This window comes from Triticum urartu, chromosome 5A, assembly GCF_056163025.1.
Source record: "Triticum urartu cultivar PI428250 chromosome 5A, HENAU_Tu73, whole genome shotgun sequence".
NCBI classification, from domain to species: domain Eukaryota; kingdom Viridiplantae; phylum Streptophyta; class Magnoliopsida; order Poales; family Poaceae; genus Triticum; species Triticum urartu.
Window position 1 is genome coordinate 606,736,376 of NC_141877.1, and position 288,358 is coordinate 607,024,733.

The window sequence follows — 288,358 nt, forward strand, 5'->3', positions numbered from 1 at the left end:
ACAAGTAGTGGCCACAGTGATCGCCTGCCAGACGGCGGAGCTGTCGCCATGACCTCATGACCGAGCCTGCGTCATTAGAGGCACGGCTACAATAATCTGCAGCCAGCAAGACCCGCCCGCGGCGGACACGGCCTGTCGGCTTCGTACCAAGCCAGTCGATGGGGCCCACCAGTCGGCGGGCCCCAGGAGTCGGCGGATAAGACGGCAGCCAGAGACTGACGGCTGGGCCCGCGCCCAGCCGGATTACCATTGTACCCCTGGGGGGTAGGCCTATATAAACCCCCCAGGGCATCCATGCAAAGGGTTGGAATCCATTAGCACTAGACCAGATCATATAGGAAGGAGAGAGCTAGCCTTGCCTTCTCCTACCTCCAGGAAACAGCTCAAGGAGCAACCGTGTAAACACTTTGCCATAGTGATCATGCGGAGACCCCATAGAGCAGCAGTAGGGGTATTATCTCCCCGGAGAGCCCTGAAGCTGGGTAAGATTCGCCGGCGTGCATGTCTTCGCCTTATCCCGTTTCCAGGCACCGGCGACGTTCTACTCACCCCCACCATGATAAGCCATCCTTTGGCATATGTCGCACCCAAACCCCGACATGGGCTAAGCACCTCAGTAGAGAAAGCTAAAACTGACTGTCATGATAAGGCGAGAGCTGGTCGCTATTCGAGAGGTCTCGAGTTCCTAAAGACTTATGTCGCTTAGAGCAAGGAGTCGGCTTTGTCCGGCTTAAGGCGTGTATAGCGCCCCGAATTCGGCCTTATGAATACTAGGGGCTTCGCCAAAATTTAAAATTGTAGACTTCTATGGCTAAGTGAGAGTGATAAAGCATTATAGTCCGATTGCCTTGTTCGTTGCGCTGAGCACCTCCCACGAAGGACCCAACAATGGGAAAAAGAGTGCTCAGATTCATCCCGAACACCCCAGCACTCGTGGCATGGGGGCAGAAGCCGACGACTGGCCATCTCTCAGATTTGATAAACAGCCGCACAGAAGGTAATATTTTAAATTCAAACAACCGTTGCATAGAGCATATGAACAAGTTTTCATAATACAGGATCAGACGAGCAAGTTCATTCAAAAATTACATTCTTCGCACACTCGTCCGTCACAAGATGGGCACCCTTCAGGACACCCTCATAATAGATCTCAGGGTGGCGATGCTCCTTGCCCTGCGGCGGCCCCTCCTTCACTAGATTCCCGGCGTCCATCTTGGCCCAGTGCACCTTCGCACGGGCAAAGGCCCGGTGTGCACCTTCGATGCAGACGGACCGCTTTATGACCTCCAACTGTGGGCAGGCATCTACAAGCCGCCTAATGATGTCTACTACACAACCTTCTTCTTGTAGACGTTGTTGGGCCTCCAAGTGCAGAGGTTTGTAGGACAGTAGCAAATTTCCCTCAAGTGGATGACCTAAGGTTTATCAATCCGTAGGAGGCGTAGGATGAAGATGGTCTCTCTCAAGCAACCCTGCAATCAAATAACAAAGAGTCTCTTGTGTCCCCAACACACCCAATACAATGGTAAATTGTATAGGTGCACTAGCTCGGTAAAGAGATAGTGATACAAGTGCAATATGGATAGTAGATAAAGGTATTTGTAATCTGCAATTATAAAAACAGCAAGGTAACGAATGATAAAAGTGAGCGTAAACGGTATTGCAATGATAGGAAACAAGGCCTAGGGTTCATACTTTCGCTAGTGTAAGTTCCCTCAACAATACTAACATAATTGGATCACATAACTATCCCTCAACATGCAACAAAGAGTCACTCCAAAGTCACTAATAGTGGAGAACAAACGAAGAGATTATGGTAGGGTATGAAACCACCTCAAAGTTATTCTTTCCAATCAATCCGTTGGGCTATCCCTATAAGTGTCACAAACAGCCCTAGAGTTCGTACTAGAATAACACCTTAAGATACAAATCAACCAAAACCCTGATGTCACCTAGATACTCCAATGTCACCTCAAGTGTCTGTGGGCATGATTATACGATATGCATCACACAATCTCAATTCATCTATTCAAACCAACACATCGAACCTCAAAGAGTGCCCCAAAGTTTCTACCGGAGAATCACGACGAAAACATGTGCCAACCCCTATGCATAGGTTCATGGGCGGAACCCGCAAGTTGATCACCAAAACATACATCAAGTGAATCACGTGATATCCCATTGTCACCACAGATACGCACGGCAAGACATACATCAAGTGTTCTCAAATCATTAAAGACTCAATCCGATAAGAATACTTCAAGGGGAAAACTCAATCCATTACAAGAGCGTAGAGGGGGAGAAGCAACATAAGATCCAACTATAATAACAAAGCTCGTGATACATCAAGATCGTGCCAAATCAAGAACACGAGAGAGAGAGAGAGATCAAACACATAGCTACTGGTACATACCCTCAGCCCCGAGGGTGAACTACTCCCTCCTCATCATGGAGAGTGCCGGGATGATGAAGATGGCCACCGATGAGGGATCCCCCCTCTGGCAGGGTGCCGGAACAGGGTCCCGATTGACTTTTGGTGGCTACAGAGGCTTGCGGCAGCGGAACTCCCGATCTAATCTCCATTCTAGAAGTTTTAGGTTACGTAGGTATATATGGGTGCAGGAGGTACATCGGTGGACCGAAGGGCGGGGCCACGAGGTAGGCTACTTTTGCTGCCTGGAGGGGCAGTTTTGTACATGATATTCTTCTCCTGTCACATAGGTTTAAGGATAGCCCTAAGTCTAGGCTTGTAGATTGGGTTACCTCCCTTATGTAATTCTAAGTTCTTCTTAACCTTTAGTTTAGGGTTGTAATCTTTTTTTTTCTCTGTACAGTTTGCCTCTTTTGAGACTGCAATAAAGGGATGTGGGGTTTTTACCCTACAGTAAATATTCAAAAAAAAGGGGGGGCCACGAGGTAGGTGGGCGCGCCCCTACACTCGTGAGCTCCTCCTTCATCTTCTAACATAGGGTCCAAGTCTATCCGGTAGGTTTCCTTCCAAAAATAACTTCTCCAGTTGATTTCGTTCCGTTTCGACTCCGTTTGATATTCCTTTTCTTCGAAACACTGAAATAGGCAAAAAAATAGCAAATCTAGGCTGGGCCTCCGGTTAATAGGTTAGTCCCGAAATTAATATAAAAGTGGATAATAAAGCCCAATATTGCCCAAAACAGTAGATAATATAGCATGGAGCAATAAAAAATTATAGATACGTTGGAGACGTATCAAGCATGCCCAAGCTTAATTCCTGCTTGTCCTCGAGTAGGTAAATGATAAAAAAGATAATTTTTGATGTGGAATTCTAGTTGGCATAATTTCAATGTAATTCTTCTTACTTGTGATATGAATATTCAGATCCGAAAGATTCAAGACAAAAGTTCATATTGACATAAAAATAATAATACTTCAAGCATACTAACTAAGCAATTATGTCTTCTCAAAATAACATGGCCAAAGAAAGTTCATCCCTACAAAATCATATAGTTTAGTTATGCTCCATTTTCGTCACACAAGAATGCTCTCATCCTGCACAACCGCGATGACAAGCCAAGCAATTGTTTCATACCTTAATAATTTCAAACTCATAAATTTTCACGTAATACATGAGCGTGAGCCATGGATATAGCACTATGGGTGGAATAGAATATAATGATGGGGGTTATGTGGAGAAGACAAAAAGGAGAAAGTCTCACATCAACGAGGCTAATCAATGGGCTATGGAGATGCCCATTGATTGATGTTAATGCAAGGAGTAGGTATTGCCATGCAACGGATGCACTAGAGCTATAAATGTATAAAAGCTCAATAAAAGAAACTAAGTGGGTGTGCATCCAACTTGCTTGCTCACGAAGACCTAGGGCACTTGAGGAGGCCCATTGTTGGAATATACAAGCCAAGTTCTATAATGAAAATTCCCACTAGTATATGAAAGTGATAACTCAAGAGACAATCTATATGAAGAACATGGTGCTACTTTGAAGCACAAGTGTGGAAAAAAGGATAGTAGTATTGCCCCTTTTTATTTATTTTCTCTCTTTTTTGGGGCCTTCTTTTTTTTCTTTGGCCTTTCTCTTTTTTTATTCCTCACTTGGGACAATGCTCTAATAATGATGATCATCACACTTCTATTTATTTACAACTCAATGATTACAACTCGATACTAGAACAAAGTATGACTCTATATGAATGCCTCCGGCGGTGTACCGGGATGTGCAATGATGCATGAGTGACATGTATGAAAGAATTATGAACGGTGGCTTTGCCACAAATACTATGCCAACTACATGATCATGCTAAGCAATATGACAATGATGAATGTGTCATGATAAACTGAATGGTGGAAAGTTGCATGGCAATATATCTCGGAATGGCTATGGAAATGCCATAATAGGTAGGTATGGTGGCTGTTTTGAGGAAGATATAAGGAGGTTTATGTGTGACAGAGCGTATCATATCATGGGGTTTGGATGCACCGGCGAAGTTTGCGCCAACTCTCAATGTGAGAAAGGGCAATGCACGGTACCGAAGAGGCTAGCAATGATGGAAGGGTGAGAGTGCGTATAATCCATGGACTCAACATTAGTCATAAAGAACTCACATACTAATTGCAAAAATCTAGAAGTCATCAAAAACCTCGGCACTACGTGCATGCTCCTAGGGGGATAGATTGGTAGGAAAAGACCATCGCTCGTCCCCGACCGCCACTCATAAGGAGGACAATCAAATAACACCACATGTTTCAAATTTGTTACATAACGTTTACCATATGTGCATGCTATGGGACTTGCAAACTTCAACACAAGAATTTCTCAAATTCACAACTACTCAACTAGCACGACTTTGATATTATTACCTCCATATCTCAAAACAATCATCAAGCATCAAACTTCTCTTAGTATTCAAAACACTCATCAGAGAATTTTATTATTAATCATGTATACCTAGCATATTAGGATTTTAAGCAAATTACCGTGCTATTTAAGACTCTCAAAATAATATAAGTGAAGCATGATAGTTCATCTATTTCTTCAAAATAAAACTACCACCATGCTCTAAAAGATATAAGTGAAGCACTAGAGCAAACGACAAACTACTCCGCAAGATATAAGTGAAGATCAATGAGTAGTCGAATAATTATGCAGCTATGTGAAGACTCTCTAACATTTAATAATTTAGGATCTTGGTATTTTATTCAAACAGCAAGCAAATCAAATGAAAATGACATTCTAAGAATAGAAAACATCATGTGAAGAAGCAAAAACTTAGGATCAACCGATACTAACCGATAGTTGTTAAAGAAGAAAGGTGGGATGCCAACCAGGGCATCCCCAAGCTTAGACGCTTGAGACTTCTTGAGATATTATCTTGGGGTGCCTTGGGAATCCCCAAGCTTGAGCTTTTGTGTCTCCTTAATTCCTCTCATATCACGGTCTCCCTAAATCTCAAAAGCTTCATCCACACAAAACTCAACAAGGACTCGTGAGATAAGTTAGTATAAATCATTGCAAAAACCTTATCATACTCTACTGTAGCAAAGCACTAAAATTATTATTCAACATTGCATACTAAATTCCTCTACATATTTAATAGTCCTATCCTCAAATAGAATCATTAAAGAAGCAAACATATGCAAACAATGCAAAAATAACAGCAATCTGCCTAAACAGGACAGTCTGTAAAGAATGCAGCAACATCCATACTTCCCTAGCTCAAAAAATTATGAAAGAAAATTCCCACTGTAGTAAATTTATCAGAGCTTAATATGCAAAAGGTTTCAACATTTTATCACATTCTGAATTTTCTAGGGAATTATTGCAACAGAGGTAAACTTTCTGTTTTCAAACAGCAACATGTGGACTTCTAAAATAGGCATAGTAAAGGCTATCAATGCCACTTTTATTGAAATAAAAGATGCAAAACATTGTTCTAAATAACAGCAAGCAAATCTTAACAAAAATAAATTGACTCTCCAACCAAAACACATATCATGCGGTGAACAAAAATATAGCTCCAAGTAAAGTTACCGATGAACGAAGACGAAAGAGGGGATGCCTTCCGGGCCATCCCCAAGCTTAGGCTCTTACCACTCCTTATTCCATAGTCCATCGAATCCTTACCCAAAACTTGAAAACTTCACAACACAAAACTTAACAGAAAACTCGTAAGCTCCGTTAGTATAAGAAAATAAATCACCACTTCAAGGTACTGTAATGAACTCATTATTTATTTATATTGGTGTTAAACCTACTGTATTCCAACTTCTCTATGGTTTATGAACTATTTTACTAGCCATAGATTCATTAAAATAAGCAAACAACACACGAAAAACAGAATCTGTCAAAAACAGAACAGTCTGTAGTAATCTGGATCAAACGTGTACTTCTGGAACTCATAAAATTCTCAAATAAATTGCTGGACCTGAGGAATTTATCTATTAATCATATGCAAAAATAATTAACTAAATATCACTCTCCAAATAAAAATGGCAGCAATTCTCATGAGCGCTAAAGTTTCTGTTTTCTTACAGCATGATCAACAAGACTTTCCCCAAGTCTTCCCAAAGGTTCTACTTGGCACAAACACTAATTAGAAGCATAAAACCACATCTAAACAGAGTCTAGATTAATTATTTATTACTAAACAGGAACAAAAATAAAGTTGGGTTGCCTCCCAACAAGCGCTATCGTTTAACGCCCCTAGCTAGGCATGATGATCACAATGATGCTCACATAAAAGATAAGAATTGAAATATAGGGAGAGCATCATGAAGAATATGACTAGGACATTTAAGTCTAACCCACTTCCTATGAATAGGGATTTTGTGAGCAAACAACTTATGGGAATAAGAATCAACTTGCATAGGAAGGTAATGCAAGCAAAACTTCAAAACTTTAAGCACATGGAGAGGAAACTTGATATTATTGCAATTCCTACAAGCGTATATTCCTCCCTCATAATAATTTTCAGTAGCATCATGAATGAATTCAACAATATAACCAGCACCTAAAGCATTCTTTTCATGATCTACAAGCATAGAAATTTTACTACTCTCCACACAAGCAAAATTCTTCTCATGAATAATAGTGGGAGCAAACTCAACAAAGTAACTATCATGGGATTGAAAATTGAAATCAAGATGACAAGTTTCATTGTTATTATTATTCTTTAAAGCATACGTGTCATCACAATAATCATCATAGATAGGAGGCATGCTTTCATCATAATAAATTTGCTCATCAAAACTTGGGGGACAAAAAATATCATCTTCATCAAACATAGCTTCCCCAAGCTTGTGGCTTTGCATATCATTAGCATCATGGATATTCAAGGAATTCATACTAACAACATTGCAATCATGCTCATCATTCAAATATTTAGTGCCAAACATTTTAATGCATTCTTCTTCTAGCATTTGAGCACAATTTTCCTTTCCATCATACTCACGAAAGATATTAAAAAGGTGAAGCGTATGAGACAAACTCAATTCCATTTTTTATAGTTTTCTTTTACAAACTAAACTAGTGATAAAACAATAAACTAAAAGACTCGATTGCAAGATCTAAAGATATACCTTCAAGCGCTAACCTCCCCGGCAACGGCGCCAAAAAAGAGCTCCATGTCTACTACACAACCTTCTTCTTGTAGACGTTGTTGGGCCTCCAAGTGCAGAGGTTTGTAGGACATTAGCAAATTTCCCTCAAGTGGATGACCTAAGGTTTATCAATCCGTAGGAGGCATAGGATGAAGATGGTCTCTCTCAAGCAACCCTGCAACCAAATAACAAAGAGTCTCTTGTGTCCCCAACACACCCAATACAATGGTAAATTGTATAGGTGCACTAGTTCGGCGAAGAGATAGTGATACAAGTGCAATATTGATAGTAGATAAAGGTATTTGTAATCTGAAATTATAAAAACAGCAAGGTAACGAATGATAAAAGTGAGCGTAAACGGTATTGCAATGATAGGAAACAAGGCCTAGGGTTCATACTTTCGCTAGTGTAAGTTCCCTCAACAATACTAACATAATTGGATCACATAACTATCCCTCAACATGCAACAAAGAGTCACTCCAAAGTCACTAATAGCAGAGAACAAACGAAGAGATTATGGTAGGGTACGAAACCACCTCAAAGTTATTCTTTCCAATCAATCCGTTGGGATATTCCTAGAAGTGTCACAAACAACCCTAGAGTTGGTACTAGAATAACACCTTAAGATACAAATCAACCAAAACCCTAATGTCACCTAGATACTCCAATGTCACCTCAAGTATCCGTGGGCATGATTATACGATATGCATCACACACTCTCAATTCATCTATTCAAACCAACACATAGAACCTCAAAGAGTGCCCCAAAGTTTCTACCGGAGAATCACGAAGAAAACGTGTGCCAACCCCTATGCATAGGTTCATGGGCAGAACCCGCAAGTTGATCACCAAAACATACATCAAGTGAATCACGTGATATCCCATTGTCACCACAGATACGCACGGCAAGACATACGTCAAGTGTTCTCAGATCATTAAAGACTCAATCCGATAAGATTACTTTAATGGGAAAACTCAATCCATTACAAGAGAGTAGAGGGGGAGAAGCAACATAAGATCCAACTATAATAGCAAAGCTCGCGATACATCAAGATCGTGCCAAATCAAGAACACGAGAGAGAGAGAGAGAGAGAGATCAAACACATAGCTACTGGTACATACCCTCAGCCCCGAGGGTGAACTACTCCCTCCTCGTCATGGAGAGCACCGGGATGATGAAGATGGCCACCGGTGAGGGATCCCCCCTCCGGCAGGGTGCCGAAATAGGGTCCTGATTGACTTTTGGTGGCTACAGAGGCTTGCGGCGGCGGAACTCCCGATCTAATCTCCGTTCTGGAAGTTTTAGGTTACGTAGGTATATATGGGTGCAGGAGGTACGTCGGTGGACTGAAGGGGGGGCACGAGGCAGGGGTGTGCGCCCCCTACCCTCGCGAGCTCCTCCTTCATCTTCTGACATAGGGTCCAAGTCTATCCGGTAGGTTTCCTTCCAAAAATAACTTCCCCAGTTGATTTCGTTCCGTTTCGACTCCGTTTGATATTCCTTTTCTTCGAAACACTGAAATAGGCAAAAAACAGCAAATCTGGGCTGGGCCTCCGGTTAATAGGTTAGTCCCAAAATTAATATAAAAGTGGATAATAAAGCCCAATATTTCCCAAAACAGTAGATAATATAGCATGGAGCAATAAAAAATTATAGATACGTTGGAGACGTATCAAGCATCCCCAAGCTTAATTCCTGCTCGTCCTCGAGTAGGTAAATGATAAAAAAGATAATTTTTTATGTGGAATGCTAGTTGGCATAATTTCAATGTAATTCTTCTTACTTGTGATATGAATATTCAGATCCGAAAGATTCAAGACAAAAGTTCATATTGACATAAAAATAGTAATACTTCAAGCATACTAACTAAGAAATTATGTCTTCTCAAAATAACATGGCCAAAGAAAGTTCATCCCTACAAAATCATATAGTTTAGTCATGCTCCATTTTTGTCACACAAGAATGCTCTCATCCTGCACAACCCCGATGACAAGCCAAGCAATTGTTTCATACCTTAATAATTTCAAACTCATAAACTTTCTAACGTAGGGTCCAAGTCTATACGGTAGGTTTCCTTCCAAAAATAACTTCTCCAGTTGATTTCGTTCCGTTTCGACTCTTTTTGATATTCCTTTTCTTCGAAACACTGAAATAGGCAAAAAAACAGCAAATCAGGGCTGGGCCTCCGGTTAATAGGTTCGTCCCGAAAGTAATATAAAAGTGGATAATAAAGCCCAATATTGCCCAAAACAGTAGATAATATAGCATGGAGCAATCAAAAATTATAGATACGTTGGAGACGTATCACCTAACCAGGACGAAGTAGCTGTTGGGAAGGGAGTCACCAGGCCACATCCGGACTATAAAGCCCCTCATGACCTGTTCGGCCACCTTGTGCAGCTCGACCAGTTGCTTCAGCTGGTCGCTCATAGGCACCGGGTGTTCGGTCCCAGTATACTGAGACCAGAACAACTTCTCCGTCGAGCTTCCCTTCTCGGCCTGGTAATACTTTGCGGCATCCGACACGCTGCGGGGAAAATCTGCGAATGCTCCTGGAGAGCTCCAGACTCGGGTAAGTAACAAGTAATTTACTTTCACATACTTGCTTTGCATATTGAATGCCTTACCCGCCGTTATCTTCCTCATCGCCTCAATTTCCTGGAGGGCCTTTTGGGCTTCGGCCTTGGCATGCTTGGTGCTCTCGAGGGCCGTGGCAAGCTCAGACTCTCACGTCTTCAAGTCAAGCTCCAAAGTATCGTGTTTCTTCATGAGAACTTGGAGCTCTTGCTGCACCTTGCCCACCCGTGCCTCTTGTCTCTCCCGCTCGGTGCGCTCCTTGGACGCTTTGTTTTCGGCCTCGGACAATGCTTGCTTCAGGGTTGCCACTTCGGTCGTGGCCCCTGGCACATTCATGATGATCCTGTCAGTTCGCAACCACATTTTCTTTTTTATATAGACAAGGTATTACTTACCCTTGTTCTCCTCGAGCTGCCTCTTGGCAAGGCCGAGCTCTTTCTCGGACCGCTCGAAATCCTGCTTCAGTGCGGCGACCTCCGCAGTCAGTGAGGCAGAGGTCAGCAGCGAAGCCTGCGTACGCATACAGACATACTTATATTAGACTCCTGCAGATATTATTCGATCCTCTATTCGGCTTTTCTTTGTGAACACCAAACAGAGCATCAGGGGCTACTGTCTATGTGGTAACATTTTTCCTATATTTTAATTACTTACCTTAAAGCCTGTTAGAAGGCTGGTACAGGCTTCAGTCAGTCCGCTCTTGGCGGACTGAACCTTCTTGATCACCGCACTCATAATAGTGTGGTGCTCTTCGTCGATGGAAGCGCCGCTAAGCGCTCCCAGCAGTTCGTCCGGTGCCTCTGGATGGACAGAGGTCACCGGCACGGACGGCTTGCCCCTCTTGGAAGGGGGCCGCCTGCCCGAGTCCGGAACCACTGGAGGTTCCGGCGCTGTGTCCGGCTATGGGCCGAACTGGGAGCCCCTGGGAGCCTTGCTCCCTTTGCTCCTAGAGTCTAGAAGGTCGCCTTGAGGCGCCTCCGAGACTGTCTCCCCCCCCCCCCCGGCTCGGTGCCCCTTGAGACAGTACCTCGGCATTGTCCGTAGGGCCAGCAGAGGTGGCGGTTGGAAGTGTATCACTATCCATGTCCGACGAGTCCAAGGAGTCGTCCGACGATGATACGTCGATACGGGCTTGGGGCGGACTACAAAATCATATTCGACGTTAGGAGAAGCAGTGCAACAAAAGTATTGTTGGGGAACGTAGTAATTTCAAAAAAAATTCCTACGCACACGCAAGATCATGGTGATGCATAGCAACGAGAGGGGAGAGTATGATCTACGTACCCTTGTAGATCGCAACGGAAGCGTTGACACAACGTAGAGGAAGTAGTCGTACGTCTTCCCGATCTGACCGATCCAAGCACCGTTACTCCGCCACCTCCAAGTTCTTAGTACACGTACAGCTCGATGACGCTCCCTGGGCTCCGATCCAGCAAAGCTTCGGGGATGAGTTCCGTCAGCACAACGGCGTGGTGACGATGATGATGTTCTACTGGCGTAGGGCTTCGCCTAAGCACTACAACGATATGACCGAGGTGGAATATGGTGGAAGGGGGCACCGCACACGGCTAAGGAACGATCACGAAGATCAACTTGTGTGTTCTAGGGTGCCCCCCTGCCTCCGTATATAAAGGATCCAAGGGGGGTGCGGCCGGCCTAGAGGAGGCGCGCAGGAGGAGTCCTACTCCTACCGGGAGTAGGACTCCTCCCCCTTTCCTTGTCCAAGTAGGAGAGAGGGGAGGAGAGGAGGAAAGGGGGGCGCTGCCCCTCCCTCCTTGTCCAATTCGGACTAGGGGGAGAGGGGCGCGCGGCCTGACCTGGCAGCCCCTTCCTCTTCTCCACTTTAGGCCCATGAGGCCCATTAACCCCCCAGGGGGTTCCGGTAACCCCCCGGTTCTCCGGTTTTATCCGAAACTTCTCCGAAACGCTTCCGGTGTCCGAATATAGTCGTCCAATATATCAATCTTTATGTCTCGACCATTTCGAGACTCCTCGTCATGTCCGTGATCACATCCGGGACTCCGAACTAACTTCGGTACATCAAAATGCATAAACTCATAATAACTGTCATCGTAACGTTAAGCGTGCGGACCCTACGGTTCGAGAACAATGTAGACATGACTGAGACAAATCTCCGGTCAATAACCAATAGCGGGACCTGGATGCCCATATTGGCTCCTACATATTCTACGAAGATCTTTATCGGTCAGACCGCATAACAACATACGTTGTTCCCTTTGTCATCGGTATGTTACTTGCCCGAGATTCGATCGTCGGTATCCTATACCTAGTTCAATCTCGTTACCGGCAAGTCTCTTTACTCGTTCCGTAATACATCATCTCACAACTAACATATTAGTTGTAATGCTTGCAAGGCTTATGTGATGTGCATTACCGAGAGGGCCCAGAGATACCTCTCCGACAATCGGAGTGACAAATCCTAATCTCGAAATACGCCAACCCAACATGTACCCTTGGAGACACCTGTAGAGCTCCTTTATAATCACCCAGTTACGTTGTGACGTTTGGTAGCACACAAAGTGTTCCTCCGGCAAACGGGAGTTGCATAATCTCATAGTCATAGGAACATGTATAAGTCATGAAGAAAGCAATAGCAACATACTAAACGATCAGGTGCTAAGCTAATGGAATGGGTCATGTCAATCAGATCATTCACCTAATGATGTGATCCCGTTAATCAAATAACAACTCTTTGTTCATGGTTAGGAAACATAACCATCTTTGATTAACGAGCTAGTCAAGTAGAGGCATACTAGTGACACTCTGTTTGTCTATGTATTCACACATGTATTATGTTTCCGGTTTAATACAATTCTAGCATGAATAATAAACATTTATCATGATATAAGGAAATAAATAATAACTTTATTATTGCCTCTAGGGCATATTTCCTTCAGTCTCCCACTTGCACTAGAGTCAATAATCTAGTTCACATCGCCATGTGATTTAACAGCAATAGTTCACATCACCATGTGATTAACACCCATAGTTCACATCGATATGTGATCAACACCCAAAGGGTTTACTAGAGTCAGTAATCTAGTTCACATCGCTATGTGATTAACACCCAAAGAGTACTAAGGTGTGATCATGTTTTGCTTGTGAGATAATTTTTAGTCAACGGGTCTGTCACATACAGATCCGTAAGTATTTTGCGAATTCTATGTCTACAATGCTCTGCACGGAGCTACTCTAGCTAATTGCTCCCACTTTCAATATGTATCTAGATCGAGACTTGGAGTCATCCAGATCTGTGTCAAAACTTGCATCGACGTAACCTTTTACGACGAACCTTTTGTCACCTCCATAATCGAGAAATATTTCCTTATTCCACTAAGGATAATTTTGACCAATGTCCAGTGATCTACTCTTAGATCACTATTGTACTCCCTTGCTTAACACAGTGTAGGGTATACAATAGATCTGGTACACATCATGGCATACTTTATAGAACCTATGGCCGAGGCATAGGGAATAACTTTCATTCTCTTTCTATCTTCTGCCGTGGTCGGGCTTTGAGTCTTACTCAATTTCATACCTTGTAACACAGCCAAGAACTCTTTCTTTGACTGTTCCATTTTTGAACTACTTCAAAATATTGTCAAGGTATGTACTCATTGAAAAAACTTATCAAGCGTCTTGATCTATCTCTATAGATTTTGATGCTTAATATGTAAGCAGCTTCACCGAGGTCTTTTTTGAAAAAACTTCTTTAAAACACTCCCTTATGCTTTGCAGAATAATTCTACATTATTTCCGATCAACAATATGTCATTCACATATACTTATTAGAAATGTTGTAGTGCTCCCACTCACTTTCTTGTAAATACAGGCTTCACCGCAAGTCTGTATAAAACTACATGCTTTGATCATACTATCAAAGCGTTTATTCCAACTCTGAGAGGCTTGCACCAGTCCATAAATGGATCGCTGGAGCTTGCACACTTTGTTAGCTCCCTTTGGATCGACAAAACCTTCTGGTTGCATCATATACAACTCTTCTTCCAGAAATCCATTCAGGAATGCAGTTTTGTTTATCCATTTCCCAGATTTCATAAAATGCGGCAATTTGCTAACATGATTCGGACAGACTTAAGCATAGATACGAGAGAGAAACTCTCATCATAGTCAACACCTTGAACTTGTCGAAAAACCTTTTGCGACAATTCTAGCTTTGTAGATAGTAACACTACTATCAACGTCCGTCTTCCTCTTGAAGATCCATTTAATCTCAATGGCTCGCTGATCATTGGGCAAGTCAATCAAAGTCCATACTTTGTTCTCATACATGGATCTCATCTCAGATTTCATGGCCTCAAGCCATTTTGCGGAATCTGGGCTCACTATCGCTTCTTCATAGTTTGTAGGTTCATCATGATCTAGTAGCATGACTTCCAGAACAGGATTGTCGTACCACACTGGTGCGGATCTTACTCTGGTTGATCTACGAGGTTCAGTAGTAACTTGATCTGAAGTTTCATGATCATCATCATCAACTTCCTCACTAATTGGTGTAGGTGTCACAGAAACCGGTTTTTGTGATGAACTACTTTCGAATAAGGGAGCATGTACAGTTACCTCATCAAGTTCTACTTTCCTCCCACTCACTTCTTTCGAGAGAAACTCCTTCTCTAGAAAGTATCCATTCTCAGCAACGAATATTTTGCCTTCGGATCTGTGATAGAAGGTGTACCCAACATTTTCTTTAGGGTATCCTATGAAGACGCACTTTTCCGATTTGGGTTTGAGCTTATCAGGATGAAACTTTTTCACATAAGCATCACAACCCCAAACTTTAAGAAACGACAACTTTGGTTTCTTTCCAAACCACAGTTCATAAGGCGTCGTCTCAACGGATTTTGATGGTGCCCTATTTAACGTGAATGCAGCTGTCTCTAATGCATGACCCCAAAACGATAGTGGTAGATTGGTAAGATACATCATAGATTGCACTATATCCAATAAAGTACGGTTATGACGTTCAGACACACCATTATGCTGTGGTGTTTCAGGTGGCGTGAGTAGTGAAACTATTTCACATTGTTTTAACTGAAGCCCAAACTCGTAACTCAAATATTTTACCTCTGCGATCATATCGTAGAAACTTTTATTTTCTTGTCACGATGATTTTCCACTTCACTCTGAAATTCTTTGAACTGTTCAAATGTTTCAGACTTATGTTACATCAAGTAGATATCCCCATATCTGCTCAAATCATCTTGTGAAGGTCAGAAAATAATGATACCTGCTGTAAGCCTTCATATTCATCGGACCACATACATCAGTATGTATGATTTCCAACAAATCTGTTGCTTGCTTCATTGTTCCGGAGAACGGCGTTTTAGTCATCTTGCCCATAAGGCATGGTTCGCAAGCATCAAGTGATTCGAAATCAAGTGATTCCAAAATCCCATCAGCATGGAGTTTCTTCATGCGCTTTACACCAATATGACCTAAACGGCAGTGCCACAAATAAGTTGCACTATCATTATTAACTTCACATCTTTTGGTTTCAATATTATGAATATGTGTATCACTAAGATCGAGATCCAATGAACTATTTTCATTGGGTGCGTAACCATATAAGGTTTTATTCATGAAAACAGAACAACAATTTATTCTTTTACTTAAATGAATAACCGTATTACAATAAACATGATCAAATCATATTCATGCTCAACGCAAACACCAAATAACACTTATTTAGGTTCAACCTAATCCCGAAAGTATAGGGAGTGTGCGATGATGATCATATCAATCTTGGAACCACTTCCAACACACATCGTCACTTCACCCTTAACTAGTCTCTGTTCATTCTGCAACTCCCGTTTCGAGTTACTACTCTTAGCAACTGAACTAGTATCAAATACTGAGGGGTTGCTATAAACACTAGTAAAGTACACATCAATAACATGTATATCAAATATACTTATGTTCACTTTGCCATCCTTTTTATCCGCCAATCACTTGGGGTAGTTCTGCTTCCAGTGACCAGTCCCTTTGCAGTAGAAGCACTTAGTCTCAGGCTTAGGATCAGACTTGGGCTTCTTCACTTGAGCAGCAACTTGCTTGCCGTTCTTCTTGAAGTTCCCCTTCTTCCCTTTGCCCTTTTCTTGAAACTAGTGGTCTTGTCAACCATCAACACTTGATGTTTTTCTTGATTTCTACCTTCGTTGATTTCAGCATCACGAAGAGCTTGGGAGTTGTTTCCGTTATCCCTTGCATATTATAGTTCATCACGAAGTTCTACTAACTTGGTGATGGTGACTAGAGAATTCTGTCAATCACTATCTTATCTGGAAGATTAACTCCCACTTGATTCAAGCGATTGTAGTACCCAGACAATCTGAGCACATGCTCACTAGTTGAGCGATTCTCCTCCATCTTTTAGCTATAGAACTTGTTGGAGACTTCATATCTCTCAACTCGGGTATTTGCTTGAAATATTAACTTCAACTCCTGGAACATCTCATATGGTCCATGACGTTCAAAACGTCTTTGAAGTCCCGATTCTAAGCCATTAAGCATGGTGCACTAAACTATCAAGTAGTCATCATATTGAGCTAGCCAAACGTTCATAACGTCTGCATCTGCTCCTGCAATAGGTCTGTCACCTAGCGGTGCATCAAGGACATAATTCTTCTGTGCCGCAATGAGGATAAACCTCGGATCACGGATCCAATCCGCATCATTGCTACTAACATCTTTCAACACAATTTTCTCTAGGAACATATCAAAATTAACATATGAAAGCAACAACGCGAGCTATTGATCTACAACATAGATATGCTAATACTACCAGGACTAAGTATATGATAAATTAAAGTTCAATTAATCATATTACTTAAGAACTCCCACTTAGATAGACATCCCTCTAATCCTCTAAGTGACCACGTGATCCATATCAACTAAACCATGTCCGATCATCATGTGAGATGGAGTAGTTTCAATGGTGAACATCACTATGTTGATCATATCTACTATATGATTCACGCTCGACCTTTCGGTCTACGCGTTCCGAGGCCATATATGTATATGCTTGGCTCGTCAAGTATAACCTGAGTATTCCGCGTGTGCAACTGTTTTGCACCCGTTGTATTTGAACGTAGAGCCTATCACACCCGATCATCACGTGGTGTCTCAGCACGAAGAGCTTTCGCAACGGTGCATACTCAGGGAGAACACTTCTTGATAATTAGTGAGAGATCATCTTAAAATGCTACCGTCAATCAAAGCAAGATAAGATGCATAAAAGATAAACATCACATGCAATCAATATAAGTGATATGATATGGCCAGCATCATCTTGTGCTTGTGATCTCCATCTTCGAAGCACCGTCATGATCACCATCGTCACCGGCGTGACACCTTGATCTCCATCGTAGCGTCGTTTGTCGTCTCGCCAATCTTATGCTTCTACGACTATCGCTACCGCTTAGTGATAAAGTAAAGCATTACAGGGCGATTGCATTGCATACAATAAAGCGACAACCATATGGCTCCTGCCAGTTGCCGATAACTCGGTTACAAAACATGATCATCTCATACAGTAAAGTTTAGTATCATGTCTTGACCATATCACATCACAACATGCCCTGCAAAAACAAGTTAGACGTCCTCTACTTTGTTGTTGCAAGTTTTACATGGCTGCTACGGGCTTAAGCAAGAACCAATCTTACCTACGCATCAAAACCACAACGATAGTTTGTCAAGTTGGTGCTGTTTTAACCTTCGCAAGGACCGGGCGTAGCCACACTCGGTTCAACTAAAGTTGGAGAAACTGTCGCCCGCAAGCCACCTCTGTGCAAAGCACGTCGGGAGAACCGGTCTCGCGTAAGCGTACGCGTAATGTTGGTCCGGGTCGCTTCGTCCAACAATACCGCCAAACCAAAGTATGACATGCTGGTAAGCAGTATGACTTATATCGCCCACAACTCACTTGTGTTCTACTCGTGCATATAACATCAACACATAAAACCTAGGCTCAGATGCCACTGTTGGGGAACGTAGTAATTTCAAAAAAATTCCTACGCACACGCAAGATCATGGTGATGCATAGCAACGAGAGGGGATAGTATGATCTACGTACCCTTGTAGATCGCAACGGAAGCGTTGACACAACGTAGAGGAAGTAGTCGTATGTCTTCCCGATCCGACCGATCCAAGCACCGTTACTCTAGCACCTCTGAGTTCTTAGCACACGTACAGCTCGATGACGCTCCCCGGGCTCCGATCCAGCAAAGCTTCGGGGATGAGTTCCGTCAGCACGACGGCGTGGTGACGATGATGATGTTCTACCGGCGCAGGGCTTCGCCTAAGCACTGCAACGGTATGACCGAGGTGGAATATGGTGGAAGGGGGCACCGCACACGGCTAAGGAATGATCACGAAGATCAACTTGTGTGTTCTAGGGTGCCCCCTGCCTCCGTATATAAAGGATCCAAGGAGGGGTGCGGCCGGCCTAGAGGAGGCGCGCAAGAGGAGTCCTACTCCTACCGGGAGTAGGACTCCTCCCCCTTTCCTTGTCCAAGTAGGAGAGAGGGGAGGAGAGGAGGAAAGGGGGGGCGCCACCCCTCCCTCCTTGTCCAATTCGGACTAGGGGGAGAGGGGCGCGCGGCCTGACCTGGCAGCCCCTTCCTCTTCTCCACTTTAGGCCCATGAGGCCCATTAACCCCCCAGGGGGTTCCGGTAACCCCCCGGTTCTCCGGTTTTATCCGAAACTTCTCCGAAACGCTTCCGGTGTCCGAATATAGTCGTCCAATATATCAATCTTTATGTCTCGACCATTTCGAGACTCCTCGTCATGTCCGTGATCACATCCGGGACTCCGAACTAACTTCGGTACATCAAAATGCATAAACTCATAATAACTGTCATCGTAACGTTAAGCGTGCGGACCCTACGGTTCGAGAACAATGTAGACATGACTGAGACAAATCTCCGGTCAATAACCAATAGCGGGACCTGGATGCCCATATTGGCTCCTACATATTCTACGAAGATCTTTATCGGTCAGACCGCATAACAACATACGTTGTTCCCTTTGTCATCGGTATGTTACTTGCCCGAGATTCGATCGTCGGTATCCTATACCTAGTTCAATCTCGTTACCGGCAAGTCTCTTTACTCGTTCCGTAATACATCATCTCACAACTAACATATTAGTTGTAATGCTTGCAAGGCTTATGTGATGTGCATTACCGAGAGGGCCCAGAGATACCTCTCCGACAATCGGAGTGACAAATCCTAATCTCGAAATACGCCAACCCAACATGTACCCTTGGAGACACCTGTAGAGCTCCTTTATAATCACCCAGTTACGTTGTGACGTTTGGTAGCACACAAAGTGTTCCTCCGGCAAACGGGAGTTGCATAATCTCATAGTCATAGGAACATGTATAAGTCATGAAGAAAGCAATAGCAACATACTAAACGATCAGGTGCTAAGCTAATGGAATGGGTCATGTCAATCAGATCATTCACCTAATGATGTGATCCCGTTAATCAAATAACAACTCTTTGTTCATGGTTAGGAAACATAACCATCTTTGATTAACGAGCTAGTCAAGTAGAGGCATACTAGTGACACTCTGTTTGTCTATGTATTCACACATGTATTATGTTTCCGGTTTAATACAATTCTAGCATGAATAATAAACATTTATCATGATATAAGGAAATAAGTAATAACTTTATTATTGCCTCTAGGGCATATTTCCTTCAAGTATGCTATGAGTTACTCTGGTATCCGAATACTTATGATTTCGCCAGGGGCTTGGCCCTGAGCAGCCACTCGTCTTCGCCGTCGGCAACGGTGGTGGAATAGTCCGGAAGGAGAGTCCTTCCCTTCTTGGACCCTTCAGCCTCCCCGATTGGGGCGGCCTTCCTTTTCTTGTCTCCCCCAGCTGGAGGGGGAGAATCTCCGTCTTCCTTCTCCTCGTTTTCATGGGAGGAGTGCATCTCGGAGTTACCGGACGATGAGTCCGATACCACCTGGAGCCGGGAACTCTTTAGGGTTCCCTTGGCCTTCTTCTTGGTCTTATCCGGCACCTCGTAAGGAGCCGGAGTCCGCATCTCCGTCAGGAGAGCGTCCGCAGGGTCTTCGGGCAGAGGGGCCGGACAGGTGATCTGCTCCGATGTCTCCACCCAGTCCTGTCAAAGGCATGGGAGCTCATACCCCGCACATGGTTAAGCTATGGGAAATAAATACCCTACCAGATGTACAGAACTTACCGGATTCGCATGGCGCTTCGCGCTTAGCCCGCGGTCCTCGGTAAGAGAAGGAGGGACATCGGCGCCCTTGAACAGCACCTTCCAGACGTCCTTATGCATCGTGTCGAAGAGCTCATGTAGAGTCTGGTGCTGGGCCGGGTCGAACTCCCATAAGTTGAAAGCCCGTTGTTGACACGGGAGGATCCGGCGGAAGAGCATGACTTGGACTATGTTGGTAAGCTTAAGTTTCTTGCTTGTCATGTTCCGGATACACTTCTGGAGTCCGTCCAGCTCCACTGAAGAGCCCCAAGACAGGCCCTTCTCCTTCCAGGAAGTGAGTCGCGTGGGGACTTCGGATCGAAACTCGGGGGCCGCCACCCAATTGGTGTCGCGCGGCTCGGTGATGTAGAACCACCCCGATTGCCACCCCTTTATGGTCTCCACGAAGGAGCCCTCGAGCCATGTAATGTTGGGCATTTTGCCCACCATGGCTCCGCCGCATTCCGCTTGTTGGCCGCCTACTACCTTCATCTTGATATTGAAGGTCTTCAGCCATAGGCCAAAGTGGGGCCGGATGCGGAGGAAAGCCTCGCACACGACGATGAACGCCGAGATGTTGAGGATGAAATTCGGTGCCAGATCATGAAAGTCCATCCCGTAATAGAACATGAGGCCGCGGACGAATGGATGGAGGGGAAACCCCAGTCCGCGGACGAAATGGGGGAGGAAAACCACCCTTTTGTGAGGTTCCGGGGTAGGGACGATCTGCCCCGCGACTGGCAGCTGGTGCGCGATATCCGCGGCTAAGTATCCGGCTCCACGTAGCTTTTTGATGTGTCCCTCCGTGACGGAGGAGGCCATCCACTTGCCTCCCGCTCCGGACATGTTTGGAGAGAGTTGAGGAGAAGGATGCGGACTTGGGCGCTGGAGCTCGGGTGCGCGAGAATGGATGAGCAAGGAGGAACAAGGCATGGGTAGAAAAAGGTGAGATCTTATCCCTTTAAAAGGGCGGACTAAACTATGCACCTCGACTAGCCTGGTAAAACTCGCTTATCCCCCAAGCGTCGTAATTGATGGCGCGGTTGGGTTACCCATGTCCGTATTGATGAGAATCCCGCAATAAGGGGAACACGATCTCTGCTTTGACAAGACGTGTCAAGAAACCACCTTGCGTTATGTGCGGGGCTGGTTTAGGAAAAACGGTTCAAATAATTACCGGACCGTGGCGTGATGTCATGCTGCCAAAACGTGTCAGCAGATTAGATTTGTGGAAATATTGTTCTCTCTACGGTGGTATGTGGAACTTATTTTGCAGGGTCGGACACTATCCTTGTATTCAAACTCTTCCGTGGTGTATTCGGAGGAGGAACCCGCCTTGCAATGCCGAAGACAACACTGCGCGCCGGACTCATCGTCATTGAAGCCTGGTTCAGGGGCTACTGAGGGAGTCCTGGATTAGGGGGTCTCCGGGCAGCCGGACTATATCCTTGGACTGTTGGACTATGAAGATACGAGATTGAAGACTTCGTCCCGTGTCCGGATGGGACTCTACTTGGTATGGAAGGCAAGCTAGGCAATACGGATATGTATATCTCCTCCTTCATAACCAACTTTTTGTAACCCTAGCCCCCTCCGGTGTCTATATAAACCGGAGGTGTTTAGTCCGTAGGACAACATACAATCATACCATAGGCTAGCTTCTAGGGTTTAGCCTCTCCGATCTCGTGGTAGATCAACTCTTATACTACTCATATTATCAAGAAAATCAAGCAGGACGTAGGGTTTTACCTCCATCAAGAGGGCCCGAACTTGGGTAAAACATCGTGTCCCCTGCCTCGTGTTACCATCCGCCTTAGACACACAGTTCAGGACCCCTTCATCCCTTATCATGCATTCCATTATGGACTGAGGTATGTGAAACCTCGTTTTCCCCTAAGCTACCGTGCTCCCATAACTCTAGGCCCTAGGGCTCGTTCCTGGGGCCAAGTTTGGTCGTAGTCGCGGCAGCGAAAGGATGAAACAAGGAGCCTGAACCCGCCTCATCCCTGCCTCCGCCGAAGGCGTGAGGAAGGTCGAGCGAAGTGGGGAGACGGCAAGGCCTGTTGCCGGGCAAGGAAATGTTTATCTTGAAGATATCAAGGATTTACTCCTTGTTGTGGGTTCCACCCGCAAACAAATGACCCGGCAAGCATCCCTTTTTCATTAAAAAAACATTCCACTCAGGTACAGTCCATAGGGAATGAAAAACATGAATGATGGGATTACAAGTTTTAAATTCAACAAAGGCCCAAAGGCTTACAAACTAAAAAGAGATAAGGTGCCCGTAATCCCTTTCTTGTCCCTCTCCTCAGGAGGCATGTCAAGGAGGCGAAAGGGACAAAAGGAGCGCCTAGGCGAGCTACGGGTGGCAGAAGACACCAAGAGAACATCTTGGTGGTTGTCCAAAGGCTGGATGGTGATGGCGGCGCCGGAAGCAGAGCTCGAAGACGAGGCGGCAGGACGTCAGCACGCGTCGAAGGCGTCGGTGCCCGCGCACTCCGACTTGACGGCCTTGCCGCCCGCCCTCTTCCTCTTCGGCAGCCTCCCAACGCCAGCCGCCCAAGGAGACAACCCCGAGAAGTTCAAGGAGCCGGCGACACGGATGATGGGGTCGCCGGTGCCGCACGGAGCGGCACCCGACACCTAGTCGGACCCGTCATCCTGCCGCCTACTATCCTCGTCGTCGCTGCCGCTGTCCTCCTCGTCACTACCGACACGGATAAGGGCTTCCATGGTGAGAGGGATTTGATGAAGATAGATGCTGGTGTGGCTCAGGATAAGGTGGGGAAAAGATAACGGTGTGGTGTGGCTGAGGATAAGGTGGGGAAAAGGTATGGTGGGGAAAGGGAGCGGTGCGGGGCCACGAGTCAGGCCGCGTGTCGCGAGCGACCGGCCGAAAACTCGGCCGGCGCCCCGGCGTAAAACGTTTGCCATTGAAATACCCTTAGTAAAACTAGGGGGACGGTGACTCAAAAATATAAAAAATTCAGCCAAAATACCCCGATTGAAATACTCTTAGCAAAACTAGGGGGAGGGTGACTCAAAAATCAATGGCAGCCGGCAGTAAGAATGGGCGGCGGCGGTACAAGTGCTGCAGCAGCTCGACATGCAAGAATGGGCGGCGGCCGCCACCATTTCTTCTCCCCACCGTGGGCGACATGTCAACCAGAGACGACACCACCACCTCGGCCCATCACCGTCAGGTTACAGCTGTAAAATGTTACAGCTCGGAAATGAATCTGAGCTCCCAGGCAGGGCCTAAACCATTTGCTATCGAGGGCAAAAATGTACTGGTCTAAAAGACGACGGCAAACATAATTAACACCCAGCAATGTTCAATCCCAAACATATAACAGGCTGGCTTTCAAACATACGATTACAGGATCCATAATATGTATCGTTTACTCTAATGGATATTCATTAGTACATCATCTTCATCACATAAATATAATATTTTCCCACATTTCTGTCTGCACCGCACCAAACATCATCTTCGGTTTGAGAATCCCAAAAGTTGCACCTTTGACAAACATCATCTTTGATTTGAGCGAACCATACTCCCAAGTCTTTACCTTGCAAACTTACTCTTCTTTGAAGGATGAGGTGCAAGCTTGTCGTTGTTCCATAGCATCCCTTTAAAAACAGAAACAAAATAACTTAGCTATATACACTTTGTTCATGAGCAGTATGGACAGATATGATTAGTTGCCACTTCACAAAAATGTTGTACACAATACTAGTTCAAAAAAAGAAATAGACAAACTAAAAAGAGTAATGGCATTGCACTGGAGTATTTTTAATAAAGAAAATGGTATCGCCCTCAATTAATATAAATGTAATGACATCATATAATTGATCTTGTTTCGGAAGGTGATGGCATTATGCTCTTCATCGTTAGCTCTCGGGTAACTTGTCATCAAAGCGTTTTCTTTCATTTCTGCCACATAGTCATGACGTTGCGTTTGTGGCCTCAATGAGCAGGTATCGACTTTATCAACCAGCTGAAAAGACCACAACTGACAAACAGGGGACTGGTGGCGAACATGCTGCTGATGGGCCAAGGATGGGGTGGTGCATTCAGGTCGCACAAGGCAGGTTTAAGGATGTCGGATGAGGCGTGAGAAGATGAAGAAACCAGCGGGAAAGTTTGTCGCCAGAATCAAGACAAAGACAGACACATGAGAAGGCCGGCAAGGCTAAATAATACAGGAGTTTTACCCAATGACATTCTCATGCAGGGAGAATGGCTTTTCACCAGCCCAGTATCCAGTTACATGATACAGAAAGTACACACTATCTGAAACAAACTGATTCTAACAGAAACAGCCAAAGATGTGACCTGACTGACCCAAAGCAACCCAACGAAACACATTTTAAAACTCTCGCCAACAGAAATAATATGTGTTAAAAGCTAAATGCATGCGCGCGCGTGTGCATGTCTATATATACTTCTGTCAGGTTGCTACTAGAAAATAGAGGACAATATAATATGCTTTACAAGAGCAATCAAAATAGTGTTTTTCTTGTTCCTAAAATTCACTTAAAAATAGCACACCATACTAGTAGCAACAGAAGGCTGTGTGATGAATCAAGAACTAAACCTGTACAGGCAATGGACAGTCCCATAAAGAGCAAAAGATCCTACTAGGAGAAATAGAGGACTCTCTCAAGGACATCTTGATGGCATAAGGACCAAAGCTTTTATTGACATACAGTGTAGAGCCCTACACGGCTAGAGTGGCTAAAACTCAAACGCTTGAACAGCCTAACAGAAGATTCATGGTAACAATATATCAAATGCTTCAATTAGTTAAAGCTATTATTAACAGGAGTATATATTACGATAACACAGCGATGCAGTGTCGAAAAGCGGCAAATTAGAAAATTTGAAGCAGGACCAAAGCTACAGAGAATAATGCCGGGCAAACAACCCTGATCAGTAGAACCAATGCCGCTAATGGAGGGGGGTAATAAGCGTGCACCAAAGTCACAATTCAATTACCCATGAGAATCGCACACGCAACCAGGCAGCATATGTATTTGCATCATAGGCAAGATAAATAGTAGTAAGAAAAAAAGCAGCGTTACACTACCATATCCAACAGAAAGCTAATCAAAGGCAACCATGTTAGGTAATATGTGATAACGTACATAAAAGGGCGTCATTTAAACACTAAGAGAACTTCTTCTAGTTACCTGTTGGCCTTTCAAGGTGTCTGGAGAAGACAGCTGGAAGTAGGGGCACATTAGCAAAACGGCTTTTGCGAGCTTGCACATCCACATCCACAGACTTAGCATAGCAGGACCGTTGATTGATATATGGAGTACATGACTGAACATGTGCCTGTTTCATGTCAACCATGATCATCCACGCCTCACCGTGAAATTCCTCCTCCCTTAAAAGGCAGCATACAACATCCGGGTCATCCGCACTGATGATTGGGAACTCAGGAAGACGGCAAGGTATGTGCAGCTCCTGGTAACCAGAGCTACCCCAGACAGAATCCAGGTAGATCACACGATGGAGCTCCCACTTGAACTTGGACATCATGTTCAAATTCCAAATGGTGATCTTTTGGCGAGGGTGCTGCCCTAGTCTTCTCTCAAGAAGGTGACGATGGCCACTATGGATTCTCTCATGGAAGTCATTGTCAATGTGGACAAAGCGCAGCATGCCTTGGCTGACGGACACACTTTGGAATCTCCCGGGGAAGTATCTTTCAACCCGTACGTCATTACGGTACGCTTTTCCCCCGGGGAAAGGCACGAAGTGAAGCACGGGGGAGCATGTATCGGAGAAGTCAGATATTAGGACACCGCTGAAGTAGTCTACCCAGCACAGAAAACGACCATCAAGAGCGAGCACATCGTCAGTTGACCACAGGAAGGGGAACCGGACATTGCTCTGGTCATGCGGCCGCGGGGCAGGCCTGTTGCAGATGGTTCCCCAATGTCCTTTCTCGGAGTTGAAGATGCAGAGTTCAACAAGCATGGGATGATTGCCAGTGTCGCTTTTTTTGGGGTAGACATTAAGGTCGGCAACAATGTAGCAGTCCGGCGCGAGCCGCAGGATGCCTGTGGCGAATTTATCCATCAGGAACGGCCTTTTCCTGTCCTTGGTGTACCGAGGGAGCTGCTGCACCGAGGGGGAAGGACCGGCGGCCGTGTAGACGAACAGATCTGACGCGATGTTGACGTAGCGAGTCTGGCTCGGGATGGAGATGTGGAAGAGGACGAGGTCCTCGTCAGTTGCCCGGACGTAGGGACAGGCGGGCCGGGTGGCTGAGGCTTCTTTCTCCGGCCAGTGGAGGTCGAAGTAGGAGACCCCTTCTGGAGGATCGGCGAGGCGAAGGACACGTAGCAGGAGCGGCCGCTGGCCATGTGAACTGCAGCGGCGGTCTTGTTCTGGTTGACGGCCTCACGAACAGCGCATATGCCGTCGTAGGACTTGGTGCGGCCGATGCGGTCCAGCATCACCCAATCGGGGAAGGCACCGTCCGCCCATGGCGCTCCTCCGCCTCCGCTGGCCATGCCGATCGGGATCCGCGTCGGGAATAAAGCAGCCGCCTCCGCCTCCTCCCTAATCTTTTTTCCTCCGGTGGTCATGGGGATCGGCATCGGGATTGAGATCGGGATCGGGAATAAAGCAGCCGCCTCCGCCTCCTCCCTAACCCTAACCCTACCCATGTTTCTGGTGGGGAGGAACTGGTTTGGTCTTTGGTGGACGGGAAAGAAGGGCCACAGGCTATAAGTTACTAAAAATCTCACTGGGCCGGCCACGAGACGGTTAGGCCAGCAACCGGAAACAAGTCCGAAGCGGAGTCCGTCTCGCCTCTGACTGGCACTCTACTGGGCTGGCCTTTTCCTGTAGCTAGGTTTTTTCGTCTCCACTTTTTGCTAGGTTTTCTTTGGTTTTTCTTCGGTTTTCCTCTTTTTCCTTCTTTTTTCATTTTCTTTTTTTTCCTTTTGCCTCCTCGGTTTTCTTTCTTTCTTTCCTACTCCCTCTGTCCCATAATATAAGAACGTTTTTGACACTACACTAGTGTAAAAAATGTTCTTATAAATAAATATAAGAACATTTCACTGGTTTTATTCGCTTATCTTTGTTTCTTCATTTTCTTTTTTCTCAACAGACATCTACATTTTTCATATGCCTTGTAAATAAATATACATCATATTTTTTTATACATGTTAAACATTTTCAAATATATATTATTAACATTTTTTCGAGTATATGTTTTGATGTCTACCTTTTCATACAAGTTCTATATCTTTTGTATGCATCTAAAACATTTTTATGCATGTTTAATATTTTTCAAATACATTATTACAATTTTTACAAAAACATGTTTGAAAAACATTCAAATACATGCTAAACGTTTTTCAGATACACGTTGGAACATGTTTTAATAATTATTTTCGCTGATCTATGTGCAGATCCCTGTAACCAGCTTGCGCCCAGAGAGAGTCCAGGTTGATCACACGATGTAGCTTCCACTCAAACTCGGAGTTCAAAGTCCAACTGGTGATTTTCTTCGGAGTCTGCTGCTGCTGCCCTTGCCTTTTTCTATCACGAAGCTCAAGGCATCGGCGGCAGCGACCAGGGACTCTGTCATGGAAGTCATTGTCAATGTGGACAAAGCAGATCTTGCCTTGGTTGATGGACACACTTCGGAATCTCTCCGGGAAGTACCTTTCAACCCGTACCTTACCACGGTACTCTTTTCCTCCAGGGAAAGCCACGAAGCAGAGCGACAGGGAGTCTATGTTTTCGGAGAAGTCACATAGCAGGACACCGCGAAGTAGTCGACCCAGCACAGGAAACAGCCGTCGAAAGCGAGCACATTGTCGGTTGACCAGAGTTCGGGGAACTGCCCGCCATTGCCCGGGTCCAATTTGGGGATGATTTTCCACTTTCCAGTCTCGGAGTTGAAGACGCGGAGTACGGCACGCATGCCATTGCCCTTTCTTTTGGGGTAGACATTGAGGTCGGCAACAATGTAGTGGTCCTCCGCGAGCTGCAGGATGCCTGTGGTGAGGTCATCCGTCAGGAACGGCCTTCTACTGTACTCGGCGAAGGGAGGGAGACCCTGCTGATAACCCACAAGTATAGGGGATCGCAACAGAGGGTAGAGTATTCAACCCAAATTTATTGATTCGACACAAGGGGAGCCAAAGAATATTCTCAAGTATTAGCAGTTGAGCTGTCAATTCAACCACACCTGGAAACTTAGTATCTGCAGCAAAGTGTTTAGTAGCAAAGTAATATGATAGTGGTGGTAGCGGCAACAAAAGTAAAGACAGCAAAAGTAATGTTTTTGGTATTTTGTAGTGATTATAACCGTAGCAGCGGGAAAGTAAATAAGCGTAAACCAGTATATGGAAAACTCGTAGGCACCGGATCAGTGATGGATAATTATGCCAGATGCGGTTCATCATGTAACAGTCATAACATAGGGTGATACAGAACTAGCTCTAATTCATCAATGTAATGTAGGCATGTATTCCGTATATAGTCATACGTGCTTATGGAAAAGAACTTGCATGACATCTTTTGTCCTACCCTCCCGTGGCAGCGGGGTCCTATTGGAAACTAAGGGATATTGTCGGTGTCAAAACCGGTGGATCTCGGGTAGGGGTCCCGAACTGTGCGTCTAGGCTGGATGGTTACAGGAGTCAAGGGACACGGAGTTTTACCCAGGTTCGAGCCCTCTCGATGGAGGTAAAACCCTACGTCCTGCTTGATTAATATTGATGATATGGGTAGTACAAGAGTAGATCTACCACGAGATCAGAGAGGCTAAACCCTAGAAGCTAGCCTATGGTATGATTGTTGATGTGTATGTTCTATCGACTAGCCTGACCCTGGTTTATATAATGCACCAGAGGCCTAGGTTAACAAGAGTCCTAGCCGAATACGCCGGTGGGGAGAAGTCCTTGTCTTGATCGCCAAGTCTTGTGGAATCTTCCTTGTATGCGGCAGCTGTCCGAACTAGCCCATGAGTATACGGCCATGGGGGTCCTCGGCCCAATCTAATAGATCGGGAGACGACGTGGTGAGTACCCCCTAGTCCAGGACACCGTCAGTAGCCCCCTGTACTGGTCTTCAAGTTAGGGACGCTCCTCGATTCTTCCGAACCGTTCTTCATCCTCGGTCGCCGGTCTTGAAAACTGGTTCAACAAATCTTCTCATCTTCGATCTTGAGGATCGCCGAAATGCATTCGACGAGTTTACACCTCGGGTATCCGAGGAGCCCCTTTAAGTTTCCGGCCTTTATCAATGCCTTGTTATTTTTATGCCACACCTCGGGTTTGAAGTTGTTCCCGGGCGGCAGCATCCTCTTGCGTCCGAGCTCCAACGCCGGACTGTATTCGAGGTATCTTTTGCAACCGAGCACCAACGCCGGACCGCTTCCCAGCTCTAACGCCGTAATGTATCCGAGCTCCAACGCCGGACTATGTATCCGAGATCCAACGCTGGACTGTATATCCGAGCTCCAACGCCGGACTGTATCCGAGCTCCAACGCCGGACTATATCCGAGGTGTCGTAAATCACCTTGGTTCAAAGAAGTTTGAAGGAGTTTAGCCGAGCTTAATGCCGGAAATGCCCTCTATGGAGCCAGCCACTAGCGCCCGAGCTTTATGTCGGGCTGCTTCCGAGGTGGTGCACCACCCTGAATGTGGGCCGATTTTTGTGAATATTTTTTATTGGTGCAATTTATTCTCTACCGAGATATATAGCCAGTAGCCCTCAAGGTGTGTATCGGTCTAAAACCCGAGATGCATCGTCCCCTCCCGCCACGCGTACACACGCATCCCCTTCGCTTGTTTCCCGTCCGAGGCAAACTATTACCGGATTAACATCGAACGCCAGCCTCCCACTGGCCCCTACTATAAAACCCACCCGTTTGGCCTTCCTTTCCTCACCCTGGACGCCCCGCTCTCTCTTCCTCCGCAACGCTCTCTATCTCTCTCTCCCTCTCTCTCCCAGCAGGTTTTGTTCTCCTCCGATGGCAATGGCCTACTCCGGCACAGGCAACAACTCTGGATGTAGCGGCGCGACATTGGTCGGCTTCTGGCCATCGAGTGTGTGTTTGGGAAATGTTGCATGGAAAACAAAAAAAATATATGCACACGGAATGATCTATCTATCGAGATGCATAGCAACGACGGGAGAGCGTGCCTACGTACCCTCATAGATCATAAGCGGAAGCGTTTCACAACGCGGTTGATGTAGTCAAACTTCTTCGTGCTTCAACCGATCAAGTACCGAACGCACGGCACCTCCGTGTTCTGCACACGTTCAGCTCGGTGACATTCCTTGCCTTCTTGATCCAGCAAGACGTCGAGGTAGTAGATGAGTTCCGTCAGCACGACGGCGTGGTGACAGTGATGGTGAAGTGCTCTCTGCAGGGCATCGCCTAAGCACTACGAAAATATGACCGGGGGTGTAAACGGTGGACGGGGGCGCCGCACACGGCTAACAATTGATATGGTGTCTACCAGGCGCCCCACCTCCCACATATATATAGATGGGAGGGAGGGAGGAGCAGCCAAAGGAGGTGCCTGATACGTCTCCAACGTATCTATAATTTATGAAGTATTCATGCTATTATATTATCCATCTTGGATGTTTAATGGGCCTTACTATGCACTTTTATATTATTTTTGGGACTAACCTATTAACCCAGAGCCCAGTGCCAGTTTCTGTTTTCCCTTGTTTCAGTGTTTCGTAGAAAAGGAATATCAAACGGAGTCCAAACGGAATGAAACCTTCAGGAGAGTTATTTTTGGAACGGAAGCAATCCAGAAGACTTGGAGTGTACGTAAGGGAAGCAACGAGGAAGGCGCGAGGCAGGGGGCGCGCCCACCCCCTGGGCGCGCCCTCCACCCTCGTGGCTCCCCTTACCGACTTCTTTCGCCTATATATATCCATACACCCTAAAACCATCGGGGAACAGAATAGATCGGGAGTTCCGCCGCCGCAAGCCTCTGTAGCCACCAAAAACCAATCGGGACCCTGTTCCGGCACCTTCCGGAGGGGGGATCTGTCGGTGTCAAAACCGACGGATCTCGGGTAGGGGGTCCCGAACTATGCGTCTAAGGCCGATGGTAACAGGAGGCGGGGGACACGATGTTTACCCAGGTTCGGGCCCTCTCGATGGAGGTAATACCCTACTTCCTGCTTGATTGATCTTGATGATATGAGTATTACAAGAGTTGATATACCACGAGATCATAGAGGCTAAACCCTAGAAGCTAGCCTATGGTATGATTGTTGTTGTCCTACGGACTAAACCCTCCGGTTTATATAGACACCGGAGGGGGCTAGGGTTACACAGAGTCGGTTACAAGGGAGGAGATCTACATATCCGAATTGCCAAGCTTGCCTTCCACGCCAAGGAGAGTCCCATCCGGACACGGGACGAACTCTTCAATCTTGTATCTTCATAGTCCAACAGTCCGGCTAAAGTATATAGTCCGGCTGTCCGAGGACCCCCTAATACAGGACTCCCTCAGTAGCCCCTGAACCAGGCTTCAATGACGATGAGTCCGGTGCGCAGATTGTCTTCGGCATTGCAAGGAGGGTTCCTCCTCCGAATATTCCATAGAAGATTTTTGAACATAAGAGTAGTGTCCGGCTCTGCAAAACAAATTCCGCATACCACCATAGAGAGAATAATATTTCCACAAATCTAATCTGCTGACAACTTCTGTAGCATGGCATCACACCACGACCCGGTCATTATTCAAACCATTTTTCTCAACCTGCCACTGCACGTCTCGCGAGGCAGTTTTATTGGCACATCTTGTCAAAGCAGAGATCGTGTTCCCCTTATCACGGGATTCTCACCAATACGGGTATGTGTAACCCAATCGTGCCTGTTGGTATGACTCCTCGATTTTAGGAAAGTTCCAAACGGCCACGCGGAGGACGCTTGATATTCACCCTCTTTATAAAGGGGCCAAGGCCTGTCCTTTTCTTCTCGTGCTCAATCGAATCCTTCCCCCCACCTTGAGTTCCAACACCCAAGGCTCAGGCTAGGCGCTTCGGACCTTCAATCATGTCCGGGTCCAACCTTCAAGGTTAGTGGATGCCCTCCTCTGTCACAGAGGAGGATATCAAGAAGCTAAGAGAAGCCAGGTATCTGACCGCCGAAATCTCGCACAGGCTGCCTGCTCGAGGGCAGGCCATTCCCACTCCCGAACCCAGCGAGAGTGTCGTATTCGTCTCCCACTTCCTCTGAGGGGTAGGCTTTAGTCTAGATCCCTTTGTTAGAGGGCTCATGTTCTATTACGGGCTCGATTTCCATGATCTGTCCCCGGATTCCATCCTTCACATCTCGTCGTTCATCATCGTGTGTGAGGCTTTCCTTCACGTCACCCCACACTTCGGCTTATGGCTCAAGACCTTTAATGTGAAGCCAAAGATGATTAATGGGCGACACGCAGAATGCAGAGGCGCCCTAATAAGCAAAGGCACCGATGCTCCATGGCCAAAGGGTTCCTTCCCGGAGATGTCTAGCTTATGGCAACGGGAGTGGTTTTACATCACAGCTCCCCGAGGTACTAAGTGGGTAGCTGCCCCTGCCTTCCGCTCGGGCTCCCCGCCATAACTGGCATCATGGGTCAACAAGGGGCTGGACTGGGAACCAGTAAGTGATGTGCCGATATTGCAGAGTCGCATCCGAGATCTCCTTGAGAGAGATGTCAGCCTTGTCAAGGTAATGCAAGTCATGCTAGTTCGTCTATCCCTGCCTTGCAAACGTCAACCTCTCCGTATGTGGAGTTCAACCCGGAAGGACCGTGAACTATTCAACACTTCTTCGGCGTGACGCTCGAAGAGATGTACAAATTATTCAACACTTCTTCAGCCGAACATGATGTCTCTTTATTTATCACAACATCATTCTAAAAAGTCGCTCTTTGACCATGACTGGGTAAAAAAGGCGAAGATGATCAGGTGTTCGTCCCCCCTTCCTGAAGGCTCAACAAATCCAGTACTAGCCAGAATGCTTGAGCTTGCGCCTTATCAAGCGCCCTCAGGGGAAGATAAAGGGAGGAACAAAGAGGCCGAAAGCGGGCCTCACTCATTATTCATCCAGACCGGGGGAATTAGTGCCTCCGCGAAGGAGGATAACCGGTGAGAAGAGTCTAAACTCCCCTCTCCCCAAGGAAAGAAGAGGACCGCCTCTGAAGACTTGGAAACAGTGGTTTCCAAATGAGGGAAGAAATCTTCGTCAGGGGGTCCTACCCCGGAGGGTACCCTTCCCGCACAGTGCCCGCAAGGGGATCAGCCCCCCACCGAGCTGTAAGTAGATAAAAGTACTTATAGTAAATATATTCTGCTTTATTTCTGAGGACAATAATCGAGACGTATGTTTTGTAGTTTGGATCGTAGCCCTTCTCGACAGAGTTCGTCTTCGGGGGATCTTCTTCCGGAGATGATGGAGAGCGAAACACCTCCTCATGCCTCCCCGCCTCATGAGGCGGACGACCCTGAGGTGTCATCACGAAGGATTTCTCCTGATCCGCCAAGGCCGGAAGGCAACCCTTCGGCCACCCGGAGTCTGGAGTATTTGGCTCCTAAGGGGAGCAACAGAAAGAGTCCGGAACTGTCCGGTGCGCGACCGGACTCATTGAGGAATCTTCTGGAGCAAGCGGCTATCTCAGAAGCGCATCGTATGTTTATGGGTACGGTAGTTGAGAAGATTTCATCCGTCGAAAGCGGGTTGCATGAAGCTTTTATGAGCCTGCTGAGAGGCTTTGAGGTACGCAAAGTAATACGTATATTTTTGACAGTACCGCACACGCTAGGTGTGCCCTATGCAGATAGTAGCCCCTGAGACTCTGGTTGTTGTCGAAAAAGGCGGCAAATAGAGGATCATAGTCCCAGGTAATAATCATGCCGCCTTCATGTGCAGGTGGCTGAGGGTCCGGTGGCTAGCCGGATTGGGGAGTTTGCCGAACTGAAGCGGCAACTTGATGCGGCGGATGCCAACATCATGCTTGTAAACACGCGGCTTGACGAGGCACATGGTATGTATTCTCCGATGGCCAACATATATTAAGAGGGGCATGATGCTAGTATCTATAATATGTTGTGACTACAGATGGAGCTGCCGCCGTGGAGACTCTTCAGGCGGAACTTGCCCAAGCCAAGGAACAAGCTAGGAGGAGTGATGAGGCCGCTCTGAAGGCGGTCGAAGAATTAAGAGCCGAACAGGCTACACATTGCGAGAGCAAAGAGAAAATAGCCAAGATGGTTGTTGAGTTGAAGGGTGCTGCCGACTGTTATGGGCTTCTTGAGAGGGAAAGCCAAACGAAGGTAGCAGACCTGGAAAAAGCCCTGGTAGCTGTCAAGGAAACCCTCTCTAAGATCAGAGCAGCGAAGGAGGAGCTACGTCAAGCCGGAGATATCACGGCTGGGAAGCCCTTTTTGTTGCGGATGAAGTTCGGAGATCCTAAGTATGCCCTTCTGGATCAATTATGGAGTTCTGCAGACGCGTATTGGATTTGGTAGCGAGTGCCGCTGATGCGACCAAGTTTTTCGAAGATCAAAAAGATCACGAAGTGGAAAAGTCGTTCTGGTCGCAATTCCATGCTTCGGTGCGTCCTGAAGGAAATATGCCCTAGAGGCAATAATAAAGTTATTATTTATTTCCTTATATCATGATAAAAATTTATTATTCATGCTAGAATTGTATTAACCGGAAACATAATACATGTGTGAATACATAGACAAACAGAGTCACTAGTATGCCTCTACTTGACTAGCTCGTTAATCAAAGATGGTTATGTTTCCTAACCATGAACAAAGAGTTGTTATTTGATTAACAGGATCACATCATTAGGTGAATGATCTGATTGACATGACCCATTCCATTAGCTTAGCACCCGATCGTTTAGTATGTTGCTATTACTTTCTTCATGACTTATACATGTTCCTATGACTATGAGATTATGTAACTCCCGTGTGCCAGAGGAACACTTTATGTGCTACCAAACGTCACAATGTAACTGGGTGATTATAAAGGTGCTCTACAGGTGTCTCCAAAGGTACATGTTGGGTTGACGTATTTCGAGATTAGGATTTGTCACTCCGATCGTCGGAGAGGTATCTCTGGGCCCTCTCGGTAATGCACATCACTTAAGCCTTGCAAGCAATGCAACTAATGAGTTAGTTGCGAGATGATGTATTACGGAACGAGTAAAGAGACTTGCCGGTAACGAGATTGAACTAGGTATTGGATACCGACGATCGAATCTCGGGCAAGTAACATACCGATGACAAAGGGAACAACGTATGTTGTTATGCGGTCTGACCGATAAAGATCTTCGTAGAATATGTAGGAGCCAATATGGGCATCCAGGTCCCGCTATTGGTTATTGATCGGAGAAATGTCTCGGTCATGTCTACATTGTTCTCGAACCCGTAGGGTCCGCACGCTTAAGGTTTCGATGACAGTTATATTATGAGTTTATATGTTTTGATGTACCGAAGGTTGTTCGGAGTCCCGGATGTGATCACGGACATGACGAGGAGTCTCGAAATGGCCGAGACATAAAGATTGATATATTGGAAGCCTATGTTTGGATATCGGAAGTGTTCCGGGTGAAATCGGGATTTTACCGGAGTACCGGGAGGTTACCGGAACCCCCCGGGAGCTATATGGGCCTTAATGGGCCTTAGTGGAGAAGAGAAGAGGCAGCCTGAGATGGGCCGCGCGCCCCTCCCCTCCCTTGGTCCGAATAGGACAAGGAGAGGGGGTCGGCCCCCCTTTCTCTTTTCCCCCCTCCGCGAATCCTATTCCAACTAGGATTGGGGGGGGGGAATCCTACTCCCAGAGGGAGTAGGACTCCTCCTAGAGCGCCACCTCTAGGCCGGCCGCACCCCCCCTTTGAGCCTTTATATACGGAGGTAGCGGCACCCCAGAGACACACAAGTTGATCCACGTGATCATATTCTTAGCCGTGTGCGGCGCCCCCTGCCACCATAGCCCTCAATAATATTGTAGCGGTGCTTAGGCGAAGCCCTGCGACAGTAGTACATCAAGATCGTCACCACACCGTCGTGCTGACGGAACTCTTCCCGACACTTTGCTGGATCGGAGTCCGGGGATCGTCATCGAGCTAAATGTGTGCTAAAACTCGGAGGTGCCGTAGTTTCGGTGCTTGATCGGTCGGGCCGTGGAGACGTACGACTACATCAACCAAACGCTTCCGTTGTCGATCTACAAGGGTACGTAGATCACACTCTTCCCTCTCGTTGCTATGCATCACCATGCTCTTGCGTGTGCGTAGGAATTCTTTTGAAATTACTACGTTCCCCAACAGTGGTATCCGAGCCTAGGTTTTATGTGTTGATGTTATATGCACGAGTAGAACACAAGTGAGTTGTGGGCGATATAAGTCATACTGCTTACCAGCATGTCATACTTTGGTTCGGCGGTATTGTTGGATGAAGCGGCCCGGACCGACATTACGCGTACGCTTACGCGAGACCGGTTCTCCCGACGTGCTTTGCACATAGGTGGCTTGCGGGTGACAGTTTCTCCAACTTTAGTTGAACCGAGTGTGGCTACGCCCGGTCCTTGCGAAGGTTAAAACAACACCAACTTGACAAACTATCGTTGTGGTTTTGATGCATAGGTAAGATTGGTTCTTGCTTAAGCCCGTAGCAGCCACGTAAAGCTTGCAACAACAAGGTAGAGGACGTCTAACTTGTTTTTGCAGGGCATGTTGTGATGTGATATGGTCAAGACATGATGCTGATTTTTATTGTATGAGATGATCATGTTTTGTAACCAAGTTATCGGCAACTGGCAGGAGCCATATGGTTGTCGCTTTATTGTATGCAATGCAATCGTGCTGTAATGCTTTACTTTATCACTAAGCGGTAGCGATAGTCGTGGAAGCATAAGATTGGCGAGATGACAACGATGCTATGATGGAGATCAAGGTGTCGCGCCGGTGACGATGGTGATCATGACGGTGCTTCGGAGATGGAGATCACAGGCACAAGATGATGATGGCCATATCATATCACTTATATTGATTGCATGTGATGTTTATCTTTTATGCATCTTATCTTGCTTTGATTGACGGTAGCATTATAAGATGATCTCTCACTAAATTATCAAGAAGTGTTCTCCCTGAGTATGCACCATTGCGAAAGTTCTTCATGCTAAGACACCACGTGATGATCGGGTGTGATAGGCTCTACGTTCAAATACAACGGGTGCAAAACAGTTGCACACGCAGAATACTCAGGTTATACTTGACGAGCCAAGCATATACAGATATGGCCTCGGAACACGGAGACCGAAAGGTCGAGTGTGAATCATATAGTAGATATGATCAACATAGTGATGTTCACCAATGAAACTGCTCCATCTCACGTGATGATCGGACATGGTTTAGTTGATTTGGATCACGTGATGACTTAGAGGATTAGAGGGATGTCTATCTAAGTGGGAGTTCTTAAGTAATATGATTAATTGAACTTAAATTTATCATGAACTTAGTCCTAGTAGTATTTTGCAAATTATGTTGTAGATCAATAGCTCACGTTGTTGCTTCCCTATGTTTATTTTGATATGTTCCTAGAGAAAATTGTGATGAAAGATGTTAGTAGCAATGATGCGGATTGGATCCGTGATCTGAGGTTTATCCTCATTGCTGCATAGAGGAATTATGTCCTTGATGCACCGCTAGGTGGCAGACCTATTGCAGGAGCAGATGCTGACGTTATGAACGTTTGGCTAGCTAAATATGATGACTACTTGATAGTTTAGTGCACCATGCTTAACAGCTTAGAATCGGGACTTCAAAGACGTTTTGAACGTCATGGACCATATGAGATGTTCCAGGAGTTGAAGTTAATATTTCAAGCAAATACCCGAGTTGAGAGACATGAAGTCTCCAGCAAGTTCTATAGCTAAAAGATGGAGGAGAATCGCTCAACTAGTGAGCATGTGCTCAGATTGTCTGGGTACTACAATCGCTTGAATCAAGTGGGATTTAATCTTCCAGATAAGATAGTGATTGACATAATTCTCTAGTCACCATCACCAAGTTAGTAGAACTTCGTGATGAACTATAGTATGCAAGGGATGACGAAAACGAATCCCGAGCTTTTCATGATGATGAAATCGATGAAGGTAGAAATCAAGAAAGAGCATCAAGTGTTGATGGTTGACAAGATCACTAGTTTCAAGAAAAGGGCAAAGGGAAAAAGGGGAACTTCAAGAAAAACAGCAAGCAAGTTGCTGCTCATGTGAAGAAGCCCAAGTCTGGTCCTAAGCCTGAGACTAAGTGCTTCTACTGCAAAGGGACTGGTCACTGGAAGCGGAACTACCCCAAGTGATTGGCGGATAAGAAGGATGGCAAAGTGAACATAAGTATATTTGATATACATGTTATTGATGTGTACTTTACTAGTGTTTATAGCAACCCCTCAGTATTTGATGCTAGTTCAGTTGCTAAGAGTAGTAACTCGAAACGGGAGTTGCAGAATGAACAGAGACTAGTTAAGGGTGAAGTGATGATGTGTGTTGGAAGTGGTTCCAAGATTGATATGATCATCATCGCACACTCCCCTATACTTTCGGGATTAGTGTTGAACCTAAATAAGTGTTATTTGGTTTTTGCGTTGAGCATGAATATGATTTGATCATGTTTATTGCAATACGGTTATTCATTAAAGTCAAAGAATAATTGTTGTTCTGTTTACATGAATAAAACCTTCGATAGTCATACACCCAATGAAACAAGTTCGTTGGATCTCGATCATAGTGATACACATATTCATAATATTGAAACCAAAAGATGCAAAGTTAATAATGATAGTGCAACTTGTTTGTGGCACTGCCGTTTAAGTCATATTGGTGTAAAGCGCATGAAGAAACTCCATGCTGATGGGCTTTTGGAATCACTTGATTATGAATCACTTGATGCATACGAACCATGGCTTATGGGCAAGATGACTAAAACGCCGTTCTCCGGAACAATGAAGTAAGCAACAGATTTGTTGGAAATCATACATACTGATGTATGTGGTCCGATGAATATTAAGGCTTGCAGCAGGTATCATTATTTTCTGACCTTCACAGATGATTTGAGCAGATATGGGGATATCTACTTGATGAAACATAAGTCTGAAACATTTGAACAGTTCAAAGAATTTCAGAGTGAAGTGGAAAATCATCGTGACAAGAAAATAAAAGTTTCTACGATATGATCGCAGAGGTAAAATATTTGAGTTACGAGTTTGCCCTTCAATTAAAACAATGTGAAATAGTTTCACTACTCACGCCACCTGGAACACCATAGTGTAATGGTGTGTCCGAACGTCATAACCGTACTTTATTAGATATAGTGCGATCTATGATGTCTCTTACCGATCTACCACTATCGTTTTGGGGTTATGCATTAGAGACAGCTGCATTCACGTTAAATAGAGCACCATCTAAATCCGTTGAGACGACACCGTGTGAACTATGGTTTGGCAAGAAACCTAAGCTGTCGTTTCTTAAAAGTTTGAGGTTGCAATGCTTATGTGAAAAAGTTTCAACCTGATAAGCTCAAACTCAAATCGGAGAAGTGCGTCTTCATAGGATACCCAAAGGAAACTTCTGGGCACACCTTCTATCACAGATCCGAAGGCAAGACATTCATTGCTAAGAATAGGATCATTTCCAGAGAAGGAGTTTCTCTCGAAAGAAGTGAGTGGGAGGAAAGTAGAAAACTTGATAAGGTAATTGTACCTTCTCCCTTATTGGAAAGTAGTTCATCACAAAATCTGTTCTTGTGACTACTACACCAATTAGTGAGGAAGCTAATGATGATGATCATGTAACTTCAGATCAAGTTACTACCAAATCTCGTAGGTAAACCAGAGTGAGATCCGCACCAGAGTGGTACGGTAATCCTGTTCTGGAAGTCATGTTACTAGACCATGACGAACTTGCGAACTATGAGGAAGCGATGATGAGCCCAGATTCCGCGAAATGGTTTGAGGCCATGAAATCTGAGATATGATCCATGTATGAGAACAAAGTATGGACTTTGATGGATTTGCCCGATGATCGGCAAGCCATAGAAAATAAATGGATCTTCAAGAGGAAGACGGACGCTGATAGTAGTGTTACTATCTACAAAGCTAGACTTGTCGAAAAATGTTTTTGATAAAGTTCAAGGTGTTGACTACGATGAAATTTTCTCACTCGTAGTGATGCTTAAGTCTGTCCAAATCATGTTAGCAATTGCCGCAATTTTATGAAATCTGGCAAATGGATAAACAAAACTACATTCCTTAATGGATTTAAAGAAGAGTTGTATATGATACAACCAGAAGGTTTTGTCAATCCTAAAGGTGCTAACAAAATATGCAAGCTCCAGCGATCCATCTATGGACTGGTGCAAGCATCTCGGAGTTGGAATATACGCTTTGATAAGTTGATCAAAGCATATAGTTTTATACAGACTTGCGGTGAAGCCTGTACTTACAAGAAAGTGAGTGGGAGCACTACAGCATTTCTGATAAGTATATGTAAATGACATATTGTTGATCGGAAATAATGTAGAATTATTCTGCAAAGCATAAAGGAGTATTTGAAAGGAGTTTTTCGAAGAAGGACCTCGGTGAAGCTGCTTACATATTGAGCATCAAGATCTATAGAGATAGATCAAAACGCTTGATAAGTTTTTTCAATAAGTACATACCTTGACAAGATTTTGAAGTAGTTCAAAATGGAGCAGTCAAAGAAAGAGTTCTTGCCTGTATTACAAGGTGTGAAGTTGAGTAAGACTGAAAGCCCGACCACAGCAGAAGATAGAAAGAGAATGAAAGTCATTCCCTATGCCTTGGCCATAGGTTCTATAAAGTATGTCATGCTGTGTACCAGATCTATTGTATACCCTGCACTGATTTGGCAAGGGAGTACAATAGTGATCTAGGAGTAGATCACTAGACAGCGGTCAGAATTATCCTTAGTGAAATAAGGATATGTTTCTCGATTATGGACGTGACAAAAAGGTTCGTCGTAAAGGGTTACGTCGATGCAAGTTTTTGACACTGATCCAGATGATTCTAAGTCTTAATCTAGATACATATTGAAAGTGGGAGCAATTAGCTAGAGTAGCTCCGTGCAGAGCATTGTAGACATAGAATTTTGCAAAATACATATGGATCTAAATATGGCAGGCCTGTTGACTAAATTTCTCTCACAAGCAAAACATGATCACTCTTTGGGTGTTAATCACATAGCGATGTGAACTAGATTATTGAATCTAGTAAACCCTTTGGGTGTTAGTCACATGGAGATGTGAACCAATCACATAAAGATGTGAACTATTGGTGTTAATCACATAGCGATGTGAACTAGATTATTGACTCTAGTGCAAGTGGGAGACTGAAGGAAATATGCCCTAGTGGAAATAATAAAGTTATTATTTATTTCCTTATATCATGATAAAAGTTTATTATTCATGCTAGAATTGTATTAACCGGAAACATAATACATGTGTGAATAGATAGACAAACAAAGTGTCACTAGTATGCCTCTACTTGACTAGCTCGTTAATCAAAGATGATTATGTTTCCTAACCATGAACAAAGAGTTGTTATTTGATTAATGGGATCACATCATTAGGTGAATGATCTGATTGACATGACCCATTCCATTAGCTTAGCACCCGATCGTTTAGTATGTTGCTATTACTTTCTTCATGACTTATACATGTTCCTATGACTATGAGATTATGTAACTCCCGTGTGCCATAGGAACACTTTGTGTGCTACCAAACGTCACAACATAACTGGGTGATTATAAAGGTGCTCTACAGGTGTCTCTAAAGGTACATGTTGGGTTGACGTATTTCGAGATTAGGATTTGTCACTCCAATCGTCGGAGAGGTATCTCTGGGCCCTCTCGGTAATGCACATCACTTAAGCCTTGCAAGAAATGCAACTAATGAGTTAGTTGTGAGATGATGTATTTCGGAACGAGTAAAGAGACTTGCCGGTAACAAGATTGAACTAGGTATTGGATACCGACGATCGAATCTCGGGCAAGTAACATACCGATGACAAAGGGAACAACGTATGTTGTTATGCGGTCTGACCGATAAAGATATTCGCAGAGTATGTAGGAGCCAATATGGGCATCCAGGTCCCGCTATTGGTTATTGACCGGAGACATGTCTCGATCATGTCTACATTGTTCTCAAACCCATAGGGTCCGCATGCTTAAGGTTTCGATGACAGTTATATTATGAGTTTATACGTTTTGATGTACCAAAGGTTGTTCGGAGTCCCGGATGTGATCACGGACATGACGAGGAGTCTCGAAATGGTCGAGACATAAAGATTGATATATTGGAAGCCTATGTTTGGATATCGGAAGTGTTCCGAGTGAAATCGGGATTTTACCGGAGTACCGGGAGGTTACCGGAACCCCCCGGGAGCTAATTGGGCCTTAATGGGCCTTAGTGGAAAAGAGAAGAGGCAGCCTGAGATGGGCCGCGCGCCCCTCCCCTCCTTTGGTCCGAATAGGACAAGGAGAGGGGGCCGGCCCCCCTTTCTCTTTTCCCCCCTCCGCAAATCCTATTCCAACTAGGATTGGGGGGGGGGAATCCTACTCCCGGAGGAGTAGGACCCCTCCTGGCGCGCCACCTCTAGGCCGGCCGCACCCCCCCTTTGAGCCTTTATATAAGCAGGGGCACCCCAGAGACACACAAGTTGATCCACGTGATCATATTCTTAGCCGTGTGCGGCGCCCCCTGCCACCATAGTCCTCGATAATATTGTAGCGGTGCTTAGGCGAAGCCCTGCGATAGTAGTACATCAAGATCGTCACCACGCCGTCGTGCTGACGGAACTCTTCCTGACACTTTGCTGGATCGGAGTCCGGGGATCGTCATCGAGCTGAACGTGTGCTAAAACTCGGAGGTGCCGTAGTTTCGGTGCTTGATCGGTCGGGCCGTGGAGACGTACGACTACATCAACCAAACGCTTCCGTTGTCGATCTACAAGGGTATGTAGATCACACTCTTCCCTCTCGTTGCTATGCATCACCATGATCTTGCGTGTGCGTAGGAATTGTTTTGAAATTACTACGTTCCCCAACACGTCCACTACTGTTAAATGAGCAAATGGTCGAGTGGGACGAGCTCTATAGGTTGTCCGGACTTGCCATGAGGTCTGTCGTGGATCATCTCTGGCCGGAAGGACCAAGGCCAAATAGTTATTTTGGTCTTGTGCAATGATTCCTTGGAGCTGTGCCGCATATCGATGCTGTAAAGAGGTCGGCGCACATAGAAGGTGCGCGGATGGCTTTTGCCTATGTCAAGACATGCTGGGCAGAGATGGAGGCCACCGCTATTGCAACCCAGGATCCGGCCATAGGCCAGATTTCGTCCGAGCACTATTTTGAAGAATTCCTGGAAGGTGCTCGTTTAATAGAGACTCAGTGCTCGAAGAGTGTCATGTTCAAGTGACATGTATCCCGATTGTAAAAACGATGCTATTTAAATTATAAAGGCTGTGTTTATACTTTTGCCTGAAAGTATTATGATGCCTCCTGTGCGGCCGTTTATGTATATATGTATATAACCTGAAAGTTTGCAGCCGTCGACTTCAGCCCCCACGCATATAATGCGGGGGTGTTCGCAAAAGCGCGTGTTCACACTTGATCCAATGTCTTGGTCCATTAAGGAGGTGGTAGTGCGGCGAACGAGGCAATCGGACTATATTGCTTTAACACTTTCACTTAGCCATAGCAGTTTGACAGTGGGGCTACTATATAGCCCCTGGTACTTCCGCGCTCATCCGAGTCTGGGGCGCGTATGTACGTGACCGGGAAAACCGGCCCTTCGTTAATGCGGAGGAATCCCGAAGATTCCGCTAAGTCATCGAGTGGTTGACCAGTCTCGCGCTTTATCATGACAGTCAGTTTTCGGCTTTCTCTACTTAGGTACTCATCCGGATGAACCAGGGCACAATCGCAGTAGTTCTCCCGGTGCCACCTTAGCCGATAGAGCGGAACATAAGGTAGCAAAACGCGGGAGCCGAGCAAACCCAACATTTGACCAAAGACATGATTCGGAGCTGATGCATATAAGGCCAAACTCGCGACGCCGAACACTCCCTAAGGTATTCGGTCTTTACAACATATACTGGGATGAGTAACGCCCTTGATAATGAACCCTGAGTGTCCAGGTACATGCATCATTCTAACGTGGCGAAATGCCAATAACGTCAGCATCCCTCTCGGTTATGCTGAGTATCCGGAGGATGTGAAGCAACAAGAGACAGTAAAAAAGGTTTACACAGGGTCTTAATCTAAAAAGAAACCTTTGAGCGGGGCCCTGCTGCACGTCTGCGCCTGTGTCTCTGTTGTGCAGTATCCTGGAAGGGTGTAGCACAATTATCATCTATAAAAGAGAAGAACTTAGGTGAAAGTTGTCGTGCGAAGAATTGGTTATTCTCAATAAACCATTAAAATTCAAGATAAGTAAGGTCGAGCTGAACTATAGTCCTTTTACATGCGGGAAGCCCCTGGTTCCGCCTATGGGGGTATATCCATCAAACCAGTCTCAGGTTTATCTAAGCTGTTACAGCTAGTGGTGCGTCGTACTCGTCTAGCTGTGTCCGTGGTCTTGACGACCGATCATTTATTCTGATTGGAGAGGCCATTTAGTGTTCGGCTGCAAAAGCCGCCACACGTTCTTCCGCACGTCAGAAACGCTCAATATTTCCGTTAACTGTGATGATGCCACGTGGACCGGGCATCTTAAGTTTAAGAAAAGCGTAATGCGGTACTGCATTAAAATGAGCGAAGGCTGTTCTTTCGAGTAGTGCTTGATAGCCGCTTCGGAATGGAGCGATGTCGAAGGTTAACTTTTCACTCTGGAAGTTGTCGGGAGAACCGAATACAACCTCTAGTACTAGAGAGCCCGTACAGCGGGCCTCTGGGCCTGGTATTACTCCTTTAAAGGTAGTATTGCTTTGGCCGATTCTTGTTGGGTCTATCCCCATGTTGCGGACTGTGTCCTGATATATCAGATTAAGACTACTGCCGCCATCCATAAGGACTTGGGTGAGATGGTATCCATCGATTATTGGGTCTAGCACCAAGGCAGCCGATCCTCCGTGCCGGATACTAGTCGGGTAATCCCTGCGATCAAAAGTGATCGGGCAGGCCGACCAAGGGTTGAACTTAGGGGTGACGGGCTCTACAGCGCATATGTCCCGGAGTGCATGTTTGCTCCTTCTTTTTGTTACGTGAATCATGTTCACTGTTTTGACCTCTGGTGGGAATTTTTTCTGTCCCCCAGTGTTTTGCTGGCGAGGCTCATCCTCGTCTTCACCTGGTGCCTCCCTCCCCTTGTATTCGGCGTTTAACTTGCCGGCCTGTTTGAAGACCCAGCATTCTCTGTGGGTGTGATTTGCAGGTTTATCGGAGGTGCCGTGAATCTGGCATAATTTGTCTAGAATCTTGTTTAGGCTGGACGGTCCATCTCTGTTGCCTTTGAAAGGCTTTTTCCGCTGACCGGGTCGAGAGCCCCTAAATCCGGCGTTTACCGTCGTGTTGTCTGGGCTGTCTTCATTATTTCGACGCTTGCTTTTATTGCGTCGTGGTTTTCCATTGCCATCCCTGACTTCAGATGTGCCTGGGTCGCTGGTGCTACTACGGGCTAGCTAGCTATCTTCGCCCGTGCAAAAGCGGGTCATGAGGCTTGTTAGGGCTGCCATTGTCCTTGGCTTTTCTTGGCCGAGGTGTCTGGCAAGCCATTCGTCTCAGACGCTGTGTTTGAAAGCTGCTAAGGCTTCGGCGTCCGGGCAGTCAATGATTTGATTCTTCTTAGTGAGAAATCTGTTCCAAAGCTTTCGGGCTGACTCTCCGGGCTATTGAATTATATGACTTATATCGTCTGCATCTGGAGGTCGGACATAGGTCCCTTGAAAGTTAGCCCTAAAAGCATCCTCAAGCTCCTCCCAACTTCCAATTGAATTTTCGGGGAGGCTCTTAAGCCAGTGCCAAGCTGGTCCTTTCAACTTGAGGGGCAAGTATTTGATGGCATGGAGATCGTCTCCCCGAGCCATATGGATATGGAGGATGAAGTCCTCAATCCAGACCCCAGGGTCTGTCGTTCCGTCGTACGCCTCTATGTTCATGGGCCTGAATCCCTCTGGAAATTCATGATCCAGTACCTCATCGGTGAAGCATAGGGGGTGTGCGGCACCCCTGTATTTGGATGTATCGTGGCATTCTGACGGTTGTAGTGTTTGGTTTTGATTCTGTGCTGGGGCGCGCTTCCTAGATCCGTAGATGGACCTGGTCATACCTGCTTTTTCGAGCAAGTCTTCATGTGAGTCGTGTGCTGGCTTATATCCGACATCGTTAGCGCCCTATCGCGGCCACGGGGTGGTCGATCCGGCTGATTGGCCGTTTTATTTTTTGGCTGCATAGGCTCTAAAGCCTCGTCATCAAATTAAGGCAGCAACTTGTGCTTTGGGTAACTCTTTGTGTGGCGACTGCCACCGTACTTTTCAGCAGTGTCCAACACTTTGTTCCATCTACTGATGAGTGTATTTTGCGCGGCCTTAAGCCTTTGTTTCTGCTTCTTAAGACTCCTCGCGGTGGCAATAAGCCTTCTGTGGAGGTTCTCTTGTTCCAAGTTCCTTTACGGGATGATGTGTACATCGTCATCCGGACTATTTTCCTCTTCGGAGACAGGTTGATGATTTCTACCCTCGGCGTCGCCGTGATCAGACAGTGGCTCCGTACTATGTTCGCCGTCCGCTGGCTCGTCCTTCTCTGTTGCTTTGGAGTCGACCGGGGTCTCATTCTTTCTTGCGCTGTTATCGCTGTTTTTGCCGAGGCGGGATTTGGAGCGGCGTCTGCGTCATCGCCTTGGTTGCTTCTCGAGGGGTTTATCCTTCGCTGCATCTTCCCGTTCCTCATCGTTGTCTTCTTTGGGTGTATCCACCATGTATATATCATGTGAAGAAGTGGCTGTCCAGCGCCCTGTGGGCGATGGCTCCTGTTCGTCTCCTGCATCGTCGTCCATACCGTCGATGTCTTCGGAGCCGAAATCGAGCATGTCGGTTAAATCGTCGACAGTGGCTACTAAGTGGGTGGTGGGTGGGGAGCGAATTTCTTCGTCGTCCGCATCCCATTCTAGCCGGACATAGTTCGGTCAAGGGTCCCCTGATAGGGAGAGAGACCTCAACGAGTTTAGCACGTCGCCAAAGGGCGAATGTTGAAAGATATCCGCGGAGGTAAATGCTACCTCTTGAGCACTGCGTTGGATTTCCCCGAAGAGGAGAGGATGATGCAGCAAAGTAGCGTAAGTATTTCCCTTAGTTTTTTAGAACCAAGGTATCAATCCAGTAGGAGGCTACGCGCGAGTCCCTCGTACCTACACAAAACAAATAGCTCAATGCAACCAACGCGATTAGGGGTTGTCAATCCCTTCACGGTCACTTACGAGAGTGAGATCTGATAGAGATGATAGATAATATTTTTGTAACGCCCTCGATGCGGCTATAGCTCCCACGTGTCGAGGCACGACTTAGAGACATAACCGCATTGAAAGCAATGTCGCAAGTTAGGAAATCATCACAAACATCCCATGTAATAAATAATAAAGGGGAGATACATAGTTGGCTTACACTCGCCACGTCACATCAGAGTACATAAATAACATCCATCAAACAAACACTCATGGCCCGACTACGGCGCCAAAATGGAAAAGAACCCAACATGCGACAAGGCCCTGAATCGATAACCCCAACTAGGCACCACTACTGATCATCCGGAAAAGACACGTAGTATCGCTGAGAGTCCTCGTCGAACTCCCACTTCAGCTCGTACTCGTCACCTGGAGCGGAAACAACTGGACCTGCATCTATAGTTATAGTATCTGTGAGCCACATGGACTCAGCAATCTCGCACCCTCGCGATCAAAACTATTTAAGCTTATAGGAAGGATAAGGCAAGTATCAGTGGAGATGCAGCAAGAGACTAGCATATGGTGGCTAACTTAAACGCAAAAGAGAGCGAGAAGAGAAGGCGAAGCACGAGCGAGAAGCTAAAGGAACAGCCTGCGCAAGCATAACTCCAACACCGTGTCCACCTCCCGGACTCCGCCGAGAAGGGGCCATCACGGTAACACACACGGTTGATTCATTTTAATTTAGTTTAGTTCAAGTTATCTACAACCGGACATTAACAAATTCCCATCTGCCCATAACCGCGGGCACGGACATTAACAAATTCACAACTACTCAACTAGCATGACTCTAATATCACCATCTTCATATCTCAAAACAATTATCGAGCATCTAACTTTTCTTAGTATTCAACGCACTCAAAAGAAAGTTTTACAAATCCTGAATACCAAGCATATTATTATTAAGCAAATTACCATGCTATTTAAGACTCTCAAAATAATCTAAGTGAAGCATGAGAGATCAATAGTTTCTATAAAAAAAATCCACCACCGTGCTCTAAAAGATATAAGTGAAGCACTAGAGCAAAACTATATAGCTCAAAAGATATAGCTGAAGCACATAGAGTATTCTATCAAATTCCAATTCATGTATGGCTCTCTCAAAAGGTGTGTACAGCAAGGATGATTGTGGCACACTAACAAACAAATACACAAATAATACGAGACGCTCTAAGTAAAACACATATCATGTGGTGAATAAAAATATAGCTCCAAGTAAAATTACCGATGGAAGTAGACGAAAGAGGGGATGCCTTCCGGGGCATCCCCAAGCTTTGACTTTTTGGTGTCCTTGGATTATGTTGGGGGTGCCATGGGCATCCCCAAGCTTAGGCTCTTGCCACTCCTTGTTCCATAATCCATCAAAAGATTTCACCCAAAACTTGAAAACTTCACAACACAAAACTCAACAGAAATCTCGTGAGCTCCGTTAGCGAAAGAAAACAAAAGACCACTTCAAGGTACTGTAAGGAACTCATTCTTTATTTGTATTGGTGTTAAACCTACTGTATTCCAACTTCTCTATGGTTTATAAACTATTTTACTAGCCATAAACTTATCAAAATAAGCAAACAACACACTAAAAACAGAATCTGTCAAAAACAGAACAGTCCGTAGTAATCTGTAACTAACGCAAACTTATTGAACTCCAAAAATCTACCAAAATAGGAAGACCTAGACAATTTGTTTATTGATCAGAAGCAATTGGAATCACTATTTTCTCACGTTCTGGTGATTTTTAACAATTGTTTTCGTGAACAGAAAGTTTCTGGAAATTACAGCAAGATCAAATAACTATAATCCAAGAAGATCCTATAGGTTTAACTTGGCACAAACACTAATTAAAACACAAAACCACATCTAAACAGAAGGTAGATGGATTATTTATTCCTAAACAGAAGCAAAAGCAAAAACAATAAAAATAAAATTGGGTTGCCTCCCAACAAGCGCTATCGTTTAACGCCCCTAGCTAGGCATAAGAGCAAGGATAGATCTAGGTATTGCCATCTTTGGTAGGCAATCCATAAGTGGCTCTCATGATAGATTCATATGGTAATTTTATTTTCTTTCTAGGGAAGTGTTCCATGCCCTTTTTAATGGAAATTGAAATCTAATATTCCCTTCCTTCATATCAATAATTGCACCAACTGTTCTAAGGAAAGGTCTACCAAGAATAATAGGGCAAGAAGGATTGCAATCTATATCAAGAACGATAAAATATACGAGCACATAATTCCTATTTGCAACAATAAGAACATCATTAATTCTTCCCATAGGTTTCTTAGTAGTGGAATCCGCAAGGTGCAAGTTTAGAGAGCAATCATCAAAATCACGGAAATCTAGCAAATCACACAAAGTTTTCGGAATAGTGGAGACACTAGCACCCAAATCACACAAAGCATAAAAATCATGATCTTTAATCTTAATTTTAATAGTAGGTTCCTCGTTAGCGAACTCGTCTCCCGGCTCTACCCAAACAACACAAACAAGCAACAAGGATACAATCAACCACGGGCAAGGACAAGCAATAAGATGCAAAGATGATATGCTATGCGGGATGCGATGCGGAATGCAAAATGCAAGACGTGACAGGAAATGCATGAACCTGGCCTCAACTTGGAAAACCAAGTGTGCCACTGGATAGAGGGGATGAAATCGCTTGAAAACGATATAAAGATCATTGGAATCGGAGCTACGGTTTAGAAATGGCAAGCGTTTTACGAAACGAACCGGTCTGCGATTTACAGCAAGTAGGCATCTAAACACAACGAAATGAACATGCTACGGCCACCAAACATGACAACAAAAGACATGGCAGGGATTTACTAAAGATGCTTCTCAAAACACTAGCACTGAGCCACGGCCAATTCATCCATTATGAGGTTCAAACAAGCATGGCAAAAACGAATAAGCAAAACAGATTTCAGACTTGGTGAAATTAACACTAGCCTGAAATTTCAGACCACGATGCCCTCTTCGGAGCAGCAAAACAACATGATATAAGATCTGAACATGACAAGTAAGAACATCGCATGGAGGTACTCAACAAGCTTAACAAAACACCCAAAGTGACCTGGGGTCAAAAGGGTTCACAAAATACTCTAACGAGCACACGAACATCGATGAAACACAATCAGTTTCCAGACTTAGTGAAAACTGAGACATGCAGAAATTTAACTCACGGAGGCATGTAAACGAGCTCGATGCACTCACTACGGTGCAAGTCATGGCAAGGCAAGCATACATCCAGTAAGAAGGCACAAAATGATATCTAGACATGGCAAGAACAATGGCATAGCATGCATGGATCACTAGCAATAGCACTGGCAAAATCGCAAAATAGTTAACGATCTGCCCAAATACACAACTATGCAAAAGTAGAGCTCAAATGACTCAACCTAGGGTGCAGCAAACTAGCAATTAAAGACATGGATGGATAGAGCATAACAAGATTAACAAATGTCCCTTACTGATCATGCTCAAAAGAGGCACGGATAACTAGGAAACAAGCTAAACATATGGCATCATGAACTAAAAATCCCAGACTTAGTGAAAATCACTAAGTCCCTGAAAACTGATTTCTCAGGTGCCCCTTTTTTGCAAGCTTGCACAAGTCACCACACACATCCTAAAAATGCATGGGTTGCACCTCTGGAAAGAAGACAAAATGCTTAACAAATCATCTCAAGGACTCACAGGCATATCATGCACGGATTAAACATGGCAAAAATGACAAAAGTCTAAGATGAACTAACGGATCTGACATTTAACTCATGATGCCTCCTTCTAACAGCATTTCGGGCATCAAGATGAACTCAAATGAAAATGATGCAATGGAATGAAATGATGTACTCGTCGAGATGAAGATTTTGATATATTATATGCCCAAAACGGAGCTACGGATGCGGAGATATCACTGGTCAAAGTAGGCATAAAAGATTAGGGTTAGGAGATAAAAGTCAACCGGGAGAAAAATATCCCAGATCTGGATCTGGCCGGGCGCGGATTACGAGGATCGCCGGTTTCACTGTAGCTCGCCGGGAAGTCGCCGGACTTGACGGGGACGAAGTGGAGGAGGCCGGGACTTGGCGTGGAGGGGCTCGCCGGCCGTGGCGCGCTTCCCGAGGCCGGCGGCGGCGGCGCGGGGCCGGCTCGGACGGGGGCGCTCGCCGGTGAGTGGAGACGCGGTGCGGTGGCGCGGGGCTGCTCCGGCCACCGGAGCCGGAAGGGGCGGCGGCGTTGGCGGCGGAGAGGAGCGGCGGGAGGCACCAGGCGGCGGGGCGAGGCGGCTGGGCCGCGGGAGCTTCCCGTGGGCCTGGCGGGCCGGACGGCGGCGATGTGGGCGCGAGGCGGCGGCGAATGGGCACGTGCCACGTGGCGGCGGCGGGTGCAGCGGACACGTCCGTCGGTGGGCGAAATGTCCGGCGGTGCGCGGGATCCGATGTCTCTTTTTTTTTGAAGCTAGGGTTACGAGGTGGAAGACGGGATCCGAAATGGAGGGGGTATAAATAGACATAAGTGGAGCTAGGAGAGTCCAAATGAGGTGCGGTTTTCGCCCACGCGATCGTGATCGAACGCTCTAGGACATGGAGAAGAGTTTGGTGGGTTTTGGGCCAAATTGGAGGGGTGTTGGGCTGCAACACACACGAGGCCTTTTCGGTCCCTCGGTTAACCGTAGGAGTATCAAACGAAGTCCAAATGATACGAAACTTGACAGGCGGTCTACTGGTAGTAAACCAAGGCCGCATGACAAGTCTCGGTCCAAACCGGAAATGTTTAATCCCCACACACGAAAGAAAGCTAGAAATGACCACCGGAGGAGAACGAAGCGCCGGAATGCAAAATGGACAACGGGGAAAATGCTCGAATGCATGAGATGAACACGTATGCGAATGCAATGCACATGATGACATGATATGAGATGCATGAAAACGAAAACAACACGGAGACAAAGACCCGAACCCGAGGAATAAATATAAGATAACGCCGGAAACGGCAAGAGTTGGATACAAATATGGAAAGTATAACTGGGGCGTTACAACACTCCACCACTACGAAAAGATCTCGTCCCGAGATCTAGGACTGAAAGAACGCCGGGTACTCAGAACGGAGGTGATCCTCACGTTCCCAGGTAGCTTCACGGTCGGAATGGTGAGACCACTTGACTTTGAGAAATTTGATTGACTTGTTGCAGGTCTTGCGTTCAGTCTCTTCAAGAATAGCAACTGGGTGCTCACGGTAAGAGAGATCTTCTTGGAGCTCAATGTCCTCGAAGTTGACGGTACGGTCCGGCGTCTTGAAGCACTTTCGAAGCTGAGAGACATGGAACACATCATGAACATTGGCAAAGTTTGCAGGAAGCTCGAGCTGATAGGCGAGGTCGCCTCTCTTGCTGACAATCTTGAAAGGTCCCACGTATCTAGGGGCAAGCTTCCCTTTGATACCGAAGCGACGAGTACCTTTCATAGGAGAGATGGGGAGGTAAACATGATCTCCGATCTCGAAAGCCAAATCACGGTGCTTACTATCATAGTAGCTCTTCTGGCGGGATTGGGCTGCTTTGAGGTTATCACGAATGACTTTGCACATTTCTTCTGCCTCTGTGATTAAGTCATTACCCAGCAGCTGACGTTCACCGGTTTCAGACCAGTTGAGAGGGGTACGGCACTTCCTGCCATACAGAATTTCAAATGGGGCCTTGCCCGAACTTGCTTGAAAACTGTTGTTGTACGAGAATTCAGCATAAGGAAGACAATCCTCCCACTTCATGCCGAAGGAGATCACACGAGCCCTGAGCATATCTTCAAGAATCTGGTTGACACGCTCGACTTGACCGCTTGTTTGAGGATGGAAAGCAGTGCTGAAGCGGATATTGGTGCCCATGGCCTTTTGAAAAGAATCCCAAAACTTGGAGGTAAAGATGCTGCCACGGTCTGAAGATATCACTTGAGGAATACCGTGCAGAGAGACAATGCGAGAGGTATAGAGTTCCGCCAATTGAGCTGCCGTGATCGACTCTTTGATAGGCAGAAAATGAGCCACTTTTGTGAGCTTGTCGATGACAACGAATATAGCATCATTGCCACGCTTGGACTTTGGAAACCCAGTCACGAAGTCCATTTCAATGTGATAAAACTTCCATTCTGGAATGGCAAGAGGTTGGAGGAGACCTGCTGGCCTTTGGTGTTCTGCCTTCACTCTTCTGCAGACATCACACTCATTCACGAATTGAGCGATCTCGCGCTTCATTCAAGTCCACCAATAAGCTTGCTTGAGATCCTGATACATCTTCGTACTCCCAGGGTGGATGGAGAGGAGAGAATTGTGAGCCTCGTTCATGATCACTTTACGAAGTTCACCTTTGGGTACCACAATTCGCTCCTCGAAGAAGAGAGTGTCCTTGTCATCAAGGCGGTAGCACTTGTACTTGGACTGACTCTTGGCAATACCAATCTTCACCTTTTTCACCATAGCATCAAGAAGCTGTGCTTGATGAATCTGGTCTTCTAAGGTAGGAGAGACTTGAAGGTTGGCGAGGAATCCTTGAGGAACAATTTGCACATTCAGTTTGCGGAAAGCTTCACAAAGCTCGGGTTGATAAGGCTTAAGAATCAGACTGTTGCAATATGCTTTTCTGCTCAAAGCGTCAGCGATCACATTTGCCTTGCGTGGGGTATACTCGATGCTCGGATTATACTCTTGAATCATCTCGACCCATCGAGTTTTCCTGAGGTTCAGATTAGGCTGAGTGAAGATGTACTTGAGACTCTTGTGATCAGTGAAAATGTCCACTTTTCTTCCCAATAGAAGATGTCTCCAAGTCAACAAAGCATGCACAACTGCCGCCAACTCGAGATCATGAGTGGGGTAGTTCTTCTCATTAGGCTTCAGCTGGCGAGAGGTATAAGCAACCACTTTCTTCTCTTGCATCAAAACTGCACCGAGACCTTGGAGAGAGGCATCACAAAAGACCTCGTCCGGCTTGGATTCATCAGGCGGAGTCAAAACTGGAGCAGTGATCAACTTCTCTTTCAAAGTGTTGAAAGCAATATCACACTCCGGAGACCAAACATACTTGACGTGCTTCTGAAGAAGATTTGAGAGAGGTTTCGCAATCTTGGAAAAGTTTTCAACGAATCTTCTGCAATAGCTTGCGAGACCGAGGAAACTGCGGAGTTGCTTCACGTTCTGAGGAGGTTCCCAATTCACAATTGCAGACACCTTCTCAGGATTCACGGCAATGCCCTTGGCAGAGATGATATGACCAAGATAAAGAACCTCATCGAGCCAAAATTCACACTTGGAGAACTTGGTGTAGAACTGATGTTCCCTGAGCTTGTCAAGAACCAAACGCAAGTGCTTGGCATGATCTTCCTTGTTCTTGGAGAAAACCAGAATGTCGTCGAGATAGAACAAAACGAAGGGGCTATGATGATGTAGAAGCCCTCCGTGATGATGGCCCCCTCCGGCGGAGCTCCAGAACAGGCCCCAAGATGGGATCTCGTGGGTACAGAAGGTTGCGGCGGTGGAATTAGGTTTTTGGCTCCGTATCTGATAGTTTGGGGGTACGCAGGTATATATAGGAGGAAGGAGTACGTCGGTGGAGCTTCGAGGGGCCCACGAGGCAGGGGCGCGCCCTAGGGGGGGGGGCGCCCTCCACCCTCGTGACCACATCGTGGCTTTCTTGACGGAGGGTCCAAGTCTCCTAGATCTTATTTGTTGAGAAAATCACGTTCCCGAAGGTTTCATTCCGTTTGGACTCCGTTTGATATTCCGCTTCTTCGAAACACTGAAATAGGCAAAAAACAACAATTCTGGGCTGGGCCTCCGGTTAATAGGTTAGTCCCAAAAATAATATAAAAGTGGAAAATAAAGCCCAATATGGTCCAAAATAGTAGATAATATAGCATGGAGAAATCAAAAATTATAGATACGTTGGAGACGTATCAGGCATCCCCAAGCTTAATTCATGCTCGTCCTCGAGTAGGTAAATGATAAAAAGAGAATTTTCGATGCAGAGTGCTACTTGGCATAATTTCAATGTAATTCTTCTTAATTTTGGTATGAATATTCAGATCCGAAAGATTCAAGACAAAAGTTTATATAGACATAAAAATAATAATACTTCAAGCATACTAACAAAGCAATTATGTCTTCTCAAAATAACATGGCCAAAGAAAGTTATCCCTACAAAATCATATAGTCTGGCTATGCTCTATCTTCACCACACAAAGTATTTAAATCATGCACAACCCCAATGACAAGCCAAGCAATTGTTTCATACTTTTGACATTTTCAAAACTTTTTCGATCTTCATGCAATACATGAGCGTGAGCCATGGATATAGCACTATATGTGGAATAGAATGGTGGTTGTGGAGAAGATAAAAAGAGGGGAAGATAGTCTCACATCAACTAGGCGTATCAACGGGCTATGGAGATGCCCATCAATAGATATCAATGTGAGTGAGTAGGGATTGCCATGTAACGGATGCACTAGAGCTATAAGTATATGAAAGCTCAACAAGAGAAACTAAGTGGGTGTGCATCCAACTCGCTTGCTCACAAAGACCTAGGGCATTTTGAGGAAGCCCATCATTGGAATATACAAGACAAAAGTTCTATAATGAAAAATTCCCACTAGTATATGAAAGTGACAAAATGAGAGACTCTCTATCATGAAGATCATGGTGCTACTTTGAAGCATAAGTGTGGTAAAAGGATAGTAACATTGTCCCTTCTCTCTTTTTCTCTCATTTTTTTATTTTTTTCCTTTTTTTATTTGGGCCTTTTCTCTTTTTTTATGGCCTCTTTTTTTCTTTTTTTATTTTTCGTTCGGAGTCTCATCCCGACTTGTGGGCGAATCATAATATCCATCATCCTTTCCCCACTTGGGACAATGCTCTAAAAATGATGATCATCACACTTTTATTTTTCTTACAACTCAAAAATTACAACTCGATACTTAGAACAAAATATGACTCTATATGAATGCCTCCGGCGGTGTACCGGGATATGCAATGAAGCAAGAGTGACATGTATGAAAGAATTATGAATGGTGGCCTTGCCACACATACGATGCCAACTACATGATCATGCTAGCAATATGACAATGATGGAGCGTGTCATAATAAACGGAACGGTGGAAAGTTAAATGGCAATATATCTCGGAATGGCTATGGAAATGCCATGATAGGTAGGTATGGTGGCTGTTTTGAGGAAGGTATATGGTGGTGTATGATACCGGCGAAAGGTGCGCGGTATTAGAGAGGCTAGCAATGGTGGAAGGAAGGAAAGTGCGTATAATCCATGGACTCAACATTAGTCATAAATAACTCATATACTTATTGCAAAAATCTAGAAGTTATCAAAGCAAAGTATTACGCGCATGCTCCTAGGGAGATAGATTGGTAGGAAAAGACCATCGCTCGTCCTCGACCGCCACTCATAAGGAAGACAATCAATAAATAAATCATGCTCCGACTTCATCACATAACGGTTCACCATACGTGCATGCTACGGGAATCACAAACTTTAACACAAGTATTTGTCAAATTCACAACTACTCAACTAGCATGACTCTAATATCACCATCTTCATATCTCAAAACAATTATCGAGCATCTAACTTTTCTTAGTATTCAACGCACTCAAAAGAAAGTTTTACAAATCCTGAATACCAAGCATATTATTATTAAGCAAATTACCATGCTATTTAAGACTCTCAAAATAATCTAAGTGAAGCATGAGAGATCAATAGTTTCTATAAAAAAAATCCACCACCGTGCTCTAAAAGATATAAGTGAAGCACTAGAGCAAAACTATATAGCTCAAAAGATATAGCTGAAGCACATAGAGTATTCTATCAAATTCCAATTCATGTATGGCTCTCTCAAAAGGTGTGTACAGCAAGGATGATTGTGGCACACTAACAAACAAATACACAAATAATACAAGACGCTCTAAGCAAAACACATATCATGTGGTGAATAAAAATATAGCTCCAAGTAAAATTACCGATGGAAGTAGACGAAAGAGGGGATGCCTTCCGGGGCATCCCCAAGCTTTGACTTTTTGGTGTCCTTGGATTATGTTGGGGGTGCCATGGGCATCCCCAAGCTTAGGCTCTTGCCACTCCTTGTTCCATAATCCATCAAAAGATTTCACCCAAAACTTGAAAACTTCACAACACAAAACTCAACAGAAATCTCGTGAGCTCCGTTAGCGAAAGAAAACAAAAGACCACTTCAAGGTACTGTAAGGAACTCATTCTTTATTTGTATTGGTGTTAAACCTACTGTATTCCAACTTCTCTATGGTTTATAAACTATTTTACTAGCCATAAACTTATCAAAATAAGCAAACAACACACTAAAAAACAGAATCTGTCAAAAACAGAACAGTCCGTAGTAATCTATAACTAACGCAAACTTATTGAACTCCAAAAATCTACCAAAATAGGAAGACCTAGACAATTTGTTTATTGATCAGAAGCAATTGGAATCACTATTTTCTCACGTTCTGGTGATTTTTAACAATTGTTTTCGTGAACAGAAAGTTTCTGGAAATTACAGCAAGATCAAATAACTATAATCCAAGAAGATCCTATAGGTTTAACTTGGCACAAACACTAATTAAAACACAAAACCACATCTAAACAGAAGGTAGATGGATTATTTATTCCTAAACAGAAGCAAAAGCAAAAACAATAAAAATAAAATTGGGTTGCCTCCCAACAAGCGCTATCGTTTAACGCCCCTAGCTAGGCATAAGAGCAAGGATAGATCTAGGTATTGCCATCTTTGGTAGGCAATCCATAAGTGGCTCTCATGATAGATTCATATGGTAATTTTATTTTCTTTCTAGGGAAGTGTTCCATGCCCTTTTTAATGGAAATTGAAATCTAATATTCCCTTCCTTCATATCAATAATTGCACCAACTGTTCTAAGGAAAGGTCTACCAAGAATAATAGGGCAAGAAGGATTGCAATCTATATCAAGAACGATAAAATATACGAGCACATAATTCCTATTTGCAACAATAAGAACATCATTAATTCTTCCCATAGGTTTCTTAGTAGTGGAATCCGCAAGGTGCAAGTTTAGAGAGCAATCATCAAAATCACGAAAATCTAGCAAATCACACAAAGTTTTCGGAATAGTGGAGACACTAGCACCCAAATCACACAAAGCATAAAAATCATGATCTTTAATCTTAATTTTAATAGTAGGTTCCTCGTTAGCGAACTCGTCTCCCGGCTCTACCCAAACAACACAAACAAGCAACAAGGATACAATCAACCACGGGCAAGTACAAGCAATAAGATGTAAAGATGATATGCTATGCGGGATGCGATGCGGAATGCAAAATGCAAGACGTGACAGGAAATGCATGAACCTGGCCTCAACTTGGAAAACCAAGTGTGCCACTGGATAGAGGGGATGAAATCGCTTGAAAACGATATAAAGATCATTGGAATCGGAGCTACGGTTTAGAAATGGCAAGCGTTTTACGAAACGAACCGGTCTGCGATTTACAGCAAGTAGGCATCTAAACACAACGAAATGAACATGCTACAGCCACCAAACATGACAACAAAAGACATGGCAGGGATTTACTAAAGATGCTTCTCAAAACACTAGCACTGAGCCACGGCCAATTCATCCATTATGAGGTTCAAACAAGCATGGCAAAAACGAATAAGCAAAACAGATTTCAGACTTGGTGAAATTAACACTAGCCTGAAATTTCAGACCACGATGCCCTCTTCGGAGCAGCAAAACAACATGATATAAGATCTAAACATGACAAGTAAGAACATCGCATGGAGGTACTCAACAAGCTTAACAAAACACCCAAAGTGACCTGGGGTCAAAAGGGTTCACAAAATACTCTAACGAGCACACGAACATCGATGAAACACAATCAGTTTCCAGACTTAGTGAAAACTGAGACATGCAGAAATTTAACTCAGGGAGGCATGTAAACGAGCTCGATGCACTCACTACGGTGCAAGTCATGGCAAGGCAAGCATACATCCAGTAAGAAGGCACAAAATGATATCTAGACATGGCAAGAACAATGGCATAGCATGCATGGATCACTAGCAATAGCACTGGCAAAATCGCAAAATAGTTAACGATCTGCCCAAATACACAACTATGCAAAAGTAGAGCTCAAATGACTCAACCTAGGGTGCAGCAAACTAGCAAGTAAAGACATGGATGGATAGAGCATAACAAGATTAACAAATGTCCCTTACTGATCATGCTCAAAAGAGGCACGGATAACTAGGAAACAAGCTAAACATATGGCATCATGAACTAAAAATCCCAGACTTAGTGAAAATCACTAAGTCCCTGAAAACTGATTTCTCAGGTGCCCCTTTTTTGCAAGCTTGCACAAGTCACCACACACATCCTAAAAATGCATGGGTTGCACCTCTGGAAAGAAGACAAAATGCTTAACAAATCATCTCAAGGACTCACAGGCATATCATGCACGGATTAAACATGGCAAAAATGACAAAAGTCTAAGATGAACTAACGGATCTGACATTTAACTCATGATGCCTCCTTCTAACAGCATTTCGGGCATCAAGATGAACTCAAATGAAAATGATGCAATGGAATGAGATGATGTACTCGTCGAGATGAAGATTTTGATATATTATATGCCCAAAACGGAGCTACGGATGCGGAGATATCACTGGTCAAAGTAGGCATAAAAGATTAGGGTTAGGAGATAAAAGTCAACCGGGAGAAAAATATCCCAGATCTGGATCTGGCCGGGCGCGGATTACGAGGATCGCCGGTTTCACTGTAGCTCGCCGGGAAGTCGCCGGACTTGACGGGGACGAAGTGGAGGAGGCCGGGACTTGGCGTGGAGGGGCTCGCCGGCCGTGGCGCGCTTCCCGAGGCCGGCGGCGGCGGCGCGGGGCCGGCTCGGACGGGGGCGCTCGCCGGTGAGTGGAGACGCGGTGCGGTGGCGCGGGGCTGCTCCGGCCACCGGAGCCGGAAGGGGCGGCGGCGTTGGCGGCGGAGAGGAGCGGCGGGAGGCACCAGGCGGCGGGGCGAGGCGGCTGGGCCGCGGGAGCTTCCCGTGGGCCTGGCGGGCCGGACGGCGGCGATGTGGGCGCGAGGCGGCGGCGAATGGGCACGTGCCACGTGGCGGCGGCGGGTGCAGCGGACACGTCCGTCGGTGGGCGAAATGTCCGGCGGTGCGCGGGATCCAATGTCTCTTTTTTTTTGAAGCTAGGGTTACGAGGTGGAAGACGGGATCCGAAATGGAGGGGGTATAAATAGACATAAGTGGAGCTAGGAGAGTCCAAATGAGGTGCGGTTTTCGCCCACGCGATCGTGATCGAACGCTCTAGGACATGGAGAAGAGTTTGGTGGGTTTTGGGCCAAATTGGAGGGGTGTTGGGCTGCAACACACACGAGGCCTTTTCGGTCCCTCGGTTAACCGTAGGAGTATCAAACGAAGTCCAAATGATACGAAACTTGACAGGCGGTCTACTGGTAGTAAACCAAGGCCGCATGACAAGTCTCGGTCCAAACCGGAAATGTTTAATCCCCACACACGAAAGAAAGCTAGAAATGACCACCGGAGGAGAACGAAGCGCCGGAATGCAAAATGGACAACGGGGAAAATGCTCGAATGCATGAGATGAACACGTATGCGAATGCAATGCACATGATGACATGATATGAGATGCATGAAAACGAAAACAACACACGGAGACAAAGACCCGAACCCGAGGAATAAATATAAGATAACGCCGGAAACGGCAAGAGTTGGATACAAATATGGAAAGTATAACTGGGGCGTTACAACACTCCACCACTACGAAAAGATATCGTCCCGAGATCTAGGACTGAAAGAACGCCGGGTACTCAGAACGGAGGTGATCCTCACGTTCCCAGGTAGCTTCATGGTCGGAATGGTGAGACCACTTGACTTTGAGAAATTTGATTGACTTGTTGCGGGTCTTGCGTTCAGTCTCTTCAAGAATAGCAACTGGGTGCTCACGGCAAGAGAGATCTTCTTGGAGCTCAATGTCCTGGAAGTTGATGGTACGGCCCGGCGTCTTGAAGCACTTTCGAAGCTGAGAGACATGGAACACATCATGAACATTGGCAAAGTTTGCAGGAAGCTCGAGCTGATAGGCGAGGTCGCCTCTCTTGCTGACAATCTTGAAAGGTCCCACGTATCTAGGGGCAAGCTTCCCTTTGATACCGAAGCGACGAGTACCTTTCATAGGAGAGATGCGGAGGTAAACATGATCTCCGATCTCGAAAGCCAAATCACGGTGCTTACTATCATAGTAGCTCTTCTGGCGGGATTAGGCTGCTTTGAGGTTATCACGAATGACTTTGCACATTTCTTCTGCCTCTGTGATTAAGTCATTACCCAGCAGCTGACGTTCACCGGTTTCAGACCAGTTGAGAGGGGTACGGCACTTCCTGCCATACAGAATTTCAAATGGGGCCTTGCCCGAACTTGCTTGAAAACTGTTGTTGTACGAGAATTCAGCATAAGGAAGACAATCCTCCCACTTCATGCCGAAGGAGATCACACAAGCCCTGAGCATATCTTCAAGAATCTGGTTGACACGCTCGACTTGACCGCTTGTTTGAGGATGGAAAGCAGTGCTGAAGCGGATGTTGGTGCCCATGGCCTTCTGAAAAGAATCCCAAAACTTGGAGGTAAAGATGCTGCCACGGTTTGAAGATATCACTTGAGGAATACCGTGCAGAGAGACAATGCGAGAGGTATAGAGTTCCGCCAATTGAGCTGCCGTGATCGACTCTTTGATAGGCAGAAAATGAGCCACTTTGGTGAGCTTGTCGATGACAACGAATATAGCATCATTGCCACGCTTGGACTTTGGAAACCCAGTCACGAAGTCCATTTCAATGTGATCAAACTTCCATTCTGGAATGGCAAGAGGTTGGAGGAGACCTGCTGGCCTTTGGTGTTCTGCCTTCACTCTTCTGCAGACATCACACTCGTTCACGAATTGAGCGATCTCGCGCTTCATTCAAGTCCACCAATAAGCTTGCTTGAGATCCTGATACATCTTCGTACTCCCAGGGTGGATGGAGAGGAGAGAATTGTGAGCCTCGTTCATGATCACTTTACGAAGTTCACCTTTGGGTACCACAATTCGCTCCTCGAAGAAGAGAGTGTCCTTGTCATCAAGGCGGTAGCACTTGTACTTGGACTGACTCTTGGCAATACCAATCTTCACCTTTTTCACCATAGCATCAAGAAGCTGTGCTTGATGAATCTGGTCTTCTAAGGTAGGAGAGACTTGAAGGTTGGCGAGGAATCCTTGAGGAACAATTTGCACATTCAGTTTGCGGAAAGCTTCACAAAGCTCGGGTTGATAAGGCTTAAGAATCAGACTGTTGCAATATGCTTTTCTGCTCAAAGCATCAGCGATCACATTTGCCTTGCGTGGGGTATACTCGATGCTCGGATTATACTCTTGAATCATCTCGACCCATCGAGTTTTCCTGAGGTTCAGATTAGGCTGAGTGAAGATGTACTTGAGACTCTTGTGATCAGTGAAAATGTCCACTTTTCTTCCCAATAGAAGATGTCTCCAAGTCAACAAAGCATGCACAACTGCCGCCAACTCGAGATCATGAGTGGGGTAGTTCTTCTCATTAGGCTTCAGCTGGCGAGAGGTATAAGCAACCACTTTCTTCTCTTGCATCAAAACTGCACCGAGACCTTGGAGAGAGGCATCACAAAAGACCTCGTCCGGCTTGGATTCATCAGGCGGAGTCAAAACTGGAGCAGTGATCAACTTCTCTTTCAAAGTGTTGAAAGCAATATCACACTCCGGAGACCAAACATACTTGACGTGCTTCTGAAGAAGATTTGAGAGAGGTTTCGCAATCTTGGAAAAGTTTTCAACGAATCTTCTGCAATAGCTTGCGAGACCGAGGAAACTGCGGAGTTGCTTCACGTTCTGAGGAGGTTCCCAATTCACAATTGCAGACACCTTCTCAGGATTCACGGCAATGCCCTTGGCAGAGATGATATGACCAAGATAAAGAACCTCATCGAGCCAAAATTCACACTTGGAGAACTTGGTGTAGAACTGATGTTCCCTGAGCTTGTCAAGAACCAAACGCAAGTGCTTGGCATGATCTTCCTTGTTCTTGGAGAAAACCAGAATGTCGTCGAGATAGAACAAAACGAAGGGGCTATGATGATGTAGAAGCCCTCCGTGATGATGGCCCCCTCCGGCGGAGCTCCAGAACAGGCCCCAAGATGGGATCTCGTGGGTACAGAAGGTTGCGGCGGTGGAATTAGGTTTTTGGCTCCGTATCTGATAGTTTGGGGGTACGCAGGTATATATAGGAGGAAGGAGTACGTCGGTGGAGCTTCGAGGGGCCCACGAGGCAGGGGCGCGCCCTAGGGGGGGGGGGCGCCCTCCACCCTCGTGACCACATCGTGGCTTTCTTGACGGAGGGTCCAAGTCTCCTAGATCTTATTTGTTGAGAAAATCACGTTCCCGAAGGTTTCATTCCGTTTGGACTCCGTTTGATATTCCGCTTCTTCGAAACACTGAAATAGGCAAAAAACAACAATTCTGGGCTGGGCCTCCGGTTAATAGGTTAGTCCCAAAAATAATATAAAAGTGGAAAATAAAGCCCAATATGGTCCAAAATAGTAGATAATATAGCATGGAGAAATCAAAAATTATAGATACGTTGGAGACGTATCAGGCATCCCCAAGCTTAATTCATGCTCGTCCTCGAGTAGGTAAATGATAAAAAGAGAATTTTTGATGCAGAGTGCTACTTGGCATAATTTCAATGTAATTCTTCTTAATTTTGGTATGAATATTCAGATCCGAAAGATTCAAGACAAAAGTTTATATAGACATAAAAATAATAATACTTCAAGCATACTAACAAAGCAATTATGTCTTCTCAAAATAACATGGCCAAAGAAAGTTATCCCTACAAAATCATATAGTCTGGCTATGCTCTATCTTCACCACACAAAGTATTTAAATCATGCACAACCCCAATGACAAGCCAAGCAATTGTTTCATACTTTTGACATTTTCAAAACTTTTTCGATCTTCATGCAATACATGAGCGTGAGCCATGGATATAGCACTATATGTGGAATAGAATGGTGGTTGTGGAGAAGATAAAAAGAGGGGAAGATAGTCTCACATCAACTAGGCGTATCAACGGGCTATGGAGATGCCCATCAATAGATATCAATGTGAGTGAGTAGGGATTGCCATGTAACGGATGCACTAGAGCTATAAGTATATGAAAGCTCAACAAGAGAAACTAAGTGGGTGTGCATCCAACTCGCTTGCTCACAAAGACCTAGGGCATTTTGAGGAAGCCCATCATTGGAATATACAAGACAAAAGTTCTATAATGAAAAATTCCCACTAGTATATGAAAGTGACAAAATGAGAGACTCTCTATCATGAAGATCATGGTGCTACTTTGAAGCACAAGTGTGGTAAAAGGATAGTAACATTGTCCCTTCTCTCTTTTTCTCTCATTTTTTTCTTTTTTTCCTTTTTTTATTTGGGCCTTTTCTCTTTTTTTATGGCCTCTTTTTTTCTTTTTTTATTTTTCGTCCGGAGTCTCATCCCGACTTGTGGGCGAATCATAATATCCATCATCCTTTCCCCACTTGGGACAATGCTCTAAAAATGATGATCATCACACTTTTATTTTTCTTACAACTCAAAAATTACAACTCGATACTTAGAACAAAATATGACTCTATATGAATGCCTCCGGCGGTGTACCGGGATATGCAATGAAGCAAGAGTGACATGTATGAAAGAATTATGAATGGTGGCCTTGCCACACATACGATGCCAACTACATGATCATGCTAGCAATATGACAATGATGGAGCGTGTCATAATAAACGGAACGGTGGAAAGTTAAATGGCAATATATCTCGGAATGGCTATGGAAATGCCATGATAGGTAGGTATGGTGGCTGTTTTGAGGAAGGTATATGGTGGTGTATGATACCGGCGAAAGGTGCGCGGTATTAGAGAGGCTAGCAATGGTGGAAGGAAGGAAAGTGCGTATAATCCATGGACTCAACATTAGTCATAAAGAACTCATATACTTATTGCAAAAATCTAGAAGTTATCAAAGCAAAGTATTACGCGCATGCTCCTAGGGGGATAGATTGGAAGGAAAAGACCATCGCTCGTCCTCGACCGCCACTCATAAGGAAGACAATCAGTAAATAAATCATGCTCCGACTTCATCACATAACGGTTCACCATACGTTCATGCTACGGGAATCACAAACTTTAACACAAGTATTTGTCAAATTCACAACTACTCAACTAGCATGACTCTAATATCACCATCTTCATATCTCAAAACAATTATCGAGCATCTAACTTTTCTTAGAATTCAACGCACTCAAAAGAAAGTTTTACAAATCCTGAATACCAAGCATATTATTATTAAGCAAATTACCATGCTATTTAAGACTCTCAAAATAATCTAAGTGAAGCATGAGAGATCAATAGTTTCTATAAAAAAAATCCACCACCGTGCTCTAAAAGATATAAGTGAAGCACTAGAGCAAAACTATATAGCTCAAAAGATATAGCTGAAGCACATAGAGTATTCTATCAAATTCCAATTCATGTATGGCTCTCTCAAAAGGTGTGTACAGCAAGGATGATTGTGGCACACTAACAAACAAATACACAAATAATACAAGACGCTCTAAGCAAAACACATATCATGTGGTGAATAAAAATATAGCTCCAAGTAAAATTACCGATGGAAGTAGACGAAAGAGGGGATGCCTTCCGGGGCATCCCCAAGCTTTGACTTTTTGGTGTCCTTGGATTATCTTTGGGGTGCCATGGGCATCCCCAAGCTTAGGCTCTTGCCACTCCTTGTTCCATAATCCATCAAAAGATTTCACCCAAAACTTGAAAACTTCACAACACAAAACTCAACAGAAATCTCGTGAGCTCCGTTAGCGAAAGAAAACAAAAGACCACTTCAAGGTACTGTAAGGAACTCATTCTTTATTTGTATTGGTGTTAAACCTACTGTATTCCAACTTCTCTATGGTTTATAAACTATTTTACTAGCCATAAACTTATCAAAATAAGCAAACAACACACTAAAAAACAGAATCTGTCAAAAACAGAACAGTCCGTAGTAATCTGTAACTAACGCAAACTTATTGAACTCCAAAAATCTACCAAAATAGGAAGACCTAGACAATTTGTTTATTGATCAGAAGAAATTGGAATCACTATTTTATCACGTTCTGGTGATTTTTAACAATTGTTTTCGTGAACAGAAAGTTTCTGGAAATTACAGCAAGATCAAATAACTATAATCCAAGAAGATCCTATAGGTTTAACTTGGCACAAACACTAATTAAAACACAAAACCACATCTAAACAGAAGGTAGATGGATTATTTATTCCTAAACAGAAGCAAAAGCAAAAAAAATAAAAATAAAATTGGGTTGCCTCCCAACAAGCGCTATCGTTTAACGCCCCTAGCTAGGCATAAGAGCAAGGATAGATCTAGGTATTGCCATCTTTGGTAGGCAATCCATAAGTGGCTCTCATGATAGATTCATATGGTAATTTTATTTTCTTTCTAGGGAAGTGTTCCATGCCCTTTTTAATGGAAATTGAAATCTAATATTCCCTTCCTTCATATCAATAATTGCACCAACTGTTCTAAGGAAAGGTCTACCAAGAATAATAGGGCAAGAAGGATTGCAATCTATATCAAGAAAGATAAAATATACGAGCACATAATTCCTATTTGCAACAATAAGAACATCATTAATTCTTCCCATAGGTTTCTTAGTAGTGGAATCCGCAAGGTGCAAGTTTAGAGAGCAATCATCAAAATCACGGAAATCTAGCAAATCACACAAAGTTTTCGGAATAGTGGAGACACTAGCACCCAAATCACACAAAGCATAAAAATCATGATCTTTAATCTTAATTTTAACAGTAGGTTCCCACTCATCATATAGTTTTCTAGGGATAGAGATTTTCAACTCAAGTTTTTCTTCATAAGATTGCATTAAGGCATCAACGATATGTTCAGTAAAAGCTTTATTTTGACTATAATCATGAGGAGAATTTAGCACGGATTGCAACAAGGAAATACAATCAATTAAAGAGCAAATTTCATAATTAAATTCCTTGAAATCCAATATAGTGGGTTTAGCAACATCTAGGATTTTATTCTTTTCAATCCCACTTTTATTAATTTCATCATCAAGATCTAAAAACTCCGAATTTTTGGAACGCCTTCTAGGTAAAGGAAGATCATATTCAGTTTCATCAAGATTCATATTGCAAAACAAAGATTTAATAGGGTATACGTCGATAACTTTTAGATCTTCATCTTGATTTTCATAAGAATTGGAAGAACACGCTTTAATAAAGGCATCTTTCGTAGCATGCATCCTAGCGGTTCTTTCCTTGCACTCATCAATGGAAATTCTCATGGCTTTGAGAGAATCGTTGATATCATGCTTAGGAGGAATAGATCTAAGCTTTAAAGAATCAACCTCAAGAGAAATTCTATCAACGTTCCTAGCCAAATCATCAACTTTAAGCAATTTCTCTTCAAGCAAAGCATTAAAATTCTTTTGTGAAATCATAAACTCTTTAAAACGATTCTCAAATTTAGAGGGCATCTTGTTAAAATTTCCATAAGAGTTGTTGTAGGAATTTCCATAATTATTAGAAGGATTACTAGGATAAGGCCTAGGATTAAAGTTCCCTCTATACGCGTTGTTACCAAAATTATTCCTACCAACAAAATTCACATCCATAGATTCATTATTGTTCTCGATCAAAGTAGACAAAGGCATATCATTAGGATCAGAAGAAACACTCTTAGTAGCAAATAATTTCATAAGTTCATCCATCTTTTCACTCAAAACATTGATTTCTTCTATCGCATGCACTTTTTTATTAGTAGATCTTTCAGTGTGCCATTGAGAATAATTAACCATAATATTATCTAGGAGTTTCGTAGCATCTCCTAGAGTGATTTCCATAAAAGTGCCTCCCGCGGCCGAATATAAAAGATTTCTAGAAGCAAAATTCAATCCGGCATAAAATTTTTGTATAATCATCCACAAGTTCAAACCATGAGTAGGGCAATTACGTATCATTAATTTCATTCTCTCCCAAGCTTGTGCAACATGTTCATGATCAAGTTGCTTAAAATTCATAATATCGTTTCTGAGAGAGATGATTTTAGCGGGAGGAAAATACTTAGAGATAAAAGCATCTTTGCACTTGTTCCAATAATCAATACTATTTTTAGGCAAGGACGAAAACCAAGCTTTAGCACGATCTCTAAGCGAAAAAGGAAATAGCTTCAATTTAACAATATCATTATCGACATCTTTCTTCTTTTGCATATCACATAAATCAACGAAGCTATTCAGATGAGTAGCGGCATCTTCACTAGGAAGGCCAGCGAATTGATCTTTCATAACAAGATTCAACAAAGCAGTATTGATTTCACAAGATTCAGTATTGGTAAGAGGAGCAATCAGAGTGCTAAGGAAATCATTATTGTTGGTATTGGTAAAGTCACACAATTTGGTATCATCTTGAGCCATCGCGACAAACAAACAATCCAACACACGAGCAAACAAAAGGCAAGCGAGAAAAAGGCAAACGGAAAAGAGAGGGCGAATATAACGGCAAGGGTGAAGTGGGGGAGAGGAAAACGAGAGGCAAATGGAAAATAATGTAGTGCGAGAGATAAGGAATTGTGATGGGTACTTGGTATGTTGACTTTTGCGTAGACTCCCCGGCAATGGCACCAGAAATTCTTCTTGCTACCTCTTGAGCACTACGTTGGATTTCCCCGAAGAGGAGAGGATGATGCAGCAAAGTAGCGTAAGTATTTCCCTCAGTTTTTGAGAACCAAGGTATCAATCCAGTAGGAGGCTACACGCGAGTCCCTTGTACCTACACAAAACAAATAGCTCAACACAACCAACACGATTAGGGGTTGTCAATCCCTTCACGGTCACTTACGAGAGTGAGACCTGATAGAGATGATAGATAATATTTTTGGTATTTTTGATATAAAGATGCAAGTAAAATAAAAGGCAAAGTAAAAAAGCAAAGCAATAATAAAGTAATTGGAGATTGATATGATGAAAATATACCCGGGGCCCATAGATTTCACTAGTGGCTTCTCTAAAGAGCATAAGTATTCTACGGTGGGTGAACAAATTAGTGTTGAGCAATTGACAGAATTGAGCATAGTTATGAGAATATCTAGGTATGATCATGTATATAGGCATCACGTCCGAGACAAGTAGACCGACTCCTGCCTGCATCTACTACTATTACTGTTGGGGAACGTAGTAATTTCGAAAATTTTCCTACGCACACGCAAGATCATGGTAATGCATAGCAACGAGAGGGGAGAGTATGATCTACATACCCTTGTAGACCGTTCGCGGAAGCGTTATATCAACGCGGTTGATGTAGTCGTACGTCTTCACGTCCGACCGATCCAAGTACCGAAAGCACGGCACCTCCGAGTTCTGCACACGTTCGGCTCGGTGACGTGCTCGCCTTCTCGATCCAGCAAGAGGGGTGAAGTAGTAGATGAGTTCCGGCAGCACGATGGCGTGGTGACGGTGTTGGTGAAGAACAATCTCCGCAGGGCTTCGCCTAAGCACTACAAAAACTATGACAGAGGATAAACTAGAGGAGACAGGGTTGCCGGCACACGGCTTGGTGTTTCTTGATGTGTCCTTTGTGCTAGCCCTGCCCCTCTATTTATATGTTGAGCCCTGGGGTCGAAACTTGGAGTAAAAGTCTCCACAAAGTCGGTTTCACCCGAAAGGCAATAGTCCTTCTCGGACTCCAGGGCCAGACGCCAGGGTTCCCGGCGTCTGGACCCAGACGCCAGGGACCCTGGCGTCTGGCCCCTGGACTCCGCAAAACTTCCTTTGCGCTTTCCAAAAACCTTGTGGGCTTTCCCCTTTGGCCCAAATAACGTGTTCTCGTACCCAAACATTTCGGGAAACATCCGGAACCCCTTCCGGTGATTTCCGGAACCCTTCCGGTGACCAAACACTATTATCACATATATCAAACTTTATCTCCGGACCATTCCGGAGTTCCTCGTCATGTCCGTGATCTCATTCCGGACTCCGAACAACATTCGGTCATCAACATACATAACTCACATAGTACTATATCGTCAACGAATGTTAAGCGTGCGTACCCTATGGGTTCGAGAACTATGTAGACATGACCGAGACACGTCTCCGGTCAATAACCAATAGCGGGACCTGGATGCCCATATTGTCTCCTACATATTCTACGAAGATCTTTATCGGTCAGACCGCATAACAACATACGTTGTTCCCTTTGTCTTCGGTATGTTACTTGCCCGAGATTCGATCGTCGGTATCCAATCCCTAGTTCAATCTCGTTACCGGCAAGTCTCTTTACTCATTCCGTAATACATCATCTCGCAACTAACATATTAGTTACAATGCTTGCAAGGCTTATGTGATGTGCATTACCGAGAGGGCCCAGAGATACCTCTCCGACAATCGGAGTGACAAATCCTAATCTCGAAATAAGCCAACCCAACATTTACCTTTGGAGACACCTGTAATGCTCCTTTATAATCACCCAGTTACGTTGTGACGTTTGGTAGCACCCAAAGTGTTCCTCCGGCAAACGGGAGTTTCATAATCTCATAGTCATAGGAACATGTATAAGTCATGAAGAAAGCAATAGCAACATACTAAACGATCGGGTGCTAAGCTAATGGAAAGGGTCATGTCAATCAGATCATTCAACTAATGATGTGATCCCGTTAATCAAATAACAACTCCTTTGTCTATGGTTAGGAAACATAACCATCTTTGGTTAACGAGCTAGTCAAGTCGAGGCATACTAGTGACACTCTATTTGTCCATGTATTCACACATGTATTATGTTTCCGGTTAATACAATTCTAGCATGAATAATAAACATTTATCATGAAATAAGGAAATAAATAATAACTTTATTATTGCCTCTAGGGCATATTTCCTTCAGTCTCCCACTTGCACTAGAGTCAATAATCTAGTTCACATCGCTATGTGATTAACACCAATAGTTCACATCTTTATGTGATTGGTTCACATCTCCATGTGACTAACACCCAAAAGGTTTACTAGATTCAATAATCTAGTTCACATCGCTATGTGATTAACACCCAAAGAGTGATCATGTTTTGCGTGTGAGAGAAATTTAGTCAGCGGGCCTGCCAAATTCAGATCCGTATGTATTTTGCAAAATTCTATGTCTACAATGCTCTGTACGGAGCTACTCTAGCTAATTGCTCCGACTTTCAATATGTATCTAGATTGAAGCTTAGAATCATGTGGATCAGTGTTAAAAGCTTGCATCGACGTAACCCTTTACAACGAACCTTTTTGTCACGTCCATAATCGAGAAACATATCCTTATTTCACTAAGGATAATTCTGACCGCTGTCCAGTGATCTACTCCTAGATCACTATTGTACTCCCTTGCCAAATCAGTACAGGGTATACAATAGATCTGGTATACAGCATGACATACTTTATAGAACCTATGGCCAAGGCATAGGGAATGACTTTCATTCTCTTTCTATCTTCTGCCGTGGTCGGGCTTTGAGTCTTACTCAACTTCACACCTTGTAATACAGGCAAGAACTCTTTCTTTGACTGCTCCATTTTGAACTATTTCAAAATCTTGTCAAGGTATGTACTCATTGAAAAAAAACTTATCAAGCGTCTTGATCTATCTCTATAGATCTTGAAGCTCAATATGTAAGCAGCTTCACCGAAGTCTTTCTTTGAAAAACTCCTTTCAAACACTCCTTTATGCTTTACAGAATAATTCTACATTATTTCCGATCAACAATATGTCATTCACATATACTTATCAGAAATGCTGTAGTGCTCCCACTCACTTTCTCGTAAATATAGGCTTCACCGCAAGTCTGTATAAAACTATATGCTTTGATCAACTCATCAAAGTGTATATTCCAACTCCAAGATGCTTGCACCAGTCACCAGATGGATCGCTGGAGTTTGCACATTTTGTTAGCACCTTTCGGATTGACAAAACCTTCTGGTTGCATCATATACAACTCTTCTTTAATAAATCCATTGAGGAATGCAGTTTTGTTTATCCATTTGCCAGATTTCATAAAATGCGGCAATTACTAACATGATTCGGACAGACTCAAGCATAAATACGAGTGAGAAACTCTCATCGTAGTCAACACCTTGAACTTGTCGAAAACCTTTTATGACAATTCTAGCTTTGTAGATAGTAACACTACTATCAGCGTCCGTCTTCCTCTTGAAGATCCATTTATTTTCTATGGCTTGCCGATCATCAGGAAAATCCATCAAAGTCCATACTTTGTTCTCATACATGGATCATATCTCAGATTTCATGGCCTCAAACCATTTCGCGGAATCTGGGCTCATCATCGCTTCCTCATAGTTCGCAAGTTCGTCATGGTCTAGTAACATGAATTCCAGAACAGGATTACCGTACCACTCTGGTGCGGATCTCACTCTGGTTTACCTACGAGATTCAGTAGTAACTTGATCTGAAGTTACATGATCATCATCATTAGCTTCCTCACTAATTGGTGTAGTAGTCACAAGAACATATTTCTGTGATGAACTACTTTCCAATAAGGGAGAAGGTACAATTACCTTATCAAGTTTTCTACTTTCCTCCCACTCACTTCTTTCGAGAGAAACTCCTTCTCTAGAAAGTTTTCCAAATTTAGCAACAAAAGTCTTGCCTTCGGATCTGTGATAGAAGGTGTATCCAATAGTTTCCTTTGGATATCCTATGAAGACACATTTCTCCGATTTGGGTTTGAGCTTATCAGGTTGAAACTTTTTCACATAAGCATTGCAACCTCAAACTTTAAGAAACGACAACTTTGGTTTCTTGCCAAACCACAGTTCATAAGGCGTCGTCTCAACGGATTTTGATGGTGCCCTTTTAACGTGAATGCAGCTGTCTTTAATGCATAACCCCAAAACGATAGTGGTAGATCGGTAAGAGACATCATAGATCGCACCTTATCTAATAAAGTATGGTTATGACGTTTGGACACACCATTACACTATGGTGTTCCAGGTGGCGTGAGTATTGAAACTATTTCACATTGTTTTAACTGAAGGCCAAACTCGTAACTCAAATATTTTACCTCCGCGATCATATTGTAGAAACTTTTATTTTCTTGTTACAATGATTCTCCACTGCACTCTGAAATTCTTTGAACTTTTCAAATATTTCACACTTGTGTTTCATTAAGTAGATATACTCATATCTGCTGAAATCATCTGTGAAGATCAGAAAATAATGATACCTGTCGCGAGCCTCAATATTCATCGGACCACATACATCAGTATGTATGATTTCCAACAAATCTGTTGCTCGTTCCATTGTTCCGAAGAACAGAGTTTTAGTCATCTTGCCCATGAGGCATGGTTCGCGAGCATCAACTGATTCATAATCAAGTGATTCCAAAAGCCCATCAGTATGGAGTTTCTTCATGCGCTTTACACCAATATGACCTAAACGGCAGTGCTACAAATAATTGCACTATCATTATTAACTTTGCATCCTTTGGTTTCAATATTATGATTATGTGTATCACTATGATCGAGATCCAATGAACTATTTTCATTGGGTGTGTAACCATATAGGGTTTTATTCATGTAAACAGAACAACAATTTATTCTCTTACTTAAATGAATAACCGTATTACAATAAACATGATCAAATCATATTCATGCTCAACGCAAACACTAAATAACACTTATTTAGGTTCAACACTAATCCCGAAATTATAGGGAGTGTGCGATGATGATCCTATCAATCTTGGAACCATTTCCAACATACATCGTCACTTCACCCTTAACTAGTCTCTGTTTATTCTGCAGCTCCCGTTTCGAGTTACTAATCTTAGCAACTGAACTAGTATCAAATACTGAGGGTTTGCTATGAACACTAGTAAAGTACACATCAATAACATGTATATCAAATATACTTATGTTCACTTTGCCATCCTTCTTATCCGCCAATCACTTGGGGTAGCTCCGCTTCCAGTGACCAGTCCCTTTGCAGTAGAAGCACTCAGTTTCAGGCTTAGGTCCAGACTTGGGTTTCTTCACTTGAGCAGCAACTTGCTTGCTGTTCTTCTTGATGTTCCCCTTCTTCCCTCTGCCCTTTTCTTGAAACTAGTGATCTTGTCAACCATCAACACTTGATGTTTTTCTTGATTTCTACCTTCGTTGATTTCAGCATCACGAAGAGCTTGGGAGTTGTTTCCGTTATCCCTTGCATATTATAGTTCATCACGAAGTTCTACTAACTTGGTGATGGTGACTAGAGAATTCTGTCAATCACTATCTTATCTGGAAGATTTACTCCCACTTGATTCAAGCGATTGTAGTACCCAGACAATCTGAGCACATGCTCACTAGTTGAGCGATTCTCCTCCATCTTTTAGCTATAGAACTTGTTGGAGACTTCATATCTCTCAACTCGGGTATTTGCTTGAAATATTAACTTCAACTCTTGGAACATCTCATATGGTCCATGATGTTCAAAACGTCTTTGAAGTCCCGATTCTAAGCCGTTAAGCATGGTGCACTTTAAACTATCAAGTAGTCATCATATTGAGCTAGCCAAACGTTCATAACGTCTGCATCTGCTCCTGCAATAGGTCTGTCACCTAGCGGTGCATCAAGGACATAATTCTTATGTGCAGCAATGAGGATAAACCTCGGATCACGAATCCAATCCGCAGCATTGCTACTAACATATTTCAACACAATTTTCTCTAGGAACATATCAAAATTAACATATGAAAGCAACAACGCGAGCTATTGATCTACAACATAGATATGCTAATACTACCAGGACTAAGTTCATGATAAATTAAAGTTCAATTAATCATATTCCTTAAAAACTCCCACTTAGATAGACATCCCTCTAATCCTCTAAGTGATTACGTGATCCAAATCAACTAAACCATGTCCGATCATCACGTGAGATGGAGTAGTTTCATTGGTGAACATCACTATGTTGATCATATCTACTATATGATTCACACTCGACCTTTCGGTCTCCGTGTTCCAGGGCCATATCTGCATATGCTTGGCTCATCAAGTATAACCTGAGTATTCCGCGTGTGCAACTGTTTTGCACCCGTTGTATTTGAACGTAGAGCCTATCACACCCGATCATCACGTGGTGTCTCAGCACGAAGAACTTTCGCAACGGTGCATACTTAGGGAGAACACTTCTTGATAATTTAGTGAGAGATCATCTTATAATGCTACCGTCAAACAAAGCAAGATAAGATGCATAAAAGATAAACATCACATGCAATCAATATAAGTGATATGATATGGCCATCATCATCTTGTGCCTGTGATCTCCATCTCCGAAGCACCGTCATGATCACCATCGTCACCGACGCGACACCTTGATCTCCATCATAGCATTGTTGTCGTCTCGCCAATCTTATGCTTCCACGACTATCGCTACCGCTTAGTGATAAAGTAAAGCATTACAGCGCGATTGCATTGCATACAATAAAGCGACAACCATATGGCTCCTGCCAATTGCCGATAACTCGGTTACAAAACATGATCATCTCATACAATAAAATTTAGCATCATGTCTTGACCATATCACATCACAACATGCCCTGCAAAAACAAGTTAGACGTCCTCTACTTTGTTGTTGCAAGTTTTACGTGGCTGCTACGGGCTTAAGTAAGAACCAATCTCACCTACGCATCAAAACCACAATGATAGTTTGTCAATTTGACTCCGTTTTAACCTTCGCAAGGACCGGGCGTAGCCACACTCGGTTCAACTAAAGTTGGAGAAACAGTCGCCCGCAAGCCACCTATGTGCAAAGCACGTCAGGAGAACCGGTCTCGCGTAAGCGTACGCGTAATGTTGGTCCGGGTCGTCTCGTCCAACAATACCGCCGAACCAAAGTATGACATGCTAGTAGGCAGTATGACTTATATCGCCCACAACTCACTTGTGTTCTACTCGTGCATATAACATCAAACCATAAAACCTAGGCTCGGATGCCACTGTTGGGGAATGTAGGAATTTCGAAAATTTTCCTACGCACACACAAGATCATGGTGATGCATAGAAACGAGAGGGGAGAGTATGATCTACATACCCTTGTAGACCATTCGCGGAAGCGTTATATCAACGCGGTTGATGTAGTCGTACGTCTTCACGTCCGACCGATCCAAGTACCGAAAGCACGGCACCTCCGAGTTCTGCACACGTTCGGCTCGGTGACGTCCTCGCCTTCTCGATCCAGCAAGAGGGGCGAAGTAGTATATGAGTTCCGGCAGCACGACGGCGTGGTGAATGTGTTGGTGAAGAACAATCTCAGCAGGGCTTCGCCTAAGCACTACGAAAACTATGACAGAGGATAAACTAGAGGATAAACTAGAGGAGACAGGGTTGCTGGCACACGGCTTGGTGTTTCTTGATGCGTCCTTTGTGCTAGCCCTGCCCCTCTATTTATATGTTGAGCTCTGGGGTCGAAACTTGGAGTAAAAGTCTCCACAAACTCGGCTTCACCCGAAAGGCAAGAGTCCTTCTCGGACTCCAGGGCCAGATGCCAGGGTTCCCGGCATCTGGACCCAGACGCCAGGGACCCTGGTGTCTGGCCCCTGGACTCCGCAAAACTTCCTTTTGCGCTTTCCAAAAACCTTGTGGGCTTTCCCCTTTGGCCCAAATAACGTGTTCTCGTACCCAAACATTTCGGGAAACATCCGAAACCCCTTCCGGTGATTTCCGGAACCCTTCCGGTGACCAAACACTATTATCACATATATCAAACTTTATCTCCAGACCATTCCGGAGTTCCTCGTCATGTCCGTGATCTCATCCCGGACTCCGAACAACATTCGGTCATCAACATACATAACTCACATAGTACTATATCGTCAACGAACGTTAAGCGTGCGGACCCTACGGGTTCGAGAACTATGTAGACATGACCGAGACACGTCTCCGGTCAATAACCAATAGCGGGACCTGGATGCCCATATTGGCTCCTACATACTCTACGAAGATCTTTATCGGTCAGACCGCATAACAACATACGTTGTTCCCTTTGTCTTCGGTATGTTACTTGCCCGAGATTCGATCGTCGGTATCCAATACCTAGTTCAATCTCGTTACCGGCAAGTCTCTTTACTCGTTCCGTAATACATCATCTCGCAACTAACATATTAGTTACAATGCTTGCAAGGCTTATGTGATGTGCATTACCGAGAGGGCCCAGAGATACCTCTCCGACAATCGGAGTGACAAATCCTAATCTCGAAATACGCCAACCCAACATCTACCTTTGGAGACACCTGTAGTGCTCCTTTATAATCACCCAGTTACGTTGTGACGTTTGGTAGCACCCAAAGTGTTACTCCGGCAAACGGGAGTTGCATAATCTCATAGTCATAGGAGCATGTATAAGTCATGAAGAAAGCAATAGCAACATACTAAACGATCGGGTGCTAAGCTAATGGAATGGGTCATGTCAATCAGATCATTCAACTAATGATGTGATCCCATTAATCAAATAACAACTCCTTTGTCTATGGTTAGGAAACATAACCATCTTTGATTAACGAGCTAGTCAAGTAGAGGCATACTAGTGACACTCTGTTTGTCTATGTATTCACACATGTATTATGTTTCCGGTTAATACAATTCTAGCATGAATAATAAACATTTATCATGAAATAAGGAAATAAATAATAACTTTATTATTGCCTCTAGGGCATATTTCCTTCAATTACTCCACTCATCGACCGCTATCCAGCATGCATCTAGAGTATTAAGTTAAAAACAGAGTAACGCCTTAAGCAATATGACATGATGTAGAGGGATAGTTTCATGCAATATGACAAAAACCCCATCTTGTTATCCTCGATGGCAACAATACTATACGTGCCTTGCTGCCCCTACTGTCACTGGGAAAGGACACCGCAAGATTGAACCCAAAGCTAAGCACTTCTCCCATTGCAAGAAAAATCAATCTAGTAGGCCAAACCAAACTGATAATTCGAAGAGACTTGCAAAGATAACCAATCATACATAAAAGAATTCAAAGAAGATTCAAATATTGTTCATAGATAGACTTGATCATAAACCCACAATTCATCAATCTCAACAAACACACCGCAAAAAGAAGATTACATCGAATAGATCTCCACGAGAGAGGGGGAGAACATTGTATTGAGATCCAAAAAGAGAGAAGAAGCCATATAGCTACTAACTATGGACCCGAAGGTCTGAGGCAAACTACTCACATTTCATCGGAGGGGCTATGATGATGTAGAAGCCCTCCGTGATGATGGCCCCCTCCGGTGGAGCTCCGGAACAGGCCCCAAGATGGGATCTCGTGGGTACAGAAGGTTGCGGCAGTGGAATTAGGTTTTTGGCTCCGTATCTGATCGTTTGGGGGTACGTAGGTATATATAGGAGGAAGGAGTATGTCGGTGGATCTTCGAGGGGCCCACGAGACAGGGGGCGCGCCCTAGGGGGGCGCCCTCCACCCTCTTGACCACCTCGTGGCTTTCTTGATGGAGGGTCCAAGTCTCCTGGATCTTATTTGTTGAGAAAATCACGTTCCCGAAGGTTTCATTCTGTTTGGACTCCGTTTGATATTCCGTTTCTTCGAAACACTGAAATAGGCAAAAAACAACAATTCTGGGCTGGGCCTCCGGTTAATAGGTTAGTCCCAAAAATAATATAAAAGTGTAAAATAAAGCCCAATATGGTCCAAAACAGTAGATAATATATCATGCAGCAATCAAAAATTATAGATACATTGGAGACGTATCAGTAAACTCCATGATCGATGCCCAATCGAATTCGATAGGCACGGACGCAGGCGGCTCGGAGTCCGCGGCCCGGGACGAATCCAAGTGTCCGGCAACACGGGTCTCATAGGAAGTGACGTCAGCATTTGGCTCTATCACGCTGAGTGCGTGGCCTCCGAGGCGGGGTCCATCCACCCGTCCTCAGGCGGCGCAATTTGTTCTGGATTGAGGGCTAGAGTAGTTGCAGGTGTGATTTCCCGAACACTGTCCGACAGCAGAGCTAAGTCATGCTCATCGTGACTGTGCGGAGCACCTGACATGGGCTCGAATCCGTCGAAGATCAAGTCTCCGCGGATGTCGGCAGTATAGTTCAAGTTTCCAAACCTGACCTGATGGCCAGAGGCATAGCTCTCAATCTGCTCCAGATGTCCAAGCGAGTTGGCCCGCAGTACGAAGCCACCGAATACGAAGATCTATCCGGGGAGGAAAACCTCACCCTAGATCGCAACGTTATTGATGATCGAAGGAGACATCAAGCCTTATGGTGACGACACAGTGGAACTCTCAATGAAAGCACCAATGTCGGTGTCAAAACCGGCGGATCTCGGGTAGGGGGTCCCGAACTATGCGTCTAAGGCGGATGGTAACAGGAGGAGGGGGACACGATGTTTACCCAGGTTCGGGCCCTCTCGATGGAGGTAATACCCTACTTCCTGCTTGATTGATCTTGATGATATGAGTATTACAAGAGTTGATCTACCATGAGATCGTAGAGGCTAAACCCTAGAAGCTAGCCTATGGTATGATTGTTGTTGTCCTATGGACTAAACCCTCCGGTTTATATAGACACCGGACGGGGCTAGGGTTACACAGAGTCGGTTACAAGGGAGGGGATCTACATATCCGAATTTCCAAGCTTGCCTTCCACGCCAAGGAGAGTCCCATCCGGACACGGGACGAAGTCTTCAATCTTGTATCTTCATAGTCCAACAGTCTGGCTAAAGTATATAGTCCGGCTGTCCGAGGACCCCCTAATATAGGACAGGATCCATCACCGGTGGCCATCTTCATCATCCCGGCACTCTCCATGACGAGGAGGGAGTAGTTCACCCTCGGGGCTGAGGGTATGTACCAGTAGCTATGTGTTTGATCTCTCTCTCTCATGTTCTTGAGGTGGCACGATCTTGATGTATCGCGAGCTTTGCTATTATAGTTGGATCTTATGATGTTTCTCCCCCTCTACTCTCTTGTAATGGATTAAGTTTTCCCTTTGAAGTTATCTTATCGGATTGAGTCTTTAAGGATTTGAGAACACTTGATGTATGTCTTGCCGTGCTTATCTGCGGTGACAATGGGATATCACGTGATCCACTTGATGTATGTTTTGGTGATCAACTTGCGGGTTCCGCCCATGAACCTATGCATAGGGGTTGGCACACGTTTTCGTCTGGACTCTCCAGTAGAAACTTTGGGGCACTCTTTGAAGTTCTTTGTGTTGGTTAAATAGATGAATCTGAGATTGTGTGATGCATATCGTATATACCCACGGATACTTGAGGTGACATTAGAGTATCTAGGTGACATTAGGGTTTTGGTTGATTTGTGTCTTAAAGTGTTATTATAGTATGAACTCTATGATAGATTGAACGGAAAGAATAGCTTCGTGTTATTTTACTACAGACTCTTGAATAGATCGATCAGAAAGAATAACTTTGAGGTGGTTTCGTACCCTACAATAATCTCTTCGTTTGTTCTCCGCTATTAGCGACTTTGGAGTGACTCTTTGTTGCATGTTGAGGGATAGTTATATGATCCAGTTATGTTATTATTGTTCAGAGAACTTGCACTAGTGAAAGTATGAACCCTAGGCCTTTTTTCAACGCAGTGCAATACCGTTTACGCTCACTTTTATCGCTTGTTACCTTGCTGTTTTTATATTTTCAGATTACAAAAACCTATATCTACCATCCATATTGCACTTGTATCACCATCTCTTCGCCGAACTAGTGCACCTATACAATTTACCATTGTATTGGGTGTGTTGGGGACACAAGAGACTCTTTGTTATTTGGTTGTAGGGTTGCTTGAGAGAGACCATCTTCATCCTACGCCTCCCACGGATTGATAAACCTTAGGTCATCCACTTGAGGGAAATTTGCTACTGTCCTACAAACCTCTGCACTTGGAGGCCCAACAACGTCTACAAGAAGAAGGTTCTGTAGTAGACATCAAGCTCTTTTCTGGCGCCGTTGCCGGGGAGGTGACTGCTTGAAGGTATATCTTTAGATCTTGCAATCGAATCTTTTAGTTTCTTGTTTTATCACTAGTTTAGTTTATAAAAGAAAAATACAGAAAAATGGAATTGAGTTTGTCTCATACGCTTCATCTTTTTAATATCTTTCGTGAGTATGATGGAAAGGAAAATTGTGCCAAAGTGTTAGAAGAAGAATGCATTAAAATGTTTGGCACTAAATCTTTGAATGATGAGCATGATTGCAATGTTGTTAGTATGAACTCTTTGAATATCCATAGTACTAATGATGATTGCACTACTCATGATGAAAATATCTTTTATAAGCATGTTGATTTTTGTGGAGTGCATAGAGTTTGCAAATACATACCAAAAAGGGAAGATAGATTTTGTAAGAGGCATAAGTACTTAGAAACTAAATGGTTGCAAGAAAGACTAGATGTTTGTGCTGAAAATTTAAATTTTCTTAGCGTACTTGTGAACTTTGCAATGAACGTGGTCATTTAACTATCTGATGCAAATTGTTTCATGATCCAATCATTTCCAAAAATTGTGATGACTTGATTTCCCTTGCACATCATAATGAACTTAGTTTGCTTATGGTTTATGAAGAAATGAAACGTATAGCTAACTATCTTCCAGAATTTGGCCGTTATAAACTTCTCGATTTTGATCTAGAGGAAATTTATATGTATTGTGCGGTGAATTGCATTGAAAATCCTTATATTGCCAATTACATAAAGAAAATAAAACAAATAGAGGATGAAGAGAATACCAACGAAAGGGAAGAGACTTCCTAATATTCTCATATTATTTCTTATGATGAATCAGGTAACGAGGAGGAGCTTTCTATTCAACCAATCTCATCAATAAGGAGCTCAAAAAAGAGGGATAAACCCGCACATGATGTGAAGAAGAAAAAGAAAAACAGAGAAGCAAAGGTAAAAAGGTATCCCTCCCAAATGATGTTGCTCCTACTACTCATTGTGATGATGATAATTGCTATACTAATGGTGCTATCCATACTATTAATAATGGGAGTGATTATGCTTATGATATAAAAGGCCCAAGCTTGGGGATGCTATGTTTGATGAGGATGACACATTTGAGAATATATTTGCTAAAATTAATGTTTGTCCCAAGCTTGGGGATGCTACGTTTAATGAAGATGATATTTTTAGTCTCCCAAGTTTTGATATGCAAAGTTGTTATGATGATAGCATGCCTTCTACCTATGATGATTATATTGATGAAAGTGGGTTTGGAAGAGTGTCAACTTTAGGAACTAATGATCCCACTATTTTGGAGGATGTTGAATCATATAATATTTATGAAAGTGGATTTGGAGAGGTCATGACTTTATTTAGTGATGAGTCCACTATCTTGGAAGAGGTTTCAATCGATTATGATGAGAACAAAGTTGCTACTTATGATGATTATTGTGATGAAACTTATGCTATAAAAACTAGTGATGATTATATTTATAAAACTTGTCATGATTATGATTACCCTTTTTCTGAACATTACTCTTTTAATGTGGAAACAATTCATAGTATTCAAGTCTCTTATGATACTCCCACTATTCCAAATGAGAAGAATTTTGCTTATGTGGAGAGTAGTAAAATTTCTATGCAAGTAGATCATGAAAACAATGCTTTAGGTGCTGGTTATATTGTTGAATTCATTATTATGAGGGAGGAACATATGCTTGTAGGAATTGCAATAATATCAAGTTTCCTCTCTATGTGCTTAAAGTTTTGAAGTTATGCTTGTTTTGCCTCCCTATGCTAGTTGATTATTGTTCCCATAAGTTGTTTGCTCACAAAATCCCTATGCATAGGAAGTGGGTTAGACTTAAATGTGCTAGTCATATTCTTCATGATGCTCTCTTTATGTTTCAATTCTTATCTCTTATGTGAGCATCATTGAAATAATCATGCCTAGCTAGGGGCGTTAAACGTTAGCGCTTGTTGGGAGGCAACCCAATTTTATCTTAGTTATTTGCTTTTTGGTTCTGTTTAGGAATAAATAATTTATCTAGCCTCTGGTTAGATGTGGTTTTATGTTTTAATTAGTGTTTGTGCCAAGTAAGTGTTGGGGAACGTAGCAGAAATTCAAAATTTTCCTACGTGTCACCAAGATCTATCTATGGAGTCATCTAGCAACGAGGGAGGAGTGGATCTACATACCCTTGTAGATCGCGCGCGGAAGCATTCAAGAGAACGGGGTTGATGGAGTCGTACTCGTCGTGATCCAAATCACCGATGATCCTAGTGCCGAACGGACGGCACCTCCGCGTTCAACACACGTATAGCCCGGTGACGTCTTCCATGCCTTGATCCAGCAAGGAAAGAGGGAGAGGTTGAGGAAGACTCCATCCAGCAGCAGCACAACGGCGTGGTGGTGATGGAGGAGCGTGGCAATCCTGCAGGGCTTCGCCAAGCACCACGGGAGAGGAGGAGAAAGAGAGGGAGGGCTGCACCAATAGGCAGAGATTAGATCACGTGTTATGGGTAGCCCCAGGCCTCACTATATATAGGGGAGAGGGAGGAGGGTGCGCCCCCTCTAGGGTTCCCACCCCTAGAGGGGCGGCAGCCCTAGATGGGCCTTGGGGTGGCGGCCAAGGGAGGATTCCCTCCCCCCAAGGCACCTAGGAGGTGCCTTCCCCTCCTAGGACTCTTCCTTTTAGGGTTTCCCCCAAACTAGGCGCATGGGCCCTAGGGGAAAGTGGCGCCCCAGCCCACTTTGGGCTGGATCCCTTCCCACTTCAGCCCATGGGACCCTCCGGGATAGGTGGCCCCACCCGGTGGACCCCCGGGACCCTTCCGGTGGTCCCGGTACAATACCGATGACCCCGAAACTTGTCCCGATGACCAAAACAGGACTTCCCATATATAAATCTTTACCTCCGGACCATTCCAGAACTCCTCGTGACGTCCGGGATCTCATCCGGGACTCCGAACAACATTCGGTAACCACATACAAACTTCCTTTATAACCCTAGCGTCATTGAACCTTAAGTGTGTAGACCCTACGGGTTCGGGAGACATGCAGACATGACCGAGACGTTCTCCGGTCAATAACCAACAGCGGGATCTGGATACCCATGTTGGCTCCCACATGTTCCACGATGATCTCATCGGATGAACCACGATGTCAAGGACTTAATCAATCCCGTATACAATTCCCTTTGTCTAGCGGTATTGTACTTGCCCGAGATTCGATCGTCGGTATCCCGATACCTTGTTCAATCTCGTTACTGGCAAGTCTCTTTACTCGTTCCGTAACACATCATCCCGTGATCAACTCCTTGATCACATTGTGCACATTATGATGATGTTCTACCGAGTGGGCCCAGAGATACCTCTCCGCTTACACGGAGTGACAAATCCCAGTCTCGATTCGTGCCAACCCAACAGACACTTTCGGAGATACCTGTAGTGCACCTTTATAGTCACCCAGTTACGTTGTGACATTTGGTACACCCAAAGCATTCCTACGGTATCCGGGAGTTGCACAATCTCATGGTCTAAGGAAATGATACTTGACATTAGAAAAGCTTTAGCATACGAACTACACGATCTTTGTGCTAGGCTTAGGATTGGGTCTTGTCCATCACATCATTCTCCTAATGATGTGATCCCGTTATCAACGACATCCAATGTCCATGGTCAGGAAACCGTAACCATCTATTGATCAACGAGCTAGTCAACTAGAGGCTTACTAGGGACATGGTGTTGTCTATGTATCCACACATGTATCTGAGTTTCCTATCAATAAAATTCTAGCATGGATAATAAACGATTATCATGAACAAGGAAATATAATAATAATCAATTTATTATTGCCTCTAGGGCATATTTCCAACAGTCTCCCACTTGCACTAGAGTCAATAATCTAGTTCACATCGATATGTGATTAACACTCAAGGTCACATCCCCATGTGACTAACACCCAAAGAGTTTACTAGAGTCAATAATCTAGTTCACATTTACCATGTGATTAACACTCGATGAGTTCTGGATTTGATCATGTTATGCTTGTGAGAGAGGTTTTAGTCAACGGGTCTGCTACATTCAGATCCGTATGTACTTCGCAAATCTCTATGGCATCTCCTAGATGCAGCTACCACGTTCTATTTGGAGCTTATTCCAAATAACTGTTCTACTATACGAATCCAGTTTACTACTCAGAATAATCTAGATTAGTGTTAAAGTTTGCATCGGCGTAACCCTTTACGACGAACTCTTTTACCACCTCCATAATCGAGAAAATTCCTTAGTCCACTAGTTACTAAGGATAACTTTGACCGCTGTCCTGTGATCCATTCTTAGATCACTCTTGTACCCCTTGACTGACTCATGGCAAGGCACATTTCAGGTGCGGTACACAGCATAGCATACTGTAGAGCCTATGTCTTAAGCATAGGGGACGACCTTCGTCCTTTCTCTCTATTCTGCCGTGGTCGAGCTTTAAGTCTTAACTTCATACCTTACAACTCAGGCAAGAACTCCTTCTTTGACTGATCCATCTTGAACACCTTCAAGATCATTTCAAGGTATGTGCTCATTTGAAAGTACTATTAAGCGTTTTGATCTATCCTTATAGATCTTGATGCTCAATGTTCACGTAGCTTAATCCAGGCTTTCCATTGAAAAACACTTTCCAAATAACCCTATATGCTTTCCAGAAATTCTACGTCATTTCTGATCAACAATATGTCAACAACATATATTCATCAGAAATTCTATAGTGCTCCCACTCACTTCTTTGGAAATACAAGTTTCTCATAAACTTTGTATACACCCAAAAACTTTGATCATCTTATCAAAGCATACATTCCAACTCCGAGATGCTTACTCCAGTCCTTAGAAGGATTGCTGGAGCTTTGCATACTTATTAGCATCTTTCAGGATTGACAAAACCTTCCGGTTGTATCACATACAACCTTTCCTCAAAAATCATCGAGGAAACAATGTTTTGATATCCTATCTGCAAGATTTCATAAATAATGCAGTAATCGCTAATATAATTCCAACAGACTCTTAGCATCGCTACGAGTGAGAAAGTCTCATCGTAGTCAACTCCGTGAACTTGTCGGAAAACATCTTAACGACAAGTTGAGCTTTCTTAATGGTGATACTTACCATCATTGTCCGTCTTCCTTAAAAATCCATATGTACCTAACAGCCTTACGACCATCAAGTAGTTCCGCCAAAGTCTACACTTTGTTTTCATACATGGATCTCTCGGATTTTATGGCCTCGAGCCATTCATCGGAATCCGGGCCCACCATCGCTTCTCCATAGCTCGTAGGTTCATTGTTGTCTAGCAACATGACTTCCAAGACAGGATTACGTACCACTCTGAAGTAGTATGCATCCTTGTCATCCTACGAGGTTTGGGAGTGACTTGATCCGAAGTCTCATGATCAATATCATAAGCTTCCACTTCAATTGGTGTAGGTGCCACAGGAACAACTTCCTGTGCCCTGCCACACACTAGTTGAAGAGATGGTTCAATAACCTCATCAAGTCTCCACCATCCTCCCACTCAATTCTTTCGAGAGAAACTTTTCCTCGAGAAAGGACCCGATTCTAGAAACAATCCTTTATTGCTTTCAGATCTGAGACAGGAAGTATACCCAACTGTTTTGGGTGTCCTACGAAGATGCATTTATCCGCTTTGGGTTCGAGCTTATCAGCCTGAAACTTTTTCACATAAGTGTTGCAGCCCCAAACTTTTAAGAAATGACAGCTTAGGTTTCTCTAAACCATAGTTCATATGGTGTCATCTCATCGGAATTACGTGGTGCCCTATTTAAAGTGAATGTGGTTGTCTCTAATGCCTAACCCATAAACTATCGTGGTAATTCGATAAGAGACATCATGGTATGCATCATATCCAATAGGGTGCAGTTATGATGTTCGGACACACCATGACACTATGGTGTTCCAGGCTGTATTAGTTGTGAAACAATTTCCACAATGTCTTAATTCTGTGCCAAACTCGTAATTCAGATATTCATCTCTATGATCATATCATAGATATTTTATCCTCTTGTCACGGCGATCTTTCAACTTCACCCTGAAATTACTTGAACCTTTCAATAATTCAGACTCGTGATTTATCAAGTAAATGTACTCAACATCTACTCAAATCATCTGTGAAGTAAGAACATAATGATATCCACTACATGCCTCAGCACTCATTGGACTGCACACATCAAAATGTATTACTTCCAACAAGTTGCTTTCTAGTTCCATTTTACTGAAACCGAGGCTTTCAGTCATCTTGCCCATGTGGTATGATTTGCATGTCTCAAGTGATTCAAAATCAAGTGAGACCAAAGATCCATCAACATGGAGCTTCTTCATGCGTTTTATACTGATATGACTTACGTGGCAGTGCCACAAGTAGGTGGTACTATCATTACTATCTTTTGGCATGAACATGTGTATCACTACGATCGAGATTCAATAAACCATTCATTTCAGGTGTAAGACCATTGAAGGTATTATTCAAATAAACAGAGTAACCATTATTCTCCTTAAATGAATAACCGTATCGCGATAGACATAATCCAATCATGTCTATGCTCAACGCAAACACCAATCTCGATGGTAGAGGGAGCTTGCGATGCTTGATCATATCAACATTGGAAACACTTCCAACACATATCGTCAGCTCACCTTTAGCTAGTCTCCGTTTTATTCCGTAGCTTTTATTTCGAGTTACTAACACTTAGCAACTGAACCGGTATCTAATACCCTGGTGCTACTAGGAGTACTAGTAAAGTACACATCAACATAATGTATATCCAATATACTTCTATCGACCTTGCCAGCCTTCTAATCTACCAAGTATCTAGGGTAATTCTGCTCCAGTGGCTGTTCCCCTTATTATAGAAGCACTTAGTCTCGGGTTTGGGTTCAACCTTGGGTTTCTTCACTAGAGCAGCAGCTGAATTGCCGTTTCATGAAGTATCCCTTCTTGCCCTTGCCCATCTTGAAACTAGTGGTTTCACCAACCATCAACAATTGATGCTCCTTCTTGATTTCTACTTTTGCGGTGTCAAACATCGCGAATATCTCAAAGATCATCATATATGTCCCCGATATATTATAGTTCATCACGAAGCTCTAGCAGCTTGGTGGTAATGACTTCGGAGAAACATCACTATCTCATATGGAAGATCAACTCCCACTCGATTCAAATGATTGTTGTACTCAGACAATCTGAGCACAAGCTCAACAATTGAGCTTTTCTCCTTAGTTTGCAGGCTAAGAAAATCGTCGGAGGTCTCATACCTCTTGACGTGGGCACAGGCCTGAAATCCCAATTTCAGCCCTCGAAACATCTCATATGTTTCGCGACGTTTCAAAAACGTTTTCGGTGCCTCAGTTCTAAACCGTTTAACTGAACTATCACGTAGTTATCAAAATATGTATGTCAGATGTTCGCAACATCCACAGACAACGTTCGAGGTTCAGCACACTGAGCGGTGCATTAAGGACATAAGCCTTCTATGACGCAATGAGGACAATCCTCAGTTTACGGACCTAGTCCGCATAATTACTACTATCAACTTTCAACTAAATTTTCTCTAGGAACATCTCTAAACAGTAGAACTAAAGCGCGAGCTACGACATAATTTGCAAAATCCTTTTGACTATGTTTAGGATAATTAAGTTCATCTTATGAACTCCCACTCAGATAGACATCCCTCTAGTCATCTAAGTGATTACATGATCCGAGTCAACTAGGCCGTGTCGGATCATCACGTGAGACGGACTAGTCAACATCGGTGAACATCTTCATGTTGATCGTATCTTCTATATGACTCATGCTCGACCTTTCGGTCTTCTGTGTTCCGAGGCCATGTCTATACACATGCTAGGCTCGTCAAGTTAACCCTAAGTGTTTTGCATGTGTAAAACTGTCTTACACCCGTTGTATGTGAACGTAAGGATCTATCACACCCGATCATCACGTGGTGCTTCAAAACGACGAACTTTAGCAACGGTGCACAGTTAGGGGAGAACACATTCTTGAAATTTTAGTGAGGGATCATCTTATTTACTACCGCCGTTCTAAGTAAACAAGATGTATAAACATGATAAACATCACATGCAATCAAATAATAGTGACATGATATGGCCAATATCATATAGCTCCTTTGATCTCCATCTTGGGGCTCCATGATCATCAACGTCACCGGCATGACACCATGATCTCCATCATCATGATCTCCATCATCGTGTCTCCATGAAGTTGTCACGTCATCTATTACTTCTACTACTACAGCTAACGGTTAGCAATAAAGTAAAGTAATTACATGACGTTTATGTTGACACGCAGGTCATAAATAAATTAAGACAACTCCTATGGCTCCTGCCGGTTGTCATACTCATCGACATGCAAGTCGTGATTCCTATTACAAGAACATGATCAATCTCATACATCACATATATCATTCATCACATCCTTTTGGCCATATCACATCACATAGCATACCCTGCAAAAACAAGTTAGACGTCCTCTAATTGTTGTTTGCATGTTTTACGTGGCTGCTATGGGTTTCTAGCAAGAACGTTTCTTACCTACGCAAAAACCACAACGTGATATGCCAATTGCTATTTACCCTTCATAAGGACCCTTCTCATCGAATCCGATCCGACTAAAGTGGGAGAGACTGGCACCCGCTAGCCACCTCATGCAAATAGTGCATGTTAGTCGGTGGAACCTGTCTCACGTAAGAGTACGTGTAAGGTCGGTCCGGGCCGCTTCATCCCACGATGCCGTCGAATCAAGATAAGACTAGTAACGGCAAGCATATTGAACAAAATCAATGCCCACAATTACTTTGTGTTCTACTCGTGCATAGAAACTACGCATAGACCTAGCTCATGATGCCACTGTTGGGGAACGTAGCAGAAATTCAAAATTTTCCTACGTGTCACCAAGATCTATCTATGGAGTCATCTAGCAACGAGGGAGGAGTGGATATACATACCCTTGTAGATCGCGCGCGGAAGCTTTCAAGAGAACGGGGTTGATGGAGTCGTACTCGTCGTGATCCAAATCACCATGATCCTAGTGCCGAACGGACGGCACCTCCGCGTTCAACACACGTACAGCCCGGTGACGTCTTCCATGCCTTGATCCAACAAGGAGAGAGGGAGAGGTTGAGGAAGACTCCATCCAGCAGCAGCACAATGGCGTGGTGGTGATGGAGGAGCGTGGCAATCCTGCAGGGCTTCGCCAAGCACCACGGGAGAGGAGGAGAAAGAGAGGGAGGGCTGCACCAATAGGCAGAGATTAGATCACGTGTTATGGGCAGCCCCAGGCCTCATTATATATAGGGGAGAGGGAGGAGGGTGCGCCCCCTCTAGGGTTCCCACCCCTAGAGGGGCGGCAGCCCTAGATGGGCCTTGGGGTGGCGGCCAAGGGAGGATTCCCTCCCCCCAAGGCACCTAGGAGGTGCCTTCCCCTCCTAGGACTCTTCCTTTTAGGGTTTCCCCCACACTAGGCGCATGGGCCCTAGGGGAAAGTGGCACCCCAGCCCACTTTGGGCTGGATCCCTTCCCACTTCAGCCCATGGGACCCTCCGGGATAGGTGGCCCCACCCGGTGGACCCCCGGGACCCTTCCGGTGGTCCCGGTACAATACCGATGACCCCGAAACTGGTCCCGATGACCAAAACAGGACTTCCCATATATAAATCTTTACCTCCGGACCATTCCGGAACTCCTCGTGACGTCCGGGATCTCATCCGGGACTTCGAACAACATTCGGTAACCACATACAAACTTCCTTTATAACCCTAGCGTCATTGAACCTTAAGTGTGTAGACCCTACGGGTTCGGGAGACATGCAGACATGACCGAGACGTTCTCCGGTCAATAACCAACAGCGGGATCTGGATACCCATGTTGGCTCCCACATGTTCCACGATGATCTCATCGGATGAACCACGATGTCAAGGACTTAATCAATCCCGTATACAATTCCCTTTGTCTAGCGGTATTGTACTTGCCCGAGATTCGATCGTCGGTATCCCGATACCTTGTTCAATCTCGTTACCGGCAAGTCTCTTTACTCGTTCCATAACACATCATTCCGTGATCAACTCCTTGATCACATTGTGCACATTATGATGATGTTCTACCGAGTGGGCCCAGAGATACCTCTCCGCTTACACGGAGTGACAAATCCCAGTCTCGATTCGTGCCAACCCAACAGACACTTTCGGAGATACCTGTAGTGCACCTTTATAGTCACCCAGTTACATTGTGACGTTTGGTACACCCAAAGAATTCCTACGGTATCCGGGAGTTGCACAATCTCACGGTCTAAGGAAATGATACTTGACACTAGAAAAGCTTTAGCATACGAACTACACGATCTTTGTGCTAGGCTTAGGATTGGGTCTTGTCCATCACATCATTCTCCTAATGATGTGATCCCGTTATCAACGACATCCAATGTCCATGGTCAGGAAACCGTAACCATCTATTGATCAACGAGCTAGTCAACTAGAGGCTTACTAGGGACATGGTGTTGTCAATGTATCCACACATGTATTTGAGTTTCCTATCAATACAATTCTAGCATGGATAATAAACGATTATCATGAACAAGGAAATATAATAATAATCAATTTATTATTGCCTCTAGGGCATATTTCCAACAGTAAGACCTATAGGATCTTCTTGGATGATAGTTATTTGATCTTGCTAAAAATTCCAGAAACTTTCTGTTCACGAAAAGAGTTGTTAAAAATCACCAGAACGTGATAAAATACTGATTCCAATTGTAGCATTAAATAAACAAATTATTAGGTCATACTATTTTGGTAGATTTTTGTGAATTCCAGAAGTTTGCGTTAGTTACAAATTACTACAGACTGTTCTGTTTTTGACAGATTCTGTTTTTCGTGTGTTGTTTGCTTATTTTGATGAATCTATGGCTAGTAAAATAGTTTATAAACCATAGAGAAGTTGGAATATAGTAGATTTAACACCAATACAAATAAATAATGAGTTCATTACAGTACCTTTAAGTGGTGTTTTTTTTTCTTTCGCTAACGGAGCTTATGAGTTTTCTGTTAAGTTTTGTGTTGTGAAGTTTTCAAGTTTTGGGTAAAGATTCGACAGACTATGGAATAAGGAGTGGCAAGAGCCTAAGCTTGGGGATGCCCAAGGCACCCCAAGGTAATATTCAAGGACAACCAAGAGCCTAAGCTTGGGGATGCCCCGGATGGCATCCCCTCTTTCATCTTCGTTCATCGGTAACTTTACTTGGAGCTATATTTTTATTCACCACATGATATGTGTTTTGCTTGGAGCGTAATTTTATTTTCTTTAGATTTGCTTGCTGTTTGAATAAAATACCAAGTTCTGAAATTCTTAAATGAGAGAGAGTCTTCACATAGCTACATAATTATTTAACTACTCATTGATCTTCATTTATATCTTTTTGGAGTAGTTTGTCATTTACTCATGTGCTTCACTTATATCCTATGAGTAAATGGTTGAATGATTTGAATGTCATAAATCTAAAATTTATATATGTTTCATATGCTTATCCCATCGGGAGTAATGACTTCACATATAAGAAATAGAGGTGGTAAATTTATTGAAGGTTAGCAAACATTGTATTGGTCACTTGAACAATTCGTGAAAGAATATTGAAGGAAGAGAGATTTCACATATAAATATACTATCTTGTACATCTTCTATGATTGTGAGCCCCATTAATTATTTTCAAACCTGAGAAAATTAGTTGAAGTTGGACAAGGAAGACAACATAATGAGTTATGCTTGGGTATATTTGTATAGAAGTTATATTGTTATGGATCCTCTAACATGTGGTGCTTGGTATTTAGAATCCTTTGCTAGCCAAAATATCTGTACCAAGCGGGAATACTTCTTGTGCATCCAAATTCCTCGAACCAAGTTTCTTCCATGAGTTTCCACCATATCTACCTATATGCGGTATTTACTTGCCGTTCCAAGTAAATTTGCATGTGCCAAACTCTAAACCTTCAAATAATAATCTGTTTTGTATGCCTGAATCGCTCATGTAGCGACTAAGGGCTAGCAGTATCTTCCATGCTAGGTGGGTTATTCTCACGATGAGTGGACTCCGCTCATCATTCACGAGAAAATGGCTGGTAACTGGGATGCCCAGTCCTATGATCAAAAGATAAAAAAAATCGCAAATAATTTAAACCAAACTCCCCCAGGAATGTTGATAGTTGGACGGCACTCGTTGTTTCGGACAAGCCGTGGAGTGTGAATGTTGGTGGAGGGGGAGTAAAAACTTTACCTTTCTGCGTGGGAACCGCCTATAATGTATCTAGTATGGAAGATATTGGGAACTCTTGGTCGTTATGTTGACAATGAAAGCATACCTCTCAAAATTATTTTCATCTCTGTTTTTGCTTCGAGCTCTGGCACCTCTGCAAATCCTTTCTTCCCTCTGCGAAGGGCCTATCTTTTACTTTTATGAAAGAGTTAGTAGTATTCCTTCTCATTCCAACCTACTCTTTAGTTGGCAAGCATCATGTGATGGAAAGATCTGAGCATATATGGCCATTCAAACATATTTGATCATGAATTATTATTGTTAACAATTATCTATATGATAAATAAGTTGGGAGGCAAAACATTAAGCCCCTATCTTTCTCTGTGTTCGATGAGTACTATTTGTTCTAAAAATATGCTTTGAGTGGTAGCAATCATGGAAGACTAAATGATAGTTGAGTATGTGAAGTTTGCTAAATCAAAGCTCTGACATAGAATCTTCCTCAAAATAATATGAATTGCAATTGTTTGATGACTGAGAACAGTTTGTTAGTTTTCAAGAAAGTTTATGATCTATAATTTAACATGTCAATAGCTTGTTACTTGATCATGAAAAGTTCTATGAGTTGAGCTATTGTTATGACATATAATGATGCTAGAAAAGGTGATTGAAATTATCATTGGTCAAACTTATGCACCTGCTAGCATTCACACTTCATAAATTATTTTTTTATCATTTACCTACTCGAGGACGAGCAGGAATTAAGCTTGGGGATGCTAATACGTCTCCAACGTATCTATAATTTATGAAGTATTCATGCTATTATATTATCCATCTTGGATGTTTAATGGGCCTTACTATGCACTTTTACATTATTTTTGGGACTAACCTATTAACCCAGAGCCCAGTGCCAGTTTCTGTTTTCCCTTGTTTCAGTGTTTCGCAGAAAAGGAATATCAAACGGAGTCCAAACGGAATGAAACCTTCAGGAGAGTTATTTTTGGAACGGAAGCAATCCAGAAGACTTGGAGTGTACGTAAGGGAAGCAACGAGGAAGGCACGAGGCAGGGGGCGCGCCCACCCCTCTGGGTGCGCCCTCCACCCTCGTGGCCCCCTCGTGGCTCCCCTTACCGAATTCTTTTGCCTATATATATATATATATATATCCATATACCCTAAAACCATCGGGGAACAGAATAGATCCGGAGTTTTGCCGCCGCAAGCCTCTGTAGCCACCAAAAACCAATCAGGACCCTGTTCCGGCACCCTGCCGGAGGGGGGGGTCCATCACCGGTGGCCATCTTCATCATCCCGGCGCTCTCCATGACGAGGAGGGGGTAGTTCACCCTCGGGGCTGAGGGTATGTACCAGTAGCTATGTGTTTGATCTCTCTCTCTCTCTCGTGTTCTTGAGGTGGCACGATCCTGATGTATCGCGAGCTTTGCTATTATAGTTGGATCTTATGATGTTTCTCCCCCTCTACTCTCTTGTAATGGATTGAGTTTTCCCTTTGAAGTTATCTTATCGGATTGAATCTTTAAGGACTTGAGAACACTTGATGTATGTCTTGCTGTGCTTATCTGTGGTGACAATGGGATATCACGTGATCCACTTGATGTATGTTTTGGTGATCAACTTGCGGGTTCCGCCCATGAACCTATGCATAGGGGTTGGCACACGTTTTCTTCTGGACTCTCTGGTAGAAACTTTGGGGCACTATTTGAAGTTCTTTGTGTGATGCATATCGTATAATCATACCCACAGATACTTGAGGTGACATTGGAGTATCTAGGTGACATTAGGGTTTTGGTTGATTTGTGTCTTAAGATGTTATTCTAGTATGAACTCTATGATAGATCGAACGGAAAGAATAGCTTCGTGTTATTTTACTACAGACTCTTGAATAGATCGATGAGAAAGAATAACTGTCGGTGTACAAAAAGAGGGGTACACTTTTTGTACCCCTATAACTGTGCACGGGTAGTCTGAGCCACGGGCACCACCACACCAAGCAAGGCAAGGGAGGTGAGCCAGGGTAAGACCGAAGCTCAAGAGAACTAGAATGACGCCAAGGCCAAGACCACGAAGAGCAAAGGGGACGAAGCGGACTCCCCCAGCAAGATCCTTGCCGGGAGACAGTTTTAGCAACCCCGGCAAGACCCTTGCCGCGGCAACTCGCCCCACACCTATCTTATATCTTATATTTACTAATTGGAGGCACCATACGAGTAACCACGTTAGTCCTCATTAACAAAGAAAATTATCCCTCCGATCAGAATAATAACTGTCTACAGCCATCGGATGAGATTTCAAGAGTCCTTGCCCAATGTCCCACGTCTTGGCTCCTGAGCTCTTCCGTATAGGCTGTAGGCTGGCTATTAATTAAAAAAGAAATCTCCATACAACCCCACGTCTTGGATCCTAAGTTCTCGCGTAGGTTGGCAGTTTACAAAAAAAACAAATCTTCCTACAGCCTGCTTCCGCGGCTTCATCGCCATCATCGGCGCAGCATAGATGGTCCCTCACCACCGCGACGTGGAGGGTCCCTCACCACTGCAGGCTGGCGATTCTCCTCTTCCGTGTCACACCCTCACCTCTCCTCCGGTTCTTCGACTCTGGATATGGGAAAAGGTATATTATGATTCAATCTGGCTCCCTAGATCTCCCTGATCCCGTACCCCCCACAATCTTTGAATCTTCTTTGTTTTCAAGTTCTATCCACACTAAGATCTAGCATCTATTCTGTTTTTCCATAGACGAGTGATGGATGATGGTTGATGCAATGGTGGAGGAAGCGTACTGATGTCGGTTTATAGCAAATCAGGAGAACACCGTTGTCGGTACGCTGCCGATTCATCATCTGTCGGTTGTTGCTACTGCACCCACTCTGTCGTATCCATGAATTGTTGGCATATTCTCCAGCCCGTTGAAGAATCCAGGGTAAGTGATTAGGACTTACATATTTTCATGTAATTTATCTCTAATCGTCGGGATAAACATTGCAGATTTGGTTGTGCTATTGTGTACTCCCATCAATTCTGTTACTTCCAACATCAAATTTGACTTGATTCTCATTGGGGCAAACTGAAGATATAATTGACGTTTGACAATAACACTGCATGCAGGTTATGTTCCTCTTTTGCCATGCTTTATGTAGTCAACTAAGAAATTATTTTAGATCCGAGCCACTAGAGAAACTAGATTCTGATCCTACAGATGTTTCATTATTCAAAGTCATTCAGTTTTCTGATGGTGGGCATTAGTGATATTATATGTTGATGCACGCTGCCGCAAGCTGCCTGGAACTGCGCAAGCTCAATCCTAATGGCATGGCATCACACATATTTTTGGCTCCACTTCCTCTCCGCTGCAGAGTCGTTGAACCCCATGAGGAAAGAGATAGTTTAGCTGCTCGATGGTTATTGGATGCTGCTATGCAGGAATAAAGGAACATGGTGATTACAGGAACATGTTGGATGGTAGCAGGAATGAGCTGATGGAACTAACTAATGCTAGCTAGCAAGTAATAACTTGATCTGTTTACTCACATACACAAGTAGTTGTTGAGGTGAAACAATATTATCTTTTCGTCCCAAATAGCATTTACAATAATAGTGATCATCCTCCAAAGAAAAATATTATAGGCCGATTCCTATTGTTACTGTACCAACTTATCTAAGAAATACAGAAGCGCCGAGATGGACTATTGCCGAGGAGATGCATATGTGGGCAAGGTTTTGTATTGGTTGATCCAGAATAAATTTCGTCTTCTCTAAGATCTTTCACTTGCATTCCATTGTCTGCAATTTTAACCTAGCCTAAAATTAATTAATCTTATGGTGAGTGCTTTACTATGTTAGACATACAGTGGTTCATCGGTTATAGGAATACATGCCTTCTATTTCTATGTCTTCATCTTCTTATAAAAAAATAATTAATTGGAGGCAGCAAAGAATCCTCCACATTAATTCTAGAAACACATAAAATTAACCTCCAGATCTTAAATCTATGGTGCAGATGAAATAAGTGATGTTTAGAGTCCTAGAGTTATAAGTCTCCAACGTGAGGAAAATGCGGACGTGTAACTTTTGGCAAAATAAGCGATGTTTAGAGTCCTATAATTATACGAGTCGTCAACGTGAGGAAATTGTAGGCGTAACAATTAGGAGGCCGCAGCGATTGTCCTCTCTTGGATACCCACCAAAAAAGCATCCCCACATTGAAAAAAGAGCATCTCCAATCTTGACCTTCTCAACGATCACGTGGCGGCGAGTTCGGTCTGGTGACACCTCCGCCTGGATCCTCCTCTGATTGATTCATGCTACACATATGCAATGTGCAGAATCCTCCTCGACAGCTCTACGTCACGTCACCATTGGCCTGTCCTGTGGGTTACGAAGACAATCAATTTGACGATTTCATTGGCTTCGTCCACCCGTTCTGCAATACCTTGATGCCTCCATTAATTGAAGCTGGACGACGACTGGAATGCGAGAGACCATGAAGTCCAAGTGGTTGATATATTGTGCAGCCCTCTGTCCAGGTTTTGATGAGATTGCAGGTAAAAGCAATGCATGTTCTCTCTATGCGTTGCCTCTGATTCTCGCGTTGTTTAATATATCCGACCAAGGCGCAGGCAAAAGTTTTCTCTACTTGCATGCTGGATGTTTACACATACCATAGCCTGAGGCATTGATTGATAGATGCGATTATTGTTGTTAAGTTACTTTTTTTGCAACTAATTCAGTTCTTCAGAGTTAGATTTTCAGCACACAAGTGATCAGGCGTAGCTTATCTCCTCGGGGTCGTAATACTATGGTTCCTTGCTGCTGTTGAATCCAAACCGATGAGTAAGTTGAGATATATGTTTAGATTTGGCATTCTGGCAAGCAAGAGGAGCAATTCAACATCAATTACAGTAGGTAATGCATCTGTTTCAGCTCGATCATTTATTTTACTTGACGTACTAGCATATTCAGCAGAAGAGAGGCTCTCCGTGGGAAATTCACCGGCGACTGGCCGCTACCGCTATGACGGGGCCTTCTGTACTTCTTATTGTGTCGCTCGCTGGAGGTTTGATGGACATATCGTTTTTTGAAGTAAATTATGTGGCGGCCATCAAGGCTCCGGCGGCACAGCATTTTGCCATCCCCGGCACCATTCAAGGTCGTCATCCACCTCTCCTGTCCCAACTCAGCAGGGCAGTAGTAACCCTAAATCCCATCTTCCCTTGTCTGTTCTTCTCATTTTGAATTCATAATCAAACCTCCAGCTGCCACCTCATATGGGAACTACAGAGATTTCAACAGTGAGAAGAAAGTAAAATTCAAAGAAACGAAACCAATCTGTTGAGTTCTCGCCACGGGGGAACAAATCACTGGACGTGGCAAGGTTTGATCGGTATGATGATAAGTATTGTTTCTTAAGTGTTATTGCATAATAAAGATTGATCTCATTGTGGTGAATTTTGTACCACAGGTGGAAGTTACTGTGGATGAAGAGATCAAGGAAACATCTCCAAGCGCTGCATTTGAAATCATCGATCAGGTTCCGGCGTGTCCAATTGTGCAGTGATCAAGTTTAACAGTTGCTTATCTGATTGTTTCGTGTTACACTGGTGCAAACTGGAGAAGCCTCCTCTGCATCTTGCTGTTGTTGCGCTCTACTGTGTGTTCTTTGACTAGGGAAATACTTGATTGACAAGTACATGGTGACCACCTGCTGATCGATGCCTCACCGGCTGCTCACATCTGTTCTATGAGATTTGATGGCAAAATTACAATCTGTGACACGCTACCATGCAACATTAATGATTTTTACCTCGCAAAAAAGCATTAATGATTTTTTTACTGGATCGCCCTTTCCAGGATTTTGATTTGTGGTAAAACGTCACATTACTTCGCCCTACTATGTGTCTGCTTTCATTGTTTAATCTATTATTGGCGTGCATATGTAAAGTTCATCTAAGTGTGTCCTGAGTCTCCTGATTACAGCCTAGGCGTGTATGATAGATTATGTTTTTTTCTATATTGTTATTGGTTTACCACTTCTGAACTTCACAAGTTAGTTTGATCTCATCAGGTTGTAAACATTATTACTTCGCAGCAACCCTATGCAGTCCTGTTAGATGGCTGCCTCTACGATTCGGGGTACATAATTAATATTGATTAGATTATTCTAGCAATATGAAAAATTGATCTCTTTAAGTCTATGTAAACTTTTGAGCACGAATATCGGCCAGGAAGCTTCTGTCACTTCTCCCTGTTTTTAATTCTATCAGTGGTTTTGCTTTGATATTTATAGGTTTAGCCTGACACTCTTTGTAAATATAGCTCCGTTTACCTTCCATTGGACAATGGGAACATGATATGCCTATAGCCGTAGAAAGAAACATCTGGAATCAACATCGACACAAATTCAATCAATCAAAGTTAGATCGTATATGGCTTCACTATAATTTCATGGTTAATTATTTTGTGATATTTGAAGTTTAACTTTCATGTAGAAACATCCATGGAAATTCATAGACAAAAAATATCAAAATATAATTGAAAAACATGGACCATGTTTTGGGCCTACAAAGTGTATCTACAAGAATGTATGATGGCATATTTACTAATACAATAATGGTCAAAAAGTAGTGAAGTATCTAGCCCGTGCAGGTGCACGGGTTGATGACTAGTGGAGCAAATCACCCTTGAGTCCACTGCCCCCATGGGGCAAGGATTCGGGAAACATCCCCGTGGTGGCATGATGATCTTTGTGAAGACATTCAAGATCAGATACACACTAAGGAGACGACAACCCTTGGCGGGATCCCAGCCGAGGAAGACCACAAGGCCCCCGGCAAGCGCCTTGCCAGGGATGACAGCAGGCGCCTCGGCAAGACCCTTGTCGGGGCCCCGGCAAGGCCCTCACCGAGGACACCCGCTGGGCCACCATCAGGCCCACGCCGACTAAGCCTCCACCACCGCATGCATACAGCTGCCGACCCAACTTGCTGGGCAGGCACCTGCGTGGCGGCATGCTGATCTTCGTGAAGACCCACCACTGCGCCACCTCAGCTGCCTGCCTACCTACGTGGCATCGCAGGCGTCGCTGGCCAGGGCGTGTGTCGACACAAGAAGGAGTGGCGACAGACGAGACAGGTTTCTCCCCCGTCCCCGATAAAGCAAGGACACCTAAGCAAGACGCATTAAATGCGCCTTGTCATGTGATGCGAGGGATAACCTCGTAGCACTGTACCCTTTCCACCTCCTGTGTGCCACTGTGGCAACCCCTTTTTTCTATAAAAGGAGGCCCGAGGCGACCAGAGGAGGGATTCGGCTTTTTGGAGCTCCTCACGCCCCATAGCTAGCTCAAGAACACAGATATACAATCCACCAAAGCAGGAGTAGGGTTTTACGCATCCTCGCGGCCCGAACCTGGATAAACGAACCGTGTGCTATCTGTTTGATCCGCTCTTCTCACGACCCCGCGCCCCGCTAACCACAGTAGGGATTCTTGTGATCCCATAGGTGTCGTTCCCACCAACATCTTTGGCGCGCCAGGTAGCGGGCACAGTTGTGAGAATCGGCTTTAGCAGTTAGTTCGGCGCTTCTCCATCATCATGGCGCCCAAGAAGAAGACGATGGTGGCGGTTGGCCAGTCGGAAGCCGGACAGCCCGTCCCGACGCGGGCGAGCAGCGGACCGGTCGCAGAAAGGACCCGGGGCGCTGCTCGCGAACACCAACACCATCCCAGCATCCGGAGTTTGGGAGGCGGCGATGTGTGTGCGCCTGGTAACGGGCCACACGTCGCCAAATCCAAAGGCGGAGCCAAGCCCTTCGCGGGTGGAGCGGGGCCTTCCAAGGTCATCGCCGCCCCACCCGAAGGCGACGCAAGAGCCTCGAAGACTCGCATGCCGGCGCCAACAGCGTGCTCCTCCCAGGTAGTGCGCGACGAACGGCGTAATCACGCCGAAGATCCCGGGCGTCGCCGCGGCAAGAGCCCCGAGCGCCACTCCCGGGACGTAGAAGACCTGCCCACTCGTCGAGGCGCTGGTGAAAACGTCATGCGACCGCGGGGTCGTGATAGAGCTCCTTCTGACATGGTCAGAAGTTGATGCGCGTCGCGATCCGTGCAGGTTTTGCTGCCGCCGACGCCAGCATAGGCCCTGGTGCGCACGCAGTTGCTCCTTGACTTTCCTCCCACTATGGGGAAACTCGACGAATGGAGAGCCACTATCCGAAGCCTTGTTGCGGTGGCCAACAAATACGAACCAAGTCCGGTGGGGCCCCCGGGTCGACACTCCGATGGAGTCCCACGGACCAGTGGCGGAAAAGCCGGCGGCACCGCGACCACGGTCTATTCACCTCTTCCCCATCCGGTACCGCGGATGCCGGCTCGGCGCGACGTCGCGGGCGACGACATCTCCATAGCATCGTCTGACCCGCAGACCCACTGTGACCAGCACCAAGTTCTTCGGGAACGAGCCCACGAAGACGCTCGAACCACTATCGAGCGCCGGCGCGGAGCACGCCACCAGTCAGACAGGCGAGCAGGGCCTGCTGTGAACCACCCGGCCCCGGAGAGCCCTGGAGGCCTACCTTACGAGGTAGGCTGTCCGGCTTTTACCCGTGAGCTGCGGCAGTTCCAGTGGCCCACTCACCGCACCTTCAAACCTGACGTTGGCAAAAAGTACAATGGCAAGACTCACCCGTCTGAGTTCCTCAGCATCTACACCATCACGATGCAAGCCGCCGGAGCCCGCGACGATAAGGTGCTTGCGAATTACTTTCCATTGGCTCTTAAACCCAACGCCATGTCGTGGTTGATGCACTTGCTGGTAGACTCTATTTCCTCCTGGTCGGATTTGTGCCATGAGTTTGTGGGCGCCTTTACTGGAGGTCACCAAGCCCATGGCCAAGCAAGCGACCTGCATGTCATTCCCCAGAAGGGAGGCGAGAGTCTGCGCACAGAGGTTCAGCCGGGTACAGTACAATATCCCTGATGTTCACCCTGCCGCCATCATCAGCGTGCTCCATCAGAACGTGCGTAACCGCAAGATGCGCGAAGAACTGGCAATGAACAAGGTGAAAGATGTGGCAGAACTCTATGTTCTTGCTGACAGATGTGCCCGAGCTGAAGAGGGAAGGAAGTACCCCGGTGAAGATGCCGGCGTGGAAACCGACTCCTCAGATGAGGATACTGCCGCCCCGGCAAAGAAAGGCCGGCGCCACAACAGGAAGCGCAAAGGTAAAACTGTTCTTGCCGTCGAGGGATCTGACGACGCCGGCTCCGCCAAGAAAACCAAGGCAGATGGCCCTGACAAGGAAATTGCCGGATGTGTCGCCTTCCGGGCCTTGGCGGCTGCCGAGAAGCCAGGAAACTCCGACAAGCAATACTGCAAGATCCATCGCACCAAAGGCCATGATCTCCAGAACTGCCGACAGGTTGAGCTCCTTGCTGAGAAGCAGAGGGCTGAATATGAGAGGCGGGACAAGGAGAAAGGCCGGGACGGTGCTGAGGGGTCCGGCAAGAAGCGTGATGGCCAGGCGGGCCGTCGCGGCAAAGATAAACAGCAGGAGAGGCCCGCGCGGGGCCGTGACAAAAATCCAGAAGACGATGATCACGAAGAGGACGATGAGTCTGGTGACCAAGAATTTCAGAAAGCTACATAGGCCATGTGCGTCGATGGCGGCGCCTCGCTGCATACCTCTCACCGCCAGCTTAAACAGTGGGCGCGTGAGGTTACAGCGGCGGAACTGTCGTTTGATGCCCAAAGGCCGCTGAAGTGGTCCAGCACACCTATCATTTTTGACACTGAGGATCACCCTGATCGCACTACTGCAGTCGGGTGCTTGCCATTGTTGGTTTCACCAACAATACGCAACCTCAAGGTGACAAAGATGCTAGTCGATGGCGGGGCCGGTCTGAACTTAATCTTGCCTGCCGTGATCGAGAAATTGCAGATTCCTGATGAAGACCTCGAAGAGACGGGCACGTTTCAGGGGGTCAACCTGGGAAGAAGTCAACCAAAGGGAAAGGTCACGTTGCCCGTGACTTTTGGGAGTGATCTGAACTACAGGACAGAAAGGATTGTGTTCGACGTTGCCAAGATCCCCTTGCCTTACAACGGGATCCTTGGCCACCCAGCGCTGGCCAAGTTCATGGCGGCGTCATATTACGCCTACAACACCCTGAAGATGCCGGGGCCTGTGACGATCATCACCGTCCCATCAGACAAGAAGGATGCGCTAATTTGCGCTGACCAACTCTACCAACAAGCAGTTGCAGCAGCCGCCACTGCTAAGGCGCTTGCTCCTGCCGCTGGAGCCCTGGGAAGGCAAAAGAAGAAGACTGGTGAGACCTCAGGCACCCACTCCGGCAAGCGCACCTCTTTGGAGTGTAGTGCTCCCGTCGAGGACGTGCCAGAGAGCTCCGCCGACAGAAACAAGAAGTCTAGGGCCACACCGCCGGGAACCAAGAAGGTTTCTGTCAAGGAGGACGGCACGGGAGGAGCTTTTACCATAAGCTCCACCCTTGACGACAAATAGGAAGACGCGCTCATCACCTTCCTGCGGGTGAATGTCGATGTGTTTGCATGGCAAGCATCCGACATCCCTGGCGTTCCCAGGGAGGTGATTGAGCACCACCTTGATGTGTGTCCTCATGCGCGGCCCGTCAAGCAGAAGGTCAGAAAGCAAGCTTTGGAACGACAAGATTTCATCACAGAGGAGATCCGGAAACTGGAAGCAGCGGGTTTGGTAATAGGAGTGCTCCATCCAACGTGGTTGGCCAATCCGGTGGTAGTGCGCAAGGCAAATGGGAAGTGGAGGCTGTGTATTGATTACACAGATATTAATAAGGCTTGTCCCAAAGACCCCTTCCCGTTGCCGCGCATCGACCAGATTGTTGACTCCACAGCTGGGTGTGATCTGTTGTCATTCCTTGATGCCTACTCCGGCTACCACCAGATCTTCATGACAAGGGAAGATGAAGAGAAAACAGCATTCATCACCCCATGTGGTACGTATTGCTTTATACGGATGCCTTTCGGGTTGAAGAGTGCTGGTTCAACGTTTGCAAGGGCGGTCTAGATTGGTTTTGAACCCCAGCTCCATAGAAATATGGAAGCTTATATGGATGATATAGTGGTCAAAACCAAGAACAGGGCAACCCTCATATCAGATTTACAAGAAACATTTGCAAACCTACGCAAGATCAATCTCAAGCTGAACCCTCATAAGTGCGTCTTCGGCGTCCCGTCTGGAAAGCTTCTCGGGTTCTTTGTGTAACAGCGTGGTATAGAGGCCAATCCAGACAAGATCAAAGCTATAGAGAAGATTGAAGCGCCTAAGCGAGTCAAGGATGTGCGTCGGCTTGCTGGTTGCGTTGCCGCCATGAGCAGGTTCATTTCCAAGTCCGCCGAGCACGCCCTTCCCTTTTTCAAGATTTTGAAAAAGGCGGGCCCGATGGAGTGGACGCCAGAAGCCGAAGCAGCATTGCAAGATTTGAAGAGGTACCTCTCCTCCGCGTCAATACTAGTTGCGCCTAGGCCACATGAACCGTTGCTGCTGTACCTAGAGGCAACGAACCAGGTGGTCAGCGCCGCACTAGTGGCACAGAGAGAAATTGATGATGAGGTAATAGCAGCGGCGGAGCCCGATGCCACCGATGCCGAGATGACACAGCCAATTGAAGTGCCGCCGAGCAGCACCCGGTCTACTTTGTTAGTTCCCTCCTGCAGGGGGCTAGATCGAGGTACTCCGGTGTGCAGAAACTGCTCTTCGGCCTTCTTATGGCCTCGAGGAAGCTGCGTCACTACTTCCAGGCGCACGAAATCACTGTCGTCACTCGCCTCCCTCTGCAACGGATATTGCACAATCCAGACGCAACGGGAAGGATCATAGAGTGGGCACTAGAACTATCCAGCTTTGGCCTCAAGTTTGAGAGTATCTCGACGATTCAAAGCCGAGTCCTGGCGGAGTTCGTTGCAGAATGGACCGCGACGCCTGACGAAGAAACCCAAGAGACTACTCTCCCCGGCAAGGAGGAAAGTTGTGACTGGATCATGTACTTTGATGGAGCTTTCTCCTTACAGGGCGCCGGGGCTGGCGTACTGCTTGTCGCGCCCACCGGAGAGCACCTCAAGTACGTGATCCAGATGCACTTCTCCAGGGAGGTGTCAACAAACAATACGGCTGAATACGAAGGGCAGCTTGCCGGTCTTAGGATCGCGGCGGACCTCAGAATCAAGAAACTCATCGTCAGAGGCGACTCGCAACTTGTCGTCAAGCAAGTCAACAAGGATTACCAGAGCCCGTTGATGAAGGCCTACGTCGATGAAGTGAGAAAGCTGGAAGAGCGTTTTGACGGTATACAGGCAGAATACGTTCCCCGAGCGGAGAATGATATCGCCGATTACCTGTCAAAACGCGCTGCCCTCAAGCTACCTATAGAACCAGGTACCTTTGTGCTTCGGCTAACTCAGCCATCCATTGATCCATCAACAGAGCAGAACAAGAGGAGAAATCAGGGCCCGGCAAGTACTTTCCCGCCGAGCTCCCCGAAGCCGCTGGCAAGGATGTTGCCGGAGACGCTGAGCCCGCCACGGGACGGCTAGCTCCGACAGAGCATCAAGCTCTTGCCATGGAGACAGCCGCTCCGATAGCGGAGGAAATGCCTTTAGTCCTCGCCGTTGAGCCCCAGGCTCCAGCGTGGGCACATCATACCGTCTGATTCCTCCAAACAGGGGAACTTCCTAAGGAGCAGGAAGAAGCGGAAAAAGTAGCCCGTCGCTCTACTATGTACCAGTTCGTCGATGGCGTCCTGTACAGAAAGAGGTCGAACGGCGTGAAATTGAAGTGTATCCCTCGAGAGGAAGGACTGGGGCTGTCGGTGGAGATACATGGAGGCATATGTGGATCCCACATCGGGTCAAGGGCCCTTGCCGGCAAAGCGTTTCGGCAAGGCTTCTTCTGGCCCACCGCCCTCCAGGATGCGACGACACTAGTCACCAGGTGTGAAGCGTGTCAGTTCCATTCAAAGAAGCTTCATCAGCCAGCTCAAGCCCTTCAAACCATTCCTCTCTCCTGGCCTTTCTCGGTCTAGGGGCTCAACATACTGGGCCCTTTCCCCCGCGCTGTCGGGGGCTTTGAGTACTTGTATGTTGCAATCGACAATTTCACAAAGTGGCCAGAAGTGGAAGTAGTGAGGAAGGTCACAACACAGTGAGCCGTCAAGTTCTTCAAAGGACTGGTGTGCCGTTTTGGTGTACCCAATAGGGTTATCACCGACAACGGCACATAGTTCACAAGCCACACCTTCATGCAATATATTCAAGACCTCGGCAGCAAGGTCTGTTTCGCTTCCGTTGCTCACCCATGAAGCAATGGTCAAGCTGAGAGGGCAAATGCTAAAGTACTACGAGGCCTAAGGACAAATACCTTTGATAGACTGCACAAGAGTGGAAGGCGCTGGATTGATGAATTGTCGGCGGTTCTTTGGTCAATCAGAACGACACCAAATCGAGCCACCGGCCAGACACCCTTTGCCCTGGTATACGGGGCAGACGCAGTTCTCCCCACGGAACTCATATACGGGTCACCTCGAGTACTCGCTGATGACAAGCTTGAGCAAGAGCAATTGCGGCAAGATGACGCAACGCTCCTTGAGGAAGATCGTCTTCAGGCGGCTGTGAGAGCAGCGCACTACCAGCAAGCCTTGCGCCGCTACCATAGCCGCAAGGTTCATGCCCGAAGCTTTAAGGAAGGCGACCTTGTTCTTCGGCGCATTCAATCGGCCAAGAATTCCAATAAGTTGACGCCAAAGTGGGAAGGCCCTTATCGGGTAATACGAGTCACCAGGCCCGGCGCAGTCCGCCTGGAGACCGAAGATGCCGTCCGGTGAGTAACTCCTGGAACGTTGAGCATCTTCGCAAGTTTTACCCGTGAGGCGCGGCTTGCCGGGCCCCCCGGCAAGCCACCTTTTGTACGAGCCTTGCCGATGACGCATGTAACCCTTTGTACAGAGCCAAGCGCAGACCCTGAGCATAAGTAAATGAAGCGTTGGCGCCCTAAGTTATAGCATGCATGCTAGGCCGAGTCTCGTCCTTGGTTAGGGTTGATAGTGCTTAGCGGCGACTAACCCCTAGCTTAGAGGTCGAGTGCGTCTCTTTTCTTTCTTTTGTATTCTTTGGTTCACAGGACACACAGATATCCGTACCGAACCACTTGGGGAGAAAAAAAAAGAGGAACAGACCAGCATCTAGCCCCCGGCAAGCCAGTATTGCCGGGGGCTGCAAGAGCAAAGATTCACCCACGGCGAACCAGGGTTGCTGGGGACTGCAGCTTCAGATAAGTTCTTCATCCCTTATCAAGCATTCCATTATGGACTGAGGTATGTGAAACCTCATTTTCCCCTAAGCTACCATGCTCCCATAACTCTAGGCCCTAGGGCTCGTTCTTGGGGCCAAGTTTGGTCGTAGTCGCGGCAGCGAAAGGATGAAACAAAGAGCCTAAACCCACCTCATCCCTGCCTCCGCCGAAGGCGTGAGGAAGGTCGAGCGAAGTGGGGAGACGGCAAGGCCTATTGCCGGGCAAGGAAATGTCTATCTTGAAGATATCAAGGATTTACTCCTTGTCGTGGGTTCCACCCGCAAACAAATGACCCGGCAAGCATCCCTTTTTCATTAAAAAAACATTCCACTCAGGTACAGTCCATAGGGAATGAAAAACATGAATGATGGGATTACAAGTTTTAAATTCAACAAAGGCCCGAAGGCTTACAAACTAAAAAGAGATAAGGTGCCCATAATCCCTTTCTTGTCCCTCTCCTCAGGAGGCAGGTCAAGGAGGCGAAAGGGACAAAAGGAGCGCCTAGGTGAGCTACGGGTGGCAGAAGACACCAAGAGAACATCTTGGTGGCTGTCCAAAGGCTGGATGGTGATGGCGGCGCCGGAAGCAGAGCTCGAAGACGAGGCGGCAGGACGTCAGCACACGTTGAAGGCGTCGGTGCCCGCGTACTCCGACTTGACGGCCTTGCCGCCCGCCCTCTTCCTCTTCCGCAACCTCCCAACGCCAGCCGCCCAAGGAGACAACCCCGAGAAGTTCAAGGAGCCGGTGACACGGATGATGGGGTCGCCGGTGCCGCACGGAGCGGCATCTGACACACCTAGTCGGACCCGTCATCCTGCCGCCTACTACCCTTATCGTCGCTGCCGCTGTCCTCCTCGTCACTCCCGCCCGAGGAGGAGTCTTCACTATCAGAAGAGCTCTCCACGCAGCACCTTGCACGGGTCCCAAAGCACCCGAAGACCTTGACGGAGAGAAGGCCACCCTCCATCAGCTTAAAATGGAGAGTGAGCCCCTCTGTTGAGCGGTGGATATGAGCAAACGTCTTCCATCCCCGATGAAGATACATCACGTGAGGGGCGGGGAAGTTGACGCGGACCCGCGTGCCACTGATCCCGCAACCCCTCATGTGCAGCCGCAACGATTCTGGCGGATCCAGCTCCATCTCCCGTGCAAATGGAGTCGAGAGACGAAGGCGACGGCGCGGCGGCCGGCGCAGCCTGACAAAGAACTCACAAGGGTCATCCCCAACATGGCCCTCCATTGGAGGAGGAGCTGCTGGCGGAGGCGAGGCCGGCGCATCGCCCCGTCCTCCTCTTCCCCGAGCGCCCCGGCCTCACCCACGGCCTCGCCCCCTCCCCTTCCCCTCGCGGCTGGCTCTGCCACCGCAGGCGCAGGGGAAGGAGGGACGCGTTGTCGAGCGGCGACCCTCGCCGCCACTGTTGAAGGACCGGGATTCCCTCTCTCCATGACGGATGGAAGGGAGGAGCAGAAGCTGAAGGAAGAAGAAGATGAAAGAATGCGGGACGCCGTCCCCCCTCCCGTTCTTTATAAAGGATCGGGGTTGGGGCTCGGCCGCCCCGCTCGGCCAATCAAGATACGGAAGGCGCAGGGAGCCAGGACCGACCTGCCGCCCCAACCAGCGACGGCCCGGTTTCCCGCCTCCACCGTTTGCCACCCCAGGCGCATGGGAGACACGTGGCGGACGTGCAGAACCGAGGGGACGGGTGAGACGACCACTCCCCACCCCGTGATTGTGGGGAGTGGACGCCTTGAAGACCGCGTCTCAGCCCCATTTAGTAAATGGGCTGTGCCTCCACGCCTCCCTCCGTTTATGGGGAAGGCGCGAACCGCCCCTTTACTACGATGTGACGCATGCCTGCGGGAACCAACCCCACGCATGCCGCCCACGTCACACGTGCCTCCCCACGCCGCGCCACGCGCGGATATCATGGGAAGCGCAGCGCGTGAAGAATCTTACCACGGTAAAAACCGCCCTGCCTGCCCACGCACCGTTTTTGGGCCTACCCCAACAACGCGTTTCTCTTATGTGTGGCCCAGGCGCGGGCGCTCCTGTCGGTGTACAAAAAGAGGGGTACACTTTTTGTACCCCTATAATTGTGCACGGGCAGTCTGAGCCACGGATACCACCACACAAAGCAAGGCAAGGGAGGTGAGCCAGGGTAAGACCGAAGCTCAAGAGAACTAGAACGACGCCAAGGCCAAGACCATGAAGAGCAAAGGGGACGAAGTGGACTCCCCCAGCAAGATCCTTGCCGGGAGACAGTTCTAGCAGCCCCGGCAAGACCCTTGCCTCGGCGACTCGTCCCGCGCCTACGGAGTAAATCACCCTTGAGTCCATTGCCCCCAAAGGGCAAGGATTCGGGAGACATCCCCGTGGCGGCATGCAGATCTTTGTGAAGACATTCAAGATCAGATACGCACTAAGGAGATGACAACCCTTGGCGGGATCCCAGCCGAGGAAGACCACAAGGCCCCCGGCAAGTGCCTTGCCGGGGATGACAGCAGGCGCCTCGGCAGGACCCTTGCCGGGGCCCCGGCAAGGCCCTTACCAAGGATACCCGCAGGGCCACCATCAGGCCCACGCCGACTAAACCTCCACCACCGCATGCATGCAGCTGCCGACCCAACCAGCTGGGCAGGCACCTGCGTGGCGGCATGCAGATCTTCGTGAAGACCCACCACTGCGCCACCTCAGCTGCCTGCCTACCTACGTGGCATCGCAGGCGTTGCTGGCCAGGGCGCGTGTCGACACAAGAAGGAGCGGCGACGGACGAGACAGGTTTCTCCCCCGTCCTCGATAAAGCAAGGACACCTAAGCAAGACGCATTAAAGGCGCCTTGTCATGTGATGCGAGGGATAACCTCGCAGCACTGTACCCTTTCCACCTCCTGTGTGCCACTGTGGCAACCCCTTTTTTCTATAAAAGGAGGCCCGAGGCGACCAGAGGAAGGATTCGGCTTTTTGGAGCTCCTCATGCCCCATAGCTAGCTCAAGAACACAGATATACAATCCACCAAAGCAGGAGTAGGGTTTTACGCATCCTTGCGGCCCGAACCTGGATAAACGAACCGTGTGCTATCTGTTTGATCCGCTCTTCTCACGACCCCGCGCCCCACTAACCACAGTAGGGATTCTTGTGATCCCATAGGTGTCGTTCCCACTGACATTCTTCAACTAAAAAGGGGTGCGCTGGAGGTATAATTAATTAACCGAAGCTACCCACCTGTGTCCCGCTGAGCCGAACAGAAGCTTTAGTGACTTAACTGCAGGTGAAATTGCGTAAATGACATGTGGCCTGTTGGGCCCACGTGTCAGTCAGCCAACTGCACCAGTAGTTAAGTAGAAGCAGCGTTCTTCTCCAGCGCAGGTCTCCGACTCCACGTCACCGCCAAGAAGCTAACCGGCCATCAATGGTCAACCCGCCTAGCTTGGATTCAATCGGAGGGTAGCAACGGTGTCCTTACTTGGACCCGAGCGGCGGCGACCTACCGTGTTCTACTCTTCCTTGTTTTCTGTGTGGCGCGGCCTCGTTGGCAGCGGGGCGGGGCCTCGGCGGAGCCGGCGATGTCCTCTGCCTCGTTGTTGGCGGGGCGGGGCCTCGGCGGAGCAGTGGAAATCCTCCCCCACGTTGCCGGCAGGGTGGGGCCTCGGCTGAGCCGGCGATGTCCTCTGCCTCGTTGTTGGCGGGGCGGGGCCTCGGCGGAGCCGGCGGTGTCCTCTGCCTCGTTGTTGGCGCCGCAGGGCCTCAGCGTAGAAGGGCCTCATCGACGCCAGTGGAGCGGGGACACGTCGGAGCCAGCATTGTCCTCTGCCTCGTCCTCGGTCTCGCCAAACAGCGCCTTGCCCACTTCAGCGCCCTCTTTTCTAGCCTCTTTGTAGGCAGCCACAGCCTCCGCCACCTGCATGCGGTACCGCCAGCGCTCGAGGCAGCCCTTGCGGGCGGAGCGGTACGAGTCGAGCAGCGCCTCCTGCTCCGCCCGCTCCGCGGCGATCTGCTCCTCCGCTGCAGGTGCTCATGGAGGAGATGGTGGTTGTAGGCGGCGTCGGCCTGCGCCTCCCAGAACTGCTCCTCACGCATCTGCCTCACCCTGTCCATATATTGGGCACAGGCCTCGCCGATGGTCATGGTGCAATGCACCGGCGAGGATGGCGCGGAGGAGGGGGTTGGCACCGGATCATCGACTACCACGTTCTCCATTGGGACGTCGTCGTCCTCCGGCTGCCTGCCGGCCAGCCGGTCGGAAGCAATGGCTGCCATCTCCTTGTGGTCCGTCGTCCTCCCGTCCCAAAGAGCGCTGGAGCGCGAGGAAGCCATGGAGGGCAGTAGTGGTGTGGACAGGAGAAAGGGAACGGATGCGGATGACTGCGACTATGGCCGGCGCAGCAGTTTATATAGCAATGGTGGGCGGGCGGAGGGACGGACGTGTGGCACCGGAGTAGCCGCCTCGGCAACCACGTATCAATAATATGGGCGGCAGATGGACGGACAGACGGCACTTGTGTCGTTTGAAGGCGGAGCGGACGTGTGCACCGAGAAGCGGGGCAGGCGGCGCTGACTGTTTCGGGCGGAAAGCGCGCGCGGGCGAGGAGAGGACTTTACTTGGAGAGGATGACAATGGGGACCCACCAGGTCCATAGCCTCACGTACGCAAGTGCCTCCTTATTATATATACTAGTCATCAACCCGTGCACCTGCACGGGCTAGATACTTCACTACTTTTTGACCATTATTGTATTAGTAAATATGCCATCATACATTCTTGTAGATACACTTTGTAGGCCCAAAACATGGTCCATGTTTTTCAATTATATTTTGATATTTTTTGTCTATGAATTTCCATGGATGTTTCTACATGAAAGTTAAACTTCAAATATCACCAAATAATTAACCATGAAATTATAGTGAAGCCATATACGATCTAACTTTGATTGATTGAATTTGTGTCGATGTTGATTCCAGATGTTTCTTTCTACGGCTATAGGCATATCATGTTCCCATGGACCAATAGAAGGTAAACGGAGCTATATTTACAAAGAGTGTTAGGCTAAACCTATAAATATCAAAGCAAAACCATTTATAGAATTAAAAATAGGGAGAAGTGACAGAAGCTTCCTGGCCGATATTCGTGCTCAAAAGTTTACATAGACTTAAAGAGATCAATTTTTCATATTGCTAGAATAATCTAATCAATATTAATTATGTACCCCGAATCGTAGAGGCAGCCATCTAACAGGACTGCACAGGGTTGCTGTGAAGTAATATTGTTTATAATCTGATGAGATCAAACTAACTTGTGAAGTTCAGAAGTGGTAAACCAATAACAATATAGAAAAAAACATAATCTATCATACACGCCTAGGCTGTAATCAGGAGACTCAGGACACACTTAGATGAACTTTACATATGCACGCCAATAATAGATTAAACAATGAAAGCGGACACATAGTAGGGCAAAGTAATGTGACGTTTTACCACAAATCAAAATCCTGGAAAGGGCGATCCAGTAAAAAAATCATTAATCCTTTTTTGCGAGGTAAAAATCATTAATGTTGCATGGTAGCGTGTCACAGATTGTAATTTTGCCATCAAATCTCATAGAACAGATGTGAGCAGCTGGTGAGGCATCGATCAGCAGGTGGTCACCATGTACTTGTCAATCAAGTATTTCCCTAGTCAAACAACACACAGTAGAGCGCAACAACAGCAAGATGCAGAGGAGGCTTCTCCAGTTTGCACCAGTGTAACACGAAACAATCAGATAAGCAACTGTGAAACTTGATCACTGCACAATTGGACACGCCGGAACCTGATCGATGATTTCAAATGCAGCGCTTGGAGATGTTTCCGTGATCTCTTCGTCCATAGTAACTTCCACCTGTGGTACAAAATTCACCACAATGAGATCAATCTTTATTATGCAATAACACTTAAGAAACAATACTTATCATCATACCGATCAAACCTTGCCACGTCCAGTGATTTGTTCCCCAGTGGCGAGAACTCAACAAATTGGTTTCGTTTCTTTGAATTTTACTTTCTTCTCACTGTTGAAATCTCTGTAGTTCTCATATGAGGTGGCAGCCGGAGGTTTGATTATGAATTCAAAATGAGAAGAACAGACAAGGGAAGATGGGATTTAGGGTTAGTACTGCCCTGCTGAGTTGGGACAGGAGAGGTGGATGACGACCTTGAATGGTGCCGGGGATGGCAAAATGCTGTGCCGCCGGAGCCTTGATGGCCGCCACATAATTTACTTCAAAAAACGATATGTCCATCAAACCTCCAGCGAGCGACACAATAAGAAGTACAGAAGGCCCCGTCATAGCGGTAGCGGCCAGTCGCCGGTGAATTTCCCACGGAGAGCCTCTCTTCTGCTGAATATGCTAGTACGTCAAGTAAAATAAATGATCGAGCTGAAACAGATGCATTACCTACTGTAATTGATGTTGAATTGCTCCTCTTGCTTGCCAGAATGCCAAATCTAAACATATAGCTCAACTTACTCGTCGGTTTGGATTCAACAGCAGCAAGGAACCATAGTATTACGACCCCGAGGAGATAAGCTACGCCTGATCACTTGTGTGCTGAAAATCTAACTTTGAAGAACTGAATTAGTTGCAAAAAAAAGTAACTTAACAACAATAATCGCATCTATCAATCAATGCCTCAGGCTATGGTATGTGTAAACATCCAGCATGAAAGTAGAGAAAACTTTTGCCTGCGCCTTGGTCGGATAGATTAAACAACGCGAGAATCAGAGGCAACGCATAGAGAGAACATGCATTGCTTTTACCTGCAATCTCATCAAAACCTGGACAGAGGGCTGCACAATATATCAACCACTTGGACTTCATGGTCTCTCGCATTCCAGTCGTCGTCCAGCTTCAATTAATGGAGGCATCAAGGTATTGCAGAACGGGTGGAGGAAGCCAATGAAATCGTCAAATTGGTTGTCTTTGTAACCCACAGGACAGGCCAATGGTGACGTGACGTAGAGCTGTCGAGGAGGATTCTGCACCTTGCATATGTGTAGCATGAATCAATGAGAGGAGGATCCAGGCGGAGGTGCCACCAGACCGAACTCGCCGCCACGTGATCGTTGAGAAGGTCAAGATTGGAGATGCTCTTTTTTCAATGTGGGGATGCTTTTTTGGTGGGTATCCAAGAGAGGACAATCGCTGCGGCCTCCTAATTGTTACGCCTACAATTTCCTCACGTTGACGACTCGTATAATTATAGGACTCTAAACATCGCTTATTTTGCCAAAAGTTACACGTTCACATTTTCCTCACGTTCGAGACTTATAACTCTAGGACTCTAAACATCACTTATTTCATCTGCACCATAGATTTAAGATCTGGAGGTTAATTTTATGTGTTTCTAGAATTAATGTGGAGGCTTCTTTGCTGCCTCCAATTAATTATTTTTTTATAAGAAGATGAAGACATAGAAATAGAAGGCATGTATTCCTGTAACCGATGAACCACTGTATGTCTAACATACTAAAGCACTCACCATAAGATTAATTAATTTTAGGCTAGGTTAAAATTGCAGACAATGGAATGCAAGTGAAAGATCTTAGAGAAGACGAAATTTATTCTGGATCAATCAATACAGAACCTTGCCCACATATGCATCTCCTCGGCAATAGTCCATCTCGGTGCTTCTGTATTTCTTAGATAAGTTGGTACAGTAACAATAGGAATCGGCCTATAATATTTTTCTTTGGAGGATGATCACTATTATTGTAAATGCTATTTGGGCCGAAAAGGTAATTTTGTTTCACCTCAACAACTACTTGTGTATGTGAGTAAACAGATCAAGTTATTACTTGCTAGCTAGCATTAGCTAGTTCCATCAGCTCATTCCTGCTACCATCCAACATGTTCCTGTAATCACCATGTTCCTTTATTCCTGCATAGCAGCATCCAATAACCATCGAGCAGCTAAACTATCTCTTTCCTCATGGGGTTCAACGACTCTGCAGCGGAGAGGAAGTGGAGCCAAAAATATGTGTGATGCTGTGCCATTAGGATAGAGCTTGCGCAGTTCCGGGCAGCTTGCGGCAGCGTGCATCAACATATAATATCACTAATGCCCACCATCAGAAAAATGAATGACATTGAATAATGAAACATCTATAGGATCAGAATCTAGTTTCTCTAGTGGCTCGGATCTAAAATAATTTCTTAGTTGACTACATAAAGCATGGCAAAAGAGGAACATAACCTGCATGCAGTGTTATTGTCAAACGTCAATTATATCTTCAGTTTGCCCCAATGAGAATCAAGTCAAATTTGATGTTGGAAGTAACAGAATTGATGGGAGGACACAATAGCACAACCAAATCTGCAATGTTTATCCCGACGATTAGAGATAAATTACATGAAAATATGTAACTCCTAATCACTTACCCTGGATTCTTCAACGGGCTAGAGAATATGCCAACAATTCATGGATACGACAGAGTGGGTGAAGTAGCAACAACCGACAGATGATGAATCGGCAGCGTACCGACGGCGGTGTTCTCCTGATTTGCTACAAACCGACATCAGTACGCTTCCTCCACCATTGCATCAACCATCATCCATCACTCGTCTATGGAAAAACAGAATAGATGCTAGATCTTAGTGTGGATAGAACTTGAAAACAAAGAAGATTCAAAGATTGTGGGGGGTACGGGATCAGGGAGATCTAGGGAGCCAGATTGAATCATAATATACCTTTTCCCATATCCAGAGTCGAAGAACCGGAGGAGAGGTGAGGGTGTGACACGGAAGAGGAGAATCGGCAGCCCGCAGTGGTGAGGGACCCTCCACGTCGCGGTGGTGAGGGACCATCTATGCTGCGCTGATGATGGCGATGAAGCCGCGGAAGCAGGCTGTAGGAAGATTTGTTTTTTTTGTAAATTGCCAACCTACGCGAGAACTTAGGATCCAAGACATGGGGTTGTATGGAGATTTGTTTTTTTAATTAATAGCCAGCCTACAGCCTATACGGAAGAGCTCAGGAGCCAAGACGTGGGACATTGGGCAAGGACTCTTGAAATCTCATCCGACGGCTGTAGACAGTTATTATTCTAATCGGAGGGATAATTTTCTTTGTTAATGAGGACTAACGTGGTTACTCGTATGGTGCCTCCAATTAGTAAATATACGATATATATATATATATATAACTATAATTTATTTTGCTTCCTCCTTTCCGGTTTATAGGGCTTATCTCAAAATTTTAGTTCTCCCATTTTATAAGGCTCAATTTGGTTGTTCCCCATCACATGTTCGGACTTCAAGGTGCATTAAATCATTGCATGCAAGTATTAAGAGAAAACTGACCAATGCATGCACTTTATGCATGCATGCATTGCAATTAATGTATTCGTAAACATAATTTTTTGAGGAAAACAAGAGCATTAATTGGGTGCTTTTGCAAACTACAAAAAATATTCCACCACTCATCATCTACCTTGGTTGGTGAGATTTTTGAATTGAGCCTTATAAACCGGAAAGGAGGGAGTAGTCAATAAACGAGAGAATTGCACAAGAAGCGGCCGACAGTTGGGACCAAGCAGCTTGAGCAGTATTTGTGTTTTTTAGGTGTGAGCACTGCAGAGTTTTTTGATATTTAGCCCAGATATTAATTTTTCTCCTCTGAACAACAACGAAAACATCGCTGCAGGTATTAACTGGGCGGGCTGTGGCCCGTCTAGCCCAGGCCAGATATCCAGCCCAGATATTAATTTTTTCAAGCTGAAAATGGTTAGCCCAGCTATACTTTTTTTAGGAATACCCAGGCAAGGTCAAGTTGTTATTCTCCGCCCCGCTGGGCTGCAAATCTTTCCTAGGAGGGATGCATTAGGCTTAACAAGAAAATGAGCTTTAAGAAATAATAAATGGGATGTAATTATAAAAATTGGGCAGTAACTATAAAAAATGCACCAAACACGTGATTACTTTGTAAAATATTATTTTTGGATATTGAAAATTTTAATTTCATTAATTGTTGCGAGCGCAATGTTTTATTGGATTTTTACGTAATATAAATTTATATTGAAATTGTATTTAATCTGACTAGAAATTTTGGGATAAATAAATTTCGGATGCCATCAAAATGTGGGAAATTTTAATGAATTCTGTTTTGAACGGTTGGTTGAAATTGGCTGTACTTTTAACAAACTGTAAATGGGCTATTGTAAATTCCATTAGAATTTAAAAATGAGCTACACATTCTTACAAATCTCAAATGGGCTATAAGTTCTCTGCCACACACTTCTGGCCTTACTAAGTTGACGCGTCCCCTAAAAAAACAGAGTTGACGCGTATGCAAGAAGTGGCCGTTGGTTGTCCATCCAACGGATGCCGTGCTTCTTCTTCAATCTTGGATATTCTAGCTTCACCCGCCCAAAAAATGATTCCTCCCCCTGACATCTGGGGCGCACCGTTTCGGAAGCTGACCTGTGGGCCTACTAAATTGACGTACCAAGGGCTTTGTCAACGTAGTCAATATAAACGATTCTAGCTGCAGTGATCGTACGATGTCCATCCAACGGTAGTCGTGCTTCTTCAACCTCTGGTCTTCTTGCTCCAGCCGCCCAAAGCAGCGCCGGTCGTGCCGCCTGCTCCTGCCTCCCGTGGCCGGCTGTGCTACCGCGGAGGCCTCACTGCCCCCTACTACTCCCACCGCTGGCCAGGCCATCCCTCCACTCACCCACACCCCCTGTTATTCTGCGGCGACTGCAGCGCAGCCGAACCAGTGAACCCTCGTACTCCTCTCCGCGTGTGCATCCACTGTCGCATCTTCCCCGACTCCGCGTCGTCCCCTTCCTAGGCCTCGCCATCGTCCACCTCCCTGGTGCTCTCGGCGCGGCGTGGTCAACGTGGTCAACGAACGACTTCCATCGGACGTGGACTGTACGTGGAGAGGCTGACAGCTGGCTCCACGACAGCCACAAGGAAGTGCCTCCTTATTACGCGCAAAATAATTATTCCTCCACCTAACAGCGGGGACCCACCAGACAGGCCACCGTATTTCGTGAAAAAAATGATTCGCCCCCTGACTGCTGGGACCAATGAGCTACATCTTCGCACGCAAGGAAGTGCGTCCGGGAAAAAAACCATTCGCCCCCTGACTGCTGGGACCCACCATCTACATCTTCGCACGCAAGGAAGTGCGTCCAAAAAACCGATTCGCCCCACGGCTGCTGGGACCCACCAGCTACACCTTCGCAAGCAAGAAAGTGCGTCCAGGCAAAAAAATGCTTCGCCCCCCTGACTGCTGGGACCCAGCAGCTACACCTTCGCACACAAGGAAGTGCGTCTGGGCAAAAAAACAAAACAATTCACCCCCCTGACTGCTAGGACCCACCAGCTACATCTTCGCAGGCAAGGAAGTGCCTGACAATCGGGACCCACCTGGTCGAAGCGTACGTAGCATTGTCATTCTGGTCGCGAATGTGTACGTACATACTGGTCGATGTAGAGGCGCGCACGTGTCATAGTAGAGGTGCGCACGTAGCATGTACACGTACGTATAGCGGCCAGGGTGCAAGAAAGAAAATACGGCCATGTATGTGTACATACGGGCAGGGTCTCGAACGCCTACTCGCGCATACGTATGGCTAGGGCTCGTGTACATGGCTGGGTCGAAACGGAGAAACAGCGTCGTCGTCGTGTTCATGGGGAGGCAACGGAATGCGTCGTGTTCATGGGGAGGCAACGGAATGCGTTGTGTTCATCGGGAGGCAACGGAATGCGCCGTGTTCATCGGGAGGCAACGGAACGCGTGGGAGCCAACCGGCTGGGTCGGAACGGAATGCGTTGTCGTGTTCATCGGGAGGGCTTGGACGGAATAGGCGATGGAAACGAGGCCTGGCATACCGCAAAACGGAGGAAACGGACCTCCTACGGTCGAAACGGGGGTCCTCTTGATCGGGAGGGGTGTGGCGTACCGCAAAACGGAGGAAACGGACCTCCTACGGTCGAAACGGGGGTCCTGTTGATCGGAAGGGGTGTGGCGTACCGCAAAACGGATGAAACGGACCTCCTACGGTCGAAATGGGGGTCCTGTTCATCGGGTGGGGTGTGGCGTACCGCAAAATAGGACTCCACGGGATACTGTTCATCTCCACCGTCGACCTCCTCCAGCCTCCACGGGCTACCGTCGACCTCCTCCAGCCTCCACGGACTCATGTTCATCCAGCCTCCACCGCACGTTGCTCCACCGGCTACTGTTCAACCACCCCTCCACCGTCTACTGTTCATCCAGCCCTCCACACCACGGGGTCCTGTTCATCCAGAGGCAATGCCACCGCTCACTATTCATCCAACCCCCCCTCCCGTGCAACTCTCACTGTTCACCCAATCGATCGGCTTCAGTTAGCAGTAGCGAAGGAATCGCTCGATCGGGTTCAGTTAACAGCCATCGGTCGATCGCTCGGGTTCAGTAACGCATAGCCTGCAGTGCAATCACTCGGGTTCAATTAGATCCCAGTGCCTCACTCGGGTTCAGTTAGAGCCAACGCCTCGCACACACACGCGTACGTGTACGAGAGAAACGCGCATTGCTCGGCCCCCGACCTCCCACCGTAACCGGGAACTCCCCGAAATTTTCCTCGCCCTCGCTTCTACCACGGTTTTTTCCGTCATGGACGGCCCAAATAATGTCATGCAGCTGCGTCTCCGGCCCGCCCAGGATGAAAAGCCCATTTTCTGTCATGATTTTTTGTCATAGAAGTAGGAGCCCACCACATCTATGATGATACCGAGTTTTGTCACAATTATCATCATAGAAGTGTCATATGTATGACAGAAAAAAATTCGTTCGGCCCAAAATGTCACGGATGTGTCTTTTTTTTGTAGTGCGGGTTCATAGCATTCTTCTCTTGTTCTGCGTCAGTCCATACATAGCAGACCTCAACCTTGATGCGTTCTGTGCGGTAGCTATAATAGTCTTTATCTTGGCTATCAAACCAAGCCTTATACGCATAAAAACCGATCTGGACTTTTGTGAACTACTCCAGGACCAACTTTTTTAGGTCTAAATCTTTTTCTTTTCCTGACTTGTGGTAGATCCAAAATGCCAATGTGATCTTGTGAAACCTGTTTTTCCTCACTTAGTCATTTTTTGCCTCAGATCTGTACCTTCCTTATCTGCGTAGGCAGTTTATCCTTGTAGAAAATAATCTGTCATATGCCATCAGTCCCCTTGTAAACCGCTCGTCGCTTTACCATTTATAACTGCATCAACCTCTGGTTTAACAATTATACATGCTTGAATTCCTTTTTCTTAACCTGTTGCACTTTATGCCTTGTCAATCATGAATCGTAAACCGGCAGTAATCTTTTCCAGCTCTTCACTTCCAATGGCCAGACAATTCTATGCCTGTAAATGGGTCCCTTCCCGGGTTACTGAGGAGCAACTGGATGGATGCGTCAAAATTGGCACTTTACCAAAGTGGAGTGAAATCCAGTGGCGAGTCCCCGGTCCAGAAAACCCTCCTACCCCCGGAGATGGTGAAGTAGTAGTGTTTGTTGATCACATGAGTCGTGGCTTTAAACCGCCTGGGTCCATGTTCTTCCGTGATGTGCTTGCCAATTTCCAGATCCATCCTCAAGACATTGGACCAAACTCTGTGTCCAATGTTTGCGACTTTCAAGTATTTTGTGAAGCATACCTGCAAGAGGAGCCAACTGTTGAGCTATTCCAGGACTTTTTCTATTTGAACCGCCGTACCGAGTTTGTAGACAGGCCCAATACCGAACTGGGCAGCGTTTCAATTCAGAAGAGAAAAGATGTCAGTTTCCCTCATGCCAAACTCCATAGTCATCCTAAAGACTGGAACCAGACTTGGTTTTATTGTAAAGATACCTCCCCTGATGATGAGAATCCTCTGTCGGGTTACCGTCCTCACCGGCTTACGAACACACATCCATTTCCGCAACGGTTGACTACCAAAGAGAGGGCTACATATGCTCCACAGCTCTCTAAGCTCAGGGCCTTTTATGGCCAATGGTCTAACAGGAGTTGATTTTGTTTGCTGCTGGATTTCATGGAGTATAATGCCTTTAAGTTGTCGCTCTGGTTTAATGTGCGAGTATACCGGTGACCCAAAAGACTCTCAACGTCATATTGATATTCAGCTGACAGAAGCATAAGTTACTGAAGCTATGAAGAAGATACTGAATGAATCAGAGGCTGTCTATAGCAGGACCGGGTTAAGTCCCTACTACACTTTGAATAAACCGCCAGCTGTAAGCATTGCCTCATCCCTGCTTGTACTTAATATCTTTAACTATGTAATATCTTATAACTTTTGTCAATTCTCTTAACAGGGCGATGACCCATTTTGGAAGAACAAGCCTCAAGAAAAACCGGTGAAGACCCCTCGACCTAAGACAAAGGTGGTCAAGAGGCCTGCCAAGAAGAAGGCGGTTGAATGCACCGGGTTGAACCTCGACGAAGACCTTGATAATCTGGACTTAGAGGTAAACTTGACTCTCTTGGTTCACTTTTCATACACCTCATTGGCAATGATTATTATCAGGATGACGCTGAAGGCAGCCAGGCTGACGACGCAGAGGTAATTACTCTTTCCTCCGGTTCAGGCACTCCGCCAACACAGAAAATCCGTCAAACAATCCGGAAAATAAAATTTTCTCACCCTCTTGCTCACTTGGACCCAAAATTTCTTTTGAAGAAGTAGCAGCACGAAGCTCGCCGCACAACCTGGCACAGTGGCCAAGTAGTCACTTCGGCCAGTTTACCGAACACTCCGGTTCGGAAACATCGAACTGAGGTCTCACCCACTTCTAATACCTCTTATCCCAAGACAGGTTATTTCCGATAACCTCTTAATCCGTCCGATTCAAATTATTAGGGAACACCTCATTCATCATCTGGCAAGTCAACGGCCACACAACTCCCTCCTCTTAAGACAGTTGCTGGGTAAGTATTTTAACTCAATCTCTTGACGCTTTATACTTGCATGTTATATTAACCCTTCCATCTTTTTCCTTTTACAGCCAAGGCTAGACCTAGCAAGAAGGCTCGGGCAAATAAACCATCTGACAACCATGTGGTTGTTGAACCAGAGCAAACTACAGAACCTGAAGGTCCAAATGCTGATGCCATGTTTGATGAACTGCCCCCTCAAGATCATGATTTTGATGAACAAGTAGAAGTTGAAACAGGAGACCATGCTGATAAACCGACAAGCCCGGTCCGTACTGATGATGGACCGTCTAGTCCGGTTAAGGCTGCTGATATCCCGTAACCTCCAGTGAAGACTACCGGTGACAAGGAAGATGATGTTATTATCACTTGTGTTGGCCACACTTCCCCTAACAACCCTATTGCATTATCAAAACATAGCGCCAAGGAGGAACATTCCGCTATGGAAAAAGGCAAATGGAGCACCGATTTATCAAGCTATGCTCACCTCAACGCCCATGTAACACCCTCGATGCGACTATATCTCCCACGTGTCGAGGCACGACTTAGAGGCATAATCGCATTGAAGGCATATGTCGCAAGTCAGGTAATCATCACAAACATCCCATGTAATATAGATAATGAAAAGGGATAACATAGTTGGCTTACACTCGCCACGTCAATCAAGTACATAAATAACATACATCATCCAAACACTCATGGCCCGACTACGGCGCCAAAATGAAAGATAACCCAACAAGCGACATGGTCCCGATCACCCCCAACTGGGCACCACTACTGATCATCAGGAAAAGAGACGTAGTAACGCTGAGAGTCCTTGTCGAACTCACACTTGAGCTCATAAGCGTCACCTAGAGCGGAATCACCTAGACCTGCATCTAGTGTAATAGTAATCTGTGAGCCACAGGGACTCAGTAATCTCGCACCCACGCGATCAAGACTATTTAAGCTTAATAGGTAGGGTAAGGTAAATATATGTGGAGCTGCAGGAAGCGACTAGCATATATGGTGGCTAACTTATTCGCAAAATAGAGCGAGAAGAGGAGGCAAAGCGCGAATGAGAAACTAGAGGGCAACCTGCGCAAACATTACTCCAACACCGTGTCCACTTCCCGGACTCCGCCGAGAAGAGGCCAACACGGTAACACACACGGTTGATTCATTTTAATTTAGTTAAGGTTCAAGTTATCTACAACCGGACATTAACAAATTCCCATCTGCCCATAACCGCGGGCACGGCTTTCGAAAGTTCAATCCCCGCAGGGGAGTCCCAACTTAGCCCATGACAAGCTCTCACGGTCAATGAAGGAATAGACCTCCTCCCAAGACGTTCCAATCAGACTCGGCATCTCGGTAATTCAAGACACTTTGGCAGGTTAAAACAAGACCAGCAACACCGCCCGAATGTGCCGACAAATCCCGATAGGAGCTGCACATATCTCGTTCCCAGGGCACACTCAGATGAGCAAGACGTCGGGTAAGCCAGCCCAGAGTTTCCTCTGGTAGCCTCGGACATCGCTCAGTGGGACCAACACTCAGAGGAGCACTGGCCCGGCGGGGTTAAAATAAGATGACCCTTGAGTCTGCAGAACCCAAGGGAAAGAAAAGGGGCTAGGTGGCGAATGGTAAAACCAAGGTTGGGCATTGCTGGAAAAGCTTTAATCAAGGCGAACTATCAAGGGGTTCCCATTATAACCCAACCGCGTAAGGAACGCAAAATCCGGGAACATAACACCGATATGACGGAAACTAGGGCGGCAAGAGTGGAACAAAACACTAGGCGAGAGGCCGAGCCTTCCACCCTTTACCAAGTATATAGATGCATTAAGATAACATAGCAATATAATGATATCCCAACAAGTAAATAAATGTTCCAACAAGGAACGGCCTCCCATCTTCACCTGCAACTAGCAACGCTATAAGAGGGGCTGAGCGAAGCGGGAACATAGCCAATCAACGGTTTGTTAGGACATGGTGGGTTAGAGGTTTGACATGGCAATTTGGGAGGCTGACAAGCAAAAGGTAGGCATCGTAGCATTGGCATAGCAAAGAGCGAGCAAACTAGCATAGCAAAGATAGTAGTGATTTCAAGGGTATGATCATCTTGCCTGCAAAGCTGTCAGAGTTGACTGGATCCTCGAAAGCAAACTCAACGGGCTCCTCGTTAGCGAACTCATCTCCCGGCTCTACCCAAACAAGACAAACAAGCAACAAGGATACAATCAACCACGTGCAAGGATCGATCAATAAGATGCAATGATGGTATGCTATACGGGATGCGATGCGGGATGCAAAATGTAAGATATGACAGGAAATGCATGAACCTGGCCTCAACTTGGAAATCAGGTGTGCCACTGGAAATATGAGATGAAATCGCTTGAAAACGATATAAAGAACGCCGGAATCGGAGTTACGGTTTGGAAATGGCAAGCGATTCAAAATTGGCACCGGTCTGCGATTTACAGCAAGTAGGCATCTAAATGCAACGAAATGAACATGCTACAGCACTCAAACATGGCAACAAAATACATGGCAGGTAAGCATTCAAGATGCTTAACAAAAGTCTAGCACTGAGCTATGGCCAATTCATCCATTAACAGGTTCAAACAAGCATGGCAAAAACGCAAATGGTAAACAGATCTCAGACTTAGTGAAATTAACACTTGTCTGAAATTTCAGATCATATAGCCCTCTTCGGAGCAACAAAACAACATACTACAAGACCTGAATATGACAAAGAAGAACATGGAATGGAGCTACTCAACAAGCTTAACAAAAGTCCCTTAGTGACCTTGAGCCAAAAGGGATCCGAAAATATACTAACAAGCACACGAACATAGCAAAAACATAATCAGTTTTCAGACTTGGTGAAAACTGGCACATGCTGAAACATAACTCAAGTAGGCATGTTTACGAGCTCGATGCACTCACTACGGTGCAAGTCATGGCAAGGAAAGCATACATCCATTAAGAAGGCACAACATGCAAGCTAGACATGGCAAGAACAATAGCATGGCATGCACGGATCAACTACAATATCTCCGGCAAAATTGCAAACAAGTTGACAATCTGCCTAGATTCACAACGAAGCAAAAGTAGAGCTCGATTGACTCAAGCTAGGGTGCTCCACAATTACAAACAAAGACATGGATGGATAGAGCACTACAAGATTAAAAAAACTCCTTTACTGATCATCCTCAAAAGAGGCACGGATCACTAGGAAACAACATGAACATATGGCATCATGAACTAAACAATCCCAGGACTTAGTGAAAATGCTAAGTCCCTGAAAACAGAATTACCAGGTGCCTCACTTTGCAATCTTGCACTAGGCACCACACACATCACAAAAATACATGGGTTGCACCTCTGGAAAGATGACAAAACCCTTAACAAAACATATGTAGAACTCATGGGCATATCATGCACACAAAAATCATGACAAAAATGACAAATGTCTAAGATGGAGTAGCAGATCTGACAATTAACTCAAGTAGCCCTCTTCTAAAAGCATTTCGGGCATCAAGATGAGCTCAAATGAAAATGATGCAATGGAATGAAATGATGTACTCTCTGGGACGAACATTTTGATATGATATATGCATGAATCGGAGCTACGGATGCAAAGTTACGGAGCCTCGAACAAGGCTACATGAGCTGAAAAATCTGGGACTTAGGAAAAATTCAACCTCCGGATTAGGGTTACTGTTCACGCCAGATTTGGATCGAGATCGCGGCACTGTAGCGAAGGCGCGACCACTGTAGCACGACGAGCTCAAGGTGGCCGGGGCCGGCGAGGAGGAGGCCGGGGAGTGGCCGGAGCGACGAGAAGGCGGCGGTGGCGAGCTTGCGCGGCGGGGCGGCGCGGTCGGGCGGCGGGCGGCGCGGCCGGTCGGCGGGGCGGCGGGCGCGCGCGGCGGCGCCGGACGCGAGGCAGGGCGGCGCGGCGAGGCGCCCTGGAGGAGGAGGCGCGGCCCGGGCGCGGGACGGAGGGGGCCGGCCTTGGGCCCGGCGGGCCGACGGGTGTGGCGGCGGCGGGAGGCCACGTGGTGCCGCGGGAGTGGCCGAGGCGGGGCGGAGCGGACGCGTCCGGCCGGATTCGGACGTGTCCGGCCGGTGCGGGGGCGATTTCTAGGGTTTCGGGGGGAGAGGAAGATTCGAAAATGGAGGGGGTCTTTAAATAGAGGTAGAGGGAGCTAGGAGAGTCCAAATGCGGTGCGGTTTTTGGCCACGCGATCGTGATCGAACGATCTAGATGATGGAGCAGAGTTAGGTGGGTTTTGGGCCAAAATGGAGGGGTGTTGGGCTGCAACACACACGAGGCCTTTTCGGTCCCTCGGTTAACCGTTGGAGTATCAAACGAAGTCGAAATGATACGAAACTTGACAGGCGGTCTACCAGTAGTAAATCAAGGCCGCTTGGCAAGTCTCGGTGCAATCCGGAAATGTTTAATCCCCACACACGAAAGAAAGGTAGAATTGACCACCGGAGGAGAACGAAGCGCCGGAATGCAAAACGGACAACGGGGAAAATGCTCGAATGCATGAGATGAACACATATGCAAATGCAATGCACATGATGACATGATATGAGATGCATGACAACGATAACAACACACTGAGACATAAACCCGAACCCGAGAAAATAAAATAACTTAATGCCGGAAACGGCAAGAGTTGGATTACAAATTGGGAAAATCATATCCGGGGTGTTACAACACTCCACCACTACGAAAGGATCTCGTCCCGAGATCTAGGACTGAAAGAACGCCAGGTACTCAGAACAGAGGTGATCCTCGCGTTCCCAGGTAGCTTCACGGTCGGAATGGTGTGACCACTTGACTTTCAGAAATTTGATTGACTTGTTACGAGTCTTGCGTTCAGTCTCTTCAAGAATAGCAACTGGGTGCTCACGATAAGATAGATCTTCTTGGAGCTCAATGTCCTCGAAGTTGAATGTGCGGTAAGGAGTCTTGAAGCACTTTCGAAGCTGAGAGACATGGAACACATCATGAACATTTGCAAAGTTTGAAGGAAGCTCGAGTTGATAGGCGAGGTCGCCTCTCTTGCTGACAATCTTGAAAGGTCCCACGTATCTGGGGGCAAGCTTCCCTTTGATACCGAAGCGACGAGTACCTTTCATAGGAGAGACGTGGAGGTAAACATGATCTCCGATCTTGAAAGCCAAATCATAGTGTTTACTATCATAGTAGCTCTTCTGGCGGGATTGGGCTGCTTTGAGGTTATCACGAATGACTTTGTACATTTCTTTTGCCTCTGTGATTAAGTCATTACCCAGCAGCTGACGTTCACCGGTTTCAGACCAGTTGAGAGGGGTACGGCACTTCCTGCCATACAGAATTTCAAATGGGGCCTTGCCCGAACTTGCTTGAAAACTGTTGTTGTAGGAGAATTCAGCATAAGGAAGACAATCCTCCCACTTCATGCCGAAGGAGATCACACAAGCCCTGAGCATATCTTCAAGAATCTGGTTGACACACTCGACTTGACCGCTTGTTTGAGGATGGAAAGCAGTGCTGAAACGGATGTTGGTGCCCATGGCCTTCTGAAAAGAATCCCAAAACTTGGAGGTAAAGATGCTGCCACGGTCTGAAGATATCACTTGAGGGATACCGTGCAATGAGACAATTTGAGAGGTATAAAGTTCCGCTAATTGAGCTGCAGTGATCGACTCTTTGATAGGCAGAAAGTGAGCCACTTTGGTGAGTTTTTCGATGACAACGAATATAGCATCATTGCCACGCTTGGACTTTGGAAACCCAGTCACGAAGTCCATTTCAATGTGGTCAAACTTCCATTCTAGAATGGCAAGAGGTTGGAGGAGACCAGCTAGCCTTTGGTGTTCTGCCTTCACTCTTCTGCAGACATCACATTCATTCACGAATTGAGCGATCTCGCGCTTCATTCGAGTCCACCAATAAGCTTGCTTGAGGTCCTGATACATCTTCGTGCTCCCAGGGTGGATGGAGAGGAGAGAATTGTGAGCCTAGTTCAATATCACTTTACGGAGGTCACCTTTGGGTACAACAATTCGATCCTCGAAGAAGAGAGTATCCTTGTCATCAAGGCGGTAGCACTTGTACTTGGGTTGACTCTTGGCAATCCCAATCTTCACCTTTTTCACCATAGCATCAAGAAGCTGGGCTTGGCGAATCTGGTCTTCCAAGGTAGGAGAGACTTGAAGGTTGGCGAGGAAACCTTGAGGAACAACTTGCAGATTAAGTTTGCGGAAAGCTTCACAAAGCTCGGGTTGATAAGGCTTAAGAATCAGACTGTTGCAATAAGCTTTCCTGCTCAAAGCGTCAGCAATCACATTGGCCTTGCCTGGAGTATACTCAATACTCGGATTATACTCTTGAATCATTTCGACCCATCGAGTTTGCCTGAGGTTGAGATTAGGCTGAGTGAAGATGTACTTGAGACTCTTGTGATCAGTGAAAATGTCCACTTTTCTTCCCAATAGAAGATGTCTCCAAGTCAAAAGAGCATGCACAACTGCCACCAACTCGAGATCATGAGTGGGGTAGTTCCTTTCATTAGGCTTCAACTGGCGAGAGGTATAAGCAACAACTTTCTTCTCTTGCATCAACACTGCGCCAAGACCTTGGAGAGAGGCATCACAAAAGACCTCGTACGGTTTGGATTCATCAGGTGGAGTCAAAACTGGAGCAGTGATCAATTTTTCTTTCAAAGTGTTGAAAGCAATATCACACTCCGGAGACCAAACGTACTTGACGTGCTTCTGGAGAAGATTTGAGAGAGGCTTCATGATCTTAGAAAAGTTTTCAACGAATCTACGGCAATAGCTTGCGAGACCGAGGAAACTGCGGAGTTGCTTCACGTTCTGAGGAGGTTCCCATTTCACAATTGCAGACACCTTCTCAGGATTCACGGCAATGCCCTTGGCGGAGATGATATGACCAAGATAAAGAACCTCATCGAGCCAAAATTCACACTTGGAGAACTTGGCATAGAACTGATGTTCCCTGAGCTTATCAAGCACCAAACGCAAGTGTTTGTCATGATCTTCCTTGTTCTTGGAGAAAACCAGAATGTCGTCGAGATAGACCAAAACAAAGTCATTGGTGTAGGCGTTGAAGATGAAGTTCATCATGCGAGAGAACGTCGGAGGAGCGTTGACGAGGCCAAAAGACATGACAGTGTATTCATATGAACCAAAGCTTGTTCTGAAAGCTGTCTTGGGAATATCTTGCTCACGAATACGAATCTGATGATAACCCATACGGAGATCAAGCTTGGAGAATACTTGAGCACCTTTGAGTTGTTCGAACAGCTCATTGATGTTGGGAAGTGGGTATTTGTTCTTGATGGTCTTCTTGTTCAATAGACGGTAATCAACACAAAGTCGGTCTGATCCATCCTTCTTCTTCACAAAAAGAACACCACAACCCCACGGAGAAGAACTAGGCCGGATGAGGCCCATTCTCTCTTGCTCATCGAGTTGCTTCTTCAGCTCCTTCAACTCTTCAGGTCCGAGCTTGTAAGGACGTTTGCACACAGGTTCCGTACCAGGCTCAAGATCAATAACGAATTCAACTGGCCGGTGCGGAGGCATTCCTGGAAGCTCTTCTGGAAAGACGTCTTGATATTCGCAAACGACTGGAATTTGAGAGATGGCATCCAATTCACCCTTCTCATTGAGAGAAAACAGATGGATTGTATCATCACGAGCGGCAAAGACAATTACATCCTCAGACGAATGAGTCAATTGAATTTGCCTGGCTGCACAATCAAGATGTGCCTTGTGCTTAGTAAGCCAATCCATTCCGAGAATAAGATCAATATCCGAGTTACCAAGCACCATAGGAGAAGAAAGAAACTTGTAGTCGCCCAATGTGATAGTAACATCCGGAGCCATCATTTTGGTGTTCATGAACAAACCCGGAGAAGAAACCGCTATCGGCTTAGGCAAATCAATAGTATGCACATCATGCATGGATGCAAAAGGCTTCGATAAAAACGATAAAGATGCACCAGTGTCAAAAAGAACTCTTGCGGGAATGTCATTAACAGGAAGGTTACCCATGATCACATCTGGTGAGTCCTCTGCCTGAGCTGCATTCAGCAAGTTGACCTTGGCGGACTTGGGGTTATGCTTGACCACAGCTGTACTTGCCGATGTCACAGGAGGAGGAGGAGGAAGACGCCTCTGGTTGAAACACTTGTTGGCATAGTGACCCTTTTCTTGGCACTTGTTGCACGTGACCTCTGAAAGCGGACGGTGGTACGGAGCACTTGATCTTGGAGCTTGAGACGAAGTCTTGCTCTGAAAGCCAGGGTTGGGTGGGTGGGAAGAACCACTGCCACCTTTGCTCTTCTGCTGATAAGGCTGACGGAACGGAGGAGGAGGAAGCCAATACTTCTGCTGCTTGGCCACTTGAGTAGAGGAAGAAGGAGTAGCATCTCTGACTCGCTTCTTGGAAGCATCACACCTCAACTGAGCATCCTCTTGCTTCAATGCCATGTTGTAGAACTCATCGTATCTCAACGGCTCAAAGAGGACAAGAGCGAGCTGAATTTCTTCTCTGAGACCACCCCTGAACTGGTATATCATGCTCTTCTCATCAGGTACGTCCTGCTTGGCAAAGCGGGCGAGCTTCTGAAACAACTTGTTGTAGTCATAGACAGACAAAGAGCCTTGCTTCAAGTTGCGGAATTCCTCACGCTTACTTTCAACCACACTTTGAGGGATGTGATGAGCTCGGAAATCTTGACGGAAATCATCCCAAGTGATCATACGTCCACCTCTGGAATCCTTGTACTGCTGGAACCATTCTGCAGCTTGATCTTTGAGTTGGAAAGAAGCGAACTTGACGAAATCTTCAGGCCTGACGTTGCTGCACTCAAAATGCTTACACAGATCCACAAGCCAATCGTCAGCATCGGATGCCTCAAAACAATTGCTGAACGTCTTTGGCCCATTAGCAAGGAACTAGTTCAGTGTAGCAAAATGATTCTGATTGCTGCCTTGATTCCCTTGACTGCCTTGATTGCGCTCTTGGAGGATTTGCACAATCAACTGTGTGTTTGCATTTGTTGCGGCCATCACAGCTTGCCATGCCTCTGGAGGAGGTGGAGGTGGTGGCGGATCTTGATTTTGATTCTGACTGGTGCTCTTAGCGGGAGCCATCCTGAAGAGGTTGACCACCGTTAGCACATAGACAGATAAATGAAGCTGAAACCAACGGAATGAAAATTGCAACATAAAGTCTTCACTTCCGAACAAAATGAACGAATGTATTCCTCTTGAAATGGTCACACATCCATAAATTGCGAAGCCACGTAGAATGAAGGTAGATAAATAAATCAACCAAGGTACGGCTCAAGAACGAATAATCGGTAAGAAATCCCAATCTCAAACCAATATCCGTGGAAGAACTAGAGCTACGAGAATTCCCACCTATGAAACTCCCGAACCTTTCCGGTTATGCAATCAGGTGTTGGGGATACAGGGGAAGCATAATATCTCACCCAAACTAGCAATTCCTACATCCAGCTGTATCCATCCTTCAACACATAACCAAGAAAACTTCGGAAACCATCTACCTCAACCCTCGAAAAGCATCCGTTATACAAGTTATGGCGATACTCCCGAACTCCCGCCCCAGTACTGGGTGGCATCGAGGTTATCTCACCAACGAACTGCATAAAAGAGATTTTCGATGTCGGCGTACTAAACTCAAGTATTCCAGAATTGCAACGATAAAATTATGATGACAACACCTCAGAGCTCAACTCCCCAGGACACTTCCACTAAACCCCTGACAGGAGGCACCAAGACAATGTTCTCATCATAAAACCATCAGAACAATTCCAAGATACCCGCGTGATCCTAAATTTTTTTTGTGAAATTTGAGAAGAGAAGAGTCAAAACTCTACGTCAAGATGCCTTACCAGAGCGATGAGGAGACTGGGAAGTAAAAAGAATTCCTAAACTCTCCGATATATAATTCCTAAATGACTCAAAACATTTTTCTAGACAAAACTCGGCCGCTAAAAATGATCAAGCAATGGGGCTCCTAAGGTCGGGGAAGGCTCTGATTACCAACTTGTAACACCCTCGATGCGACTATATCTCCCACGTGTCGAGGCACGACTTAGAGGCATAATCGCATTGAAGGCATATGTCGCAAGTCAGGTAATCATCACAAGCATCCCATGTAATATAGATAATGAAAAGGGATAACATAGTTGGCTTACACTCACCACGTCAATCAAGTACATAAATAACATACATCATCCAAACACTCATGGCCCGACTATGGCGCCAAAATGAAAGATAACCCAACAAGCGACATGGTCCCGATCACCCCCAACTGGGCACCACTACTGATCATCAGGAAAAGAGATGTAGTAACGCTGATAGTCCTCGTCGAACTCCCACTTGAGCTCGTACACGTCACCTGGAGCGGAATCACCTGGACCTGCATTTGGTGTAATAGTAATCTGTGAGCCACAGGGACTCAGCAATCTCGCACCCTCACGATCAAGACTATTTAAGCTTAATAGGTAGGGTAAGGTAAATATATGTGGAGCTGCAGGAAGCGACTAGCATATATGGTGGCTAACTTATTCGCAAAATAGAGTGAGAAGAGGAGGCAAAGCGCGAACGAGAAACTAGAGGGCAACCTGCGCAAACATTACTCCAACACCGTGTCCACTTCCCGGACTCCACCGAGAAGAGGACATCACGGTAACACACATGGTTGATTCATTTTAATTTAGTTAAGGTTCAAGTTATCTACAACCGGACATTAACAAATTCCCATCTGCCCATAACCGCGGGCACGGCTTTCGAAAGTTCAATCCCTTCAGGGGAGTCCCAACTTAGCCCATGACAAGCTCTCACGGTCAACGGAGGAATAGACCTCCTCCCAAGACGTTCCGATCAGACTCGGCATCTCGGTAATTCAAGACACTTCGACAGGTTAAAACAAGACCAGCAACACCGCCCGAATGTGCCAACAAATCCCGATAGGAGCTGCACATATCTCGTTCTCAGGGCACACTCAGATGAGCAAGACGTTGGGTAAGCCAGCCCAGAGTTTCCCCTGGTAGCCTCGGACATCGCTCAGTGGGACCAACACTCAGAGGAGCACTGGCCCGGCGGGGTTAAAATAAGATGACCCTTGAGTCTGCAGAACCCAAGGGAAAGAATAGGGGCTAGGTGGCGAATGGTAAAACCAAGGTTGGGCATTGCTGGAAAAGCTTTAATCAAGGCGAACTATCAAGGGGTTCCCATTATAACCCAACCGCGTAAGGAACGCAAAATCCGGGAACATAACACCGATATGACGGAAACTAGGGCGGCAAGAGTGGAACAAAACACTAGGCGAGAGGCCGAGCCTTCCACCCTTTACCAAGTATATAGATGCATTAAGATAACATAGCAATATAATGATATCCCAACAAGTAAATAAATGTTCCAACAAGGAACGGCCTCCCATCTTCACCTGCAACTAGCAACGCTATAAGAGGGGCTGAGCGAAGCGGGAACATAGCCAATCAACGGTTTGCTAGGTCATGGTGGGTTAGAGGTTTGACATGGCAATTTGGGAGGCTGACAAGCAAAAGGTAGGCATCGTAGCATTGGCATAGCAAAGAGCGAGCAAACTAGCATAGCAAAGATAGTAGTGATTTCGAGGGTATGATCATCTTGCCTGCAAAGCTGTCAGAGTTGACTGGATCCTCGAAAGCAAACTCAACGGGCTCCTCGTTAGCGAACTCGTCTCCCATCTCTACCCAAACAAGACAAACAAGCAACAAGGATACAATCAACCACGTGCAAGGATCGATCAATAAGATGCAATGATGGTATGCTATGCGGGATGCGATGCGGGATGCAAAATGCAAGATATGAAAGGAAATGCATGAACCTGGACTCAACTTGGAAATCCAGGTGTGCCACTGGAAAGATGAGATTAAATCGCTTGAAAACGATATAAAGAACGCCGGAATCGGAGTTACGGTTTGGAAATGGCAAGCGATTCAAAATTGGCACCGGTCTGCGATTTACAGCAAGTAGGCATCTAAATGCAACGAAATGAACATGCTACAGCACTCAAACATGGCAACAAAATACATGGCAGGGAAGCATTCAAGATGCTTAACAAAAGTCTAGCACTGAGCTACGGCCAGTTCATCCATTAACAGGTTCAAACAAGCATGGCAAAAATGCAAATGGTAAACAGATCTCAGACTTAGTGAAATTAACACTTGTGTTAAATTTCAGATCATATAGCCCTCTTCGAAGCAACAAAACAACATACTACAGGACCTGAATATGACAAAGAAGAACATGGCATGGAGCTACTCAACAAGCTTAACAAAAGTCCCTTAGTGACCTTGAGCCAAAAGGGATCCGAAAATATACTAACAAGCACACGAACATAGCAAAAACATAATCAGTTTTCAGACTTTGTGAAAACTGGCACATGCTGAAACATAACTCAAATAGGCATGTTTACGAGCTCGATGCACTCACTACGTTGCAAGTCATGCCAAGGCAAGCATACATCCATTAAGAAGGCACAACATGCAATCTAGACATGGCAAGAACAATAGCATAGCATGCACGGATCAACTACAACATCTCCGGCAAAATTGCAAACAAGTTGACAATCTGCCCAGATTCACAACGAAGCAAAAGTAGAGCTCGATTGACTCAAGCTAGGTTGCTCCATAATTGCAAACAAAGACATAGATGGATATAGCACTACAAGATTAACAAAACTCCTTTACTGACCATCCTCAAAAGAGGCACGGATCACTAGGAAACAACGTGAACATATGGCATCATGAACTAAACAATCCCAGGACTGAGTGATAATGCTAAGTCCCTGAAAACAGAATTACTGGGTGCCTCACTTTGCAAGCTTGCACTAGGCACCACACACATCACAAAAATACATGGGTTGCACCTCTGGAAAGATGACAAAACCCTTAACAAAACATATGTAGAACTCATGGGCATATCATGCACACAAAAATCATGGCAAAAATGACAAATGTCTAAGATGGAGTAGCAGATTTGACAATTAACTCAAGTAGCCCTCTTCTAACAGCATTTCGGGCATCAAGATGAGTTCAAATGAAAATGACGCAATGGAATGAAATGATGTACTCTCTGAGACGAACATTTTGATATGCTATATGCATGAATCGGAGCTACGGATGCAAAGTTACGGGGCCTCGAACAAGGCTACATGAGCTGAAAAATCTGGGACTTGGGAAAAATTCAACCTCCGGATTAGGGTTACTGTTCACGCCAGATCTGGATCGAGATCGCGGCACTGTAGCGGCGGCGCGACCACTGTAGCACGACGAGCTCGAGGTGGCCGGGGCCGGTGAGGAGGAGGCCGGGGAGTGGCCGGAGTGATGAGGAGGCGGCAGCGGCGAGCTTGCGCGGCGGGCGCGCGTGGCGGCGCCGGACGTGAGGCAGGGCGGCGCGGCGAGGCGCCCTGGAGGAGGAGGCGCGGCCCGGGCGCGGGACGGAGGGGGCCGGCCATGGGCCCGGCGGGCCGGCGGGTGTGGCGGCGGCGGGAGGCCAAGTGGCGCCGCGGGAGTGGCCGAGGCGGGGCGGAGCGGACGCGTACGGCCGGATTCGGACGTGTCCGGCCGGTGTGGGGGCGATTTCTAGGGTTTCGGGGGGAGAGGAAGATCCGAAAACGGAGGGGTCTTTAAATAGAGGTAGAGGGAGCTAGGAGAGTCCAAATGCGGTGCGGTTTTTGGCCACGCGATCGTGATCGAACGATCTAGATGATGGAGCAGAGGTAGGTGGGTTTTGGGCCAAAATGGAGGGGTGTTGGGCTGCAACACACACGAGGCCTTTTCGGTCCCTCAGTTAACCGTTGGAGTATCAAACGAAGTCCAAATGATACGAAACTTGACAGGCGGTCTACCGGTAGTAAATCAAGGCCGCTTGGCAAGTCTCGGTCCAATCCGGAAATGTTTAATCCCCACACACGAAAGAAAGGTAGAATTGACCACCGGAGGAGAACGAAGCGCCGGAATGCAAAACGGACAACGGGGAAAATGCTCGAATGCATGAGATGAACACGTATGCAAATGCAATGCACATGATGACATGATATGAGATGCATGACAACGATAACAACACACTGGGACAAAAACCCGAACCCGAGAAAATAAAATAACTTAACGCCGGAAACGGCAAGAGTTGGATTACAAACTGGGAAAATCATATCCGGGGTGTTACAGCCCAGTAACTCCATTCTGGTTTTTTGAACCGTCTGTACACCAGCCGTGACTACGAAGCCGGTTTAGTGACCTGATGAAGGAGCGTTATGAGGTAATTACATAACCTTTTCTCTCTTAAGTCCAATTGTAAGTACCAACTCTAGTAAGCCCCAAGGGCGATTTATGATGGTAATCAAAAACTGGGACTTTGTAATATCTCAACTCTGCATACTTATCCTCCAAGGGTCGGTTGATCCTTTAAAAATGAACCGGTACTTTAGCATTGTAATCATGTAACTTTCACTTGTGTAGTCCCCAAGGGCCGGTTTATCTTTCCAAGGTGAACCGGGACTTTAACCACTGTTACTTTGAGCAGATGTACATTAGCCCCAAGTGCCAAGAATAATGCTTGCATTACACTTGGGACTTGAAAAAATTTCTATAACAAAGAGAATAGGCATTAGCCCCTAAGTGCAAAGTGCATAACTTGTTATGTGCTTGGTACTTCAAATATATACTGCCCACTGATGATATGTTTTTCCTTTATAGGTTGAGCTGAGCAAAAAGGATGCCCAAACCACTGATCTTCAAGAGAACATTAAATCTCAGCAAGCAGAGGCTTCTAAAGCCAAAGAGGAACTGACCAATGTCTTAGCAGCCATGGAGAAGCTGAAGGAGACCTTTAAGAAGGAACAGGCGGATTGGGACACAGAGGAAGCCGCTTTAGCAAAGAGAGCCGAAGACGCAGAAGCAGCCCTTAAACCGGTCGTCGAAGAACTAACCGGCTTAAAGCGGCACATAAATGCTATGACCTCTGCTGTTTTTGGTAAGCATCCTCATTTGATGTTTTTCAGTTCATTTTATCTCATCAGTTACCGGTTTACTGATGCTTGCAATGTCACAGGGACCCGCATTACCCATCTGGGCTCTGACATGCGTATGAAGCTGAAGGCTACCTATATTTTAATAGAGCAGTTATATTCCGGAGGCCAACGGGCTATTTGCACTGCTGCTCACAACAGGCCTCCTCCATCGTTAATAAAAGAAACTATTGAGAAACTGTCAATGTTGCTTGCCCGGTTGGATGAACTTAAAAGATCAGCTGCAAGGTCAGGCGCGCTGACTGCACTAATGCGGGCCAAGGCATCGATTCCAGATCTTGAACCGTCTAATATTGGCAAAGGCTATCCTGGCGTGAAGGAAGACGGTTCAGAGTTTAACAATGATGATCTCCGAAGGCTGACAAGGGAAATGCGACCTTTAGTGAGCAAATTGGCGGAAGAAACGGATTTGTCTCATTATCAGCCTGTTTTCAATGATGATCAGAAAAGATATCCTGCGCCAACACATGATGTAGAAGATCTTGTTTCACCAATTTGTAAGCACACTTATGCCCCTGACATTGATCCTTCCAACCTTATAAGTGAAGAAGCCGTGTTCCAAGCCTTAACTGGAATCGATTGGGCAACCATTGATTTCCAGCCACTGGGTAGGGAGGAGGAAGATGCACCGATGCAAGATGATCCCCAATCTTCAAGCCATCCTGGTGATGAATTGTAAACCGGGGGCCAGTTTAGCCTGTGGCAGCCTACCACTCTTGCTGAAACAGTTATTCTGTGTGGGCATGAAAACGCCCTGTAATAGGCTAGTTCAAACACTTGTCTGCTATGCCGTCGAGCATACTTATTTTGCTCGATACTGATAACTCGATATGCTTTTGGGATCTATTATATGCATAATCCGCAGTGGTTGTATTTTAACTTGTTCCTGCATACAAGAGATTGAAAGTGTCCTGGCGGTTTACCGCTGGACGGGTCATGATGCCCAAATATATAGCCTAGGTGTAGAGCCAAGGCTGTATTTTAAAACAAGCCAGATATAAAGTAGATGATACATGTTACCTCGTTGGTTGACCAAGAGTTGTTATAATAAGGGTGATAACACCAATCTGGAGTATTGATGACTCCTTCCATGTTTGCCGGTTGACGATAAAACCATACCGGGTTATGATAAACACCGGTTTTATCAATATAATACTGGTGACTTGTAGTCAAGACCAGACCGGATCAATAAGCGCCGGATTATAGCTGGTCATGTACTGACAACTTAGCATTGTAAGCCACGCCGGGTTTTAATAAACGCCGGTTTATCAGAAAATATTTATGAATCTTATCAAAAGAGAAAAACACTTTGCAAAAAACACAAGAAGAATATGCAAGGCTTTTTATGGGATGCCAGGCCCTAAATCGAGGCTTTTCATGGGCTGCCAGGCCACTGAGTTAAACCATTTTTCAAAGCCTTTTAAGATGGACCTCAATCTTTAACCAGACATCATTTTAACTTTGATAAGTTTAGGGTCTATGAGATGGACTTGTCAAACGTTCGACGGGTCATACCAGGTTTACCTGGACGGAGTGGCTTACTTAAAGAGGCAGGATAACCCGAGGTTTTAGGTGAATACACCTGGCTTCCAAGCCTGGCTTGATAGTCCATTGCAACGGTGCAAACTCTTTGTTCTTTGAGAAGCAAAGAGCCCCCAAGCAACATTTGAGCTGTGCTCGGTGGGTGCCTATGTTTGAGTTGTGATGGTGCAACACTCTCTTTGGCCCCACATAATTTCCTTTTGGCCTTAAGCCTATCAAGAGGTGTAGCTATGGTGCGAATACAACCAAGCCCCCTAGTGATTTCCCTTTAGCCTTAAGCCGATCAAGAGGCGTAGCTAAGGTTCGGATATGACCAAGCCCCCTAGTGATTTCCTTTTACATGTGTGGCTTTATAAGCCGGATCAGCAGAACTCCGCTTTATGAACAGGAGCCCCCATGTAAAGACACATGATGTAAAAACAACAGAGACCCCACTTTAGCTGAGGCTCTGGTTTATTATATTGATCATAATATATACATTGTTATAATTATGTACATAAAAAGAGCCTATGGCTCAAGTATATTAAGGCCAAAGATGAGCAATATTCCACGGCCGCTAGGTCTCCTCCTCCGATTTATGTGAGTCTTTGTGCTCTCGAACATCGATAAGGTAGTATGATCCATTGTGCAAATTTTTTCTGACCACAAAAGGCCCTTCCCAAGGTGGGGATAACTTGTGCATATCAGTCTGATCCTGGATGAGCCGGAGCACCAGATCGCCTTCTTGAAAAGTTCTGGTTTTAACCCGGCGGCTGTGATAACGTCGCAGATCTTATTGATAAATCGCCGAACGTGCCGCCGCAAGATCACGCTCCTCATCTAACAGGTCCAGTGAGTCCTGACGTGCTTTCTCATTATCAGCTTCAACATAAGCCGCCACACGGGGCGAGTCATGACGGATGTCACTAGGGAGAACTGCCTCTGCTCCGTAAACCATGAAGAAAGGCGTGTAACCCATAGATCTGTTCGGTGTGGTGTTGATACTCCATAACACGGAAGGTAACTCCTCCACCCAACAACCCGGCGTCCGCTTTAAAGGAACCATAAGCCGGGGTTTGACACCTCTCAAAATCTCTTGATTGGCCCTCTCTGCTTGACCATTAGATTGGGGGTGAGCCACTGATGACACGTTAAGCTGGATGTGCTCACGTTGAAAAAATTCTTCCATAGCACTCTTGGACAGATTAGTACCATTATCAGTTATAATGCTGTGTGGAAAACCAACCCGGAATATCACCTTTTTGATGAATTGAACCGCCGTGTCCCCATCACACTTACTGACTGGCTCTGCCTCTACCCACTTGGTAAACTTATCAACCGCCACCAGCAGGTGGGTCTTCTTGTCCTTGGACGTCTTAAAGGGTCCAACCATATCTAGCTCCCAAGTTGCAAACAGCCAAGTGATTGGAATCATTCTTAATTCTTGAGCCGGAACATGAGCGCGGTGTGTGTCGGTGTCAAAACCAGCGGATCTCGGGTAGGGGGTCCCGAACTGTGAGTCTAAGGCGGATGGTAACGGGAAGCAGGGGACACAATGTTTACCCAGGTTCGGTCCCTCTTGATGGAGGTAATACCCTACATCCTGCTTGATTGTTCTTGATGATATGAGTATTACAACAGTTGATATACCACAAGATCGTAGAGGCTAACCCTAGAAGCTAGCTGTCGGAGTAAATGACCACGGGTAGCCTAGCCGGTTCCCCTGGCCCTTCTGAAAAAATTACGAGCCGATCCGGCCCTCAAGAATCCAAGATGCGGGGCCGCCTTCCGCTTGCCGGCTGTCTCCCAGGCCGACTATCGGAAGGCGGCCCGACTTCAGCCCTCATGAAGAAAGCCGTGGGAGGGCCGGCTCTGAGAAGCCGGCCGTGAGAAGGTTGACTCCAAGAGGCCGGCTCCCACAAAGCGGTCAAGATCGTACCCTCAAAGTCTGCATCCACATAATGGCGATGTGACGGGGCGTGGCTACAGTAAAGCCTGCCACCCCCGAATCCCGGAGCACGCCCGGCACAGTGCGCCGTACGGGTGGCCATGGCCCGTCCGGCACGGCACTGTTGCCACGTTGACCCTGATGTCATCCACGACGGGCCGCCAATGCGGCCCACGGGCGGTGGTCCCCTTCGGGCAGAGAGACACCTGAAGGCGGCCAGGCCTCCCCCAGTCGGCCCAAGACAAAGCCGGCTCTCCATAGCCGGCTTGCCACCTCCCTCGAAGGAGACGCCCCATTAAGGAGACGAGACGCGGTGAGGCTACAGCGATCACCGCCGGACGGCGGCACTGTAGCCATGCCCACCTCGACGAAGCCCTCGTCACCAGGATTGAGCAACAGTAACCAGCCCCCGACCGGGCCCTGGACAGTGGGGCCTGCCTGTCGACCAAGGAGCCGGCAGCCGGCGGGACCCACCAGCCGGCGGGCCCCAGCAGCCGGCGCAAAAGCCGGTGAGTGTAGACATAGACGGCTGGGCCCCACGCCCAGCCGGATTACCATTGTACCCCCGGGGGTAGGCCTATATAAACCCCCCGGGACACCCATGCAAAGGGTTGATCCCTGCTAGTTTTAGACACCACATAGGGAGGAGAAGAGAGCGAGCCGTGCCCTTCTTCCTCCTCTCGCCGAACAGCTCAAGGAGCATCGTGTAGCTACTTGTTCATCTAGTGATCATGCGGTGACCCCGCAGAGCAGCAGTAGGGGTGTTATCTCCATGGAGAGCCCCGAAGCTGGGTAAGATTCGTCGGCGTGCATGTCTTCGCCTCATCCCGTTTCCAGGCACCGGCGACGTCTTACTGGCTCCCACAATGATAAGCCACCCGTTGGCATATGTCGCACCTACCACCCGACATTTGGCGCGCACCATGGGGCCAGGTGCACCGTCGTCCGGAGACCTGTTCTGGACGGGAACCCTCTTCCTCCCCAGCGAGCGTAGCCAGCCCGGCACGCCCGATGGCGCTTGCCACGACGCGCTGCAAGGCGTCACCAACGCCTGTGCAGCGAGCGGCCTCGCCGATCTCCTTGACAAGACCCTCATCTCCGACGAGCTTGCCTCTGACGCGGACACCGACCACCTCGTCAACCTCCTCGGCCAACTCCGCGTCTCCGGCGAGCCTGCTGTGGACTTGGAGTCGGTTGGCTCCACCGATCCGATGCCTGTCGACTCCGACACGGCCTCACTCGACACTTTCCCCACCGGCGTCACGATCTACAACGACCCGCTTCCCCGGGCCGATGGCTGCGACGCTATCAAGACCGAGGTGATGGTCATCGGCCACGACGGCGCCTCTGACGAGAGCGCCCACGACGCCCCGCATACGCCGGTCCACGACTTGTCCATCCCCCTCCCGGCCGATGCCGACGCTGAAGCACTACAGGCTCGCCGCCTCGCCCTCCTCGCGGAGGGCCGGAAGCTGGCTTCCATGAGACGTCTCATTGAGGCCCACCGGCGCGAAGCCGACCGCGCCGCCTTTGGCACGCCGCCCCCAGATGGGCCCAGCCGGGCCGGCGTTGTCAGACAGCGCGGCGCTGTCGTCGCCGACACGCTAGGAGTCGACCGCCCAATCTACGCCACTCCACTCGAGAACCTGCGCACCGCCCAGGCGGCTGTAGACGAGCTAGACGGATTGGAGGCCGAAGAACTCCCCCACATGACCAGATGCATCCAGCAGCTAATCGATGCGGCTGCGCAGCGGCACGAAGCCGACGCCCGCGTGGAAAGCCCTCCCCCGCGCCGAGATCATGGCGCGACGTCCCGGACACCGACCGCGGGCAAAATCCGCGCGCGGCGCGAGAAAGAGCCGGCTGCCAGCCGAAGCCGAACCCGAATCTCCATCGAGCGAGACGCAGAAGGCCATCCCCGGGCCGTGGAGTGGCGGGGCAACCCACCTCCGCCTCGGCCCCGTGGGGAGAGATATCCCCCCCCACCGCCTGTTGTGCATCCGACTCTCAGCAGCCGGCTAGGTCGCCGCGAAGGAGTCGGCGAGAACGACGCCCGCCATCGGATCGACCGCCTAGCGCGATCCCTGGCGCTGGAAGAAGAAGACGATGTCGGCCCGCCTTGCTTCGGCCCCCGCATCCGCGATGAGCCTTTCCCCAAAGGGTTCTCGCTCCCAAGAGACACGCCCAAGTACAACGGCTCCGTGAAGCCGGAAGACTGGTTGATCGACTAGTCCACGGCGGTTAGCATAGCCAACGGCAACAGGCGCGTTGCCGTGAAGTACGTGCCCCTCATGTTGCAGGGCACGGCGCGGACCTGGCTCAACAGCCTCAAGCCATACAACATCAACAGCTGGCTAGACTTCACAGAAGCCTTCGTCCGCAACTTCACCAGCACCTACGAGCGGGCTCCCAAGCCCAGACAACTCTCCTTGTGCGTGCAAGGCCCCACCAAGTCCACTCGCGACTACCTCACGCGTTGGGCCGAGCTCCGCAACTCTTGCGAAGGGGTGGACGAGGTGCAAGCCATAGAATATTTCACTGCCGGGTGCCGAGAAGGCACCCTCCTCAAGCACAAGCTCCTCTGCGACGAGCCGACTACCCTCGACGAGCTTCTGGTCATAGAGGACAAGTACGCCACCGCCGACTCCTCAATGAAGACCGAACTCCGGGTAGACGCGTCCGGGAAAGTACTCAACCCGGCGTCCAAGACGCCGGCTGGGGACTCCGGCCGACGCCCACACCAGAACGACCACAAGCGCAAGGGCCCCGCACCGCCCTCCACCATTCGGCAGGTGGCCACAGTCGAAGACGAGCAGCCCGAACGGCGGCCCGCACCCAAGAAGCAGAGGGGCGGCAAGCCGTCTTGGCAGCTGGCCTTCTCCTACGAGCAGACTCTCGACGCCCCATGCAAGTTCCATAGCGGCGCGAAGCCGTCCAACCACACAACCCGGAAGTGCCACTGAGTCACCCGAATCTCCAAAGGCGAGGACTCGCGCCGCCTCCGCTTGCCGGTCCGCCACCTCCGGCTCCGAAGCCGCCGACCGCTCGGCCTGCAGTCGGAGCTGTGCACGACGAGTTCCCCGACGAGCATGCCGCTTATATCGTCTTTACAAGCCAGCCCGAAGACCGGCGCAGCAAACGTCGAGAGCACCAAGAAGTCAGCATGGTCCCTGCCAACCCTGCCGAGCACATGCACTGGTCAGAAAAACCTATCAGCTGGAGCCGGGCCGACCACCCAGAGGTGATGCCATCTCCCGGCTCTTATGCGTTGGTTTTGGATGCCACCCTTGCAACGGATAGACGCGCCACCCGTTTCTCCCGCGTGCTGATAGACGGTGGGAGCAGCATCAACATCCTGTACCGCAACACCTTGGAGAAGCTGAATGTCAAGATGAAGCAACTCATGCCTACTCGGACTGTGTTCCATGGCATCGTACCCGGCCTGTCCTGCGCCACCATTGGCAAGATCAAGATTGATGTACTGTTTGGGGACAAGGAGCATTTTTGCTGGGAAGCGATCTGGTTTGAAGTGGTGGACCTGGAGAGCCCTTACCATGCATTGCTTGGCCGACCTGCCTTGGCCAGGTTGATGGCAGTTCCCCACTATGCATACCTCAAGATGAAGATGCCGAGCTCCAAGGGCGTCATCACCATAGCCGGCAATTACAAGAAGTCCTCCGAGTGCGCAGCAGCCAGCAGCCGGCTGACCGAGTCCCTTGTGATTGCCGAAGAAAAGAAGATGTTGGACCGAGTCGTGGCCATGGCCGGCAAACAGTCGGCCCTGTCCCCCGATCCCAAGGAGTGTGATGCCCAAGGATCTTTCCAGCCGGCCAAGGAGATGAAGAAGATACCTCTTGACCCCGAGCACCCAGAGAGGTTCGCCGTCATCGGGGCAAACCTAGACAGCAAATAGGAAGGCGAGCTCGCCTATTTCCTCCGTGAGAATCGGGACATCTTTGCATGGTCCCCCAAGGACATGCGGGGTGTTCTGAAGGAATTCGCCGAGCACAAGCTACACGTCCGAGAAGACGCAAAACCAGTCAAACAACCCCTCTGTTGACTGTCGGAGGAGAAAAGAAGGATTGTGGGAGGGGAGATAGCCCGGCTTCTGGTAGCCGGCTTCATTATGGAAGTTTTCTTTCCAGAGTGGCTTGCCAACCCGGTCCTCATGCTAAAGAAGAACAACAAGTGGCGCATGTGCATAGACTACACGAGCCTCAACAAGGCCTGCCCCAAAGATCCCTTTGCCCTACCGAGGATTGACCAAGTGATAGACTCCACGACCGGATGCGAGCTGTTGAGTTTCTTGGATGCTTACTCAGGATACCACCAGATAAACTTAGATCCGGCAGACCGCCTGAAGACCGCCTTCATCACGCCATTCGGATCCTTCTGCTACCTGACTATGACATTCGGCTTGAGAAATGCCAGTGCCACTTTTCAGCGTTGCATGCAGAAGTGCCTCCTCAAGCAGCTCGGTAGAAATGCCCACGTCTACGTAGACGACATTGTGGTGAAGACGGAGAAGCGCGGCACCTTGCTGGAAGACCTCAAGGAAACATTTGAGAACCTGCGCCGGTTCCAAATCAAGCTCAACCCCGAGAAATGCGTGTTCGGAGTGCCAGCCGGCCAGCTCCTAGGCTTCCTGGTCTCCGAACGCGGCATCGAATGCAACCCAGTAAAGATCAAGGCCATTGAGAGAATGGCGATTCCCACCAAACTTCGAGACGTCCAGAAGTTTACCGAATGCTTGGCCTCCCTGAACCGCTTCATCAGCCGGCTCGGAGAGAAAGCTCTTCCCCACTAATGCCTCATGAAGAAGACCAACCACTTCAAGTGGAATGACCAAGCCGACCAAGCTTTTCACGAGCTGAAGAAGATGCTGGCCACGCCGCCTGTCCTGGCGGCGCCGACTGAGAAAGAGCCCATGCTCCTCTACATTGCCGCAACCAGCCAGATGGTCAGCACCGTCATCATAGTCCAACGCCCAGAAGAGGGCCGAGCCCAGCCGGTCCAGAGGCCGGTGTACTATTTGAGCGAGGTGCTGTCTACCTCGAAGCAGAACTACCCGCACTACCAGAAGATGTGCTACGGCGTGTACTTCGCCGCCAAGATGCTGAAGCCCTACTTCCAAGAGCATCCCATCACGGTTGTATGCACTGCCCCGCTGGCCGAGATCATAGGCAGCCGGGATGCATCCGGCCGGGTGGCGAAATGGGCCATCGAGCTAGCCCCCTACACGATCTTCTACCAGCCTCACACCGCCATCAATTCCCAAGCATTGGCCGACTTCCTCGTCGACTGGGCCGAGACCCAGTACCTACCGCCAGCTCCCGGCTCCACTCATTGGCGCATGCACTTCGATGGGTCCAAGATGCACACCGGCTTGGGAGCCAGCGTCATCCTCACCTCTCCCAAAGGCAACAAGCTCAGATACACACTGCAAATTCACTTTGCCGCCTCCAACAACGTGGCCGAGTACGAGGCGCTCATACACGAGCTCCGGCTTGCCAAAGAACTCGGCGTTCGCCGGATCCTCTGTTATGGCGACTCGGACTTGGTGGTCCAGTAATCATCCGGCGACTGGGATGCCAAGGACGCAAATATGGCAAGCTACCGCTTCCTCGTTCAGCAGATCAGTGGGTATTTTGAAGGATGCGAGTTCCTCCACGTACCGCGAGCCGACAATGAGCCAGCTGATGCCCTGGCTCGAATAGGCTCCACTCGGCAAGCAATACCAACCAGCGTCTCTCTACAACGCCTCCTCAAGCCGTCTATCCAGCCGTCTCCAGAGTCTGATTCCATCTTCGTGCCGCCTGACCCCGATGCAGCCGGGTCCGGCTCAAAGAACCAAGCAGGTGACCCGGGGACTTCGATAGTCGGCCCGGGGACATTAGTAGGCAGCTCGGGGACTCCCGTAGTTATGCCTAACCCAGGGACCGCCACACTCGGCTCGGGGACTGCGGTAGTCGGCCCGGAGAGTGCACCAACACAACAGGCGGCGGCCGACTCCAGCACTTCACCACCTAGCCCGCCCGCCCTGGTCGCACTAGCCGTGTTGGCAATAGAAGAAGTCGCAGCTCCGTCATGGGCTCAATCCATCCTCAACTTCCTAATAAACCAAGACCTGCCGGCTGACGTAACAGAGGCAAGGCAAGTCCAACACCGAGCCGAAGCATACACAATCGTCAACAGAGAGCTCGTCAAGCGTAGTGTCACTGGAGTCCTCCAGCGATGTGTCGAGCAAGAGAAGGGCATTGCAATCCTCAGAGACATCCACCAAGGAGAATGCGGCCACCATGCGGCCTCAAGATCACTCGTTGCCAAAGCTTTCCGCCATGGTTTCTTTTGGCCGGCCGCTTTGGATGACGCCAAGGAGTTAGTTAAACATTGCAAAGGGTGCCAAGTATTCAGCTCCAAGCAACACATGCCGGCTTCTGCACTCAAGACCATTCCCCTCACTTGGCCCTTCGGCGTTTGGGGACTGGACATGGTGAGCCCATTCAAGACAGCGCGCGGCGGCATGACACATCTGCTTGTCGCTGTGGACATGTCGGAGTAAATAGCCATGGGTAGCCTAGCCGGCTTCCCCCGGCACTTCTGCAAAAATTACAAGCCAGCCCGGCTCTCAAGAACCCAAGACATGGGGCCACCTTCCCCTAGCTGGCTGCGATCAAGGCCGGCTTTCGGAAGGCGGTCCGACTTTAGCCCTCAAGAGAGGGCCGACTCCAAGAAGCCGGCTGTGAGAAGGCCGACTCCTTCGAGCCGGCTCCCCGTAAAGAAGTCAAGGCCGTACCCCCAAAGTTTGCACCCACCTAACGGCGGTGCGACGGGGCGTGGCTACAGTGGAGCCTGCCATCCCCGAATCCCGGAGCACGCCTGGCACATTGCGCCGTACGGAGTGGGCATGACCCGTCCAGCGCGGCACTGTTGCCATGTTGACTCCGGTGTCGCCCACGACGGGCCGCCAGTGCAGCCCACAGATGGTGGGCCCCTTCGGGCAGAGAGGCACCCGAAGGCGGCCACGCCTCCCCCAGCCGGCCCGAGACGGAGCCGGCCCCCACAGTCGGCTCGCCGCCTCCCTTGAAGAGGATGCCCCATTAAGGAGACAAGACACGGTAAGGCTACAGTGATCGTCCGACAGGCGGCGGTACTGTAGCCGCGCTTACCACGACGAAGCTCACGTCAGCAAGATGAAGCTACAGTGACCAAGGAGTTGGCAGCCAGCGGGACCCACCAGTCGGCGGACCCCAGCAGTCAGCGCAGAAGCCGGCGAGCGCAGTCACTGACGGCTGGGCCCCGCGCCCAGCCGGATTACCATTGTACCCCCGGGGGGTAGGCCTATATAAGCCCCCCGGAGCACCCATGCAAACGGTTCGACCCCCTGCTAGTTCTAGACACCATACAAGGAGAAGAAGCAGGCTAGCCGTGCCCTTTCTTCCTCCTCCCCCCCCAAAACAGCTCCAGGAGCGTTGTGTTGCTACTTGATTCATCGAGTGATCATGCGGAGACCCCGCAGAGCAGCAGTAGGGGTGTTATCTCCACGGAGAGCCCCGAAGCTGGGTAAGATTCGCCGGCGTGCATGTCTTCGCCACATCCCGCTTCCAGGCACCGGCGACGTCTTACTGGTTCCCACACAGATAAGCCACCCGTTGGCATATGTCGCACCTACCACCCGACATTTGGCGCCCACCGTGGGGCCAGGCGCACCGTCGTCCGGAGACCTATTCTGGACGGGAACCCTCTTCCTCCCCAGCGAGCGTAGCCAGCCCGGCACGCCCGATGGCGCTTGCCTCAACGCGCTGCAAGGCGTCACCGGCATCTGCGCGGCAAGCGGCCTCGCCAATCTCCCCGACGAGGCCTTCATCCCCGACGAGTCCGCCTCCGATGCGAGCGCTGACCACCTCGCCAACCTTCTCGGCCAGCCCCATGTCTCCAGCGAGTCCGCTGCGAACCTGGAGTCGGTTGGCTCCACCGACCCGATGCCTGTCGACTCCGACGCGGCCTCCTACGACGCCTTCCCCACCAACGTCGCGATCTACAACGACCCGCTCCCTCGAGCCGACGGCCATGATGCTATCACCGCCGAAGTGATGGTTGTCGGCCACAGTGGCCCGGCCGACGAGAGCGCCCGCGACGCCTCGCGCGCGGTGGCCCACGACTTGTCCGCTCCTCTCCCGGCCGACGCCGACGACGAAGCCCTGGAAGCACGCCGCCTCGCCCTCCTCGCAGAGGGCCAGAGGCTGGCCTCCGTAAGACGCCTCACTGAGGCCTACCGGCGTGAGGCTGACCGCGCCGCCTTCGGCACGCCGGCCCCGGGCGGGCCAAGCCGGGCCGGCCTTGTCAAGCAATGCGGCGCCGTCATCGCCGACACGCTGGGAGTCGACCGCCCGGTCTATGCCACCCCGCTCGAGAACTTGCGTGCCGCCCAGGCGGCCGTAAACGAGCTGGACGGCCTGGAGGCCGAAGACCTTCAACACATGACACGGCGCATCCAGCAGTTGATTGACGCCGCCACGCAATGGCACGAAGCCGACGCTCGCGCGGAAAGCCTTCTCCCGCGCAAAGAGCACGGCGCGACATCCCGGACGACGACTACGAGCAATACCCGCGCGCGACGCGAGAAGGAGCTGGCTACCAGCCGCAGCCGGACCCGGATCTCCATCGAGCGGGACGCGGACGGTCACCCCCGAGCCATGGAGTGGCAGGGCGACCCGCCTCCGCCTCCGCCCCGTGGAGAGAGATATCCCGCCTCACCGCCAGTGGCGCACCCGACTCTCAGCGGCCGGCTGGGCCGCCGCGAAGGAATCAGCGAGAACGACGCCCGCCATCGGCTCGACCGCCTGGCGCGATCCCAGGCATTGGAAGAAGAAGACGATGTCGGCCCGCCTTGCTTTGGCCCCCGCATCTGCGACGAGCCCTTTCCCAAAGGGTTCTCGCTCCCAAGAGACACGCCCAAGTACAACGGCTCCGTGAAGCCGGAAGACTGGTTGATCGACTACTCCACCGCAGTTAGCATAGCCAACGGCAACCGGCGAGTCACCGTGAAGTACGTGCCCCTCATGCTGCAGGGCACGGCGCGGACCTGGCTCAACAGCCTCAAGCCGCGTAGCATCAACAGCTGGCTAGACTTCACAGAAGCCTTCATCCGCAACTTCACCAGCACCTACAAGCGGGCTCCCAAGCCCAGACAGCTCTCCTTGTGCGTACAAGGCCCCGCCGAGTCCACTCGCGACTACCTCACGCGTTGGGCTGAGCTCCGCAACTCCTGTGAAGGGGTGCACGAGGTACAAGCCATAGAGTACTTCACAGCCGGATGCCGAGAAGGCACCCTCCTCAAGCACAAGCTCCTCTGCGACAAGCCGGCCACCCTCGACGAGCTTCTGGACATAGCCGACAAGTATGCCACCGCCGACTCCTCGATGAAGACCGAGCTTCGGGTAGACGCGTCCGGGAAGGTGCTCAACCCAGCGCCCAAGACGCCGGCTGGAGAGCCCGGCCGACACCCCAACACGAACGACAACAAGCACAAGGGCCCTGCGCCGCCTCCCGCTAGCCGGCAGGTGGCCACGGTCGAAGATGCGCCGCCTGAAGAACGACCGGCGCCCAAGAAGCCCAAGGGCGGCAGGCCGGCTTGGCAGCCCGCCTTCTCCTACGAGCAAACCCTCGACGCCCCTTGCAAGTTCCACAGCAGCGCGAAGCCGTCCAACCACACGACCCGGAAGTGCAACTAGCTCACCCGAATCTCTAAGGGCGAGGGGCTCTTGCCGCCTCCGCCTGCCGGCCCGCCGCCTCCGCCTCCGCCGCCTCCGGCCGCTCAGCCTGCAGTCGGAGCCGTGCACGACGAATTCCCTGACGAGCAAGCAACCTACGTCGTCTTCACCAGCCAACCCGAAGACCGGCGCAGCAAGCGCCGAGAGCACCAGGAAGTCAGCATGGTCGCTGCCAACCCCGCCGAACACATGCATTGGTCGGAAAAGCCCATCAGCTGGAGCCAGGCCGACCATCCGGAGGTGATGCCGTCTCCCGGCTCTTACGCTCTTGTCCTGGAAGCCACCCTTGCAACGGACAGACGCGCCGCCCGTTTCTCCCGTGTGTTGATAGACGGCGGGAGCAGCATCAACATCCTGTATCGTGACACCCTGGAGAAGCTGAACGTCAAGACAAAACAGCTCACGCCCACTCGGACAGTGTTCCACGGCATTGTACCCGGCCTGTCCTGCGCCCCCATTGGCAAAACCAAGATTGATGTACTTTTTGGGGACAAGGAGCATTTCTGCCGGGAAGCAATCTGGTTTGAAGTGGTAGACCTGGAGAGCCCTTACCATGCATTGCTGGGCCGACCTGCCTTGGCCAAATTCATGGCGGTCCCCCACTATGCATACCTCAAGATGAAGATACCAAGCACCAAAGGCGTCATCACCGTAGCCGGCGACTACAAGAAGTCTGCCGAGTGCGCCGCGGCCAGCAGCCGGCTGGCCGAGTCCCTTGTGATCGCCGAAGAGAAGAAGATGCTGGACCGAGTCGTGGCCATGGCCGGCAAGCAGTCGGCCGTGTCCCCCGACCCCAAGGAGCATGATCCTCAAGGGTCTTTCCAGCCGGCCAAGGAGACGAAGAAGATACCCCTTGACCCCGAGCATCCAGAGAGGTTTGCCGTCATCGGGGCAAACCTAAACAGCAAATAGGAAGGCGAGCTCGCCGATTTCCTCTGTGAGAATCGGGACATCTTCGCGTGGTCCCCCAAGGACATGCCGGGTGTCCCGAGGAAATTCGCCGAGCACAAACTACATGTTCGAGAAGACGCAAAGCCAGTCAGACAGCCCCTCCGCCGACTGTCGGAGGAGAAACGCAGGATTGTAGGGGAGGAAATAGCCCGGCTCTTGGCAGCCGGCTTTATTATGGAAGTTTTCTTTCCGGAGTGGCTCGCCAACCCGGTCCTTGTGCTGAAGAAGAATAACAAGTGGCGCATGTGCATAGACTACACAAGCCTCAACAAGGCCTGCCCCAAAGATCCTTTCGCCCTGCCAAGGATAGACCAAGTGATAGACTCCACAGCCGGATGCGAGCTATTGAGTTTTTTGGATGCTTACTCTGGATATCACCAGATAAAGCTAGACCCGGATGACCGCCTGAAGACCGCCTTCATCACGCCGTTGGAGCCTTCTGCTACCTGACTATGACATTCGGCTTGAGAAATGCCAGTGCCACCTTTCAGCGTTGCATGCAGAAGTGCCTCCTCAAGAAACTCGGCAGAAATGCCCACGTTTACGTGGACGACGTCGTGGTGAAGACGGAGAAGCGTGGCACCTTACTGGAAGACCTCAAGGAAACATTTGAGAACCTGCGCCGGTTCCAAATCAAGCTCAACCCCGAGGAATGCGTGTTCGGAGTGCCAGCCAGCCAGCTCCTAGGCTTCCTGGTCTCCGAACGCGGCATCGAATGTAACCCAGCGAAGATCAAGGCCATCGAGAGAATGGCGATCCCCACCAAGCTTCGAGACATTCAGAAGTTCACCGGGTGCTTGGCCTCCTTAAACCGCTTCATGAGCCGGCTCGGAGAGAAGGCCCTCCCCCTCTACCGCCTCATGAAGAAGAGCACTCACTTAGAGTGGAACGAACAGGCCGCCTCCCGCAGAGGGCGTGCTTCCACACACCTCGTTGCTGGAGGCACGGTCGGCCTGAGGTCGGCTGGTTGTTCCACCAGCCGGCTCGACGTCTCCGCCGTCGTCGTCTTCGTCCTCTTCGCCCTCGTCGCTAGAGGCGATCTCCTCCGCTGAGTCTTCGCCCACCGCCGGGTTCAGCCCAAACCACTCCTCCGGCTGTGTGACACCGTCATCATCGATTTCGGGTGCGAAAACGCTGATGTCGGTGCACTCGGCGATCGTTGAAGCTCGCTGGGCGATAGCCGGCCTCACCTTCTCCAGCTCCGCGTCGGCCTCCATCCGCCAAGTACGCAGCTGGTCCAGGCTCAGTCCTGGGTACCAAGCCCGAACGAATTCCAACGCCCGCCCGGCTCCGAGGCGGGCCGCTGACGCCTTCCAAGCCTCGAAGCGTCCGACTGCGACTTCCAGCCAGTCGGCAGTTCGGCTCGGGGTGCGGGGGATCGTCTCGCCAGGCCAGAGGGCAGCCAGCACTTGCGCCCCGGCACGTTGGAGCCGGCGAAGCATCCGGTGGGCCGGCTGCAGCCGCGCCTGGACAGCCAGAAGCTGCTCCTCAAGGGTCCGGTTTGCGTCCGGTGCAATGTCGGCCCCCGCTTGACGGCGCGCTTTGCAATGAGCCTCGATGGTTTGAGCAGCAAAGGCGGAGTAGCCCGGGAAGTAATCTGCAAGAAACAACAAGCGGCAGTCCAAGATAAGTTAAAAAACCCAGACGGCAAGGGACGGGGGAAGGCCGTGGAAAGCAGCTTACCGTCGATCAAGTCTTCAATCCGGTCGTAGCCTTCGTCCAGGCCTCGCCGGGTCTCAGCCCAACTTGCCGCCTCCATCTCATACTCCGCCAGCACGGCGGCTTCGCTCTCCTTCGCTGCCTGAAGGGCTGCTTTGTGGCTTTCTTCTTGGTCGGCCAGCTTCTTGGCCAGGCAATCCCGCTCCTGGGCCAAGGCGGTGCACTCGGCCTCTTTGGCATGAAGGGCGGCCTTCGCCTCGCCAAGCTCCTTCCTCAACTCGGCGTTGGCCCCTGAAGACAAAGAAGAAGAAAGATCAATAAGAAAAGAGTCGTCAAGAAAGATTCGACCCGACTGCGCGGCAGTCGGCCCGAATCTCGGGGACTACACCCAGTGGGTGCGCTGACGCACCCCCACCGGAGACAAACAAACTAAGTACTTACTTCGGCTGTCGGCCAGGTCGTCGGTCCGCCGGCTCAACTCTCGAGCCTGGGAGTCGAAGGCGGCAACACGAAGGTTGTGGTATTCCTGAAAGTGTAGAAAAAAGCAAAGTAAGATAGCCGTCGAGAAAGATCCGACCCGACTGCGCAGCAGTCAGCCCGGATCTCGGGGACTACACCCAGTGGGTGTGCTGGCGCGCCCCCACGGAAGAAATCAAGAAAGTAAAGCGGCCAAGAGCGAAGGACTCACCCGGACAGTGGTTTGCGTCGACAAAAACTCTTGGTTAAGCTGCTGCAGCAGGGCGGCTTGAGCTCGTAGCCGGCTCCGGACCCCTTGAGCCGCTGCTTCCAGCTCGCCGGTCCCCCCGCTGGGAGTCCACTCGGACACGGCAGAGCTGGCCGCCTCCAGATCTCCAGCCGGCTGGCCTGCGCCCGTGGCCCGGCGTAACTCCGGCGGAGCAGCGCCTCCTCCAGCACGCCGGCCCGTCGCCAGCTGCACCTTGAGGCCGGCCCTGCTCTCTGGCTCGCCTCCGGCCGGCTCCTCCGGCGCCGTTGATGATTGACCGCCTTGGCCCGCTCCGGTCGGCGCCGCAGGCGGCGCTCTCCCGGCCAGGGCCACGGGCTCCTCCTCCCTCTCCAACTGCGGCGGGTCTTGGATGATCTCCTCCGCCAAGGGCAACGGAGTGTCGGGGGCCACGGCTCGGAGTGGCATGGCAAGCAGCGGAGGTTGGCTGCGCGAGCTTTCCGCCTCCGTCTCTGCGAAAGCCGCCTCCCTCTGAGCCTTGGCTACTGCTTCAGCCTGCCCCTTCACCGCCTGGGCGGCCACCTTCTCCGCCGCCTCGCGCTCCTACCGCGCTTCACGGGCGTTCCGCTCTGTGGCCTCCTTAAGTTCGGCGCGGGGGTCCACACGGCGGGAGCTTGAAGAACCTCCAGCCGGCCCCACGACAGAGCCACCCGGGCCCCGCTCAAGAGAAAGCGGCGCTCTGTCCAGCAAGTGAAGGAAAGTTAAGAAGACATTCGAAGAAAAAGAACCACGATGAGACTGCGGCAAAGCAAGTAAAGACTTACGCCGAGACCGCCTCGGGCTGTTTTACGGCTTTGCGGAAGCGGGCCGCCTTCGCGGCCGCCTCTTCTCGCTTCTTCGCCACGGTGGAAGGTTTGGACTTCTTCGGCCGACTGCCGAAGAGGCCTAGAGCGGCCCGACGCTTCTGCGCGCCGCCGGCAGCCGGCGCGATGGACGAGCCCGCGCCCTGATGGTCAGCCGCCAGCTGGCGACTCGGCGCGACTTCGGCTTCAAAGTCGTCCGGCCAGTCCTCGAAGCTCGCGGTGAACTTTGAGCCTCCGGGCTCGGCGCTGTCCCCCACGACGGCGTCTTCCATGGCTGCCGCCCCCAAGTCCGGGTCGTCGACATCATCCACCGTGCGGTCGGGGGCGTACTGGCGTTCGATCCCTGCCGCCCCAGCCGGCGGCGGGAGAAGAGGGTTCTGCACAGAGAACCGGCTGGTCAGAAGCCGGCTGTCGCGAAGCCGGCTGACGACGAAAAAGAAGATAAAGAGAAAAACTTACCACGGGTGGAGGATTTGTGCGAGAATACGGCGCCTTGCCGTATTGCCAGTCCCTGCTGAGCTTGCAGTTGGCGATGTAGTTGACCATGAGTGCCACTTCCGCGTGGGGCATCTCCCATGTGCTCAGCCGGCTTGGGTCGAAGCGGCCGCTCATCTGGCACATCATATGGGGCCGGCTCTGGAGAGGAAGGATCCGGCGCTCCACGAAGGCGGCCACCAAGTCGGCCCCGCGCAAGCCTTCCGACTGAATCAGCACCCGAAGCCGGGAGATGGCGGCGTTCCCGGCCGGAGACAACGACCGGGATCGGAAGCTCCACGAGGGCTGCCTCCCAGCCGGCGGGCCGGCTACGTAAGCCGGCAGGTTGATGTAGTCCTCTTGCTCGGCGACGTTCTTCACATAGAAATAAGATCTCTGCCAGACCTTCACCGACTGGATCAGGGGGATGGGCGGGAACGGATTGTTCTCGCTCGCCCTCCTCATGGCGATGAAGGCTCCGCAGGGGGCGGGCACGCCGGCGACGACCGTGCCGAGCTTGCTCTGGAAAAAATCTCCCCAGAGCTCCAGCGTGGGGAGCAGACCTAAGAAGCCTTCACAGAGGGAGACGAAGGCCGACAGCAGCATCACCGCATTGGGCTTAAGGTGATGCGGCTGGAGGTTGTAGAATTCGAGGAAGGAACGAAGAAACCCGCTCGCTGGGAGGCCGAAGCCGCGCAGGCAGTGCGAGCGGAAGACGACCCGCTCGCCCTCCTCCGGCGCCGGCGAGATCTCCCTCTCGGGCGCCAGGCGGACCTGAACGCGGTCGGCGCCGGGCAGGCGCCGGGTCTGACGAAGGAACTCCACGTGATCCTCATGGACGTTGGAGCCGTCCCAGGAGCTTGACAAGGCCATGGGAGCGAGGTGGCGTGGAGACGCGACGGCGCTGAGACGGGAGGCTGCGGCGGCAGTGAGAGGAAGAAGACGAGAGTTAGGAGGGACGGAGTGGGAGGGAGCGCGCGAACCTCTATCGCTCTCCCTCCTCCCCCTACTTATAGGCTCACGTGACGAAGCCGAGGAGGCGCGGCGTGGGGAAGCGTGGGGGTCGATCGTGCCCACTTCCCACGTCCCGTGATTACCGACCCTTAATGGCGAGGCGAAACTGCCTTAAGAAGGCGAGCGGCCCTATGGGCCACGGGATATCCGCGCCCGGACCAAGGCTCGCGAGTGGCGGGCCCGGGCCTGCGGCGGCGTCCCATCGCGCGCGCGCGCCCGCAGGATCCTGCCGCCACGTGGCCGCAAGAGGGCCCGTGGTCAGCGTGCAGGCCCCCTCTCCTCCCGCCTACGCGGGGTTTTCTGAAGTCGGCGTACGCCCGCGAAGCCGGCTCTTCAGGATAGGAAGCTGACCAAGCTTCTCGTCCCCTTGTTCACCTCGGAGCTCGATTAGCTTCGGGGACTACTGTCGGAGTAAATAGCCATGGGTAGCCTAGTCGGCTTCCCCCGGCACTACTGCAAAAATTATGAGCCAGCCCGGCTCTCAAGAACCCAAGACATGGGGCCGCCTTCCCCTAGCCGGCTGTGATCAAGGCCGGCTTTCGGAAGGCGGTCCGACTTTAGCCCTCAAGAGAGGGCCGAATCCAAGAAGCCGGCTGTGAGAAGGCCGACTCCTTCGAGCCGGCTCCCCGTAAAGAAGTCAAGGCCGTACCCCCAAAGTTTGCACCCACCTAACGGCGGTGCGACGGGGCGTGGCTACAGTGGAGCCTGCCATCCCCGAATCCCGGAGCACGCCTGGCACATTACGCCGTACGGAGTGGGCATGACCCGTCCGGCGCGGCACTGTTGCCATGTTGACTCCGGTGTCGCCCACGACGGGCCGCCAGTGCAGCCCACAGATGGTGGGCCCCTTCGGGCAGAGAGGCACCCGAAGGCGGCCACGCCTCCCCCAGCCGGCCCGAGACGGAGCCGGCCCCCACAGTCGGCTCGCTGCCTCCCTTGAAGAGGACGCCCCATTAAGGAGACAAGACGCGGTAAGGCTACAGTGATCGTCCGACAGGCGGCGGTACTGTAGCCGCGCTTACCACGACGAAGCTCACGTCAGCAAGATGAAGCTACAGTGACCAAGGAGTTGGCAGCCAGCGGGACCCACCAGTCGGCGGACCCCAGCAGTCGGCGCAGAAGCCGGCGAGCGCAGTCACTGACGGCTGGGCCCCGCGCCCAGCCGGATTACCATTGTACCCCCGGGGGGTAGGCCTATATAAGCCCCCCGGAGCACCCATGCAAACGGTTCGACCCCCTGCTAGTTCTAGACACCATACAAGGAGAAGAAGCAGGCTAGCCGTGCCCTTTCTTCCTCCTCCCCCCCCCAAAACAGCTCCAGGAGCGTTGTGTTGCTACTTGATTCATCGAGTGATCATGCGGAGACCCCGCAGAGCAGCAGTAGGGGTGTTATCTCCACGGAGAGCCCCGAAGCTGGGTAAGATTCGCCGGCGTGCATGTCTTCGCCACATCCCGCTTCCAGGCACCGGCGACGTCTTACTGGTTCCCACACAGATAAGCCACCCGTTGGCATATGTCGCACCTACCACCCGACAGGACAAATTCACTAAATGGATTGAGGCAAAGCCGATCAAGAAGCTGAATGGCCGACCGCCGTGACATTTATCGCAGATATAATAACTCGGTACGGTGTGCCGCATAGCATCATCACCGACAATGGCACGAATTTCGCCAAGGGAGCCTTGGCACGTTGCTGCGCGATGCAGGGCATCCGGTTGGACTTAGCGTCCGTTGCCCACCCGCAGTCAAACGGCCAGGTCAAGCGAGCCAATGGCCTCATCCTTGCCGGCATCAAGCCCCGACTGGTTGTACCACTGGAGCGTTCGGCCGGCTGTTGGCTCGATGAACTGCCGGCTGTCCTCTGGAGTCTGCGCACTACCCCAAACAAGTCAACCGGCTTCACTCCTTTCTTCCTCGTGTATGGTGCTGAGGCGGTCATCCGAACCGACATCGAGTTCGACTCGCCTCGGGTAACTATGTACACGGAGGCGGAGGCCCAGGAAGCACGAGAAGACGGCGTCGACCTGCTGGAGGAGGGCCGGCTGTTAGCCCTCAGCCGGCCCGCCATCTATCAGCAGGGCCTGCGCCGCTACCACAGCCGGAAGGTTAAGCCAAGATCCTTCCAAGAGGGCGATCTTGTGCTCCGACTGATCCAGCGAACAACCGGCCAGCACAAGCTCTCGGCCCCTTGGGAGGGCCCCTTCGTCATCAGCAGAGCTTTAGGCAACGACTCCTACTACCTAATCGACGCACAGAAGCCGAAGGCACGCAAGAGAGATGATTCCGGCAAGGAGTCGGAACGACCATGGAACGCCAACCTCCTCCAAAGATTTCACAGTTGAAATGCAGTATGTATCACGCTAACTTTTGTACTAAGTATGAGACAATAGGCCCCCCGAGGAGAGCTCGGGGACTGCCATATTTTATCTATAAATGAAGAATATTATGCTTATGACCTTGTCATTACACTCACTTTTTTCGTCCGGCACCGGGTTCGACTAGTCGGCCCGGGCACTGGCCGCCTGGAGTTATATTAGAAGTCCTACCCGCGGTCAGACAAGTAGTGTGCCGGCACCCAAGCCTTCTCTTGCCAAAATTCGAAGTTCGAAGAACCGGCTGTCCGGCTGGCAAGAGTTAAAGGCAGGAAAGGACGCCCACACAAAAAACGGCTAGGGACTAACGGACCAATATAACAAAAGCCGGTTTTTCTCCCACCGCCGACCGACTACCAGAGTAGCCGGCCGGCTGGCTTCCATTCACCTCACTTCAATCTAAGAAAGCTCGAGTACTAGCCTCCCCAAAAGGGGAAGGCGGCAAAGGAAACAACCTAAGGATAAAAAGCGTACGTGAATGGAAACCAAACACGCGCACAATCATATTTACACAAAAAGACCTTCAAAAGGCCAGCATTCAACATAGTTCGAATACACGCCCAGTGGGTGGAACTGCGCAAGTTTAATAAAAATTGTTCAAAGGGTAACAAACAGGAAAAGCGAGGACGGCAGATTAAGCCAGGGGAGCGACTGGCGAGTCGGGCAGGTCGGTGGAGACGGCAGTGCCGGCTGGAGGAGTGGCCGGCTGGTGAACCTCGGCATGATCACCGCCTCCCGCAGAAGGCGCGCTTGCACACGCCTCATTGCTGGAGGCGCGGTCAGGCTGAGGCTGGCTGACCGCTTCACCGGTCCGCTCAACATCTTCGCTTTCCTCTCCTTCGTCGTCTTCGCCTTCATCACTGGAGGCGACCTCCTCTGCCGAGTCCTCACCCGCCGCCGGGTCCAGCCCGAACCACTCCTCTAGCTGGGCAACACCGTCGTCATTTATTTCAGGAGCAAAGACACTGATGTCAGTGCATTCGGCGATCGCCGAGGCACGCTGAGCGATAGCCGGCCGCACCTCCTCCAGCTCCTCGTTGGCCTCCAGCCGCCAGGTGCGCAGCTGGTCTAGGTTCAGCCCCGGATACCAAGCTCGGACGAACTCCAGCGCCCGCCCAGCCCCAAGCCGGGCCGCCGCTGCCTTCCAGGCCTCGAAGCGGCCAACCGCAACCTCCAGCCAGTCGGCAGTCCGACTCGGGGTGCGGGGAATTGTCTCGCCTGGCCAGAGAGCGGCCAGCACCTGCGCCCCGGCGCGCTGGAGGCGGCGTAGCATACGGTGAGCCGGCTGCAGTCGGGCTTGGACCGCCAAGAGTTGCTCCTCAAGCGTCCGGCTCACATCCGGCGCGATTTCAGCCCCCGCCTGTCGGCGCGCCTCGCGATGGGCCTTGATGGTTTGGGTGGCGAAGACGGAATAGCCGGGAAAGTAGTCTACGCAGAGAACAAAAAGCAGCACAAGTCAGAACACAAATCAGGGGGCAAGGGGCAAGCAAGGAGTGAGGAAGGCGGCTTACCATCGATCAAATCCTCAATGCGGCCGAAGCCTTCGGTCAGCGCTTGCCTTGTCTCAGCCCAGCCCGCCGCTTCAGTCTCGAACTCGGCCTTCAGGGCGTCCTCGCTGTCCTGCGCCTTCTTCAGGGCCGCCTTATGGCTCTCCTCCTGGTCGGCCAACTTCTTGGCCAGGCGGTCACGCTCCAGGACCAATGTGTTGTATTCAGCTTCCTTGGTGCGAAGGGCGGCCTGCGCCCCGCTGAGTTGCCCCCTCAAGTCGGCATTGGCTCCTGCAAGCATGAAGACAAAGGAAAATCAATAAGGAAGAAGTCGTCAAGGAAGATCCGACCCGACTGCTCAGCAGTCGGCCCAAATCTCGGGGACTACACCCAGTGGGTGCACTGACGCGCCCCCACAGGAGATGAACGAAACAAAGCACGCACTCCGGCTGCTGGTCAGGTCTTCGGTTCTCCAGCCCAGCTCCTGAGCCTGGGAGTTGAAGGCAGCAGCACGAAGGTTATGATACTCCTGGAAGATCTGACAGGAGGCGAGAATAAGATAGTTGTCAGGACCTAGTAAGTTCCAAGCCGCCTGCGCAGCAGCCGACTCGGAACTCGGGGACTACACCCAGTGGGTGCGCTGACGCGCCCCCACGGAAGAAATCAAAAGAGCAAAACAACCAAGGTCAGAAGACTCACCCGAATGACGGCCCGCGTCGCCAGGAACTCTTGGGTGTATTGCTGCAGCGAGGCGGCTTGGGCTTGAAGCCGGTTCCGGACCTCCTGGGCCGCCGCATTCAGCTCACCCGTCCCCCCGCTGGGAGTCCACTCGGACGTGCTGACGCTGGCCGCCTCCAGGGCCTCCCCTGTCTGGCTGGCACCCGCAGCTCGATGCGGTTCCGGCGCGGAGGTGCCTCCCCCTGCGCGCCGGTGCAATGTCAGCTGCACCTCGAGGCCGGCTCCTGCTTCCGGCTCGCCCCCGGCCGGCTGCTTTGGCGCCGCGGCTGATTGGCCGCTTTGGCCTGCTCCAGTCGGTGCCGTCTGCGGCGCCCCCTCCACGGAGACCACGTGGTCCTCCCTCCTCTCCATCACCAGCGGGTCTTGGTCGACCTCCTCCGACGGGGGCACGGGGATGTCGAGGGCCACGGCGTGGAGGGGAACGACGAGCTGCGGAGGCTGGTTGCGCGAGGGCTCCGCCTCCATCTCTGCGGCTGCCGCCTCCGCCCGGGCCTTGGCCGCCGCATCAGCCTGCTCCTTCGCCGCCTGGGCGGTCCTTCGCTCTGCCGCCTCCCGCTCCTCCCGCGCCTCTCGTGCGTTCCGCTCCGTGGCCTCCCTAAGGTCGGCATGGGATCCACGCGACGGGAGCCTGAGGACCCTCCAGTCGGCCCGACTACGGAGCCGCCAGCACCTCGCTCAAGGGAAAGTGGTGCCCTGTCCGGCAAGCAAAGAAAGGTTTAGAGGGGCTTCAATCGAAATGGACAACAAAATATATATATAATATACAAGACGTTCGACGACTTACGTCGAGATCGCCTGCGGTTGTTTCACCGCCTTGCGGAAGCGGGCCGCCTTCGCGGCCGCCTCATCCTGCTTGGTCGCCGCCGTGGAAACCTTGGAGTTCTTCGGCCGACTGCCAAAGAAGGTCGACGCGGCCCGGCGCTTCTGCCCGCCGCCACGGGCAGCCGGCGCGGCAGACGAGCCCGCGCCATGATGATCAGGCGCCGGCTGGCGGTGCGGGACGGCTTCAACCTCGTCGTCGTCTGGCCAGTCCTCGAAGCCGGCTCCAGGCCCCGCGCCTCCCGCCTCGTCGCCTTCCCCCACGATGGCGTCTTCCATGGCGGCCGCTCCTAGGTCCAGATCATCGGCGTCGTCCATCGTGCGGTCGGGGAGGAGCTGGCGCTCTAACCCTGTGGCCTCGGCCGTCGGCGGAAGAAGAGGGTTCTGCTAAGGGCAAACCAACTGATCAGAGGTCGGCTATCATGAGGCCGGCTACAAAAGGAAGAAAAAGAAGAAAAACTTACGGCAGGCGGAGGGTTGGCGCGGGAATACGGCCCCTTGCCGTATCGCCAATCCTCGGTGAGCTTGCAGTTGGAGATGTAGTTCACCATGTAAGACACCCCTGCATGAGGCATCTCCCTGGTGCTCAGCCGGCACGGATCGAAGCGGCCGCTCATCTGGCAAATCATGTGAGGCCGGCCTTGGAGCGGAAGTACTCGGCGCTCCACGAAGGCGGCCACCAAGTCGGCTCCGGTCAGGCCCTCCGACTGGATCATCACCCGAAGCCGGGAGACGGCTGCGTTCCCGGCCTGAGACAGCGACCTGGCCCGGTAGCTCCATGAAGGTTGCCTCCCAGCCGGCGGGCCAGCTATGTAAGCCGGCAGGTTGACATAGTCGCCTTGCTGGGCGACGTTCTTCATGTAAAAGTAGGACTTCTGCCAGAGCTTCACCGACTGGGTTAGCGGGATGGACAGGAACGGATTGTTCTCGCCCGTTCGCCTCATGGCAATGAAGGCTCCGCAGGGGGAGGGCACGCCCGCGACGACGGTGCCGAGCTTGCTCTGGAAGAATTCCCCCCAGAGCTTTAGAGTGGAGAGAACCTGTAGGACCTTGAAGTAGATGTGTCTAGAGGGGGGGTGATTAGACACTTAATACTAAAGTTGCAATTTTTAAGCTTTTTCGGTTTAAGTGGAGTTTAGGCATAATTTCAACATTCACAATACATATCAAGCAAGCATGCAAAGAGTGTATAGGCAGCGGAAAGTAAAGCATGCAACTTGCAAGAATGTAAAGGGAAGGGTTTGGAGAATTCAAACGCAATTGGAGACACGGATGTTTTTCCCGTGGTTCGGATAGGTGGTGCTATCCTACATCCACGTTGATGGAGACTTCAACCCACGAAGGGTAATGGTTGCGCGAGTCCACGGAGGGCTCCACCCACGAAGGGTCCACGAAGAAGCAACCTTGTCTATCCCACCATGGCCATCACCCACGAAGGACTTGCCTCACTAGCGGTAGATCTTCACGAAGTAGGCGATCTCCTTGCCCTTACAAACTCCTTGGTTCAACTCCACAATCTTGTCAGAGGCTCCCAAGTGACACCTAGCCAATCTAGGAGACACCACTCTCCAAGAAGTAACAAATGGTGTGTTGATGATGAACTCCTTGCTCTTGTGCTTCAAATGATAGTCTCCCCAACACTCAACTCTCTCTCATAGGATTTGGATCTGGTGGAAAGAAGGTTTGAGTGGAAAGCAACTTGGGGAAGGCTAGAGATCAAGATTCATATGGTAGGAATGGAATATCTTGGCCTCAACACATGAGTAGGTAGTTCTCTCTCAGAACATATGGGTTGGAAGTGTAGATATGTTCTGATGGCTCTCTCTACGAATGAAGAGGAGGTGGAGGGGTATATATAGCCTCCACACGAAATCCAACCATTACACACAATTTACCAATCTCGGTGGGACCGAATCAACAAACTCGGTTGGACCGAAATAGTAAACCTAGTGACCGTTACAGATTTTCGGTGGGACCGACTGGATCAACCCGGTGGGACCGATGTGCTAGGGTTAGGGTAAATCCAAAACTCGGTTTGACCGATTACTCAAACTCGGTGGGACCGATTTTGGTAATAAGCGAAACAGAGAGTTGGCCAAGCAAACTTGGTGGGGCCGATTGCATATCTCAGTGGGACTGAAAATATTGCAACAGGTAACAGAGAGTTTGCAAGCCCATCTCGGTGAGACCGAACTGATTAGGGTTTCTGGCAGTGGCTATGACAAGTGAAACTCGGTGGCGCCGGATAGAAATAATCGGTAGGTCCGAGTTTGGCTTAGGGTTTAGGTCATATGTGGATATGGGAAAGTAGCTGAGGATTTTGGAGCATATCATTAAGCACTTGAGCAAGAGGCTCATTAAGCAACACCTCATCCCTCCTTGATAGTATTGGCTTTTCCTATGGACTCAATGTGATCTTGGATCACTAAAATGTAAAATGAAGAGTCTTGAGCTTTAAGCTTTAGCCAATCCTTTGTCCTTAGCATCTTGGAGAACTTCCCACAACCTTTAGTCCATGCCACTCCATTGTTGAACTTATCTGAGACATGCTAGATAGAAACGTTAGTCCAACAAGAGATATGTTGTCATTAATTACCAAAACCACCTAGGGAGCACTTGTGCTTTCAATCTCCCCCTTTTTGGTAATTGATGGCAACATACATCAAAGCTTTAGATAAAGATATAAAGAACAGCAAGTAAAGCTTTGGAAGGACATGTAACAAGCATAGGCTCCCCCTACATGTACGCACTCATGTGAATATGAAATGTAGAGGCATGTGAGAACATAACCATGACAGAGTAGGCAATGTGTTACATGTATCTTGGCCATATGCATCAGAGCAAAGGATTATCAAGGAAAATACCTTCATGCACATGAGTCCTTCTTGCAAACAGTATGTACATAAGCAAGAATTCCTCATACTCATGATTTTGATGCATACACTTACCTTGTAGTCTTTGGTTGGCTTAGGATGGAATGAACCTGCACAAACAAAGTTAGATAACACAGGTACATCCACTAGCCAGAGCAAACAAAAGAAACCACAAGAATACCAAGACTGGGATGACATGTAGAGAGTGAGTACTAGGTACCACATTGGAATAGACATGTCCCCAAGAGTAAAGATATGCAATGAATTTGACTGATTTCTTTCCCTTAGGTGTCTTGCTCCCCCTGAATCTTACATGGGATATTGGGAGAAGATAGGGAACAGAAAATCAGAGCTGACAGATACAAATGGATAGAACTTAGTGCAAACATGTCTTTCCCCCAAAAAGACATGTGACATCTCTCCTCTTGAACATCAAGCATCTGGGACATCTGGGATCCTTGAGTATTCTCTCCCCCTGGAAATCTCTTTCTCCCCTTTAATACTTTCTCTCTTGTAGGTTTGGTCCTTGAGACTTTCTCTCCCTCTTGAGCTTTGATGTGATCTCTCTCTCCCCCTTTGACATCAATTTCCAAGAAGGGCTTTCTGGAATCCGTCGTATAGGTTTGGTCCTTGAGACTCAGCATAAAGCAATGGATAAAATGGTGATGCTTGTAGAGGACAAGATTCATTGAGTAGAGCTGGATCAGAAGAAATATAGAACAAGTGGCAAACTGTTTTTCCTGTTGCGAAGTCGGTGGCACCGAGTGGCATGTTTCGGTGGTACCGAAAATATTCGGTTGGACCGAAAATTACAAGTCGGTGAAACCGAGTTCACACAGAGAAAAACACTTGTCACCTCAGCTCACTAGACATGTAGGATCTCACAAAGATTTGCAATGAATTTGACTAAAGGATTTGCAAGGAATTGAATGCAGAAAATGCAGAACAAAGACAAAAAGAGAAGCAACTGAAAGATCTAGATGAAGTTTTTTTTTTTGAAAAAGAGAAATAAAATAAACATGCATGAGAAAAATGCAATAACACAGAAGAGAACACAAGAGAACTTCATCTAGAGTTGGGCGGTGACATAGTCACCTATGTTAGAGTATATTGACTTAGGAGTCAGGTGAGAACACTTGATCATAGGTCATACTCATCATTTAAGCTCAAAATGGGGTTACCATTTTTTTGTTTAAGCATTTTGATGTATTCACATCTTGTTGAGTTGCTTTGACTCATGTCTTGGAGTAAAGCTTCTCTAAGATGGAATAACATACCTTGGGTGGTGGTGTGGTTCTTGCTCATGTAGTTGAACTTGTGTGGGTGCTCAAGGTTGATGTAGCTCATCAAGAGTTGGGATCACCACTTGGAGTTTGAGTTCATCTACCTACATGGGTTAGTTCTTGCAAGGAAGAGCACTTGTGTATAAAAAAATGACAATCATGAAGCTCAACATAGAATTTGTCAAAGGATATGTTTGAATGGTTTTGTGCTTCCTTGTCTTCAACCACCATTGTATAGAGACTTGGTGATGTAGAGATTGCTCAAGATGTGAGTGAGTCGCAATCTCATGGAATTAGTTTCAACCAAGCACCTACATGGGTTAGACAACATGCAAGGTACAAATATATCCAAGACATAAGATAGTCATCATAAGAGATATATCATGGATTAGTCATAAGCTCATGTCTTGCATGTATCCAATGGAGTTTCTACTCGAAGTTAGAAGCATCAATGATGTTCAATTCTCCTCTCAACCTACAAAACACTTTCTCATCAAGTGGTTTAGTGAATATATCCGCTAATTGCTTATCGGTGCGAACATGCTTAAGATCAATGCCACCCTTAGCAACATGATCTCGAATGAAATGATGACGAACTTCAATATGCTTAGTTCGAGAATGTTGTACAGGATTATGACCAATTTTGATAGCACTTTCATTGTCACAAAGCAGTGGAACATGTTTCACATAGATCCCGTAATCTTTAAGAGTTTGGGTCATCCAAAGTAATTGAGCACAACATGAACCAGCGGCAATGTATTCCGCTTTGGCGGTGGATAAGGATACCGAGTTTTGTTTCTTGGAAGACCAAGACACAAGAGATCTACCAAGAAATTGACAAGTACCCGAAGTAGACTTTCTATCAACCTTGTCCCCGGCATAATCCGAGTCAGAATAGCCAACAAGATCAAAAGAAGACCTATTAGAATACCAAATGCCAAATTTTGGTGTATGAATTAAGTATCTCACTATCCTTTTCACGGCCTTAAGATGACATTCTTTAGGAGCAGCTTCATATCGTGCACACATGCACACACTTAGCATAATATCGGGACGTGAAGCACATAGGTATAGCAATGAACCAATCATAGAGCGATAAACCTTTTGATCAACCGGTTCACCATCTTTGGTCAAATCATTATGTCCACTAGTAGGCATGGGTGTAGACATACCTTTGCATTCTTGCATATTGAACTTCTTGAATAAGTCCTTGGTGTACTTCGTTTGAGAGACAAATGTACCTTCCTTAGTTTGCTTGATTTGCAAACCGAGAAAGAATTTGAGTTCACTCATCATAGACATCTCAAAATTCTCTGACATTAGCTTTCCAAAGTTTTCACTAAAGAGAGGGTTAGTTGAACCAAATATGATATCATCAACATAAATTTGGCATACAAATAGTTCTCCATTAACGCTTTTAGTAAAAAGAGTAGAATCAATTTTACCAATTTCAAAACCACTTGCAATAAGGAACTTGGTCAAGCATTTATACCATGCTCTAGGAGCTTGTTTAAGACCATAAAGAGCTTTGTGAAGTTTGTAAACATGATTTGGTTTCTTAGGATTGATAAAGCCGGGAGGTTGTTTGACATAAACTTCCTCCTCTATTTCACCATTTAGAAAAGCACTTTTAATGTCCATTTGGTACAAGGTGATGTTATGGTGATTAGCATAGGCAAGTAAGATGCGAATGGACTCAAGTCTAGCAACGGGAGCATATGTCTCACCATAGTCCATACCTTCGACTTATGTGTACCCTTGGGCGACGAGACGTGCTTTGTTGCGAACCACTTGTCCATCTTCATCTTGCTTGTTGCGAAACACCCATTTGGTACCAATGATGTTGTGGTTGTTGTCGGGCTTCTCAACCAATGTCCAAACTTGGTTTCTCTCAAAGTTGTGTAGCTCTTCATGCATAGCGTTTATCCAATCCGGATCTTCCAATGCTTCTTCAACCTTCATAGGTTCAATGCTAGAGATGAATGAATTGTTTTCACAAAAGTTAGCTAAACGAGTCTTTGAGCGAGTGATTCTCCCGGTTTGTATATCATTGAGGATTTGCTCGACGGGATGATCTTTGGCAATTCTTGCTCGAACTCGTGAGAGCTTTTGCTTGGGTCTTCGTTGAACATCTTCTTCATCTTGTTCTTCTTCTTGGACTTCTTCATTGTTGACGTTGTCGTTCTCTTGTCGTGGTGGAGAAGGAGGTTGTTGATGTTCGTCTTGATGTACTTCCTCATCTTCTTCATCTTGGTGTGTCCCACTTGTGGATGCTTCCATGTCGATTCTTGGTTCACCTTGTCATGAAGTAGAAGCTTCCACTTGGACGGATGAAGTAATCTCCTTCACCTCCGTTGGACGAACTTTGCCAATGGACAAGTCTTGGATTGCTTCTGAAGGGTCTTTGTCTCCTACATCAATTGGCAATTGCTCTACTTGCGAGCCATTAGATTCATCAAACTTCACATCTACCGTCTCTTCAACCTTTCGGGTGAAATTGTTGTAGACACGGTAAGTGTGAGAGTTTGAGCCATAACCAAGTAGAAAACCTTCATGAGATTTAGGAGCAAACTTTGAACGACGATGCTTGTCAAGAATGTAGCACTTTCAGCCGAATACTCGAAAGTATCCAACTTGGGGTTTGTTACCGGTGAGGAGCTCATATGCCGTCTTGCCGAGTAGCTTGTGAAGATACAAGCGATTTGTTGCGTGACAAGCTGTCTCAACCACTTCTGCCCAAAAGTGCTTCGGCGTCTTGTATTCATCAAGCATCATTCTTGCCATTTCGATGAGCGTCCGGTTCTTCCTCTCAACAACTCCATTTTGTTGAGGTGTGTACGTAGCCAAGAACTCGTGTGAAATCCCTTCTTCGTCAAGAAAGGTGTCCACATTTGCGTTCTTGAACTCCGTTCCGTTGTCAGTCCGAACCTTCTTGATCTTCACGTCAAACTGATTTTGGGCCTTCCTAGCGAAGTTTTTGAAGATCTTCTGGACCTGCAATTGTCATTAAGAAAGAACACCCATGTAAATCTTGAAAAATCATCAACTATAACTAGACCAAAAGAATTTCCACCGAGACTCTTGTAGGCGTTGGGACCAAAAAGATCCATATGAAGTAGCTCGAGTGGCCTCCTTGTGGTCATGATGTTCTTCACGGGATGCCTTCCTCCAACCTGTTTACCTGCTTGACAAGCACTGCAAAGTCTATCCTTATCAAATATGACATCGTTAACTCCAAGGATATGATTTCCTTTAATAAGCTTGTCAAGGTTTCTCATACCAACGTGACCTAGTCGTCTATGCCACAACCAACCTTTTGAGGATTTAGCAATAAAGCAAGTTTTAGGTTGTGCCTTTTTAGAGAAATCGACAATGTAAAGATCACCTCTATGCATACCGGTAAAGACCATTTTATGATTGTCTCGACGAAATACTTGGCAATCTACCTCAGTAAATAGGACATTCAAACCGAAATCAGCAAGTCTAGATACTGAAAGTAAGTTGTAGCCGAGAGATTCAACGAGCATGACATTTTGAATGGAACTATCATGTGAGATGGCCACCTTACCAAGGCCAACCACTTTACCCTTTGAATTATCACCAAAGGTGACATATTTTCGAGGGCCGTCATTTTCAGCAAGCTCACGGAACATCTCTTCATCTCCGGTCATATGATCAGTACATCCACTATCAAGAACCCATTCCTTTCCTCCTGACGCATATCCTCGAAGATTTGCCGTAAGACCAAAATGTCTCATTTCATCATCAAGATCGAAGTCACTATCATCATCATCATAGTATCCATGTTCATCATGATCTTGTGACTCATCATTTCCTAGAGAGGGTAATTGATTAGATAAATAATCATCAAGGTGGTCACTTTTATGAATTCTTATAGCTTGGAATATAATATCACTAATGATTCCACCATCTCCTTTAGCTTGCTTGAGATTGGCAAGCTCAAATAGACAATCACCAAAACTAGGATCACTAGAGTTCATCTTACTCAAGGCAATAGATTTATGGAGAATTTCATCCAAATTTTTCAAGGAATGATCGGGAAATAGTTCCTCAAGAAATTTCCATATAGTATAGGCACAATTAAGAGTAGGCAAACTGGTAATCAAATTTTTGGGCAATCCTCTAATGATGAGCTCAATAGTTCTAAGATTGCGAATCATGTCAATATCTTCATCTAGGGTAGGATGCAAAGGATCAATATGAGGTGCACAAGGGCTAGCAATATACTTGTTCAAATGATACTGATTGAAGATCACAAGCATCTCATTTTTCCACTCATGCAAATATTTTCCACCAAGAATAGGCACTCTATGTCTAAGACTCCCTAAAGTAGACACATCCATCTTCCTCCAATGGTGATTAAACCAAGGCAATGGAGACCAAAGCTCTGATACCACTTGTAGGACCTTGAAGTAGATGTGTCTAGAGGGGGGGGGAATTAGACACTTAATGCTAAAGTTGCAATTTTTAACCTTTTTCGGTTTAAGTGGAGTTTAGGCATAATTTCAACATTCACAATACATATCAAGCAAGCATGCAAAGAGTGTATAGGCAGCAGAAAGTAAAGCATGCAACTTGCAAGAATGTAAAGGGAAGGGTTTGGAGAATTCAAACGCAATTGGAGACACGGATGTTTTTCCCGTGGTTCGGATAGGTGGTGCTATCCTACATCCATGTTGATGGAGACTTCAACCCACGAAGGGTAACGGTTGCGCGAGTCCACGAAGGGCTCCACCCACGAAGGGTCCACGAAGAAGCAACCTTGTCTATCCCATCATGGCCATCGCCCACGAAGGACTTGCCTCACTAGCGGTAGATCTTCACGAAGTAGGCGATCTCCTTGCCCTTACAAACTCCTTGGTTCAACTCCACAATCTTGTCGGAGGCTCCCAAGTGACACCTAGCCAATCTAGGAGACACCACTCTCCAAGAAGTAACAAATGGTGTGTTGATGATGAACTCCTTGCTCTTGTGCTTCAAATGATAGTCTCCCCAACACTCAACTCTCTCTCATAAGATTTGGATCTGGTGGAAAGAAGGTTTGAGTGGAAAGCAACTTGGGGAAGGCTAGAGATCAAGATTCATATGGTAGGAATGGAATATCTTGGCCTCAACACATGAGTAGGTAGTTCTCTCTCAGAACATATGGGTTGGAAGTGTAGATGTGTTCTGATGGCTCTCTCTACGAATGAAGAGGAGGTGGAGGGGTATATATAGCCTCCACACGAAATCCAACCGTTACACACAATTTACCAATCTCGGTGGGACCGAATCAACAAACTCGGTCGGACCGAAATAGTAAACCTAGTGACCGTTAGATATTTTCGGTGGGACCGAATGGATCAACCCGGTGGGACCGATGTGCTAGGGTTAGGGTAAATCCAAAACTCGGTTTGACCGATTACTCAAACTCGGTGGGACCGATTTGGGTAATAAGCAAAATAGAGAGTTGGCCAAGCAAACTCGGTGGGGCCGATTGCATATCTCGGTGGGACCGAAAATATTGCAACGGGTAACAGAGAGTTTGCAAGCCCATCTCGGTGAGACCGAGATCCCATCGGTGAGATCGAACTGATTAGGGTTTCTGGCAGTGGCTATGACAAGTGAAACTCGGTGGCGCCAGATAGAAGTAATCGGTAGGTCCGAGTTTGGCTTAGGGTTTAGGTCATATGTGGATATGGGAAAGTAGCTGAGGATTTTGGAGCATATCATTAAGCACTTGAGCAAGAGGCTCATTAAGCAACACCTCATCCCTCCTTGATAGTATTGGCTTTTCCTATGGACTCAATGTGATCTTGGATCACTAAAATGTAAAATGAAGAGTCTTGAGCTTTAAGCTTTACCCAATCCTTTGTCCTTAGCATCTTGGAGAACTTCCCACAACCTTTAGTCCATGCCACTCCATTGTTGAACTTATCTGAAACATGCTAGATAAAAACGTTAGTCCACCTAGGGAGCACTTGTGCTTTCAGAACCCCAAGAAAGCCCTCGCACAGGGTGACGAAGGCCGACAGCAGCATCAGCGTGTTGGGCATGAGGTGATGCGGCTGGAGGTGGTAGAATTCAAGGAAAGCTCGAAGGAATCCGCTTGCCGGGAGGCCAAAGCCGCGCAGGCAGTGCGAGCGGAAGACCACCCGCTCGCCCTCCTCCGGCGCCGGCGAGATCTCCCTCTCCGGCGCCTGACGAACCCGCACAAAGTTCTCGCCCGGCAGGCGCCGTGTCCGGCGGAGGAACTCGACATGGTCCTCGTGGACGTTGGAGCCATCCCACGAGCTCGACAGCGCCATGGGAGCGGTGCGGCGGGGAGCAAGACAAAGCGACGGCGGAACGGCGCGGCAAGGGGTTGCTGCGGCGGCAGAGGGAAGAAGAAGGAAGGCAAGAAGGAGCGGAGCGAGGGAGAGCGTGCAAGCCTCTGCCGCTCCTCCTCCTCCTACTTATAGGCCCGCGCGGCGGAGCCGAGGAGGCGCAGCGTGGGGGAACGTGGGGATCAACTGCGCCCACTCCCCCCACGTCCCGCGATTATTGTGCCCTGATGGCGTAATAAAACCGCCGCGGGAAGGGGATCAGTCTGTGTGGGCCGCAGAAGATCCGCGCTTGGGCCGAGGCCTATGAGTGGCGGGCCCGGGCCTGCGGCAGCGTCCCGTCGCGCACGTGCGTTGGCAGGATTTCCTTGCCACATGGCCCGCGGGATGGCGCATGGTCAGCTCGCAGGGCGACCCGCGTTCCCGCCTATGAGAAACGGAGCTTTCCGAAGACGGCGCGCACAAGCAAAGCCGGCCCCTCAGGATAGGAAGCTGACCAAGATTCTCGTCCCTTTGTCAGCCTCGAAGCTCGACCAGCTTCGGGGACTACTGTCGGAGTAAATGACCACGGGTAGCCTAGCCGGCTCCCCTGGCCCTTCTGAAAAAATTACGAGCCGATCCGGCCCTCAAGAATCCAAGATGCGGGGCCGCCTTCCCCTTGCCGGCTGTCTCCCAGGCCGACTATCGGAAGGCGGCCCGACTTCAGCCCTCATGAAGAAAGCCGCGGGAGGGCCAGCTCCGAGAAGCCGGCCGCAAGAAGGCCGACTCCAAGAGGCCGGCTCCCACAAAGCGGTCAAGATCGTACCCTCGAAGTCTGCATCCACATAACTGTGATGTGACGGGGCGTGGCTACAGTAAAGCCTGCCACCCCTGAATCCCGGAGCACACCCGGCACAGTGCGCCGTACGGGTGGCCAAGGCCCGTCCGGCGCGGCACTGTTGCCATGTTGACCCTGATGTCATCCACGACGGGCCGCCAGTGCGGCCCACGGGCGGTGGGCCCCTTCGAGCAGAGAGACACCTGAAGGCGGCCAGGCCTCCCCCAGTCGGCCCAAGACAAAGCCGGCTCTCCATAGCCGGCTTGCCACCTCCCTCGAAGAGACACCCCATTAAGGAGACGAGACGCGGTGAGGCTACGGCGATCACCGCCGGACGGCGGCACTGTAGCCATGCCCACCTCGACGAAGCCCTCTTCACCAGGATTGAGCAACAGTAACCAGCCCCCGGCCGGGCCCTGGACAGTGGGGCCTGCCTGTCGACCAAGGAGCCGGCAGCCGGCGGGCCCCAGCAGCCGGCGCAGAAGCCGGCGAGTGTACACATAGACGGCTGGGCCCCACGCCCAGCCGGATTACCATTGTACCCCCGGGGGGTAGGCCTATATAAACCCCCCGGGACACCCATGCAAAGGGTTGATCCCTGCTAGTTTTAGACACCACATAGGGAGGAGAAGAGAGCGAGCCGTGCCCTTCTTCCTCCTCTCGCCGAACAGCTCAAGGAGCATCGTGTAGCTACTTGTTCATCTAGTGATCATGCGGAGACCCCGCAGAGCAGCAGTAGGGGTGTTATCTCCACGGAGAGCCCCGAAGCTGGGTAAGATTCGCTGGCATGCATGTCTTCGCCTCATCCCGTTTCCAGGCACCGGCGACGTCTTACTGGCTCCCACAATGATAAGCCACCCGTTGGCATATGTCGCACCTACCACCCGACACTAGCCTATGGTATGATTGTTTGTTGTCCTACAGACTAAACCCTCCGGTTTATATAGACACCGGAGGGGGCTAGGGTTACACAAGGTCGGTTAGAAGGGAGGAGACATACACGTCCGTATTGCCTAGCTTGCCTTCCACGCCAAGGAGAGTCCCATCCGGACACGGGACGAAGTCTTTAATCTTGTATCTTCATAGTCCAACAGTCTGGCCAAAGGATATAGTCCGGCTGTCCGGAGACCCCCTAATCCAGGACTCCCTCAGTAGCCCCTGAACCAGGCTTCAATGACGATGAGTCCGGCGCGCAGTATTGTCTTCGGCATTGCAAAGCGGGTTCTTCTCCAAATACTCCCTGGAAGATTTTTGAACACAAGGATAGTGTCCAGCTCTGCAAAACAAGTTCCACACCCCATCGTAGAGAGAATAATATTTCACAAATCTAATCTGCTGACACGTTTAGAAACATCACATCATGTCGTGGCTCGGTCATTATTCGAACCGTTTTCCTCAACCAGCACCGCACATATCGCGAGGCGGTTTTCATGACACGTCTAGTCGAAGCAGAGATCGTGTCCCCTTATCACGGGATTCTCATCAATACGGGTATGGGTAACCCAACCGTGCCATCAATTACGGCGCTCGGGGAGTAAGCGATTTTAACAGGTAAGTGGGGAGGCGCATCGCCTCCTCCGCCCTTATAAAGGGACAACGATTCACCCTTTTTACCCACGCCTTCTTCCTCCTTGCTTACCCATTCTCGCGCACTCGACCTCCAGCGCCCAAGTTCACGTCTTTCTCCTCAAACCACTCCAATCATGTCCGGTGCGGGAGGCAAGTGGATGGTCTCCTCCGTCATGGCGGAGGACATCACAAAGCTACAGGCAGCCGGATATCTGGCCACGAACATCGCGCACTGGCTGCCAACTACGGGACAGATCGTCCCTACACCCGAACCCCATGAGAGGGTAGTTTTCCTTACCCACTTCGTCCACGGACTAGGATTTCCTCTCCACCCATTTGCCCGCGGGCTCATGTTCTACTACGAGCTGGATTTTCATGATCTGGCCCCTAATTTCATCCTCAACATCTCGGCGTTTATTGTCGTGTGCGAGGCCTTCCTCCGCATCAGGCCCCACTTTGGCCTATGGCTGAAAACCTTCAATGGCAAACCGAAGGTGGTGGTCGGCCAGCAAGCAGAGTGCGGAGGTGCCATGGTGGGCAAAATGCCCAACGTCACCTGGCTAGAAGGCTCCTATGTGGAGACCATAAAGGGGTGGCAATCGGGGTGGTTCTACATCACTGAGCCACGCGACACCAACTGGGTGGCGGCCCCCAAATTCCGATCCGGAATCCCCACACAGCTCACTTCCTGGAAAGAGAAGGGCCTATCCTGGGGTTCTTCGATAGAGCTGACCGGACTCCAGACCTGCATCAGGAACATGATGAGCAAGAAAATCAAGCTTGTCAATGTGGTCCAGGTCATGCTCTTCTGCCGGATTCTCCCGTGTCAACGACGGGCATTCGATTTGTGGGAGTTCGACCCGGCCCAACACCAAACGCTGCGAGAGATCTTCGATACGACGCACGAGAACGTCTGGAAGGTGTTGTTTAAAGGCGCTGAGGTTCCTCCTTCTCTCACCGAGGACTGCGGACTTAGCGCAAAGCGCCGCGCTAATCCAGTAAGTTTTCGTATCTTGCAGGGTATTTATTTGCCCCAGTTAAATGCTGTGTGGTATCTAAGATCTCATGCCATTAACAGGACTGGATAAAGACAGCGGAGCAGCTCGATTGCCTGGCCCCACTACCAGAAGATCCCGCAGATGCTCTCCTAACGGAGATGCTGACTCCGGCACCTTATGAGTTGCCAGCGAAGAAGGCCAAGAAGAAGGCCACGGGGACCCGGAAGGGTCTCCGGCGCAAGGTTGTATCGGGCTCATCGTCCGATCACTCCGACGCGCCCTTATCCCATAAAAATGAGGAGGAGGAAAGTTCTCTCCCCCGGGACGGGGGAGACAAGAAAAGGAAGGCCGACCCATCCGGGGAGGCCTAAGGGTCCAAGAAGGGAAGGACCCGCGCTCCGGACTATTCCACGACGGCCGCCGATAGCGGCGACGAGTGGCTACCCAGGGTCAAGCCCCTGGCGAAGTCGTAAGTGCCCGGACACCCTACTACTTCATGGTATGTTTTATTGCACTGCTTCTCCTCATGTCGAACATGATTATACAGTCTGTCCCGAGCTCATCTTGACGTATCCTCGTCGAGCGGCTCATTGGACTCGTCGGATATGAACAGTGGTTCTCTTCCAACCGCTTCCACCCCTCGCCCTACAAACAACGCCGAGGTGTTGTCTCAAAAGGCACCGAGCCAAGGGGAGGTGGTCCTGGGGATGCCTCGAGGCGACTTCCCGGGCCCTGGGTACCAAGGAAGCGAGGCTCCTACGGGCTCCGAGTTCAGCCTCCAGCCGAGCATTGCATCAGAACCTTCGATGGTTCTGGACTCCGGCAGGCGGTCCCCCGTTAAGGGGGGCCAACCACCCATGCCAGTGTCCTCTATCCATCCAGAGGCACTGGACAACTTGCTGGAAGCGCTTCGCAGCGCTTCCATCGACGAAGAGCACCAAACTATCATGAGTGCGGTAGTCGAGAAGGTTCAGTCCGCCAAAAACAGGCTGACCGAAGCTTGCGCCAGCCTCCTAACAGGCTTTGAGGTAAGCAATCAAAACGTATATAAGAAAATATTATCGCATAGATAGTAGCCCCTGATGCTCTGTTCGGTGTTCAAGAAGAAAGGCCGAATAGAGGATCAAATGATGAGTCGGGAGTCTAATAAGAATATGTCTATGTGTAAGTGCAGGCTTCCCTGCTGGCTGCTGCCGCACATACTGCGGAGATTTCTGCACTGAGGCAGGACCTGGAGCGGTCCGAGGATGAGCTCGGCCTTACCAAGAGGCAGCTCGAGGAGAGCAAAGGTAAGCAATACCCTTGTCTGTATATTTAAAAAGAAATCCGGGTGTAAAGTAATAGGATCATCATGGATTTGCCAGGGGCCACGACTGAAGTGGCAACCCTGAGGAAGGCGCTGTCCGAGGCTGAAGACAAAGCGGCCAAGGAGCGCATTGAATGGGAGAAGCAAGAAGCCTGAGTAGGCGAGGTGCAGCAAGAGCTCGAGGCTCTCGCCAAAAAGCACGAGTCCTTGGAGCTTGACTCTAAGACGCGAGAGTCCAAGCTCGCGCAGGCGCTTGAAAGTGTCCGGAGCGCCAAGGCCGAAGCACACAAGGCCCTCCAGGAGATTGATGCGGTGAAGAAGATAGCAGCGGGTAAGGCATTCATTATTCAAAGCAAGCACATGAAGGAGACTTTCTTTTTTCTTACCGAGTTCGGAGCTCTCCAGGAGCGTTTGCAAATCTTCCCTGCAGTGTACTGGATGCCGCGGAGTTTTACCAAGCTGAGGAGGGGAGCTCGACGGAGAAGTTGTTCTGGTCTCAGTATACTGGGACCGAACACCCCGTGCCCTTGAGCGACCAGCTGAAGCAGTTGGTCGAGCTTCACAACGCAGCCGAACAAGCCATGAGGGGCCTTATAGTTCGGATGTGGCCTGGTGAGCCCCTGTCCGGCAGCTACTTTGGTCTGGTAAGGCGGCTCGTCGACGCCTGCCCACGGCTTGAAGTCATAAAGTGGTCCGTCTGCATCGAGGGTGCGCGCAGGGCTTTTGCCCGGTCGAAGGTGCACTGGGCGAAGCTGGACGCCGTGAAGCTGGTGAAGGAGGGGCCGCCGAAAGGCAAGGAGCATCGCTGCCCCGAGATGTACTATGAGAGTGTCCTGAAGGGTTCCCGCCTTGTGGCGGATGAGTGTGCCGAGGATGTAATTTTTGAATGAACATGCTCATGTGATCCTATAATATGAAATGAGTTCATTTGCACCATGCGATGCTTTTTGAATTTAAAATATTACCTTCTGTGCGGCCGTTTATAAAATCTGAGAGTTGGCCAGTCGTCGGCTTCTGCCCTCATGTAACTAGTACTAGGGTGTTCGAGATAAACCTGAGCAATCTTTACCCCAATTTTGGGTCCTTCAAGGGAGGTATTCAATGCAACGAACCAGGCAATCGGACTATAATGCTTTATCACTCTCACTTAGCCATAGAAGTCTATAATTTTAAATTTTGGCGAAGCCCCTGGTATTCGGAAGGCCGAATTTGGGGCTCTATACACGCCTAAGCCGGACAAGGCCGACTCCTCGCCCGAAGCAGAAAAAGTCTTTAAGGACTTGAGACCTCTTGAACAGCGACCAGTCTCTCGCCTTATCATGACAGTCAGTTTTTGGCTTTCTCTACTGAGGTGCTCGTCCGGAAGAACCGGCACACAATCGCAGCAGTTCTCCCACCGCTACCTTAGCCGATATAGTGGAACGTAAGGTTCTAAAGCATGGGAGCCGGCAAACCCAACATTTGACCAAAGACATGATTCAGAGCTGATGCAAATAATGCTATAAGTTCGGGGTGCCGCACTGTTGAAAGTGTTCGGACTTCTTGCGCCGTATTATGGGGTAAACGAAAGCCCCTGGCATACTGACCATACCCAAACGTGTGGGTGCGGATTGTCGTAAATGGACATATAAGAGAGACAAAAAAAGCTTAAATAATGCAATGATAGACTAATGATATGCATTGTCATTTAAATAATACGTCGAAGCGTACTGGTACAAGTAGTGCAATAAGCAGAAAGTAGGACAATTCAAAATGTCCTATCCCAGGGCAAGCTGCGCATAGATAGTGAAAAACGGGTATATCAATTATTATTGTTAGAGACCACCTGGGGGTTCCCGTGTTCATCTTAGCTTCTTGCCGCCTTGGTTGTTGCTTTCGGAATGTGTCCGGCAATCATACTGCCGGAAAGGGCTTCCAGAGAGTTAGGCCCTGAAAGAGAAAAGAAATGATAAAGGTATACAACCCCTAGTGCGGTTAAGCCGCATTACGGGACGTGCCCGGATCGTGCCCCCGCCTATGTCCATGGGATTTCCAGTGCGTAGTTATGTACGCGCGGCATGGATTTCGTCGCTTGACTGGGACTGGGACGGGGGCCAAATTGCTAGGCGAGGTCTGAACGTGCCAGGCGATCCTGTTGTAGCTTGTTCCGGACTCGCTTGAAGGTGTCTCGGGGCTGTGACGTCGAATTAGTGGTCTGTCTTAAAAGGCTGCTTTGTGCTTCTACTGCGAGGGCCGCAGTGTGCTCTTCCATGCGTAGCGAGCGTTCTGCGTTTCCATTTACCGTTATGACCCCCTAGGTCCTGGCATCTTGAGCTTGAGGTATGCGTAATGCGGCACTGCATTAAATTTTGCAAATGTTGTTCGTCCGAGCAGTGCGTGATAGCCACTGCGAAACGGGACGATATTGAAGATTAACTCCTCGCTTCGGATGTTGTCCGGTGATCCGAATACCACTTCCAGTGTGATTGAGCCTGTGCAATGGGCCTCTACACCTGGGATGACGCCTTTAAAGGTGGTTTTGCTGGGTTTGATCCTCGAGGGATCGATACCCATTTTTCACACTGTATCCTGATAGAGTAGGTTCGGGATGCTGCCGCCGTCCATAAGGACTCGAGTGAGGTGAAATCCATCGATGATGGGGTCTAGGACCAGTGCGGTGGATCCGCCATGACGGATGCTAGTGGGGTGGTCCGTGCGATCAAAGGTGATCGGGTAAGCAGACCGTGGGTTGAACTTTGGGGCGACGGGCTCCATCGCATAGACGTCCCTTAGTGCATGCTTCCGCTCCCTCTTGGGAATGTGGGTTGCGTATATCATGCTCACTGTCTTCACTTGTGGGGGGAACTCCTTCTGTCCTCCTGTGTTCGGCGGCCGGGGATCCTCCTCGTCATCACTATGCAGCCACTTGTCCTTGTTTTTGGCATTTAACTTGCTGGCTTGCTTGAACACCCAGCATTCTCTGTTGGTGTGATTGGCTGGCTTGTCGGGGGTGTCGTGGATTTGACACGAGCGATCCAGTATGCGATCCAAACTGGACGGAGCCAGAGTACTTCTTTTAATTGGCTTTTTCCGCTGACCGGATCTAGAGCCTCTGAATCCGGCATTGACTGTTGTATCTTCTGTGTTATCACCGTTATTTCGGCGCTTTGGTCTGTTACGACGTTGCCTACCATTGGCATCTTTGGTATCTGAAGTGCCCGGATTCCTCGATGTGTTGTTGCTGCGAGCCAGCCAGCTATCCTCACCCGCGCAAAAGCGGGTCATGAGTGTTGTGAGGGCTGCCATAGATTTCGGCTTCTCCTGGCCAAGGTGGCGAGCCAGCCATTCGTCATGGATGTTATGCTTGAATGCCGCTACGGCCTCTGCGTCCGAACAGTCGACAATTTGGTTTTTCTTAGTCAGGAACCATGTCCAGAATTGTCTGGCCGATTCCCCTGGCTGCTGGGTTATATGGCTCAAGTCGTCAGCATCCGGTGGCGCACGTAAGTGCCCTGGAAGTTGTCCAGGAATGCATCTTCTAGACCCTCCCAACTGCCTACGGAGTCTGTTGGCAAGTTGTTCAGCCAATGCCGAGCTGGTCCTTTGAGTTTTAGTGGGAGGTACTTGATGGCATGTAGATCATCGTCGTGAGCCATGTGGATGTGAAGGAGGAAATCCTCAATCCATACAGCGGGATCTGTTGTGCCATCGTATGATTCGATATTTCCGGGTTTGAAACCCTCCGGGAATTCATGATTCATAACTTCATCAGTGAAGCATAGGGGGTGTGCGGCGCCTCTGTGCCGGGCTATATCCCGACGCAGTTCGTATGAGTCCTATCTGCTGTATTCGGCCCGGCCGGATTTACTCTTGGTGTATCCGACGCGACGATCATCGTCCCGTATTGTCGCACATGCCCGTGACCCGTATATTGACCTTGCGATTTTTGCCCTACTGTCCAATATGTCTCGCAGGTCCCCTGTGTTGCCCCGGGCCTTAGTATTTTTGATTGAGTGGCGGTGGGGTGCAGGCTGAACTTCAGGCTGAAACGCCTCTCTGGCTCGGCCACGTAGCGGTCGGTCAGCCGCATCGTACATTGGTGAATGAGGTTTTAATGCTTCCTCCTCGAGGTGAGGTAGCAACCTGCGTTTTGGGTAACTCTTGGAGGGGCGCTCGACTTAATACTCCTCGGCCGCAAGGACTTCGGTCCATCTGTCTGCTAGCAAGTCTTGATCAGCTTGAAGTTGTTGTTGCTTTTTTCTTCAGGCTATTTGCCGTGGCCATAAGCCGGCGGTTGAAGCGCTCTTGCTCGACGGGGTCCTCAGGCACGATAAATTCTTCGTTGCCGAGGCTTGCCTCATCTTCGGAGAGATGCATATAATTTTCGTCCTCCGGTTCCCCATCTGCTACCTGCTCTAGAGGGCTGGCTTGTTCATCCTCCGGCTCTACATCGTGCTGGAGGGGATTGTGATTGTCTTCGGCACAAACCGGAGTGTTATTATCTCCTGTGCCGGTATCACTACTTTTGCTATGGCGGGACTTAGAGCGGCGCCGCTGACGTCGGTGCTTGGGTTTCTTCTTGGAGGGGTCATCCTCCGCTGTCTCATCGCCATTGCCTTCTTTAGGGGCGTCCACCATATATATGTCGTATGATGATGTGGCGGTCTAGCGCCCTGTGGGCGGTGGTTCCTGCTCGTCTCCTGCATCGTCGTCCATACCGTCGATGTCTTCGGAGTCGAAGTCGAGCATGTCGGTTAAATCGTCGACAGTGGCTACTAAGTGGGTGGTGGGTGGGCAGCGAATTTCTTTGTCGTCCGCATCCCATTCTAGCCAGACATAGTTCGGCCAAGGTTCTCCTAACAGGGAGAGAGACCTTAATGAAGTTAGCACATCGCCGAAAGGTGAGTGCTGAAAGATATCTGTGGAGGTGAACTCCATGATCGGCGCCCAATCGGATTCGATGGGTGCGGATGCAGGCGGCTCGGAGTCCGTGGCCGGAGAAGAATCCAGTGGGTTCGGCAACACGGCTCTCGTAAGGGGTGAAGTCAGTATCCGGCTCTATCGCCACTAAGAGTGCGGCCTCCATGGCGGGGTCTATCACTCCGCTCTCGGATGGCGCGATTTACTCCGGATTGATGGCCGGAGTAGTTGCATATGCGATCTCCCGAACATTGTCCGACGACAGAGTTATGTCGTGCTCGTCGTGACTGTGCGGCGCACTTGACACGGGCTCGAATCCGTCGAAGATCAAGTCTCCGTGGATGTCGGCAGTGTAGTTTAAGTTTCCGAATCTGACCTGATGGCCAGGGGCGTAGCTCTTGATCTGCTCCAGATGGCCAAGCGAATTGGCACGCAGTGCGAAGCCGCCTAATACAAAGATCTGTCTGGGGAGGAAAATCTCACCTTGGACCGCATCGCTACTGATGATCGAAGGAGTCATCAAGCCTTATGGTGACGACACAGTGGAACTCTCAATGAAAGCACCAATGTCGGTGTCAAAACCGGCGGATCTCGGGTAGGGGGTCCCGAACTGTGCATCTAAGGCGGATGGTAACAAGAAGCAGGGGACACGATGTTTACCCAGGTTCGGGCCCTCTTGATGGAGGTAATACCCTACGTCCTACTTGATTGTTCTTGATGATATGAGTATTACAAGAGTTGATCTACCACGAGATCGTAGAGGCTAACCCTAGAAGCTAGCCTATGGTATGATTGACTATTGTCCTACGGACTAAACCATCCGGTTTATATAGACACCGGAGGGGGCTAGGGTTACACAAGGTCAGTCACATGGGAGGAGATATATGATACGTCTCCAACGTATCTATAATTTTTGATTGCTCCATGCTATATTATCTACTATTTTGGACATTATTGGGCTTTATTATCCACTTTTATATTATTTTTGGGACTAACCTATTAACCGGAGGCCCAGCCCAGAATTGCTGTTTTTTTGCCTGTTTTAGAGTTTCGGAGAAAAGGAATATCAAACGGAGTCCAAACGGAATGAAACCTTTGGGAACGTGATTTTCTCATCGAATACAACTCAGGAGACTTGGACCCTATGTCAAGGCACGTAACAGGAGGCCACGAGGTAGGGGGCGCGCCTCCCCCCCCAGGCGCGCCCTCCACCCTCGTGGGCCCCCTGTTGCTCCACCGACGTACTTCTTCCTCCTATATATACCCGCGTACCCCCAAACGATCAGACACGGAGCCAAAAACCAAATTCCACCACCGCAACTTTCTGTATCCACGAGATCCCATCTTGTTCCGGAGCTCCGCCGGAGGGGGCATCGATCACGGAGGGCTTCTACATCAACACCATAGCCCTTCCGATGAAGTGTGAGTAGTTTACTTCAGACCTACGGGTCCATAGTTAGTAGCTAGATGGCTTGTTTCTCTTTTTGGACCTCAATACAATGTTCTCCCCTCTCTTGTGGAGATCTATTCGATGTAATCTTTTTGCGGTGTGTTTGTTGAGACCGATGAATTGTGGGTTTATTATCAAGTCTATCTATGAATAATATTTGAATCTTCTCTGAATTCTTTTATGTATGATTGGTTATCTTTGCAAGTCTCTTCGAATTATCAGTTTGGTTTGGCCTACTATATTGATCTTTCTTGCAATGGGAGAAGTGCTTAGCTTTGGGTTCAATCTTGCGGTGTCCTTTCCCGGTGACAGTAAGGGCAGCAAGGCACGTATTGTATTGTTGCCACAGAGGATAACAAGATGGGGTTTTCTTCATATTGCATGAGTCTATCCATCTACATCATGTCATCTTGCTTAAGGCGTTACTCTGTTTTTAACTTAATACTCCAGATGCATGCTGGATAGCGGTCGATTAGTGGAGTAATAGTACTAGATGCAGGCAGGAGTCGGTCTACTTGTCTCGGACGTGATGCCTATATACATGATCATACCTAGATATTCTCATAACTATTCTCAATTCTGTCAATTGCTCAACAGTAATTTGTTCACCCACCGTAGAATACTTATGCTCTCGAGAGAAGCCACTAGTGAAACCTATGGCCCCCGGGTCTATCTTTATCATATCAATCTCCTACTACTTAGTTATTTACTTTGCTATTTACTTTGCCTTTATTTTACTTTGCATCTTTATTATAAAAATACCAAAAATATTATCTTATCATATCTATCAGATCTCACTCTCGTAAGTGTCCCTATAGGGATTGACAACCCCTATTTGCGTTGGTTGCGGGTATTTATTTGTTTTGTGCAAGTGCGAGGGACTCGCGTGTAGCCTCCTACTGGATTGATACCTTGGTTCTCAAAAACTGAGGGAAATACTTACGCTACTTTGCTGCATCATCCCTTCCTCTTCAAGGAAAACTAACGCAGTGCTAAAAGAGGTAGCAAGAAGGATTTCTGGCGCCGTTGCCGGGGAGGTGTACGCAAAAGTCAACATACCAAGTACCCGTCACATACCCTTATCTCACGCATTAGATTATTTTCCATTTGCCTCTCGTTTTCCTCTCCCCCCACTTCACCCTTGCTGTTTTATTTGCCCTCTCTCTCTATCCTCCCTCTTTATTTGCCTCCTTTTGTCCGCTTGCTTTTTGTTTGCTTGTGTGTTAGTCTGTTTGCTTGTCATTATAGCTAGTCCCTTATCTTCTCCGTTGTCTCCCGGGAATGAAATCTAAATTTTAAGCAAATGGAGGGTGAAAATCTAAAATATGCTTGGTATAGAATTTGCAATGCTCAAAATAGATCTACTAGGAAGCAATCTACTACCATTCTCCTTCGCAATTTTTATGTAGGCATTACTTCTTGGCACCGTTATGTTCTTGATACTACTACCAGAGGGAAATTTTTGGGTAGCCATACTTTTGATTCTTATAATGCTATGATTGAAGAAAAATTGCTTAAGATTGATGATTTGGCTAGGAACGTTGATAGAATTGCTCTTGATGTTGATTCTTTGAAACTTAGATCTATTCCACCTAAGCATGATATCAATGAGTCTCTCACAGCCATGAGAATTTCCATTGATGAGTGCAAAGAAAGAACCGCTAGGATGCGTGCTAAGAAAGATGCCTTTATAAAAGCGTGTTCTTCTAGTTCCTATGAAAATAATGATGAAGATCTAAAAGTTATTGATGTGTCCCCTATTAAATCTTTGTTTTTCAATATGAATCTTGATAATTATGGGACTGAATATGATCCACCTTTACCTAGAAGGCGTTCCAAGAATTCTGAATCTTTTGATCTTGATGCTAAATTTGATAAAAGTGCGATTGAAGAAATTAAAACCCTAGATGTTGCTAAACCCACTATTATGGATTTCAAGGAATTTAACTATGAAAATTTCTCTTTGATTGATTGTATTTCCTTGTTGCAATCCGTGCTAAATTCTCCTCACGCTTATAGTCAAAATAAAGCGTTTACTAAACATATCGTTGATGCCTTGATGCAATCTTATGAAGAAAAACTTGAATTGGAAGTTTCTATCCCTAGAAAACTTTAAGATGAGTGGGAACCAACTACTAAAATTAAAATTAAAGACCATGAATGCTATGCTTTATGTGATTTGGGTGCTAGTGTTTCCACGATTCCAAAGACTTTGTGTGATTTGTTAGGTTTCCGTGATTTTGATGATTGCTCTCTAAACTTGCACCTTGCGGATTCCACTATTAAGAAACCTATGGGAAGAATTAATGATGTTCTTATTGTTGCAAATAGGAATTATGTGCCCATAGATTTTATTGTTCTTGACATAGATTGCAATCCTTCATGTCCTATTATTCTTGGTAGACCTTTCCTTAGAACGATTGGTGCAATTATTGATATGAAGAAAGGAAATATTAGATTCCAATTTCCATTAAGGAAAGGCATGTAACACTTTCCTAGAAAGAAAATTAAATTACCTTATGAATCTATTATGAGAGCCACTTATGGATTGCCTACGAAACATGGCAATACCTAGATCTATTCTTGCTTGTTATGCCTAGCTAGGGGCGTTAAACGATAGCGCTTGTTGGGAGGCAACCCAATTTTATTTTTATTCCTTGATTTTTTTTTATCCTGTTTATTAATAAATAAATTATCTAGCCTCTGTTTTGGTTGTGTTTTTTGTGTTTAATTAGTGTTTGTGCCAAGTAGAACCGTTGGGAAGACTCGGGGAAAGTCTTGTTGAACTTGCTGTAAAAAACAGAAACTTTAGCACTCACGAGAACTGCTGTAATTTTTATTTGGAGAGTGATATTTAGTTAATTATTTTTGCATATGATTAATAGATAAATTCCTAACTTCCAGCAATTTATTTTAGAATTTTTGGGGTTCCATATCTTGCGCTAGCTACAGATTGCTACAGACTGTTCTGTTTTTGACAGATTCTGTTTTTCGTGTGTTGTTTGCTTATTTTGATGAATCTATGGCTAGTAAAATAGTTTATAAACCATAGAGAAGTTGGAATACAGTAGGTATAATACCCATATAAATAAATAATGAGTTCATTACAGTACCTTGAAGTGGTCTTTTGTTTTCTTTCGCTAACGGAGCTCACGAGATTTTCTACTTTAAGTTTTGTGTTGTGAAGTTTTCAAGTTTTGGGTAAAGATTTGATGGATTATGGAACAAGGAGTGGCAAGAGCCTAAGCATGGGGATTACCCTGGAACCCCCAAGATAATCTAAGGACACCTAAAATCCAAAGCTTGGGGATGCCCCGGAAGGCATCCCCTCTTTCGTCTACTTCTATCGGTAACTGTACTTGGAACTATATTTTTATTTACCACATGATATGTGTTTTGCTTGGAGCATCTTGTATGATTTGAGTCTTTGCTTGTTAGTTGACCACAATCATCCTTGCTGTACACACCTGTTGAGAGAGCCATACATGATTTAGAATTTGTTAGAATACTCTATGTGCTTCGCTTATATCTTTTGAGTTATATAATTTTGCTCTAGTGCTTCACTTATATCTTTTAGAGCACGGTGGTGGATTTGTTTTATAGAAACTATTGATCTCTCATGCTTCACTTAGATTATTTTGAGAGTCTTAATAGCATGGTAATTTTCTTAAAATCCTAATATGCTTGGTATGCAAGATTAAAAATAAAACTTTCTTATGAGTGTGTTGAATACTATGATAAGTTTGATACTTGATGGTTGTTTTGAGATATGGAGATGGTGATATTAAAGTCATGCTAGTTGAGTAGTTGTGAATTTGAGAAATACTTGTGTTGAAGCTTGTGATTCCCGTAGCATGCACGTATGGTGAACCATTATGTGATGAAGTCGGAGCATGATTTATTTATTGATTGTCTTCCTTATGAGTGGCGGTCGGGGACAAACGATGGTCTTTTCCTACCAATCTATCCCCCTAGGAGCATGTGCGTAATACTTTGCATTGATAACTTGTAGATTTTTGCAATAAGTATATGAGTTCTTTATGACTAATGTTGAGTCCATGGATTATACGCACTCTCACCCTTCCACCTTTCCTAGCCTCTCTAATACCGCACACCTTTCGCCGGTATCATACACCCACCATATACCTTCCTCAAAACAGCCACCATACCTACCTATCATGGCATTTCCATAGCCATTCCGAGATATATTTCCATGCAACTTTCCACCGTTTCGTTTACTATGACAGGCTCCATCATTGTCAGATTGATTCCGTTAGTATGCTTGAAGTATTATTATTTTCTATGTCAATATGAACTTTTGTCTTGAATCTTTCGGATCTGAATATTCATACCACAATTAAGAAGGATTACATTAAAATTATGCCAAGTAGCACTCCCATCAAAAATTCTATTTTTATCATTTACCTACTCGAGGACGATCAGGAATTAAGCTTGGGGATGCTTGATACGTCTCCAACGTATCTATAATTTTTTTATTGCTCCATGCTATATTATCTACTGTTTTGCACATTATTGGGCTTTACTATCCACTTTTATATTATTTTTGGGACTAACCTATTAACCGGAGGCCCAACCCAGAATTGTTGTTTTTTGCCTGTTTTAGGGTTTCGAAGAAAAGGAATATCAAACGGAGTCCAAATGGAATGAAACCTTCGGGAACGTGATTTTCTCATCGAATACAACTCAGGAGACTTGGACCCTACGTTAAGGCACATAACAGGAGGCCACGAGGTAGGGGGCGCGCCTCCCCCCCCAGGCGCGCCCTCCACCCTCGTGGGCCCCCTGTTGCTCCTCCGACGTACTTCTTCCCCCTATATATACCCACGTACCCCCAAACGATCAGACACGGAGCCAAAAACCTAATTCCACCGCCGCAACTTTCTATATCCACGAGATCCCATCTTGGGGCCTGTTCCGGAGCTCCGCCGGAGGGGGCATCGATCACGGAGGGCTTCTACATCAACACCATAGCCCTTCCGATGAAGTGTGAGTAGTTTACTTCAGACCTACGGGTCCATAGTTAGTAGCTAGATGGCTTCTTCTCTCTTTTTGGATCTCAATACAATATTCTCCCCCTCTCTTGTGGAGATCTATTCGATGTAATCTTCTTTTTGCGGTGTGTTTGTTGAGACCGATGAATTGTGGGTTTATGATCAAGTCTATCTATGAATAATATTTGAATCTTCTCTGAATTCTTTTATGTATGATTGGTTATCTTTGCAAGTCTCTTCGAATTATCAGTTTGGTTTGGCCTACTAGATTGATCTTTCTTGCAATGGGAGAAGTGCTTAGCTTTGGGTTCAATCTTGCGGTGTCCTTTCCCGGTGACAGTAAGGGCAGCAAGGCACGTATTGTATTATTGCCATCGAGGATAACAAGATGGGGTTTTCTTCATATTGCATGAGTCTATCCCTCTACATCATGTCATCTTGCTTAAGGCGTTACTCTGTTTTTAACTTAATACTCTAGATGCATGCTGGATAGCGGTCGATGAGTGGAGTAATAGTAGTAGATGCAGGCAGGAGTCGGTCTACTTGTCTCAGACGTGATGCCTATATACATGATCATACCTAGATATTCTCATAACTATGCTCAATTCTGTCAATTGCTCAACAGTAATTTGTTCACCCACCGTAGAATACTTATGCTCTCGAGAGAAGCCACTAGTGAAACCTATGGCCCCTCGGTCTATCTTTATCATATCAAGCTCCTACTACTTAGTTATTTACTTTTCTATTTACTTTGCCTTTATTTTACTTTGCATATTTATTATAAAAATACCAAAAATATTATCTTATCATATCTATCAGATCTCACTCTGGTAAGTGGCCCTATAGGGATTGACAACCCCTATTTGTGTTGGTTGCGAGGATTTATTCGTTTTGTGCAGGTGCGAGGGACTCGCGCGTAGCCTCCTACTGGATTGATACCTTGGTTCTCAAAAACTGAGGGAAATACTTACACTACTTTGCTGCATCATCCCTTCCTCTTCGGGGAAAACCAACGCAGTGCTAGAAGAGGTAGCAATATACACATCCGTATTGCCTAGCTTGCCTTCCATGCCAAGGAGAGTCCCATCCGGACACGGGACGAAGTCTTCAATCTTGTATCTTCATAGTCCAACAGTTCGGCCAAAGGATATAGTCCGGCTGTCCGGAGACCCCCTAATCCAGGACTCCCTCAGCGTGCAAACTTCTGACAACCGTCACACCTCTTTACCAAATCCTCAGCATCAGCATGAGCCGTCAACCAATAGAAGCCATGACGAAAGGCATTAGCCACCAAGGATTTTGAACCGGCGTGGTGACCACAATATCCTTCGTGGATCTCACGCAAAATCTCACAACCTTCTTGAGGAGACACACAATGCTGAAACGCTCCTGTGATGCTGCAATGATGTAGCTCCCCATTGACAATGGTCATTGACTTGGATCGCCAGATTATCTGCCGGGCCAAGGTTTCATCGTCTGGTAACTCGCCCCGGTTCATGTATGCCAGGTATGGGACTGTCCAATCCGGAATAACATGAAGAGCCGCCAGCAATTGAGCCTCTGGGTCAGGCACCGCCAAATCCGCCTCCATAGGTATCTTGACTGATGGATCATGCAGCACATCTAGAAAGGTATTGCGTGGCACCGGTTTACATTGAGAGCCTCAGCGACTTAAAGCATCTGCCGCTTCATTCTTTCGCCGGTCTATATGGTCAACCTGATAACCCTTGAAATGACCAGCCACTATATCCACCTCTCGTCTATATGCCGTTGTCGGTGTCAAAACTGGCGGATCTCGGGTAGGGGGTCCCGAACTATGCGTCTAAGGTGGATGGTAACAGGAGGCAGGGGACATGATGTTTTACCCAGGTTCGGGCCCTCTTGATGGAGGTAAAACCCTATGTCCTGCTTGATTATTCTTGATAATATGAGTAGTACAAGAGTTGATCTACCACGAGATCGGAGAGGCTAAACCCTAAAAGTTAGCCTATGATATGATTGTCTGTTGTCCTACGGACTAAAACCCTCCGGTTTATATAGACACCGGAGGGGGCTAGTGAGGGAGTCCTGGATTAGGGGGTGTTCGGATAGCCGGACTATACCTTCAGCCGGACTCCTGGACTATGAAGATACAAGATTGAAGACTCTGTCCCGTGTCCGGAAGGGATTTTCCTTGGCGTGGAAGGCAAGCTTGGCGATACGGATATGTAGATCTCCTACCATTGTAACCGACTTTGTGTAACCCTAACCCTCTCCGGTGTCTATATAAAGCGGAGGGTTTTAGTCCGTAGGACAACGTACACATCAACAATCATACCATAGGATAGCTTCTAGGGTTTAGCCTCTTCGATCTCGTGGTAGATCTACTCTTGTACTGTCCATATCATCAATATTAATCAAGCAGGACATAGGGTTTTACCTCCATCGAGAGGGCCTGAACCTGGGTAAAACTTCGTGTCCCTTGCCTCCTGTTACCATCCGGCCTAGACGCACAGTTCGGAACCCCCTACCCGAGATCCGCCGGTTTTGACCCCGACATTGGTGCTTTCATTGAGAGTTCCTCTGTGTCGTCGCCGTCAGGCTCGATGGCTCCTACGATCATCAATAGCAATGCAGTCCAGGGTGAGACCTTCCTCCCCAGATAGATCTTCGTCTTTGGCGGCTTCGCACTACGGGCCAATTCACTTGGACGTCTGGAGCAGATCGAAAGCTACGCCCCTGGCCGTCAGGTCAGATTTGGAAGTTTAAACTACACGGCTGACATCCGCGGGGACTTGATCTTCGACGGATTCGAACCACTGCCGAGCGCGCCGCACTGTCCCGACGAGCATGATCTAGCTCTGCCATCGAACAGTGCCCTGGAGGCCGCACCCGCATCAGCTTCGACCCTTAATTCGGAATGAACCGCACCGATCAAGGATGGATGGTTGGACGCCGCCTCGGGGGCTGCAATCTTAACGGCGATTGAGCCGAACACCAGCCCCGCACTCCGCGAAACTCATGATTCCAAGGAGCCGGACTCCTCTCTGGACTCCGAACCATTCGCGCCTCTGCCGATCGAATCCTATTGGGCACCGATCATGGAGTTTACTGCCGCGGACATCTTTCAGCACTCGCCCTTCGGCAATATTATGAAATCACTAAAGTCTCTCCCTTTATCAAGAGAGCCCTGGCCGGACTACGGGCAGCAAGATTGGGATACGGACGATGAAGAAATTCAATGCCCACCCACCACCCACTTTGTAGCCACCGTCGACGATTTAACCGACACGCTCGACCTCGACTCCGAAGACATCGACGGTATGGATGCCGATGAAGGGGACGATGAAGAACCAGCGCCTATTGGGCCCTGGAACGCCACCTCATCATATGACGTATACATGGTGGACGCACCAAAAGATGACGACGAGGAGCGGAAGTACGCACCGAAGGCTTGTTCCCTCGAAAAGCAGTCAAAGCGGCGACGCAAGCGCCGCCCCAAATCCCGCCTCGACAGAAATAGCGATCACACAGACCCAGCGCTGGAGCAGGGCGAACCGCTGCCGGACAACGGCAATCCAGATAATCAAACCGAACAAACAAATCCTATCAAGGATCATGGTCCGGACGACATAACGCCGGACAGGCACCTGGAGCAGCAAACTGCCCGTAAAAGGCGTGTTGCCACCGCGAGGAGTCTAAAAAAGCAGAAGCAAAGGCTCAAGGCCGCGCAACACACACTCCAAATCAGATGGAGTAAAATACTCAACACAGAAGCAAGGTACGGCGACAATCGCCCCTACAAGAGCTACCCAAAGCGGAAGCTGCTACCCGAATTCGATGAGGAAGCCTCAGACCCCCCACAACCAAATATCAAAGCAGCCACTTGGTCGGACGGACGACCCCTCTACCAACACAGAGCGGCATACAACGCCGCTCACCATACAACACGCAACCAATGCGAGGGCTCGCACCCAAAGAATGGTGCAACAAGATCCATCTATGGACCACGCAAGCGCGCCCCAGCATACAATGCAACACAACAAACATCCGAACAACGCAGTACACCCAGCTACAGGGGTGCCGCACACCCCCTATGTTTCACCGATGAGGTGCTGGACCACGAATTTCCAGAGGGATTCAAGCCCGTAAACATAGAGGCATACGACGGAACAACAGACCCTGGGGTCTGGATTGAGGACTACATCCTTTATATCCATATGGCTCGAGGAGATGATCTCCACGCCATCAAGTACCTACCCCTCAAGCTCAAAGGGCCAGCTCGTCACTGGCTCAAAGGCCTCCCCGAAAGCTCCATTGGAAGTTGGGAAGAGCTCGAAGACGCCTTTCGGGCAAATTTTCAAGGGACTTATGTCCGACCTCCGGATGCGGACGATTTGAGTCATATAACTCAACAGCCCGGAGAGTCAGCCCGAAAGCTTTGGAACAGGTTTCTTACTAAAAAGAACCAGATTGTCGACTGTCCGGACGCCGAAGCCTTAGCAGCTTTCAAGCATATCGTCCGTGACAAATGGCTCTCGAGACACCTCGGCCAAAATAAGCCGAGAACGATGGCCGCATTAACAAACCTTATGACCCGCTTTTGCGTGGGAGAGGACAGCTGGCTAGCCAGATGCAGCACCAGCAACCCCAGTACATCTGAAGTTAGAGATGGAAATGGGAAATCACGGCGCAATAGCAATAACAAACGCCGGAATAAAGAAGACAGCACGAAGGGCACAGCAGTAAATGCCGGATTCAAAAGGTCTCGGCCAGGACAAAAGCCGCCCCCTAAAGGCACCAGGGATGAATTGTCCAGCCAAAACAAAATTCTGGACCAAGTATGTCAGATTCATAGTACCCCTGGTAAACCTGCTAATCATACCCACAGAGAATGTTGGGTCTTCAAGCAGTCCGGCAAGCTCAACGCCGTACACAAGGGGGAGGATACACCAAGTGAAGATGAGGACGAGCCCCCCAAGCAAGACACGGGGGAACAAAAGCAATTTCCACCAGAAGTCAAAACAGTAAACGTGTTACACGTAATCAAGGGAAAAAACAATGAGGCACTCCCAGGAAAGTATACCCAAGTGCCTGTCACCACGAAGTCCTGCCACTGGCCATCTCAACCGATCACTTTCGACCATCGCGATTACTCAGCAAGTATCTGACACACAGGATGGGCTGCCCTGGTATTAGACCCAATAATTGGCGGATATCACTTCACAAGGGTCTTGATGGACGGCGGCAGTAGCCTAAACCTAATATATCAGGATACAAACCACGGGATGGGGTTAGACCCAACACAAATTCGCCATAGCAATACTACCTTTAAAGGAGTAACGCCAGGCCCAGGGGCTTGTTGTACGGGCTCCCTCCTACTACAAGTTACATTCGGCTCCCCCAATAACTTCCGTCGCGAGCATTTAACTTTCCACATCGCTCCGTTTCAAAGTGGCTATCAAGCACTACTCAGACGCGAAGCTTTCGCTCGCTTTAATGCAATACCACACTATGCCTCCCTCACACTCAAGATGCCCGGTCCACGTGGCATCATTACAGTGCACGGAAATATCAAGCGATCTCTGCGCGCCGAAGAGAGTGAGGCTGCCTTGGCCGCCGCACGCTAAAGGCGCCCGGACAAGTGAAAGCATCCAATAGGTCGTCAAGACCTCAGATACAACTAATCAAGACCGGCGCCGCTATTTATACGGAAATAAGTGGTCACACCCCTATTTGTCAATACAAGGGGCTCAATGCGCGCAGACAAGTGGCAATTTCTTATCATATTGAATTATACATGGTTTCTTTCAAAACTATCCTTTTGCACGACAACTTTTTCACTTAACTTCCTCTCTTTTACAGACGATCATCGTGCTACACCCGTCCAGGATACGGCACAACGGAGACACAGGCACAGACGTGCGGCAGGGACCCGCTCCAAGGATTCTTTTTAGATTAAGACCCTGCGTAAACCTTTTTTACTGTCTCTTGTTGATACATATCCACCATTGAGAAGGATGCTGATGTCTTGGCATGTGGCCACATCAGAACAATGCACGTACCTAGACACACGGGGCTTCTTACAAAGGCCACTATTTAGGCCCGGTTTATACCACAAAGACCGAATACCTTAGGGAGTGTTCGGCGTCGCGAGTTTGGCCCTATATGCATCACCTCCAAATCATCGTCTTTGGTCAAATGTTGGGTTTGCCCAGCTCCTGTGTTTTGGTTCCTTACGTTCCGCCTTGCCGGCTAAGGTAGCACCAGGAGAACTACTACGATTGTGCCCTAGTTCATCTAGATGAGCACCTCAGTAGAGAAAGGCAAAAACTGACTGTCGTGATATAGCGTGAGACTGGTCAACCACTCAATGACCTGTGCGAATGTTAGAATTCCTCCGTCTTAACGAAGGGTCGTTTCCCCGCCAGGCATGTACGCACCCCGAGATCGGGAGAGTGCGGAGCCACCAGGGGCTATCTAGTAGCCCCACTGTCAAACTCCTATGGCTAATTGAAAGTGCTAAAGCATTATAGTCCGGTTGCCTCGCTCGCTCCGCTATCACCTCCTTAATAGGACCAAGACGTTGGGTTAAGTGTGAATGCGTGTTTTTGTGAGCACCTCCGCATTATATGCGTGAGGGTTGAAGCCGACAGCTGCAATCTTTCAGGTTATACACATGTATACATAAACGGCCGCCCAGGAGGCATCATATTACTTTCAGGCAAAAGTATAAAAATAGCCTTATAAAAATTTATAAAAGCATTTCGCTTACAATGAGATTACATATCACTCAAACATAATATGTTTTGAGCACTGGGTCTCTATCAAACGGGCACCCTCAAGAACTTCTTCAAAGTAGTGCTCGGCAGCCTTTCGACCTATAGCCGAATCCCGCGCTGCAACATTGGTAGCATCCATTTCCGCCCAATATGCCTTAACACGGGCAAAGGCCATCCATGCGCCCTCTATGCACGCCGACCTCCTCATCGCATTAATGCGCAGCACCACGTCAAGAACCTGCTGCACCAAGCTGAAATAGTTGTTCGGTTTTGACCTTCCCGGCCATAGCTGATCCACAACAGACCTCATAGAGAGTCCGGACAACCTATTTAGTTCGACCCATTCGGCTAATTGGTCAGTCAATGAAAGTGGACGCTCGGGAGAATGGAATTGTCTCCAAAACAGCTGGTCTACTCCACGGTCCGTCTGACCCTGGAAGTACTTGGCCGCATCGGCAGCGCTCGCCGCCAAATCCATATACACATCCTCCGAACTCCACAGCCGATCCAGAGGGGCATTCCGTGGATCTCCAAATTTCCTCCGCAACATAAAGGTTTTCCCAGCTAAAATATCCCCGGCTTCCCGCAGCTCCTCCTTCTTTGCCCTCATAGCAGAGCGGAGATCCTTTTTCGTCGTAGCAGCCTTCTCAAGGTCCGATGCCTTCGCTTGGTTTTCCTTGTCAAGAACCCGGCAATGGTCAGGGGCGGCTTTTAATTCTATAGCCATCTTGGCCATCTTGTCTCGGGTCTCGCCATGCGCGGCCTTCTCGGCTTGCAATTCTTCGGTCGCCTTCACAGCAGCCGCATTACCTAACCTCGCTTGTTCCTTGGCTCGGGCAAGTTCTGCCCGCAAGGCTTCAACAGTGGCAGCTCCATCTGCAGTCACAACATATTAAAGATACTGGCATCATGCTGCTCTTCCTATGTGGCGTTTACTAGATATTGACACTTACCATGTGCCTCGTCAAGCCTTTTGTTAACAAGCTCGATGTTGGCGTCTGCCGCATCCAACTGCCGTTCTAAATGGGCAAACTCGCTAGTCCGGCTAGCCACCGGAGCTTCCATCACCTGCACATAGAGGCAGTATGGTTATTTCCGGGGAATATGATCCTCTGTTCGTCGTCATTTCCGACGACAACCAGAGTCTCAGGGGCTACTATCTACACAGGGCACACCTAGCATGTGAAGGATTATCATACATTCTTTTACGTACCTCAAAGCATGTCAGTAGACTCATAAAAGCTTCATGCAATCTGCTTTCGGCGGACGATATTCTCTCCATCACCGTATTCATCATCACACGGTGTTCATCTGAGATGGCCGCTCGCCCCACCAACTCCCTCAGAACATCCGATCGCACACTAGACAGGGCCGGACTCTTTTCTCTGCTCTCTTCGAGAGCCAGACACTGGGAGCATCGGGGGTCAATGGGATTATCTTCTAGCCTCACCGGACTCGGAGAGGCCCTCCGCGACGACACTTCAGGGTCGCCCGCTTCTGAAGCGGAGGAGTCCGGAGGAGGCGTTTCGCTCTCCATCATCTCTGGAAGAAGATCCCCCGAAGATGAGCTCATTTTAGAGGGGCTAAGGCCCGAACTGCAAAAATATATGCGGTGGTTATTTTCTCAGAAGAAAAAGATGGCATATCTGTACTATTAAAAGTATTTCGGGTCACTTACGACTCGTGGGAGAATTGATCCCCCCACAGACTTTGTGCGACAACAGCGCCCCCAAGGTAGGACCCTCTGTGGGAGACTTCTTCTCCCGTTTGGAAGCTTCGGCTTCCGAATCCCCGGGTGCAGTCCTTTTCCTCTTCTGGTCGCCTTCCCTCATGGAGACGCTCGCTCCCTCGGCTAGAATGGGCAGCATTGGGGGCCCGCGTCCGCCCGCATTATCCTCCACAGTATCTTCCTTCAAGGGCTCCGGGCAAGGTGCAGTCTGGAGCATCTTTTCCAATACCGGATTTTCCAAACCCTCAGGGAGGGGGCCGAACACCGAATCAACTTCACCTTCGTTAGCCAGTCCTAGTCAAAAAGCAAACTCTCAGAAATAACTTCGTAACAAAGTAGAGATAGTATGTTCGGTCGGAAGATGCCTTACCTGTTCGGTGGTGCGGTTACTACTCAGGCCCATGTCCTTGGTGATTTCCGGACACTCCACCTGAGGTCCGAAGAATGACTTGTACATCTCCTCGTGCGTTAGGCCGAGAAAATTTTGAATGGCACGCGGTCCCTCGGGATTGAACTCCCACAGGCGAAGTGGCCAGCGTTTGCAAGGCTGGACTTGACGAACCAGCATAACCTGTATTACCGCAACCAAACTAAAATCTCCATTGAAGAGATCTCGAATGTGGCCTTGCAGTATACGCACGTACTTGACTAGACCCCAGCTCAGACCTCTGTTGATCCATGACATCAGCTGTGGTGGAGGGCCCGAGCGGAAAACAGGGGGGCCGCCCACTTGGCACTTCTAGGAGCCGTGATGTAGAACCACTCCTGTTGCCACAATTCAGACACCTCTGGGATGGAAACTTTAGGCCACGGAGCTCCCGTCATCTTGCGTATTGAGGCACATCCACACGCTGCATGTTGCCCCTTGACCAGCTTCGGCTTCACTTCAAAGGTCTTGAGCCATAGGCCAAAGTGAGGGGTAACCCGGAGGAAGGCCTTGCACAGGACAATAAATGTCGTGATATGAAGAAAGGAGTCTGGAGCTAGATCATGAAAATCTAGCCCGTAGTAAAACATCAAACCCCTGACGAAAGGATCCAGGGCAAGGCCTAGACCTCGGAGGAAGTGGGAAATGAACACGACGTTCTCGTTGGGTTCGGGGGTGGGGACGGCCTGCCCTCGGGGAGGCAGCCGATGCAAAATCTCGGCGGTCAGATATCTGGCCTCCCTCAACTTCTTGATGTCTTCTCCCGTGATGGAGGAAGGCATCCATCGGCCTTGAAGGCTAGATCCGGACATGACTGAAGGTTCGGAGCGCCTGACCTGAACTTCGGGCGTTTGAGCTTGAGGTGGGGGAAGGATTCGATTGAGCACGGGAGGGAAAAATAAAAGCCTTGTCCCCTTTATAAAGAGGGTGAATATCAAGCGTCCTCTCCGTGTCCGTTTGGACTTGCCTATAATCTAGGAGTCCTAGAAGCGGTTGGGTTACCCACACCCGTATTGATGAGAATCCTGGGATAAGGGGACACGATCTCTGCTTTAAACAAGATGTGCCAAGGAAACCGCCTCGCATGACGCGCTGAGGTGGGATAATAAAACGACTCGGATAAAGGCTTGGCCGTGGTGTGTCACGCTACGGAATACGTCAGCAGATTAGATTGGTGTAAATATTATTCTCTCTATGGCAATATGTGGAAACTTATTTTACAGAGCCAAACACTATCTTTGTGTTCAAAATCTTCTATGAAGTACTTGGAGGAGGAACCCGCCTTGCAATGCCGAAGACAATCTGCACACCGGACTCGTCGTCATTGAAGCCTGGTTCAGGGGCTACTGAGGGAGTCCTGGATTAGGGGGTGTTCGGATAGCCGGACTATACCTTCAGCCGGACTCCTGGACTATGAAGATACAAGATTGAAGACTCTATCCCGTGTCCGGAAGGGATTTTCCTTGGCGTGGAAGGCAAGCTTGGCGATACGGATATGTAGATCTCCTACCATTGTAACCGACTTTACGTAACCCTAACCCTCTCCGGTGTCTATATAAACCGGAGGGTTTTAGTCCGTAGGACAACGTACACATCAACAATCATACCATAGGCTAGCTTCTAGGGTTTAGCCTCTTCAATCTCGTGGTAGATCTACTCTTGTACTGCCCATATCATCAATATTAATCAAGCAGGACGTAGGGTTTTACCTCCATCGAGAGGGCCCGAACCTGGGTAAAACTTCGTGTCCCTTGCCTCCTGTTACCATCCAGCCTAGACGCACAGTTCGGGACCCCCTACCCGAGATCCGCCGGTTTTCATACTGACAGCTAGGTTACACAAGGTCGGTTACAAAGGAGGAGATATACATATCTGTATTGCCTAGCTTGCCTTCCACACCAAGTAGAGTCCCATCCGGACACGGGGCGAAGTCTTCAATCTTGTATCTTCATAGTCCAACAGTCCGGTCAAAGGATATAATCCGGCTATCCGGATACCCCCTAATCCAGGACTCCCTCAGTAGCCCCTGAACCAGGCTTCAATGACGATGAGTCCGGCGCAGTATTGTCTTTGGCATTGCAAGGCGGGTTCTTCTCTAAATTTTGAATGTTTGTTAGGCAGTGTCCGGCCCCATAAATGTTGGACCTCTTGGCTTCTGCGCCCAATAAGGGCTATCTTCCACGCGTGGAATGAATACGAGGAGCCAGGGCATTTTTACATTCGCCCCCTAGCCAGATAAATAAATTGTCTATTAAAGGGATGGGGATTCTTAGATCCAATCCATACCATCCTTCCCCAGCGAGAATCCATCGGAGCGTGCTTCAGAAAAATCCACTCTAGCATGGCCGACCTCCGCAGCTCCTCCTCTCGCCCCCATAGCCCTAAGCCCGGTGATTGGGAGAGGTGTTCTGTCCCACACAGTCGATTAGTCGAACTGCAGACCAAGGGATTTCTCCCTCCAGCGTATATGGTTCCCGTCCGAGCCGGGCTCACCGCCTACAATGGCGGGGAGCAAGCGGAGAGCTTCCCCAGCCCCTCTACGGGGGAGCGGGTATGCCTTGTTCCTTACTTATTAAGGGGACTCGGATTTCCAATTCATCCGTTCCTCCGTGGGCTCCTGGAGTTTTACGGCCTCCAACTGCATAATTTCACCCCTGCTTCCATATTACACATCACCGACTATGTTGCCCTCTGCGAGTTATTCCTGGGCTGCGAGGTTCATTTTGAGCTACGGAAAAGGTTATTTTGCCTCGTCCCCCGCACACAGGAGGGGTCACTTTATCAAGTGGGCGGAGCCGAAATATGGCGCGTCGCCGAAACCGGATACCTGTCCGGTACTCCGAAGAAGACGTCCGAGGACTGGCCTTCGGAATGGTTTTATATGGAGGACGTCCCCCTTCCGGACCCTGTTCGGTGGGGTCTACCTAAGTTCAATAATGCTCCGCTGAAGAAACACCGAAGCTGGCGCCCACGGAGCCCCCAGGAGGAAGACAATGGAGAAGTCCTTTACCTGATGAACCGGATCAAAGCGCTGGCTTAATCAGGATTGACAATAATCGAGGTTATGTCAATATGCATAATGCGGGGAGTAAAGCCACTTCAATATCGAGGGCACCCCCTATGGTGTTTTAACAGGGAAGACGATGCCACCCGTTGCGGGCGCAAGGGTCCAGACAACGCTGCTGCTTTAGCAAAAATCATGTCCGAGCTGTTCAAGGGAGAGGAAGAGGAGTTTATCCGCATCAAACCACGGGATGGATTCTCCATGTACAACCCTCCAAGCTGGGTGATTCATATCTCCTTACTCCCATTCTTCCCGCATTCTTTGTTGTAGGTACTCACCTTGCCATTTTATGGCAGGAACTGCGAAAAGCCATAAAGGAGGTCAACAGCCCATCCCCACAACCAGAGGACCCCGACCAGGCCCTCGGTCCCGGACTCGAAGAAGATCCGGACATATTCGTGGAGCTGATAGACTGACAGTTCTATCAATTAAGCTGTGATGGCGCCATGGTGGCAATTACGGCCGACTATCCCGGACTGCTCCCTGCGTCGCTCGTAAGAAAAACCAAAATCCCAACTCCGAAAACTAGGATCCCCTTTTAGACACTTCACCTACCATATACATATGGTGTTTTACAGGGAAGGCATTTGGGACGCCGTGCTGAACCCGCAACAACTCATCAACAAGAGGCGCCGAGGCCAGGTAGGCCAAAAAGGAAGGCGGTCAGGACGGAGACGCCGGCGCAGAGGTATGACAAGAACCCCGCTCCGTGGTTGTCGTCTTTCTCAAAATGTAATGACGTCCATGTTTCTTTAACAGAAAAAACGCTCACCGGAATATGTCCGGTGAGGCTGTCGATCATGCTTCCACCAGTCAGGCTCCAGGGCCGGACATAGAGGCGGAAGCCGACATGGGGTGGACGCCGGATACTCCCCCTACAGAGGATGCGGATAGACTATCTGCTACAAATTCAGAAGTGGAGAGTGCCATGAATCATAGGCGTCGCTGGGCCGTAGTCCGTGATGCTTGCTTCTCCCCAGAGGCATTTGATGCCTTCAATTCTGGAGACACGTACCTCCGTGCTGCTCAGAATGGTCTAGCCAGAGCCACAGACCAGTATGTAAGGGATGTGCAGGTAAGCAAATCTGATGATTATATGTATCAGTAGCCCCTGAGACTTGAAACAGTTAGCAGAGCTGATTTAAGGATCATCTATTGTGCAGGTTCTTACAGAGAGGAATACTCGACTGTCATAGGAGCTGGAGGAATGCAAGACCCAACTTTGGGCCATTGTTGCCGCATTGAAGGAACCTAAAAAGTCCCCAGCTGGTAACATTTGTTTCAAAGAATTATAGGTAGCATATAGTGTGCGGCATGGCTGCAGATCTAACAATAGATATTACAGATGAATCCAGAGAGAATCCGGAGGACCAGCATGTCGTATGACAGCTAAAGGCTGGCGAACATGTGCTGACTGAGGTCAGGCGAGAGAAAAACAATCTCCAAGACGCCAATACCAAGCTGAGCGTGGAACTGAAAGATGTTTGAGCCCAGCTTGCGGACTCCGAGAAGGAGAATAAGCGGCTTCGACGCGGCATTTTCAGTAAGTGCTTGAACGAACCCTTAAAAAGGGGGCGGCGGAGAAGCCGGCTAATAGAGTTATGTCTGCAGGTATGCTAACGGGTCGCCCCGTGGAGGAGATTCCTGGGTCTACGGGTGATCTTCTATCCGAGCTCTCACAACTGCATGAACAAGTTCGGTAGGTGATGCAAGGTATTGCCAAGGCCTTGTGGCCATCCGTCTCCCTGCCAGAAGGTATTGGAGAACTTGCGCAGAAGCTCAAGGGAGCGCGGCGGCGCTTCTGATTATGGAAGATATCGGCATGCCGTCAAGGTGCCAGGGAAGCCTGGGCCATGGTGAAGACGTAGTATACCAAGACTGACCCAAACCACATGGCCGAGGTCGGACCCGTGGGGCCTGATGGGAAAGAGATCCCCGTTAGCTTAGTGTATGGGCAAGTAGAATTAGCCGCAAAGTACTCCCAATAGGATTGTAGGCTAGACAGCCTGTTGGATGGTATAGAAGAGGAATTTAGTTAGTCTACATGACTATGTAATTAAAATGACATGTATAATGCCTTCTAGCCGGATCGTAAATCATTTTTCATGGTGGACCTTTTCGCTTCAACCTCAGGACCCGATAGTCTGGAGTGTGTCCGAATACCCGCTCGGTTATATAAGAACCGGGGTATGCATGGAAACCAGGCGTAGGGGTCATTAGTGCTTGAACAGACAAGTACCCAACTAGTTATGTTATATTACATGGGTAGTAAGAAACATCTTCCAGGGAGAATAGTTCCGTTATGGGTTCCTTTCCCTGGGTACGCATGCCCTAAAGTGCATGTCCGGACTGCGATAGGAGACGCTGGCAAAAACATCTGGGGGCACATATGGAAAATAAATAAAAATCATCTTTTGTTCACCGACCGAATATTCCCTTAAGAACGCTAGCTTTTGGCTTCACCTAGTCTGAGGTACACATCCGGCTGACCCGGCAGTAACAATCGCAGAGGTGCTCCCCTTATGCCCTAGCCGAATTAACGGGAACCTAGGCCATAAATACAAGAGCCAGGCAACCCAGCTTGGCCAAAACTTAAGTCATATTGATGCATATAATGGCGAAGAAAAGGTACATGCGGAATAATAACACATGTGCGGGGCATGAAGCCCAGATAGATAATTAAGCTTATGTGTAAGAAGCCCCCAGGTATAATGAGCGCGGTTAGCGCGTCTATAGTGTGCAAGCGAGGCATGAGTTGGCCCTTGAAGGCCTTGAGAAAGAATAAAAAGAAAGAAAGAGAAAAAAGACAGATAATGTATATGCAAAAAATGGACAGAGGAAGGAGACGAACATAGAGTCCGGCGCTAGGCGTAGAATCTTCAGAGCCTGGCTGCGTTCCATGGGTTCGGCTCAAGTCGATTATTCGATGCATCCCACAGACGGTACGCTCCACCGATCAGAACTTGGTCAATAATGAAGGGACCTTCCCATTTGGTCTTGAGCTTGGTCTTTTTCTTCTCCGGCAGGCGTACAACTAACTCGCCAACGTTATAAGTTTTGGCCCGTACTTCTCTGCTTTGGTATCTGCGAGCCTGTTGCTGATAGAATGCAGAACGGGCTTTTGCCACGCCGCGCTCCTCCTCCAGAGTGTCCAGACTGTCCTGCCGATCGAGCTCGGCTTCTCTTTCTTCGTACATGCACACTCGAGGTGAGTCATGAATTATGTCGCAGGGCAGAACTGCCTCTGCGCCATACACCATAAAGAAGGGTGTGTATCCGGTAGTACGATTCGGCGTGGTCCGCAGCCCCCAGAGTACGGAGTCGAGATCCTCTACCGAGTGTGTGTTAGACTCCTTTAAGGACCGCACTAATCTGGGTTTGATGCCGCTCATGATAAGACCATTTGCTCGCTCAACTTGGCCGTTGGTTTGTGGGTGATAGACGAAAGCATAATCGAGCTTGATGCCCATGTTGATGCACCAGAGTTTTACCTCGTCGGCCGTGAAGTTCGTGCCGTTGTCAGTGATGATGCTGTGGGGGACGCCATAATGGTGTACAACCCCGGATATGAAGTCTATCACCGGACCGGATTCGGCTATTTTAACAGGTTTGGCTTCTATCCATTTGGTGAATTTATCCACCATGACCAGTAAGTATTTTTTCTTATGGGTTCCCCCTTTAAGGGGTCCAACCATGCCAAGCCCCTAGACCGCGAAGGGCCAGGTAATGGGGATTGTTTGGAGGGCGGTGGGTGGCATGTGGCTTTGGTTTGCAAAAAGCTGACAACCGATGCCGCGTTGGACCAAGTCCTGTGCATATGCCCGGGCCGTCGGCCAATAAAAACATGTACGGAAGGCCTTTCTTACAAGGGCCCGGGCTGCGGCGTGGTGGCCGCCGAGTCCGGCGTGAATTTCCGCCAAAAGCTTCCACCCTTCCTCTTCGGAGATGCACCTTTGAAGGACTCCGGTAGTGTTTTTTTATACAACTCTCCCTCGTGGACCTTGTAGGCTTTAGATCGCCGCACTATGCAGCGTGCCTCATTTTGGTCCTCGGGAAGTTCCTGCCTAGTTAGGTAGGTCAGGAATGGTTCTGTCCACGGGGCGATGATGGCCATTATTACGTGGGCTGAAGGTGTTATTTCGGTGGCAGAGCCTCCAATTATGTCAGAGTGTTCGGTATCGGGCGTTTTGGCTGGGTCCGGACTATTGTTACCGGTGTCCCCTCCCCATACCACGGATGGCTTAAACAACCTCTCCAAAAAGATGTTGGGGGGACCGCATCGTGTTTTGCGCCGATGCGGGCGAGGATATCCGCCGCCTGATTGTTTTCCCGAGCCACATGGTGAAATTTGAGCCCCTCGAACCGAGCTGACATCTTTAGGACGGCGTTTCGATAGGCCGCCATCTTCGGATCCTTGGCATCGAAATCTCCATTTATTTGGGATATTGCGAGGTTCGAATCCCCATGCACCTCCAGGCGTTGAATGCCCATGGAGACTGCCATCCGAAGACCATGCAACAGGTCTTCATATTCGGCTACGTTTTTAGAGTTTGTATACAGTATCTACAATACGTATTGAATGGTATCTCCGGTAGGGGACGTCAGGATGACGCCAGCCCCCAGACCAGCCAGCATTTTGGAGCTGTCGAAGTGTATGATCCAATTGGAGTATGTGTCGTACTCTTTAGGGAGTTTGGCTTTCGTCCATTCGGCGACAAAGTCGGCCAATACTTGCGATTTAATGGCTCGCCGAGGTTTGTATGTTATATCGAACAGGAGGAGCTCAATGGGCCATTTGGCAATCCGGCCCATGGCGTCGCGGTTGTTTATAATATCATTAAGTGGCACTTCCGAGGCTACTGTAATCGAACACTCTTGAAATTAGTGTCGCAGCTTCCGGGATGCCATGAATACCGCATAGGCTATCTTTTGATAATGTGGGTACTGTGATTTGCATGGAGTGAGGACAGTGGATACATAATATACCGGCTTTTGAAGAGGGAATTTATGTCCGTCCGCTTCTCGTTCGACGACGAGCACTGCGCTTACAACCTGATGAGTTGCTGCAATGTATAACAACATTGGTTTGCCAATGTTTGGCGCGGCCAGGATTGGGTTGGTTGCCAGTATGGCTTTTATTTCTTCCAATCCGGCTGTGGCAGTGTCCGTCCACTCGAAGTGTTTGGTGCTCCTAAGGAGGAGATAAAGGGGTAATGCCTTTTCTCCTAAGCGGGAGATAAAGCGGCTTAGAGCCGCCACACATCCAGTTAATTTCTGGATTTGTTTGAGGTCTGTTGGGGTAGCCAACTGTGACAAAGCTTGGATTTTGGCCGGATTAGCTTCAATTCCTCTACTGGAGACAATGAAGCCCAGGAGCTTTTCGGCTGGTACGCCGAAAACACATTTTTCCAGATTGAGCTTGATGTCATATGTTCGGAGGTTGTCGAATGTGAGCCTCAAGTCGTCTATTAGAGAGTCGACGTGTTTGGTTTTGACGACCACATCATCTACGTAGGCCTCTGCTGTTTTGCTGATCTGTTTCTCCAGACATGTCTGAATCATGCGCTGATATGTTGCGCCGGCGTTTTTGAGCCCAAAAGGCATTGTGTTGAAACGGAAGGGGCCGTGTGGTGTGATAAATGCCGTTGCAGCTTGGTCAGACTCTGCCATCTTGATTTGGTGGTAGCCGGAGTATGCGTCGAGGAAACACAATGACTCATGTCCTGCGGTAGCATCAATAATTTGATCAATGCGGGGGAGGAGGAAGGGATCCTTTGGGCAAGCCTTGTTGAGGTCCATGAAATCGACACATAGGCGCTAGGATTTGTCCTTCTTTGGTACCATCACCAGGTTTGCTAGCTAGTCCGGGTGTTTTATTTCTCTAATGAATCCGGCCTCCAATAACTTGGCTAGTTCCTCTCCCATAGCTTGTCTCTTAGGTTCAGAGAAACACCGAAGAGCCTTCTTGACCGGCTTGAATCCCTTTAGGATATTGAGGCTATGCTCGGCCAGCCTGCGTGGGATTCCTGGCATGTCTGAGGGGTGCCAGGCGAATATGTCCCAATTCTCGTGCAGGAACTCTCGTAGTGCGGCGTCCACGGCGGGGTTTAACTGTGCCCCGATGGAGGCTGTTTTTGTAGGTTCCGTTGGGTGGACTTGGAATTTGACTATTTTATCCGCTGGTTTAAAAGAGGTGGACTTGGATTTCTTGTCAAGTATCACGTCGTCCCTGTCCACTGTGGAGCGTAGCGCAGTTAATTCCTCGGCCGAAAGGGCTTCGGATAATGCCTCGAGGGCCAATGCGGCTGTTTTGTTTTCAGCGCGGAGTGTTGTGTCCGGATCACTAGCGAGAGTGATGATTCTATTGGGCCCGGGCATTTTGAGCTCCATGTACCCATAATGGGGTATGGCTTGGAAGATCGTGAACGCCTCCCGTCCTAAAAGGGCGTGGTATCCACTACTGAACGGGGCCACTTGAATGTAATTTCTTCGGACCTATAGTTCTCCGGCATGCCGAATACCACATCTAGTGTGATTTTCCCAGTACAGCGTGCTTCCCGACTAGGGATGATTCCTCTGAAGGTTGTGCTGCTTTGCTCAATGCGGTTCCAGTATATTTCCCTTTTTTGAAGAGTTTCCTCATAGATGAGGTTTAATCCACTGCCGCCGTCCATGAGTACTTTGGTGAGTCAAAAGCCGCCCAAAATTGGATTGAGGACCAGTGCAGCTGGTGCTCGGGCTGTTCGGAATTTAGGTTCATCACTGGCATTGAAGGTAATAGCTGTGTCACTCCATGGATTCTTTGCTGCCACGTGGCAGATTTCGGCAAGGCTGCGGAGTGTTCGCTTGCGCCTATTATTTGATGCGAAGGTTTCAAAGACTGTTAATACCGTATTGTTATCCATGGGATGGTACTCTGTGGCATTTGGGATGAGAAGATCCTCACCACTTTTGGCCACCTGCCGGAGTATCCAACATGCTCTAAGGCTGTGTGTTGGTATGGTATCCTCTATACTATGAATTTTGCAGGGTCCGTTAAGCCATCCCTACAATACGGTTCTATGCCCTGTAGAGGGTTTTTGTTTCTTTGTAACTAACTCGGGTGTCTTATGATAGTGCACCCTTTTACTTCAGACTGGGTGTATATTCCGAGCCGGATTATCCCAAAATTTCGTTTCGATTTTCCAAGCACTTTCCATCGCACAGTACTTTCGTACTATGGACGGCAAGTCAGCGAAGCGTGATATGTCATGGTGACTTAAGGCGTTAAGGATTCCCTTGTCCATGCAATTATTGCAGAAAAATGAGACTGCGTATTCCTCGCGACAGTCCTTAACCTTGTTCATCACAAGGAGGAATCTGGCCCAATAATGATGTACTGTTTCATGGGGCTCTTGCCTGATGTGGGAAAGATCATTTATGTCTGGGTGGGTGGGTGGATTTGAGTACGAACCCCTACCCGATCTGAGACCTAGGGGCCGAGGAGTTTCCAATCTTGGAAGCTCGGATTCCGGAGTGTTGTCCGATAAGTCTGGCCCGCTGCCTGACTCTAGGTTCAGGGCTTGGGTGATGTCCTCCCATAAACGGGTATCCGGCTCGGAGAGCTCAGGAATCCGGACATAGTTAGTCCTCAAGATAGAGGAAGAATCGCCGCATTGTTCCTCCACCACCGCAATATGATGGGTGACCGGTGGAGAATTAATCTCCCTTTGATCAGGTTTAAGCCCAATCTGATCATAGTATGTAGCGACTCCCAAGGCGGCGATACGATCCAAGAGCTCGTTTAGGGAAGAGAGCTCCATTGGATCCATCTGCTCGGCAAATTCCGAGCCGACGTGGAGGCTGTTTTTGATGACCCGAGAGGTCATTGTCGGTGCAGCGGCCAAGCGGGCGGTAATGATGAAACTGCCAAGCCGGAGAGTTTGGCCGATAGCCAAGGCTCCCTCGGCGGTAATGTTGTTTTTAACAACGAGACGAGGCATCCTTCCTTACGGCGACGGCACAGTGGAACTCTCAATGAAAGCACCAATGTCGGTGTCAAAACCGGTGGATCTCGGGTAGGGGGTCCCGAACTGTGCGTCTAAGGCGGATGGTAACAGGGGGCACGGGACACGATGTTTTACCCAGGTTTGGGCCCTCTTGATGGAGGTAAAACCCTACGTCCTGCTTGATTATTCTTGATAATATGAGTAGTACAAGAGTTGATCTACCACGAGATCGGAGAGGCTAAACCCTAAAAGCTAGCCTATGGTATGATTGTCTGTTGTCCTATGGACTAAAACCCTCCGGTTTATATAGACAACGGAGGGGGCTAGGGTTACACAAGGTCGGTTACAAAGGAGGAGATATACATATCCGTATTGCCTAGCTTGCCTTCCACGCCAAGTAGAGTCCCATCCGGACACGGGACGAAGTCTTCAATCTTGTATCTTCATAGTCCAACAGTCCGGCCAAAGGATATAATCCGGCTATCCGGATACCCCCTAATCCAGGACTCCCTCAGCCGCCATGAGTGGATCCTTGGAATCCCAAGTGCCAGATACCTGTTGAGCCACCAGGTCCGAGTCACCAAAGCACTTAACCCGGCTTAAATTCATTTCCTTAGCCATCCGAAGACCATGGAGCAAGGCCTCATACTCAGCTACATTGTTAGTACAAGGGAACATTAAACAGCGAAAATAACAAAACTTATCACCTCGTGGGGAAGTTAATATGACTCCAGCCCCCGAGCCCTCCAATTGTCTGGACCCATCAAAATGAATAGTCCAATAAGTGTTATCTGGCTTTTCCTATGGTGCTTGCAACTCTGTCCAATCATTGATGAAGTCCACAAGTGCTTGGGATTTGATTGCTGTGCGAGGCGAATACTTTAACCCGTGAGGTCCAAGCTCAATAGCCCATTTAGCAATCCGGCCAGTTGCTTCTCTGTTTTGGATGATATCTCCCAAGGGGTCTGAACTGACAACTGTGATAGGATGACCCTGAAAATAATGCTTGAGTTTTCTGCTTGCCATGAAAACCTCATACACCAGCTTCTGCCAATGTGGGTATCTCTGTTTGGACTCAATAAGCACCTCGCTGATATAATAAACCGGCCATTGAACCGGATACTCTTTTCCGGCCTCCTTGCGCTCCACCACAATAGCCACACTAATAGCCCGGGCATTAGCGGCCACATATAGTAGTAAGGGCTCTTTATCGACCGGAGCCACAACTACAGGTGGCTTGGCTAACTGTTTCTTCAAGTCCTCAAACGCTTTATCAGCAGCATCACTCCAGATGAAGTCATCTGTCTTCTTTAGCATCTGATACAAAGGGATAGCCTTCTCCCCAAGGCGACTGATAAACTGGCTTAAGGCTGCAATCCAGCCCGCCAAATGTTGGACATCGTTGATACACGCCGGTTTAGCCAGGGATGTGATAGTTGTGATCTTCTCCGGATTTGCTTCAATGCCCCTGTTAGACACCAAAAAACCCAAGAGCTTGCCTGTCGGTACACCAAAGACACATTTGTCTGGATTAAGCATCATCTTATATACCCAGAGGTTATCAAAAGTTTCCTTCAAATCACCTATCAATGTTTCCTCCTTTCTGGACTTCACCACAATATCATCCACATATGCATGAACATTGCGCCCAATCTGTTTATGCAGGCAATTCTGGACGCAGCACTGATAAGTCGCCTGGGCACTCTTGAGCCCAAAAGGCATAGATACATAGCAGAAGGCTCCAAAGGGAGTTATGAAAGTTGTCTTCTCCTGGTCCTTAACTGCCATTTTGATATGATGATAACTAGAATAAGCATCCAGAAAACTCAAACTGTCACAACCTGCCGTAGCATCAATAATTTGATCGATACGAGGGAGAGCAAAGGGGTCAGCTGGACAGGCCTTGTTTAAGTCTATGTAATCCACACACATACGCCAAGTGCATTTTTTCTTAAGTACTAGCACCGGATTAGCTAGCCACTCAGGGTGAAAGACCTCCACAATAAACCCTCCTGCCAAGAGCCGGGCTACCTCCTCACCAATAGCTTTATGCCTCTCTTCGTTGAAGTGGCAGAGAAACTTCCTGACCGGTTTAAACTTAGGATCTATATTAAGAGTGCTCAGCGAGTTCCCTCGGTACACCTGGCATGTCAGAAGGCTTCCATGCAAAGATGTCCCAGTTATCACGGATGAACTCGATGAGCGCGCTTTCCTATTTCAGATCCAAGTTAGCGCTGATGCTGAACTGCCTGGACGAATCGCCAGGAACAAATTCAACCAGTTTAGTCTCCTCAGCTGATTTAAATTTCAGCGTCGGATCATGCTCTGTAGTTGGCTTTTTCAGAGAAGTCATATCTGTCGGATCAACATTGTCTTTATAAAACTTCAGCTCCTCTATGGCACAAACTAACTCAGCACAAGCCGCATCACCCTCTTCACATTCCAAAGCAATATTCTGGCTCCCATGCACTGTGATGGTCCCCTTATGACCCAGCATCTTGAGCTGTAGATAAACATAACAAGGCCTTGCCATGAACTTAGTATAAGCCGGCCGTCCGAACAGGGCATGATATGGATTCTTGATTTTCACCACTTCAAAAGTCAATACCTCTGATCTTGAATCATGATCATCTCCAAAAGCAACCTCCAGAGCTATCTTGCCAACTGGGTATGCCGATTTACCAGGCACCACACCATGAAACACGGTGTTCGATGGTTTAAGATTCTTATCTGTTAACCCCATGCGACGGAAGGTTTCATAGTAAAGGATATTGATACTGCTTCCTCCATCCATAAGCACCTTGGTAAACTTATACCCCCAATCCTGAGGTGCCACCACCAAGGCCAGATGACCCAGATTGTCAACCCGGGGTGGATGACCCTCTCGACTCCACATGATGGGCTGTTCTGACCAGCGTAGATAATGAGGTACCACCGGTTCAACGGAGTTCATGACCCTTTTATGAAGCTTCTGATCGCGCTTACATAAGCTAGTGGTGAAGACATGGTATTGCCCACTATTCAACTGCTTCGGATTGCTCTGATAACCCGATTGCTACTGTTGTTGATTCCCCTAATGGTTGTAACCTCCCTGGTTGCCCTGACTGCCTTGATTGCCATGTCCGGTTTGGTTGCCTTGGAATCCTGAACCGGAGTTGCTACCTCCATAACCCGGCCCATGGAAACCGCCTCCTAAACCGCCGGGCGGTCCATTGTCGTATTGAAAGAGATTTGAATTTTTGAACTCCCGCATAATGAAGCAATCCTTCCAAAGATGCGTAGTTGGCCTCTCCTTTGATCCGTGCTTTGGGCAAGACTGATTTAACAGGCGCTCCAGATTGGGGCCTGACCCTCTACCCCGCTGGGGCGGTTTACCCTTATGCTGCTGACCATTATCCTGGGTGTTGGTGTTAGCCAAAAGTCCAAGCTATTATCCGCCTTGCGTTTACCGTTGTTCCCATGCCCTGCAGGGTTATGCTGCTGCCCTTTGGTGCTGGCGCTCTTCTTTCCCTTCCCTGTCTTGTCATCATCAGACTCGGGGTCCTTGGTACTATCGGAGTCGGCGTACTTCACCAGAGCCGCCATAAGTGTTCCCATGTCATTACAATGGCGTTTAAGCCGTCCCAACTTCAGCTTCAAAGGTGCAAACTGGCAATTGCCTTCCAATGTTAAAACGGCTGTGTCAGTGTTGATTCGGTATGATGAATGCAAAATCTCCGAAACCCGGCACACCCAACGGGTTGTAGATTCTCCTTCCTCCTGACACAGGCAGCTAAATCCATGATTGACATGGGCTGTTTGCACGTATCCTTGAAATTCTGGATGAACCGGGCCCTTAACTCGGCCCACGACCCAATGGAGGTTGCTGGCAGGCTTTTCAACCATGTGCGAGCTGTTACCTTCAACATCATGGTAAAGTATTTGGCACACGCTGCCTCGTCCACATCCAGCATCTCCACTGCCATCTCATAGCTTTCCACCCATGACTCGGGGGATAAATCGGCAGTGTAATTCAGCACCTTGCGCGGGCCTTTGAAATCCTTGGGTAGCCGTACATTGCGCAATGCTGGGACGAGACATGGTACCCCCAAAGAACTGGAGGTAACCCCTGGTTCCACCGACGTTGTTGGACGAACCGGAGTGAGTTGGCGAGCCTCATGCTACGCCGCTAACTCGGCCTCTCGACGTGCCCTAGCGCGATCCACTACATCCTGAGCATTGCCACCGCCGACCGCCGGTTTATGACCATGGGAGAATTACGATTCCACGCGCTGCTTGATACGGCTAGTTCATCGATATGCCTGTTGTAGCTCCGGCTCGGGCAGGGAGTAGAATGAATCCTTTTGCGGCTATATGAATAAGCCTACTGCTGAGTCAAGGCCGTCTGAAGGAGCTCCCTAGCCCATCGTGTCTCAACTGCTACTGGGGACTCGCCATCAATCAGGAGAGCCGCCAATCGTGAAGCGGCAGCAACGATGTTATCCAACGAGTTAGAGTAATGACACGGAGGCGTTGAGACGTGTCGTGATGGGACGTCGTTCTGACTAGGATGAGGCGGATCCATCGCGCACGGCTGAACCGGTGCCTCGGTCCCAGGTGCCTCTGCCCAGTTTACCACTGGTTGGTTGCTGGTGCCTGCTTCTGGCGTGTTAAAGAGATTTCTCGCCTCAAAAACCGGCGGAAGGTGCGACCGGTATCTTCTCCTCATGACATCATCTGACGCACTCTGATCTAGAATAAGTCGGTAAGCCTGAGCCTCTAACTCGGCCCACTCTGTAGCCATCCTGGTGTTCTCTGCTGCCAGGTCCGCTTTAGCCTGAGTTATCTGATCCTTCACCTTTGCAATCTCCGCGTTGTGCTGATCCCGGTTTGTCGCGTCCACCTCTGTTTCTAGCAACGTTGCCAAAGCATCGAACAAATCGGACAAAACCTGAGCCGGAGGCGGCATAGAGCCCCCTGCTCCTAATGGTGTTGCTCCTGAACCGGAGATCATTGTTGTGGCGGTAGAAGAGTGCTGCGCTGATTGTGTACCGGCCATGAAGACCGCGACCCGACTCAGCGGATTAAGGGGGTCCGGAATACTGTCGCCATCGGAACCACCACTAATCCGGCCATCCTGCAGCTGATACATCGTCTCGGTCTCTCCGGTTGAAGACTCGTCATCAGAATAGACAATGGTTTCGCCACCAGATGCCGATCTATCCTCATATTCCACTCCATGGATGACACCTACGAAGGCACGCTTTACGGCGGGCTGAACCTGGGCAGATCTTGCACGCTGAGCCGTCCCGATGATGTCAGTGCAGATGTTCGGCTCAGGGCCCGGTTCGTCGATCTTGCTGATGAAGACGTGAATTCCACCAAAGGGGACCCGGTACCCGTACTCAATTGAGCTGGCCTCAGGACTCCATCATGCATCATCGATGTAGAGCTTGTCGCGATGACTTTAGTCATCCGGCCCACAGCATATGCCTTGAGTCCTTCGAGGTTGCCCTTCAAGAACTCCAACGTATCTACAATTTTTGATTGCTCCATGCTATTATATTATCTATTTTGGATGTCAATGGGCTTTATTTTACACTTTTATATCATTTTTGGGACTAACCTACAAATCGGAGGCCCAGCCCAAACTGTTGTTTTTTTCCTATATTAAGGTTTCGAAGAAAAGGAATATCAAACGGAGTCCAAACGGAATGAAACCTTCGGGAACGTGATTTTCTCAACAAACGTGATCTAGGAGACTTGGAGTGGGCATCAAGAAACAACGGAGGAATCCACGAGGCAGGGGGCGCGCCCTCCACCCTCGTGGGCCCTCCGTTGCTCCACCGACGTACTTCTTCCTCCTATATATATCCACGTACCCCCAAACATCCAAGAGCACCACGAAAACCTAATTCCACTGCCGCAACCTTCTGTACCCGAGAGATCCCATCTTGGGGCCTTTTCCGGAGCTCCATCGGAGGGGGCATTGATCACGGAGGGTGTCGGTGACAAAACCGGCGGATCTCGGGTAGGGGGTCCCGAACTGTGCGTCTAAGGCGGGTCGTAACAGGAGGCAGGGGACACTATGTTTTACCCAGGTTCGGGCCCTCTTGATGGAGGTAAAACACTACATCCTGCTTGATTAATATTGATGATATGGGTAGTACAAGAGTAGATCTACCACGAGATCAGAGAGGCCAAACCCTAGAAGCTAGCCTATGGTATGATTGTATGTCGTCCTACGGACTAAAACCCTCCAGTTTATATAGACACCGGAAAGGGCTAGGGTTACACAAGGTTGGTTACAAAGGAGGAGATATACATATCTGTATTTCCTAGCTTGCCATCCACGCCAAGTAGAGTCCCATCCGGACACGAGACGAAGTCTTCAATCTTGTATCTTCATAATCTAACAGTCCGGCCGAAAGATATAATCCGGCTGTCCGGAGACCCCCTAATCCAGGATTCCCTCAGTAGCCCCTGAACCAGGCTTCAATGATGATGAGTCCGGCGCAGTATTGTCTTCGGCATTGCAAGCCGGGTTCCTCCTCCGAATATACCACGGAAGAATTTGAATACAAGGATAGTGTCCAACCCTACAAAATAAGTTCCACATACCACCGTAGAGAGAATAATATTTCCACAAATCTAATCTGCTAACTTGTTTTGGCAACACGACGTTATGCCATGGCCCGGTGATTATTCGAACCGTTTCCTTTAACTAGCCCCGCACATAACGCGAGGCAGTTTTTTGACACGTCTTGTCAAAGCAGAGATCGTGTTCCCCTAATTATGGGATTCTCATCAATACGGTCGTAGGTAATCCAACCGTGTCTAGGACTCCTAGATTATAGGCAAGTCCCAAACGGCCATGGAGAGGACGCTTGATATTCACCCTCTTTATAAAGGGACAAGGCTTTTACTTTTTTCCCTCCTGTGCTCAATCGAATCCTTCCCCCACCTCGAGTTCTAACACCCAAAGCCTAGGTCAGGTGCTCTGGATCTTCAATCATGTCCGGATCCAACCTTCAAGGCCAATGGATGCCCTCCTCCATTACGGAAGAGGATATCAAGAAGTTGAGGGAGGCCAGATACCTGACCGCCGAGGTTTCGCATCGGCTGCCTGCCCGAGGGCAGGTCGTCCCTACTCCTGAACCCAACAAAGACGTCGTGTTCATCTCCCACTTCCTCCGAGGTCTAGGCCTTGCTCTGGATCCCTTCGTAAGGGGTTTGATGTTCTATTACGGGCTAGACTTCCATGACCTAACCTCGGTCTCCTTTCTCCACATCTCGGCATTTATTGTTATGTGTGAGGCCTTCCTCCGCATTACCCCTCATTTTGGCATGTGGCTCAAGACCTTTGACGTGAAGCCGAAGACGGTCGAAGGGCAGCATGTAGCGTGCGGAGGCGCATTAATAAGGAAGATCGCTGGAGCTCCATGGCCAAAGGGTTCCTTTCCAGAGGTGTCCGGATTATGGCAACGGGAGTGGTTTTACATCACGGCTCCCAGAAGTGCCAAGTGGGCGTCTGCCCCTGCTTTCCGCTCGGGCCCTCCACCATAACTGATGTCATGGATTAGCAGAGGGCGGAGCTGGGGTCCAGCCAAGGATGTGCCTGTACTGCAGAGCCGCATTCAAGATCTCTTTTTGAAGGACATTTCAGTCTGGTTATGGTGGTGCAAGTCATGCTGGTTCGATGAATCCAGCCATGCAAACGCCGACCCCTCCGCGTGTGGGAGTTCAACCCAGAAGGACCACGCTCTATTCAGAATTTCCTCGGCCTGACGCATGAGGAGATGTATAAATCATTCTTCTGACCCCAAGTAGAGTGTCCGGATACTACCGAGGACGTGGGCCTGAGCAGCAACCGCACCGCCGAACAGGTAAGTAATCCTCTAGCCGAACACGCGGTCTTTTATTTATCATGATGTCATTTTGATAAATTGCTCTTCGACCAAGACTGTCTAACAAAGGCGAAGATGATTCGGTGTTCGCCCCCCCTTCCTTAGGGTTTAGAAAATCTGATACTAGAAAAGATGCTTGAGCTAGCACCTTGCCCGGAGCCCTCAAAGAAAGATAAAGGGGGGGATAACGAGGGCGAGAGCGGGCCCCCATCACTACCAATTCCAACCGAGGGAATGAGCGCCTCCGTGAAGGAGGATAACCAAGGGGAAGAATCGGACCTTCTCTCGCTTCGGGAAAGGAAGAGGACTGCCTCTGAAGATCCGAAAACTAATGTTTCCAAACGGGAGAAGAAATCTCCGTCAGAGGGTCCTGCCTTGGAGGGTGCTCTTGCCGCACAAAGTTCGCACGGGGATCAGCCCTCCAACGAGCTGTAATTAATCAAAAAGTACTTTAATAGTGAAGATATACTACCTTACCTCTGAGGAAAATAACCGAAGCCTTTATCTTGTAGTTCGGACCTTAGCTCCTCTCAGCAGAGCTCGTCTTTGGGGTATCTTCTTCCGGAGATGATGGAGAGCGAAACGCCTCCCCCGGACTCCCCCGCTCAAGAAGCAGGTGACCTTGAAGTGTCGTCACGGAGGGCCTCTCCGGATCCGGTGAGGCCAGAAGATAATCCTATAGTCACCCGAAGTCCCCAGCGTCTGGCTCTTGAAGAGAGCAAACAAAAGAGTCTGGCACCGTATGGTATGCGGTCGGACGTACTGAGGGAGTTGTTGGAGCGAGCGGCCATATCAGAAGAACACCGTACGTTGATGGGTACGGTGATGAAAAGAATTTCGTCCGCCGAAAGCGGATTGTATGAAGCCTTTATGAGCCTACTGACAGGCTTTGAGGTACGTGAAATGATATATTTTTTGATAGTACCACACATGTTTAGGTGTGGCCTGTGTAGATAGTAGCCCCTGAGACTCTGGTTGTTGTCGAGAACGGCGGCGAACAGAGGATCATAGTCCCAGGTAATAACCAAACTGCCTTTATGTGCAGGTGGTGGAAACTCCGGTGGCTAGCCGGACTAATGAGTTTGCCAAACTAAAGCGGCAACTGGATGTGGCAGACGCCGACATCGAGCTTGTTAACAAGCGGCTTCACGAGTCACAGGGTAAGTAATGTTTTCTGGTGAATGTCACATAGTAAGAGTAGCATGATGCCAGTATCTTTAATATGTTGTGACTGCAGACGGAGCTGCCACTGTGGAGACCCTTCGGGCGGAACTTGCCCGAGCCAGGGAACAAGCGAGAATTAGTAATGCGGCTGCTTTCAAAGCGGACGAAGAGTTAAGAGCCGAGAAGGCCGCGCATTGCGAAAGCAAAGAGAAGATGGCCAAGATGGCCGTGAAGTTAAAATACACTACCGACCGTTGCCAGTTCCTTGAAGAAGAGAACCGAGTGAAGGCAGCCGACCTTGAAAAGGCCACGGTGGCGACCAAAGACACCCGCTCTGCTATGAGGGCGAAGAAGGAGGAGCTACGTGAAGCCGGGGATATTGCGGCTGGGAAGCCCTTTCTGCTGCAGAGGAAGTTTGGAGATCCGCGGTATGCCCCTCTGGACCGGCTGTGGAGTTCGGCAGATGCATATATGGATTTGGCAGCGAGCGCTGTCGATGCGGTCGAATACTTCCGAGATCAAACAGATCGTGAAGTGGACAAGCTGTTCTAGTCGCAATTTAACGTTCCAGAGCGTCCGCTTCCCTTGACTGATCAGGTAGACGAATGGGTCAAACTTAATAGATTGTCCGGACTTGCCATGAGGTCCGCCGTAGATCATCTATGGCTGGGGAAGCCGAAGCCGAACAGCTATTTCAGCTTAGTGCAGCAGTTCCTTGGTGCGGTGTCGCGCATCAATGCGATGAAGAGGTCGGCGTGCATAGAAGGATCGCGGATGGCCCTTGCCCGTGTCAAAGCATACTGGGCGGAGATGGATGCTACCACTATTGCGGCGCAGGGTTCGACCATATATAGGCCGAGTGGCTGCCGAGCACTATTTTGAAGAAGTTCTTGAGGGTGCTCGTTTGATAGAGGCCCAGTGCTCGAAGAATATTATGTTTGAGTGACATGTATTCCCATTGTAAACACAATGTTTTTATGAAATGTATTAAGGCTGTGTTTATACTTTTGCCTGAAAGTAATATGATGCCTCATGTGCGGCCGTTTATGTATATATTTATATAACCTGAAAGATTGCAGTCGTAGGCTTCAACCCCCACGCATATAATTCGGAGGTGCTCGCAGAAGACATGTGTTCACACTTGACCCAATGTCTTGGTCCTATTAAGGAGGTGATAGCGCAGCGAACAAGGCAACCGGACTATAATGCTTTAACACTTTCACTTAGCCATAGGAGTTTGACGGTGGGGCTACTATATAGCCCCTGGTGGCTCCGCACTCTCCCGAACTCGGGGTGCGTATATGCCTGGCTGGGACACGGCCCTTCGTTAAGGCGGAGGAATTCTAACATTCCGATAGGTCATCGAGTGGTTGACCAGTCTCGCGCTATATCATGACAGTCAGTTTTCGGCTTTCTCTATTGAGGTGCTTGTCCGGATGAACCAGGGCACAATCGCAGTAGTTCTCCTGGTGCTGCCTTAGCCGATGGAGCGGAACATAAGGCACCAAAACATAGGAGCCGGGAAAACCCAACATTTGACCAAAGACATGATTCGGAGCTGATGCATATAAGGCCAAACTCGCGACATCGAACACTCCCTAAGGTATTCGGTCTTTATGGTGTAAACCGGGCCTAAATAGTGCCCTTTGTAACAAGCCCCTTGTGTCCAGGTACGTGCATTATTCTGACATGGCCACATGCCAAGACGTCAGCATCCTTCTCAATTATACTGAGAATCCGAGGGATGTGTATCAACAAGAGACAGTAAAAAAGGTTTACGCAGGGTCTTAATCTAAAAAGAATCCTTCGAACGGGTCTGTGCTGCACGTCAGCGCCTATGTCTCCATTGTGCCGTATCCTGGACGGGTGTAGCACGATGGTCATCTGTAAAAGAGAGAAACTTAGGTGAAAAGTTATCGTGCAAAAAGGTAGTTTTAAAGAAACCATGTATAATTTGAGATGAGTAAAAATTGCCACTTGTCTACGCGCGTTGAGCCCCTTGTATTTGTAATAGGGGTGTGGCCATCAAACCTGTATGAATTACATATAGCTGGGCCGGACTCTTCTAACCGTGTCTGTGGTCTTAACGACCTATCAAATGCTTTAGTTGGTGAGGTCGTTTTTAGTGTGCGGTCGCACTCTCTTCGGCGTGCAAAAATCGCTCAATATTTCCATTCGCTGTAATGATGCCACGTGGACCGGGCATCTTGAGCGTGAGGGAAGCGTAATGCGGTATTGCATTAAAGCAAGCGAAAGCTTCGCGTCCAAGTAGTGCATGATAGCCACTTTGGAACGGAGTAATGTGGAAGGTTAAATGTTCGCTACGGAAGTTATCGGGGAAGCCAAATATAACCTCTAGTAGCAGGGAGCCCGTGCAATGAGCCCCTGGGCCTGGCATTACTCCTTTAAAGGTAGTATTGCTGTGGCAAATGTTCGTTGGGTCTATCCTCATTTTGCGGATTGTGTCCTGATATATCAGGTTTAGACTGCTGCCACCGTCCACCAGGACTCGTGTGAAGTGGTATCCGTCAATTATTGGGTCTAATACCAAGGCAGCCCATCCTGCACGCCGGATACTTGCTGAGTAATCCCGATGGTCGAAAGTGATCGGCTGAGACGACCAGTAGTAGGACTCCGCGGTGATAGGCCCTTGGGCATATTTCTCTGAGAGTGCCGCTTTGTTTCTCCCCTTGATCACGTGTAACACGTTTACTGTTTCGACTTCTGGTGGAAATTTCTTTTGTCCCCCAATGTCTTTCTTGAGAGGCTCATCCTCGTCTTCGCTTGGTGTATCCTCCCCCTTGTGTACGATGTTGAGCTTGCCGGACTGCTTGAAGACCCAATATTCTCTGTGGGTATGATTAGCAGATTTACCAGGGGTGTTATGGATCTGACATATCTGGTCCAGAATTTTGTTGAGGCTGGATAGTTCATCTCTGGCACCTTTAGAGGGCGGCTTTTGCTGACCTGGTCGAGAGCTTCTGAATCCGGCGTTTACTGCCGTGCTCTTCAGGCTGTCTTCTTTATTCCGGCGCTTATTATTGTTGCTGCACCATGATTTCCCGTTTCCATCTCTAACTTCGGATGTACTGGGGTCGCTGGTGCTGCATCTGGCTAGCCAGCTATCCTCACCCGCGCAAAAGCGGGTCATGAGGCTTGTTAATGCAGCCATTGTTCTCAGCTTTTCTTGGCCGAGGTGTCTGGCAAGCCATTCGTCATGGACGCTATGCTTAAAAGCTGCCAAGGCTTCGGCGTCCAGACAGTCGACTATTTGGTTCTTTTTAGTAAGAAACATGTTCCAAAGCTTTCGAGCTGACTCTCCAGGCTGCTGAGTTATATGACTCAAATCGTCCGCGTCCGGAGGTCGGACATAAGTCCCTTGAAAATTTGCCCGAAAAGCGTGTTCGACCTCTTCCCAGCTTCCAATGGAGCTTTCGGGGAGGCTTTTAAGCCAGTGCCGAGCTGGCCCTTTGAGTTTGAGGGGTAAATACTTAATGGCGTGGAGATCATCTCCTCGAGCCATATGGATGTGGAGGATATAGTCCTCAATCTAGACCCCAGGGTCTGTTGTTCCGTCGTATGCCTCTATGTTTACGGGTTTGAATCCCTCTGGAAATTCATGGTCCAGCACCTCATCGGTGAAACATAGGGGGTGTGCGGCACCCCTATATCTGGTGTACCATGGTGTTCAGATGTTTGGTGTGTTGCATCATATGCTGGGGCGCGCTTGCGTGGTCCATAGATGGATCTGGTTGCGCCGTCTTTTTGATGCGAGCCCTCGTGTGGATCGCGTATTGGCTTATGTGCGGCATTGCTTGCCGCTCTATGGTGGCCGTGAGGTCGTCTATCTGGCCCGGTGGCCATTTTAATTTTTGGTTGCGGGGGATCTAAGGCCTCCTCATCGAATTCAGGTAGCAACTTCCGCTTCGGGTAGCTCTTAGTGGGGCGATTACCGCCATACTTCGCTGCTGTGTTGAGTACTTTACTCCATCTGATTTGGAGTGTGTCTTGCGCAGCCTTGAGCCTTTGCTTCTGCTTTTTTAGACTCCTCGCGGTGGCAACAGGCCTTTGATGGGCATTCTGTTGCTCTGGGTGTCTGTCCGGTGTTATGTCATCCGGACTATTATCTTTTACAGAATCGGGTTGTTCGGTTTGATTCTCCGTGTTGCCGTGGTCCTGCAGTGGTTCACCCTGCTCTAACGCTGGGTCTATATGATCGTTATTTCTGCCAAGGCGGGATTTGGGGCGGTGCTTACGCCGCCGCTTTGACTGATTCTCGAGGGGACAACCCTTCGTTGCGTCCTTCTGTTCCTCGTCGTCGTCTTCTTTTGGTGTGTCCACCATGTATAAGTCATGTGATGAAGTGGGCGTCCAGTGGCCTCTGGGCAGTGGTTCCTGTTCATCTCCTGCATCGTCGTCCATACCATCAATGTCTTCAGAGTCGAAGTCGAGCATGTCGGTTAAGTCATCGACAGTGGCTACTAAGTGGGTGGTGGGTGGGCGGCAAATTTCTTTGTCATCCGCATCCCAATCCTGCCGGACATAGTTCAGCCCGGATCCTCCTGACAAGGAGAGAGACCTTAATGATTTCAGTATATCACCGAAGGGAGAGTGCTGAAAGATATCCGCGGAGGTAAACTCTATGATCGGCACCCAATCGGATTCGATAGGAACGGGCGCAGGCGGTTCGGAGTCCGTGGCCGGAGAAGGATCCGACAGTTTAACAATACGGCTCTCATGTAAGGTAAGGTCGATGTTCGGCTCGATTGCCGCTGAGGGTAAGGCCTCCGTGGCGGGGTCCATCCACCTGTCCATGGATGGCACAACTGGCTCCGAATTGAGGGTCGGAGCGGCTGCCGGTGCGATCTCCTGAACACTGTCTGATGGTAGAGCTAAATTGTACTCATCGTGACCGCATGACGCACAAGGCAGAGGCTCGAATCCGTCGAAGATCAAGTCTCCGCGGACATCGGCCGTGTAGTTTAAGCTTCCAAACCTGACCTGGTGGCCAGGGGCGTAGCTTTCAATCTGCTCCAGATGGCCAAGCGAATTGGCCCGCAGTGCAAAGCCGTTGAGCACAAAGATCTATTCGGGGAGAAAAGTCTCACCCTGGACTGCATCGCTATCGATGATAGTAGGAGCCATCAAGCCTAACGGCGACGACATAGAGGAACTCTCAATGAAAGCACCAATGTCGGTGTCAAAACCAGCGGATCTCGGGTAGGGGGTCCCGAACTGTGCGTCTAAGGCGGATGGTAACAGGAGGCAGGGGACACGATGTTTTACCCAGGTTCGGGCCCTCTTGATGGAGGTAAAACCCTACATCCTGCTTGATTAATATTGATGATATGGGTAGTACAAGAGTAGATCTACCATGAGATCAGAGAGGCCAAACCCTAGAAGCTAGCCTATGGTATGATTGTATGTCGTCCTACGGACTAAAACCCTCCGGTTTATATTCATACCCATATTTCCTAGCTTCCTTCCACGCCAAGTAGAGTCCCATTCGGACACGAGACGAAGTCTTCAATCTTGTATCTTCATTGTCTAACAGTCCGGCCAACAGATATAATCCGGCTGTCCGAAGACCCCCTAATCCAGGACTCCCTCAGAGGGCCTCGACATCAACTCCATGGCCTCTTCGATGATGTGTGAGTAGTTTACTTCAGACCTACGGGTCCATAGTTATTAGCTAGATGGCTTATTCTCTCTCTTTGGATCTGAATACAAAGTTCTCCTCGATCTTCTTGGAGATCTATTCGATGTAATCTTCTTTTGCAGTGTGTTTGTCGAGATCCGATGAATTGTGGGTTTGTGATCAAGTTTATCTATGAACAATATTTGATTCTCCTCTGAATTCTTTTATGTATGATTGGTTTATCTTTGCAAGTCTCTTCGAATTATCAGTTTGGTTTGGCCTACTAGATTGATCTTTCCTGCAATGGGAGAAGCGTTTTGCTTTGGGTTCGATCTAGCGGTGTCCTTTCCCAGTGACAGCAGAGGAAGCAAGGTGATAACCCACAAGTGTAGGGGATCGCACCAGTTTTCGAGGGTAGAGTATTCAACCCAAATTTATCGATTCGACACAAGGGGAGCCAAAGAATATTCTCAAGTATTAGCATCTGAGTTGTCAATTCAACCACACCTGGAAACTTAATATCTGCAGCAAGGTATTTAGTAGCAAAGTAATATGATAGTAGTGGTAAAGATAGCAAAAGTAGCGGCAGCAAAAGTAGTGTTTTTGGTATTTTGTAGTGATGATAGCAATAGCAACGAAGAAGTAAATATGCGAAAAACAATATATGGAAAACTCGTAGGCAATGGATCGGTGATGGAGAATTATGCCGGATGCGGTTCATTATATAACAGTCATAACCTAGGGTGACATAGAACTAGCTCCAGTTCATCAATATAATGTAGGCATGTATTCCGAATATAGTCATACATGCTTATGGAAAAGAACTTGCATGACATCTTTTGTCCTACCCTCCCGTGGCAGTGGGGTCCTATTGGAAACTAAGGGATATTAAGGCCTCCTTTTAATATAGTACGGGAACAAAGCATTAACACATAGTGAATACATGAACTCCTCAAACTATGGTGATCACCGGTAAGTATCCCAATTATTGTCACTTCGGGGTTAACGGATCATAACACATAATAGGTGACTATAGACTTGCAAGATAGGATCAAGAACTCTCATATATTGATGAAAACATAATAGGTTCAGATCTGAAATCATGGCACTCGGGCCCTAGTAACAAGCATTAAGCATAGCAAAGTCATAGCAACATCAATCTCAGAACATAGTGGATACTAGGGATCAAACCCTACCAAAACTAACTCGATTACATGATAAATCTCATCCAACCCATCACCGTCCAGCAAGCCTATGATGGAATTACTCACATACGGCGGTGAGCATCATGAAATTGGTGATGGAGGATGGTTGATGATGACGATGGCGATGGATTCCCCTCTCCGGAGCCCCGAACGGACTCCAGATCAGCCCTCCCGAGAGAGTTTAGGGCTTGGCGGCGGCTCTGTATCGTAAAACGCGATGAATCCTTCTCCTCTGGTTTTTTCTCCCTGAAAGTGAATATGTGGAGTCTAGGTTGAGGTCGGTGGAGCGTCAGGGGGCCCACGAGGCAGGGGGCGTGCCCAGGGGGCAGGCGCGCCCCCCACCCTCATGGACAGGTGGGGCACCCCCTGATGTGGATCTTCCTTCCAATATTCATTATATATTCCAAAATAATTCTCCGTTGATTTTCAGGTCATTCCAAGAACTTTTATTTCTGCACAAAAATAACACCATGGCAATTCTGCTGAAAACAGCGTCAGTCCGAGTTAGTTCCATTCAAATCATGCAAGTTACAGTCCAAAACAAGGGCAAAAGTGTTTGGAAAAGTAGATACGGCGGAGACGTATCAACTCCCCCAAGCTTAAACCTTTGCTTGTCCTCAAGCAATTCAGTTGATAAACTGAAAGTGATAAAGAAAAACTTTTACAAACTCTATTTGCTCTTGTTGTTGTAAATATGTAAAGCCAGCATTCAAGTTTTCAGCAAAGATTATGAACCAACCATAGTCACAATAATATTTAGGTCTCATGTTTACTCATATCAATGACATAATCAACTAGCGAGCAATAATAATAAATCACGGATGACAACACTTTCTCAAAACAATCATGATATGATATAACAAGATGGTATCTCGCTAACCCTTTCTGAGACCGCAAAACATAAGTGCAGAGCACCTTTAAAGATCAAGGACTGACTAGACATTGTAATTCATGGTAAAAGAGATCCAGTCAAGTCATACTCAATGTAAACTAACAGTAATGGATGCAAATGACAGCGGTGCTCTCCAACTAGTGCTTTTTAATAAGAGGATGATGACTCAACATAAAAGTAAATAGATAGGCCCTTCACAGAGGGAAGCAAGGATTTGTAGAGGTGCCAGAGCTCGGTTTTGAAATATATATATATATATATGAATAATATTTTGAGCGGTATACTTTCATTGTCAACATAACAACCAAGAGATGGCGATATCTTCCATGCTACACACATTATAGGCGGTTCCCAAACAGAATGGTAAAGTTTATACTCCCCCTCCACCAACAAGCATCAATCCATGGCTTGCTTGAAACAACGAGTGCCTCCAACGAACAACAGTCCTGGGGGAGTTTTGTTTGCAGTTATTTTGATTTGATTTGCATAAAGCATGGGACCGGGCATCCCGGTAACCAGCCATTTTCTCGTGAGTGAGGAGCGGAGTCCACTCCTCTTGAGAATAACCCACCTAACATGGAAGATACGGATAACCCTAGTTGATACATGAGCTATTCGAGCATACGAAACAGAATGTTTATTTGAAGGTTTAGAGTTTGGCACATGCAAATTTACTTGGAACGGTAGGTAGATACCGTATATAGGTAGGTATGGTGGACTCATATGAAATAACTTTGGGGTTTATGGAATTGGATGCACAAGCAGTATTCCCGCTTAGTACAGGTGAAGGCTAGCAAAAGACTGGGAAGCGACCAGTTAGAGAGCGACAACAGTCATGAACATGCATTAGAATTAATCAACACCGAATGCAAGCATGAGTAGGATATAATGCACCATGAACATGAATATCGTAGAGGCTATGTTGATTTTGTTTCGACTACATGCGTGAACATGTGCCAAGTCAAGCCACTCGAATCGTTCAAAAGAGGATACCACCCTATCATACCACATCACAACCATTTTAATAGCATGTTGGCACGCAAGGTAAACCATTATAAGCTCCTAGCTAATTAAGCATGGCACTAGCAACTATAATCTCTAATTGTCATGACAAACATGTTTATTCATAATAGGCTGAATCAGGAACGATGAACTAATCATATTTACAAAAACAAGAGAGGTCGAGTTCATACCAGCTTTTCTCATCTCAATAAGTTCATCATATAATCATCATTATTGCCTTTCACTTGCACGACCGAACGATGCGAATAATAATAATAGTGCACGTGCATTGGCTAAGATGGAATCTGCAAGCATTCAATTCAAGAGAGAAGACAAGGTAATATGGGCTCTCTGTTAGATCAACAATAATGCATATAAGAGCCACTCAACATTTTAATTATGGTCTTCTCCTCTCGACCCCCAAAGAACAAGAAAAGAAATAAAACTATTTACACGGGAAAGCTCCCAACAAGCAAAAGAAGAACGAGAAATATTTTTGGGTTTTCTTTTTAATTATTACTACTACAGGCATGGAAAGTAAACTAATTAAAATCTACAACTATTTTTTTGTTTTCTTAAGGTTTATTAAACACACAAGAAGAAAGCATAAAAAGGAAAATAAACTACCATGGATGATACAAACAAAAAAGTATGAGCACCGACAACTAGCAAAGAGTGTGTGAGCATGAATGTAATGTCGGTGAGAAGTACGTACTCCCCCAAGCTTAGGCTTTTGGCCTAAGTTGGTCTATGGCCACGGCTGGCCTGGTGGATATCCAAAGTTGTAGCTGGGGTCGTACTGAGATGCAGTAGCTATTGCATCGTGGGCTTCCGCTTGGAGACGAGTTGTCTCCGTCCTCCTCTTATACTCGTCCGCCTCCTCCCTGGTTATAACATATCTCCCTTTTGCCTGGGAGTCAAAGAAAGCAGGAGCATTTTCGGGGTATTTTTTATTGCATGGATAATTCAGATAACAGACAGAAATTACTATTTTTGCTTTACTTAATATAAATAATAGAAAGTAAAAATAGGGTACAGAGAGTTGTGTTTTCTAAATTCATCCATCTCATGCTCATCAAAAGGAATCCACTAACAAGGTTGATTAGGTCTTGTTAGCAAACTCATTTCGAATAACATGGAACTAGAGAATTTTCGAATAACACTAGGTTACCTCAACGGGGATATGCACATCCCGAATAATAAGAATATCATATTTCTTCTTGACAGTAGGAAGAGGAAATTCAAAACCTCGAAAAAAATCGATGGAATTTTTCCAATAGAATTGATGCTGTGCACTTGAGGTTGTTTCCTCGGAAAGTGTACCGTATGCTCATTACCATTAACATGAAAAGTGGCATTGCCTTTGGTGCAATCAATAACAGCCCCTACAGTATTCAAAAAGGGTCTTCCAAGAATAATAGACATACTATCATCCTCGGGAATATCAAGAATAACAAAGTCCGTTAAAATAGTAACTTTTGCAACCACAACAGGCACATCCTCACAAATACCAACAGGTATAGTAGTTGATTTGTCAGCCATTTGCAAAGTTATTTCAGTAGGTGTCAACTTATTCAAGTCAAGTCTACGATATAAAGAGAGAGGCATAACACTAACACCGGCTCCAAGATCACATAAGGCAGTTTTAACATAGTTTCTTTTAATGGAGCATGGTATAGTTGGTACTCCGGGATCTCCTAGTTTCTTAGGTATTCCACCCTTAAAAGTATAATTAGCAAGCATGGTGGAAATTTCAGCTTCCGGTATCTTTCTTTTATTAGTAACAATTTCTTTCATGTATTTAGCATAAGGATTCATTTTGAGCATATCAGTTAATCGCATATGCAAAAAGATAGGTCTAATCATTTCAGCAAAGCGCTCAAAATCCTCATCATCCTTTTCCTTGGATGGTTTAGGAGGCAAAGGCATGGGTTTCTGAACCCATGATTCTCTTTCTTTACCGTGCTTCCTAGCAACAAAGTCTCTCTTATCATAACGTTGATTCTTTGATTATGGGTTATCAAGATCAACAGCAGGTTCAATATCTACATCATTATCATTGCTAGGTTAAGCATCAACATGAACATCATCATTAACATTATTACTAGGTTTATGTTCATTACCAGTTTGTGTTTCAGCATTAGAAATAGAAATATCATTGGGATTCTCAGGTGTGTCAACAACAGGTTCACTAGAAGCATGCAAAGTCCTATCATTTTTTTTTCTTCCTCTTAGAAGGATTAGGTGCATCAATATTATTTCTCTTAGAATCCTGCTCAATTCTCTTAGGATGGCCTTCAGGATACAAAGGTTCCTGGGTCTTAACATATTCAGCTTTTATACCTTTTTCTTTCATAGATTTCTTTGCATATCTTCAGGACTGAGAAATAGAATACCCCTTTTCTTCGGAGTTGGCTTTGGAGTTGGATCAGGAATTGGATCAGGAAGTGTCCAATTATTTTCATTAGTAAACATATTATTCAATAGAATTTCAGCTTCATCTGGTGTCCTTTCCCTGAAAACACAACCAGCACAACTATCCAGGTGGTCTCTGGAAGCATCGGTTAGTCCATTACAAAAGATATCAAGTATTTCATTTTTCTTAAGAGGATGATCAGGCAAAGCATTAAGTAATTGGAGAAGCCTCCCCCAAGCTTGTGGGAGACTCTCTTCTTCAATTTGCACAAAAATATATATTTCCCTTAAAGCAGCTTGTTTCTTATGAGCAGGGAAATATTTAGCAGAGAAGTAATAAATCATATCCTGGGGACTACACACACAACTAGGATCAAGAGAATTAAACCATATCTTAGCATCACCCTTTAATGAAAACGGAAATAATTTAAGGATATAATAGTAACAAGTTTTCTCATCATTAGTGAATAGGGTGGCTATATCATTTAATTTAGTAAGATGTGCCACAACAGTTTCAAATTCATAGCCATAGAAAGGATCGGATTCAACTAAAGTAATTATCTCAGGGTCGACAGAGAATTCATAATCCTTATGAGTAACAAAGATAGGTGAAGTAGCATAAGCAGGATCATATTTCATTCTAGCATTCAGAGTTTTTGTTTCAGCTTAGCTAATAATTTCTTAAGATCACTCCTATCATTGCAAGCAAGAAAATCTCTAGCAGTTTCTTCATCCATAACATAGCCCTCAGGCACAACAAGCAATTCATATCTAGGGGGAGAATCTTCATCATCACTTTCATCAATATTATCAGTTTCAATAATTTCATTCTCTCTAGCCCTAGCAAGTTGTTCATCAAGAAATTCACCAAGTGGCATAGTAGTATCAAGCATAGAAGTAGTTTCATCATAAGTATCATTTATAGCAGAAGTGGCATCATCAATAACATGCGGCATATCAGAATTAATAGCAGAAGCAGGTTTAGGTGTCGCAAGCTTACTCAAAACAGAAGGTGAATCAAGTGCAGAGCTAGATGGCAGTTCCTTACCTCCCCTCGTAGTCGAGGGATAGATCTTGGATCTTTCAAGTTCTTCATAATGATAAGCAGATATAAATCCCAAGTGACTCAAAGAATAGAGCTATGCTCCCAGGAAACGGCGCCAGAAAATACTCTTGATAACCCACAAGTATAGGGGATCGCAACAGCTTTCGAGGGTAGAGTATTCAACCCAAATTTATTGATTCGACACAAGGGGAGCCAAAGAATATTGTCAAGTGTTAGCAGCTGAGTTGTCAATTCAACCACACCTAGAAACTTAATATCTACAACAAGGTATTTAGTAGCAAAGTAATATGATAGTAGTGGTAAAGATAGCAAAACTAACTGTAGCAAAAGTAGTGTTTTTGGTATTTTGTAGTGATGATAGCAATAGCAACGAAGAAGTAAACATGCGAAGAACAATATATGGAAAACTCGTAGGCAATGGATCGGTGATGGAGAATTATGCCGGATGCGGTTCATCATATAATATTCATAACTAGGGGTGGAAACGGATCGGATGCGGATCGGATAGTGCTCTTGCCACTTCCATTTTCATATTTTCAAAACGAATACGAATCCGAATACATATATTATCGGATACGGATGCGGCTCGGATATTATTCGAATACGGATACGTATCGGATATTTTCTTGATTCGGAATGGATACGAATAATATCAACATATTGCTTAAGTAAATTAGTCGATAGCTATGTGACCTAAAATAATCAACTTGTGACATACAATAAGTCAATGATAAATAGGTTTATGAATAAATACTATTGTGATGCATAATAATTTATAAGTTTAATCATATAAGGAGTAAAATTTGACCACTTATTTGGCTTTTATGTTGGATAACTAGAATATTGGGCCTAGAATTTTAAAAATTACCTCCCATAATCTTATTCGGACGGATATATCTACTTCCATATCAATGTTTGTGACAAAATCTCCTACCATATTTTATTTTTTATTTGCTTAATAAATTCGGATACGGATAATTTCCATTTCCATTTTGGTTCGGATGCGGATGTTACAGATACGAATAAGCATTTTCTTGAATACAAATATCGGATATTTCGGATTATCCGCTACCACTTTCCACCCCTATTCATAACCTAGGGTGACACAGGACTAGCTCCAGTTCATCAATATAATGTAGGCATGTATTCCGAATATAGTCATACATGCTTATGGAAAAGAACTTGCATGCCGTCTTTTGTCCTACCCTCCCGTGGCAGCGGGGTCCTATTGGAAACTAAGGGATATTAAGGCATCCTTTTAATAGAGTACCGGAACAAAGCATTAACACATAGTGAATACATGAATTCCTCAAACTACAGTCATCACCGGCAAGTATCCCGATTATTGTCACTTCGGGGTTAACGGATCATAACACATAATAGGTGACTATAGACTTGCAAGATAGGATCAAGAAGTCTCATATATTGATGAAAACATAATAGGTTCAGATCTGAAATCATGGCACTCGGGCCCTAGTGACAAGCATTAAGCATAGCAAAGTCATAGCAACATCAATCTCAGAACATAGTGGATACTAGGGATCAAACCCTAACAAAACTAACTCGATTACATGATAAATCTCATCCAACCCATCACTGTCCAGCAAGCCTACGATGGAATTACTCACGCACGGCAGTGAGCATCATGAAATTGGTGATGGAGGATGGTTGATGATGACGATGGCGACGGATTCCCCTCTCCGGAGCCCCGAACGGACTCCAGATCAGCCCTCCCAAGAGAGTTTAGGGCTTGGCGCGGCTCCGTATCGTAAAACGCGATGAATCCTTCTCCTCTGGTTTTTTCTCCCCGAAAGTGAATATATGGAGTCTAGGTTAAGGTCAGTGGAGCGTCAGGGGGCCCATGAGGCAGGGGGATCGCCCAGGGGGGTAGGCGCGCCCCCACCCTCATGGACAGGTGGGGCACCTCCTGACGTGGATATTCCTTCCAATATTCATTATATATTCCAAAATAATTCTCCGTTGATTTTTAGGTCATTCTGAGAACTTTTATTTCTGCACAAAAATAACACCATGGCAATTCTGCTGCAAACAGCGTCAGTCCGGGTTAGTTCCATTCAAATCATGCAAGTTAGAGTCCAAAACAAGGGCAAAAGTGTTTGGAAACGTAGATACGGCGGAGACGTATCACAAGGCACGTATTGTATTGTTGCCATCGAGGATAAAAAGATGGGGTTTATATCATATTGCATGAGTTTATCCCTCTACATCATGTCATCTTGCTTAAAGCATTACTCTCTCCTTATGAACTTAATACTCTAGATGCATGCTGGATAGAGGTCGATGTGTGGAGTAATAGTAGTAGATGCAGAATCGTTTTGGTCTACTTGTCGCGGACGTGATGCCTATATACATAATCATACCTAGATATTCTCATAACTATGCTCAATTCTATCAATTGCTCGACTGTAATTCATTTACCCACCGTAATACTTATGCTCTTGAGAGAAGCCACTAGTGAAACCTATGGCCCCTGGATCTATCTTTCATCATATTAATCTTCCAACACTTAGTTATTTCCTTTGCCGTTTATTTTACTTTGCATCTTTATTTCTCTTTATCATAAAAATACCAAAAATATTATCTTATCATATCTATCAGATCTCACTCTCGTAAGTGACTGTGAAGGGCTTGACAACCCCTTTATCACGTTGGTTGTGAGGTTCTTATTTGTTTGTGTAGGTGCGTGGGACTTGAGCATGATCTCCTACTGGATTGATACCTTGGTTCTCAAAAACTGAGGGAAATACTTACGCTACTTTGCTGCATCACCCTTTCCTCTTCAAGGGAAAACCAATGCAGTGCTCAAGAGGTAGCACTTTGTAACATCAGACCCTTGTATTATTATTCTTGTAATAAGAGCTGATTTGTTCTATGTCAAGAAGTGTCGTATTCCAAAGACTTTTCCTCGATCTCTGGGCTGGAATACGGGGCGTTCCGGTTTCTCTGAGCCAGGGTGCCACACGGGCTCACCGACGATTCATTGGTGCCACCATTTGGCCAAAAGAACGCCCCCGCACGCTGCGCAAGCTTGCGCTATAAATCGTCTGCGGCAGGGGGTGACAAGACGTGCGAGAGGAGGACGAAAGGCCACGTACACATACGGTTAATACAAAAAAACGTTTGTGGTTTAATTACCTACTATACCCTCATCCTGGTTTATAAGTAGGATTTAACTAATAAAATACGAATGCAAGTCGCCAAAGATTATATAGTTGGATTCATATTTGAACATAGTTTCCAATTATATAATTTTTATAACATGCATTAACATTTTGTTGGTTAAATTTAAGGGAAAAGTATGGCACAGAATATAAAGGGGACTATAGACCAAGACGGAGGTAGTAGCACACGGCTGCTCTCTATGTAGCGAGGCAACTATCGGCTGGCTTGTAGGCGACCGTTTCCTGCGTGTTCAACGACTCTATGCATGAGGCGGCCGTGGCACGCTCTGCTCGTGTCCCGCCACGCGCGCTCTGCTCTTGCGTCCCTCCGGGTGCTCTGCCCTCATCCCTCCATGCGTGCTGCCAGTGTTTGGGGCCAGCACACGATCACGCACATTCATCTGCATGCGGTTGCGCCGGGCGCGGCGCGACAATGCAGTTACCCACTGTAAAAACTGCCATGCGGACGCGCCGAGAATCCAGGCCGTCCGACCCCCTTTTATTCCTGTGGCCATTTACCTTCATCTCTCGTGTGACATGACACAATAAGCACACGCACGAGGACACATACAGAAAGGACATCCAACGATTCCAATGGCGCTCCGCGTGGCTCCAATGGTGCTCCCAGTGGCCGACGATGAAAATAGCGGGCAGTTCACCACGCAATACGTCGTGGACACCCACATGAGGGGGAGGCTTTCTCGGTGGTGTACACGAATGATTCGGTCTCGGTGGAGAGCTCTAGGGATGGGCATAAAAACCGAGGAACCGAAGACCGAACCAAAGCCGAAACCGAAAAAATCGAATTTTCAGTTTTTAGTAGTGTTGATGAAAAATTCGGTTTTTACTTTTGTTAACCGAACTGACTTTGATCGGTTCGGTTTTACACTGATAACCGAACAAAAAAACCGAACCTGCAAGCACTACAGCGCTAAAAGGACGCGCACGTCGGTAAAAGGAGTTTCTCCTGTGCGCACATTGCGAAAAGAACGCGCCAGGTAGCGACCACCAAGTGCGTGCGTGCGGCAGGAATATCACTTCCATGGGCCCAGCCAACAACCTGCATGCCGCACCTTTTTTGGGCTTTTAATGTGGCACTGCACGACCCATATTGTCTTCCTGTATGCAGGAAAGTAGCGGCGGGAAAGTAGCAGGGTGTGGTGTCATCGTGGGTTTAGTCCCACCTCGGCTGGCTACGTGAAGGAACACATGGAGCTCGGCTATATAAAAGCCTTGGTTGCCAGAGGCATGCCAGGTGTGCACGACGTTACGATAATACTTCGGTATGTACGGTAGAAACTGAATGCCAAATCGAATTATCGGTTGACCGAAGTTTCAGTTTTCTATTTTTTGACCCATTTTCGGTTAGCATTTTATCTAACCAAAATTTAAAAAATACCGAAATATATTAACCAAACTTTCGGTTTCTACCGAATGCCCAGGCCTAGAGAGCTCCATCCAAACTATGGAGCAGTTCCTTGCCGAGGACAAGTACCAAGTGGTCGGCTTTGACCTCGAGTACACCATGGGTCAGGCCAGGCATGATCAGAAGGTTGCCGTAACCCAGTTGTGCGTGCGACATGCCGTCCTCGTCTACCACTACCACCTGGCCAGAAGGCCTTGCGAGCGTTTCTCTAGGTTTATCAATAGCTCCAACTACAGTTTCGCTATGGTGGACACCACCAATGATCTAAAAGAGCTCAAGGTTTCGGGCTTGAAATGCCCGAATCTTGTCAACATCCAGCACCACTACAAGGTCTGGGGGAGAGACAACAACAAACTGACTCCCTGGTTGACCTCGCCTCGTCCATCATCGCCCCCTACTGCGCGAAGATGAAGGAAGAGAGCAAGAAGGACAAGAACACCTGTCACAATGTTTGGCATGAGAGACTGGATGAACAACACGTCAAGTACGCGGCCAAGGACGCGTACACAAGCTACGAGATGTACAGGCGGATCGTTGACATGAGGAATTGTCTTCTTCCTGTCCCAGATGAGGGATCGAGCCACATAGCAGTGGCGGGAGCGTCACAAGAAGTAGATGACGATCGTTTCTCGTACTTTAGAATGCATGCAATTGTTTATTGAGGTGTGTGTGAATGATCTGTATAGTCACTTATGTTTATTTTAGTTATATATATACTAGCAAAAGAGCCCGTGCATTGTAATGGGAGAGAAAACATAACACACGCTCTTAACTCAACAACCATCACTCAAGACCACAATAGGTCCATCTCCTTTATTTTTGTGAGGCATCATATTTGTGTTGCCTCTTATCCTCCTTCTCACCCTTGCCGGCGATGGCCTCGGTGTTCACACAAAACAACAAAAACGTGTGTTGAATATGGTTAATCCTAAGGCGTCTCTCTCTACCTCTCTCCTCCCTCTCCCTCTCTCTCGCTCGCTTTCTCTCACTCTCGCAATGAGAAATCTGTTGTTTTCCCCTACTACATTTTTCAGAGGTATGCATGTGTAGTTATCGATGTTTTCTTTTCCGTATATTGTTATAGTGGGGTGTTTATTTGCAATCCAGATCACCGCCGGTATGAAAAAAACGAATCTTGCGCTATAAATTATAAGTTTGCTTCCATAACAATATTTTAAAAATATTTAATAGGTAAAATTAACATCATATTTAGATTCCACACATTTTTCTAATAATATTTCATATATAATATGTTAAAATCGAAGTTACGGTTTAAAAGATACAGATAATTTAGAAAATCATTTGGTTTGACTCAAATATATTCCAAAATAATATTTAAAAATACTTAACAGGTAAAAAAATCTCATATTCATATTCTACATGTTTTTCTAATCAAATTTCACATATAACATATTCAATTCGGAGTTACGGTTTAAAAGATATGGATGATTTTAAAAAAAGCATTTGTTTGACTTAAATATGTTCCGTGGATGAATTATCTAAAACATCAGGGGGTTTCTAAAAATGTAAAATAATGGTTCGGGTGTGACTTAAATCCGGACGGCGGGATGATTTCAAGAAAAGACAGGGACTTTTGTGTAAAATACGAAGATAACGATTTGTTTTAACTTAAAACAGGTATGCGGGTTGAATTCTCTGAAATAGAGGGACTTTTCTAAAAAAAATGCCATGACGGACGAAAGAAACCCAATTTGCTTTATTATTAGGTAAAGATATATATAAACACTATTCTGATCACGGAATCAGAATAATATTCTGATCACAACCTGAACTGCCTGAGTAACGCGTCTGAACTTCCCTATGTACAAACCCGACCTTCAGGCTATCTTTGCAACCGTGGCTTCCCCCGTGAATTATTCTTGTTAGTCGTGTTCTATATGATGTTAGTGTAATCTAGAAACGTTTTTTAGCAACTAAATGTCGGTTTTAAATATGAATCTCGCTCATTGACGGGTTTTGCTCTCGGGTCGTGATGAAATTGTGTTTTTTGCAATTTTATTACTTGAGTTGTTTGACCTGAACTTCTCCAAGTGCTAGGTTGAACTTCCGCCAACATTGCCCAAATGGGGCTTGCGATATACCGTTGGAAAGCTATGGACACCAGTATCATGACCCAAGTTAATTTTTTGGCAAAATGTAAGCGGTTTAAGAGCAGTTTTAAGAACCGTTTTTTCTTCATACAAAAAACGTGAATCGTATTTTCGATCGCATTTCTAAACTATTTATCGAAATGAGGCAAATAATATGGCGTTGGAAAACTGCTGCAAAACCTCTCCTTCCACATGTTGAAAGTTTTTTCTAATTCCCTATGGTTAAAGAGTAATTTGGAAAATTGTAAAATTTCGTAAACCGAACAGTCAAGTTCGTATTTTTGATGTCATTTATAAATGGCTAATCCAATTGGGGCAAGTGATATGGCGTTGGAAAACTTATGAAAATGCGCTACTTTCTCATGTTGAAAGTTTTTTCTAATTTTGAATGTCTTAAAAGTAATTTAGAAAACGGTACAAATTCCACCAAGTTCGTATTTTCAAGCTATTTTTTAACAGTACGTCCGAATGCAGCAAATGATATGGCGTTGGAAAGCTTGAGGAAATGCGAAATTTTTTGGTATATATTGCTTCTTCCAATTCCTTACTGGTTTAAGTCAATTTTGAAAATTTCTAAAAATGTATTTTCACCGTAATTTCTACGAACTTTATCGGAATGTAGCAAATAATATACTGTTGAAAAGCTATTAAAAATGCAAAACTTTTTCGTATTGATGGTTTTCTCTGATTCCGAGCCATTTTCAAGTAATTTCGAAAATGGCGGGATCATTCGTTCTGCCTTTATCGCGAAACAGATTCTTCCAAAATGCACCGTGTGAAGACTTGAACTTCTTGGCATGTCTACTTGAACTTCACTCTGTTTTTCACGTGCTTTTTTTGCTCGTAGCTCTCCATCCACTGCTCGTAGCTCTTCATCCACTCACCGGAATTGAGCAAGTGATATACCAATGGAAACCTGATGTAAACACGCAACTTTCCCGTGTTGATCATTTTTTTATACTCGCAACGATTTTAAAAGTTTTTCATCTGAAATTCATTCAGCATAGTAGTTGAACTTCCTATTGTTTTCACGTTGAACTTCTGTGATGTATTTTTCTCGTATGAAACACACACCATGTAGTACGTGAACTTCTTGCTGTTATCACATTGAACTTCTCTCTATTTCATTTTAGTAACGGAAAAAATCGGAGTTTTTTATAGACATCGAACCGCTCTAACTTTTTTATTTGAACTTCTTTGTGTGTGTTTAGAAATGTGAAAACACGGTTGAACCACTCTGACAAGAATTTTTTAACTATCCCGGGCTAGGCACTTGAACTTCTAGCAACAAAACTTTTGGCCTTCTCCATTTTATTCTTTTTTGTCATAAAAAATGCACACAGTATAGTACCTGAACTTCCGGTAGTTATCAATTTGAACTTCTCTCTGTTACGTGAAACTATCTGAGTTTTTTATAGACATTGAACCGCTCTACCTTTTTTTATTTGAACTCCTTCAGTGTATTTTTAGAAATGTGAAAATTGGAGTGCTTTTAGAAACATCGAACTTCTACATTATTTCAAATTGAACTTACTGGTTTTATACTTTATTAACTGGAAAAGATTGATTTTTTTCAAATAAATATCAAACTGCTCCACTCTTTCCAATTGAACTTCTTGGTTTTATTCATTAGGAATGAGAAAAAAAGAGTTGTTTATATACATTAAACTACTCTAATTTTTAAAATTGAATCTTGGTTTTAATCTTTAGTATTGGGGAAAAGTCGGGTTTCTTAATTAGGACTTCTTTGTGTTATTCATTAGTAACGAGAAAAGTCATAGTTATGTATTAAATATCAAATCACTCAATTATCCAAATTTAAACTTCTAGGTCTTTTTGAAAAGAGGGAAAATTGATTTTTATGAACTTTTTGAATGACTCAGTTTTCTGAATTTGACCTCTTGGTATTGTAATAAACATTGTAGTTCTACGTTATTTAAATTTGAACCTCTAGGTTTTTTTGTAGAAACGGAGAAAATCAATTTTCTCTACAAATTTTGAGCTGCTCTATTTTTCTAGATTGAACTTCTTTGTTTGTTCTTTAGTAACGGGGAAAATCCTAACTTTGGAATAAACGTCGAACCTCTTCATTATTTACATTTGAAGTTCTAGTTTTCTTGAATGGGAAATTCTATTTGAGCTTCGTTATTTATTATTGTTAGTAGCGGTTAAAAATCTGAGTTTTCAGTAAACATTGAACCACTCCGTTATTTTTATTTGAACTTCTAGATTTTTTGGAAACGGGGAAATTCATTCTTTTTATAGACTTTTTTTGGATTGGTATGTTAATTTAATTCGAACTTGTTGATTATTATCAGTTTATAAAAATCTAAGTTTTTTATAAACGTTTGTTATTTTAATTCGAACCTATTATGTTTTTTATTGTGAAAATGAGTTATTTTACAAGTAACAAAGTGCTCTTTTTGCTAAAATTTGAACATATATATTTCTTTTCATTTTTTAGTACTGTAAACTAATTTTATTTTTTATAAACATCAAAATTGCTCTGTTATTTCTAATTTGTGCTATCTGTTTTTAATTTTTAAACTAATTGTTTTTATGCCCCTAAGAAACTCTAAAAGGGTGTGCCATGATATCCCTAACATTTTTCTCTGAACTTTCCGAACTCTACTTTGTTTCTTTTTCTATTTATTGCTCGGCAGAACTCATCTAATGATGTTTTCTACAATATAGCTATAGTTGAACTTGCGTTCAGCCGTAGTAGAACTTCCCTGCGGCTGGCGTATAGCTCAGTAGACCTTCACGCGTAAACAACGCATAGCCGTGGTACCTGACGTATTTTTGCAATAGAACTTCATTGTACGTCTCTTGACTTGCTTTGTGGAACTTCTTGAATCTTTTGCAACTAAGTTCTTACGCGCTAAATGGGCCTTAAGGCCATCCATCATTTTTTGCCAACGCATCAAGGCATGCGTTGTGTGCATATCCTCAATACTATTCCAAAGCACCTCTTGGCATTACCAAATTTTGTACTTTTTTAGCAAAGTTGAATGCACTACAGTGAAAGCCAAACACAATTTCTCATCCAGTAGTCGTTAATTCCGTTGCATTATTAGAACAGTACCAACCTACTGTCAGGAGCCAATTATTCAGAGTAGCAAGTGTAAAGGAGAAAAAGTACATTAAATAATTTGTTATCCCTCTCACGGTAAGACAAAAAGTAGCAAGAGAAAGCCCGCATTAGCGCCGGACTCTAGAAGGGTGGCGAGCATGGACACCACCGCACTCCAGCTCGACCTCAGCAAGAAAGAGCATGTAGCATGCAGCAGCCCTGGACTTCAGCGCCTCGATCGACGCCACGGCAGCTCTGCAGTGTCCCGCATGCGTCGAGCTGAACTTTTGAATGTCAGTTGGAAGTGCAGACTTCTCTATGTCGGTATTGCAAAAAGATCTAACACAAGTCGAGGTATGAAAAGCAAGAAGTTTGCAAAAAAGAAACAAAAAGAAATAGATGCATCAGCTGAGCATATCAAGCTGAAGCTATGCGATTGCAAGAAAAGAAGGCACGACGGTGAGGCTTCTCAGCAGATCGAGGGACGGCGAACTCGTAGCATCTCCCCACACATGGATTTGGACTGCAGCGAAACGTTGTTTTTGCCTTTTTCTGAACATGAAGATGTAGTAGAAGAGCAATAGCAACAACCTGATATCTCTATCGACCTTGTGGTGTGGAGGAGGGGTGCAGGGAGACGCTGGTAGCAGTGAGGCACCACCTTGGTAGGCTTCGACGGCCGACGCAGGCAACCCAGTAAATCAGTCTAGAACTCCAGAGTTAGACGACCTGAAACAAGCTGACAAACTGTACATGTTTCTAACCCAATAGAACTCTGAACCATCCGAAGAAAAATCACGGTTTGAACAAGAATGTAGGATAACATTCAGCCCTAGAACATTTACTGAAAAGCAAACACAAATTTAATTGCTCTCCTGTGGCTTCTAACCCAATAGAACTCTCAACCTTTTGAAGAAAAAAATGGGTAGGGCGCAGATGACAACGTGGATGGGTAAAGGGTGCGACTTGCAACTCGAGGAGATCATGACCTGCAGCTGGTTAGCATGTCGCCTGCTAGTGTTTTTGAACGGCGTCTCCATGGTACAGCTGAACTTCAGACATAAAAAATCAGGGGCTCCTTCTGCAGATTTGGGAGCACTGTTTGCTGTCGATCGGAATCAATTAGATAGAGAATTAGCACCAAGTGAGAGACAAGCATCAGCAAGTTGGGCGTGGACACAAAGCATAGGCATCACATAGAACAATAACACAGGCGAGAGAGTAGTTACAGTGGCACTGGAACGATAGGAAGCAACACAAGCAAGAGAGTAGTTGCACTACCAGCTAGCTACAGAATATTTTCATGGAACAACCAGTGCAGGCCCCATTACAAGAGAACAAGGAGATGTAGAACACTACAAGAATTTCCCGGAAGAATAAAAAACCAGAGGACCACATGATACGTCTCCAACGTATCTATAATGTTTGATTGTTCCATGCTATTATATTATCTGTTTTGGATATTAATGGGCTTTATTTTACACTTTTATATTATTTTTGGGACTAACTAATTAACCGGAGGCCCAGCCCAAATTGCTGTTTTTGCCTATTTCAGTGTTTCGTAGAAAAGGAATATCAAACGAAGTCCAAACGGAATGAAACCTTTGGGAGCGTGATTTCTGGAACAAACATGATCCAGGGGACTTGGAGTGGACGTCAAGCAATCAACGAGGCGGCCACGAGGCAGGGGGTGCGCCCACCCCTGGGCGCGCCCTCCACCCTCGTGGGCCCCTTGTTGCTCCACTGTCGGGTGGTAGGTGCGACATATGCCAACGAGTGGCTTATCATTGTGGGAGCCAATAGAACATCGCCGGTGCCTGGAAACGGGATAAGGCAAAGACATGCACGCCGGCGAATCTTACCCAGCTTCGGGGCTCTCCGTGGAGATAACACCCCTACTGCTGCTCTGCGGGGTCTCCGCATGATCACTAAACGAACGAGTGGCTACACAATGCTCCTTGAGCTGTTCGGGTGGGAGGAGGAAGAAGGGCACGGCTAGCTCACTTCCTCTCCTCGTATGGTGTCTAAGACTAGCTTGGGGTTCCAACCCTTTGCATGGGTGCACCGGGGGGTTTATATAGGCCTACCCCCCGGGGTTACAATGGTAATCCGACTGGGCGCGGGGCCCGGCCGTCTGTGACTGTGCTCGCCGGCTTCTGCGCCGGTATCTGGGGCCCGCCGACTGGTGGGCCCTGCCGGCTGCCGGCCCCTAGCCGACAGGCTGGCCCCATTGGCCAGGGCCAGGTCGGCGGCTTGTTACTGTTGCTTTATCTTGATGACACGGGCTTTGTCGGGGTAAGCATGGCTACAGTGTCGCCGCTGGGCGGGCGATCACTGTAGCCTCACCTCGTCTTGTCTCCTTGATGGGGTGTCTTCTTCGAGGTAGGTGGCAAGCCGGCTATGGGGAGCCGGCTCTCTCTCTGGCCGACTTGGGAAGAGGCATGGCCGCCTTCGGGTGTCTCTCTGCCCGAATGGGCCCACCGCCTTGGGGGCCACGCTGGTGGCCCGTCGTGGATGGCGTCAGGGTCGACATGGCAACAGTGCCGCGCCGGACGGGTCACGGCCACCCGTACGGCACACTGTGCGAGTCGTGCGCCGTGATTCGGGGGCGGCTAGCTCCACTGTAACCATGCCCCGTATCTCTACCACTAGGTAGGTGCGAACTTCGAGGGTACGGTCTTGATCTCCTTATGGGTGCCGGCCTTCAGGAGTCGGCCTTCTCGTGGCCGGCTTCGTGAAGTCGACCGTCCCATGACCCTCTTCATAAGGACTAAACTCGGGGGCCCCTTCCGGAAGCCGGCCAAAGCGTCGGCCGGCCAGGGGAAGGCGGTCCCGTGTCGTGGATCTCTCGAGAGCCGGACGGGCTCGTAATTTTTTCAGAAGGGCCAGGGGAAGCCGGCTAGGCTACCCATGGCTATTTACTCCGACAGTAGTCCCCGAAGCTGAGCGAGCTTCGAGGCGGTCAAGGGGACGAGAAGCTTGGTCAGCTTCTTACCCCAAGGAGCCGGCGTTTGTTGTCGTAGGCCGATTTTCATAGAGCTCTCGTGGTTGACCCGCGTGCTGACCGCGGGCCCCGCGGTGGCCACGTGGCGGCGAAGGCCTGCCCGCGCACGCGCGCGACGGGACGCCGCCGCAGGCCCGGGCCCGCCACTCCCTGGCCTCGGCCCGAGCGGTGATCCTCTGCGGCCCGGGGGGACTGCTCGCCTTCCCGTGGCCGTTTCAGCTTGCCCTTAATGCGCAATAATCGCGGGGCGTGGGGGGAGTGGGCACGATCGATCCCCACGACCCCCCACGCTGCGCCTCCTCGGCTCCGGCGCACGAGCCTACAAGTAGGGAGGGGAGGGGGAGAAGCAAGGGTTCGCACGCTCCCCCGCTCCCCATCCCTCTTCGTCTTTGTTCTCTTCTTCTTCCTCTCGCGCCCCACGCAGTCTCCTATCGCAGCGTCCCCACACCACCATGTCCATGGCGCTGTCAAGCTCGTGGGACGGCTCCAACGTCCACGACGATCACATACAGTTCCTCCGCCAGACCCGGCGCCTGCCCGACGCCCGCCTTGTGCAGGTCCGTCTGGCGCCGGAGACGGAAATCTCGCCCGTGCCGGAGGAAGGCGAGCGGATGGTCTTCCGCACGCATTATCTGCGCGGCTTCGGCCTTCCAGCGAGCGGCTTCATGCGCTCGTTCCTTGACTTCTATCATCTCCAGCCGCATCATCTCACGCCCAATGCAGTGAAGCTGCTGTCGTCCTTTGTCTCCCTCTGCGAGGGTTTCTTGGGAGTGCTGCCCACGCTGGAACTCTGGGCAGAGCTCTTCCAGAACAAGCTCGGCACCGTCACCGCCGGCGTGCCTGCCCCCTGCGGGGCCTTCATCGCCATGAAGAGGTCAGGCGACGGCAACCCCTTCCCGCACATCCCTCTCATTAAGTCAGTGAAGCTGTGGCAGAAATCATATTTCTATGTGAGGAACATCGCCCCGCACGAAGACTATGTCAATCTGCCGGCCTACGTAGCCGGCCCGCCGGCTGGGAGGCAGCCGTCTTGGGGCTACCGATCCAGGTCTTTGTCTCCGGCTGGAAACGCCGCCATCGCCCGGCTTCGGGTACTGATCCAGTCGGAGGGTTTGCGCGGAGCCGACTTGGTGGCCGCCTTCGTGGAGCGCCGGATCCTCCCTCTTCAAAGCCGGCCCCACATGATGTGCCAGATGAGCGGCCGCTTCGACCCTTGCCGGCTGAGCACATGGGAGATGCCCCCAGCTGAGGTGGCCCTCATGGTCAACTACATCGCCAACCTTAAGCTTGCCGACGACTGGCAATACGGCAAGGCGCCGTATTCTCGCGCCAATCCTCCGCCCGTGGTAAGTCTTTCTCTCTATCCTCTTTCTATCATCAGCCGGCTTTAGGACGGCCGGCTTCTGACCAGTTGAACCTTTCTTAGCAGAACCCCCTTCTAGCGCCGCCGGCTAGGGCGGCAGGGGTCGAACGTCAGTACGAGCCTGACCGCGCGGTGGACGACATCGACGACCCAGACCTGGGGGCGGCCGCGATGGAAGACGCCGCCACGGGGGACGTCGCCGAGCCCGTAGGCACAGGGCTCTCCGCCAGTTTCGCCGACTGGCCGGACGATGCCGAGGTCGAAGAAGTCCCGCGCCGCCAGCCGGCAGCCGACCGCCACAGCGCGGGCTCGTCTGCCGCGCCGGCTGCCGGTGGTGGGGCTCCCAAACGCCGGGCCGTGCTGCCCCTCTTCGGCAGTCGGCCGAAGAAGTCGAAGGCCTCCGCCGCAGCGACGAAGAGGGAAGAGGCGGCCGCGAAGGCGGCCTGCTTACGGAAGCCGGTGAAGCAGCCCCAGGCGGTCTCATCGTAAGTCTTTGATTTCTTATATGCTTGCTTTCTTGTTGTCTTCTTTTGTTCTGACCCTTCTCCACTTTCTGAACAGGGCGCCGCTTTCCCTTGAACGGGGCCCAGGCGGCTCTGTGGTCGGGCCGGCTGGAAGTTCTTCAGGTCCCCGCCGCGTGGACCCCCGCGCCGACCTCATGGAGGCCACGGAGCGAAACGCTCGCGAGGCCCGAGAGGAGAGGGAGGCGGCGGAGTGAGAGGCCGCTCGGGCGGCGAAGGAGCAGGCGGACGCTGCCGCCAAGGCCCAGGCGGAGCGGACGACCGTGGAAACGGAGGTGGAAGGTACGCGCAGCCAGCCTCCGCTGCTCGCCATCCCCCTCCGCACTGTGGCCCCGGACACCCCGCTGCCTCTGGCGGAGGAGATCACTGAAGATCAGCCTCCGGTGCAGAGGGAGGAGCTTTTTGAGGTCTTCGCCGGAAGGACGCCGCCGGCCGCGCTAGCCGGAGCGGGCCAAAGCGGTCAGTCGTCGGCGGCGTCGGAGGAACTGGCCGGGGGCGCACCAGAAGCCGGAGCCGGCCTTGAGATTCAGCCGGCGATGCGCCAATGCATAGGAGGAGACGCCGCCACGCCGGAAACGCGCCAAGCCGCGGGCGCCGGCCAGTCGGCGGGAGCCTTGGAGTCAGCCAGCTCCGCCACGTCCGGGTGGACTCCTAGCGGAGGGATTGGCGAGCTGAACGTGGTGGCCCAAGGGGTTCGGAGCCGGCTGGAGTCTCAGGCCACCCTCCTGCAGCAATATACTCAGGAGTTCTTGTTGACGCGGGCCGCCATCCGGGTAAGTTTTTTTGCTTTTTGACCGTTCTGGTCTTCTGATTTCTTCCGTGGGGGCGCGTCAGCGCACCCACTGGGTGTAGTCCCCGAGATCCGGGCCGACTGTAGAGCAGTCGGGTCGGATCTTCCTTGACGATTATTTTACCCCTGTTTTATGCCTGAACTTCAGGATTATCACAACTCTCGTGCTGCCGCCTTCAACTCCCAGGCCCAGGAGCTGAGCCGGAGGACCGAAGACTTAGCCAACAGCCGAAGTAAGTACTTGTTTTTATCTGTTTCCTGTGGGGGCGCGTTAGCGCACCCACTGGGTGTAGTCCCCGAGATTCGGGCCGACTGCTGAGCAGTCGGGTCGGATCTTCTTTGACGACCTTCCCCTTATTGGTTTCTTTCTCTTTGTCCTTTGCTCTTGCAGGAGCTAATGCCGGCCTGAGGAAGGAGCTTGGCGAGGCGCAGGCCGCCCTCCGGACCAAGGACGCGGAGTACGCCGCCTTGGTCCAAGAGCGCGACCGCCTGGCCAAGAAACTGGCCGACCAGGAGGAGAGCCATAAGGCGGCCCTGCAGAAGGCGCAGGACGCCGAGGCCGCCATGAAGGCGGAGCTTGATGTAGAGGCGGCGAGCTGGGCCGAGACGCGTCGGGCGCTGGAAGACGGCTACGGCCGCATCGAAGATCTGATCGATGGTAAGCCGCCTTTCTCGCCCTTCATTTATCTGCTGGCCGCCTGGAGTTATGTTCTAACTTTTGCTGCCCGTTTTTCTTGTGCAGACTATTTTCCCGGCTACTCCGTCCTCGCCGCCCAAGCCATCGAGGCTCACCGCGAGGTTCGTCGTCAGGCGGGAGTCAGGATTGCGCCGGATGCAAACCGGACGTTGGAGGAGCAGCTCATTGCCGTCCAAGCGCGGCTGCAGCCGGCCCACCGGATGCTCCGCCGTCTCCAGTGCGTCGGGGCGCAGGTGCTGGCTGCCCTCTGGCCCAGCGAAACGATACCCCGCACCCCAAGCCGGACCGCCGACTGGCTGGAGGTCGCAGTCGGCCGCTTCGAGGCTTGGAAGGCGTCGGCGGCCCGTCTTGCAGCCGGGAGGGCACTGGAATTTGTTCGTGCTTGGTACCCAGGGCTGAGCCTGGACCAACTGCGCACTTGGCGGCTGGAGGCCAACACGGAGCTGGAGGGGGTGCGGCCGGCCATCGCCCAACGTGCCTCGACTATCGCCGAGTGCACCGACACCAGCGTCTTTGCGCCGGAAATCAACGATGAAGGCGTCACCCAGCTGGAGGAGTGGTTCGGGCTGAACCCGGCGATGGGCGAAGACTCGGCCGAAGAAATCGCCTCCAGCGACGAGGGCGAGGACGACGAGGAGGTGGATGGTGAAGACGTTGAGCCGGCTGGTGGAACAACCGGCCGACCTCAAGCCGACCGTGCCTCCAGCAATGAGCCGCGCGGAAGCGCGCCCTCTGCAGGAGGCAGTGACCAAGCCGAAGTTTGCCAGCCGGCCGCTCCTTCAGCCGGCGCAACTATCTCCACCGCCCAGCTCAGCTCGTCAGCCGCCCCGCCGGCTTGATCTGCCGTCCTTATTGTTCCTGCTTTTGTCTTTTGAACAACTTTTAAGTTTTCGCAATTCCACCCACTGGGGGTGTATCAAACTATGTTGGATGCTGGCCTATTTGGAGGTCTTTTATGTAAATATTATTATGTGCATGTTCAGTTTTCATTCAAGTGTGCTTCTTATCCTTAGGCTTTTTCCCTTTGCCGCCTTCCCTTGCTGGGGAGGCAAGTACTCGAGCTTTCTTGGATTTGAAGTGAAGTGAATGAAAACCGGCCGGCCGGCTACTCTGGTAGTCGGTCGGCGGTAGGCGGCAAACCGTCTTTTGTTATACTAGTCCATAGGTCCCTAGCCATTTTTCGTGTGCGCATCCTTTCCGGCTTATGACTCTTGCTAGCCGGAAAGTCGGTTCTTCGAACTGCGACTTTGGCAAGAGCTAAGCCTAGGTGTCGGCACACTACTTGTCTGACTGCGGGTAGGACTCCGAATATAACTCCAGTCGGCCAGTCCCCGGGCCGACTCGTCAGACCCGGTGCCGGACGAAATGAATGAATGAGAAGACAAGATCATACGCATGATAGTTTTCATTCATAGATAAAAAACGGCAGTCCCCGAGCCGTCCTCGGGGGGCCTGTTGTCTCGAACTTAGTACAAAAGTTAGCGCGATACATACTGCATTTCAACTGAAAAATCTTTAAAGGAGGTTGGCGTTCCAAGGTCGTTCCGACTCCTTGCCGGAGTCGTCTCTCTTGCGTTCCTTGGGCTTCTGCGCGTCGATGAGGTAGTAGGAGTCGTTGCCTAGAGCTCGGCTGATGACGAAAGGGCCCTCCCAAGGGGCCGAGAGCTTGTGCTGGCCGGCTGTTCGCTGGATCAATCGAAGCACAAGGTCGCCCTCTTGGAAAGATCTTGGCCTGACCTTCTGACTGTGGTAGCGGCGCAAGCCCTGCTGGTAGATGGCAGACCGGCTGAGGGCTAACAGCCGGCCCTCTTCCAGCAGGTCGACGCCATCTTCGCGTGCTTCCTTGTCCTCCGCCTCCGTATACATAGTTACTCGGGGCGAGTCGAACTCGATGTCTGTTGGGATGACCGCTTCAGCGCCGTATACAAGGAAGAAAGGGGTGAAGCCGATTGACTTGTTTGGGGTAGTGCGCAGACTCCAGAGGACAGCCGGCAGCTCATCGAGCCAGCAGCCGGCTGAACGCTCTAGTGGCACGACCAAGCGGGGTTTGATCCCGGAGAGGATGAGGCCGTTAGCTCGCTCGACCTGGCCGTTTGACTGCGGGTGGGCGACGGACGCAAGGTCCAGCCGGATGCCTTGTGCCGCGCAGAATCGTGCCAAGGCTCCCTTGGCAAAATTCGTGCCATTGTCGGTGATGATGCTGTGCGGCACGCCGTACCGAGTTGTTATGTCTGCGATGAAGGTCACCGCAGTCGGCCCATTCAGCTTCTTGATCGGCTTTGCTTCGATCCACTTGGTGAACTTGTCCACAGCGACAAGCAAATGTGTCATGCCGCCGCGCGCCGTCTTGAATGGGCCCACCATATCCAGTCCCCACACGACGAAGGGCCAGGTAAGGGGAATGGTCTTGAGTGCCGAAGCCGGCATGTGCTGCTTGGAGCTGAAAAGTTGGCAGCCCTTGCAATGCTTGACTAATTCTTTGGCGTCATCCAAAGCAGTCGGCCAGAAAAAACCATGGCGGAAAGCTTTGGCGATGAGTGATCTTGAAGCCGCATGGTGGCCACATTCTCCTTGGTGAATGTCTCTGAGGATTGCAATGCCCTTCTCTTGCTCGACGCACCGCTGGAGGACTCCAGTGACACTGCACTTGACGAGCTCTCTGTTGACGATCGTGTATGCTCCAGCTCGACGTTGGACTTGTCTCACCTCTGTTTCGTCAGCCGGCAGATCTTGGTTTACTAGGAAGTTGAGGATGGTCTGAGCCCATGATGGAGCTGCAACCTCTCCTACTGCCAATGTGGCTAATGCCACCAGGGCGGGCGGGTCGGGTGCCGAAGTGCTGGAGTCGGCCGCCGGCTGGTGTGTTGGTGCAGTCCCCGGGCCGACTACCGCAGTCCCCGGGCTGGGTGCAGCAGTCCCCGAGCCGGCTACCGAAGTCCCCGAGCCGGCTACTGAAGTCCCCGGGCCGACTACTGAAGTCCCGGGGTCGCCTGCTTGGTTCTTCGAGCCGGGTCCAGCTGCGTCGGGGTCAGCCGGCACGAAGATGGAGTCGGACTCGGGAGACGGCTTGATAGACGGCTTGAGGATGCGTTGTAGAGCGACGCCGGTTGGTATTGCTTGTCGAGTGGAGCCTATTCGAGCCAGGGCATCGGCCGGCTCGTTGTCGGCTCATGGTACGTGGAGGAACTCGCATCCTTCAAAGTATCCACTGAGTTGCTGAACTAGGAAGCGGTAGCTTGCCATGTTTGCGTCCTTGGCGTCCCAGTCGCCAGATGATTGCTGCACCACCAAGTCCGAGTCTCCATAACACAGGATCCGGCGGATGCCGAGCTCTTTGGCAAGCCGGAGCCCGTGTATGAGCGCCTCGTACTCGGCTACGTTGTTGGAGGCGGCGAAACGGATCTGCAGCGTGTATCTGAGCTTGTCGCCCTTGGGAGAGGTAAGAACGACGCCGGCTCCCAAGCCGGTGCGCATCTTGGACCCGTCAAAGTGCATGCGCCAATGGGTGGAGTCGGGAGCCGGTGGCAGGTACTGGGTCTCGGCCCAGTCGACGAGGAAGTCGGCCAGTGCTTGGGACTTGATGGCGGTGCGGGGCTGGTAGAAGATCGTGTAAGGGGCCAGCTCGATGGCCCATTTCGCCACCCGACCGGATGCGTCCCGGCTGCCTATGATCTCGGCCAGCGGGGCGGTGCATACGACCGTGACGGGATGCTCTTGGAAGTAGGGCTTCAGCTTCTTGGCGGTGAAGTACACGCCGTAGCACATCTTCTGGTAGTGCGGGTAGTTCTGCTTTGAGGCGGACAGCACCTCGCTCAAATAATACACCGGCCTCTGGACCGGCTGGGCCCGGCCGTCTTCCGGGCGTTGGACCAGAATGACGGTGCTGACCACCCGGTTAGTCGCGGCGATGTAAAGGAGCATGGGCTCTTTCTCAGTCGGCGCCGCAAGGACAGGCGGCGTGGCCAGCATCTTCTTCAGCTCATGAAAAGCCTGGTCGGCCTAGTCATTCCACTCGAAGTGAGTGCTCTTCTTCATGAGGCGGTAGAGGGGGAGAGCCTTCTCTCCAAGCCTGCTGATGAAGCGGTTCAAGGACGCCAAGCATCCGGTGAACTTCTGGATTTCTCGCAGTTTGGTGGGGATTGCCATTCTCTCAATGGCCTTGATCTTTACCGGGTTGCACTCGATGCCGCGTTCGGAGACCAGGAAGCCTAAGAGCTGGCCGGCTGGCACTCCGAACATGCATTTCTCGGGGTTGAGCTTGATTCGAAAACGGCGCAAGTTTTCAAATGTTTCTTTGAGATCTTCCAGCAAGGTGCTGCGCCTCTCCGTCTTCACCACGATATCGTCCACATAGACGTGGGCGTTTCTGCCGAGTTGCTTGAGGAGGCACTTCTGCATGCAACGCTAGAAAGTGGCACCGGCATTCCTCAAGCCGAATGTCATAGTCAGGTAGCAGAAGGCTCCGAACGGCGTGATGAAGGCGGTCTTCAGGCGGTCGGCCGGGTCTAGCTTTATCTGATGGTATCCGGAGTAGGCATCCAAAAAACTCAACAGCTCGCATCCGGCCGTGGAGTCTATCACTTGGTCGATTCTTGGCAGAGCGAAGGGATCTTTGGGGCAGGCTTTGTTGAGGCTGGTGTAGTCTATACACATGCGCCACTTGTTATTCTTCTTCAGCACGAGGACCGGGTTAGCAAGCCATTCCGGAAAGAAAACTTCCATGATGAAGCTGGCTGCCAGAAGTCGGGCTATCTCTTCCCCCACAATCCTTCTCTTTTCTTCTGACAGTCGGCGAAGCGGCTGCTTGACCGGCTTGGCGTCTTCTCGGACGTGTAGTTTGTGCTCGGCGAAATCCTTCGGGACACCTGGCATGTCTTTGGGGGACCATGCAAAGACGTCCCGGTTCTCACGGAGGAAATCGGCGAGCTCGCCTTCCTATTTGCTGTTTAGGCTTGCCCCGATGACGGCAAACCTCTCGGGGTGCTCGGGGTCAAGGGGTATCTTCTTGGTTTCCTTGGCCGGCTGGAAAGATCCTTGGGCATCATACTCCTTAGAGTCGGGGGGCAGGGTCGGCTGCTTGCCGGCCATGGCCACGACTCGGTTCAGCACCTTCTTCTCTTCGGCGATCACAAGGGACTCGGTCAACCGGCTGCTGGCAGCGGCGCACTCGGATGACTTCTCGTAATCGCCGGCTATGGTGATGACGCCCTTGGAACTCGGTATCTTCATCTTGAGGTAAGCATAGTGGGGAACCGCCATGAACTTGGCCAAGGCGGGTCGGCCAAGAAGTGCATGGTAAGGGCTCTCCAGGTCCACCACTTCAAACCAGACTGCCTCTCGGCGGAAATGCTCCTTGTCTCCAAAGAGTACATCAATCTTGATCTTGCCAATGGGGGCACAGGACAGGCCGGGGACGATGCCATGGAACACCGTCCGAGTCGGGGTGAGCTGCTTTGGCTTGACATTTAGCTTCTCCAGGGTATCACGGTACAAGATGTTGATGCTGCTCCCGCCGTCTATCAGAACGCGGGAGAAGCGCGCGGCGCGTCTGTCCGTCGTGAGAGTGGCCTCCAGGACCAAAGCATAAGAGCCGGGAGACGGCATCACCTCTGGGTGGTCGGCCCGGCTCCAGCTGATGGGTTTCTCGGACCAATGCATGTGCCCAGCTGGATTGGCAGCGACTATGCTGACTTCTTGCTGTTCTCGGCGCTTGCTGTGCCGGTCTTCGGGCTGGCTTGTAAAGACGACGTAGGTTGCTTGTTCGTCAGGAAATTCGTCATGCACGGCTCCGACTGCGGGCCGAGCAGCCGGGGGTGGCGGAGCCGGAGGCGGCGGGCCGCCAGAGGGAGGCGGCGCGAGCCCTTCGCCCTTGGCGATTCGGTTGAGCCAGTTGCACTTTCGGGTTGTGTGGTTGGACGGCTTCGCGTCGCTATGGAACTTGCACGGGGCATCAAGGGTTTGCTCGTAGGAGAAGGCCGGCTGCCAAGCCGGCCGGCCGCCCTTGGGCTTCTTGGGTGCGGGTCGCCCCTCAGGTGGCGAGTCTTCGATCGTGGCCACCTGCCGACTATCGGGAGGCGGCGCAGGGCCCTTGCGTTTCTGATCGTTCGGGTGTGGGCGTCGACCGGAGTCCCCAGCCGGCGTCTTGGGCGCCGGGTTGAGTACTTTCCCGGACGCGTCTACCCGGAGCTCGGTCTTCATCGAAGAGTCAGCGGTGGCGTACTTGTCGGCGATGTCCAGAAGCTCGTCGAGGGTAGCCGGCTCGTCGCAGAGGAGCTTGTGCTTGAGGAGGGTACCTTCTCGGCACCCAGCAGTGAAGTATTCAATGGCCTACACCTCGTGCACCCCTTCGCAAGAATTGCGAAGCTCGGCCCAACGGGTGAGGTAGTCGCGAGTGGACTCGGTTGGGCCCTGCACGCATAGGGAGAGCTGCCTGGGCTTGGGAGCTCGCTTGTAAGTGCTGGTGAAGTTGCGAACGAAAGCTTCGGTGAAGTCTAGCCAGCTGTTGATGCTGAGAGGCTTGAGACTGTTGAGCCAGGTCCGCGCCGTGCCCTGCAGCATGAGGGGCACGTACTTCACGGAAACGCGCCGGTTGCCGTTGGCTATGCTGACTGCCGTAGAGTAGTCAATTAGCCAATCTTCCGGCTTCACGGAGCCGTTGTACTTGGGCGTGTCTCTTGGGAGCGAGAACCCTCTGGGGAAAGGCTCGTCGCGGATGCGGGGGCCGAAACAAGGCGGGCCGACATCGTCTTCCTCTTCTAGCGCCAGGGGTCGCGCTAGGCGGTCGATCCGATGGCGCGCGTCGCTTTCGCCGACTCCCTCGCGGCGACCTAGCCAGCCGCTGAGAGTCGGGTGCGCCACCGGCGGCGGGGTGGGATATCTCTCCCCACGAGGCCGAGGCCGAGGCGGGTTGCCTCGCCACTCCGTGGCTCTGGGGTGGCCGTCCGCGTCTCGCTCGATGGTGATGCGAGTCCGGCTCCGGCTGGCCGCCGGTTCTCTCTCGCGCCGTGCGCGGGTGCTGCTTGTAGTCGGCGTCCGGGACATCGCACCGTGATCTCGGCGTGGGGGAGGGCTTCCCGCATGGGCATCAGCCTCGTGCCGCTGCGCGGCCGCGTCGATCAGTTGCTGGATGCGCCAGGTCATGTAGGGGAGTTCTTCGGCCTCCAAGCCGTCCAACTCGTCTACGGCCGCCTGGGCGGCGCGCAGGTTCTTGAGCGGAGTGGCATAGACTGGGCGGTCGACTCCTAGCGTGTCGGCGATGACGGCGCCGCGTTGCTTGACGACGCCGGCCCGGCTGGGCACAGCCGGAGCCGGCGTGCCGAAGGCGGCGCGGTCAGCTTCGCGCTGGTAAGCCTCAGAGAGGCGTCTCATGGAGGCTAGCCTCCGGCCCTCCGCGAGGAGGGCGAGGCGGTGAGCCTCCAGTGCTTCGTCGTCGGTGTCGGCCGGCAGGGGGACGGACAAGTCGTGGGCCGCCGCGCGCGGGGCGTCGTGGGCGCCCTCGTCGGCCGGGCCGCTATGGCCGATGACCATCACCTCGGGAGTGACAGCATCGCGACCATCGGTCCGAGGAAGCGGGTCGTTGTAGACCGCGATGTTGGTGGGGAAGGTGTCGTAAGAAGCCGTGTCGGAGTCGACAGGCATCGGGTCGGTGGAGCCAACCGACTCCAAATCTGCAGCGGGCTCGCCAGAGACGTGGAGCTGGCCGAGAAGGCAGGCGAGGTGATCGGTGCCCGCATCGGAGGCAAGCTCGTCGGAGATGCGGGTTTCGTCGAGGAGATCGGCGAGGCTGCTTGCCGCGCAGATCCCGGTGACGCCTTGCAGCGCGTCGTGGCAAGCGCCATCGGGCGTGCCGGGCTGGCTACGCTCGCGAGGGACGAAAAGGGTTCCCGTCCAGAACAGGTCTCCGGACGACGGTGCACCTGGCCCCACGGTGGGCGCCAAATGTCGGGTGGTAGGTGCGACATATGCCAACGGGTGGCTTATCATTGTGGGAGCCAATAGAACATCGCCGGTGCCTGGAAACGGGATAAGGCGAAGACATGCACGCCGGCGAATCTTACCCAGCTTCGGGGCTCTCCGTGGAGATAACACCCCTACTGCTGCTCTGCGGGGTCTCCGCATGATCACTAAACGAACGAGTGGCTACACAATGCTCCTTGAGCTGTTCGGGTGGGAGGAGGAAGAAGGGCACGGCTAGCTCACTTCCTCTCCTCGTATGGTGTCTAAGACTAGCTTGGGGTTCCAACCCTTTGCATGGGTGCACCGGGGGGTTTATATAGGCCTACCCCCCGGGGGTACAATGGTAATCCGACTGGGCGCGGGGCCCGGCCGTCTGTGACTGTGCTCGCCGGCTTCTGCGCCGGTATCTGGGGCCCGCCGACTGGTGGGCCCTGCCGGCTGCCGGCCCCTAGCCGACAGGCTGGCCCCATTGGCCAGGGCCAGGTCGGCGGCTTGTTACTGTTGCTTTATCTTGATGACACGGGCTTTGTCGGGGTAAGTGTGGCTACAGTGTCGCCGCCGGGCGGGCGATCACTGTAGCCTCACCTCGTCTTGTCTCCTTGATGGGGCGTCTTCTTCGAGGTAGGTGGCAAGCCGGCTATGGGGAGCTGGCTCTCTCTCTCTGGCCGACTTGGGAAGAGGCATGGCCGCCTTCGGGTGTCTCTCTGCCCGAATGGGCCCACCGCCTTGGGGGCCACGCTGGTGGCCCGTCGTGGATGGCGTCAGGGTCGACATGGCAACAGTGCCGCGCCGGACGGGTCACGGCCACCCGTACGGCATACTGTGCCAGTCGTGCGCCGTGATTCGGGGGCGGCTAGCTCCACTGTAGCCACACCCCGTATCTCTACCACTAGGTAGGTGCGAACTTCGAGGGTACGGTCTTGATCTCCTTATGGGTGCCGGCCTTCAGGAGTCGGCCTTCTCGTGGCCGGCTTCGTGAAGTCGGCCGTCCCATGACCCTCTTCATAAGGACTAAAGTCGGGGGGCCCTTCCGGAAGCCGGCCAAAGCGTAGGCCGGCCAGGGGAAGGCGGTCCCGTGTCGTGGATCTCTCGAGAGCCGGACGAGCTCGTAATTTTTTCAGAAGGGCCAGGGGAAGCCGGCTAGGCTACCCATGGCTATTTACTCCGACATCCACTGACCTACTTCTTCCTCCTATATATATCCATATACCCCGCAAACATCCAGGAGCACCACGAAACCCTATTTCCACCGCCGCAACCTTCTGTACCAAAGAGATCCCATCTTGGGGCCTTTTTCGGAGCTCCGTCGGAGGGGGCATTGATCACGGAGGGCCTCTACATCAACTCCATGGCCCCTCCGATGATGTGTGAGTAGTTTACCTCAGACCTTCGGGTCCATAGCTAGTAGCTAGATGGCTTCTTCTCTCTCTTTGGATCTCAATACAAAGTTCTTCTCGATTCTCTTGGAGATCTATTCGATGTAATCTTCTTTTGCGGTGTGTTTGTCGAGATCCGATGAATTGTGGGTTTATGATCAAGTTTATCTATGAACAATATTTCAATCTTCTCTGAATTCTTTTATGTATGATTGGTTTACCTTTGCAAGTCTCATCAAATTATCAGTTTGGTTTGGCCTACTAGATTGATCTTTTTTGCAATGGGAGAAGTGCTTAGCTTTGGGTTCAATCTTGCGGTGCTCGATCCCAGTGACAGAAAGGGAAACGACACGTATTGTATTGTTGCCATCGAGGATAAAAAGATGGGGTTTATATCATATTGCATGAATTTATCCCTCTACATCATGTCATCTTGCTTAAGGCGTTACTCCGTTCTTATGAACTTAATACTCTAGATGCATGCTGGATAGCGGTCGATGTGTGGAGTAATAGTAGTAGATGCAGAATCGTTTCGGTCTACTTGTCTCAGACGTGATGCCTATATACATGATCATGCCTAGATATTCTCATAATTATTTGCTTTTCTATCAATTGCTCGACGGTAATTTGTTCACCCACCGTAATACTTATGCTATCTGGAGAGAAGCCATTAGTGAAACCTATGGCCCCCGGGTCTATTTTCCATCATATAAGTTTCCAATCTATTTTATTTTGCAATCTTTACTTTCAATCTATATCATAAAAATAACAAAAATATTTATCTTATTATTATCATCTCTATCAGATCTCACTCTTGCAAGTGGCCATGAAGGGATTGATAACCCCTTTATCACGTTGGTTGTGAGGTTCTTATTTGTTTGTGTAGGTACGAGGTGACTCGCGCTGGTCTCCTACTGGATTGATACCTTGGTTCTCAAAAACTGAGGGAAATACTTACGCTGCTTTATTACATCACCCTTTCCTCTTCGAAGGAAAACCAACGCAGTGTTCAAGAGGTAGCACCACATCAACGTACTCGAAACTGATGGAACTAGTATTCTTGTTCGTGGAGGCATTTCAGTAAACACAAGATATGCACCCATATAGATAATTGGACAAAGTTACTTAGCTAGTCATGGTCATTGTCGACCACGACAATACTCAACTCTCTCAATGTACACATAAACGTCAAATTGAAAATACTAGGATTGTTGGAGTGAGTTGAAAAAACAATACTGAATTTATTCAATGTACACTAAAAAATACAGACATATTCATCTGGGTGATGCACATGACAAAATTGAATTGCTAGAGCAAATTGAACTGCCCATGATGTGAGGAGGGGGCAGAGAGGGAGGTTTCACCTCTGTTGTCAAGCGAGCGGACAAGGAGGGACTGCACGCACGGACGGGGTGGACTGCATAATGGATCCCAGCTGGGGCGATGCGTGGTTGCGGTGATGGCAGGGTAGGCGGCGATATTGGGAGGCAGGAGGTGTCGCGTCGAGTACACGCGTCCGACAGCGTGCTTGGGCTCGCCGGGACGTGGATGCGGGATGCCGGATCCCGCCCAGCGGCGTAGGATCTTGGGGGTGGTGGAGGCACGGATCCTGTTGGGGGTCGGTGGCGGCGCGTCCGCGGGAGGAGAACGGTGGCGAGGCAACGATAGGAGGACGGCACACGGCCGCCGGAGAAGACCGGGGGTAGGGCCATGGGAGGAGGAAGGCACGTGGCCGCAGCAAAAGGGAGGCTGCAGGGCCGCGGGATCAGGCCGGCGGCGGTTCCGTGGAAGGCGGGCGGCGGCGGTTTCGTGGGAGGAGGCCGGTGGACGGCGGCGGCGCTGCAGGAGGAGGACGATGGAATCGTGGGAGGTTAGAGAAGGTCGTGGCCGGGTTATTAGGCCGTTCGGCGACGTGCTAATGGGCCGGTCTAGTGTTGCTCTTGACCTCAGGAACATCTCATCGGGCCAATATAGGGCTGGAGTTATCATAATAACTATTCTGATCCTGGGATCAGAATAGTGCTACTCTCTCTCTATATATATATATATGTACTAGCACATATGCTTGTGCGTTGCAACGGGAGAGAAATTATTGTGCCCATTGTACATGGAAATGACCGTCATCATGGTATAATAAAATCTGAAAGTGCCACCTAAATATGTTTGTACGTTGCAGCGGGAGAAAAACTCATCTCACTCTCCCATCCCAGTAAGCAAATGATGATTTAAGCCTAAACAAGGCCTAAAACATAAGCGATGATTTGATTTACGATACACATCAATTATTCCCAGATGAATAAAAATTGGGTGCTTTCAACAATCAGTACTATAGAAAAGCTAACCTTGATTGATCAATGTGAGCTTGCACGGGTAGTTGTTCAGTTACTCCTTTGCATATACCAAGATATGCAAATTAGCACAAGTAAGTGTCAGTTTTCCTGAAAGCACGATGAAATGAATAATATGATTTTGGCCTTGAAGATGACCAAAAAAAGTAATTCTCCTTGAAGATGAACACAGAAAGGTAACATGCATGCCAATCTGCATTGCACTGAGAGGATCCCAATCCTTGCAAAATATTTCTCTAGCACGCTTCGAGTTATGCAAAATCCATATCATGTCAGATAGAAATACATGCCGGCGAAAAAACAGAATTGAAGGAATATGAAAGTACCTCATTTTCTCCTCCTTGTAGAACAGTAATTTATTGCGAGTCAGTTAAGCTATGAAAACCTGATGCATGGACGCTCAGCTAGGAAGAGCAGAAAAGAAAAAAAAATCAAGCAGCTATTAATAAAAGACTAACTTGACTCATTGAAGCTAGGGTTGTGCACATATTAGTTGAATCACGTGCAAGTTCTCAGGGAGCAATTAATTCAGCCATGTAGTTGCCGCCGGATCGATCCACCAGCCTGCTTAACATGTACTCATGTGTTTAGCTGGGAAAGAATCAATGTAGTCAGCACCCTGCAGCTCGTAGCTAGTTTGGACTCCCATGTATATATTTTTGGGTCAGGTTACGACGTGTGGCTGGCCACTTCACTTTTGTTTCAAATAAGTTTCCTTTAAAGGTACATCCTGATTTTGTTCGTATTGTCTCGGTTTTCTTTGTTTGCACGTATGTTTGTCAAACGGACAAAACTAAAAAAATAGTGCATGTAAAATACTCAAAACGGGACGAAAGAAAGCGAAACCAAACCAAGAATATCTATTCCCTTTAATAGTAGGTATATATAATATATATATGTGTGTGTGTGTGTACACACACACATGTTATTCTTCTATAGACAGAGAAAATCACACGGCTTATTAGCAGCAATCGTCTGTCTTATTATTGGTCTTCACACACATTTCTGATTATGGACCTGTTTGCCGCGTATCACACACATCTTGTTCAGTTGAACCGTTTCCATTGTGTTGCCTAATCACACACAGTTCATCCTAGTGAACCGTATGTTGTATATCCCACACACCTTTATCTGGCTGCCCGTTTCTTTTGTTCCTCCTCATCCCAAACAGTTAATTGAACTGAATCGTATGCCTTGCATCGCACAATCTGAACCGTGTTTGATGCATCCATCATCGCAAACGTTTTGCACCTTTTGACGGTTTTTTACACCATCGTTTGCGATTATGGCATCGCACACAGTTTCGTCGAAGGGTCTCTGATCGTAATGTCGCGTTTGGACCATCCTGCAGTAGTGAAAATTAATTCAAAAAAATTCCCAAGACTTTCAGATCACCAAAAAATTGCTTCTCTTCTGATGCAGATTAGACATAGAGTTTCAGTTGTCCGGTAGTTGCCCTCTTTATGTAAGTCTTGCAAATTAAGAGAGAAAATGCATTAAAAATGCATCATAATGTGAAATATATCATTAATAAAGGATAAATTATAGTAGGAAACAGTGAGGCAAAATGGGCATATCAGTCCCCCACGACTGTCTTCCATGACTTGGTCGACAAGGCTTCTAGAGTCGTCTCCGTAGAGCGCCATGGTCCACTACGATGGCCTAGGGTGGACACGACCGTTGGGTCCTTGGGCCAGCCCACCAGGGCAGCAACCAACATGCATGGTGAGGCACCCCTGGGCCAGGACACTGTTAGTGAGGATTAATTGGATGAAGGTGTTCCCCTTCATAGCTTGGAGTTAGTGATGCCATTTCCTTCAAATTCGCACTAGACGGGGAAGGTGACCTGGCCTATAATTGCCCTCCTTAGGAAGAACTAGGTTTCCGCCTTGCAGAGGTAGCGGGAAAAATCTTTAGACAATTGTTATGGAGTTTCTCCCCGAGAGAGAACATGTCACATATGTGGCACCTCATACGACCGCCCATATGAGCGGTTGTGGTCGTATGTAATGTCGTCTTTCGCTCTCGAGGCGTCGCGGTGACTCCTCCTTTGGCCTCCTTACTTGATTCTTTTATGGTATGACATTAAATGCGTGATTCCACTACCATCATTCTTTCATAGAGTGCTAAATGGTCCAACAAGCGTCACCTGAGGGATATCAACAAAAAAGGTGCGCGAACGTGGTAAAATTCCACAAAACCTATCATTGAGGCACAAAATAACTATCAAAATCATCACATAAATTGAACTCATCAGGGTTCCATTCCAGCACCATCCCCACCTATAGTCGTCATAACTCCATATCCTCCACTGATATGTTTCCAAGTATCTATAATTTTTGATTGTTCCATGCTATTATATTATTTGTTTTGGATGTTTTGATATGCATTATTCTGCCATTTTATATTATTTTTGGGACTAACTTAATAACCTAGAGCCTAGTGCCAGTTTATGTTTTTTCCTTGTTTTTGAGTTTTACAGAAAAGGAATATCAAACGGAGTCCAAATGAGCTGAAAATTTACAGTGAATTTTTATAGACCAAAAGAGACCCACGGAGCATCGGAGTTGGGCCAGAAGAGTCCCGAGGAGTCCACAAGCCATGGGGTGTGCCCTACCCCCCAGGGGGCGCCATGCGGGTTTATGGGCCCCTCAGGAACCCCCCGATTTGTTTCTGACGCCAAATATTCCTATAAATATAGAAACCCCTAAAAGAACCCTAGATCGGAAGTTCCGCCGCCGTAAGCCTCTGTAGCCACGAAAAACCAATCAGGAGAGGGAGAAACCATTGCTGGAGGCCATCTTCATCATCCCGACGGCCATCATGATGAGGAGGGAGTAGGAGTAGTTCCGCTGAGGGTATGTACCAGTAACTATGTGTTCGATCTCTCTCTCTCTCGTGTTCTTGATTTGGCATGATCTTGATGCATGTACCATGAGCTTTGTTACTATAGTTGGATCATATGGTGTTTCTCCCCCTCTACTTTCTTGTGATGAATTGAGTTTTACCTTTGAGATTTCACTATTATCAGATTGAATACTTTATGGATTTGAGAACACTTGATGTATGTCTTGCGTGGGATACACGTGGTGACAATGGGGCGCTCTATTTATTCACTTGATGTATGTTTTGGCACTCAACTCACGGATTCCCAAGGTGACATTGGGGTAATCTATGTTGGAAATATGCCCTAGAGGCAATAATAAAATGGTTATTATTATATTTCTTTGTTCATGATAATTTTCTATTGTTCATGCTATAATTGTGTTATCCGGAAATCGTAATACATGTGTGAACACATAGACCACAACACATCCCTAGTGAGCCTCTAGTTGACTAGCTCGTTGATCAAAAGATAGTCATGGTTTCCTGACTATGGACATTGGATGTCATTGATAACGAGATCACATCATTAGGAGAATGATGTGATGGACAAGACCCAATCCTAAGCTTAGCTCAAAGATCGTGTAGTTCGTTTGCTGTAGCTTTTCTGAATGTCAAGTATCATTTCCTTAGACCATGAGATTGTGCAACTCCCGGATACCGTAGGAGTGCCTTGGGTGTGCCAAACGTCACAACGTAACTGGGTGACTATAAAGGTACATTACAGGTATCTCTGAAAGTGTCTGTTGGGTTGGCACGAATCGAGACTGGGATTTGTCACTCCGTATGACGGAGAGGTATCTCTGGGCCCACTTGGTAATGCATCATCATAATGAGCTCAGTGTGATCAAGTGGTTGATCACGGGATCATGCATTATGGTATGAGTAAATAGACTTGCTGGTGACGAGACTGAACGAGGTATTGGGATACCGATGATCGAGTCTTGGGCAATTAACGTACCGATTGACAAAGGGAATTGTATACGGATTGATTAATTCCTCGACATCGTGGTTCATCCGATGAGATCATCGAGGAGCATGTGGGAGCCAACATGGGTATCCAGATCCCGCTGTTGGTTATTGACTGGAGAGCCATCTCGGTCATGTTTACGTGTCTCCCGAACCCGTAGGGTCTACACACTTAAGGTTCGGTGACACTAGGGTTGTAGAGATATGAGTATGCAGTAACCCGAAAGTTGTTCGGAGTCTCGGATGAGATCCCGGACGTCACGAGGAGTTCCGAAATGGTCCGGAGGTGAAGAATTATATATAGGAAGTGCAGTTTCGGCCATCGGGAAAGTTTCGGGGGTCACCGGTATTGTACCGGGACCACCGGAAGGGTCCCGGGGGTCCACCGGGTGGGGCCACCCATCCCGGAGGGCCCCATGGGCTGAAGTGGGGAGGGGAGCCAGCCCATAGTGGGCTGGTGCGCCCCCCCCCTTGGGCCCCCCATGCGCCTAGGGTTGGGAACCCTAGGGGGGCGCCTCCACTTGCCTTGGGGGGTACTCCACCCCCTTGGCCGCCGCCCCCCTAGGAGATCCCATCTCCTAGGGCCAGCGCACCCCCTAGGGGGCCTATATAAAGGGGGGGAGAGGGAGGGCAGCACCACCTCAAGTCTTGGCGCTTCCCTCTCCCCTGCTACACCTCTCTCTCTCGCAATAGCTCGGCGAAGCCCTGCTGCGTTCATTGCTGAATCTACCACCACGCCGTCGTGCTGCTGGATCTTCATCAACCTCTCCTTCCCCCTTGCTGGATCAAGAACGAGGAGACGTCATCTGCTCCGTACGTGTGTTGAACGCGGAGGTGCCGTCCGTTCGGCACTTGGTCATCGGTGATTTGGATCACGGCGAGTACAACTCCATCATCCCCGTTCTCTTGAACGCTTCCGCTCGCGATCTACAAGGGTATGTAGATGCACTCTCCTCTCGTTGCTAGTTGACTCCATAGATTGATCTTGGTGAATCGTAGGAAAAAATTTTGTTTCCTACAACGATCCCCAACAGTGGCATCAAAGCTAGGTCTATGCGTAGTTACTATGCACGAGTAGAACACAAAGTAGTTGTGGGCGTCGATATTGTCAATTTGCTTGCCGTTACTAGTCTTATCTTGATTCGGCGGCATCGTGGGATGAAGCGGCCCGGACCAACCTTATACGTACGCTTACGTGAGACCGGTTCCACCGACTGACATGCACTAGTTGCATAAGGTGGCTGGCGGGTGTCTGTCTCTCCCACTTTAATCGGATCGGATTCGATGAATAGGGTCCTTATGAAGGGTAAATAGAAATTGGCAATTCACGTTGTGGTTTTGGCGTAGGTAAGAAAACGTTCTTGCTAGAACCCTATTGCAGCCACGTAAAACATGCAACAACAATTAGAGGACGTCTAACTTGTTTTTGCAGCAAGTGTCATGTGATGTGATATGGCCAAAGTTGTGATGAATGATGAATGATATATATGTGATGTATGAGATCATGTTCTTGTAATAGGAATCACGACTTGCATGTCGATGAGTATGACAACCGGCAGGAGCCATAGGAGTTGTCTTTATTTTTGTATGACCTGCGTGTCATTAAGAAACGCCATGTAAATTACTTTACTTTATTGCTAAACGTGTTAGCCTTAGTAGTAGAAGTAATAGTTGGCGAGCAACTTCATGGAGACACGATGATGGAGATCATGATGATGGAGATCATGGTGTCATGCCGGTGACAAGATGATCATGGAGCCCCAAGATGGAGATCAAAGGAGCTATATGATATTGGCCATATCATGTCACTATTATTTGATTGCATGTGATGTTTATCATGTTTTTGCATCTTGTTTACATAGAACGATGGTAGTAAATAAGATGATCCCTCATAATAATTTCAAGAAAGTGTTCCCCCTAACTGCGCGCCGTTGCGACAGTTCATTGTTTCGAAGCACCACATGATGATCGGGTGTGATAGATTCCAACGTTCACATACAACGGGTGTAAGACAGATTTACACATGCAAACACTTAGGTTGACTTGACGAGCCTAGCATGTACAGACATGGCCTCGGAACACAGAAGACCGAAAGGTCGAGCATGAGTCGTATAGAAGATACGATCAACATGAAGATGTTCACCAATGTTGACTAGTCCGTCTCACGTGATGATCGGACACGGCCTAGTTAACTCGGATCATGTTATACTGAGATGACTGGAGGGATGTCTATCTGAGTGGGAGTTCATTGAATAATTTGATTACATGAACTTAATTATCATGAACTTAGTCTAAAATCTTTACAATATGTCTTGTAGATCAAATGGCCAACGTTGTCCTCAACTTCAACGCGTTCCTAGAGAAAACCAAGCTGAAAGACGATGGCAGCAACTATACGGACTGGGTTCGGAACCTGAGGATCATCCTCATAGCTTCCAAGAAAGATTATGTCCTACGAGCACCGCTAGGTGAAGCACCTACTTTCCCTGCAGAACAAGACGTTATGAACGCTTGGCAGACACGTGCTGATGATTACTCCCTCGTTCAGTGCGGCATGCTTTACAGCTTAGAACCGGGGCTCCAAAAGCGTTTTGAGCGACACGGAGCATATGAGATATTCGAAGAGCTGAAAATGGTTTTTCAAGCTCATGCCCAGGTCGAGAGATATGAGGTCTCCGACAAGTTCTTCAGCTGTAAGATGGAGGAAAATAGTTCTGTCAGTGAGCACATATTCAAAATGTCTGGGTTGCATAACCGCTTGACTCGGCTGGGAGTTAATCTCCCGGATGACACGGTCATTGACAGAATCCTTCAGTCGCTTCCACCGAGCTACAAGAGCTTTGTGATGAACTTCAATATGCAGGGGATGGAAAAGACCATTCCTGAAGTATTTGCAATGCTGAAATCAGCAGAGGTAGAAGTTAAAAAGGAACATCAAGTGTTGATGGTGAATAAAACCACTAAGTTCAAGAAAGGCAAGGGTAAGAAGAACTTCAAGAAGGACGGCAAGGGAGTTGCCGCGCCCGGTAAGCAAGCTGCCGGGAAGAAGCCAAAGAATGGACCCAAGCCCGAGACTGAGTGTTTTTATTGCAAGGGAAGTGGTCACTGGAAGTGGAACTGCCCCAAATACTTAGCGGACAAGAAGGCCGGCATCACGAAAGGTATATGTGATATACATGTAATTGATGTGTACCTTACCAGTACTCGTAGTAGCTCTTGGGTATTTGATACAGGTGCGGTTGCTCATATTTGTAACTCAAAGCAGGAGCTGCGGAATAAGCAGAGACTGGCGAAGGACGAGGTGACGATGCGCGTCGGGAATGGTTCCAAGGTCGATGTGATCGCCGTCGACACGCTACCTCTACATTTACCTACGAGATTAGTTTTAAACCTCAATAATTGTTATTTAGTGCCAGCTTTAAGCATGAACATTGTATCGGGATCTCGTTTAATTCGAGATGGCTACTCATTTAAATTCGAGAATAATGGTTGTTCTATTTATATGAGAGATATGTTTTATGGTCATGCTCCGATGGTGAATGGTTTATTCTTAATGAATCTCGAGCGTAATGTTACACATATTCATAGTGTGAATACCAAAAGATGTAAAGTTGATAATGATAGTCCCACATACTTGTGGCACTGCCGCCTTGGTCACATAGGTGTCAAACGCATGAAGAAGCTCCATGCAGATGGACTTTTGGAGTCTCTTGATTACGAATCATTTGACACGTGCGAACCATGCCTCATGGGTAAAATGACCAAGACTCCGTTCTCAGGAACAATGGAGCGAGCAACCAACTTATTGGAAATCATACATACTGATGTGTGCGGTCCAATGAGTGTTGAGGCTCGCGGTGGCTATCGTTATGTTCTAACCCTCACTGATGACTTGAGTAGATATGGGTATGTCTACTTAATGAAACACAAGTCTGAGAACTTTGAAAAGTTCAAGGAATTTCAGAGTGAGGTTGAGAATCAACGTGATAGCAAAATCAAGTTCTTGTGATCAGATCGTGGGGGAGAATACTTGAGTCATGAATTTGGCACACACTTAAGAAAATGTGGAATAGTTTCACAACTCACGCCGCTTGGAACACCTCAGTGTAATGGTGTGTCCGAACGACGTAATCGCACTCTATTAGATATGGTGCGATCTATGATGTCTCTTACCGATTTACCGCTATCATTTTGGGGCTATGCTTTAGAGACTGCCGCATTCACTTTAAATAGGGCTCCGTCAAAATCCATTGAGACGACACCGTATGAATTATGGTTTGGGAAGAAACCTAAGCTGTCGTTTCTAAAAGTTTGGGGATGCGATGTTTATGTCAAGAAACTTCAACCTGAAAAGCTCGAACCCAAGTCGGAAAAATGCGTCTTCATAGGATACCCTAAAGAAACTATTGGGTATACCTTCTACCTAAGATCCAAAGGCAAGATCTTTGTTGCCAAGAATGGATCCTTTCTAGAGAAAGAGTTTCTCTCGAAGGAAGTAAGTGGGAGGAAAGTAGAACTCGATGAAGTATTACCTCTTGAACCAGAAAGTGGCGCAACACAGGAAAATGTTCCTGAGGTGCCTGCACCGACTAGAGAGGAAGTTAATGATGATGATCATGAAACTTCAGATCAAGTTGCTACCGAACTTTGTAGGTCCACAAGGACACGTTCCGCACCAGAGTGGTACGGCAACCCTGTCTTGGAAATCATGTTGTTGGACAACGGTGAACCTTCGAACTATGAAGAAGCGATGGCGGGACCGGATTCCAACAAATGGCTGGAAGCCATGAAATCCGAGATAGGATCCATGTATGAAAATGAAGTATGGACTTTGACTGACTTGCCCATTGATCGGCGAGCCATAGAAAATAAATGGATCTTTAAGAAGAAGACAGACGCGGATGGTAATGTGACCATCTATAAAGCTCGGCTTGTCGCTAAGGGTTATCGACAAGTTCAAGGGGTTGACTACGATGAGACTTCTCACCTGTAGCGAAGCTGAAGTCCGTCCGAATCATGTTAGAAATTGCCGCATTCTATGATTATGAGATATGGCAAATGGACGTCAAAACGGCATTCCTTAATGGTTTCCTTAAGGAAGATTTGTACATGATGCAGCCGGAAGGTTTTGTCGATCCTAAGAATGCTGACAAGGTGTGCAAGCTCCAACGCTCGATTTATGGGCTGGTGCAAGCATCTCGGAGTTGGACCATTCGCTTTGATGAGATGATCAAAGCGTTTGGGTTTATGCAGACTTATGGAGAAGCCTGCGTTTACAAGAAAGTGAGTGGGAGCTCTGTAGCATTTCTCATATTATATGTAGATGACATACTTTTGATGGGAAATGATACAGAACTTTTGGACAGCATTAAGGCCTACTTGAATAAGAGTTTTTCAATGAAGGACCTTGGAGAAGCTGCTTATATATTAGGCATCAAGATCTATAGAGATAGATCGAGACGCCTCATTGGTCTTTCACAGAGTACGCACCTTGACAAGATATTGAAGAAGTTCAAAATGGATCAGTCAAAGAAGGGGTTCTTGTCTGTATTGCAAGGTACGATATTGAGCACGGCTCAAAGCCCGACCATGGCAGAAGATAGAGAAAAGATGAGTGTCGTCCCCTATGCCTCAGCCATAGGGTCTATCATGTATGCTATGCTGTGTACCAGACCTGATGTAAACCTTGCCGTAAGTTTGGTAGGAAGGTACCAAAGTAATCCCGGCATGGAACACTGGACAGCGGTCAAGAATATCCTAAAGTACCTAAAAAGGACTAAGGACATGTTTCTCGTTTATGGAGGTGACGAAGAGCTCGTCGTAAAGGGTTATGTCGATGCTAGCTTCGACACAGATCTGGATGACTCTAAGTCACAAACCGGATACGTGTATATTTTGAATGGTGGGGCAGTAAGCTGGTGCAGTTGCAAGCAAAGCGTTGTGGCAGGATCTACATGTGAAGCGGAGTACATGGCAGCCTCAGAGGCAGATCAAGAAGCAGTCTGGGTGAAGGAGTTCATTACCGACCTAGGAGTCATACCCAATGCGTCGGGCCCGATGACTCTCTTCTGTGACAACACTGGAGCTATTGCCCTTGCCAAGGAGCCCAGGTTTCAAAGGAAGACCAGGCATATCAAGCGTCGCTTCAACTCCATTCGTGAAAGTGTTCAAAATGGAGACATAGAGATTTGTAAAGTACATATGGACCTAAATGTAGCGGATCCGTTGACTAAATCTCTCCCTAGAGCAAAACATGATCAACACCAGAATTCCATGGGTGTTTGATTCATCACAATTTAACTAGAATATTGACTCTAGTGCAAGTGGGAGACTTTTGGAAAGATGCCCTAGAGGCAATAATAAAATGGTTATTATTATATTTCTTTGTTCATGATAATTTTTTATTGTTCATGCTATAATTGTGTTATCCGGAAATCGTAATACATGTGTGAACACATAGACCACAACACGTCCCTAGTGAGCCTCTAGTTGACTAGCTCGTTGATCAAAAGATAGTCATGGTTTCCTGACTATGGACATTGGATGTCATTGATAACGAGATCACATCATTAGGAGAATGATGTGATGGACAAGACCCAATCCTAAGCTTAGCTCAAAGATCGTGTAGTTCGTTTGATGTAGCTTTTCTGAATGTCAAGTATCATTTCCTTAGACCATGAGATTGTGCAACTCCCGGGTACCGTAGGAGTGCCTTGGGTGTGCCAAACATCACAACGTAACTGGGTGACTATAAAGGTACATTACAGGTATCTCTGAAAGTGCCTGTTGGGTTGGCACGAATCGAGACTGGGATTTGTCACTCCGTATGACGGAGAGGTATCTCTGGGCCCACTCAGTAATGCATCATCATAATGAGCTCAATGTGATCAAGTGGTTGATCACGGGATCATGCATTACGGTACGAGTAAATAGACTTGTCGGTGACGAGACTGAATGAGGTATTGGGATACCGACGATCGAGTCTCGGGCAATTAACGTACCAATTGACAAAGGGAATTGTATACAGATTGATTAAGTCCTCGACATCGTGGTTCATCCGATGAGATCATCGAGGAGCATGTGGGAGCCAACATGGGTATCCAGATCCCGCTGTTGGTTATTGACCGGAGAGCCGTCTCGGTCATGTCTACGTGTCTCCCGAACCCGTAGGGTCTACACACTTAAGGTTCGGTGACGCTAGGGTTGTAGAGATATGAGTATGCAGTAACCCGAAAGTTGTTCGGAGTCTCGGATGAGATCCCGGACGTCACGAGGAGTTCCAGAATGGTCCGGAGGTGAAGAATTATATATATGGGAAGTGCAGTTTCGGCCATCGGGAGAGTTTCGGGGGTCACCGGTATTGTACTGGGACCACCGGAAGGGTCCCGGGGGTCCACCGGGTGGGGGCACCCATCCCGGAGGGCCCCATGGGCTGAAGTGGGGAGGGGAACAGCCCATAGTGGGCTGGTGCGCCCCCCCCTTGGGCCCCCCATGCGCCTAGGGTTGGGAACCCTAGGGGAGGGGGCGCCTCCACTTGCCTTGGGGGGTACTTCACCCCCTTGGCCGCCACCCCCCTAGGAGATCCCATCTCCTAGGGCCGACGCACCCCCCTAGGGGGCCTATATAAAGGGGGGAGAGGGAGGGCAGCACCACCTCAAGTCTTGGCGCCTCCCTCTCCCCTGCTACACCTCTCTCTCTTGCAGTAGCTCGGCGAAGCCCTGGTGCGTTCATTGCTGCATCCACCACCACGCCGTCGTGCTGCTGGATCTTCATCAAGCTCTCCTTCCCCCTTGCTGGATCAAGAAGGAGGAGACGTCATCCGCTCCGTACGTGTGTTGAACGCGGAGGTGCCGTCCGTTCGGCACTTGGTCATCGGTGATTTGGATCACGGCGAGTACAACTCCATCATCCCCGTTCTCTTGAACGCTTCCGCTCGCAATCTACAAGGGTATGTAGATGCACTCTCCTCTCGTTGCTAGTTGACTCCATAGATTGATCTTGGTGAATTGTAGGAAAAAAATTTGTTTCCTGCAACGATCCCCAACAATCTATTCATAGGGGTTGATGCATGTTATCATCCTTGTTTCTCCGGTAGAAATCTTGGGGAACTCTTCGAGGTTCTTTGTGTTGGATTGAATATTATGAATCTGAAGTTGTTTGATGCATATCGTATAATTGACCCACAAATACTTGTGGTAACATTGGAGTATCTAGGTGACATTAGGGTTGATTGATGTGTTTTCATATGGTGTTATTTTACTACGAACTCTAGGGGGTTGTTTGTGACACTTATAGGGATGGCTCAATAGATTGATCAAAAAGAATAACTTTGAGGTGGTTTCTGAAGGAAATATGCCCTAGAGGCAATAATAAAGTTATTATTTATTTCCTTATATCATGATAAAAGTTTATTATTCATGCTAGAATTGTATTAACCGGAAACATAATACATGTGTGAATACATAGACAAACAGAGTGTCACTAGTATGCCTCTACTTGTCTAGCTCGTTAATCAAAGATGGTTATGTTTCCTAACCATGGACAAAGAGTTGTTATTTGATTAACGGGATCACATCATTAGTTGAATGATCTGATTGACATGACCCATTCCATTAGCTTAGCACCCGATCGTTTAGTATGTTGCTATTGCTTTCTTCATTACTTATACATGTTCCTATGACTATGAGATTATGCAACTCCCGTTTGCCAGAGGAACACTTTGTGTGCTACCAAACGTCACAACGTAACTGGGTGATTATAAAGGAGCTCTACAGGTGTCTCCAAAGGTACATGTTGGGTTGGCGTATTTCGAGATTAGGATTTGTCACTCCGATTGTCGGAGAGGTATCTCTGGGCCCTCTCGGTAATGCACATCACTTAAGCCTCGCAAGCATTGCGACTAATGAGTTAGTTGCGGGATGATGTATTACAGAACGAGTAAAGAGACTTGCCGGTAACGATATTGAACTAGGTATAGGATACTGACGATCGAATCTCGGGCAAGTAACATACCGATGACAAAGGGAACAACGTATGTTGTTATGCGGTCTGACCGATAAAAGATCTTCGTAGAATATGTAGGAGCCAATATGAGCATCCAGGTTCCGCTATTGGTTATTGACCAGAGACGTGTCTCGGTCATGTCTACATTGTTCTCGAACCCATAGGGTCCGCACGCTTAAGGTTATGATGATAGTTATATTATGAGTTTATGCATTTTGATGTACCGAAGGAGGTTCGGAGTCCCGGATGTGATCACGGACATGACGAGGAGTCTCGAAATGGTCAAGACATAAAGATTGATATATTGGAAGCCTATGTTTGGATATCGAAAGTGTTCCGGGTGAAATCGGGATTTTACCGGAGTACCGGGAGGTTACCGGAACCCCCCGGGAGCTATATGGGCCTTAATGGGCCTTAGTGGAAGAAGAGGAGAGGCAGCCAGGGCTGGGCCGCGCGCCCCTCCCCCCTAGTCCGAATAGGACAAGGAGAGAGGGGGCCGGCGCCCCCCTCCTTCTCTCTCTCTCTTTTCCCACCTCGCGAATCCTATTCCAATTAGGAAAGGGGGGAGTCCTACTCCCAGAAGGAGTAGGACTCCTCCTGGCGCGCCTCTCCTGGCCGGCCGACCCCCCTCTCTTGAACCTTTATATACGGAGGCAGGGGCACCCCCTAGAGACACAAGTTGATCCACGTGATCATATTCTTAGCCGTGTGCAGTGCCCCCTTCCACCATAGTCCTCGATAATATTGTAGCGGTGCTTAGGCGAAGCCCTGCGACGGTAGTACATCAAGATCGTCACCACGCCGTCGTGCTGACGGAACTCTTCCCCGACACTTTGCTAGATCGGAGTCCGGGGATCGTCATCGAGCTGAACGTGTGCTAGAACTCGGAGGTGCCGTAGTTTTGGTGCTTGATCGGTCGGGCCGTGGAGACGTACGACTACATCAACCAAAGTTAACGCTTCCGTTGTCGATCTACAAGGGTACGTAGATCACACTCTCCCCCCTCTTTGCTATGCATCACCATGATCTTGCATGCGCGTAGGAATTTTTTTGAAATTACTACGTTCCCCAACAGTGGCATCCGAGCCTAGGTTTTATATGTTGATGTTATATGCACGAGTAGAACACAAGTGAGTTGTGGGTGATATAAGTCATACTGCTTACCAGCATGTCATACTTTGGTTCGGCGGTATTGTTGGACGAAGCGGCCCGGACCGACATTACGCGTACGCTTACGCGAGACCGGTTCTCCCGACGTGCTTTGCACATAGGTGGCTTGCGGGTGACAGTTTCTCCAACTTTAGTTGAACCGAGTGTGGCTACGCCCGGTCCTTGCGAAGGTTAAAACAGCACCAACTTGACAAACTATCGTTGTGGTTTTGATGCGTAGGTAAGATTGGTTCTTGCTTAAGCCCGTAGCAGCCACGTAAAACTTGCAACAACAAACTAGAGGACGTCTAACTTGTTTTTGCAGGGCATGTTGTGATGTGATATGGTCAAGACATGATGCTAAATTTTATTGTATGAGATGATCATGTTTTGTAACCGAGTTATCGACAACTGGCAGGAGCCATATGGTTGTCGCTTTATTGTATGCAATGCAATCGCGCTGTAATGCTTTACTTTATCACTAAGCGGTAGCGATAGTCATGGAAGCATAAGATTGGCGAGACGACAACGATGCTATGATGGAGATCAAGGTGTCGCGCCGGTGATGATGGTGATCATGACGGTGCTTCGGAGATGGAGATCACAAGCACAAGATGATGGCCATATCATATCACTTATATTGATTGCATGTGATGTTTATCTTTTATGCATCTTATCTTTCTTTGATTGACGGTAGCATTATAAGATGATCTCTCACTAAATTATCAAGGAGTGTTCTCCCTGAGTATGCACCGTTGTGAAAGTTCTTCGTGCTGAGACACCACGTGATGATCGGGTGTGATAGGCTCTACGTTCAAATACAACGGGTGCAAAACAGTTGCACACGCGGAATACTCAGGTTATACTTGACGAGCCAAGCATATACAGATATGGCCTCGGAACACGGAGACCGAAAGGTCGAGCGTGAATCATATAGTAGATATGATCAACATAGTGATGTTCACCAATGAAACTACTCCATCTCACGTGATGATCGGACATGGTTTAGTTGATTTGGATCACGTAATCACTTAGATGATTAGAGGGATGTCTATCTAAGTGGGAGTTCTTTAAGTAATATGATTAATTGAACCTAAATTTATCATGAACTTAGTACCTGATAGTATCTTGCTTGTTTATGTATGATTATAGATAAATGGCCCGTGTTGTTGTTCCGTTGAATTTTAATGCGTTCCTTGAGAAAGCAAAGTTGAAAGATGATGGTAGCAATTACACGGACTGGGTCCGTAACTTGAGGATTATCCTCATTGTTGCACAGAAGAATTACGTCCTGGAAGCACCGCTGGGTGCCAGGCCTGCTGCTGGAGCAACACCAGATGTTGTGAACGTCTGGCAGAGCAAAGCTGATGACTACTCGATAGTTCAGTGTGCCATGCTTTACGGCTTAGAACCGGGACTTCAACGACGTTTTGAACGTCATGGAGCATATGAGATGTTCCAGGAGTTGAAGTTAATATTTCAAGCAAATGCCCGGATTGAGAGATATGAAGTCTCTAATAAGTTCTATAGCTGCAAGATGGAGGAGAACAGTTCTGTCAGTGAGCATACACTCAAAATGTCCGGGTATAATAATCACTTGATTCAGATGGGAGTTAATCTTCCAGATGATTGCGTCATTGATAGAATTCTCCAATCACTGCCACCAAGCTACAAGAGCTTCGTGATGAACTATAATATGCAAGGGATGAATAAGACTATTCCCGAGCTCTTCGCAATGCTGAAATCTACGGAGGTAGAAATCAAGAAGGAGCATCAAGTGTTGATGGTCAACAAGACCACTAGTTTCAAGAAAAAGGGCAAAGGGAAGAAGAAGGGGAACTTCAAGAAGAACAGCAAGCAAGTTGCTGCTCAAGAGAAGAAACCCAAGTCTGGACCTAAGCCTGAAACTGAGTGCTTCTACTGCAAGCAAACTGGTCATTGGAAGCGGAACTGCCCCAAGTATTTGGCGGATAAGAAGGATGGCAAGGTGAACAAAGGTATATGTGATATACATGTTATTGATGTGTACCTTACTAATGCTCGCAGTAGCACCTGGGTATTTGATATTGGTTCTGTTGCTAATATTTGCAACTCGAAACAGGGACTACGAATTAAGCGAAGATTGGCTAAGGACGAGGTGATGATGCGCGTGGGAAACGGTTCCAAAGTCGATGTTATCGCGGTCGGCACGCTACCTCTACATCTACCTTCGGGATTAATATTAGACCTAAATAATTGTTATTTGGTGCCAGCGTTAAGCATGAACATTATATTTGGATCTTGTTTGATGCGAGACAGTTATTCATTTAAATCAGAGAATAATGGTTGTTCTATTTATATGAGTAATATCTTTTATGGTCATGCACCCTTGAAGAGTGGTCTATTCTTATTGAATCTCGATAGTAGTAACACACATATTCATAATGTTGAAGCCAAAAGATGCAGAGTTGATAATGATAGTGCAACTTATTTGTGGCACTGCCGTTTAGGTCATATCGGTGTAAAGCGCATGAAGAAACTCCATACTGATGGACTTTTGGAACCACTTGATTATGAATCACTTGGTACTTGCGAACCGTGCCTCATGGGCAAGATGACTAAAACGCCGTTCTCCGGTACTATGGAGAGAGCAACAGATTTGTTGGAAATCATACATACAGATGTATGTGGTCCGATGAATATTGAAGCTCGTGGCGGATATCGTTATTTTCTCACCTTCACAGATGACTTAAGCAGATATGGGTATATCTACTTAATGAAACATAAGTCTGAAACGTTTGAAAAGTTCAAAGAATTTCAGAGTGAAGTTGAAAATCATCGTAACAAGAAAATAAAGTTTCTACGATCTGATCGTGGAGGAGAATATTTGAGTTACGAGTTTGGTGAACATTTGAAACAATGCGGAATAGTTTCGCAGCTCACGCCACCCGGAACACCACAGCGTAATGGTGTGTCCGAACATCGTAATCGTACTTTACTAGATATGGTGCGATCTATGATGTCTCTTACTGATTTACCGCTATCGTTTTGGGGTTATGCTTTGGAGACGGCCGCATTCACGTTAAATAGGGCACCATCAAAATCCGTTGAGACGACGCCTTATGAACTATGGTTTGGCAAGAAACCAAAGTTGTCGTTTCTGAAAGTTTGGGGCTGTGATGCTTATGTGAAAAAGCTTCAACCTGATAAGCTCGAACCCAAATCGGAGAAATGTGTCTTCATAGGATATCCAAAGGATACTATTGGATATACCTTCTATCACAGATCCGAAGGCAAGACTTTTGTTGCTAAGTTCGGAAACTTTCTAGAGAAGGAGTTTCTCTCGAAAGAAGTGAGTGGGAGGAAAGTAGAACTTGACGAGGTAACTGTACCTGCTCCCTTATTGGAAAGTAGTGCATCACAGAAAACTGTTTCTGTGACACCTACACCAATTAGTGAGGAAGCTAATGATAATGATCATGAAACTTCAGAACAAGAATGGTACTAGATCATGATGAACCTACGAACTATGAAGAAGCGATGGTGAGCCCAGATTCCGCAAAATGGCTTGAAGCCATGAAATCTGAGATGGGATCCATGTATGAGAACAAAGTGTGGACTTTGGTTGACTTGCCCAATGATCGGCAAGCAATTGAGAATAAATGGATCTTCAAGAAGAAGACTGATGCCGACGGTAATATTACTGTCTACAAAGCTCGACTTGTCGCAAAAGGGTTTTGGCAAGTTCAAGGGGTTGACTACGATGAGACCTTCTCACCCGTAGTGATGCTTAAGTCTGTCCGAATCATGTTAGCAATTGCCGCATTTTATGATTATGAAATTTGGCAGATGGATGTCAAAACTGCATTCCTGAATGGATTTCTGGAAGAAGAGTTGTATATGATGCAACCGGAAGGTTTTGTCGATCCAAAGGGAGCTAACAAAGTGTGCAAGCTCCAGCGATCCATTTATGGACTGGTGCAAGCCTCTCGGAGTTGGAATAAACGCTTTGATAGTGTGATCAAAGCATTTGGTTTTATACAGACTTTTGGAGAAGCCTGTATTTACAAGAAAGTGAGTGGGAGCTCTGTAGCATTTCTGATATTATATGTGGATGACATATTACTGATCGGAAATGATATAGAATTTCTGGATAGCATAAAGGGATACTTGAATAAGAGTTTTTCCATGAAAGACCTCGATGAAGCTGCTTACATATTAGGCATAAAGATCTATAGAGATAGATCAAGACGTTTAATTGGACTTTCACAAAGCACATACCTTGACAAGATTTTGAAGAAGTTCAAAATGGATCAAGCAAAGAAAGGGTTCTTGCCTGTGTTACAAGGTGTGAAGTTGAGTCAGACTCAATGCCCGACCACTGCAGAAGATAGAGAGAAAATGAAAGATGTTCCCTATGCTTCAGCCATAGGCTCTATCATGTATGCAATGCTATGTACCAGACCTGATGTGTGCCTTGCTATAAGTCTAGCGGGGAGGTACCAAAGTAATCCAGGAGTGGATCACTGGACAGCGGTCAAGAACATCCTGAAGTACCTGAAAAGGACTAAGGATATGTTTCTCGTATATGGAGGTGACAAAGAGCTCATCGTAAACGGTTACGTTGATGCAAGCTTTGACACTGATCCAGATGATTCCAAATCGCAAACCGGATACGTGTTTACATTAAACGGTGGAGCTGTCAGTTGGTGCAGTTCTAAACAAAGCATCGTGGCGGGATCTACGTGTGAAGCGGAATACATAGCTGCTTCGGAAGCAGCAAATGAAGGAGTCTGGATGAAGGAGTTCATATCCGATCTAGGTGTCATACCTAGTGCATCGGGTCCAATGAAAATCTTTTGTGACAATACTGGTGCAATTGCCTTGGCGAAGGAATCCAGATTTCACAAGAGAACCAAGCACATCAAGAGACGCTTCAATTCCATCCGGGATCTAGTCCAGGTGGGAGACATAGAGATTTGCAAGATACATACGGATCTGAATATTGTAGACCCGTTGACTAAGCCTCTTCCACGAGCAAAACATGATCGGCACCAAGATTCCATGGGTGTTAGAATCATTACTGTGTAATCTAGATTATTGACTCTAGTGCAAGTGGGAGACTGAAGGAAATATGCCCTAGAGGCAATAATAAAGTTATTATTTATTTCCTTATAATCATGATAAAAGTTTATTATTCATGCTAGAATTGTATTAACCGGAAACATAATACATGTGTGAATACATAGACAAACAGAGTGTCACTAGTATGCCTCTACTTGACTAGCTCGTTAATCAAAGATGGTTATGTTTCCTAACCATGGACAAAGAGTTGTTATTTGATTAACGGGATCACATCATTAGTTGAATGATCTGATTAACATGACCCATTCCATTAGCTTAGCACCCGATCGTTTAGTATGTTGCTATTGCTTTCTTCATGACTTATACATGTTCCTATGACTATGAGATTATGCAACTCCCGTTTGCCAAAGGAACACTTTGTGTGCTACCAAACGTCACAACGTAACTGGGTGATTATAAAGGAGCTCTACAGGTGTCTCCAAAGGTACATGTTGGGTTGGCGTATTTCGAGATTAGGATTTGTCACTCCGATTGTTGGAGAGGTATCTCCGGGCCCTCTCGGTAATGCACATCACTTAAGCCTTGCAAGCATTGCGACTAATGAGTTAGTTGCGGGATGATGTATTATAGAACGAGTAAAGAGACTTGCCGGTAACGATATTGAACTAGGTATAGGATACCGACGATCGAATCTCGGGCAAGTAACATACCGATGACAAAGGGAAGAACGTATTTTGTTATGGGTCTGACTGATAAAAGATCTTCGTAGAATATGTAGGAGCCAATATGAGCATCCAGGTTCCGCTATTGGTTATTGACCAGAGACGTGTCTCGGTCATGTCTACATTGTTCTCGAACCCGTAGGGTCCGCACGCTTAAGGTTACGATGACAGTTATACTATGAGTTTATCCATTTTGATGTACCGAAGGTTGTTCGGAGTCCCGGATGTGATCACGGACATGACGAGGATTCTCGAAATGGTCAAGACATAAAGATTGATATATTGGAAGCCTATGTTTGGATATCGGAAGTGTTCCGGGTGAAATCGGGATTTTACCGGAGTACCAGGAGGTTACCGGAACCCCCCGGGAGCTATATGGGCCTTAATGGGCCTTAGTGGAAGAAGAGGAGAGGCAGCCAGGGCTGGGCCGCGCGCCCCTCCCCCCTAGTCCGAATAGGACAAGGAGAGAGGGGGCCGGTGCCCCCCTCCTTCTCTCTCTCTCTCTCTTTTCCCACCTCGCGAATCCTATTCCAATTAGGAAAGGGGGGAGTCCTACTCCCAGAAGGTGTAGGACTCCTCCTGGCGCGCCTCTCCTGGCCGGCCGGCCCCCCTCTCTTGAACCTTTATATACGGAGGCAGGGGCACCCCCTAGAGACACAAGTTGATCCACGTGATCATATTCTTAGCCGTGTGCAGTGCCCCCTTCCACCATAGTCCTCGATAATATTGTAGCGGTGCTTAGGCGAAGCCCTGCGACGGTAGTACATCAAGATCGTCACCACGCCGTCGTGCTGACGGAACTCTTCCCCGACACTTTGCTAGATCGGAGTCCGGGGATCGTCATCGAGCTGAACGTGTGCTAGAACTCGGAGGTGCCATAGTTTCGGTGCTTGATCGGTCGGGCCGTGGAGACGTACGACTACATCAACCAAAGTTAACGCTTCCGTTGTCGATCTACAAGGGTACGTAGATCACACTCTCCCCCCTCGTTGCTATGCATCACCATGATCTTGCGTGCGCGTAGGAATTTTTTTGAAATTACTACGTTCCCCAACAGTTTCGTACCCTACAAGCAATTTCATCTTATGTTCTCCGCTATTAGTGACTTTGGAGTGACCCTTTGTTGCACGTTGAGGGATTGTTATATGATCTAATTATGTTATCATTGTTGAGAGAATTTGCACTAGTGAAAGTATGAACCCTAGGCCTTGTTTTCAAGCATTGCAATACCATTTTGCTCATTTTTGTTACTAGCTACCTTCCTGTTTTTATATTTTCATATTACAAAACCCAATATCTACCACCCATATAACACTTGTATCACCAGCTCTTCGCCGAACTAGTGCACCTATACAATTTACCATTGTATTGGGTGTGTTGGGGACACAAGAGACTCTTTGTTATTTGGTTACAGGGTTGTTTGAGAGAGACCATCTTCATCCTACGCCTCCCACGGATTGATAAACCTTAGGTCATCACTTGAGGGAAAATTGCTACTATCCTACCAAACGCTGCGCTTGGAGGCCCAACACGAGTCTACAAGAAGAAGGTTGCGTAGTAGACATCGTCCACCTCCAACCACCCCTACGCCTCCTTGATACGTCTCCAATGTATCTATAATTTTTTATTGTTCCATGCTATATTATATTCTGTTTTGGACATTATTGGGCTTTATTATACACTTTTATATTATTTTTGGGACTAACCTATTAACCGGAGGCCCGGCCCAGAATTGCTGTTTTTTTTGCCTATTTCAGAGTTTCACAACAAAAGAATATCAAACGGAGTCCAAACGGAATGAAACCTTCGGGAATGTGATTTTTGGAATGAACGTGATCCAGAGGACTTGGACCCTACGTCAAGAAAGCTATGAGGAAGGCACGAGGTAGGGGGCGCGCCTACCCCCCTAGGCGCGCCCTCCACCCTCGTGGGGCCCACGCTACTCCACCAACATACTTCTTCCTCCTATATATACCTACGTACCCCCAAACTACCAAATACGAATCCAAAAACCTAATTCCACCGACGCAACCTTTTGTACCCGTGAGATCCCATCTTGGGGCCTTTTCCGGAGCTCCGCCGAAGGGAGCATCTGTGACGCCCCAAGACCAGAGCTTCAGATGCCTTCCAGGGTTTTCGGGTTCCGTCGTGTGACTTGTTTGGTTCTTTGCATTCATCATTGCGTCATGTGCATTTGCATCATGTCATCATGCCATCATGTCATTAATCTTTGCATCTCAAATCAACTAAATAAATCGTATGGATCTTCGGTCCATTTAAATTGAGGGAATTCACATGGTGAGTTCTCTTTATAACATACCCTCCCATTATTATTAGGGAGCTATAATAAATATTCCATTCTTTTGGAATTCACCATAACACACTTGCATTTTCCCCATGTCTTTCCTAGTTCAAGCTTGACTTCAAAACCTTGCCAAAAATTATTTTCCCATTTACCGAGGTCCCTCCAAAAGACCGAACATTTTTTGGACCTTCGCAAACCTCACTTCCTATTCAAATCATTTGAATTTAAATCAAATGAGTTTGAATTTAATCTTTCAATCTTGGACATTTCTATTTCCGCGGAATGAGCACATTTTTGTGAATCCGGGGAAATTATTCCCATGGGCAACTCCTTCCCTAACCCTCTCTTTCTTCTCCTCTCTCTAACATTCTTTTCTGTTAAAGTAAATAAGATTTTTAAGAGAGAGGGAGGGATAGCAGCAGTGCCCTTTGGGCCTCACTGTTTAGCCCAGCCATGCCTGTAAGGCCTCCGGCGGCCTCCAAGGCCCAGGCCGGCCCAACCTTCTCCCGCGCCGGCCCACCTTACCCCACTAACCCTAGCACCCCTGGCCCGATCCCCTCCTCCCTCGTACCCTTCCACCCAGCACCGCCAGGGAGAGCGCTGCCCGACCCCATCTCCCTCGATCCCATCTTCCTCTCCCTCTCTCCTCTCGATCCCTCCAGGCCCCGACCTCCCTCTCCTCTCAATCTGGCGCCTGCACCCGATGCCCTCGGGTACCCCGGCCATCCTCCTGCATCCCTGTGCTCGCGAGCAGGGAACCCCGAGGACGCGAGCCGGCTCGATCCATCTCTCCCTCGCTCGACCTCCTCCTTCTCAATCTCTCTCTCTCGTGCCGACCCCATCTCTCCCTCCAGCGCCCCTCATCCTCCCTCCTCCTTCGGTCCAGGGAACCAGGCCGGAGCCCGTCGGCCTCCTCGCCGCCGTTCACCTTTGCCTTGAGCTGCCGGAGAGCGCCGCCGCGCCTCCTGCCATGGCCTCCTCCTCACCTCGAAGCCCCGCGCCCTGGGCTTCTTACTCGCGCTCCTTGCCATGGTCACCTGCCCCTCGAGCCAGCAGGACGATGCCCTGCCTCGCCGCCGTTCGCCTCCGGCGAGCATCCGCGGAAGCTCATCCACCTTGCCATGGTCCTGCTTCCTCTCCAGTGCTGCCCCTGCCTGAGTCAAGTGCCACCAGTTGCTAGCTTCGATCCGTTGCATCCTTCCTGAATGGAACCGCCAAGAGCCCTTTTTCGGTGAGACCGAGCCCGCAAGTGCCACAGATCTGCAAAGTACCTCTACGCACGGTTATGCCAAGACCATCTCGGAAAACGCCAAGTACCCCTACGCGCGAAGACGCCAAGACCGTTACGGGATTCACCAAGTACCACTACGGCGACATGAACATCTATGAACCGTGTTTAGTTACCGTTTCCTACCTAGAACGACTACCGTCGACGTGCTTTTCGCCCGAAGGAATTGGAGTCATCAAGTACCTCTCCGAACGAACGTGAACGACTACCGTCGCAAGAACGGGACCGGAAAGTCCGAAGACCCCAAGCACCACGACACCGATGACATGAACATCTACGGAAACTCGGGCAACGGTAAACATGTACCACTACCGTCGCCGAGGTCATGAGAACCTCTACCGTTGACCCTAGAGCATACGAGAACGACTACTTCCCCTACCATCGTCGTGAGAACTATCCCGTTCGCACGCTTCAAAGGTATAACCCTGAGACGACCACCCGTGGACCGTATGCATGTGATGTGTTGTATGAGATGCACCCTATGTTTGCACCGTGTCCGAGTTGTCACTTGTTCGGTCCTCCTCGTTGCCATGCCGTCCATCCGTGGGAACCCGGTAACCGGGATCACCCCACCATGTTTGGCACGCTCCCGCCACCCTTCCTTTGCACCGGTATCTCGGTGAGCTACCGGAATCGATATGTTGTCGTGGCATCATTTCCGGATTCGTCGCCATGGCACCCTTTCTTTCCACCACGGTGGCAAATGCTTCATAATGCTCTTGTCAACTTTTAATAAACATTGCATAAACTTGTTCATGTTGGGGATCGTAGCAGAAATTTAAAATTTTCTACGCATCACCAAGATCAATCTATGGAGTAACCTAGCAACGAGAGGAAGGAGAGTGCATATACATATCCTTGTAGATCGCTAAGCGGAAGCGTTGCAAGAACACGAATGAAGGAGTCGTACTCGTAGCGATTCAGATCACGGTTGATTCCGATCTAAGCGCCGAACAACGGCGCCTCCGTGTTCAACACACGTGCAGCCCTGTGATGTCTCCTACGCCTTGATCCAACAAGGGGAGAAGGAGAGGTTGGGGAAGACTCCATCGAGCAGCAGCACGACGGCGTGGTGATGGTGGAGGAGCGCGGGACTCCAGCAGGGCTTCGCCAAGCACTACGAGAGACGAGGAGGGAGAGGGGTAGGGCTGCGCCAGCAGGGGAGGAACTTCGTGTGTTGGGCTGCCCCTTTGCCTCCACTATATATAGGGGGAGAGGGAGGGCGGCGCCCCCACCTAGGGTTCCCACCCCAAGGGGTGCGGCAGCCCTAGATCCCATCTAGGGTGGCGGCCACAAGGGGGAGAGGGGGAGGCGCACCTGGGGTGGGCCTTAGGGCCCATGTTTGCCCCCTTCCCCTCTAGGAGGTGCCTTGGGCCTTGGTGGGAGGCGCCCCAGCCCACCTAGGGGCTGGTCCCTTCCCACTATTGTCCCATGTAGGTCTCCGGGGCCCGTGGCCCCTCCCGGTGGACCCCCGGACCCCTCTGGTGGTCCCAGTACACTACCGGTGATGCCCAGAACACTTTTGGTGGCCAAAACCATACTTCCTATATATCAATATTTACCTCTGGACCATTACGGAACTCCTCGTGACGTCCGGGATCTCATCCGGGACTCCTAACAACATTCGGTAACCGCGTACATACTTTCCCTATAACCCTAGCGTCATCGAACCTTAAGTGTGTAGACCCTACGGGCTCGGGAGTCATGCAGACATGGCCGAGACAACTCTCTGTTCAATAACCAACAGCGGGATCTGGATACCCATGTTAGATCCCACATGCTCCACGATGATCTCATCGGATGAACCACGATGTCAAGGATTCAATCAATCCCGTATACAATTCCCTTTGTCTATGGGTACGATACTTGCCCGAGATTCGATCATCGGTATCTCGATACCTTGTTCAATCTCGTTACCGGCAAGTCTCTTTACTCGTTCCGTAACACATGATCCCGTGATCAACTCCTTGGTCACATTGTGCACATTATGATAATGTCCTACCGAGTGGGCCCAGAGATACCTCTCCGTTACATGGAGTGACAAATCCCAGTCTCGATTCGTGCCAACCCAACAGACACTTTCAGAGATACCTGTAGTGAACCTTTATAGACACCCAGTTACGTTGTGACGTTTGGCACACCCAAAGCACTGCTACGGTATCCGGGACTTGCACAATCTCATGGTCTAAGGAAATGATACTTGACACTAGAAAAGCTTTAGCATACGAACTACACGATCTTGTGATAGGCTTAGGATTGGGTCTTGTCCATCACATCATTATCCTAATGATGTGATCCCGTTATCAACGACATCCAATGCCCATGGTCATGAAACCGTAACCATCTATTGATCAACGAGCTAGTCAACTAGAGGCTTACTAGGGACATGGTGTTGTCTATGTATCCACACATGTATCTGAGTTTCCTATCAATACAATTCTAGCATGGATAATAAACGATTATCATGAACAATGAAATATAATAATAATAACTAATTTATTATTGCCTCTAGGGCATATTTCCAATAGTCTCCCACTTGCACTAGAGTCAATAATCTAGTTCACATCGCCATGTGATTAACACTCACAGGTCACATCGCCATGTGACCAACATCCAAAGAGTTTACTAGACTGAATAATCTAGTTCACATCACTATGTGATTAACACTCAATGAGTTCTGGGTTTGATCATGTTATGCTTGTGAGAGAGGTTGTAGTCAACGGGTCTTGCCATATTCAGATCCCTATGTATTTCGCAAAACTTTATATCGTAGATGCTGCTACCACGTTCCACTTGGAGCTATTCCAAATTATTACTCCATTATACGTATCCGGTATCTCTACTCAGAGCTATTCGGATAGGTGTTAAGCTTGCATCGACGTAACTCTTTATGTCAAACACTTTATCACCTCCATAACCGAGAAACATTTCCTTATTCCTCTAAGGATAATTTTGACTGCTATCTGGTGATCCACTCCTAGATCACCTTTGTACCCTCTTGCCAGACATGTGGCAAGGCACACATCAGGTGTGGTACTCAGCATGGCATACCGTATAGAGCCTATGACAAAAGCATAGGGGACGACCTCCGTCCTTCCTCTTTCTTCTGCCGTGGTCAATCTTCGAGTCTTACTCAACTTCACACCTTACAACTCAGGTAAGAACCCCTTCTTTGACTGATCTATTTTGAACTCCTTCGAAAACATGTCAAGGTGTGCGTTATTTGAAAGTATCATCAGGCGTTTTGATCTATCTCTATAGATCTTAATGCCCAATATGTAAGCAGCTTTATCCAGGTCTTCCTTTGAAAAACACTCTTCAAACAACCGTTTATGCTTTCCAAAAATTCTACATTATTTCGGATCAACAATATGTCATCCACATATACTTATCAGAAATGTTGTAGTGCTCCCACTCACTTTCTTGTAAATACAAGTTTCTAGCAAACATTATATAAACCTAAAAGCTTTGATCACTCCATCAAAGCATATATTCTGACTCCGAGATGCTTGCTCTAGTCCATAGAAGGATCGCTGGAGCCAGCATACCTTTTAGCATCCTTAGGATCGACAAAACTTTGATTGTATCACATACAACTCTTTCTTACGAAGACTGGTAAGAAAACTCGTTTTGACATCCATCTGTCAGATTACATAATCAAAAAATACAGCTAATGCTAACATGATTCCGACGGACTTAAGCATCGCTACGGGTGAGAAATTCTCATCGTAGTCAACTCCTTGAACTTGTGAAAAGATTCTTTCCCACAAGTAGAGCTTCATAGATGGTAACATTACCACCCACGTCCGTCTTCTTCTTAAAGATCCATTTATCTCAATGGCTTGCCGATCATCGGGCAAGTCCACCAAAGTCCATACTTTGTTCTGGTATATGGATCCTATCTCAGATTTCATGGCTTCTAACCATTTGTCGGAATACGGGCCCACCATCGCTTCTCCATAGCTCGTAGGTTCATTGTTGTCTAACAACATGATATCTAAGACAGGATTACCGTACCACTCAGGAGTAGTACATATCCTTGTCAACCTATGAGGTTCGATAGCAACTTGATCCGAAGCTTCATGATCACTATCCTTAACTTCCTCTTCAACAGACGTAGGCGCCACAGAAAACATCTTTCTGTGTTGCATCACTCTCTGGTTGAAGTAAAGTTTCAACAACCTCATCAAGTTCTATCTTCCTCCCACTCAATTCTTTCGAGAGAAACTCCTTCTCGAGAAAGGACCCATTCTTAGAGACAAACAATTTTCCCTCGAATCTGAGATAGAAGGTGTACCCAACTGTCACCTTTGGGTATCTTATGAAGATGTGTTTGTCCGCTTTGGGTTCGAGCTTCTCCGGCTGAAGCCTTAAGCATCGCAGCCCCAAACATTAAGAAACGAAAACTTTGGTTTCTTGCCAAAGCAATGTTCACACGACGTCGTCTCAACGGACTTAGATGGTGTCCTATCTAAAGTGAATGCAGCTGTCTCTAACGCATAACCTCAAAATGAAACGGTAGATCGATAAGAGACATCATAGATCGCACCATATCTCGTAAGGTTCAATTACGACGTCCGGACACACCATAACCCAGTGTTGTTCCAGGTGGCTTCAACTGTGAAACAATTCCACAATGTCTTAAGTGATTTCCAAACTCATAACTCAGAAATTCTCATCGATCAGATCATAGGAATTTGATCTTCTTGTTATGATGGTTCTTAACTTCACTCTGAAATCGCTTGAACCTTTCAAACGTTTCAGACTTGTGCTTCAATAAGTAAATATACCTATATCTACTCAAATCGTTAGTGAAGATGAGAAAATAGCGATATCCACCGCACGCTTCAATTCTCATTGGATCACACGCATCAGCATGTATGATTTCCAATAAGTCACTTGCCCGTTTCATTGTACCTGAAAACGGGTCTTAGTCATCCTGCCTATGAGGCATGGCTCGCATGTGTCGAGCGATTCAAAATCAAGTGACTCCAAACATCCATCGACATGGAGTTTCTTCATGCATCTTACGCCAATATGACCTAAGTGGCAGTGCCAAAAGAAAGTGGTACTATCATTATTAACTCTACATCTTTTGGCGTGAACATGTGTATTACTACGACCGAGATTCAATGAACCATTCACATAGGGTGCATGACCATGAAAGGTATTATTCATGTAAACAGAATAACCATTATTCTCTAACTTAAATGAATAACCGTATTGCAATGAACATGATCTAATCATATTCATGCTCAACGTAGACACCTGATAACATTTATCTAGGTTCAATACTAATCCCGAAGGCAGATGGAGCGTGTGACGGTGATCTCATCAACTTTGGAAACACTTCCAACACACATCGTCACCTAGCCCTTAGCCAGTCTCCGTTTAGTCCGTAACTTTTGCTTCAAGTCACCAATAATAGTAACTGAACCGGTATCCAATACCCAGGTGCTACCAGGAGTACTAGTGAGGTACACATTAATAACACATATAAATTTTGTTGAAGTTGCCAGCCTTCTTATCTACCATGCATTTGGGGTAATTCCGCTACCAGTGACCGTTCCCCTTACAATAGAAGCACTTAGTCTCGGGTTTGGGTTCAACCTTGGGTTCCTTCACTGGAGCGGCAACTAGTTTGCCATCCATGAAGTTTCCCTTCTAGCCCTTGCCCTTCTTGAAACCAGTGGTCTTGTTAAACCATCAACACTTGATGCTCCTTCTTTATTTCTACCTTTTGCGGTCTTAAGCACCGCGAACAGCTCCGGGATCAACTCCATCCCTTGCATTTCATAGTTCATCACAAAGATCTAGTAGCTTAGTGATAGTGGCTAGAGAACTCTATCAATCACTATCTTGTCTGGAAGTTTAACTCCCACTTGATTTAAGTGATTGTAACACCCAGACATTCTGAGCACATGCTCACTAGCTGAGCTATTCTCCTCCATCTTGTTGGCAAAAGAACTTGTCAGAGGTCTCACACCTCTCAACACGGGCATGAGCCTGAAATCCCAATTTCAGCTCTTGGAACATCTCATATGTTCTATGGCATTCAAAACGTCATTGGAATCCCGATTCTAAGCCGTAAAGTATGGTGCACTAAACTATCAAGTAGTCATCAGGATGTGTCTGTCAGGTGTTCACAACATCC

The 288,358-nt window shown here is 48.0% G+C and overlaps 2 pseudogenes; both read right to left on the reverse strand.

Moving 5' to 3' along the window:
* Positions 1-25,629: 25,629 nt before the first annotated feature.
* Positions 25,630-27,169, reverse strand: LOC125510981 (uncharacterized; annotated as a pseudogene).
* A 685-nt stretch (positions 27,170-27,854) lies between these two features.
* Positions 27,855-163,525, reverse strand: LOC147973299 (uncharacterized; annotated as a pseudogene).
* Between the last annotated feature and the right edge of the window lie 124,833 nt (positions 163,526-288,358).